The sequence below is a fragment of the Monodelphis domestica genome, chromosome 2, assembly GCF_027887165.1.
Source record: "Monodelphis domestica isolate mMonDom1 chromosome 2, mMonDom1.pri, whole genome shotgun sequence".
NCBI classification, from domain to species: domain Eukaryota; kingdom Metazoa; phylum Chordata; class Mammalia; order Didelphimorphia; family Didelphidae; genus Monodelphis; species Monodelphis domestica.
Window position 1 is genome coordinate 119,018,315 of NC_077228.1, and position 218,149 is coordinate 119,236,463.

Genomic DNA, 218,149 nt, shown 5'->3' on the forward strand with positions numbered 1-218,149 from the left:
TTTTTGTGGTAGCAAAGAACTGGAAGCTAAGTAGGTGCTCATCAGTTGGGAGTTGTTTAAGCAAATTGTATCTCATGAGAATAATAGGATAGCACTATGCCATAAGGAATTGTGAACATGAAGAATCCAGAGAAACATGGGAAGACACACGAACTGATGAAAGAGTGAAGAAAACAGAACTGGGCAAACAATAACATAATGGGTTTATGGCAACAAAAAATGGAAGGAAAAAACAAACAAACTGAACTTGATGTAATAATAATGATCAAGCTTAGTGCCAGGGAAAAATGTACCAACTTGCTTTATAGCAAGAGTAGAAGAGCATTCCGGTGAAATATTGAGTATATTGTTGGACATCGTTTTAGTGTTGGTAAGTTCTGATGAGCAATTTTCCCCTTCTCTTAACCATTATTATGGATCATAGGTTATAGGAAGGGGAAAGGATACACCTAGAAATAAATGTGATATAATAGAGATCTACAGTTTTGTGTATAATCCTCTTTTTTGAGTTCTACTATGTATATAGAAATAACCATTGTAATTCAGTGCTCATTAAGTTTAAAATAAAAAAGAAATTTTAAAAATGAATTGACATAAAAGATATTAGTAAAAATAAAATGCATTCAAATTATTTTCCCCTAAAACCATAGTTTTTAAAGGAAACTCTTTTTGTATTTCTCTAATTTTTTTAATGATGTGACCTTTTATATTCATGTCAAATATTCATTTGTAGCTCATTGTGGCAAATGGTATAAAATAATACTAGCTCATCTTTAGGGGATTGTTTTTGTTTGTTTTTTTAAGCCCTTACCTTCCGTCTTGGAGTCAATACTGTGTATTGGCTCCAAGGCAGAAGAGTGGTAAGAGCTAGGCAATGGGGGTCAAGTGACTTGCCCAGGGTCACACAGCTGGGAAGTGTCTGAGGCCAGATTTGAACCTAGGACCTCCCATCTCTAGGCCTGGCTCTCAATCCATTGAGCCACCCAGCTGCCCCCTAGGGATTGTTTTAAGGTTTATGAAGTACTTAGTAACTCTCTAAGATGGGTACTATTATTATCTCTGGTTTACAAAATGAGGAAACTAAGGCTCAAGAAGGAGACTTAGTTTACTTCTTCAGGGTCACATGGCTATTAAATATCTGAGTCAGAATTTGATGCCAAGTTCAGCATCCTATCTAAGCTAAGTTCCCTCTTAAGAGAGATCAAGTGGTTGGTATGAACTTCTGCCAAATTGTTTTCTAGTTTTTTCCAACATTTCTTGTCAAATATAGTCTATCCCCCAGGAATTTATATTATTGGGTTTATAAAACACTAGAAGAGGCTTCAATTGTTTCTGGTTCATGTGATTTATTCATGAGCATTTTTTAAAATATAAAAGGCTCGCCTAATGTGTTTGTTAATTTTTAAAACTGATTTTATATCGCCTTCATTTCTAAATATATCCCTTTTTTCTCCCCTCTCTCTTACTCAGTGATCCACTCCTTGTTTCTGAGGAGATTGACCAATGGGAGGCCCAAGCCTTTAGAGCATGTCCAGCAGGCTCTATGACTTGCTGATCCACATGTAAGCGTGGTGAGTGTGTTTCAAGAAACGTGATAGAAGGGCCTTTTCCTTTTCTAGTTCCAAGTATGAGCAGACATCCTCTGAATGTTTCCTGTCAGCTTACCATAAAGGGATAAAAAGGCTTTCAGTTGGCTGCTGCGTTGGAACTGAGTGTGTGTGCAAAAGTATTGAGTGGACAAGCTTGATCTCTGTCTTTGCTGATGACAAGCAAGGCAAATACAGCTGTAGGAATCCAGGTTGAGAAGGGGCATGAAGACTTCTCTCCCACCTGGCCATGAGGCCACGATACATGCCATCATTGTTTCCATTGGCTCTTTTGTATATATTCTGTCCCAGTCTTAGGTAAATGAATATCAGAGATAGAACAGGCCGGGTTAAAACCTTGTGAGCCAGGGGGCCAATTAGGTGACTCAGTGGATTGAGAACCATACTTACAGAGAGGAGGTCCTGGGTTCAAATCAGATCCTCGACACTTCCCAGTGGGCAAGTCACTGGGTTAAGTTGCCTAGCCCTTACTGCTCTTCCACCTTGGAACCAATATACAGTATTGATTCAAAGATGGAAGATAAGGGTTTAAAAAAACCCTCCTGAACTTCAAAAGGTTGAAGGATCCATCAGGGAGCCACCTCAGCAATCAGAACCAGGGGCAAAAGTAACTTAGACCAACATAGGAGTCAGCCATCACCACCAACTTCCAATCAACTACCATCCACAGAGCAGATAAGCCAGCTTGAAGGGACAAGGCACCCTGAGGGAAAAGCAGGAGGCAGAAGAGGCCAGGCAAGACAGACAATTAATAAACATTAATTAAGTACTTACTATATGCCAGGTGCTGTGCTAAGCACTGAGGAAAGACAGGAATACAAATAAAAACAAAAAACAGTCCCTAGCCTCAAAGAGCTTACCTTCTAATGAAGGAAGACAACACATAAAGGAAGCTGAAAAGAGGAGCAGGAAAGGAGCACATGATGGAGAACTCCAAAGAAGTCTAAAAGCAATGTATCTGGTGGGATATGGAGAGGAAAAAAACTGTACCGAGTCCCCTTTTATTGTATTGTATTTTTATTTAAATTTATTGATTGGTTTAGAATATTTTTTCCATGGTTATATGATTCATGTTCTCTCCCTCCCCTCTTCCTTCCCCCTTCCCAGAGCTGACAAGCACTTCCACTGGGTTGTACATGTATTATTGCTGAGATCCCCTTCAAATAGAGGCCCTAGAAAAGTTTCTGTTTGTACAAAAATATTTATAGCTGCAATTTTTGTGGTGGCAAAAAAATTTGGAAAATGAGGAGGTGTCCCTTAATTGCAAAATGGCTGAACAAATTGTGGTATATGATGGTGATGGAATACTATTGTGCTGTAAGAAACGATGAACTGCTTGATTTCTATAAGAACTGGGAAGACCTCCATGAACTGATGCGAAGTGAAATGATCAGGACCAAGAGAACATTGTACACAGTAATGGAAACATCGTGGGGTGATCAAATGTGATTTCCTCTGCTAGTAAAAGCAATGCAATGATCCAGGACAACGCTGAGGGACTTTTGAAAAAGAATGTTATCTATATCTGAAGAAAAAACTGTGAGAGCAGAAATCCAGAAGAAAACACATGACTTATCACTTATTTATATGGGTATATGATCTAGGGTTTTGGTTTCAAAAGATTATTTTATTATAAAAATGAATAATATGGAACTAGGATTTGAGTGATAATACATGTATAACCTAATGAAATTGTTCATGAACTCTGGGGGGAGGTAAGAGAGGAGGAAGACAACAAGAATCATGTAACCATAAAAAATAAAAAATAATAAACAAACTAATGAATGAATGAATGAACAAATAAGTAAACAGATAGATAAATAAATAAATGAAGGTCCTGGAGTTCATGGTCTTGCCTCCAATCAAAGGGTCCAATCCAGGGCAGAGGACACTGATGAGAGTTGAGTGCCGGGCAAATTCAATGTTTCAGGATAATGAGGTTTTCCAAAGCTGAATTTCCTGGGGAAGGAAAGGTCCAAAGAAGTCCAAAAGCTGTATAACTGTTGGGAAATGGGAAGTACAGACTACCACCTCCATCTTGACCACCACTTCCCTCAGACCCTAATGGAAACAGCCAAGTCCCTGAGCCATCATCTTGGGAAGCAATCCTTGTGGAGATGCTTTCTGGCAATTGCTTCTGCAGGTAGCTATGCTTCCACCAGAGCTATGAAAAGATCCAGAAAATAAAGTTCTTGCTACCAAAATACCATTTCCAATATCCTTGGCATTGTCAAATGGTTCAAATAAAAAACTGTTATGATTTTATCAGTAGAAATAACATTTTTAAAAGAGACGTTAACCTTTGCTTTGCTGCTGTACCTTAAGGACCATGGTGCCTTTCCATCTGACTTGCAGCTGAAACCTTCAATGAGTGTTGACTCTCTCATTAGTATGTGAGTTTCTTGACAGCAGACATTGTCTTACTCTTCCATTTGCAACTTCAGAACTTAGCACAGTGCTTTTCCAGAGTAAGCAATTAATAAATATTTTATGCGTTCATTCACTGAATGGTCAACCTTGACCTGTTATACATATCCCATCAGTGAATTGACCTGACAGCCATGATATGAGTCCCATAAGCAAGAGAATGATTTATTCATTAAAAACACTGAACCAAGAAGTGAACTCAGAGGGAAATGGGACTCCCAGATCCAGGAAGTACTACTTCAGTGTCAGGAAGGATATTTTATAGAAATTATTTTAAGTTTGATTCCATTCTTTCCAGAGACTGAATGAATCTATCCCTTAGTTTAGAGTGTAGACATTTTTGAACTTCAATCTTTCCTGTATTTTTTCAGTAAATATGTCTTTGTAAAAACTGATTGCTCGATGGGGGAGCAACTAAGCCTAGAGATGGCAGGTCTCAGTTTCAAATCTGGCTTCATATATACTTCCTAGCTGTGTGACTCTGGGCAAGCCACTCAGTTATCATTGCCTAGCCCTTCTTATTCTTCTGCCTTGGAACCAATATACAGTATTGATTCTAAGATGGAAAGTAAGGATTTTTAAAACACACACACACACACACACACACACACACAGAGTTCCAGACACTCTTTGTGAGGAGCCCCATAAAAATAGAAGAAAGGGACACTTTGGAAACTAGCAGATAGGAAATCTGGGAAATCCAGTGACTCAACATGATCTTGATTTCCAGCTTGCCTACTTCAGATTTGGAGGAATTTCCTCTTCGTTATGATCAGGCCCTCTTTCCTAATTAAGTAGAGCTTAGATTGTTCCCATCTAAAAAGCTCATTCAACATGGGTCAAGGGGATATGGTTGGGGAGGTAGACTCTACATGAACATCCTAATGCAAACACCAACAACATGGAAATAGGTTCTGATCAAGGATACCTGTAATACCCAATGAAATTGCACGTTGGCTGTGGGAAGGGTGGAGGGGAGGGAGGGAAATAATGTGATTCTTGTAACCAAGGAATAATGTTCTAAATTGACTAAATTAATTAATTTAAAAAAATAAAAAGCTCATTCATTGTGTATTTTCTGGTATATTATAATCTGTAGAACTCTGATTTCTGTTTTCTACCTGCTTGGATTAATGGATTCACTAGCCTCTCACTATTTGTAATAGTCCTTTGTGTACTTTTGTAACTAGTATTTGGTGGAAAGGGCACATCTAAGGGTATCAGTTCAGGGTAACCTCTTCCTTGGAAGCTAACGGCTTTGTAGCTTTTGAACCTAAAAAAATGTGTCCCTAGACCAACAATATTTGGTGGGGACCAGATAAATATAACGTTAGCCAAAAACCTCCTCTCTGAGAAGGACAGAGTGGCCATCCTTGCAGTTCCTTCTGCTCCCCTGCAGGCAAGGATCAAAGTCCTTCTTGGAAACTTGTGGGCAAGTTCTAGAGATATCTATCAAAATCTCTCCTCAAGTTGTACATTTAGACATCTCCTGTGAATATAGAAAGCATGGGCAGCACATACCCTACAGAAACTCTGATCCTTCAGGGTTACCCCTTAGAACACTAGGCAGTTGCCCTTTGGGAATCCAACCTGCCCATACAAGTAGGGATTGGAGGAGTATAGGACCTGCGTTAAACCTTTAACAAAGACATTTTAAAATATAGAGAATAAAAGCAGTTCAGCAAAACCAACACAGTTAGTGATGACTCAATGATCATTAATTCCGTTTCTAAGTGTTCACAGATTATTCCTTTTAACAATGCCTTTCAGGATCTTGCCAAGAATTAAAGACAAACTCATTTGTATATTACCTAAAAAATCCACCTTTTTCCCTTTCATGAAAATAGAAACAGTTGCTTGTTTTTATTCCTGTGGCATCTTTCCTGTTTTTCACATTCTTTTCTCAAAAAATCACTGACGACCTTAATGACCATAACCACCATTTTTTAAACAATTTCCTTGGGATGAAGAAAACCTGGGTCTGGTGACAATCTGAATTTATTGCTAACAGCTAGATGATCTCTTACCACTTTAATTAATCTCTATTTTTTGTTTGTTTATGGGGGGGGGGCAGCTAGGTAACAGACAGGTAATCAAGCAGCAGGTCTGGAGTCAGGAAGGCTTAGGTTCAAATCTGGATTCAGATACTAGTTATGTGACCCTGGGCAAGTCACTTAATTTCTGTTTTCCTCTGTTTCTTCTTCTATAAAATGACAATAATAAAACCTACTTCCCAGGGTTGTTATGAAGATCAAATGAGATAACATTTGTAAGATGTTTAGCCCAGTGCTTGCACAAAGTAAATACTATGTAAATGTTAGCTATTAAAATAATTATTATTTTGTCACTTTCTTTCTCTTCTTCCTCCTGTTCCTTGGCATAACTTTAAGATTCTAGGCTTTAGAGATGATGGGCATATCAGCTATTATCTAATCTGAATCCCTGGAGACTGAACAAGCCCTAGCCTTGAATAAGGCTAGTGCTTAATCAATGTTTGTTTAAATGAGTATAGAGGCCAGGGCAGATGGGTGGCTAAGTGAATTGAGAGTTAGACCTAGACATGGAAGGTCTTGTGTTCAGATCTGGCCTCAGACACTTCCTAGTTGTGTGACCCTGGGCAAATCCCTTAACCCCAATTGCCCAGCTCTTACTTGCTCTTCTGCTTTGGAACCAATACGATAGAAAGTAAGGGTTTTAAAAAAATAGATGATAAATGAGGACCAAAAAAAATAAATAAAAGTGACCTGTCCAAGGTTAACTAAACTGAGATTCAAACCCTAAGCCTCTAGTTATAAATTCAGTACCTCTTCCCCCACGTCTTCAATGTCCCTTGCTTGATACCGAGGCCATGAATATTGGGATTCTTATAATCAGAAGAGACCTAAGGGATCATCTAATCTACTTTACTTTTCTTGCAAATGAGGAGACTGGAGTTCAGGGAAATGAGGTGATTTCCCCAAAGTCATGTAACTACTAAGAAGCAGAAGTAGGATTTGAAACCAGGTCCTTTGACTCGAGTTAGTATTCTTTTCATGAACCATGCTCCTTTCTATAATGTTTGGGAGACTGAGGAAGCATGTGAATTAGAGAATTAAGAGTCATGTGCCCAAGGAACCAAGATTTAAAAAAAAAACAAAACTTTACTTTCTGTCTTATTAGCAACTCTAAGTGAGAAGGTCAAGACCTAGTCAAAAAGGGTTACGTGACTTGTCAGGATCACACCGTTTCATCTTCCAGATTAGAACTCAGGTCCTCCCAACTCTAGACATGGTACTCTATCCATTGTGCCACCTCGCTGCCCCTCAACTGTAATATCTATACTCCTCTAAAATCCCTATCCCTCTTCCCCATTCTTAGACTCTATCTAGTCATGAGCAAGATGATATTTCCAACCAACTCTTCCCACTCCAATCCATTTCTAGTTCTAAACCCCCATCACAGTTCGCCCTTCATTCTAGAGCCTTAGCGTTCACTCTTTCATATTCCCTCCCGGGGCTGGAAACATGTCAAGATCCTTCCAATGCAACCATTTAGCACTGAGAAAAAAAATTCACATAATAATCGATCAACACGTCTCTATTGAACATCCTAAGTCCACAGCGAACTCTTTTAAAGCTTAAGACCAGCACTTAGCCCAGGGTCAGGGCCACAGAAGCCAGACCCTAAGCTGGGCTGAATTGGGAAACTCCTGTCTTTCTAGTAACCCATATGAATAATCCATCCTCTGACCTCCTGATTTTAATAGGAGCAGAACCTCAGCTCAACTCAGCTCAGCTCAGCCCAGGGCGATGCCCTTCAGTGGCTCCCATGAGTGAGATGGAGCCAGAGCCAGCTCAGAAATGAAATCCAAGTGTGGTTCTCCTTGAATGCCCTCCTAAAGAACAGCTGTTGGTAAAGAAATACAGCCTGGCCTCTTTCTGGCAGTCAGGCATATCACAGTTATAGAGCACCCACTATGGGCGGAACCCTTTTTATAGACAGACCAGACAGGCTCTTTCCTATCTGGTGGGACTGGAAGGGCGCCACAAGACCCAGCCAGTCCCAAGCTCACCCCGAAGACTGCCTGCCATTGTGTCATCCTCCCTTCTCGGCCTCTAAAGTTCTACCCCTAGAGTCACTAGGGAATTAGACTAGAGTAGCCAAGGTCCTTATGGAAGATGGGGGTTAAAATGAACTTGTTACTTACTTAGAGGATGAAGGCTCCAGGTCCCAGCCTCTTATCATGTGCCCATTAGCGATGGCTGAATGCTTTGCAGATAGGAAGCACTTAGTGAGGCGTTCTTGTCCATTCATTTGGGCAGGTATCAGATTAGCCAGTTACCATTTGGACCAATAAATCCTTGCCTTCTGTCAGTGAGATGTGAGACTTTGATATTCTGGGAGGGGTTGGATGGAAAAGGAAGGAGGTCCCAAAGGAGATGGTCACTTGCTAGTCTAAAAAGTAGAGAGAAATATGGGAGAAGTAGATAGTAGATAGACTTGATAGTCTAAAAAGTAGAGAGAAATAATCAAAGACAGCAGGCTGAGAATATGGGGTACTTAAGTGAGTGCTTGGGATGAAAAGAGGGGAAGGCTCCTGCTTCACAATTTTGCTTAGGGTCCACTCAGTAGGACATTGAAGAGAAATATAGGATAAGGGTCCTATCCATGGAGAAGTCCCCAGTGTAATTGAGGATGACAGAATACAAACAAAGCAACAGAGAAAGAAGTTCTACTAAAAGTATATGGAGTTGAGAGTCAGGCCTAGAGAGGGGAGGTCCTAGGTTCAAATCTGGCCTCAGACACTTCCCAGCTGTATGACTCTGGGCAAGTCACTTGACCCCCATTGTCTAGCCCTTATTATTCTTCTGCCTTGGAACCAATACACAGTATTGACTCTAAGAAGGAAGGTAAGGGTTTACCCCCCCCCAAAAAAAGGTATATGGGGGGGGGCAGCTGAGTAGCTCAGTGGTTTGAGAGCCAGGCCTAGAGATGGGAGGTCCTAGGTTCAAATCTGGCCTCAGACACTTCCCAACTGTGTGACCCTGGGCAAGTCACTTGACCCCCATTACCTAGCCCTTACCACTCTTCTGCCTTGGAGCCAATACACAGTATTGATTCTAAGATGGAAGTCAAGGGTTTTAGAGGGGGAAAAAAGTATATGACTTCATAAAAGTATATGAGGAAGTTAGGTGGCTCTGTGGATAGAAAGTCAGGCCTGAAGATGAGAGATTCTGGATTCAAATGTGGCCTCAGACATCTCCCAGCTATGTGATCCTGGGCAAGTCACTTAATCCCAGTTGCCTAGCCCTTACTGGTTTGCCTTGGAACCAATACTTCATTCTAATTCCAATCCAGAAGGTAAGAGTTAAAAACAATATTTGATGTATAGGGATCTAGCAAGAGTGAATGGGAACCATGAACAAAAATGAATCAAGTATCCCAGAAAGTTTCTTGACGGAGGTATCTTTTGGATAAAAGGGACACATTTTGGGCAAATGGAAAGAGTTTTAGTTCACAGAACACCACATTTAAAGGTTCAACGATGGGAGCAAATTATACCCACATGGAGTCAGGACCTTTTTGACTTGGTGGGTATCTGAAAATCATAGAAACTATCATATACTGCCCTACTGAACAGATGAATTTCCATATAGAGACATCTATAGAAGCTAAAACCACTGTATTCTTGCTATATTGGGACAAAATAAACTTCCTTTTGCTAACTGCTTAATGAATTACAGGTCAACATTTCATTACAAAATCAAAGCTAAACTAACAGGGTACTGGTATCAGGTTCATCCTGAATAGTCTTTCACAAAAGTCCTAAAGATGACTCATCATGGCACAGAGATAACCCAGGTTCCTCAAAGGCTATGCCAATAGAGTACAAACTCTGGCAGGTTCTGTCATGTTGGAAAGACTTGGAGTAAAAAATGCCAGATTGTTTATGTCACATAAAACTAGCCTAACTGCTGTCCTCCATCAACAACATGGTGGTCACAGGATGATCATCAGATAAGAGATTTTCAGCTGCCTGTGAATCCTTAGAAAGTAATGATTTCACCAACCAATCAACCAATCAATCCATAGACATTTATTAATCTCATTTGTTCTTTGTTTTCAAAGAGAACTAATGGCATCATGGGGTGATGTCTTTAACTTGTGTATGAGTTGGATTTAAGTGAGGCAGAGTTGTACAAAGTCATCAGCCTCATTGCCTCTTTCAGAGTCATCCAAGTCCATTGGAAACCCAAGTCAGAATAACTGGTGTTGGCCTGGGATGCAGCTGATGACCTTGGCATCTTCAATGTCTGATCAAGTGCCAAGTTCCCCACAACACCTGATTCAGCCACCTCCATGGCCATTGAAACAAATTGTTTTTTTATCTACTCACTCCACTGGAGGAAGTCTTCACATGCTTAGGATAGATGCCCTCCAGCCCCCAACTCACTGATGGGTTTATGACCTATCAGTTACCCTCCACCTGGTTTAGTCCTTCTACCAAGATATGCATGTAATAGCTTCTTGGAGCCACAGGTAAAAGCTAGGTGAATGGTGGACACCAAAGGTAGATGAACAGCCCTGAAAAGAGTTCCACAAAATCTCACATCCAAGGTGATGGTCCTCATTGAACATTGGAGATACAAAGAAAAAAAAAGGCAAAAGACAGTCTCTGCCCTCAAGGAACTTACAATCTAATAAGGGAGACAGCACTCAAACAAATATATACAAAATAAGTTATAGATAGGATAAAGAGGAAATAAATATCAGAGCTAAGTCACCAGGATTAAGGAGCCTTGATGAAATGAGATTTTAGTTGGGATTCCAAGGGAGCCAGGGCGGTCTTTAGTTGGAGAAGAAGAACATTCTAGGAATGGGGGACAACCAGATTGAAGAGCCAGAGTGAAGAGATGAAATATTTGTGAAACAGCCAGGAGACCAATATCACTGAATTGAAGAATATGGGCGGGGAGAGGAATAAGTATAAGAAGTCTGGAAAGGCATGAGGGGGGTAGTTTATGGCTTTGAATGTCCTCCTGGCATTTAGAACATTTTTTGTAGTTGATCCTGGAGTCTAAAGGAAGCCACTTGATTTTATTGAATGGAGGAAGGGGACAACATGATCTTTCTAGGAATAGATAGAAAAGGATAAAGAGAAATTGTTGGTGGGTTTTTTTTTTCTTTTTACAGGCTAGATATACACAGCAGTGAGAGCAAATACTTGCTCCTTCTACCCTAAAACTACATCTCTTCTCATAGCTGCCTCTTCTGCTGTCTATTTCTTTTCCTAAGTGTTCTAACAATAAAAATAACATGGATGTTCCTAGCCTTAGTGCCTGGCTAAAAGTGACTTTGTGAGGTGGGGAGATCCTGAATCTAGCTGGATGCCTAAAATGAGGTCCTTCCTGCAGCTACTTCTGCACTTCTCAAAGGAGAATTTGAGTGCTATTAGAATAATAAGCCCAAGCAATGGCCTAGCTCATCAGGTGATATGGACCTTATCGAAGTGGTTGGTTAGGCAATGTAAATCCAAGCTGAAGCTGAGATGGTCATTCAGCAATCTCACAAAGTGTTTCATATTTGCTTTAAGTTTTGACCTCCCAGAAGAGTATTATGGGAATTATTAGATTTTGCAAACTTTAAAGTGTTTACATATACATGTATATATGCATATGATTAAATGCTATGAATTACTATTGTGGTGGTAGGTCCCAGTATCCCCAGGATTCACTGCTTCTTCCCTCCCTCCAGGAACTATATTCCCTCTACACTAACTACCTGGTACTGCTCTTCCCAATCTCCTCCCTCCATCAACAAATTCTCTAGCAATGTAAAAATCTCTTTGGTGTCTGTCCCAGATCTTCTCTCTGTCCCCCAACCTGTTCCCCAGATGAGCCTCCCCAGGCACAGATTCCCTACTTACAGCTCTGGCTAAATCTGCCATTTCAACTTTTCCCCCCTCTTGAACAGGCAGTCCCTGTTCTCTGTTTTTGCAATTACAGTTGCCAGGCCCTGACTGTACTAATTGGAGAGAAGAAACAATAGCCCAGTATATCCTTTTTACTTCCTTGTGAATGTACTCTATGAAATTCAAAGCAGGAGGTAATAAGTTATTTCTATTTCTTATATCTTTCCACTGTTTGTCCTACCTAGGAAGTCTGATCTAATGCTTGAGCTTGGATTTTTTCCTAGTTATTTCATAGGTATCATGTTGTAATGTAGTAATGTAATGTAATGTAAAAGCAAATGGAGTCAGCACAGCTGAGTTTGAGCTCTCCTGAGCTTCAATTACATCATCTGTAAAATGGGAATAAAAATAATAATGCCTGCCCCACATCTCAGGATTATTGTGAAGATCTGAGAGGGAAAAGGTTAAAATGTAAAGTGTCATATTTATTTATTTAAGCCTTTCATCTTAGAATTAATACTGTGTATTGGTTCCAAGACCAAAGAGTAGTAAGGGCTAAGCAATGGGGGTTAAGGGACTTGTCCAGGGTCACACAGCTAGCAAGTGTCTGGGGTCACATTTGAACCCAGGATCTTCCATCTCTAGGTCTGACTCTCAATTCACTTAGCCACACAGCTGCCCTGGCCCCTATATTCATTTAAACAAACATTGATTAAACACCTGTATTGTTCAAGGCTAGTACCTGTTCAGGCTACCCCAAAAATACACCACTTATCATGGCTGCCTCTTCTGCTTTCTATTTCTTTTCCCAAATGATCTAACAACAAAAATATAAAGACTAATACAAATACAAAATAATATGAAGTATTAAAAAACACAACCACCACCCTCCCCTCAAGGGTTTACATTCTAGTGGGGGACAAGGAATTATACTTGTGGGTTTCAAGTTTTTTTGCCTATTGAAATAATATAAATGTTTGTTGTGAAGAATTTCAATACATTTATCATTTAAGTTGTCCATACTGCAGGAGATGTGGAGAGACCCATGAAAGGAGGAGCAATTGGGAGCATGAATCATATAAAATTTGTGGGACATTGCCCAAAGATTTCTCACCCTTTCACAAATAAGTGAATTCAGGATAATTTCAGGATTTAGGGACCTCACACATCAAGGAGAGGGGCAGGATATAAAGGCTTAGTGATTAGGAAAGGTACTGAGGTGGCACCTAAGCAGTAACTTATAGGCTTCTATGAAGTGAGGCATAAGGAAGGAAGTTCCATTCTTGGGGGATAGCCTGTGCAAAGCATAGATATGGGGATGGAATATTGTGGTAAATGCAAGGTTTTGTTTGTTATTGTTTTTTCAACTAGGGCATAAAATTTTAACCCACCCCACCCTTAGTCGCTAGATCAACAAATAATCCCTAACTACAGGTGCTCAGGGAGGGGTAGTATCTCTGGTATGGAGGGCTTGTCGTGCCCTCCTAGGGCAGCTCTCCAGCCTCTGACCCCCACCTGACACCCAGCTCTCACTTGTGGCTCCCAGTAGCTGCTAGCATGCGGCAGCGGCCACACCCCAGGCAATGGCTTCGACATGCCAGCTAAACCTTGTGAGGGTAGCCATCGGGTCGTCGACCCCTGGTGAACTAGGGCTTTGCTCACCCAGTATGTGAAGACTGCTTTGGCTGAACAGACGGAAGAAACCAATAAGAAGGTTCAACGGCTGAGATGGCGACACAGCAAAGCACTGTGGAGTGCTCAGGGCGTGTTGGAACACAAAGGACAACACGGCCATGCAATGCCGCTGAGGAAGTCTCCAGACGAAACAATTTTTCGTGCCATTGGACCCAGGCTTCCAACGCCGAGAGAGTGGGACTGTCTCTGTGCATCGGCTTTTCCACTTAAATCTCTTTCACGCACAAGTATCTTCGTGCACACTCATCTATCCTAACCCCGTCCACCCTCTTCAAGACCTGCGGCGATGGGGGAGTGATGACGCAACAGGTGGAGGTGACCACTAGCAGTTGTAGTCACGATCCTGCACGTAGGCGGCCCATGGACCAGTGGTCGCTCGGCCCTGTGGGCAGCAGGGATGTTCGGCAGCATCCTGGGCGACTGAGCAGCCCTCTCTAGGACAGCACTGCTCACCCTAATCAAGGGAGGGGACTAGAAAAGGTGTCCCAAACATTGTCTGCCCTACAAACACCCGGTCAGCATACCGCGGCTGGCAGGTCATCCCCTTTAAGCGGTCAAAATCAAAGAAAAAATACAAAGAAACTCCTACTAGGAGCATGGAACATCAGGACATTACTTGATAGAGAGAATACCCCAAGACCTGAGAGAAGAACAGCTCTAATCGGTAAAGAACTGGCGTGATATAACATCGACATCACAGCCCTAAGCAAAACACGCTTACCAGAAGAGGGATCACTCAGCGAACCCACCATTGGATACACCTTCTTCTGGAAAGGTAGAGCCTCAAATGAAGACAGAATCCACGATGTTGGCCTGGCTATCAAGACCAGTTTGCTCAAACAGCTGCCAGGCTTGCCTGTGGGCATCAGCGAGAGGCTCATGAAGATCTGTTTGCCTCTCAGCAAAGACTGGTATGCCACAATCATCAGTGCATATGCCCCAACACTGACCAGCACAGAGGAGACCATCGAGCAGTTCTACTCTGACCTGAGTGCCGTCCTGCACTCAGTGCCCACAAATGACAAGCTGATACTACTGGGAGACTTCAACGCCCGCGTTGGCCAGGACCATGAAAGATGGAAAGGAGTGCTCGGCAAACACGGCGTGGGTAAAATGAACAACAACAGCCTACTGCTACTCAGCAAATGCTCAGAGTTCGAACTCACCATCACGAACACTGTGTTCAGAATGGCAAACAAATATAAAACAACGTGTATGCACCCAAGATCAAAACAGTGGCATCTCATTGACTACATCATTGTATGCTGGCGAGACATCCAAGATGTAAAGATCACCAGAGCCATGAGAGGAGCTGAATGCTGGATAGACCACCGATTGGTTAGAGCGACTGTTCAAATGGTGGGAAAAAAAGGCAGAAGAAATCAGCGGTTTGCTGATATGAAAAACTACAAACAATTTTTCAGTGCCCTCAAGACTGTCTATGGGCCATTAAAACCCACCACCACTCCCTTGCTATCCTCTGATGGTGACACTCTCATAAAAGATAAAAAAGGCAGCAACAGGTGGAAAGAACACTTCAGTCAGCTTCTCAACCGACCCTCCTCAGTCGACCAAAGCACCCTTGACCAGATTCCCCAAAACTGCTCCATTGAACAACTTGATGTCCCTCCTTCAATAGAGGAAGTCCAAAAAGCCATTAAACAAATGAGTGCAGGCAAGGCACCTGGTAAAGATGGGATCCCAACTGAGGTGTACAAGGCCTTAAATGGAAAGGGGCTCCAGGCATTCCACATAGTGCCGACCAGCATATGGGAAGAGGAAGACATGCCCCCAGAACTCAGAGGTGCCGCCATCGTAGCCCTCTACAAGAACAAAGGCTCACGAGCAGCCTGTGACAACTACAGAGGCATCTCACTACTCTCCACTGCTGGAAAGATCCTTGCCCGTGTTATACTCAACAGACTCCTGTCATCTGTTTCAGAGTAGAACCTGCCTGAATCACAATGTGGCTTCCGACCAGATTGCAGCACCATCGACATGGTGTTCACGGTGAGGCAAATGCAGGAAAAATGCCTTGAGCAGAACCTGAGTCTCTACATTGTCTTCATAGACCTGACAAAGGCGTTTGACACAGTGAACAGGGACGCATTGTGGGTGATCCTCAGCAAGCTCAGTTGCCCAGCAAAATTTGTCAAATTGATCCAGCTCTTTCATGTCGACATGACAGGGGAAGTCCTATCTGGTGGAGAGACTTCCAATCGCTTCAACATCTCCAATGGCGTGAAACAAGACTGTGTCCTCGCTCTGGTACTATTCAACCTATTTTTCACCCAAGTATTACGACATGCTGTGACCTGGGTGTCTACATCAAATACTGACTGGATGGCTCACTATTTGACCTTCGCCGCCTGACTGCAAAAACAAAGACAACAGAGAGACTCATCCTGGAAGCTCTCTTTGCAGATGACTGCTCTCATGGCCCACCAAGAAAATCATCTCCAAACCATTGTGGACAGGTTCTCCACCGCAACAAAACTGTTTGGCCTGACTATCAGCCTCAGCAAAACAGAGGTGCTGTTCCAACCTGCACCAGGGAGGCCAATGAACCAGCCGTGCATTACAATCGACAGCAAGCAGCGTCAACACTTTCAAGTACCTGGGCAGCACTATCGCCAACGACGGGTCCCTAGACCATGAGATTAATGCAAGGATCCAAAAGGCCAGCCAGGCACTTGGGCGGCTGTGCTGCAAAGTCCTCCAACACAGAGGTGTAAGCACTGCAATGAAGCTCAAAGTGTATAACGCAGTGGTCCTCAGCTCGCTCCTGTACAGTTGTGAGACATGGACACTGTACCGGAAGCACACGAAACAGCTAGAGCAATTCCACCAACGCTCCCTCCGGTCAATCATGAGGATCCGATGGCAGGACCGAATCACCAACCAGGAAGTCCTCGACAGAGCCAACTCCACCAGCATTGAAGTCATGGTCCTCAAAACCCAGCTACGATGGTCTGAACACGTCATCCGCATGGACCCACAGAGAATACCAAGACAGGTATTCTATGGTGAACTGCCAGCTAGACTCAGGAAACAAGGCCAACCAAAGAGAAGATACAAGGATCAGCTAAAGTCAAACTTGAAGTGGGCTGGCATTACACCAAAGCAACTAGAACTTGCTGCCTCTGACAGAAGCAGCTGGCGAACCCACATTCACCATGCCGCCGCCACCTTTGAAGATGAACGACGTCGACGTCTTGCCGCTGCGTGTGAACGCCGACTCCAGGCCACAACTGCACCTCCCGTAACAACTGGAGTCCCATGCCCCATGTGCCACAAACTCTGCGCCTCAGTCTTTGGACTCCAAAGCCACATGAGGGTACACCGTAGATGAAACTGCACAAAGACAAAAGTCATTCTCGATCACCAAGAGACTACCACTACTACTATACTATACTCTTGAGATCCTGTGAGTCATTCTCTTCTACTGCTTGGTTAATTTGATTTGTACCCCCTCAAAGAAGAGGGTTAAAGACCAGGGAGAGGGAGAAGGGTAAGTAGTAGACATAAGTCTCTTCTATTTGAGATGATGAAGGAGGGGGAAAGGAAAGGGAAGGTCATAAAATAGTGTTATTCTGATTAGAAAATACAAAGGAAGAAGCTGAAAATTCATTACCCCTTGCTCAGTTCAGGGGTTCTTGATGAAACCCAAAAACATGGCCCCAGACTGGAAAATCCCAATGAAAAACTGATTTCCTCTCCCAAGAAGCTAACTGGTTGCAGTCCAGAATTCTTTCTTGTTTGGTATTCTCTTTTCTGTGTGAGGGAATAAAATCGTTTGATCCATAGTTGATTGATGGTTCTATTCTGGGTACCATTTCCCTTGTAGTCTCTTTTGGGGAAGACATCTTAAACTAGAGCTAAAATCAAATTATTCCAAGCAGTGGTGTGACAGGAAACTTGAAGAACCCAATTCTCTTACTGATGAAAGCAACAACCCCAGAGCAAGCCAATAGGACTGGTTGTTGTGGTTGTCATTTAGTCATGTCTGACTCTTTATGACCCCATTAAGTGTTTTTTCTTGGCAAAAATACTAGAAAGGTTTGTTATTTCCTTCTCCGGTTCATTTTATAGTAGAGGAAATTGAGGCAAACAGGATTGAGTGACTTGCCCAGGATCACAAAGCTTGTCAGATTCAAACTCAGGAAGATGAATCTACCTGACTCCAAGTCATTGTGCCACATAGTAGTTTGTATTCCCTCCCTATATAGACAGATATCTGTAGCTAGGTATAGATATAGATAGATACCAACAAATACAGTTAAATGGATGGTTTCTTGGGAAGAATTGTAGCAACTGATAAAAGCCAAATGAGCAGAACCAGAACAATTATACCATAATAATACAAAATAATAAACATTTCATGAAAATATCCTTGTGGGATTCCAAGCTATTTCTAAGGACCATAGTGAGGAAATCCATTACCATAGAGGTAGTGTGGCATAATAGAAAGAGAACTGATCTAAAGTGAAATGATCTGGACTTCTCTACTAGTAATACAATAATCCAGGACAATTCTGAGGGACTTATGATCTCTAAATGATCACACTAGTGCAAATATTATCAATAATATGGAAATGGGTCTTGATCAATGACACATGTAAAACCCAGTGGAATTGCACATCAGGTACAAGAGGGGGTTTGGGGAGGGGAGGGAAAGAAAGAAAGAAAGAAAGAAAGAAAGAAAGAAAGAAAGAAAGAAAGAAAGAAAGAAAGAAAGAAAGAAAGAAAGAAAGAAAGAAAGAAAGAAAGAAAGAAAGAAAGAAAGAAAGAAAGAAAGAAAGAAAGAAAGAAAGAAAGAAAGAAAGAAAGAAAGAAAGAAAGAAAGAAAGAAAGAAAGAAAGAAAGAAAGAAAGAAAGAAAGAAAGAAAGAAAGAAAGGAAGGAAGGAAGGAAGGAAGGAAGGATGGAAGGAAGGAAGGAAGAAAGAAAGGAAGGAAGGAAGGAAGGAAGAAAGAAATGATCTGGAGTTAAATCCTGGTCCTGCTTCTTGCTACCCTCACAACCTTGGGCTAGCTATTTTATTCCTTCGGGTCCCAGTTTCATCATCTCTAAAATAAAGGTGTAGCCCTAGATAATCTTTAAGGTCCTTTGGAAGAAATATCCTATCGCTCCAGAAATAGTGCCCCAACCATTCTGGTTTTTGTTCCTTCAACTCAAGACTTCTACCTGTGATGGAGGGCTACCAAGGAGAAAAATGCAGCAAAGCACACTTAGCCCCCCTCTAAAAGCTCTTTCTTCCTTTCTCAGACTGGGTATGATGGACTTTTCCTCCCCTCCTAGTGGGAAGGAAGCTGTGTTCTTGGCTTTGGGACAGACTTGTTAAATTGTCTTCCTGCTATGAAGTTATCAAGTGACTCAGCTCTGCCTCAAAGATTAATCAGCCCCTGACCGGGAGTCTGAAAGGGATGAGCCTCTGGGGACTTTCTTCCCTGCTGATGCGCTGTGCAGAAAGTCTAGCAAGTGTGTCAGAGTGTGTCAGAGCTACAGGACTACCCTGTGCGTGGGGCTCCTTCAGTGGGCAGGTAGGTTTCATAATATCTTTATTTATATTAATATCTTTTCTTTTGACATCATATTTGTTCCTAAATATATTCCTCCCCTGTCCCTTACATAGCAATCCATCCTCTGTTGATAGAGGTGAAAAATAGAAAGAGGAAGGAAAAAAAATAGTAGTTTGGTAAAACCAACCAAAACATCAAGGTAATGATTATAACAAACATTTATATAGCTCTTACATTGTGCCAGGCACTGTGCTAAACAATTTGTGATTACTATCTCACTTCCTCTTCACAACAGCCCTGGGAGGGAGGAGTTTCTAGGATCTCCATTTTACAGATTAAAAAACAAACAAGCAAAGATTAAGTGACTTGCCTAAGGTCACACAACTAAAACTATCTGAGACTGAATTTGTACTCATATCTATTCTGACTCCAGGCTCTATTTCCTTTACCAACCAGTCATTCCAGAGGGGAAGAAGGTATCTGTCAGTAAAGGCACGCCAAGTTCTCTGCACGCCAATAGTTTGTGCTAACCTCTCGTCCAACCATTTTCTTGGATGAAGTCAGGGAGTTATGTTTTTTCAACTCTGCTCATTATAATTACAGGGAGTTTAGTATTTTTATTTTAACTAATAATATTTTAATGATGAAAAAATTCATCATTTAATCATTTCTAAAGTGCTTTTGAAAACCTCCATTTTGTAATTTGGTCTTTATAATTTTTTTTTGAGAGCATTTGTAATTTTTATTGGTGCAAGGAGCTCAGATGAGGATGTTTGCCCACTAAGGCAGATCAACACCTCCACAATTCCAAGTTGCTGGAAGATATTGAATGTGTGTCAGAGGCAGTATCTGAACCCAGATCTTAATTCTGGGGTCAGTCTATCTTTAATGTCAAGCTGCCTCTCTTATTTATAAAACCAAGGCATAATGACTGGATTTAAGATTTCAGTGATTAGAGAATTCTCAAATGAGTATAATTTCTCTACCTAACCAGACTCGTGTCTTCTGAATTTCTTCTTCCAGAACTGCCTACATTAAGTGATTGACCTGGATCCCAGAGCTAATATGTCTCTCTTTCACAATAGACTTCCTACTTACTAGGAACTTCCTACTTACTAGGAAAATAAAGGTCATCCATGTGAATACCTTACTGGTGGAAGGGCAGGTGGGTGCTTCAGTGAATGGAGAGCCAGGACTGGAGAAGGAAGGTCCTGGGTTCAAATGTGACCTCAGGCACTTCCTAGTTTTGTAATCCTGGGCAAGTCACTTAACCCCAATGGCTAGCCCTTAGCACTCTTCTGCCTTGGAACTGATACCTAGTAGTAAAAATAGAAGATAAGGGTTTGCTTGGGTTTTTTTTGGCTTTGTTTTGTTTTTTTAATTTACTGGTACATTTGTGACATTGGACTAGTGATTCTGGAAGGTAATTTGTAACTATGTCTAAAAAGTTAACACATTATATATACCTTTTGACCCAGATATACAATGAGGGAAGGGAATATATATTTATTAAGCACCTATTATGTGCTGAGCTTTTAACAAATATCATTTCATTTGATTCTCACAATAATGCTAGAAAATAGGTACTATTATTATCTTTGAGGAAACTGAGGCAGGCAGAGGTTGAATGGCTTTTCCAGGGTCACTTGGTTATAAGTATCTGAGACTGGATTTGAACTCCAGACCTAGAGCTCTATCTAGCTGCCCACTATTAGATCTTTACCTCAAAGAGATCAAAGATAGAAAAAAAGGGTCTACATGTTGAAAAAGTATTTATAGAAGTTCTTTGATTTCATTTTTAGTAGTAAATAATTAGAAATTCAGGCAACACACGTCTCTATTGGGAAATGGCTAAAGAAATGATGGTTTCCAAATGCATATTTTTAATGCTATAAGGAATATTTGAAAATGGATGGTTTCAGAGAAGCCTGGGAACTATTGCAGCAGATGATAAAAAGCAAATAAGCAAAACCAGGAGAACAATTATGTTGTAATAAAAACATTAAAAAACAAACAAACAATTTTTTAAAGGCTCAAGAACTCTGTTCAATGCATTGGCTCACTAATTCCAGAGGACAGATGAAAGCTATCTACCTCTGGACAGAGAGGTGATGAACTCAAGATGCAGAAAGAGATGGAACATTTAAAAAAATGGCCAATGTGGATATTTCTTTTCCTTGACTCTGCATATACCCATTCCCACCACCAATGGGCAAGGGGAGAAGACTTGGGGGGGGGGGGGATTGGGGTTGTAGTATAGAGCAGCAGGAGGGACAGAGGGAGGAGCAATTAAGGAAAGAAGAAATGAAGAAAGAGAAGGAAAGAAAAAAGGAAGAGAAGGAAGGAAGAGAAGGAAGGAAGGAAGGAAGGAAGGAAGGAAGGAAGGAAGGAAGGAAGGAAGGAAGGAAGGAAGGAAGGAAGGAAGGAAGGAAGGAAGGAAGGAAGGATGGAAAGTTCACTGAGGTATCTTTTTCAAAAATAGAGCAAAGAGAACAGAAGGATGGCAAGAAAGAAGCACAATCAACTTTGAAAGCTACAGATTGAATTTATGTACTTTGAAAAAGAAAAGCAAACTAAACATAATAGAAATCTGCAGTTTCATATGCAAATCTTTTTATGTTTTACTGTGTATATGGAAATATAATTTTATTTGGTATATGTTAGGCTGAGAACAAAAATAAATTTAAAGAAAATGAAAAAAAAACCCACCATCTATTGTCAATTTCCTTATTTCTCCTATCCTATCTCTTAAAAGCCTTCTCCATCTTCTTCCATCCTGCCTTGCTTTAATTTTACTACTCTCCTCTAAAGGTGCCACTTTTTGAGTTTTCTCTCTTTGCTATTCCTTCTTAACTACCCATTATTTTTGATTCATACTTTCTAGATCAGAAGTATAAGGCAGGAAGTCTAAAGTCACACAGATTAGAATATGATGAGATAAGATAAGATAAGGTGAAATGAGATGAGATGAAGTGAGAGAAAGGAGATGGGAACTGCCATCTATGTATTTAAAAAAAAAATAAGGGCATTGATCACTAAAATTATACAAATAAAATATTCAAATGTCTTAAGTAGACGTGAAAAACTCTGATGTGACACTCTGTAGTCTATTCCAGGTCAGAATATTTGCCACCCCTTTCTAGGAAAGAAGATAAAGACTCATAATTTGGTCTCCTCTACACAATAAAGTATTATTAATTTCAAATTCACTGGGGACAAGGAAAGACTTCTCATACCACAGGTTCTGAGCCCTTTGAGCTTTTTTATGTAACAAATTCATCTACAGAGAGTATGTATGCCTATATCACACAATACCATCTACTATGTGATGAATCATTGTTGTTTTATTTGTAAAACTCTGAAGACTACTGGACAATGGCTACAGCTAAAAAAATTCTCAAGTTTAATCAGATACATGTTTTGCACTTTTTTGTATTAAATTTTATTTTATTTTCCCCCAATTACATATAGAAACAGTTTCTAACATTTTAAAAAGAATATTGAGTCTTGAATTCTCTCCCTACCCCACCCCCCTTGAGATGGTAAGGAATCTCCTATAAATTTTACATGTGCAATCATTTAAAAACATTTCCCCTTAGTAATTCTTTTGTGGAAGGAAACAAATAGAAAACAATTAAGAAAGTGAAAAAAGTTTGCTTTGGTCTGGATTCAGACTCAGTTTTTTTTTTCCTCTGGAAGCAGATGGCATTATTTTATCATAATTCCTTTGGGATAGTTTTGGATCATTGTGTTACTGAGAATAGATAAGTTATTCACAGTTGTTCATCTTACAGTATTCCTGTCATTGTACACAATGTTCTTGTTCTGCTTATTTCACTCTGCTTCAGTTTGTCTAAGTTTTTCCAGGTTTTTCTGGGCTTCTCCTGATTGTCATTTCTTATAGTATAATAGTATTCCATTACAATAATATACTCTAACTTACTCAATCATTCCCCAATTGATGGGTATCCCTTCACTTTCCAAATCTTTATCCCTCCAAAAAGAGCTGCTTTAAGTATTTTTGTGCATATGTGTCCTTCCACTTTTAAAAAAATCTCTTTGGGATACAAACCTAGTGATGGTATTGCTGGGTCAAAAGGTATGCACTGTTTTATAACTTGTTGGGCATAGGTCCAAATTTCTCTCTTGAATCATTGAATCACTTCACAACTCCACCAGCATCTCATTCCTGTCTCAATTTTCTCATATCCTCCAAGTTTTGACATATTCCTTTTCTGTCATAATAACCAATCTGATAGGTATCGTACCTCAGAGTTGTTTTAATTTGCATTTCTCTAAATAATAGTGATTTAGAGCATTTTTGTATGACTATAGAGAAATCTAATTACGTTGAGGACTACCTGTTCATATCCTTTGACCATTTATCAACTGGAAAATAACTTATATTCCTATATATTCAACTCATTTCTCTGTGTATTTCATATGATTTAGAGAGATGTAAAATTTTTTGGATCATTATAATTACAGTACTATGCTTAACTATAGTAATTACTATAATTACTTTCCATCCTATTTTTTCCTTTTTAGTTTTTGATCTCCACCTCCCTCTTTTCTATCAGTTTAACCTCCCTTCTTTTATACCCTTCCTCTCCTACTTTCCTGTAGGATAAGATAACTTTCTATCTTCAACTGATTGTGTATGTTCTTCCCTCATTGAGCCAACCGTGATGAAAGTAAGGTTCACATGCTTCCCTCCTCGCTTCCCCCATCTTTCCTCCATTGTAAAAGCTCTTTCATGCCTCTTTTATGTGTGATAATTTACCCCATTTTATTTTTCCTTTCCAAATCCTTCCAATGCATACCTATTTCTGTCTTAATTTAATTTTTTTATATCATTCCATCATATTTATTGCACACCCTTGCCCTCTATCTATGTATATTCCTTCTAACAGCCCTAACAATGACAAAACTCTTTGGTATTACAAGAATCATCTCCCCGTGTAGGGATGCACATAGTTTAACCTTATTGAATGTTTTTTAATTTCTCTTTCCTGTTTACCTTTTTATGATTCTCCTGAGTCTTGTATTTGAGAATCAAATTTTCCATTCAGCTCAGGTCTATTCATCAGAAATCTTTGAAAGACCTCTATTTCATTGAATACCAACTTTTTCTCCTGATGGATTATGCTCAGTTATGTCCAGTAAATGATTCTTGTTGAAGTCCTAGTTCTTTTGCCCTCTGGAATATCATATTCTAGGTCCTCTGATCCTTTAATATTGAAGCTTCTAAGGCTTGTGTTATGTTGATTGTGTTATTCTGACTCTGGTTCTATGATATTTGAATTTATTTTTGGCTACTTGCAATATTTTCCCTTTAACCTGGGAGTTTTGGAATTTAGCTATAGTATTACTGGGGATTATCCTTTTGGGATCTTTTTTAGGAGGTGATTGATAGATTCTTTCAATTTCTAATTTGTCCTCTGATTTTAGAATATCAGGACAGTTTTCCTTGATAATTTCTTTTTTTTTATTTATTTAAACCCTTACCTTTCATCTTAGAATCAAAACCATGGCAGAAGAGTGGTAAGAGCTAGGCAATGGGGGTTAAGTGACTTGCCCCGGGTCACAAAGCTAGGAAATGTCTGAGGTCAAATCTGAACCCTGGACCTCCCATCTCTAGGCCTGATTCTCAATCCACTGAGACATCCAGCTGCCCCACCTTGATAATCTTTTCTTAAAAAAATTATTTAATTAGTTAATTTAGAATATTTTTCCATGGTTATAAGATTCATGTTCTTTCCCTCCCCTACTCCCAACCCCCTCCCATAGCTGACACACAATTCCACTGGGTTTTACATGTGTCATTGATCAAGACCTATTCTCATATTATTAATATTTGTAATAGGATGATCACTTAGAGTCTATGTCCTTAATCATATTCCCATCGACTCATGTGAAGTCCCCCTTGATAATTTCTTGAAAGATGATGTCTAAGTTCTTTTTTGATTATGGCTTTCAGGTAGTCCAATAATTCTTAGATTATCTCTTCTGAACTTATTTTCAAGGTCCTATTTTTTTTTCCATTCTTTTGACTTTGATTGTTTCTTGATGCCTCATGGAGTCATTAGCTTCCATTTACCCAATTTTAATTTTTAAGCATGATTTTCTTGAGTGAGTTTTGGTACCTCCTTTTCCATTTGGGCAATTCTGCTTTGTAAAGAGTTTTCTCTTCTTTGGATTTTTGTGCCCCCCCTTTTTTTTTTTACCAATTGGTCTATTCTTTTTTTAAGCTATTAATTTCTTCAGTATTTTTTGTGTGCCTCTTTTACCAAGATATTGACTATTTTTTCATGTTTTTCCTGTATCCCTCTCATTTCTTTCCCTATTTTTTCTTCTACCTCTCTTATTTAATTAAAAAAAATTTTTTAAACTCCTTCATTAATTCTTTTTGGACTTGAGAGCAATTCATATTTTTCTTGGGGCTTTGGATGCAGTAGTATTGACTTTGTTGTCTTCTCCTGAGTCTTCCCTGTCACCAAAATAACTTTATATGTGGCATTTCTTTTTTTGGTGTTTGCTCATTTTCCTGATTTTTTTTTTAAGTTTAAAAACCTGTTTAAGTTGGGTTCTGTAACTGAGATGAAGGTAGAACTACTCCAAGCTTCAAGTTCTTTGTGTAGCTGCCTTCAGAGCTGGCACTGGGGATCTATCTGCTGTTTGTTCTTCCAAGGTGGTATGGCATAAGGAGAGGTGTGTTTAATACTCCCCGTTCCTATGCTCTGGTCTGTGAGTAACCCCACTCTTTTACCTCTTGGAAGTGTGACCAGGGTCTTCTACTCTGTTGTGGCTTCAAGCCCTGGAGTCTTCTAGTGTTCTTCCTCATCCTGCAACCATGTCCCAGGATTTTGACCTGATTCTGCGTATGGGCAATGAAACAAGAGACATGCACCGAGCGCCAGCAAAGGGACTCCTCTAATCTTTTTCTAAGCAGTTGTCTGACCCCCTTATCATCTGTGGCTGAAAGTTCTGGAAGCCTTGACTGCTGCTTCAGCTGCAACCAGGACCTGTTGCTGCTGTGGGACCTGCCCTGGCGTGTTTCGTTCCACCCCCACCCAGGTGCACTAGATCCTTCTGTGCTGGCCTTCTAAGTTGTTTTGGTTTGAAAAATTACTTCACTTTGCCTTTTTGTGGTTTATGCTACTTTAGAATTAATTTTGAGGCATTATATTATAGCTTTGGGAAGGGTAATTTGGTAGAAATCAAATGGGTCACAGTACCTTCTCTACCATCTTGGTTCCACATGTTTTATACTTTCATTTTTTCCCTGTCCAGTTTGGTCCACTGTGATCAGTTATCTTCCTTGATTCCCAGGTTAGGTTTTAATTAAACATAAAATGGCAAGGAGGTAATATAATAGTGATAACAACAATAATAACAACTATCATTTATCACTTAATGATTTGCACAGCACTTTACAAATATTACTTCATTTTATCCTCATAACAACTCTGGGAGTGTGCTATTATTATCTTTGTTTTATAGATGAGGAAATTAAGGCAAATAGAAGTTGTGATTTACTCAGGGTAATACAACTAGTAAGTATTTGAAGTTAGATTTGAACTCAAGTCTTTGTGAAGTCAACTTTAGCCCTATATCCACTGCCATCTATCTGAATAGAAGGATTGAATTTACTCTTCTATTTTTTTAGGGTGATAGAACCTACAATTTTGTCAATGAAATGAGACACACATATATGTGAATATATGTGTATATACACACATTATATTCATCTATATGAATATAGAGAGCCATAGATAAAAAACTATAGGAGCCTAGATCTAGAACCAAAAGGGACCTCAGAGGATATATAGTATGTATTACAGATGAAGAAACTGAGGCATCACAGGATTGGTGCTTAGGTAATTTGTGTCCAATGTCAGTCCTTATTCCATGAAATCTGTCTCCCTGTAGAAAACTTGAATGGTCAATTAAAGAGAACAACAACAACAACAAAAACAACATATGAATAAAAGAATCTGGGCAGCTAATCCAGATCAGAAATCCTAGCTTTCTTTAACAATCGAAAACAAATTTGATGAAAACTGGAAAATGGCATGGCAGAGACTAGGTATAGACCAATATCTCATATATAATCATATATTTATAGCAGCTCTTTCTGTGGTAGCAAAGAATGGGAAATTGAGGGAATGCCCATCAAATGGGAAATGGTTAAACAAGTGCTATATGATTGTAATGGGATAGTATTGTGCTATAAGAAATGATGAGCAGGATGATTTAGAAAAACCTGCAAAGATTTACATGGACTGATGCAAAGTGAAGTGAGTAGAACCAAAAGAACATTGTACACAGTAACAACAATATATGATGATCAACTGTGGATGACTTAGCTATTCTAAGCAATACACTGGCCTATGACCATCTCAAAGGGCTCATGATGAAAAATGCCATTCACCCCAAAGAAAGAACTAATGGAATCTGAATGCAGACTGAAACATTTACTTTCTTTCATTTTGGGGGGGGGATATTTTTACTGATATACTAGTTACTTACTATTGTGATAATTAAAATGTTTGGGAGCAAGGGAAATATATATATCAATTATGACCACTGAAATATGTTTTCTACTGTGTCTTGGTTTTATATAAATATAAGATGGTTGCCAGGGAATATATTCCCAATTTATGAATATGCCCAAGCCAACTGGGTTTTATAGAGAAATTTAATTTATAATACACTGATTAATCAATAGAAAAAGAGAGAAAGTAAGAAAGGAATAAGAATGAATAAATCAGTCAGTTGGTTTTATCACTCACCCAAGATCTCTCTAGGTAAGGCTTCTCATGCCAACCTCAGGCTTCACCTTCAAGAGAGCCTCCTTTCAAGAAATGTTTCCAGAGAATTTTCCTCCTTCAGAGCCAGCCTTCTCTCCTGGTCCTCCCACAGAGCAACCTCCTTAGTCCTCCTTCAGAGCCACCTCGCTCAGAGCAAAGCCTCCTCCTCTTCTCCTCAGACCCTGCTATCTTTAAGGAAACCATCTAAGTCCTCTCCCCTCGGTTCTCACATCTACCAATCACTGTCGATGTCTCCCCTGTGCCAATGGTGGCTCTAGCTTAACCCAGGACCACCCAGAGGTCTGTTTCCTTTGCACATGTCTGTTGTAGGTCATATTCTCAAATAATTAAATCTTGATCTATGCTACAGCCCTTCCTAAATCCTATTAGACTGAGTAGAGTGGAGATTGTAAGTTCCAAGACCTGGTTCTGTCATTCCAAGTATCTCTATTGTATCAATTCTAAAATCAATCATGACTCAAAGAACTTCCTGTTCTATGCTTAAGTATAGGTCAAAGCCCTTTCCATTGTTTAGCAAAAGGTTTCTGTCCTAAAGTAGTCTTAAGTAGGGAGGAGAAGGATCCTCCCATGCCAAGGGTTTTCACATTTCAATAGTGTTCTTACTATCAGTAGGAAATTTTTTCCAAGTATGAAATTTCCCAATGGTGAAATTTCCAACATTCATAAGTCTAAGAAATTTTAAGGTTTACACTATTAATATGGGAAAGTATTTTACATGATTGCATTTGCATTGATTATAAAATCTATATCAAAGTTCTTCCCATCTTGGGAGGAGGGAATTTTAAAAAACAACGAATATTAAAACTTATTTTTACATATAATTGGGGGAAAATAAAATCTTATTTTTAAAAAATTGAAAACAAAAGTCAAAAGGTTAAGATGATATTGATAATAAAGAATCTAAATAGGATTAAATAAATAATTCAGTCAAAGACTTTCATACCAAGTCTAGAAAAGTAAAGTAATTAGAACAAGAGAGAATATTCAAAGAAGGATGATGTATAACATTTCTGGTCATGTGAATGGCCAAAAGAATTCCTATACAATGAAGATGCAAATTAGATCAAAGGCAGAAGAGAAAGCTTGAATAGCAATAATATAATGAATGGCAAAATAGTTGATGATAAAACTCCAACTTCTCTGTAAAACTTGAAAGCAATGGGGTTGGATAAGATCCAAAATTATTAATTCAAATGCTTCCTAGTGGTACATAAATTCTTAGCCAAGTACTTTATCAGCCTTCTCTTACATGCATGTCTGATATCACTTCTCTTTATAGAAATCATCAAAATCCTATTACCAAAACATGAGAACACTAGTGACCCTCCAAATATAGGTCAATTACATATTTATATACTTTGTCAAAGGCATTCACAGCTTATATCACTAAAAAAATTCTATAAGCTCTTACAAGAAAATATGTTGGCTGAGGAGAAAAAGTGATGTGCCAAAAAATTCTAGAAGTAGAACAAACTAAATAGTTAATTATGGAATCATTGAGCCAGTAATTATTGAATGAGCTGGTTGAAAAACAACAACACAGCTTTTATATTACTTTTGTTGATTACTCCAAAGTGTTTGACTCAGTTCTACACTCATGTCTTATTCATATGTATGGCATATAGTCAATCCTCAACTTTTGTTGAGCTTATGTTCTTAGAAAAATTCCCCAAAGTCCAAAATGAAAATGTTGGTATATTAACTTTGTGGGAAATAGAGGGTTATGTTCCCCAAACCACCAAAACCTTTAATCTTTCACTAGAAATTGCTGAAAAGACACTTTTCTACTTATAATTCTTTATGACAAAACATTCATTCTGATAATATGCACTTTTCTTAACACAGTCAATATTAAATAACCCATAAAATGCAGAAAAGAGGAGAGGCAACTCCAGACAAGACTGGGAGGGGCAGCAATGTCAGAAGAATCCTGAGGTAAAAAAGGAAAAAGGGCAACCTGCCATCTCTAATCTCCCTTTCAGCTCAGTGGTTGAACTATTCCCAGATAAAAAGCACATGTGTCGGGGTGAGTCCCCGGCCACTGGGAACTGGCTGGGATGCTCAGGAGTCCAGCTGAAAGGGCAACAGGGAAGCTCAGCTGTGCAAGTACTTTTGAGGATGCATGGCCCCTTTAATTTTTTTCTTTACTGTTCCTAGCTGTGAATGTTTGCAGTTGCCCACACAAATTTGAAGATGAGGTTAATAATAAAGTTATGCAATACTTGAAGTCCCCAAAGTTAAATACCTGAATGCTTACATACGACTGTATATAAAATTGACTATATCAGATTCAGAACTTGAAATTAGATCTTAACTCCAAAATAATTGAATTCTTCTCCTTTTCCTTTCTCTCTCTCTCTCTCTCCCTTTCTTCTTCTTCCAAAGGAATATCAATCTACCAAAAGTTTTCTATTGATCTTATATCTATTTAAGTGTCTCTTCTAAAATTCCAATATTGTTTCTATTTTTTTAAAGTTTTGCCTCTTTGTTTTTTATTACATTATAGTTCCCTGATATATCCCCAAACTAGAGAGGGCATTATTTGACAAAATGACATATGTATATATAAAACTATGTCTTGCTTGTATCATTTATCAGTTCTTTCTCTGGAGGTAGACATACATAAATTATCCTTCAAAAATATTTCTGTATAACATGCTCTTTATGATATTCTCTTGATTCTATTCACTTCACTCTTCTCAATTTCATGTAGATCTTTCTATGTTTTTTTAATCTAACTCTCATTTCTGATCTTTACTGAGGATAAAAAAACAAACAGGAGAGAAAGTCGAGATGGAGTCTTAGAGACAGCAACAGTTCAGACCCTTCCTCACCAATCAAAAACACGATGCTTCGAGGGGACTGAAAACCAAGTCTAACAACAGGACAGAGCTAGGGAACCCTCCTGCTGGACCCAACTTAAAAGATACACCCTCAAAAAGCTTGAATCTGGAACACATGGGTTTAAGGAGAAGGAAGAAGGAAGGTCCCAGGACCCCTCCCACATGTACAGTGCTGAGCCTCCAGCAGTGGCTGGAATCTCTGGGCAGGCAAAGGCACTAGTCCAAAGGGAGTACCTTGCTGGCACAGCTGTGCCAGGCTTAGGGTGTTAAACACAGGTGGCACAGAGGCAGCTGTAGAGGAAGTGTAGAGCAGGCAGCCTAGTCACAACCAAGATGCTCCATCTTGCCTTCCCCTCCTTCGAGGTTTTGGCCTCAGGGCACATTCAGCTTTGCAGATCAACTCCACCTTGGCTCAATCTTATCAATAGGGCAGATAAGAAGCCTTCAGAGGGCAGAGAAGCTCAAGCTCCAACACCCCTCCCCCACAGACTGATCTGAGAGCCTTGCTGACTAAGCTCCAAGGACAAAGGCTACAATAAACTACAGACAAAAACCTTGATAACAGGGAAGGAAGCCCAGCTCCTTTTTAGCTTCTGCTGTTAGTCAGGGAAGATCTGACTAAGCTGATTAAACAGCAGAACCAAAAAGAAACCCCTTCAGGACAGAACAGCCCCAAACCCACAGATCCAGCACAAAATGAGGGGAGCAAGACTATAGGCAACTGGGGGCTGGGGGGGGGGGGAGAGAAAATATGAGTAAACAACAGAAAAAGAAAAAAGAAATTACAATCAACAGCTTCTATACAGGCAATGAACAAACTGCAAATAGAACAGAGGAAGATGAAAGAACACCAAGCAATAACACAGAAACTCCAGTGAATTGGACATAGGCTTGGAAGAACTCAAAATACAATTCAAAAAACAATTAAGAGAGGCTGAAGACAACTGAGAAAAGAACTTAAATATCAAAATAAATCATCTGGAAATAGAAAATAGTATCTTGAAAGCTAAAAATTCATCAGCTTGAAAATGAGGCAAAGGAGATGAAAGATGAGGCAAAGAAGATGAAAGATGACCTCCAAAGAAAATCAGAAGAGAAGAAGAATGACCAAAAAACCAGGGATAAAATTCAGTCTTTAAAAACTAGAATCCAACAACTAGAAGCAAACAACTTTACAAGGCAGCAGGAAGTTATAAAATAAAAATCAAAAGAATGAAAAAAATTGAGGAAAATATGAAACACCTCATCCACAAAACAGAAGATCTAGAAAACAGGTCCAGGAGAGACAACTTAAGAATCATTAGACTACCAAAAGATCATGACAAAAGAAAAAGCCTGGACATCATTCTATGGGAAATTATCCAGGAAAACTGCCCTGACATTCTAGAGCAAGAGGGAAAAGTGGAGATTGAAAGAATTCACAGATCACCTGCTGTACTTAATCCTCAATTGACAACATCCAGGAGTATTATAGACAAATTCAAGAACTACCAGACCAAGGAAAAAATATTATAAGCTGCTAAGAAGAAGTCATAGAGATATCATGGAACCACAGTTACTATAACACAGGATCTGGCTGCATTTATACTGAAGGACCGAAAGGCATAGAATATGATATTCCAGAAAGCAAGGGAACTAGGTCTACAACCAATAATCAATTACCCTGCAAAACTGACTATATTCTTGCAGGGGAAAGTCATTCAACACAACAGAAGAGTTCTAAGCATTCATAAAGAAAAGACCAGACTTGAACAGAAAATTTAATGCCCAAACTCAGAACTCAATAGAATCACCAAAAGGTAATTAAGAAAGGGCGGGGTGGGGGGGAACAAAAATCAAAACAAAAATCAAAACAAAAACAAAAAACACAACCTTTTTTTTAACCCAATAAGTTCAAATGATTTGTATCCCTACAAGAAAAGAGGATATTGGTAACTCTTAAAAATTGTTATTATCACCTGGGTAGCTAGAAGAATTAGACTTAGAGGGAAAAGTGACAAACTCTATAGGATGAAATGCCAAGATATATATAAAACTAGAGGTAAAAAAGAGGATAATACTAAGAGAAATGGGGAAAAAAACCAAAATGGCGTAAATTTATATGTCATAAAGAAGCTCATGGCAGGAGTGGGGGAGAACATCAATATACTGTAAGGGTAAAGAGGTTGGAGATAAGAAATACTTAATTCTTACATGTACTGAAATTGGCTCAAAGAGGGAAGAACAATTAGATCCATTGGGGCAGAGAATTGATTCTCACCATATAGAGAAGGAGAAGGGTAACAAATGGACTGGTGGGGAGGGAAGCAATACAAGGAAGGGAGAGCATGGGAGGTAGATTAAAAACACTCTAAAGAAAAATAAGAGGGGAATAAGAAGAGGGGAGGAAGGGAAGCAAAATAGGGGTGGGAAATAGGGGGACTGATTAAAAACAAAACACTGGTGTAGAAGGAAATAGTGAAAGAAGAAAGGGCAGGACTAACAGTAGAAATCAATATGTTGGGAAATACACAGCTGGTAATCATAACTCTGAATGTGAATGGAATGAACTCACCCATAAAATGGAAGCAAATAGCAGAGTGCATTAGAAACCAAAATCTTACCATATCTAGTTATCTACAAGAAACACATGTAAGGAAGGTAGACACATACAGGGTAAAGGTAAGTGGATGGAGCAAAATATATTGGACATCTACTAAGAAAAAGAAGGTGGGAGTGGCAATCATGATATCTGACAAAGCCAAAGTAAAAATAAATCTAGTTAAAAGATATAGGGAAGGTAATTATATATATAAGACAGTATAGACAATGAGGAAATATCAGTACTAAACATGTATGCACCAAATGGCATAGTATCCAAATTTCTAAAGGAGAAACCAGTGGAGCTCAAGGATAAAATAGAAAAACTATACTGTTGGGAGACCTGAACCTTCCTCTATCAGATCTAGATAAATCAAACCAAAAAATAAATAAGAAAGGGGTAAGAGATGTGAATTAAATCTTAGAAAAATTAGTTAGTAGATATGTGGAGACAAATACATGGGGACAGAAAGGAATACACCTTCTTTTCAGCAGCAAATGATACATTCACAAAGATTGACCATATACTAGGGCATAAAAACATTGCAAACAAGTGCAAAAGAGCAGAAATAATAAATGCAACCTTTTCAGATCACAATGTAATAGAAATAATAATTAGTAAGGATACATGGAGAGGCAAATCAAAAATTAATTGGAAATTAAATACTATGATTCTCCAAAATCAGTTAAAGAATAAATCATAGGAACAATTAATAATTTCATTGAAGAAAATGACAATGATGAGACATCCTTTCAAAATCTATGGGATGCAGCCAAAGCAATACTCAAGGGGAAAATTTATATCCTTGAATTCATATATTAACAAATTAGGGAGGGCAGAGGTCAATAAATTGGGCATACAAATTAAAAAACTAGAAAGTGAACAAATTAAAAATCCTCAGATGAAAACTAAATTAAAGATCCTAAAAATTAAAGGAGAAATTAATTAAATCGAAAGTCAAAGAACTATTGAATTAATAAATAAGACTAGAAGCTGGTACTTTGGAAAAAATAAATAAAATAGACAAAGTAATGGTCAATCTAGTTTAAAAAAGTAAAGAAGAAAACCATATTAAAAGTATCAAAGATGAAAAAGGAGACCTCACCTCTAATGAAGAGGAAATTAAAGCAATCATTAAAAACTATTATGGGGGGCAGCTGGGTAGCTCAGTGGATTAAGAGTCAGCCCTAGAGATGGGAGGTCCTAGGTTGAAATCTGGCCTCAGCCACTTCCTAGCTGTGTGACCCTGGGCAAGTCACTTGACCCCCATTGCCTAGCCCTTACCACTCTTCTGCCTTGGAGCCAATACACAGTATTGACTCCAAGACGGAAGGTAAGGGTTAAAAAAAAAAACTATTATGCCCAATTATATGGCAATAAATATGGCAATCTAGGTGATATGAATAAATATTTACAAAAGTATAAATTGCCTAGATTAACAGAAGAAGAAACAGAATACCTAAATAACTTCATATCAGAAAAAGAAATTGAACAAGCCATCAAAGAACTTCCAAAGAAAAAATCCCCAGGTCCTGATGGATTCACAAATGAATTCTATCAAACATTCAAAGAACAACTAATCCCAATACAATGCAAACTATTTGACAGAATAAACAAAAAAGGAGTTCTATGAAATTCCTTTTATGACACAAATATGGTACTGATTCCAAAGCCAGGCAGGTCAAAAACAAAGAAACAAAACTATAGACCAATCTCCTTAATGAACATAGATGTAAAAATCTTAAATAGGATACTATCAAAAAGACTCCAGCAAGTGATCATGAGGGTTTTTCATTATGATCAGGTGGGATTTATGCCAGGAATGCAAGGATGGTTCGATATTAGGAAAACAATTTACATAATTGGCCATTTCAACAAGCAAACTGACAAAAATCACGTGATTATCTCAATAGATGCAGCAAAAGCCTTTGACAAAATACAACACTCATTCCTATTGAAAACACTAGAAAGTATAGGACTAGAAGGCCTTTCCTAAAAATAATAAACAGTATATATCTAAAATATCAGCAAGCATCATCTGCAATGGGGATAAGTTAGAAGCCTTCCCAATAAGATCAGGAATGAAACAAGGATGCCCCTTATCATCTCTATTATTTAACATTGTACTAGATACACTAACAATTAGAGAAGAAAAAGAAATTGAAGGTATTAAAATAGGCAATGAGGAGACCAAGCTATCATTCTTTGCAGATGGTATGATGATCTACTTAAAGAATCCTAGAGAATCAACTAAAAGCTAGTAGAAATAATCAACAACTTTAGCAAAGTTTCAGGATACAAAATAAACCCACATAAATCATCAGTATTTCTATATATTTCCAACACATCTCAGCAGCAAGAAATAGAAAGAGAAATTCCATTTAAAATCACCTTAGACAATATGAAATACTTAGGAATCTATCTGCCAAGGCAACTACATGAACTATATGAACACAACTACAAAACACTTTCCACACAATTAAAACTAGATTTAAATATTTGGAGAAACATTAATTGCTCATGGAGCTAAATCAATTTTACAAAAAAATCAAGCCATCCCTCAATTGATAAATGGACAAGGGACATGCATAGGAAATTTTCAGATAAAGAAATCAAAACAATTAATAAGCATGTAAAAAAAGTGTTCTAAATCTCTTATAATCAGAGAAATGCAAATCAAAACCACTCTGAAGTACCACCTCACACCTAGCAGATAGGCTAACATGACAGCAAAGGAAAGTAATGAATGTTGGTGCGCATGTGGCAAAGCTGGGATATTAATGCATTGCCGGTGGAGTTGTGAATTGATCCAACCATTCTGGAGGGCAATTTAGAACTATGCACAAAGGGTGATAAAAGACTCTCTGCCCTTTGATCCATCCATAGCACTGCTAAAATACTTGTACAAGAATATTCATAGCTGCACTCTTTGTGGTGGCAAAAAATTGGAAAATGAGGGGATGCTCTTCAATTGGGGAATGGCTGAACAAATTGTGGTATCTGTTGGTGATGGAATACTAGTGTGCCCAAAGGAATAATGAACTGGAGGAATTCCATGTGAACTGGAACAACCTCCAGGAATTGATGCAGAGTGAAAGGAGCAGAACCAGGAGAACATTATGTACAGAGATTGATACACTGTGGTACAATAGAATGTAATGGACTTCTCCATTAGTAGCAATGCAATGATCCAGAAGAATTCGGAGGGAAGAACTGTGGGAGCAGAAACAAAGAAGAAAAAAATTGCTTGATCACATGATTCTATGGGGATATGATTGTGGATGTAGACTCTAAATGATCACTCTAGTGCAAACATCAACAACATGGAAATAGGTTTTGGTCAAAGACACATGGAAAACCCAGTGGAATTGCATGTTGGCTATAGGAAAGGGTGGGGGGAGGGGAAGGAAAGAACATGATTCTTGTAACCAAGGAAAAATATTCTAAATTGACCAAATAAAATAAAAAAAAAAAACAGTATTAGTGACCTATGACTAGGATTATAGATGGCTATACTAGGAAGGATGACAGAGTATGAACTGGAGGGAACCAATGGTTTTTTAGTTACCTCCCTCATTTTGTAGATGAGAAAACAGGCAGAGAGAAGTTAAATGATTGTCCCATGTTTCTATAACTAGTAAGTGATAGAGGCAGGATTTGAATCCAGATCCTATAGTTTCCAATTCAGTGTTCTTTCTGCTGAACTACATTGCCTTTTTAACCATGTGGAAACTTCTTTCATAGCTAGTGGATTCAGTGAAGACCACTAATACAAGTAAAATGAAGAAAGGTCTTTTGTATAAGGTGGCCCTTGAACTGGGCTTTGAAGGAAGCGAGAGATTCGCCAAGGAAGAAGCAAAGAGAGTATATTCCAGGTAGGGAGCATCACCTGTGCAAACCACAAATCTAGGAAACAATGATATGTAAAGGGAATAACTAGCAAGCCAATTTAACTGAATTTGGAAGATGGGAAAAGTAGTCTATGAAAATTGGAAGGAAGGTGGGAAATACTGTGGAGGGCTATGACTACCCAGATGTCAATTTTGTACTTTACCAGAGAGGTGATAGAGTCACTGAAGAATTTTTGAGTAGGGGGTGATATAGTTATTTTGGATATCAATTTGGCAGTTGTATAATAAGATGGATTAAAGAGCAGAGCACCTAGAATGAGGGAAACCAGTTAGGAAATTATTTCAAAGGACCTAGACTAAGGTAGAGATTTTGTGAGTGGAAACAAGGATACTGTATGTGAGAGATGTTCCACAGGTGAAAGCAACAAGACAGTGAATTATTAGATAGGGAAGAAAGAGGAATGAAAAGTTTAGTGCAATGCTGTTATGGCAGACCCAAGTAACTGGTAGGAGAGTAGAAAAAAAGGAAACAAGCATTTATTAACCACTGACTATATGCCTGGGCCTGTGCTATTCGCTTTATAAATATTATCTCATTTTATTATGGATGGGGGGTGGGGAAGGGAAGGGAGAGAGTATTATTATCTCCATTTTACAGTTGAGGAAATGGAGACAGACAGAGTTAAGTGATTCACCCAAGATCACCCAGCTGATAAGTATCTGAGGCAAGATTTTATATATTTATTTATTTTTACCAACTGCATGTAATAACAAATTTCCACACAAATTTTCCCAAATTATATGATTGAACTTAACTCCCTCCTTCCCTCCCTTTCCTTCTCCCCTGCCTGTGCTGGCAGGGGATTCAATCTGCATTTATATATCTATTATCATGCAAAAAATATTTCCATATTGTTCATTTTTGTAAGCAAATACTCATATAATAAACCCAAAACATCGAAACATAAACCCAAATAAAAAAAGTAAAAAAATCATGTGTTTGCATTCTGATTCCAATAGTTCTTTCTCTGGAGGTGGATGGCATCCTTTGTCATAAGTCCCTCAGAATTGTCCTGGATCCTTGTGTTGCTGAAACAAGATTTTAATTCATCTTCCTTACTTCAAGCCCAGAGCTCTAACCATTGCACTTTTATAGTAGTTGACTATCTAGCAAAGGTCTCTTCAGGGAGCATCAGAATATGGCTTATGTCAAAGTCTCTACAGAAAAGGTAAAAGAATACTTAGCTCTGACTCTTGACCCATCAAATGAGGATCAGGCTTTATTTCATTCAAAAGAAAACTGAAAACAAAAGGATTTAACCAAAGTACTCATAAACAGTCAAGACAATTCTTTTCTTTCTTTCTTTTTCTTAATATAGAAATCTTTACTATCTGTCTTAGTAACAATTCGAAGACAGAAGGACAAGGGTTAGGCAATTGTGGTTAAGTGACTTGTCCAAGATCACACGGCTAGGACCTGTCTGAGGTCAAAATGAACCCAGCACCTTCTGACTCTAGGTCTGGTTCTCTATCCATTGTGCTACCTAGCAGACAATTCTTTATCCCTCCTCCTGGCATCTATAGTCCTCTAGACATATGGTACTCCTTAAAGTCAATGGTCCCTTGACAGGGCAAAGCACTGGCGGTCAGTGGGTAGATGGAGCCTCATCCCCTCTAGGGACAGAAATCAGCAAAAAGTATAGCACCAGATAGATGTCAGGGTTCTCTCTTTGATCAAACAATAAACATTTATTAAATACCTACTGCATGCCAGACACTGTGCTAAGTACTGGAGAATAAGGTAGAAATCTGAAATTCGCAGACTTTTCCCTCTAATAAATATGTATCCCAAGGAGATATTCCTCCACTATAGTTGGGTCAGCCCTCTGGGAAGGCCACTTCTATTTACAACGGAACCAGGTCCCTGAGCAGAGCTGTTCTTCTCTCCCCAGGTCTCTTATCCAGTTTACCAAACTTCCTATTCAAAAGGCCCCTCAGCTCTTCCAAAAAATGGAAAGGAATTAAGGAGAGCTTTCTGGCTTACAACTTTGCCCAGCACATGTGGCAAGTTTTCTGTTTCCTGGAGCTCAGAAATCATTAAAATTTAAGCTTAACAAAGAGACCTCTCTGCCAAAAAAAAAAAAAAAAGCTAATGTGTTTCTTCCCTTCCCAGTTTTGCTTTTTTTTTTTTAGCATTGCTTCCAAGATTAGGGGCAGTGATGAAACCACCCCAAATGGTCATAGCTGTCTCATCACAGGAATAATATAGCAAGCTAGTATCCAAGAGAAAAATCACCTTTGCTCCCTGACACTGCATGGATGTATGGGAGAAGTCTTGCTGTCATTCTTGTTTGAACTAGCTTAATTAGGGTTTTTTTTTTGCCCAAGACTGTCTTGGCTGCTTCTGCATGGAAAAGCCCAACATGGAGAATGCAGAGAGGTCTTCCATGTTTTTTCCCAAACTCCTAAGGAGGCAGCCCAGGGGACACCTCATTCATCACCCTTGTTGCCAAGAAGGGTCTACAAGCCGGGAATGCTCTGCTTGGAAGTCAACATGCTCATTTTTCCTCACCAAAAAAAAAAAAAAAAAAAAAAAAAAGGAAAACACCAGGCGGGAGGGAGTTTTATGTGTGGTACTGAGGTCTGGTTTCAACCTGAGTAATGACTGGATGGATGAACTCTCTTCCCTGCTTTCCTCAGAGTTGGAAAGTACACTCCCTCCCCCTTAACCAAACTATTCCTCTCAAATCACTTTGATCTCTTCCGCATAAGGGAGAGACCGAGCACAGGAAACTAGCCCTGCTGTTGCTGCCAGAAACATTTGACATTGGCTGCAGTTCTTTCTAGCTGTAACAGTTTCCCCCCTTCTCTTTCCGTCCTTTCCCTTGCTAATATTTATTCCTTGGTTACATAAAGTTTTTTAACCCTTGTCTCCTATTTGATATCAGCTCTCTGATAAAAGTTGGGAAACTGGGGGCGGTTCGGTGGCTCAGTGGATTGAGAGCCAGGTCCAGAGGATTGGGTTTGAATCAGAACTCTGATACTTCCTAGCTGTGTGACCCTGGGCAAGTCACTTGACCCCCATTGCCTAGCCCTTACTGTTCTTCTGCCTTGGAACCAATACACAGTATTGATTCTAATATGGAAGGTAAAGGGAAAAGGTGGGAAATGAAGAAGCCTTGATAAAAGCAGCAAATGCAGGCAACATGTAGCATGAGGCATGGGATGTCAAAGCTACAAATTAATGATTTCTTCCCTGACAAATCGCAGATCTGGTACTGCTGCTCTGTTACAGTATTTTTAACCAACTCAAGGTGATAAGCAGGTGAAGTAATAGGCTTGGAGAGATTAGGAACTCAAGAGAATCCAAGAAACTATCTCTATGGATATGGGAAAACTGGAATACTAATACATTGTTGGTGGAGTTGTGAACTGATAAAACCATTCTGGAGAGTAATTTGAAACCATGCCCAAAGAGCCACAAACTGTGCAAACTCTTTGATCCAACAATATTACTACTAGTTCTGTATCCCAGAGAGATCCAAAAAGAGGGAAAGTGTCCTTTTGGTAAAAACATATTTAACAGCAGCTCTCTTTATTGGGACAAAGAATTGAAAATTGAGGAGATGTTTATCAATTGGGGAATGGCTGAAACAGCTGTGGTATATGATTATAATGAAATCTATTTTGCTATAAGAAATGGTGACCAGGAGAATTTCAGAAAAACCTGGAAAGATCTATATGAACTGATACAAAGTAAAATGAGCAAAACTAGGAGAATATTGTATACAATAAAAAACAATATCCTCTGATGATCAACAAAGAATGACTTAGTTATTATCAACAATACAATGATACAAGACAACTCCAAAGGCCTCTTGATGAAAAATGCTATCTTCCAGAGAAAGAAATGATGAAATCTCAATGCAGATTGAAGCATACCATTTCCACTCTATTTTCTTTAAGAGTTTTTTTAGTGAAATGTCTTCTTCCACAATATGATATGGAAATATGTATTACATGATAGTACATGTATAACCCATATCTGATTGCTTACTGTCTAAGAAAGGGAGGGGAAGGAGGGAAGGAATTTAGAAATCAAAATCTGAGAAAGCAAATATTTCAAAATTGCTTCAACAGGTAATTGGGAGGAAAAATTACCCCTAGGCTAGTAGATGAGATTTTGGTTGCTTATTTGCTTATTTACTTTGCTCATTTTTGATGAGATAAAGTCTGAAATAAAGAAAGAGGAATGTTCTCATGGGTGAATATAATTTTGGATTCCTTTGTTTTTATATAAGCTGTTATTCCATTGTTTTCCCCATGGATCCTGGAATTATTATAAATTTCCAGACTAGTTTCTGCAAAATTATATGCAAGGGACCAGAGCAAACCTATATCCCCATATCTCCTCATTTTTTACTTCACATAGGGTCACCTTCATTTAGTTCTATATTATACATGTTTCATTATATGTTTCTTTTTTGAGGTACCTAGATGTTGCAGTGAGTAGAGCACAAGACCTGTGTTTAAGTGCAATCTCAGATAATTACCAGCAATGTGGCCCTGGGCAAGTCACTTAACCTCTGTCTGCTTCAGTTTCCTCATCTATAAAATGGAGATAATAATAATAATATCTATCTCCCAGGTTGATGTGAGAATCAAATAAGATTTGTAAAGTATTTTTCAAGCCTTAAACACTATGTAAATGCTAGTTAATATGTGATTTTATTATGTTAAGACAAAATTTCTATGAATCACTTATCAAACTTTGAAACACTCCAGAAATACCAATTGATTTTTGTTGTTTTTCAGTCATATCTAACTCTCCGTGACCCTATTTGGGGTTTTCTTGGCAAAGATGCTGGAATGGTCTTCCATTTCCTTCTCCAGGTCATATTACACATGAGAAACTGAAGCAAATAACAATAAGTGACTTGCCCAGGATCACACAGCTAGGAAGTGTCTAGGCTGGACTTGAACTCATGAAGATGAGTCTTCCTGATTCTAAGCCCCAAAACTGAGTTCTATACACTGTATCACATAGCTGCCCAACCAAATGATTAATAAATGTTTAATAAGTGGCTACCATATACCAGGAAATTGTAGACGGTTAACAAAGACAGAAAGATAGCAGTCCTTGACCTTAAGGAGCTTATATTCTAAAAGGAGACCAAAAAGTAGATATAAAAGAAGTACTCTCACTACCCAAGAATATACAAAATAAACACAGGGTGATTTGGGTGAGAGAAGACACTGGTGGCTATGGAGAAAGGCTTCATGAAGAAGATGACCCTTGAACTGAATTTTAGTAGAGTACCTGGTACCTAGAAGGTACATAATAAATGTTTGACTTGACTCTTGAAGGAATCTAGAGATTCTAAGATGTGGAGGTGAAGAGGAAGTGAATTCTAGGAATAAGGGAAAACTGATTCAACAGCATAGTAGACCTGGGAAATGGAATGGGATATATGAGGAAAGTCAGAAGGCTAATCTGACTTGGATTTTGTGGCACAGGAAAGAGATTAATGTATAATAAAATGGAAAAGGTCATTTGAAGCCTAGTCATAAAGAGATTTAAATGTTAAACAAAGGACTTTGGGTTTGATCATGGCAGGAATGGGGAGCCACTGTAGTTTTTTGAGCAGAAAAGTGACAAGGTTCTCTAAGCACTTTAGGAAAATCACTTTGCCAGCTATGTGCATGATGGATTGGAACAGAGAAACATTGAGTCACAGAGAGCAACCAGTTAAAGAAGAAACAGAGAGACCAATTAGGGAAGAGTATAGACAAGAGGTGGTGAGACTCAATAGGGAATTATGAAACCAGAAATAACTATATTTGCCCATTATGATGATGAATAACTCAATTTCTTGATTTTTGTTGTTATAGGTAGTGGACTTTTAGGTGGACAGTGTGACATCAGTTGGGATATAGAGGCAGTCAATTCCATTCTACTGCCAGTGAGTGCTAGACATGTCAGTGTTCTATCCTGTCACAGGCTAGAAGTCCTTCATATGACTAATGTTAAGTGGTCTACAGATACAGAAATGACTCTAAGAGGAGATGGGAGAAAAACGATGGGAACACAAGGATAAGTATCAGAAAAGAGGAAATGATTTGCCTATGACTTAATAATTTCCTCTGGCATCTACCATGCTAAGTAATGAGATGTATTGTATAATTCTGGTACAAAATTAGAAAAAAAACCAAGTTGTACAGCTAGAAGTATTTAATTGGTTTAGGTTGAATTACACAAACAAGAGTCATACAAATTGGATAAGATGAATGGGTTGCTCTCAACATTATTGGTGGGAATATACAAATTATTAAGATCACAGATCCTTTGGTGTATTAAACTAAAAGATAATGTAACCCAACTTCCTCCTATTAATTTTGAATAAAATGATATTCAAAGTTTCTCCATTATTAAATTATCTCATCCATTAACTTTCTATTTTACTTTATTTTTCCAGTGCATTTTTCTCTCTCTCAAACCCTATTTAAAAAAAGAAAAAGCCCCCAGCAGAAAACCAAATTAGAAATCCTAAAAATTAAGGGAGAAATTAATAAAATCGAAAGTGATAGAACTATTGATTTAATAAATAAGACAAGAAGCTGGTACTTTGAAAAAACAAACAAAATAGACAAAGTACTGGTCAATCTAATTAAAAAAAGGAAGGAAGAAAAGCAAATTCACAGCATTAAAGATGAAAAGGGGGACAGCACCTCCAATGAGGAGGAAATTAAGGCAATCATTAGAAATTACTTTGCCCAATTATATGGCAATAAATACACCAATTTAGGAGAAATGGATGAATATATACAAAAATACAAACTGCCTAGACTAACAGAAGAGGAAATAGAATTCTTAAATAATCCCATATCAGAAATTGAAATCCATCAAGCCATCAAAGAACTTCCTAAGAAAAAATCCCCAGGGCCTGATGGATTCACCTGTGAATTCTATCAAACATTCAGAGAACAGTTAATCCCAATACTATACAAACTATTTGACATAATAAGCAAAGAGGGAGTTCTACCAAACTCCTTTTACGACACAAACATGGTACTGATTCCAAAACCAGGCAGGTCAAAAACAGAGAAAGAAAACTATAGGCCAATCTCCCTAATGAATATAGATGCAAAAATCTTAAATAGGATACTAGCAAAAAGACTCCAGCAAGTGATCAGAAGGATCATTCACCATGATCAAGTAGGATTTATACCAGGGATGCAGGGCTGGTTCAACATTAGGAAAACCATCCACATAATTGACCACATCAACAAGCAAACTAGCAAGAACCACATGATTATCTCAATAGATGCAGAAAAAGCCTTTGATAAAATACAACACCCATTCCTATTAAAAACACTAGAAAGCATAGGAATAGAAGGGTCATTCCTAAAAATAATAAACAGTATATATCTAAAACCAACAGCTAATATCATCTGCAATGGGGATAAACTAGATGCATTCCCAATAAGATCAGGAGTGAAACAAGGATGCCCATTATCACCTCTACTATTTGACATTGTACTAGAAACACTAGCAGTAGCAATTAGAGAAGATAAAGGAATTGAAGGCATCAAAATAGGCAAGGAGGAAACCAAGTTATCACTCTTTGCGGATGACATGATGGTCTACTTAAAGAATCCTAGAGATTCAACCAAAAAGCTAATTGAAATAATCAACAACTTTAGCAAAGTTGCAGGATACAAAATAAACCCACATAAATCATCAGCTTTTCTATATATCTCCAACACAGCTCAGCAGCAAGAACTAGAAAGAGAAATCCCATTCAAAATCACCTTAGACAAAATAAAATACCTAGGAATCTATCTCCTGAGACAAACACAGAAACTATATGAACACAACTACAAAACACTCGCCACACAACTAAAACTAGACTTGAATAAATGGAAAAACATTAACTGCTCATGGATAGGACGAGCCAATATAATAAAAATGACCATCCTACCCAAACTTATTTATCTATTTAGTGCCATACCCATTGAACTACCAAAATACTTCTTCACTGATTTAGAAAAAACCATAACAAAGTTCATTTGGAAGAACAAAAGATCAAGGATATCCAGGGAAATAATGAAAAAAAAACACATATGATGGGGGCCTTGCAGTCCCTGACCTAAAACTATATTACAAAGCAGCAGTCATCAAAACAATTTGGTACTGGCTAAGAAACAGAAAGGAAGATCAGTGGAATAGACTGGGGGAAAGCGACCTCAGCAAGACAGTATACGATAAACCCAAAGATCCCAGCTTTTGGGACAAAAATCCACTATTCGATAAAAACTGCTGGGAAAATTGGAAGACAGTGTGGGAGAGACTAGGAATAGATCAACACCTCACACCCTACACCAAGATAAATTCAAAATGGGTGAGTGACTTAAACATAAAGAAGGAAACCATAAGTAAATTGGGTAAACACAGAATAGTATACATGTCAGACCTTTGGGAGGGGAAAGGCTTTAAAACCAAGCAAGATATAGAAAGAATCACAAAATGTAAAATAAATAATTTTGACTACATCAAACTAAAAAGCTTTTGTACAAACAAAACCAATATAACTAAAATCAGAAGGGAAACAACAAATTGGGAAAAAATCTTCATAGAAACCTCTGACAAAGGTTTAATTACTCATATTTATAATGAGCTAAATCAATTGTACAAAAAATCAAGCCATTCTCCAATTGAGAAATGGGCAAGGGAAATGGATAGGCAGTTCTCAGATAAAGAAATCAAAACTATCAACAAGCACATGAAGAAGTGTTCTACATCTCTTATAATCAGAGAGATGCAAATCAAAACAACTCTGAGGTATCACCTCACACCTAGCAGATTGGCTAACATAACAGCAAAGGAAAGTAATGAATGCTGGAGGGGATGTGGCAAAGTAGGGACATTAATTCATTGCTGGTGGAGTTGTGAATTGATCCAACCATTCTGGAGGGCAATTTGGAACTATGCCCAAAGGGCGACAAAAGAATATCTACCCTTTGACCCAGCCATAGCACTGCTGGGTCTGTACCCCATAGAGATAATGGACACAAAGACTTGTACAAAAATATTCATAGCTGCGCTCTTTGTGGTGGCCCAAAACTGGAAAAAGAGGGGATGCCCATCAATTGGGGAATGGCTGAACAAACTGTGGTATATGTTGGTGATGGAGTACTATTGTGCTAAAAGGAATAATAAAGTGGAGAAGTTCCATGGAGACTGGAACAACCTCCAGGAAGTGATGCAGAGCGAGAGGAGCAGAACCAGGAGAACATTGTACACAGAGACTAATACACTGTGGTATAATCGAACGTAATGGACTTCTCCATTAGTGGCGGTGTAATGTCCCTGAACAACTTGCAGGGATCCAGGAGAAAAAAACACCATTCATAAGCAAAGGATAAACTATGGGAGTGGAAACACCGAGAAAAAGCAATTGCCTGAATACAGAGGTTGAGGGGACATGACAGAGGATAGACTCTAAATGAACACTCTAATGCAAATACTATCAACAAAGCAATGGGTTCAAATCAAGAAAACATCTAATGCCCAGTGGACTTACGCGTCGGCTATGGGGGGTGGGAGGGAGGAAAAGAAAATGATCTATGTCTTTAACGAATAATGCTTGGAAATGATCAAATAAAATATATTAAAAGGAAAAAAAAGAAAAAGAAAGAAAAAGAAAAAGGAGACCCTCATAAGAAATATTCATAATCAAGCAAAACAAATTTCCATAGTGGCCATTCCAAAATGTATGTCTCATTCTTTACTTCAGTCCAACACCTATCTGTCAGTTACTGGTAGTATGCTTCACCACTGATCCTCTGGAATTATAGCTGGTTATTGCATTAATCTGAATTCTTAAGTCTTTGTTGTTATTATTTTTTACAATTTTCTTCTGTTTCTTCTTATTTTACTTTGTATAAGTTGCTAGATTTTCTCTGAAACTGGTTTCTCTTTTCTTAAATATATCCCCCCCCCCCCAACTATAGGTAAAAATGATTTTAAACATTTATTTTTTAAAAAAGTTTTGAGTTCCAAATTCTCTCCCTTCTTCCCTTCATCTTTCCTACCCTTCCCCTGTACCTGAGACAGTAAGCAATCTTATATATATTTTACATGTGCAATCACATAAAACATTTCCTCATATTGGTTATTTTGTGGAAGGTATCTCAAGTGAAAAAATGAAAAAGAAAAGTAGAAAGAAAGTAAAACATAACATGCATCAGTTCTGCATACAGATTCCATCAGTTCTCTTGGACAACAAATGGTATTTTTTACCATGAGTCTCTGGAATTGTCTTGGATCACTGAATGGCTGAGAATAACTGGGTATTTCACAGTTATTTGTCAAAAAATATTGCTATTGGGACAGCTGAATTGCTCAATGGATTGAGAGCCAGGTCTGGAAACCAGAGGTCCTGGGTTCAAATGTGACCTCAATATTTCTTAGTTGTGTGACCCTGGGCAAGTCTCTTAACCCCATATGCCCTCTGTCTTCAAACCAATATATAGCATTGATTCTAAGATGAAAGGTGATGGGGGGACATTAAAAAAATTTAATGCTGTCACTGTTTACAATGTTCTTTTGTTTCTACTCACTTCAATTTGCATCAGTTCATGTTTTTACAGATTTTTCTAAAAATATCCTGCTCACCATTTCTTATAGTACAATTTTATTCTATCACAATCATATGCCACAACTTATTTAGCCATTCCCCAATTAATTTCCCCTTTAATTTCTTAATTAATTCCCCCTTAATTTCTAATTCTTTACTATCACAAAAAAAGAACTGCAATATTTTTGTACAAATAGGTTCTTTCCTCTTTTTTTTCTCTTTGGGATATAGACCTAGTAAATGATATTGATAGATCAAAAAATATGCAGTTTTAGGATCCTTTGAGCATGGTTCCAAATTTCTCTCTAAAATGGTTGGATCAGATCACAATTCCACCAACAGTGTATTAATATCCCAATTTTCCCATATTCCAACTGTTGCAGGTAAAAATTAGTTTCTCTGATAGAAGTATTATATTTTTTGGAGGTTTATTTAAGATTAAGAATTAAAGAACATACAAAAATAAGAAAGCACGTGCCCAGGAGGACCTAAAGGCCCATTCAATTTCACTTACATTGTGAGAGATGGGTCTGCTTGGAAGCGGAAGTAGGAAGAGTGCTCAGTAGGCTTTACAGCCAGTTAAATAGAAATTTTGATCTCGCCCAGGTGAGGATCTCAGTGAGATTAGAGGGTATCCTGGGAACTAAAGCAAGGACTTCTGGGGATTGAAGTCCAGGGTTCAAATCTCCATTTTTACACATCCGACATTTATTTATTGTTTTCCTTTTCTGTCATACTAATGAATATAATAGATACGAGGTGATATCTCACAGTTGTTTTAATTTTCATTTCTCTAGTCAAGAGCAGTTTAGAGCATTTTTTCATATGACTATAGATAACTTTGATTTCTTCATCTGTCCTTTGACCACATATCAGTTGGAGAATGACTTCTGTTTTTATAAAGTTGACTCAGTTCTCATTTGAGAAATTAAACCATTATCAGAGATACTTGCTGTAAAATTCTTTCCACAGCTTTCTGCTTTCCTTCTAATCTTGGTTGCATTTACTTTGAACAGAACTTTAAAATTTTTAATATAATAAAATTTTGCATTTTATAATGCTCTCTATCTCTTGTTTCATCATAAATTCTTCCCGTTTCAAAAGATCTAACAGGTAAAGTATTCCATGCTCCCCTAATTTGCTTACAGTATTAACCTTTATGTTTAGATCATGTACCCATATTGACTTTATCTTGGAATGAGGTGTGAGATGTTGGTCTATTCCTAGTCTCTGTCATATAATTTTCTGAAACTGTTTTCTTCAAAACCTTCCCTTTCATGATTTCTCAAGGCACAATGATGTTTCATTACATTCATGTAACATATTTTTTCAGTCATCCTTCAATTGATTGGATTCCCCCTTGATTTTCAGTTCTTTAGCACAAGAAAGAAAGTTGTTATAAATATTTTTCTACAAATGGATCATTTTCCTCTTTTTAAAAAAATATCTTTGAGGAAATATCCTCAATAAGACAATAGTCTCAGTATTAGTGTTACTGTCAAGGGATATGCACAATTTGGTAAATTGGGGAACAGAGGTCCATCTTACTCCCAATTCCCACCTCTAACTAAAAACAAAACAAAATAAAGCCCTTATAACAAATATGTATAATCAAGAAGACAAATTCCTACATTGGCAGTATAAAAAAGATAACTCAATTTGCATCCTAATTCTTATCACCACTGTTAGAAATTTGGTGATATGTTTATTTCATCACAAAACCCCTGGAATAAAGGTTGATCACTGTGTGATCAGTTTCCCACTCCTCTGTTCATGTTTATCTTGACTTCTATATAGTTGTTTGAAAGATTCTACTCATCTCTGGTCTTTTTATCAAGATTGCTTGGAAGTCCTCTTTTTCCATTCTTTGCTCTGTTAGAATTATAGTAAATTTTGCTAGTTAACTTTGTAAGTCTATGTCCTTTGCCTTCTGGAATATCATATTCTAAACTAACTCTATGCTCCTTTTCAGTCATTGCTAAATCAAATATGATCCTAACTATGGTTCCATACAAATAAATTCTTTCTTTCTGGCTATTTGCAAGATTTTTATTTGACCTGGAAGCTCTGGATTTTTACTATGGTATTCCTGGGAGTATTTATTTAGATTCTTTCAGGTGATAACTGGTAGTTTCTCTCTATTTTTATTTTGCTTTCTTATTCTAAGAGATATGAGCACTTTTATGATTTTTGAAAATATGATGTCTAAATCCTTTTTTTGGTAATGATTCTCAAGCAGTTCAGTGAATATTAAATTATCTTCTCTCAAATTGTTTTCCAGATCAGTTATTTTTTTTTGCTATGAGATACCTTATGTTTTCTTCTAAATTTTCAGTCTTTTGATTGTTTAATGTTTCTTATTGTCACATGAAGTCATTAACTTCTATTTGGTTCATTCTGATTTTCAAAAAAATCTGTTGCTTTTAGCAAGGTTTTATGCCAAACTGTTTTCTTTCCAATTCTTTCTTCCATGGCTCTCATTTTTTCCCATTTCTCCCCAAAATTTTCATTTCTTTTCTAATTATTTTCTCTAGCACTTTCATTTCTTTTGTAAAATAATTTTTAGCTTCCTTTATTAAAAAGTTCTTGGGGGCAGCTGGGTAGCTCAGTGAATTGAAAGCCAGTCCTAGAGATGGGAGGTCCTAGGTTCAAATGTGGCCTCAAACACTTCCCAGCTGTGTGACCCTGGGCAAGTCACTTGACCCCCATTGCCTAGCCCTTACCACTCTTCTGCCTTGGAGCAGATACACAGTATTGACTCCAAGACAGAAGGTAAGGGTTTAAAAAAAAAAAAGTTCTTGCTTCATTTCTTCCAGTAATTCTAGTTGAATTTGTGACCAAACTATACTTTTCTTTATAGCTTTGCTTGTAAATATTTTGAAATTATCTTTTTCTTCTGACTTTGCCTAAGGCATTCCTGTCACTATAATAGTTCTTTATGATGGGATCCTTTTTTTTTTATTTGCTCATTTTTTCAGCATTACTGCTGACTGTAGACTTTGTGTTAAGGCCAGGCTCTGTGTAGACTGAGAGAGAATGGCTAGGTTTTGTTTGGTCCTGTTTTGTGTTCTGTTGTGTCCTACTGTTGCTTTCTTGAGTTATTTAGTAATGTTATTCTAGGATTTCAAAGACAGCTAAAGTTGAATACATTAGAATGTAAATTCTTTGATGGCAGGCACTATTTTCCCTTTCTCTTTTGTTTATCTTAGACCTTAATTGACACACTACTTATTAATTCATAGTAAATGTTTAATAAATACTTATTAGTTGATGACTTGGTTGGTTGATTGGATAGGAATATGACCAAAGATAGGCTAAAGGGTCAGAATTAGATCCTTTGAGGATCAGAAGTGGTGAGGTTGCAGAGACAGAATCTTCAAGACTCTGGTGCCCTTAAAAATATTATCTTCTGGACAGCATTTTGGAACCATGCCCAAAGAGTCATCAAACTGTGCATACCTTTTGACCCAGCAATACCAATACATTCTACATTACAAAGTGATCAAAGACAAGGGAAAAGAACCTATTTGTACAAAAAACATTGATAACAGCTCTTTTTGTGAGAGTAAAACTAAAGATATGCCTATCAATTGGGAAATGGCTGAACAAGTTGTGGTATATGATTATAATGGAATACTATTGAGCCATAAGAAATGTTGGACAAGAAGATCACCAAAAAAACAACAACAACTGAAAAGACTTATATGCAGTGATGCAAAGTGAAGTGAGCAAAAACAGGAGAACAATGTACACAGTAATAGCAATAATATAAAATGATCAGCTGTGACTGACTTAAGTATTATCAGCAATGTAAGGATCCAAGACAACACTAAGGGACTCATGACAAAAAAAAAAAAGGCTATCCTCTGCTATAGAAGGAACTGATGAAGTCTGAATTCAATTTAAAGCATTCCATTCTTCACTTTTTCCTCCACAAATTTTTCTCTAGTGTCAGCGATATGTGTCTTGTTTTATAACATGATGAACATAGAAATATGTATTGTATAATAACACATGTACAACTTGCATCATATTATGTGCCATCTTGGGGGAAAGAGAGGGAGAGAACATGGATTGCAAAATGTCAGAAAACAATTATTGAAAATTGTACTGAAATGTAACCTGGAAAAAATTTGTTTAACTTAAAAAAACAAACAATATTATTGTCTTTGCAGATGCCACAGTCAGGAACCCATAACTTCAATTGGCACTAAACGCACTGCAACTCACTCCCTGTTTTTATATAATTATTCCTGAGTCTGTATTCCAGGGTGCTGATTTCACATATCATAACAACTCTAATCCATCTATAGAGAGAAATTGGCTGCTGAGAACTTCATCTTGGAGTACACTGGTCCTGGTCCATCTTATCCCTGGCAAAGGCTGGGCTCATCACAAATGGCTGCCAGTTTCTCATTTATATTATTTCTTTTTAAACCCTTACCATTCGTCTTGGAATCAGTACTGTGTATTGGTTCCAAGGCAGAAGAGTGGTAAGGGCTAGGCAATGGGGGTTAAGTGACTTGCTGAGTGTCACACAGCTAGGAAATATCTGAGGGCAGATTTGAAACCAGGACCTCCCATCTCTAGGCCTGGCTCTCAATCCACTGAGCTATCCAGCTGCCCCCCTCATTTATATTATTATTAAGACTGGTTGATTGGATGGTAAGCATATTGTCCAGGGGAGAGTGAGAAATGGTAGGAGCATTGTGGAAGCCACGGAGCATTTTAGATCCTGAGGTGGTGACAAGTCCAGTAAGATCACCATTGCTGACAGCAGATGATTCTCATGAAGTTTTTGGTTTTGTTCTTTATTTTCTAACTACTAACTCTCCCTCTGTACTTAAGGAGAGCTGATTCCCTGCCTACTTCCACCCCTCAAACCTCTGCTTTCAAACCTCATAATCCTTGTGTGCTCACTTGTTGCACTTCTGTTTGGATCTCCTTTCCCTTCAATTTCTGCAAGTTTGGCTCCCCTACAGAGTAAAATGTATGACCATGATATAAAAGGCAAACTACAAACATGTATGTACAGAGATAGAGGAATAAAGAAAGAGAAAGATGGGAGGCAGGAAGAAAGAAATATCAATATCATCACTGTCAATTGTCTCTGATCTTGTTTGGGTGAACTTCAATCTTCTCTGTTCTTACTTCTGGTCTCCTGATCTAGATTTTTCTCCTTTGATTGTTATTTCATTTTCAGTGATTAGAACTCCTCAGATACAACCTCATCCTTGCTGATTATTGTAATTGAAAGTAATGCCTCCCTCTTTCTATTTCTTAAGAGTATTTAACAAGATGAGTCTTTGCTCCTGTCACATTTTCTGTTTTATAATATTTTTTTCTTTTCTTTTTAAACCCTTGCCTTCTGTCTTAAAATGGATACTAATTATTGATTCTAGGATAGAAGATTAGTAAGGGTTAGGCAATTGTGCTTAAGTGATAAGCCCAGGGTCAAATTTGAACCCAGGTTCTCCTGACACCAGGCCTGGTTCTCTATCCACTGTGCCACATAGTTGCCCCTGAGATAATATTTGCAAAATCCTTAATACAGTGTCTGGCATAGAGTAGGTGCTTAATAAATTCTATGGTCCCTTCCTTCCTTCCTTCCTTCCTTCCTTCCTTCCTTCCTTCCTTCCTTCCTTCCTTCCTTCCTTCCTTCCTTCCATCCTTCTTTCCTTTTCCTCTTCCTTTTTTCCTTCCATCCTTCCTCGACTTTGGGTAAGTAATTTTACTTCTCTAAGCCTCCTCCTCAATTCAGCAGCCCCCTCCTCAAACTGTTTCCTATAAAGGGAGAAGTTGTATGCCTCCTTTTGAAGGGTGGAAGGAATTTAGTGATGGATTGAAGGGTCCAGAAGCACATCCTGATCCTCCCCAGCCCATGACAAGATTCTAGGAGAGTCTGAGTCCCTGAGCCCACAGAATCAACCCTTGTGGAAACCTGACCTGGCAACTGCCTTTGCAGGGGCCACAGTTGTTGAAGACCAGAAAATTAAAAAAAGTTCTCACCACTAAAGCCCTTGGCACTGTTAAATGGTTCAACATCAGACACTGGTAAGGTTTTATTTGTGGATAAAACACTAATAAAACGATGCATGGCCATCTGTTTTGCCACTGCATCCTGGGGACTATGCCTTTCCATTTGCCTTCCATACTGTATGTGCTGTCTTCCATATTAGAATGTAAGTTTCTTGGGAGTCTTCCTTTTCTTTATGTATTCCCAGAGCTTAGCATAGTACCTTGCATAGAGTAAGTGCTTAACAAATGCTCATTCATTCATTCATTCGTTAGTTCATTTCCTTGACACATCTCTTACATTCTTCTCTGCTCTCCTATCCCATTTAAGTAAAAACTCTAAGAGTAAGAACTATGTTGCTTTTGATTTTCTGACCCTCAGTACTTATTGCACTGGCAAGCCCTTAATTAATATTTAATAAGTATTTCTAAATTGCATTAAAATGACTAGAGTCTTTATCCATGAAGTGCCAAAAATAATAGAATGTTATGTGATTCACAGGATGCACAATCCTTGAGTCATGGAAACTTTCTGTCAAAAGAACCAAGTCTTCCAGAGAGAGCAACAGCCCCCATAGCAAATTAACAATTCATATAGAGCTTATTATCAAAGCAATGGACAAAATGGGCTTCCTGAGCAAGGGATAGCTCCTGGAGCAAAGGGCTACCATATTGCTAGTCAGGGCTTCCCAAAGGCAGAGAATCCCAAGATTAGTGATGCCTTTGGTGTAGGCAATCCAGCTAGAAAATTATTGTGGGGCTGAGACAAGGGACAGGATGGGAAGAAGGGAGGCTCCTTTTCCTCCAGAGGAAAATGGGATTTATCCTATAAATAGGATATTATTCTTGGGTAGTTTATCCCCTAGCATGAGACAAAACTAAACTCATAAAAGCCTCATTCACACTCTTTCCTTCATTTCCTATTTCCCCATGTGACAGTGGGATTATGTACCCCTGTTGGGAGAAAGATCTTTTTGAAGATAATGGTATAGGAAGGGTGAGTGTGGTGTGGCAAGGTCTTCTTTAATTCCTGTAGAACAGGAACAGAAAACAAAAATGGCTGAGGACCTTGACCATTTGCCCCTGAGGCAGAATCTTTACCTGACAACTAGGGAGGAAAGTCATTCCACAATAGGGAAAGTCCTGTCTAAAAAGAGGAAGCCAGGCTTCTTTTTTAGGGAAGGGATTCTTTAATGTCTCACCCCACCTACATGAAATTTATAGCTTTACTGTAATAGGTGAAATAAAATCCTGCTATTTTAAAGCAATAATAATAAACAGCCATAGGAAGTGGTTCTGAGACCAAGGAAGATCCTTTTTACACAGAGACAATGATAAAGTCCTGGGATAATGATGGCCACCTAGAATTTTAATGTTAGAAGGGACATTCAGTTTGGAACTAAAAATTAAAAAAGAAACCCAAACAAGTAAATGTTAAAAATTATTTTTCTGTGTAAGTAAGGGCAAAATAAAATATTTTTAAAAGAAAATTGTAAATTTACACTAAGTACTTTTCCTTATATTAAAAAGTTCAGTTAAAAAAAAGAATGAACATTCAGGATAATTTACTTTAGTCCAATCTCCTCATTTGACAGAGGAAAAATCTGAGTGAGGTCCTGGAGTTAGATGGGTAATAAGTAGAAGTACTATGGTAGGAAACCAGTTCTTCTGATTCTCAAGCCATAGGGGAAATTTAGAGTAGTAAAAAGAATGAGTGATTCAGGGCAACTAGATGGCTCAGAGTATAGAGAGCCATGCCTGAAGATAGGAGATCCTGGGTTCAAATTTGACCTTAGATACTTTCTAATTGTATGACCCAGGTTAAGTCTGTCAATTGTCATTCGTCAATTTTACCAGTTTTTAAATGCCAGTTGTCTGTCCCTTATCATTCTTTGGCCTTGGAACCAATGCTTAGTTTCAACTCTAAGACAAAAGGAAAGGTTAAGAAAAAAAAAGGAATGGGCAAAGATTTGAAATTGGAAGACTTTGATTCAAATTGTATCTCTGCTATTATTTGCTAAATTTGTGACCTTAGGCTGGTTCCTAGATACCTGGAATCTCAATTTCCTCCTTAGTAAAATGAGAGTGTTAGATCCGATTATCTCTATGGGATCTTCTTTAAATTCTGGCTAACGTCCTAGTCCACCTTTAAATACTATGGTCTCTCTCCTGTCTTCTTCCACCCCACCCCCCCAAGTGAGTACACCTAGGAAGATCTAGAAAACTCTACTGTAGTCATTAGTGAGACACACTACAAAGTAAAATCAACTACTTCCTATCTGTGAAGAAGGAAGGTGAATAAAAGCTTGGAGACCAAACTCAGCTTTTTCTTTCTCTATCCTCCATTTTCTTGTTGTGGTTTATCTTTCTTTCAAGTTCTTATTGACATTTTTGCCTGGACCAAAACCATTTCTGACACTGTCTATTTTCCTTTGTTTATTTTTGCTCCTCTTGTAGTCTAGAGCCCAGCATGAGGACTTTATAACCAAAGTGTGGCTCCCAACCAAGGAATCTATAAGAACCAGAGGGAGGAACTGGGACAATGGGGTATTAAGGGGAGGCTGATCTCAGAGGATGTAAGTTGGTTCCAAGCGCCATGACAGGGGATGCAATACCTGCTACTGAGAACTTTGAGGCTAATGGATCTCTTGTGTTTTGGAGTTCTTCTGCAATAAAGCTAAGCCAGTGTGGTGTCTGCATTAGCCATTAGGCTGCCCAAGGAGGTTGAACTAGTCTAAATTTGAAATGAAATTATTTCTAGGACATATCTCCCATGTGGATCACTCATACAATAGGCCCATGAATGGCTGCTGAACTGATTAGGGAGTCCCAGGTTCAAAAGCAAAGAAACAAACAAACAAAAAAAAATCACCTGACTTTAGGTTGTGCAACTAAACTGAATGTAAATATTTAACTTCTTCTTAACTTTTTAAAAATCTATCTTTATCCTATACTTATTTACTGTTTTTATGAAGATCTCTTAAACTATTCCCGTTCCTGCATCTCATCCCCATAAATTAGTTTAGAAAAGATTTGAATTCAACCAACCAGTTGGAACTCTGTATTAGTAACCAGTTGTTTAGATTCAAAAAGTGTTTTTCCTAAATAGTCTATGTATGTCTATACAGTCTTAGTTTGGCAGTACCTAGAGGCAAAGCTGGGGCCCAGGTAGTTTTTGTATGGTGACGGGCATAGACAAGAAAGGATCTTAAGTGAAGCTATGGGATTGGCCAGTTAATCCTGCTGAACTGAGTGCCCTGTTGTGCAGATATCTCACTTCTTGGCAGGGAAAGGGAATATTTGGGACTTATTAAACAGGCTCCATCTCCTAGCTGGCAGAGGGAGGGTTCATGCTGGGGCACAGACCTGAGACTGGAATAACTTCAAGCTTCCACTCCATTGATGGACACCTCCCAGGCCTATCTCTTTCCTTTAAATGAAATGAACTGAGTAACAAAGTAAAAATAAAAAGTAAAGTCAGACAAAGAACAGACCTAGAAAGACAGAAATAGAAAACTACATGCACACACAAAGGGGTGAAAAAAGCAGGAAGAAAAGAAAATGTTCCCACATCATTACTGATGCATAAGGAGCCTGGATTTAGTTTTAAAATCCCAAGAATCTCCATATTCTAAAAATGGTCCCCACTTTTATAATTTAAAAACTGAATACTTATCTACCATTGTCAACTAGTCTCCTTTGACAAGGTGAATTGTTTCCCTTCAAATTTAACAGTAAGGCTTGGAAGAAGAGAGAAAGATAGTGAGGCACTGAGATTCATCCCTCTGGGTCTTGCCACAGCTTCCCACAGTGCATTGCACATAATAGGTCCTTATTATGTGGGTGTAATGATGAAGAAAAAGAAGAAAATCTGGCTTATGATGAGCTTGGCTAATTCAATGGGACCAAAATAAATTTAAGAAGTATTCACTAGGTTGCACTGTGCTAGGTCTACAGGGAGTTAAAGGGGAGGAAAAAAGCTATGGGATCATCAGCACATTCAATGAGGCTGGACAGTGAGGAGCCTGAGCACCTACTCAGAACGAGATCCCAGGGGATCCCTGTGCTAGCAGTGGGCACAGTTTGTCAGGTAGGAGCAAAGAAGTTGGGGCAAGAGGTTGCCTCTCTGTTCTCATCTGAGGTGGTTGCTATTGGGTTAGAATTATATCTATCTACTCTCAAAAATTGCTAAGGAATGTTAGTTTCAGGTTCATTCTGATCACTCTTTTCTCATTGGGAGAAGCAGAATCCCAAATTTTATATCCAAGGCTTGACCCCTCTTCCACCAAATACCAGGTCCACAATGAATGCACATAATGAATAGCAAAGAAACCCACTTACCCACATCATAGAAAATCAGAAATCAGAGAAGGTGTTCATAGGAAAAAATATATATGGACAATAGTGAGTGAAGAAGCTCTCCCATTGGGAGCAAGGTAACTCAGCTCAGCCAGGATAGAAAGTCCCAGATCTTATCCAAAGAAAAATCCTAAATCTCTAGTCTAGTGAGATGGGGATAGGAACATGACAGAGTCGGCCAGCTCCTCTCACATCAGCTTTCCCCCAGAATCTTAGTTTTTCTTTATTAACCTAGAGTTGGCATTATCCATCTTCTCTCTCAAAGCTGAAAGCCCAAAAGTCTAAAGTTCCCAAAATCCAAAAATGACTTTGAAACACATTATTCCATTTTATTTTTTCTTCTTTAAATCACATTCCATATTTATAGTGATGTTTGAAAAATTCCCTCCCCTAAAGTACTTCCTTCAGGGCCTTGATGGAGGTGACCCTTATTCCTAGGAGGCTAAGCTAACGGAGCTCAACTCTAGGAGGTCCTGTCAAGCTATAAAATCTTTGAAGACAGGTTCAATAAGGAACTATACTATCTATGTGTCATTTGAGGACTAGTCTAGCTATGTTCAGAAATACTCATCACCAGGAAGCTGGCCACCGGGAAGGAGTTTCAGGTTAAAAAAATTCATGAAACCATCTAATAAGGCACTGTGGGGTTACCATATGAATCAGTAAAGAGAATAGACACACCAATTAAATCATATAGATCTTGTGAAGTATTCTAGTAAGAAGCATGTTACTTGCATAAAAATGTCTTTGTGGCTTGTGTGCTTATCCAAAGCAATTGTTCCTGACAGCAATCCGTGAAGCAATCCAGAATCCACATTTGTTAACAGTCTGTTCTAGCCCCGCCCCAGGGGATCCACATGAAATTAAGGGATTGGGGTTAAGTCGAAAGGAAATATGGTGAAGAAGAGTGAGACTAGAATAAGACAGGAATGAGAGAGAAAGAAAGAAAAAAATAACTTTTTCTATTCAATTTTGGCAACTGCAGAAGAAAGATCACAACATGAGTCTTTTGGATCTTTTCTGTTCTTTGCCTCTCCTCACACCTAAAAGGAATGAGAATTTATCAAGGGTGGGAGGAGAAGGAATTTCTTTAGTAGGGGTGAGGAAAGAAAGAGGGAGAATGAGAAAGTCCTTAGGGATAAGTTGCATCAGATGGACAACATACGCACTTTGTGGATACCGAGCCTAGGGAGTTAGTCAATATGGCCATGTTTTGTTGCACTGTATTTTGTTTGCTCCCCAGAGAAGACAATTTCCATGGCAACGACCCAGCCCATATAAAGCTCAGATAAATTAAATGGAGCAGGAACTAACTTGGGATGAGAGCCACATATAGGTTTAGTTTCTATTGATAGCAATCTCCCAATGGATATTTGGGGGCCACATAGACCAGAGCTAGAGCATTTTGATGAAATAGCTGACGTAAGTAGTAGGGGTGAACTACCTTGAAGGTGAATGGAGTGTGAGTCAGCCTCTTCTACTTCCCCTTCTCCTGCTGGTACCCAAAGAGAGCTGGGATTCTAAGAGGAATACTGTAGATACAAAAATATAAATAGCTTTTTGGGGGGATAGTAGTTGAAAGATTAAAAAGGTAGCTTTTACTGGGTGGAGGTAGGTGTAAGGAAAGAAGCATATGAGGATGCTTAGGGGTTTATCCTGCTCCTCGTACCTGTATCCCCACCTGACCTTTGTAGATGGGGCATTTAAATCCCACCTGTACATTCAAATGTACCCAGTGTTCTGGGGCCAATCCTGACCCATGTAGGGATAATATAAAGAGTTCAGGGATAGTAGTGTGAATTTTAGAATTTTAACAACTAGGAATGTATACACCCCCACTTAAGGATTAAGTGTGGAGGAGGAAGGTCTATGATCTGTGTGTGCCAGCAAGTGACAAATCAGAAACAACTAACTGACCCCCTGGGCTGTCCAAAAGCCAAGTTTAAGCCACCATTGGTTCATGTGAGACACAGGAAGTGACATAAAGAACTGCCTTTATATTTCACGTCACTTCCTGTGAGAGGGATTTGGTGGTGGAACTTGACTGTGGAAGGGCTTGAGCATGAGACCTCAGGCTTTTCTGGAGGCACCAGCCTCCAAGGAGGACCCTCATCTTGGAGGAGGCCTTCTGACTGGAAGCCAAGCTAGATTTAATCCTCTGAACCCTTTCCCTGCCCCCGCCCTTGTCTGGGGCCTCTGAACTCCTGCCTGGTATTTCTCTCCTTTTCCTCTCTTTCCCTATTGTATCTTAATATCTTCACTCTATTATAAATAAACTACCATAAAATTCCATTCTGTCGAGTATTTCATTGGGATTTAGAATTTAAATCCCTGGCGACCAACTAAAAATATATTCAGTCCAACCATAAGTTTTACCCCTAACAGTCGATGGCCAATGGATCTAACATTGCTGCTCTTTTCATTCTGTTCTTGGTCCCATTACCAGTGTCATAAGATTTAGAGCTAGAAGGGATCTTGGAGGTGATCTAGTCCCTCCTCCTCATTTCAGATGGGAGAAACAAGCTGCCTAAGGTCATAGGTTGTAGTAACTAAAGCAAAATTTTAACTCAGATCCTCTATAACATTCTATCCACAATACCATTCTGCTGCTATGCTGCCTTATCAATAACTGGGCTTCTGCCTTGTTTTTCTCTCTTTCTTTTTTTTTTTAAGAGTTTGGACTCTCCATCTCTCTCAAGCTGGAAGTTGAGGCACTACTTCCTACCACCGTTGAGCACAGGAGCAAGAAGTTCATCATGTCAACGGAATAATGCTGAATTTATTGCCAACCCAAGATCATCATAGCCAAATAGCCCGGCTCTCCCAAATCCCAGAGGTCTGCCAGCCTCAACCTCCCCACTAGCTGGGATTATAGGCTGTGCTACAGGGCACAGTGCCACTTTTTTTTTTTTCAGGATAAACATCTCTGCATTATAGTGAAAAGAATACTAAACTAGTAATCAGAAGAATTGCCACAGTTTGAATCCTGGCTTATCCATTGGGTAGCTATGTCCTTTAGGACAAACCACTCAAACTCTCTGGACATCGCTTTTCTCATCGAGAGAATAAAATGATTTAATGGAGCGATCTCATTGTCAAATCTAATAGTGAGGCAGTTAGATGGTAAAACATTAGACCTAGAAAAAGGATTAGAACCTGAGTTCAAATCTTGCCAAAAGACACATAAGTTTTGTGAACTGGGGCAAGTCATTGAACCTCGTTTTTTTCATCTGTGAATGAGGATAATAATAGCACCTATCCTTCCAGAGTGGTTATGAGGATCATGTGAGGTAACATAAGTAAAGTACTTTCCAAACCTTAAAGGGCTATATAAATGTAAGCTATTATTAGTCTCCATCCCTTCCCCCACTCCATTCCTTCCCTCAGGACTGTTAGTCTTACTAAAACATAGAAAAGTACAACCTGTAGGCTGAAACTTTTATAATACTAATACTGATTGAAGCTATTTTTAACACGGCTCCTAATATTGAGCAACACAAATCTTTTTTCTCTGGACCCATGTTTCCTTTTCTGTAAAATGAGCAGTTTTGACTAGCAGTTCTCTAAAATGCTTTTCAGATCTAAAATTCTCATTTCTAAAAGTTGGAAGCCAACCTGTATGAGGCACAAGATTATGGCAATCCTTAATTTGTTTGTTTCATAAATTCAGGACACTCCAGAGTCTAAAAACTATAGTTCACTGAGACTACATAAATGGAAGATGAGTGTTTTTCCTGTCTCACGCCTTTGGCTAGCAGAGTTTGCAAGAAGCTAGGTGCCAAAGAAGGACAAGTTCAGGTTCTGTCTCAGTTACTTATTAGCTATGTGACCCTGAGCAGATCACTTAACCTCTGCCTCAATTTCCTCAATCTGCCTCACCCTTCTCACTACTCACTCAATGACTGTCTCAATTTCCTCATCTGCAAAATGATTATAATAGTACCTACCTTCCAGAGCTGTTGTGAAAATAAATGGAGATAATATTTGTAAAATACTTTGCCAAATTTAAAGTGCTATATAAATATTACCATTACTGTAATAAAATAAAGCCATATTAATGGCTTATATACAGTCTCAGAAGCAAAGCTATAAATAAGGGCAGAAAACGTCTTTTAAAAGGAAAATGGGAAAATCTCCCTAGGCAACCACAAAACATGAGGTAAACCTCCTTTAGAACAGGCTAATATATGGCCAGTGGTTTTTAGTTGAAGCTACTAGAGTTTTTAAAAGGAAATATTGGTCTAGAGAGAAACAGACCAAATTTTTCAGTAGTTCTACTATTTAAATTAGGTCGTTACCCTTAAGTCACATCCTTTCTCCTTTTATAGATATTGTTGCAAATAAATTAATGTTATTTCTGATATTTATATATTTTTTCCAGTTACTCAGCCAGTATTCACCATAGTGAGGAAAGTGTCAAGGAAGTGTGTTTAAGACAAAGTCCTCAACTTTTAGAAGTTTATTATCTATTGTTGGAGACATGGATGACTTCTAAAATAATTTGAGGGAGAAAAAAACCCTTGCTAAATTGTCTGGTATAGATAGTACACTAGAGATGTCATGACTTTGCCTCCTACTTCACTGATCTTTCCTACTTAAAATTTTTCAGTATTAATCACTCACTCTCCTCTTTCTCTCCTGTCCCAGAAGAATAAATAGTCCAACTCCTCACCAAAGCTAGTTCCTCTTCTCTTTCCCCTTGATACCATCCCTTCCTAGGATATATCTTCTTATGTACCTTCAATCTTTTCTGATCCATAGGCTCTTATCAGCCCAATAAAAATGCTGAAAGATCTTTCTAATTCATAATTAAAGAAAAAACACACCTTCCTTTGCTCCTCTATACCCATCTAGTTACAATCTCATCTCATTTCTCCCCTTTGCTTATAAATTTCTTTAAAAAATCGGGCACCCTTCACATCACTACTTCCTCACTAGCTTGGGAATCTGGCTCCTGCTTCCATCCCTCTGTTGAAATGATTCTCTTAAAGGTCACTAATGACCTCCTAAATACTTAATCCAAAGACCTTTTTTGGTCCTCATCCTGTCTGACCTCTCTGCAGCAGTTGACAAGCTTGAATCTCTCGGTCCCTCTGGATTTTCTCTCCTCCTTTGGCTTCAGAGACAGTATGCTTTTCTGGCTACCCTCTTACCTTCTAACAAGCCCTTCTGTCTGCTGTCATCCTCTTCCTTATCCCTTAAATTGGGTGTCACCCAAACTCCTGTCCTTGGCCCACCTCGTTTCCCTTTCTGTACTCTCTCCCTTGGCCACCTCATTCATTCCCAATGTCTCAACTGAGATTTCTATATAAATGATTCCCAGATATCTGTCTAAATGTTCCATCCATATTTTTAATTTAAGAAGTCCAATCCTGAGTTCATATTTTTCTCAAAATCTAAAATACTACATAGTGATACCACTGCTGATCCAATCTACCACATATGAAACCTTGGTGCTATTTTTGACTCTTTCTTCTTTCTCATCTCTTATTAACAAAAAGTTCACAGATGATGCCTAGTCTATCTCTTCAGTATTTCTTAAATCGATTCCTTCCATTCTTTTCCCATTGCCACCATTTTAGTACAGGTCCTCATTATGATCCACCTTATAATAATATCCTGCCAGGGTTCCCTCTTCTACTTGGTCCCCTCTTCAAACTATCCTTCCATACAATTCCCAGTCTTACCTTCCTTATCCACTCATCTAGTCATGCTTACATCCCTATAATGGCTTCCCCTTGTCTATGGAGCAAAGTTTAAACTCTTTGGCTTGTCACTGACATACTCACCATGTCCCCTATTAGTGTTAAATCTTACCACCTTAATGCATTTGCTTGTGATATTCCTTATGTCTGAAACATCATTCTTCTTCTCTTCTCCTGTCATCTGTCAAATTCCTACCCAAAGCCCTGGTCAAATTCTCACTCTTCCTAGAAACTTTCACTGACATTTATTATCGACTGGTCTCAGAATTAGAAAGTTGTAGTTCCAGTCCTGCCTCTTGCATACACTGGCCCAGGCAACTATCTAAAATCATAAGTGGCAGAGGAGATGCCAATCTTCGTTGGCAGAAGTAGTTTCATCGTAAGGAGTTGCCTGTAGCCGTGGAATCACAAATGCAATGTAAAATCCTGGTCATAGTTATAATGACAGACTATCAAAGCTGGAAAGGACCTTAAAGACTCTAGCTCACTTCCTCACTGAACAGAAGAAGCAATTGCACTCGGTGCAGCCTCTAAGACTGAGATGCAATAAAAATGAATCAATTCTCTGCTAATTTTGGCCTGATAACACCAAGAAAACAGAGCTTCTCCCCCGGCCAGTGCTGCACTCTCCACAGGTGGAACCATTGGTTATAACAAAGGAGAAATCCTGAATGCTGTGGATAAGTTCACTTATCTTGATGGTATACTTTCCAGGGACATCCACATCAATGATGAAGCTGATGCACACACTGGCAGAGCTAGCTCAATGTTTGGGAGGTCTTGAAGGAAAGTGTGGGAGAAAATAGGTAGCAGACTGCCTACCAAACTGAAGGTCTACAGAGCCCTTGTGCTGACCTCATTGTGGTACCCCTTGAAACCTGGACAATAAACCAACAACACCAGGCCAAGAAATTAAACCACTTCCATTTGAATTGTCTTAAGAAGATTCAGAAGATCACCTGGCAAGGTACCAGACACTGAAGTCCTTTCTCAAGCTAAACTGCCAACCTTTCAAACACTCCTGCAGAGTGAGTAACTCCAATGGACTGGCCAAATTGATTGAATGTCAAACATATATTTACCTACTGAGAACTCACATAAGACAAGCACTTGCATGGAGGTCAGAAGAAGCAACACAAAGTTGCTTGTAAAGGTAAAGGTCTCTCTGAAGAACTTTGGTATTGAAGTGTAAGATATGGGAGACATTGGTACAGGACTATCCACATGACATGTCTATACCAAAGAAGACCTTGTGCTCTATGAGTAAAGCAGAAATGCAGTAGCTCAAAAATAATGTGAAATGCACAAATTTAGAGACATCTTCATCTCACATGTTCATAGGAGCTATCTGTGCCTGCTTGGTAGTAGAGCTTTCTGGGCTCATATTGGTCTGATCAGTCATAGTTGGACAAGCTGCTGTACACTATTCCCAGCATAGTGATGACATTTTAGTCCTTGAGTATGTAGGACAACAATCAACCAACCTGCTCATCTTCTCACTTCACAGAGGAGGAAACTGAGGTATTTTGGGGGAAATTTATTCACTCAGGGTATTGATGTAAGGGAGACAAGAGCCTTTGCCAAAATGGAGGAATACAAGAATGCTTCAAGTTAATTTGCATGGGCTTAAATTCTAATTTCCCAACTCCTTATTTTATTCATTCCCCATGACCTACATTACGTATTTCATTTCCATTTTCATGAAGCTTTCCCAAACTTTTATATCCCTCCTCAAACTTTCCTTCTGTGACCCTCCCCCTTTCACCCTCTCAGTAGAGAACTTGGCTTTCATATTTTACTGAATAAATTGAGACTGTTGGCTGATCCTTCCCTCCTCTCTCCCTTCCTTTCACATTCATCTCACACCACTTATATGCCTTTTCCTACTATCTCCTTCTTTGCTCCTGTCTCACATAAAGAAGTTGTCTTTCTTTACTAAGGCAAACCTCTTTACATGCACATAGGTTCCCATTCCATTCTTTCTTCTCCAAAAGACTGCTGCTTCCATTAACCCCATTCTCTCAACAATCATCAATCTCTCTTCATCTTTTGTTATATCTTTGTTATATCTTACTTGATTCATCCAGAGTTGATGGGGATCCTTGTTGCAGTGAGTTAATGGCACTCCAGGACTAGAATATGTGCACCCTGACTAGTTCAGACAATATAAATTGAGCTGTGAGAAAGAAGCATTTAAGAACCATTGCTAGAAAGATTCTCTATTACCCTTGAATTAGAGTTGTCTCCTGGGGAATAATGGTGGTGGTAATGGGCTTGACTGTATGTTGTCATCACAAGACCAGCTTGAGATAAAAAGAAGGAAGGTCTGTCATTGATTGATGTTTTTTCTTCCTTCTGTAAAGTCGGTACCCATATTAGAGACCACCAATAACATACTAGCATGTCCCAGAAAGTGATCTGACTTTTTAACACTTTTAAATGGCAGTTCATAGGGCGCTTCTATATAATAACCTTGGTTAAAAGGTATTAAAAAAACAACTGCTTGATCACATGGGTCAATGGGGACATTATTGGGGATATAGACTCTAAATGATCACCCTGGTACAATTATAATCAATAATATGGAAATGGGTCTTGATCAAGGACACATGTAAAACCCAGTGGAATTGCACATCATCTATGGAAGAAGGGTGGAGGAGGGCAGGGAAAGAACATAAATCTTGTAACCATGGAAAAATATTCTAAATTAATTAACTAATTAAATAAAAATTTCCAAAAAATAAATAAAATAAAAGGCATTCAAACAACTAAAGTTTTTTAAGTAATTGACACCGTGGGACGATAGGAGACTAAAAGTCACAAGTGGAGATCAGTAAGAGTTTATCCTTCCCCAAACTCCAAGATCTGAATTCAGAAGCTTCTTATTTCTGAAGTTTTCAAGCAAGCAAATGTAAATTTCTAAGAGTTACTATGGATGACTACATCTATTAATTATAGCCACCAATGGTTACAAAATCTACTGTAAATTAGTGGGGCTACAGTTTAAATGAACTCAGTGGCTTTATTTATGAGTAGCATACCCTACAGGGATTATCCTGAGGCAACTGGATATTTCAGGCCAAGCATTTTTTTTTTTAGACCAATCACATTTAGTTATGTGACTAAAGAGGCCTCTGAGTCACTTGGCGAAGGAAAGGGAGAGCAGAATCCAGCCTGGGAGAAAGGCCAATGGTGGACCCTGGGGAAAGCATCCAGGAAAGGGCAAGTTAGCATATACTAAGACATTGTGAAGCTTTCTACTTTCCACCTCTGTGCTTTCAATTTATTGGAAAAATGATTTTGATTTGATTAGTTTGATTAATTGCTGATAAAACTTTAATCTTGGTGATTATAAAAACATCATAATAATAACAGCTAGTTTTTATATAGAACTTTGAAGTTTGCAAAACACTTTACATAAGTTATTTAATAATAATAATATACATGATAGTTAACATTTATATAGTGTTTACTATATTCTAGGTACTGTGATAATTGCTTTACAACTATTATCTCATTTGATCCTTACAACAACCTTGGAAGATAAGTGCTATTATTATCCCCATTTTGTAGATGGAGAAACTAAGGCAGACATATATTAAGAAACATGCCCAGAGTCACACAGCTAGTTATCTCATTTGAGGCTCATGATAATCCAATGATAAAGGTACTATTATTATTATTTTCCCCATTTTATAGATGAGAAATTTAGTGAATTGAAGTTTAGTGACTTGCCTAGGGTCATACAACTAGTAAATATCTGAGACAGGATTTGAACTCTAGTCTTTCTGAGTCCAAGTCTAATGTTAGCCACTAGGATGCTTAGCTGCCAGCAACTCAATATTTCTACATTTATTCATCAGTCACTAGATCAACTAATCAATGAATATTTATGTATAAGCAAGAAGCTGTAGGGTAATATAAAGAACACTTGACTCAGAATCAAAATTCCAGGGATGAATCAAATATAGACCACCATTTTTGTATCCTTAGGCAAGTCACTTCACCTCTCCAGGTTACAGAAGAAACTAAGAAGCCTCAACTTCTTTATCAGTATCATAGAAATTTAACCAATATGAATCAATTTTGAGACTAAGAATATCAAAAGACCCACGAAAGTACCTTAGTCACCAAATATTTGAATTAATGGACAATTAAAGAGATTTGAAAGCCAAAGGTAACCCATATCAAGTTTAGAATGATAGCCTTGGTTATAAAATCTAACAGAAAAGGATGCTAGAAGAGTATTATTGCTCATAAAACAATAGTAAGCAATTGAGGCTAAATCTAGCTTAAAAAAAAGCTTGATAAGAGATGTCTTCTGAAAATATTTAAGTAATAAAATGGAAGGATGACAAATGAAAGAAAACTTTTAAAATTACAACTATTTATTTTTTATGAATGCAAATGTTTTCATAAAAATAACTTTTTATCATAAAAAACAATAAAGGTACCACATAATTAATAGATCAGGCATCCCTCAGTCTAGTCTTGTAACTCAAGTTCCAAATTGGAATGAAGTGAGACCCTTACAGAACACTTGATATTTAACAAAATATATTTACTTTGTCATAGCAGAGGAAGGATAATCAGAGCAGGGAAAGGATATCCAGCTAGAATACAGTATTGATCCAGCTCAGCATAGCTTCTTTGCTCTGTGTTGCCCACAGTGGTCCTCAGAGGCCTGAGGGAGGATCAAATTACTATTTGCAACTTGGATTTTATATTTAGAGCACTAAGAAGAAGCTAGAGCTTAAGCCTTTAGTCCTTGAGTCAATTCAGTCAAGAGAATGGTTTCAATTCCTTTTAAACAAAAACTGGCCAGGTCTTTGGACTTTAATATGGCAATCCCAGATTTGTTTATAGAGAAAGTAGGAAGAATCCTAAAGGAAAAGGAGATAGGAAAAGCAGCTGGATACAAGTGCACATAGAGGAGATTCATACTAGAAATGACACAATTATGAGAGCATTAGAGAATCAGTTCACAAAAAAATACAAAGGAGAAGAAAATACTAAAGGAATGTACAAAATCTTGGACCTTTTTAATACCAAAAAGCAGCAACTGAGAGAAGAACAACTACCAACATACTTGCCTCCTTTTCTAACTATGCAAAATTTTGGCATCAGTATTTTCAACAAGAATATTAAAGGGAAATAGGCAAGTATTTGCAAGCAGTGTTCCACAGTAGACCGCATCTTTGTTGTTCAGTCAATCAGTCATATCTAACTCTTTTTGACCCCTTGGCCACAGAACACCAGACTCTTCTATCCTCCATTATCTCTCAAAGTCTGTCCAAGTTCATGATCATTGTATCCATGTCCCTCTATCCATCTCACCTTCTGCCATTCCCTTTTCCTTTTGCTTTCAATCTTTCCCACCATTGGGGTTTTTCCCAATGAGTCCTGTCTTCTCAATAGGTGGCCAAAGTGCTTGACCTTCAACTTTAGAATTTGACTTACTGTGAATAGATCACATCTTTACTGTCACACAATTGACTAGAAAATGTGGAGAATACAAGGTTTGATTGTGCTTATTATTTGTCATTTATGAAAAAGTGTTTGATTTGTTAGAGCAACACACTCTTTTCTGAAAATGTACATGTACTTATACATCAGTATTATTCAAGAGTTCTTGAAAGCCATAGTAGCAGAAATAACATTATTTTGACAACACTCAGATTGTTAATATCAGCCAAAGTACAAGCAGGGAAATGTGTGTTTAACGAAGGTGCTCTCCATTCTCATAGAGGAGATCCACCATAGAGTCCAAGTTGAAGAGGAATTCCCTATAGTTAGTAAAATCCTTCAGATGTTCTTGTTTATGTATGCACATGTTCTGGTTGAATCAATTGCTAAAACATTTCAGAAGAGATTTTTAACCACTAAAAAGAGTTAACCACCCACATGGGTGAAATCAAGTAAATAAAGAATGTTTATCATCCAGATCCTGATGTACAAATAGACTAGCAGCCCTTTGAGCTCATTCAAACAATATCTTTGACAAATGGTAGAAATGAACAATATATTGGACTGAGATTAAATATGAGGCAAAAAGAACACTGGATTGCTTTATAGAAATGGAAAAATGCCTTTAATGACCTGATTCTTCTCCCAGAAATGAAGGCCTATCATTTTAATTCCAGTATTCCATGACTATTTTTGTTTAGCTCCTTGTTGTAGCATACTATAGTCTCCAAAGAATGAAAAATGAATATCACACAGATAGGAATGATGAGGCGTATTATTATAGGTGCAAGCAGGCTGTAACACCTAAAAACAGAAACTATGAAAAGGAACAAGAATAAAGGCTGCCATCAGAGAAAAGGATGATCAAAAAAGGCAATGGGCTGATCATGTAGAAAGTGGAAAAGATAACAGAATAGTAGACAGCCCATGGGTTCCCCTCATGAAGCGAGATGAATGGACCCTCTGTGGTGAATTTATAGGAGTACACACACAAGAATCATCCATTACAACCCATTAGGTGAGCAATAGCGATAAGCACTTTTTTAGAAAAATAAAAAACCCTTACCTTCTGTCTTAGAATCAATACTAGGTATCAGTTCAGTGAGGGCAAGGCAATTGGTGTTGGGTGACTTGACCAGGATCACACAGCTGGGAAGTATCTATGAGTTTATATTTGAACCCAGGACCTCCTTTGTCTAGGTCTGGCTCTCTATCCACTGAGCCACCTAGCTACCCTAAAGCTAGCAATATTTAGAAGGAAAAGATAATTTAGTGGGCTATAACAGCTGTCTTCAAACACAGAATGATCATCAAGCAGAAGGACAGTAATCTAGTAGGTCACAGAGGTCAAAAGTATGAGCAACGGGAAGAGTAGAAAAAGGGCTGAAAGAAGTTTCTGGCAAGGAAAAACTTCTTAACAATTTGAGCTGTCCAAAACTTCTGCCTCAGTGAATAAAGAGTTCTTCTGGCACAGGTAGGATGATGTCAAGGGTGTTACAAAGACACTTCTACTTTACATAAGATCTCTGAGGTACCTTCTCATTGGGAATCTGTGATTCTGTGGAGTAATTTAATTCATTCTCTTTCCTACTGTACTTCTGACATTCTGTACTTTGCTGCTATGCCTGAGTTGTCTTCTCCCCCTAGAACTTCCCTTAAAAAGGGATGTTTCTTTTTGAAGATTCCTCGTGCTGGCTCCTTTCTCCCATTGATGAGTTCTTCCCAGAACCATCATTTTAGGGATAGACCCAGGCTTGACATCTTCCATTCCTTCCTGGCTGTGCTTTTGACTTTCTTTCACCACAATGCTCTTGCTCAGGAACTTTACTCCATCTCTTCACTTTCCATTTCCTACCTTCCATTTGCAGCTCCTTTTTTATGTGGTATCTTTCTCCAGAATATAAGCTCCTTGAGGGCAAGGAGCTTTCTTTTTTGTTAGTGTTTATATTCCTCCCTCACAGTACTAACACTATGTTTGGAATTTAGTAGGAAGAGTTTAATAAATAATATCTGAAAAACTCATCTTCCTGACTTCAAATCTGCCCTCAGACACTTACTAGCTATGTGACCCTGGGCAAGTCACTTAACCTTATTTGTCCCAGTTCTTCATCTGTCAAATGAACTGGAGAAGGAAATGGAAAACCACTTTAGGATCTTTGCCAAGAAAATTCCAAATGGAGTCAGGAAGAGTCTGATATATCTAAATGGCGCTATATATATATATATATATATATATATATATATATATGTATATGTATATGCATATACACATATATCTTCTTCTACGTAACAAATATTAGAAATGTTTTGTATGATGATAGCACATATAAAAAACTGCTTATCATCACAGGAAGGGTGGAGAGGAGAGGGGGAGGGAGAGAATTTGGAACTCAAAAGAAATGCCAAAAATTGTTCTTACATGTAATTGAGGAAAAAAATAAAACATTACTGAAGGGAAACCTTGCCCTCCCCAATAATCCATTTCCCTAGCTGGTAAGATGAAGTTCAATTCAATTCAGTTCAATAAACATTGATTATAATACCTAATATGTTCAAGGTACTAGGTACAAGGTACTAGGTGATGGGGATACAAGATCAGAAACTTAAATAGGAGGACATTACAGTAGATTCTACTAAGGGGTAGGGAGGGGGCAGGTTCCAGCTTGGGGGAAAAAAAAGAACAAAGCAAAAGAGGAGAAAATACTGAGGGATGTGGAGGGGAATCTGGAAAGACTAGAGTTGAGAGGTAGTACCTGAGCTGTAAGGTAGCAAGACTGAGGAAAGAGTGACTTATCCAAAGATACCCCTGAATTTAGCATTGGAGTTGGGATGAAAATCCAGGTCTCCACAAACTAGATCCAGTGCTTAAGTGGTTTAAGGAGGTTAATTTGTCCTGGTATGCAAAATAGATTTGATTGGCAGAGTAAATGACTGGGGCCAGGGAGGTAGTTCCTTGGACCTACACCTTTAAACTTGATTACTTTAACAAATACTTTCCAATTGCTCCAGTACCTCATTCAGAATCACCTCCAGCTTTTTAAGTCAAACTTAATTTTGGAAATACTTGTCATTTCTCAGGATTTCTGAGGTTTCCTGTTAGAACATTTTGGAAAGATTTTTTTTATTTCCCTCTCCATTTATTCTGCTTAGCTAAAGTCATCAGAAACAATTTGAACTTTATATCTTTACAAGGCCTCTTTCAGAGTGTGCAGAAACTGCCTTAGATGGTCTGGTTACTAGACTGAAAGGATATCATTAGGAAAGTGCTGGATTTCTGAAACTTCATAAGATCAGCTAAAACAACCATGCATAATAAGAGATTTCCTTCTTGCAGGAACTGGCTCTCATATCTATACTGGTCCTTATATTTATTTCCAGAGACTGCCCTTGCCCTAGTCAGATTGTTGACAAAAAGTTGTTAATCCAGAGTAAATGAGAACTACTCTCCATTCTCCAAAGCTGTGGGAGAACTGGGCATTGCTCCCTTACAGATCTTTCCCCACAGACGAGCAGGCTTTGTAAGGAATGGGCATTAAAGGAAGTGACTTGTTTCCTTGCCAAACTCGAGGGAGTTTGCTATTTATAATGTTTGCTGCTTGACTTTTTACATGATTTCTTTAGCTCTTACATTTCACCCTAAGAGCAAAGGCTAGCTACAACTAGCCAAGACTGGGACCCTGAACTCAACATCCCCCTTGTTGACCAACAGCAAACAACTTGACTCTAGATTATTGACCAGGATATAGGTCATGTTAACTTTTAGACTTGGCAGCTTGAGCAATTTATACGAGTGGTTAATTTAGGTAGAAAGAATGAGGCCAAGGTCATAGGTTTCCATTGGGGCAAGGGCCATTTAGTACTGCACAGAGTAAAGTCCTATTTTATTATAACATGCTATATATTTATCCCTGAACAAGCTGTTGACTGAGAGGCAGGTTGGCTTTGGAATTAGAAGACCTGGTTCCTATCTCACGTCCAATATTTAGGATGATAGGAGCACAAATCTAGAATTGGAAAGATCTTAGAGAGTGATCTTGGACCAAGACAAAAGGTCTATAAAACCATGCATGCTCTTTGACCCAGCAATACCACTACTAGGTCTGCATCCCAAAGAGATTAAAAAAAAAAGGAAAGGTACTTACGTGTACAGAAATATTTATAGCAGATCTTTTTGTGGCAGCAAAGAATTAGAAATTAAAGAGATGCCCATCAATTTGGGAATGGTTGAATAAGTCCTGGTACATGATTGCAATGGATTCTATTGTGCCATAAGAAATGATTAGGTGGATGTTCTCAGAAAAACCTGGAAAGACTTACATGAACTGATGCAAAGTGAAATGAATAGAACCAGGAAAACAATGTCACAACTACAGCAATATCACATGATGATCAGCTGTGACTTAGCTATTCTCACCTATACAATAATCTGAGACAATTATAAAGGACTTAAATGAAAAATGCTATCCATCTACAGAGAAAGAACTAGTCAAATCTGAATGCAGATCAAAGCATAATTTAAAAATTTTTTATTTTTCTTGTTTGGGGATTATTTTGTCAGTGCTTTCTTTCACAACATGACTAATACGGGAATATATTTTGCATGACTGCACTTGTCAAAAAACATTCATAGTATCACTTTTTGTGGTAGAAAAGAACTTGGAACAAAGTAGAAAGCCATAGATTAGATTAGAACAACTAAACTAATTGTGGCAGGCTGCTAGGTGGCACAGTGAATAGCGTTCCAGGCCTGGAGTTAGGAAGATTCATCTGATTCATCTTCCTGAGTTCAAACCTAGCCTCTGACATTTACTAGCTGGGTGACTTTGGGCAGGTCACTTAACCTTATTTGTCCCAGTTCTTCATCTGTAAAATGAACTGGAGAAAGAAATGGTATGCCACTCTAGTATCTTTGCCAAGAAAACCCCAAATGTGTCCTTGTCCAAAAGCTGGACATGAATGAAATGACCAAAAAAACAAAACTAAATGGGACACATGAATATTATGGAATATTATTGTGCTAGAAGAAAGAACAAACATGACTATAGAGAAGAATGAAAGATTTAATATTAACTGATGTAAAGAGAAGTGAGCAAATTTGGGATAACAAAATATGACTACAGCAGTATATTTTTAATAACATGAATGTGATAACATATTCCTGTGTTGTGGGAAATAATTAATACTGAAGAATTCAGAGAAACATAAGATTTATGAACTGAAACTAAAGAAGAAGTTTGCCATTGTCTTCTTCCCTTCTGTATTAATTCCAAAAATCCTTTTATGGTAGAAATAAAATTCTAAGTTATCCATAAGGATTATCATCTTAAAGGTGCATGAGTATAACACATGGTGCCTATAACTCCTTCCATCTATCTGTCCTCCTTCCAAATCCTAGGGCCCTCCAATCCCTTCTGCTTAATTAAAACAGGAAAATACCTAACACCCGTCATTTATACTTGTCAACTAACTAGCAATAGTCAGGCTGGGAATTAATTTTGATTTGTTACCTATCCCAAGCATTTGAGTTTTAAACTTTTTATAATCTATTAAATAGGAGAATTTTAAGTGTTCCTCCCAGTATAGGGTGAGATTAGGGCATAATCCATGGAGTAAAGCTAAACTGAGTGCCGCCTGGCCACTTCTGGGGGCACAGGTACTCAGAGATGAAAGATTTGAAGCAAATGCAAATTTGAAGCAAATTCGTTGGTCTGAGAGAATGCAGGAAAAGTAGGGAGCAGTACCAAAGATGATTGGCCACTGAAACTGGAAGAGCCATTCACTCAGCCAACTTTAAAAGGAGAGCCAACTTCTTCTGATCTCTTCTTTCTATCTCCAGAATATGTGACATGGAATATTTTCTCTGGGACTTCCTATGAGTGAGAGAGGAGCTTCTTTTCCAAATTGCCTCATCCCTTGCATTTTTTTTGAAGATATTTAATATTTTATTTTCCCCAACTACCTGTAAAAACAATTGTAACACTTGTTTTTTAAATGTGAGTTTCAAATTCTCTTCCTCCCTCTCTTTTTCCCTCCTTCAGAAGACAAGCAATTTGGTATAGGTTAGACATGTCCAGGCATGCAAAACATATTTTCATATTAGACATGTAAAAGAAAATACAACTCACCTTACAAGAAAAGGAATAACAAAGTTTGTTTTTTTAAAGTATGCTTTCAATTTGCATTTACTCATCAGTTCTTTCATTGGAGATGGATTGCATTTTTCATCATAAGTCCTGCGGAATTGTCCTGGATCATTGTATTTAAAACCTCCCGGCCCTCAAGAGGTTTCAAGGAGAGAAGATAGAAACAGGATAGAAGTTTTGGATTCCGCGAAGGGCGTGAACGAGCCGGCTTTAGAGATGTAAATAATCGAGTCAGTAATCAATTATTAATTTTCGGGAGCCATGGCCTACTCCGACCACTGGAGGTTACTATTCAGGCTATTCCCATCCAATGATCTCAATTTAACACTGCACTGGTCAGAGGATAATGCTAGCTCAGAAGGAAAGGAGATCAGAAACTAAAGGTGGTAGATAATGCTAGGTATTAGCATTAGAAGAGAGAGAGAGACAGGAAGGCCTGGCCTCGGCCAGGCCTCAGGAGAAAGATAGAGAGGAGAGAGAAAGGGGAGAAGTTGCTCCATTGCAAACCTGTCGATGTCCTCCAAGTGTGCAGGCTGGCTGTGTCAATTCCCCTTTATTCTCTTTGATATACAAATGAGCTCAATACATATTGATCAGTTACATGATGCCTCAATACATATGGATGAATTACCTAGTGTATTGCCATTGGCTAATTGCAACTTATGACAAGTTGAAGGTGGGGTTATTATCCTCAGGTGAGTGAGACAAAGGGAAGCAAGGTTTCGCGCCCTAACTTCAGCCACGCTGGGAATAGAGCTCATTGCCATGCGCAGGGTGGCCATGTGCTCACTCACAATCCTTGTTTCTCCATAATACCTATGGGCTGGACTGCTACAGTATTGGTGAGAATAGGTAAGTCTTTCACAGTGGATTTCACACTATTGTTGGATTCTATGTGTACAACGTTCTCCTGGTTCTGCTGACTTCACTATGTATCAGTTCATGTAAGTCTTTCCATGTTTTTCTGAGAACATCCAGCTTGTCTTTTTTTGTAGTATAATAGTATTCCATTATAATCATGTACCACAACTAGTTCAGACAGTTCCCAATTGATGAGCATCCCTTCATTTTCCAATCCTTTGCCATCACAAAAAGAGCTGCTATAAATAATTTTATATAAACAGGTCCTTTACATTTTTGTTTTTTATCTCTTGGATCTAGACCTATTACTGGTATTGCTGGGTCAAAGGGTATGCATAATTTTATTGCCCTTTGGGCATAATTCCAAATTTCTTTCTGAATGGTTAAGTCAGTCCATAGCTCTACCAACAGTACACTAGTGTTCCAATTTTCCACACCCCTCCAACATTTGCAATTTTCATTTTCTGTCATATTAGTCAATTTGATAGGTATGGTGTAGTACCTCAGAGTTGTTTTAATTTTAACTTTTCTAACCAATGATTTAGAACATTTTCCCATATAACTACAGATAGGTTTCTTCATCTTCATCTACTTCATCTGTCAACTGCCTGTTCATATCCTTTGACCATTTATCGATTAGGGAATGAATTGTATTCTTATAAATTTGACTATATGTTTGATAAATGAAATCTTTATCAGAGAAACTTGCTATATACTTTCTCACAATTATTTTTATTGTGTATTTTTCTCCATTTGACCCCCTCCTGGCCATGTTTATCCTAATCTCTTCTTTCATGTTGTCCATCCTGAAAAGTGTTTTGCTTCTGATTATCTTCTTCTCTAATCCATCCTGTCTTCTATCAGCCCCATCCCATATCTTTTCCATTTGGCTAATTCTATTTTTTAAAGCCCTTACCTTCTATCAGTATGGTTCTAAGGTAGAAGGGTGGTAAGAGCTAGGCAATGGAAGTTAAGTGACTTGCCCAGGGTCACATTAGAAAGTATCTGAGGTCAGATTTGAACTCAGGGCCTCCCATCTCTAGGCCTGGCTCTCAATCCACAAAGTCACCTAGCAACTCCCATTAATTCTACTTTTTTAAAGAGTTCTTTTCTCCAATAAATTTTTGTACATCTTTTTCCATTTGTCCAGTTCTTCTTTTTAAAAAGTTCTTCTCTTCAGTAGATTTTTATGCCTCTTTTATCATGTGGCCAATTCTGTTTTTTAAAGTGTTATTTTCTTCAGTAATTTTTTTGTGCCTCTACCAAACTGTTGGCTCTCTTTGCATGATGTTCTTACATCATTCTCATTTCTTTCCTTAATTTTTCCTCTACCTTTATTATTTGATTTGTAAAATCCATTTTGAGCTCTTCCAGGAATTCTTTTCAGCCTTGAGATTGATTCACAATCTTTCTTTGAAGTTTTGAATGTGGTAGTTTTGACTTTGTTGTCCTCTTCTGAGTTTATGTTTTAATCTTCCCTGACAATGTATAATAACATTATGTGGTCTGTTTGTTGTTGTTGTTGTTGTTTACTCACATTTACATCCTCCTTCTTGACTTTTACCTTTATGTTAAAGTTTGGCTCTGCTCCCAGGATGGACAAGGTACCATCCTATACTTTAAAAATTTTATGAAGCTATTTTCAGAGCTAGGTCTTGGGATCTGTGTGTTTTCAGTTTCTCTGAGGTAGTGTGATTGAAGGGGAGATGTATTTACTATTCTCCTTGCCTTTGCTTTGGTTTGTGAGAGAGCACACGTTCTGCTTTCCACCCTAGAACTGTGACTTTCCACCCTAGAACTTTTCCTCTGTGGTTATAAGCTCTGGTGTGCTAGTGCTTCTCCTTACTCAACCTGTGCTGTGGGTTGAATATGAAAGCTGTGTCCCATTCATCATTCCACCAACATCGTCCCACCTCCAAGACCCCATCCCCTGTGGGAGGCTGGACCCCCTCAGCATTTTGGGTCCCTCTTAGGTCAGTTTTCACCTTCTCTGAAAAGGATGTAGTTGCAGAAAACTCCTATTTCTTCCTGCAACTTCATATAAGGAATCCAAGAATTCCTAAATTCCCAAAGTCTGGAGATTCCTTCCAAGGCTGAAAACATCCACCTCAAGATTTATTTTTGGACACTGTTACTCAAGGAAAGAAACATAAAGCATAAGAGGCAGCTGGGGGGCCAAGATCCAGGTTCAGCTCACTTAGAGCAGCACATGTACTCTTTGCTATATATAAGAAGCCACCATAAGAAGTCCCAGAGAAAGAAACATCCATGCTATACACTCAGGAACAACAAAGTGAGATCAGAACTTGGCTCTTCTTTTAAAGTTTACTGAGTATGTAGTTCTTCCAGACTCAGTGGCTATTCTGCTCTGATGGAGTTCCATCTCCCTGATGCTATCATGGAAACTGAGAGATAGCTGATATCATCCCAGAGTCCCTGGAAGTTAGCAAATGAAGCTTGGCATTTCTTCTCCTGTGAACCATGGCGTATGGCATCCATATTGCATCTGTAAAGGAATTCCAAACTTGGTAGAATTGTTTTTGAATTGAGGAACTTCAGAAATAAAATACTAGTAAGATTATTCCTAAAGATGAATCTAATTTAATTGTGGGGTGGGAAAGGAAAATGTCTTAGGGATGGGAAGAGAGCAATTGGTATGTTTTTTCTTATCAGATGGCTCTTATTGGAAGAATGGTCCAAACTTCAGCTGATGGGTACTATTTTTATTGAGAGTTGCCTAGTAGGCCCTTGCCTTATCCCATTTCCCCAAAAGTGTCTAATTTGATCACAGGCTCTTACTCTCACCTTTCTTTCTTATGTATCCTGGCAAATTTGACCCTATTTTTGTTGGTAGTTGATACATAATAAACATAAATATGATCTACATAATAAATAATCTCTTTTCATTATGAAAGGTATTCCTGTGCTCTCCTTTTGTTTGAAAGAGGCATGAAGAAAGAGGCATTTAAATTTAGTATAGAAAGAAACCAGAGGTTTCAAGAGCAAGAGGTGAAGAGATTATTTCATTCTTGTTTTTATATTCCATTTTAGAAATGTGATAAATGTTTGTCAAATAAGTGAAGGTTCTATGCCACTTGTCCCCAGCAGTAGTAGAATCAAATGCCATAGTCAACTGCTGGTTTCTGATGGATTTTTCAGCCCTTTTTTTCACTTTAGAAAAAATATTTATTAAACACACTATGCTAAGCACTGGAAATACAAATATAAGTGCCCCCAAAATTCCAACTGCTCCCCTTAAAGAGTATACATTTTAAAGGGGGAAGACAATGAAGAAAAAGGAATTACAAAGCAGGAGGCATGGGAGAGGAAGGTATACATATGAGGCCAAGGGGGAAAAGTCTACAGTAGTGATGGCAAACCTTTAAAGACTGAGTGCCCAAACTGCAATCCTCATGCCACATGAGAGCCACCCCCTTTATCCTAGACAGGGGAGGGAGGAAGTACTCTCATTACACTGCTGGGCAGAGGGATAGGTGGTGTGAGAAATGTCCTCAGGCATGGTGAAGAGAGGGAAGGGAGCAGCCCCCTCCAGCACTCATACCATAGGTTCACCAACATTGGTCTATAGTTATAGTGCACAGAAATTAAATTAACATGGGTCTAGGTGCATTCTGAAATGATGATTCTGGGTAGGAACTTGCCAATTGGAAGGGAGGGCTACATGAAGAGAAACATCTTCAGTGTGGTATGAACAATAAAGTTAAAGAGGGTAGTTTTGTACAATAGCAATGAGTGACTAGTCCTAAATTCAATTCAGAGTAAAGAAAAAGACTGCGACCAGTAAAAAAAAATCATAGGATTTTTGTTTTCTGGTGATTTCAAATCTTTGCTTTCGAAATGGACTTTTAAAAAAAGTTTTCCTTCTTGGCCAGTGGCTCTAAAATCTTGATGGTTTAGTTAATGATTTTAAATTAATCTTCTGAAGAATATTCAGCTTTTCTATTATTAACAGGAGAAAAGAAATGGAGAGGCAAGCTTAGAGAAGGCTATATTTCAGTTCCTCTACTTAGAGGAATTGAGGATTTGTCTTTCAGAGAATTACTCCTGGGCGCCTTCACCATTTCTTTTCTTCTCTGATTCCAAACATTCAGTAAGACTAATTTAGTATTTTAGGTTCAGAGTCCATAACCTTCATTCACCCAGCTATCAGATAATGCTTGGCCACTGGGCAGAGCAAACAAGGCTCAGGAATTCTGGCAGGTAGTAATGATAATCTCTACTCTATTCCAGGTATTATGCTAAGCAGTTTGCAAATATTAGTTCAGTTGATCCTCATGACAACCCTTGGGGGATGATGCTATTATTATCTCCAATTTACAGTTGAGAAAACTGAGATGACAAGGTTAAATGACTTTCCTAGGGTTACACAAGCTAGCAATGTCTGAGGCTGGATTTGAACTTGGATCTTCCTGACTTGAGACTCTGCATTGCCCACTCTACCACCTAGCTATTAGGTAGCATCTGGATAGGACTTCCAGGGATTTGTGACAAATGTTCATGATGTTCCCAATGTATAGGCAGAACTAAAGTACAAGAAAGGAAGTGAAATTTAACAATGAGTCAGTACTGCTCCCTTTTTCCATTTTTTACTAGGAAGACGCCAACAGCCAACCCCAAAGGCAAATGGGTAAATTCCCCAATGTCCTCTGAAGCTACTCATTCCCAAGAAGATCCTAACCCTTTGGTAGAAATTAAATTAGGCATGAAGTACCTCCTGGAGGACAGCATGTATTTGGCAGCACAGGGCAAAGCAAGGTTATGAATTTCATAGTGTACACGATTCATGTTAACTATTTAGAGGTCTCAATTAGAGCGAACTTTCAGGGACTCAGCTTCTCCTTTGTAAAATCAGGGAATTGGTTTAGCTGATTTTTAATGGGTACCTTTCAGCTCTGAATCTATGATTCTAATGAGATGGACAAAGAGAACATTTGGCCAAAGTGCAAAGAATAATGGACCATACTTCAGAGCTCATTGGAAATGTGGAATTCCTCATGAACTTTGAAATTAATTGATTGGTGGAACAACAGTATAGATTAAATGACAGTTTCAGGAAGATCCCTGAGTTAGCAACTGCAAGGAGATGCAGGGGGAAAAGGAGACACAACTCCCTTGAGACATTCTATTCTAATAGAATAGTTTCTGAGGAAAAAACAAACAACCATTCGTTTTGGGAACTTTAGTAAGGATAGTAAATAGAATATAAATAAGACCTACTGATAAAAAGAGTGATCTAAGTACAGGAAGCCTTTATCACTTCAAGATCCAGAATCTCATTGTGGGACAGCACCATTTTCCAACGGGAGAACAGAAACTCCATAAATTAAGGGAAAGTATACACCCAGTGTTTTTCCCTCCAGTAATATTTGATTGTATTTTCCCTTCAGTAATACTTGATTGTATTTTTCCCCAATGACATATAGACACAATTTTAACTTTTGCTTTCAGACATTTTGCAGTCCAAGTTCTCTCCCTCCTCTCCTCTCCCCTCCCAGAGACAGTTATACATATGCTATTACGTGCTACATATTTCCATATTTGTCTGTTGTGAGAAAAAATACATATCCTACAAATGAGAAAATACTCGTGCTGGAAATAAATTGGAAAATGGTATGTTTCAGTTTGCATTCAGATTCAATCAGTTCCTTCTATGGTGGTGGATAGCAGTTTTCGTTATGAGTTCTTTGGAGCTGTTTTGGACTCTTGCATTGCTGATAATAGTTGAGTCATTCATAGTAGGTCATCAGGCTTTATTGCTGTTACTATGTACAATGTTTTCCTGGTTCTGCTCATTTGACTTTGTATTAGTTCATATAAAATTTTCCAGGTTTTAAAAAAAATGATCCTCCTGTTTGTCAATTATCATGGCCCAATAGTATTCTACTACATACACCATAACTTGTTTAGCCTTTTCCCAATTGATGGATATCACTTCAACTTCCAATTCTTTGCCACCACAAAAAGAGCTGCTATAAATATTTTTGTACAAATAGGTTCTTTCCCCTCTTCTGTCTCTTTGAGATACAGACCCAGTAGTGGTATTGCTGATTCAAAGGGACTCACAGCGTGTTTTAAACAGGACCTGTCTGATTGATTTCACTGGTATAAGGAACTTTGCTGAAGAAACTCCCAATATCAATTCAGATCAGAACTTTAGCAACTTAGAGTCTTAAAAAGTTGGCTGGGTCACTCAAGCTTAAGTGATATGGCCAATGAGGGCCATTAGCCAACAGTACTCAGAGATAGAACTTGAACGGAGGTCTCCTTGGTTGGAGGGAGTCTTATCCACAATTTCACTGCCTCTTTTGCCTACAAGACCATTAGTAATAATAAATAGATATAATTTTCATTTTCTTTGCTCTCATTAATCTGGTCAGTGAAATAATATAGGCATTAGTTACATACAGCATATAATTTATGGTTAACAAAACATTTTCCTTTGTAGATTAATAGTTGTACAGAAGTATGTCTCATGTGTTTCGACTCAATAAATGTTTATTAAGTGCCTATTTCCCTAAAACGAACTCTGTGTGAACATCTTGTATTGCCACTCTTCCCTCCAAAAGGGTCACTGTCTATTCACCTCCATAGAAGGAAATGATAGCTCAAAGCATATCATTCTTCACTTTACTTCCTCCATGAATTTTTCATTAGTGTAAGCAATACATATCTTGTTTTACAATGTGACAAACATGGAAATATTTATTGGATAATAACACAGGTACAACCTATATTATATTACCTTCTGTCTTGGGATGAGGGGGGAGGTATGGAAGGGAGGAAGAGAACATGGATTGCAAAATGTCAGAAAATGACTATTAAAAATTGTATTGACATGTAATCTGGAAAAAATAAAAAATTAGCTTTAAAAAGTGGTCACTGTAGGTTCAGCATCTAGTACAATGTCTTTGAGTGTAATGGAAGCACTTAGTAAATGCTTGTTAATTAATTGACTGCTAACTGGCTTTACCAGTCAGATTCTCAATCTCTACATTGTTTGAGTCTCATTATCACTAGTGTTATTATTATATTGGGTTTTTTTTAAAAACTCTTATCTTCTATCTTAGATTCCAAGGCAGAAGAGCAGTAAGGGCTAGGTATTTGGGTTTAAGTGACTTCCCCAGGGTCACACAGTTTAGAAAGTGTCTGAGGCCAAATTTCAACTCAAGACCTGCCATCTGCAGGCCTGGCTCTATCCACTAGGCGACCTTGCAGTCCCTATATTGTTAATAAAACTCTGAGAAGGGAAGAGACTCACATCACAGCTTTTTCTTTGGAAGGGAATATTGTGATCATCTCTCCTATATCATCTGTGGATCACCTAAAGATATAGGCAACAAAAACACATTTCCATAGACCTCTGAAGCTTATGAAATACTCTCAAGACAATCCTATAAGGATGATAGAATGATCACCATTTTACAGATAACAAACCTGAGGTTCAGAGATGAGAGGTCATCCCACAGCTAATAGCAGATGCAAGACATAAACCCAGGTCTCCTGACTGATCAGTGCTCCTTGCACTGTCACTAAAAAAAAACAAAAAACAAATTAATAAACCCAGAACCTGGTTCTTAGAGCCTTGGGGAGTGATGGGATTTGCCCAAACCAATCTCACTCCTACAGAGGTAGATCATTGAGTCTGTAGGAGTATCTGCCATCACAAACAAAATATGTGGCCTCTCTTGAATTTGCCATGAGGAATCATGGCTTGGGCCAGAGTTGGGTGTAGTTTCAACATCTTCGATGGCGGTGTGCTGTAACCTTAAAAGAGACGCCTGGGAAGGAAAATCTAATCTGCCAGAGGCCTTGTAAAGAGCCAAATTCCATGGTCTCTTGACTTTCTACTTTTTAATTTTTTTTAAAGTTATTTCACTGTCTCAAAGGGAAACTGCAAAGGATCTACATTGTTTTTGGTAATCAGTTCTGGTCAAAGGTCTGGTGAGGAGGAAAAAGAACTTAATGAGTTCTTTGTATAAATATAATGGAGCTGTGTTGTTCTCATCGAATCAGTTCTGGTGGTTGCGTTGTTTTGGGCCTAGGACTGCCTTTGATGTTTCCTTCACTGTGTCTCTGAACTGGTTCCATTTCTCGGTTGAGCTTCCAGTGAGTGGTCCCTTGGCAGACAGCTTGTCGTCCAGGCAGGACTGGAATGTTTGCAAATAAGATGGATCTCTAAGAGGACTCACGTTGTAAAATGCATGAACTGTCTGGGCGCCTTTTGGATGGTGAGGTGCAATGCACATTTGAAGAGTCACTCTAACCAATCAGTGGTCTGTCCAGCATTCAGCTCCTCTCATGGCTCTGGTGATCTGTACATACTGGATGTCTCACCGGCGTACAATGATGTAGTCAATGAGATGCCACTGTTTTGATCTTGGGTGCATACACGTTGTTTTATATTTGTTCGCCATTCTGAACACAGTGTTCATGATGGTGAGTTAGAACTCTGAGCATTTGCTGAGTAGCAGTAGGCCATTGTTGTTCATTTTGCCCACGCCGTGTTTGCTGAGCACTCCTTTCCATCTTTCATGGTCCTGGCCAACGTGGGCATTGAAGTCTCCCAGTAGTATCAGCTTGTCATTTGTGGGCACTGAGTACAGGACAGCACTCAGGTCAGAGTAGAACTGCTCGATGGTCTCCTCTGTGCTGGTCAGTGTTGGGGCATATGCGCTGATGATTGTGGCATACCAGTCTTTGCTGAGAGGCAAACGGATCTTCATGAGCCTCTCACTGATGCCCACAGGCAAGCCTGGTAGCTGTTTGAGCAAACTGGTCTTGATGGCCAGGCTAACACCGTGGATTCTGTCTTCATTTGAGGCTCTACCTTTCCAGAAGAAGGTGTATCCAGTGGTGGGTTCACTGAGTGATCCCTCTTCTGGTAAGCATGTTTTGCTTAAGGCTGCGATGTCGATGTTATATCGCGCCAGTTCTTTACTGATTAGAGCTATTCTTCTCTCCGGTCTTGGGGTATTCTCTCTATCAAGTAATGTCCTGATGTTCCATGCTCCTAGTAGGAGTTTCTTTGTATTTTTTTAAATAATTTTTATAATTTGTGTTATAAAGATTCCATAATAAAATTTCATGAGATAAATAAGATTAATATTGTTATTTCCATTTTATAGAAGAGGAAACTGAGGCACAAGGAAGTTATCATTTACTTGAGCAAAGAAGTAGCAGAACTTGAAATTCAACACAAATGAAACATGAAAATCAGAATCATTGGCTATAGGTGGTAAAATACTTGGTGATGATGGTGATAAAGATTCTGTCTAACAATATAACTTGGCTTTGCAACCCCACATCAGACTTGGGAATGAACTAATCAGAAAGCTATAAAATGAAAACAGATCCTAAAAGCAAAAGATTCATAACTTAATTATGAGTAGAGGTCTGAAATCAGGTTGAATGTTAAGATGAGATGAGACAATTCTCTTATGGTAAGTGGGAAGGAAGAGAGAAAATCAAAAGATATTTTTGGTCAGTTTTGAGAAAGAAGATAGCTGGGGGAAGCTGTAAGCTATTTTCAGCACTATCAGGTTCATCTTTTCAAAAGGTGTATTCCTGTTTAAATCTAAGCCAGGATGACTTTCCTAATTGTTTACTGTCATTTAAGACATACTGTCATATGTCTTAAATGTAGTGAAGAGGCCACTTAGGGAAAGCAATTACCTTTGATATACAATGACTTACCAAAAATTATTTAGGATTGCAGGATTTAGCTCAATCCTTTTATTTTATAGACAAGAAAACTGAGACAAAAGGAGGGTAAGAGACTTGGCCAAGTACACAAAACTAATAAATCAGGTTTTGAACATTTAAAGAGAGAGAAATTTTGTATCCAAGAGTCTAAGAAAGATGAAGTCAGAAATCCTGGGAGAAATGAGCTAATTGTTTTGATGTTTCTATTTTCTCTGATGTCTTTCGTTTGGTTCTACTTGAAGTCAAGTGCCTTTAAGGTCCTGCTGTTGTTAGAGTCACAAACACTGCTAGGGAATATTTTCTTGTCTCTTTCTAACACTTTCTTGTCTCTTTCTAACACTTGCTTTTCTAAAGTTCATATAATAATAGTAACTTTTAAAACCCCTTCTGTCTTAGGATTCATAATTGATTCTAAGGAATAAGGACAGAAAGGGCTGGCATTAAGTGACTTGCCAAGGGTCACACAGCTAGGAAGGGTCAGATTTGAATCTAGGTCCTCCCATCTCCAGGCCTAGTTCTCCATCCACTGAGCCACCCAGGTGCCCCAATAATGGTAATCTAAAAGCATTGGGGTTTACTGAAAGAGAAAGATCTGGATTCAAATCCTGACTCTTCTGGCTGTGTGGTCATGGGCAGGCCACTTTAACTCCTGAGTGGTCTTGGAAACTCTAAGACTGTAAATGGTAGCAATTGCTGATCAGTCTTAGGGGAGGGAGTTTCGTTGACACATTTCCTTAGCATGGTGCCTGGCACACAGTAAGAGCATAATAAATGCTTGTTGGCTTGAACCAATAGAAGTCTTATACCATTTTTATAACAGATTTCTCTGTTAAAGGTCTAATTTCTCAAATTAAAACAACTCTGAGGTACCCCCTCATACCTATCAGATTGGCCAATATGACAGTAAAGGAAAGTGATAAATGTTGGATGTGGCATTGCTGGAGCTGTGAACTGATCCAACCATTCTGGAGAACAATTTGGAACTATGTCCAAAGGAACTGTGTCCAAAACTGTGCATTAAATACCACTACTAGGCTTGTATCCCAAAGAGATTTTTTTTAAAGTGGAGCTGGGGAAGGACCTACTTGTGCAAACATATTTATAATAGCCCTTTTTGTGGTGGCAAAATAATTGGAAATTGAGAGGGTATTCATCCATTGGAGAATGCTGAATAAAAATTGTGGTATGTGCTGATGATGGAATACTATTGTGCTGTAGGGAATGATGACCAAAATGATTTCAGAAAGAGCTGGAAAGACTTGCATGAACTGATACAGTGAAATAAGCAGATCCAGAAGAATATTGTACACAGTAATAGCAGTGTTGTGGGATGATCACCTGTGATGGACTTAACTACTCTCAGCAACACAACGATCCAGGACAATTCTGAAGGACTTATGACAAAGAATACTATCCACCTCCAGAGAAAGAACTGTTGGAGTCAGATGCATATTAAAGCTTATGATTTTTTTACTTTAATGTATCTGGATTTTTATTTTAGGGTTTTGGTTTTACATGAGTATTCTCTTACAACAATGAACAATATAGAAATATGTTTTGCATGATAATCCATATGTAACCCTGATCAAATTCCTTACCATCTCCCAGAAGGGGGAGGGAAGGGAAGGAGGAATTTGGAACTTATAAATTCAGAAAACATATGCGGAAAATTGTTATTATGTGTCATTGATGAAATAAAATCTTTTTTAAAAGTCTTATACCAATTAAATTATGAGACTATCCCTAATAACCACCAACAAAAGAACGAAAATGAATAGCAATTGAATGCTTGTGCAGTATGGAAGTTTTGTTGAAGCAAACTTTAATGTATAATCAAAAGTGTTATTACTTAACATTTGTAGTTTAAATTTATAGAATGATGATATTCCTTTGTCAGAGCTATTGATAGTATAATTAAGCCCAATGGGCTTAGTCCCTATAGGTTTGTGCATAGTGTATCAGCATGTTTGGCTGGTGTGATTCCCCATGGGAAAGGCTTGGGATCCTGAGCCCAAGAGAGTTAACAATAATGGGTGATGGAGTACATTAAAGAGACTTTGGAGAATTTATAAATATACTGTAATAAGTTATATTCCACTCTCCACAGAATAAATGGCAGCCTCTTTGTTTGGCTGCCATTAGAACTGGAGTGGCTTTAAAAGACCTGACTCTTGTTGGGTCTCTATTCTTAGTTTGACTCCTTCATCCATGACTGGAGAGAGTCAGTTCTGTAGGAAGGGAAGCCTTAAACCCACTCCCTTTGAAGCCAACATGTAGCCTTTGTTCTATACCTACCTTGATGTTAATTTTTTTTTTTATTTTAAGTGAAAGAGATCAATCTGGAGCTACATCCTTCTGAGCAATCCCAGCAAAGCAAACTGACTGAATGCTTGGACATTTAGAAAGCCCAGGAGTTCAAGAGTGGGATACATTGTAAGATTTATAGTCAGCCTAGCACTGATGCTTGGAGAATCCACCTTAATGACCCAGACCAATAATTGTTGAAAGGGGGGTGTGGGGGGCAGCTGGGTAGCTCAGTGGATTGAGAGCCAGGCCTAAAGATGGGAGGTCCTAGATTCAAAATCTGGCCTCAGACACTTCCTAGTTGTGTGACCCTGGGAAAGTCACTTAACCTCCATTGCCTAGTCCTTACCACTCTTCTGCCTTGGAACCAATACATAGTATTGATTTCAGGATGGAAGGTAAGGGTTCACAAATAATAATAAATGTATTCTGAGTCCATGCTCCCTAGAGATTGATGGGAAGAGAGTTCCCCCCACACGTTGGGAGAAATAGTTATGCTTTTTATTTGTGTTATATCTTTAAAGTAAATGTTGTTGTTCAGTTGTGTCTTGGTCTTTGTGACCCCATTTGGGGCTTTCTTGGCAAAGATATTGGAGTAGTTCACCATTTCCTTCTCTAGCTCATTTTACAGAGGAGCAACTGAGGCCAACAGGTTTAAGTGACTTTCTCAGGGTCACACAGCTGGGAAGTGTCTGAGGCCAAACTGGAACTCAGGTCTTCCTGATTCTAGGAACTGATCTATCCATTGTGCCACCTAACTGCCTAAAGTTGATAAATGATTTGTTAAATTGAACTAGGAAGCTAGTCACTAATGGTAACAGTGGGAGGAACGTTTAGCCAATGATATTAAAGAAGAGACACTCCAAGTCCTCAGGTGATACCTTTAGAACACAGTTGGGAATATATGGCCTACCTTGATCTGGGAAACTGAGGCCAGAGATACTCAATACACTGCTTTCCCCATTTTACAGATGAGTGAATTGAGGAAACATAATTTATTAAGTCCCAAAGTATGGTGAAGGTAGAACTGGAATCACCTGAAGTCATACTGCCTAGCAAGTTGGATATGTTATATTAGGAGTTTTGGATCAAGTTGGAGGAGAGCAAAGGGAGAAAGGGAATGTTCCCGATCTAGTAGGGCTTCTTTTATTTGAATCAGGAATTCTTGGAGATCAGCAGTTAATTTAACTCATTTAACTCTTCTCCCCCCTACTCCCACTCCCCAAACAAAGAAGCTTAGCAAATCATTTTGGCTCCTGGAGCAAGTTCCAAGACCTATACTTTCCTCAAACCCCAATTTTGGGGAAAAGAACTGTGTGGAAAAACAATACTGTAATTTAAATTATGTAAATCTCAGAAGTTTCATCTCATTTCTCTCCCTCTTTCTTTACTCTCAAGCCAACCAGGAGGTTGCTATTTTCACAGAATCAATCAAAGGAAAGCCATTGTCATTGCAGAGCAAATACCAGCTCAGAAAAACATGGCGGCTTATGGGAGCTCCCCTGGCTTTAGCTCTGTGCCCCTACTTGGGTATACTCCTTTGATTTCTTAGTCAGTTAAGGTAGAGGCCCCACTGGGTCTAGGATGGCTCTCTCTCTCTCTCTCTTTACAAAGCCCATTGACACTATCCTGAGACAAGAAGAGTGAATTAAAAACCAAAAGCCAATGAGTTAAATCTGCACAATAATTAGACAGGCTTGCCTCTTGGAGATAATTCAAATGGAAAAGAAAAGAAAAAAAATTCAGGTCATTGGCCTTTTTAAACAGACCGCCGGCAATATTTACTCCTCCTGAAATAGCAGTCACATGAAATAAGACTGTGTTCAGTAAAGCCTGGAAAACAAAAGGACAATTTACAGGCTGCCACGTTCACTGAGGCCCCTCTGTTTGCTGGGCAGGATTAGGGAAGGCTGTTTTCTGGCTTGGCTTAGCCATCTTCAGTACCAGGCCTGGTGGAGGTCAGGGGAGAGAGGCCAGGGTACCTGGGAAGCCTCACCCTGGATTTTATGAACTGGGAGAGGAAACCTGACCGTTCTGGGCAGGGCTGTGAGGAGGGTGTGTGAGGAGGCTTCACCACTCCCCAGGGTTTGAATTCTAGCCTTAAATAATTTCAAGTAACAAGTTCTTGTGGAGAAGAACCATATCTTATCTAACCTTTCTATCTCGGTAGGACCGTGAATTTAGAACTGGCCTTGATCTTAAAGGACATGGAATTCCAGCCCCTGGTCATACAGACCCAGGACGAGAGACTACAGAAGTTGCAGGAAGGTGGGCGTGAGTGCTGCCAAGACAAAAGGCCCTCTAGACTTCTCTACAAATATACTGTCTTTTCCCATGAGTTCTGTAGGGTATGGTTTAGGCTTACCCATGGTTTATAGTTGACTTTTGTGTTCTGCTCTTGGCCTCCAAAACCAGAGAGCCTCCTAATTGATGAGCAATTGCCAATAGCCTGGGCTAATTCCTGCTGGGATTCATGGAGACTTCATTGTGAAGGAATCCAAACGGCCTCTTTTGCTTAAATTTTTAAATCTGTCACAGAAGCTGCCTGTTTCCCAAATGGATACTATATCAAATTGGGCCAGTTAACATATCTTGCATGCCTATGTTTTTTAGTGCATCTTCAAATCGAATGTCCCATCTGATCTCCATAATCCCACTGTGAGAGAGTCAGGGCAAGTGAAATGAGAATTAATTTAGGATATTATGAAATGAAGAAGGCACGTCTGGTTCTTTGGGTACTTGATGGCATCAAGAAATGAGAAATGGAGCTATCATCATACTTCAGTAAAGTACAGAAAGTGCAGAGACAACTATGAAAGGGAGGACAGAGTCAAGACAACCTGGAATAAGGAGTCTGTCTGAGTGGTGGAGGAAGGCAAGCAGTGATGAGAAAGAGGATGGGGTGGGGGACAGGCATGGAGAACCATGAATTGGTGTTGGGACTGCTTGGCAGAATGAATAAATGGTGAATGAATCTTCCAGTGAAGATGGAAGAGTGCTTGGGTTGGGTGCTGAAGTCTCAATTTTAGAGGATTTTATGGGGGGAAGAGACTAACTCTTACCTATGCCATCTTGGGGGTAGTTCATTTATCGTATTCAAATCAGCTCAAAGTTGTTGGTAAAACTTTAAAGTTAACAAAATAACACACCATCTTCTACTTATTGTGGGTATCTAGAATTTATCTGAGATCTACATAGGACATAGGAGTTATATCATAGGACCAAAAGTCCCTGACAGCAAAGCTTGGATGGCTTCTCCTGATTTAGCAGATATTACCAGGATACAATTTTTGGTTAATATGATACAATACATAAATTCTGCTCCTTTGTTCTTTGGGATGGTTTGTATATGACTTCTAGGTTTTTCTTTGCAGTCTTACTTCCTGCTATTGCTGATTTTATACTGATTACTTATAAACTTATTAACTAGAAGGGGTGCAAGCAAAGTTGGTCAGAAGGACCAAAGCAAGATACAATTTTTTTTTAACCCTTACCTTCTGTCTTGGAGTCAATACTGAATATTGGCTCCAAGGCAGAAGAGTGGTAAGGGTTAGGCAATGGGGGTCAAGTGACTTGCCCAGGGTCACACAGCTGGGAAGTGTCTGAGGCCAGATTTGAACCTAGGACCTCCTGTCTCTAGGCCTAGCTCTCAAACCACTGAGCTACCCAGCTGCCCCCCCAAGATACAATTTTAACATAGCAAGTATTATTATTTCTGTTGGTTACAAAAGCTTTAGTTTTCCTGCTGATACTGATAGTCAATCACTCAATAAGTATTTATTATTAAGCCTACTGACTAAACTATTTTTTTAAAAATTTGTTATTGTCATAGCACTTCCTTATTGGTCATTGGTTCCATATTGGTCATTGTGGCAAGAGCAAAATCATACAAAATCAAAACCCCAAAATAAAGCCACAAATATACTGATGTGAAAAATGACTCACAGTTGTTTCTCTGGAGGTGGATAGCATTCCCCATCATAAATCTTTCAGGATCATCCCAGATCATTGCACTCCTGAGAGTAGCCAAGTTTTCATCATCCAATATTGCTGTTGTATACAATATTCTCCCAGTTCTGCTTATTTTGCTCTGTATCAGTTCCCACAGATCTTTCCAGTTTTTTCTGAAATCATCCTGCTTATCATTTCTCATAGCACAATAGTATTCCAGTACCAACATGTACCACAATTTGTTCAGCCATTCCCCAATTGATGGACATCCCCCTTAATTTTCAATTCTTTGCTACCACAAAAAGAGCTGCTATAAATATTTTTGCACAAGTAGGTCCTTTCCCCCTTTTTTTGTTATCTCTGGGATACAGACCCAGTTGTGGCATGACCAGATCAAAGAGTAGGCACAGTTTTATAGCCCTTTATATATAGTTCCAAATTGCCCTCCAGAATGTAAACCATTTATTATTAAGCTTACTAATATGTCAGGCACTGGGAATACAAAAAGAGCAGAAAACTGTCCCTGCCTTCCATGAGCTCAAAATCGAAAAGATTAAAGTTTAGGGAATAAATTATTTCCATTTTACAGATGAAGTGACTAAGGATGAAAGAGATTTGTTGAAAGCTTCCTGTTTAAAGAGTTATGTATTTGGCAGTATAAAGGGGCATAAGAAAAGGGAGGAAGAGAGCAGAGATAAGGGAACAAATAAAAAAAATAGTAGGAGTAGCTTTTACTGAGAGCATATCCTGGATGTTAGAGAACTCCCAAGAAGGTAATGTGTCTTTCTAGTAATCTATGAGCTCTGTGTTTTACTTCTTTAAGAGTGAGAAATAAGTCTTAAATCCCTAACATTGAAATTTAGATATTTTATTGAACTTTATCTAGTCATTTAGAATTGCAATTTCATGAACAAGATTTGCATTAATCATTTAAATTTTCATTTTGTAACAAAAATTCGGATTGCTTGAGCTGAGGTTTTCTGCTTATACTGATATTTAATGGAGATTAGAAGAGTGGAAATTTTGACAATGTATTCATTCCTTTTTTTAGATCTTACCTACATAGAATCCTCTCTGAGCAATTCCTCCAACTTGACTTGCACCACCACAGGTAGGGTCCAAGTTGAGAGGCTGCTACTCCTTCAGGATCTAGGATATCCTATGAACACCCCCATGTTTCCTGTTAACAGCCAGTAGACAATTATCTCTCAACAAAGCAAAGGAAGAATAGTACCTATGAAGGATCTTTCCCTGTCAAACGTGGAGGACATTCTTCCACAAATAAACATAGTGTCCTTGGTAAAACTGGACAAAAATTCAGAATATAATGGTAGTGAGACATGTGTATAGGGAGCATGTCTGTGTCCAAGACAACTCAACCCTGATGCTACAGGAAGTACTTTGTTTCCTCATTCAATCTTTTTTGTAATCCATCTCTATTGCCAGGTCAGGACTCTCTTGAGTCCCTATTTGTCTCTGTTTTCTAATGCCAGGGATCACAGTCTTTGAAGTTGCTTCCAACCTGGAGTGATTATCTCTACATTAATGTTTGTCTGGAGAGTATGTCTGCTTAATTGCTGGCACCTGCCCAGACACTTCTGAATTCATGAACTCCCTATCTGCTGGATAGACTATGCCTTTTGGGGGCTAGTAGCTCTGCTGTTTGATGCCATGACCAGTGTGAGTTGGGAAGAGAAGAAAATTAAATCTCTACTGCTTCCCCCTCCAAGAGGTGAAGAGCTGTTTTTTCTCCCTCTTCTTCTGGCTTTTGAATTCACCAGAACTATTTGATTGTCCAAGTCTCTAAGGCTTAGATACTTAAAATCCCACGGGATATGGCCAACTTCTTTGCTTTTCCAATGGCTAGGAGTCCTTTAATTCCATCAGAGAAAAATGTTCAAACTTCAGAAAGAGATCATCAGGTGTTAATACCATGTCGCCCTACTAACACACTGCCATATATGTGATTATATCTCAGATGATTACTTCAACTGAGCTGAGGGAGGGAACTAAATTTTTCCCATCCTTACATGTGAATATGAAAATAACTTTTCATGCCACTGAGGAATTTGTCACTTAATTTAGTAAGTATCTATGGAGTATCTCCTTTGTGTTCAGCCATGCTTAGCACTATAGGGAATACAGAAGAAGTATATGACATATATGTATACAAGGCATAGCTCCTTCCTGACTTTGAAGAACTTACAACATAATTGGGAAAATAAAATTAACAAACATGATTTGTTTGTTAAGCAATTTTCAGTCTTATCTCATTTTCTGTTAACCCCTTTGTAGTTTACTTGACAAAGATACTGAAGTGGTTTCCATTTCCTTCTCCAGCTCATTTTACAGATGAGAAAACAGAAGCAAATAGGGTTAAGTGACTTGCCCAGAGTCACACAACTAGTATGTATCTGAGGCCAGATTTGAACTCATGAAGACAAGTCTTTCTGATACAATTACAGAATAACATGACTGCATATTAAGTGTAAAATGGTATAATAAAGACTATAAGGTCTTCTAGAGCCTAGGGAAATGGCAATACATCTAAATTTTAAGCACTCAGCAAAAGTTTGCAAAAGCAGCTACTCCTAAGTCCTCTGCTCTCATGAGACACACTGAGCCTCACTCTCCTTTCCTGATCCTATGACTAAGGATTGCTGGCATGGCCTGTGTTGTGTAGGTCACTGATCTTGGACCAGGTGCTGTTCTATTTGTCAATGACCTCATTATCTCTGTTTCACTGTATTTCAAAGATCTAGGGACATAGAAATGTCTAGCAAATTTCCTGAGCTATGGAATGCCATTCATTTTTTCTAGCCAGAGAGTGAATTTGCTTTATCAGACAAGATAATGCTGTTTGATTTGCCTTGCAGTATACTCTTTCAAAACCTTCCTCCAATAGTTATGAAACTATAATCAAATTAACCTAGTCATTATTTCAGAAAGAGATGTGTCAATCTACTCCATTATAGCCCTGCTTACTATGCATGTAAATTTCTGGATCAATTGCCCCTTCAGGGTCCCTATTCCCCTTTTAATGTTATTTACTTCATTAGGGGTAGTAACTGACTTTCCTTCCATGTTCCCAACCAATAGTCTTTAGCACTGGTAGATAATATGCCACTGATAATGCTTTATCATTCATGTATTTATTCATTTGCCTCTGACAGATCAATCTCATTAGGACTGACAATTTGACACTGATCTTTATCAAAAGAAACTAGACTCAAGGAATTATACATCTGGAAGGAATCTTAAGGATCATCTTTTCCAATCTTTCTCATTTATTTGAGGAAATTAAGACATCTAGGTCATGCTGTGGATAGAATGCCAAGCCTGGAGTCAGGAAGACTCATCTTTGTAAATTCAAATCTGGTCTTAGATACTTATTAGCTAAGTGACCCTGGATAAGTCACTTAACCTTCTTTGCCTGAGTTTCTTCATCTGTAAAATGAGCTAGAGAAGGAAATGGCAAATAATTCTAGTATCTTTGCCAAGAAAATTCCAAATGGGGTTACATGACTGAAAATGATTGGACAAAACCCGTGAGGTTTAGAGGGGTTATGGCATGCCCAGTGTAGTAAATGTTTTTTTTTGTTTGTTTTTTTTTTTTAATATATTTTATTTGATCATTTCCAAGCATTATTCGTTAAAGACATAGATCATTTTCTTTTCCTCCCCCCCACCCCCCATAGCCGACGCGTAAGTCCACTGGGCATTGGATGTTTTCTTGATTTGAACCCATTGCTTTGTTGATAGTATTTGCATTAGAGTGTTCATTTAAAGTCTATCCTCTGTCATGTCCCCTCAACCTCTGTATTCAGGCAGTTGCAGTGTAGTAAATGTTAAAGCTATTATATGAGGAAGTTCTTTTGACTCAATGTCCATTGTTTTTTAGGTAGGGCTATGAACTTGAACAAATAACTTACCATCCTTTTACCTCAGTTTCCTTATCTAAAAAAATGAGGGGTTTGGTTTAGGAAGGGTCTTTAAGGTTTCTTTCAGTTTTAAAAGTCCATGAGGCTATGAAATCACACAAAAGATTAAAGTCTATTGGAGCCTATTAAAAAGTTGAAATTCCAGAGGTAAAAAAGATTTTATATATTTACTTGAAATTTAGGTTCACTCTACCCATACTCGTGTAGTAATTTTTGCATCTTCCTGACTGCTAAAAGGAAAACTTGAGTTCACAGGATCATAGTTTAGGGTTAGAAGACATTTAGTTCAACATCTTCATTTTATAAGGAAGAAGCAAAACTCAGAGAATGTAAGTGCTTAGCCCAGAGCCACAGAAGTATTAAGTGGTAAAGCTTCTCCAGCCATTGGTCAGATGAGTTTTGTAGTCAAGAGAAAAATGAAAGATATATGAAGCAAAGGGAGTGAGTCTAAACAGTCCAGGTATGGAGGAAAGTCAAGTCTTTTATGTGTATTTGTCCTATATAATTAACAATATTGAAAGCTTCATGAGGATAGAAACGATGAAAATACTAAAAGTTTATTACAGTGGTATCAAATTCAAATAGATGCCTTTGGGTTGAATATCTGCTTAGTTTTAAAATGTAAAATTATCTATTTTTTATAGTTCTGTTTATTTTGTTAAATATTTCCCAATTGCATTTTTTTTCTAAAACCCTTACTTTTCATTTTAGAATAGATACTAAGCATTAGTTCCAAAGCAGAAGAATATGAAGGGCTAGGCAACTAAGGTTAAGTGACTTGCCCAAGGTCACCTAGCAATTTCATTTTAATTTGGTTCATGACATACTCAGGAGTGTAATGGAGCTGAACTGGTGGTCAGGAAGGCCCGGATTAGAGTCCAACCTTAGTAACTCATGAGTGGGTGACCCAGAGCAAGTTTAGGCTCTTGTAGCCATGGTTTCCTCATCTGTAAAATAGAGATTGTGAGAAAAGCTCTTGCCTTACCAGATTGTTTGGTTATCAAACAAGATAATATATGTAAAACTCTATATATTGTTCTGTCTTTTCTGTCCTCTATATCTGTCCAGAGTATCCATCTTAATACTCTGCCACATACTGGAGGCAATACAAAATGGCAGGTGCCTATTAAACATGGAAGTTGTGCTCAGAACCTCTAAAGTACAAGAAGAGGCACAAAATTCAGAATAGACATAGTTCTTGTCCCTAAGGGAAACAGGACAAAAACAAGTGTTTAACTTGTCCCCACCATGTGTCAAACATTGTATTAAGCACTCAACTATTATCTCATTTGATCTTTACAACTATCTTGGGAAGTAGGTATTATTGTTATCATCATTCCCATTTTATAGATGAGGAAACTGAGGCAGGCAGAGATTAAATGATTTGTGTGAACTTTAGATTTCTCCACCCTACTTAGTCTAACAAAAACAGGAATGTCTACACTAATACTTAAGGATTAAATATTTAGGAGGATGGCCTATGACAGACAAATAACAAATCAGAAACAGCTGACAGATCCCTGGGCTGTCCTAAATCAAGCTTAAGCTACCATTAGTACATGTAAGATGCAGGAAAGTGATGTAAAACTATCTATATATTTCGTGTCACTTCCTCTCTCTGGCCTCTTTGGCAGCAGAGAGGTGGCTGGCAGATTGTGCTGACCATTTTGGCATCTTGGGTGGCGGCTGCTATTGTCCAGGTTTAGCGATGAAGAGTTTTCCTTGGTACCCTACTGGAGGAAGCTGAGTAGCTTAGTTCAAGTGAGGCATCTTTACTGAGCTCTATCGGAGTTTAAGCTGATTCTTTCTCCTTTACCTGCCAAACACTATCCTCTTAGAAAGCCACTAATCTTCTTCAGAGACCTCATGGCGGAGGACTTTGAACTCCCCCTGGCACAGACCAGGCAGGAGAAATCCTACACCCTTTCCCTCTCCCTTCTCCTTAATTCCTTCCCTCTATATTAATTAAACCACCATAAATTTCCAAACTAAGTTGGGTATTTTATTTGGGATATTCCCTGGAGACCAAAATTAATTTAGATTAGGTCACAACCCTAAAATTATCCTTACATTTGGCTGGGGTCACATAGGAAGGAGATGTCTGAGGACATATTTGAACTCCAGTCTTCCTGACTCCAGGCCCAAGGATCTATCCATAGTGTCACCTAGTTGCCTCTAATATAATCTTGGTCAGCTAGGTGGCTCAGTGGATGGAGAGCCACCCCTGGGTTCAAATCTGTCCTCAAACACTTTTTAGTTGTGTAATCCTGCACAAGGCACTTAACCCCAATTACCTAGCCCCTATTGCTCTTCTACCTTGGAACCAATACTTATTATCAATTCTTAGGCAAGGGCTTAATTACACACAGACACACATATATACACACACACACATATGATGTATAGTGCATATTGCATTAGTCCCTATAGAATACTGTATATATGTTGGGCATGAAATAAAGGTCATTTATGATCTCCCCTTCTAACCTATATGAAATTGTTTTGCTTATATAAGATCAACAACAGAGTTCATTAAAAAATAATTCCAACACAGAAAAATAAGAATCTATAGTCTAGGCAATGGACTAAACAATGAGGGAGATATAAAAATAAAGAAATGGTCCTTGTTGGAGAAATAGGACATGTCTAAAATAGCTAAGTGTTTAATGTAAATGTTGAGAGTTTTTCTTAATCTCTGCCTTTTTCTCTTTAAGAGGCAAAGGGGCAAAAAGATAGTTCTGAGTAAGAGCCCCCCTGCTGTTCAGGCTGTCCGTTGGTGACAGGAGGATATGGCTGACTGTTGGTAGAGGAGTTGCAGACAGTGGAAAAGGGCTTTTGTCTCTGGGTCCCCTGGGGAGAGGAGTATGTGACTTTCTCTCTGAGACTGGCGGTTTTTCTAACTGACAGTTGTGGATAGAGAAAAAAGATTTAATGCCTTAACAGCCTATTGATTACTGATTAGCTTAGGTAGGTCCTTAGATAGTGGGTAAATTCTTAGATAGTCAGAGGATAGTAGGCCAGACCTGGCCTGGCAGAAGACACTACCCTCAAAGGCATATAGATTTAGGGTTTTTTAGAAAATTTTAGTTAGGATTGGGATCTTAGGTATAGGTATGAGTTCTCTCAATTTCCTGCTTTCTATTTCCTATCTGAACTGTCCTCAAAATAAACCAAGTGTTTTGTGTTTTTCCAAACTGCTCTCCTAACTTTTGTTGAGACTCCTACCCCAAAATTTAACCCTTCACATAAGACATGACTGTATGTGATGAAGTGCCAAAATGATTATGATGGGCAACAAATAGAGACTGTTATGGACACAGGTTGGCACCTTCTCTGAAGTTATCATCTTCAACAATTACCTAGAGCAAAGAGGTCAAAGAGAATGGTGCATCTTGAACCAGATTAAACTGTAAGCAATTAGGAGAGGAAAAGGTAAGTGGCTTAGTGGATCGAGAGCCAGACCTAGAGATGGGAGATTCTGGGTTCAAATCTGAACCCAGATACCTCCAACTGTGTGACCCTTGGGCAAGTCATTAAACTGAAATTGACTAGCTCTCATCACTCTTCTGTCTTAGAACTGTCTTAGAACAGCAGAGATTTCAAGACAGAAGGCAAGGTTATTGGGGGTCTTTTTAAGTAATTGGGAAATATTTGAGAAAAATAAATAAAAACCCAATAAAACATGGTAATGTTAACATGTTTTCTAAGTTTCAATGGGGTCATGAAGAGTCAAACACAACTGAAAAATGATGCAACAATAACACAAAGTAGACCTGAAATATGGGTAAGATTTAGATAAGTAAAAGACATTTCTGGCACAGAAAACTATAAGAGTGAAGGCTTGCTTTTGAAGAATGTTGGGGGGCAGTACGGAGACCAGCCTCAAGCAGAAGTGGCCAGAAAAGTTGGATACATGGGTGGGGCTAGATTATGGAGAAATGTCTGGAATGTCAGGCCAAGAAGTTTAGACCATATACAATAGAAAAATGAAGAAGAGCCAGGAGGTGGTTCTTACTCCAAGAAAGCTTTCCACAGCCTCTGCTGGAGGCATTTAGGAAATCAAATGACTCAGGAAGATTATCCTATAATGAGGATGGGTCAGAGAAGGTATGGTATTTATCTAGGTATGATAAAGAGCCTGGTATAAAAAGATAGTATAATGGCGGGTGGCCACAGATGTAATAGAAAAGAAGACATAGATGCCAGAAATATTTTAAAGGAAAAAAGAATTAAAAAAAAAATTTTTAAAGGAGAGAGAAAGGACTAGGAAGATTTGATGACAAATATCATTTTTGTTTATTCCTCTATCATCTCTTGATTAGATTATTATAATTGACTCCTAAATTGTCTACCTTATTCAGATCTCTTCCCTTTTCAATCTGTCTTCCAAACAGCTTTCAAAGTGATTTTTCTAAAGAGCAGGTTTGACCATGAATTAACAAATCCCAGTGGTTTCTAAATGACTTTAGGAACAAACATTGTTTTATTTTTATCTTGTTTTATTTTTTAACTTTTAAACTGGGCTCAGATTTAAACCCAGGTCTTCTCAATTCCAGGCAAGGTGCTCTATCCACTGTGCAACCCAGATGTCCCTGTACCAAGTCATTTTTAATAATTATTACCTTATAAGAATGCATACCCTTTGATCTAGCAATACCACTACTAGATTTGTACCCCAAAGAGATAATAAGGAAAAATACTTGTACAAAAATATTCTTGGTTGTACTCTTTGTGGTGGCAAAAAAAAAAATTAGAAAATGAAGCAATTGGGGAATGGCTGAACAAATTGTGGTATACGATGGTGATGGAATACTATTGTGCTATTAGGAATGATGATCTGGAGGATTTCTATATGAACTGGGAGAACCTCAATAAACTGATACAGAGTGAAATGAGCAGAACCGGGAGAACATTGTACACAGAAAGTAAAACATTGTGGAACAATCCAATGTAATAGACTTTGCTACAAGTAGCAACAAGCCAGGACACCCCTAAAGGACTTATGGGAAAGAATACTAACCACATTGAGAGAAAGAACTATGGGAGTAGAAATGCAAAAGAAAAATATCATTTATCACATATATATGGGTATGTGATTTGGGGTTTAGGCCTTAAAAGATAAATCTATAGAAAAAATGAATAATATGGAAATACATATTATCAAGTGATAACATTTGTACAACCCAGTGGAATTGCTTGTTGGCTCTGGAAGGGGGAGGGAAAGAAAATAAATCATGGAAACATGGTAAAATATTTGAAAATTAAAAAAAAAAAACAAATCCTGAGCTTGCTTGCAAAAAAATAATTATTACCTTATAGTACAATTTGAGATCTTGATACTGTTAGACTTCCTTCCATCCCACTTTTTCTTATGATTACTCTTGAATTTCGACTTTTTTGTTTTTCTATGTGAATATCATGAATATAATTTTTTTCTAGATCTTCAAAATGTTATTTTGGTCATCCTTTTAAAATGTCCATTTTTATGTATATTTGATGAGGGAAGTAATCAGTGTGGTTATACACACACACACACACACACACACACACACACATATATATATATATACACATATATATATATATAGATATAGATATCCATGTTTTATGGAGGTTGTGCTCAAAAATTTTTTTTGCTGATAAGGGTAGACAATCAAAAAAAGTTTGGAGACCATTGTTCTATACCCTAAGGAACTAGTAGAGACATGTACACTATGAATACTTCATTTGGGAGAGCAGCAATGGTGCTATGGCCAAAAATCTGGATTTCAAGTCAGAGAACCTGGATCTAACAATGGTCCTGTCACTTTGGGCAACTGTCTTACCTCCTCTGGATTTCACCTTAGCAAAGTGCCTGGAACATAGTAGGCACTGTAAACCTCAAAATTCCTTAGACTTATAAATGTTGGAAATTTCACCATTGGGATATTTCATACTTGGAAAATTTCTTACTGATAGTCTATTGGAATGGGAACCCCATTGGCATGGGAGGTTCCTTCTCTTCCCTTCTTAAGATTACTTTAGGACAGAAACCCTTTGCTGAACAATGGAAAGGACTTTGACCTATGCTTAAGCATAGAACAGGAATTTCTTTGAGTCTTGATTGATTTTAGAATTGATACAATGGAGATACTTGGAATAAATCTCCACCCTATTCAGTCCTAATAGGATTGAGTAAGGGCTGCAGCCTAGATCAAAATTTAATTATTCCAATCTCTACCATACTCAAGTTAACAGGATTTAGAAAGGGCTGTAGCAAAGGAGTAAAGATTTAATCATTTGAAAATATGACCTTCAACAGACATGTGCAAAAGCCAGAAACCTCTGGGCGGTCCTGGGTTAAGCTAGAGCCTCCATTGACAGGGAAATTGATGAACAGGGATTGGTAGATGTGAGGACTGAGGGGAGGCAACTTGGAGGGTTTCCTTAAAGATAGGGGGTCTGAAGGCTCTGGAGGTGGTTGAGGTTTTGGTCGGTGTGGTTCCTGGGCTCTGAGAAGGCTTGCTCTGAAGGAAGCTGAAGGTGGGGGCCTCTGAGACTGTTTCTCCATTTTGGACACGTGAGTAATAGGGACTGATCTCTTTTCTTTGCTCCAGCTATCTAAGGGCTTGGGCCTTTTGGCCCAGCCTAAACAGAAGGGGTATTTAAGCCCTATTCCCTTCTCTCCCTTTTTCTCTCTCTCTATCTCTAATTCCTTTCTTACTCCTATTGTAATTAAACTCCAAAAAAGGCTGACGGCTGACTTGAGTTTTTCATTTAGGAATTACATAGCTGATTCCTTGGCGACCTTAAATTAATATATATCAGTCTTTTAAAGTGATTCCCTTGTTACAGCACTTAATAGATGCTTTTGGATGGACTGATAAGATGACTTCTATAATTCCTTTTAGCCCCCAATCCATGATTCTATAATCCTATAAATGTTGCATGCTGGCTTACTGACTTATTACTTGTCTGTCTTAGGCCCAGAAATTGTTGGGAAGATTCCCCTATCATGACTCATTTTATAAATGAGGAGCAAACAAAGGGGAGAAAGGTACATACAATAGGAGCAGGATTTCAAGAAGAAAGTTTCTTCAATTGTCTGGGGAAATAGTACGATGTTATGCAACAAATGACTTGTGAGGTAAAGGCACATCAGACTTCAGTCCCTCAGGCTGTTCATCTATTTTGTAGAGACAACAACCTACTTCTCTTTCTCTTTTTTTTGGATCTGTTAATAGAAGAAAAGTAAAGAGATGAAAAATAAAAGTTAGCAGGTTTAGCTGCTTTTGAGATACCTGGGGAAGCTAGTTTTATGTTTTTGTTGTCTGACTTCATTTTCCCCGTTTCAAAAAAAAAGGATCCTCTGAAAATGACATTAAAGAGCAATGAGAAATGCGTGCTTATGTTTTCTCAACTGTCTTCCTTCCTGATAAGAAGCTTTCAAATTCTGCCCATCCTTTCTTCCCCCCACCCATACTTTACCACAAACCCACTTCCTCTCCCAAAGACCCAATCCTCTCAACTCCTCTCTCTTGTCACCTCTCCACAGCCACTGGCCCTTTTCCTCTCTCATTCTGAAAAGCTCCCAGACATAATACTTTGACTATCTGATCCTGGTAGAGTTCCTAAGTTAGTAGCTTTGCAGAGAGAAAAACTACTGAAGGAATGGATAATTTTGAGAAGTCTAGCAAAAGGCAGTAAGAATTGTGGGCCAAGAGTGTTCTCGTTATGAACATGGTCTTGCATCCCTTACTACAGACCTTTCAGGCTGCTATTAAACTGTAGGAAGATTGGTGTTTTACCACCTGCTGTCTCAAACAGATCATCAGAGGCTAGAAGCTACTTTTAGAGAACTGGTGAATTGAGGCCCAGGGACAGGCTAACCCAAATGGTATGTGGATCTGTGCCTGCTCAACTGCAAGGAAATGTGTACTTTCTTAAGAGATTATTTGCCAAAATTTACATCTACTATGTCTCTTGTCCCAAATCCCAGTTGTTTTAATATTAATGGGACCGGTGTCATGAGTTGATCTCCATGTGGGCTTATTAATTTCAAACTTTTGCTACAGACAATTCCTCTATTCTTTCCTATTTCGATGTCATGTTTCTGGTAATTTAGCAAGCCAATCACCAATAATGGAAAGCAAAAAGAAAACATATGCCCTTCTTTCTGGCACACAACACATCATTAAGAATGGGAAGTATAACCGTGAAAATGTGGGTTTCCAAGACTGTGAATTGCCAAAACTGTCAAGGTTTCAGCCAAACTGTAAAGATAATTTTTAGTGTCTTGATTTAAATAAAAAATAAGTGGTCGCCATGGGAAAATTCCCAAATATGAAAATACCCAAGTCAGCTGGGTTTTATGGAGATTTTAATTAATACAAATGAAGGAATTAAGGGGAGAGAGAGAGAGAGAGAGAGAGAGAGAGAGAGAGAGAGAGAGAGAGAGAGAGAGAGAGAGAGAGAGAGAGAGAGAGAGAATAGTAGAAAGGGCCTAGGCCTTAAGGCTGAGCCTAAGGCCGAGAGAGTCAGTCTTTATCACTCACTACAAGACTGTCCCAAGCAAGTTGAAATCCTCAGCTCCTGAACTGAGTTCAGAGACCCTCCTCTCAACTCCTAAACCCTGAACTGAGTTCAGAGAGGTCCTTTTTTTTTTTTTAACCCTTACCTTCTGTCTTGGAGTCAATACTGTGTATTGGCTCCAAGGCAGAAGAGTGATAAGGGCTAGGCAATGGGGGTCAAGTGACTTGCCCAGGGTCACACAGCTGGGAAACGTCTGAGGCCAGATTTGAACCTAGGACCTCCAGTCTCTAGGCCTAGTTCTCAATCCACGGAGCTACCCAACTGCCCCCCAGAGAGGTCCTTTTAAAGAGAATTTTCTCTTATGTCACCTCCCCTAAATTTTCACATCTACCAATCATAGTAGATGCTTTTCCCTGGACTGCCCATTCTTAGTTCTCACTTTTGAGTTCTCACCTTCTCTGTGTATATTATATCTTCTGAGTATTTCACATCTCTTTTGCTAAGCTTGCCTTTTGTAAGTTGCTTGACCTTTTAGTGATTAATTTAACCTTTATAGGTACTTAGGGGTGTATGGGGTGCTCAGGGAGGGGTAATATCTCTGGTATGGAGGTCTTGTCGTGCCCTTCTAGGGCAGCTCTCCAACCTCTGACCCTCACCTGACACCCAGCTCTCACTTGTGGCTCCCAGTAGCTGCTAGCATGAGGCAGCAGCCACACTCCGGGCAATGGCTTCGACAGGCCGGCTAAACCTTGTGAGGGTAGCCATCGGGTCGTCAACCCCTGGTGAACTAGGGCTTTGCTCACCCAGCATGTGAAGACTGCTTCGGCTGAACAGACGGAAAAAACCAAGGGCTGAGATGGCGACACAGCAAAGCACTGTGGAGTGCTTAGGGCGTGTTGGAGCACAAAGGACAACACGGCCATCCAATGCAGCTGAGGAAGTCTCCAGGTGTAACGACTTTTCGTGCCACTGGACCCAGGCTTCCAACGCTGAGAGAATGGGACTATCTCTGTGCATCAACTTTTCCACTTAAATCTCCATCACGCACAAGTGTCTTTGTGCACACTCATCTATCATAGATGAAAACGCACAAAGACAATCGTCATCCTCGGTTACTGGGAGACTACTACTATAGGTACTTAGCACCCTTTTGTATTAGATCTAAAAATAGACCACCTAGCTTAGGGTTTTTGCTTCACTATAAGTATGAGTTGGGGACTTTTGATTGTTCAATCATAAAGTTGCAACTTTATCTTCCCCTAAGGCACTGTCTGAGCAGGGTGGAGTAATTTTAAAGTTCCCAATACATTCCTGATCAAGTTCCTCCATTGTTACAATAGGGGAATAGCTTAATCAAATCTTCTAAGGTATAGTCTGAGCAATTTTTAAGATTCACAGTAGCCTAAATTTGGAACTATGCCCAAAGGGTGCTAAAAGACTGTCTGCCCTTTGATCCAGCCATAGCACTGCTGGGTTTGTACCCCAAAGAGATGATAAGGAAAAAGACTTGTACAAGAATATTCATAGCTGCACTCTTTGTCTCTTTGTAGTGACAAAAAATTGGAAAATGAGAGGATGCCCTTCAATTGGGGAATGGCTGAACAAATTGTGGTATATGTTGGTGCTGGAATACTCTTGTGCTCAAAGGAATAATAAAGTGGAGGAATTCCATGGAGACTGGAACAACCTCCAGGAAGTGATGCAGAGTGAGAGGAGCAGAACCAGGAGAACATTGTACACAGAGAGTGATACACTGTGGCACAATCAAATGTAATGGACTTCTCCATTAGTGGCAATGCAGTGATCCTGAACAACCCAGAGGGATGTATGAGAAAGAACACTATCCACATTGAGAGGAAAAACTGGGAGCAGAATTACACAGAAGAAAAACAACTGCTTGAATACATGGGTCGAGGGGATATCGCTGGGGAGGTAGACTCTAAATGAACATCCTAATGCAAATACCAACAACATGGAAATAGGTTCTGATCAAGGACACATGTAATACCCAATGGAACTGTGTGTCGGCTACGGAAAGGGTGGGGGGAGGGGAGGGAGGGAAATAATATGATTCTTGTAACCAAGGAATAATGTTCTAAATTGACTAAATTAATTTATTAAAAATAAAGAATGGGTAGCCTGGTTATATGGCAAGAATAAAGGACAACACTAATATTGTTATTTTCCAAATACTAAAAGAATCAGAATAGGAGGAAGGCTTCTGAGGGCCTTGAGTGAACTCTCTTTGGAACATTTACTGAAAAGGCACATGACCAAATAAGATGAGAAGGTATTGTGATGTGAACCTATAGAGAAAAGTTCACAATGCCAAAGTCAATGATTAACTTGTGTATCTAAGTCAACCCTAATGATGGTAGGTTAGAAGTCTTTTTTTTTTATGTAGGATGCAGCATGACATTAGCAATGATTCTGTGTATCACTTAACAACAGTTCTTGATTAATTTCGCCCTAAAAATGCACATTTTCCTTAAGATGCTCAGCTTCCCACTGTTAGATTTTTGCCCTGATTTTATGTCTAAATACATTGAACATATTTCATCTTTTTTAACAATTGTCCTCAGCTAATGAATAGAAGTCAACTTAATTTTAAGGCATTCTCTATTTGATTGTAAGCTCCCTGAGGGCAAAGAGGATGTCTTTTGTGATCTTTATAACTCCATACAGAGGACCTTAATACTTACATGAGAGTCTGTAGTCCAGATTAAATATCTGGTTGCTGGTTGGAATTGTGAGTTATCTCACAGAATTCTTCAATAAGTCTATTAACATAATGACTTGAGTATCTATTGGGGTATTCATCACTATAGTTCATTAGTTATTTCAAGTACCACCTTCGGTATAAAGCCTACACTGTTCTCCCACACCTTCCCTCCTTATTAAAAGAGTTCTCCTTCTTCAAATATTCCTAGAGCACTTTATCTGGATCTCAATTTATTTTTGTCCCTTTTGCTGTCTACCTTATAATATACTAATCTTTGCACATTTTTGTTTACCTTCCAACTTCACCCTCACATACATTTGTAATGTCCTTGCAGACACTATAATTTTTTTAATTGTTATATCATTAATATCAATCACCAGTGTCTTTTACATTGTGGACATTTAAATGTATTTTTTGAATTTATTGTTCACAATTTTGAATTTTAAATACATAGGACAGAAAATATGTTCTTTTTTTAAAAAAAAAGAATAAAACTACATACAAAAAAAGAATAAGTACAAAAAAAATCTATGCATATATGTTAAGGGACAGAAATGTAATGGATATGGGACAGTGAGGAGGCATGGAGGATAGGTGCCAGGCGTGGAGTTGGGAGGACCTGGATTCAAATTTGACCTCAGATACTTCCTAGTGGTGCAATCTTGGGCAACTCATTTAACCCTGTTTGCCTAGCCCTGGTCTTTCTGTCTTAGAGTTGTAAAAAAAAAAAAGGTAACAGAAAATTTCTGCTCTTAGATAATAGAGCTAATAGGGACCTCAGAGTTTTTCTAGTCCTCCCCCCTTTTACAGATGAGCAAAGTAAGCCCAGAGAACTTAAGTAATTCATTCACCATCAAACAGGTAATAAGTGATATAGCTAGAATTAGAAAACAAACTCTCTGGCTCCATATTCAGCATTCTTTGCGTGGAACTAAAGTAATATCAATATCTTGTAGGGAAAGGTGAGTTTGGAACATTTTTTTAAAAGAAAGAGAAATGGTTCAAGGAGAATTCATTCTTAGATCACATAAGATGACAGAATTTAAATTAGAATGGACTTTTCATCTACTCTACCTCCCTCAATGAGGATACTGAGACACAGAAAGTTTAAGTGGTTTGCCCCAAGATCATATACAAAAGTTAATGGAAAACTTGGATTTGAACCTAGGTCTGTGGATTCTAAATTTAGTTGTTTTTATTTTTCCAACTTAACTAAGTATTCATGGTCCCACTCAGTGAGAAGGATAATGAATACCAAGGAGCTCTACTTCATTTCTTTTACTCTTCCATGACATTACCTAAAGAAAATCCTATAGTTTCTCTTGGGTACAGAAGACATTTTACCTCTGGGGCAGGAGAACCTCTTTCCTTATGGAGTGCAAAGAAGTATAACTTCAACATCCTTTAAATGCCACTTTTAATAACTGAAAAGCGGCAGACTGTAGGTGTCAGCAGATGTCAAATCATTTTGCCTAAACTGGTCCCTAAAACAACCTTGAAAATGACAGAAAAGTTCATGCTACTTTGGACTGTATAAATCTATCTTGTTTCTGGGGAATTTCCTTTCCTTCTTTAAGTCATACCCCTGTTTAGAAAACATTAACTTGTATATCTGACTCGGTCCCACCAAAACAGTTAAAATATCCACTTTAAAAGTCCAGGAAGCAGTGGGGGTTGGGGAAATGGGCTGCCTTTCTAAATGGGCTTGCTTTTTTTCAAAACAGGAAGTAGCATTTGGCCAACTTCATAATGTATCACCAAAGAACATTTATTAAATTACTAATTATGTAATATGACTGGGTTGGAGTGGTTGGAAGCATTTTTTGAGAAAGGGTAGGGTAGAAAGAGAAACATAACAACTGATATTTATATAGCACTTTTATAGTTTATTGATATGGGTAATATAGGTATAATTATCCTGATTTTACAGATAAGGACACTCAGAGGAGAATTATCCTATTAGGAATGAAGTTAAGTCCATCAAAGTGGGATTTAAAGCTAGAGCTTCCTTAATCCCACATTAGCACATTATCTCCCATGCTTTCTAGGATGGAAAAAGGAAGAGAGAAAAAGTAGGAACCAGATTCTTTATCCATCCCTCACATTTCTCAGTTCCACTCTTCATGTTTACTAATGGTATATAGAGACTGGGATAGCCTATTTCCTTGAAGTCCAGCAGTAGTTTGTTTTCTGAGTAATCAGTTGTTGTCCAGGAATAACTACTGAGTTAGCTCATGAGTCACATCATAGTGTATTGGAATACTGAATTTTTAGGGCTAAAAGGAAGTGTTGGCACTATTTAGTCCAACCCTCTCATTTTACAGATAAGGAAATTAAGATCCTGAGAGATTGTGATTTGACCAAGGTCACACAAACAGGTCTCATTTCTATTCCCATTGCCCTTTCCACTTTCACCACTCATAGCATTGCAGAAATGAAGGAATAGCCTTAGAACAAGAGCTGAAATTGTACTAGCCTGGAACTAAAGAACATTTGCATGCTCTGTCTTCTCACTGTAGCTTTAAGACCAACTGGCCTAAGCAGGGATCAAACTTGTGACTTTGGACTGTGTAAATGTGTTGCAAGATAAGGACAGGTACTCATTGTTTACTAGAGAGCCCAGAATGAGATATTTGCATTATTTGTTCAGAAAAACAGACAGGCTGAAGGAAAGTTTGCTACTTCATTTTCAATTAGGCAGGAATGGCTTCCTGGAGGAGGTGGAATTTCCAAAGGTCTTTAAACATATGTGTGAATGGAAGGAAGGAAACTGTCCTGGAATAAGCAGCCTAGGATACCAGGGGGAGGGCTGACTGATTGTAAAATAACTTTGCGGATGTAGGTGTCACTTTCTAAAGATGGGTGTGACTGGAAATAATGACAGTTGGAGGGGATATGTGAAGAAAGGGAATCAACCAGGAGTCCTGGGAGTATCCTAGGGCTATGGTTTTATATTTTCCTTCTTGACCTTTGTTCTCACTTTAAGGAAACAACTCTGCCTTCTTTACTTCCTACCATCAACTCCTTTCTGGCCTTCATTGTAATCTCAAACTTTCTTTTCCATCTTCCTCTCTAAATGACTCTTAGAAAAGGATAATTTCCTTTTCCTAAATAGATTTCTTCTTTCCAATTTTCGATCCACTGTGAGGCTCAAAAGCACACAAAACTGGAGCAAGACCAGTGGAGCCACAAATCAAAATCAAAAGTGCCAAAGTAAGGCATTTAGGGATAAAGGTTTGAGAAAAGGCAAGCAAGAAGGTAGGGCAGATCCCAACTAGAATGGGTAGCTATGAAACTAGTGATGTCATGAGGAGATCTGGGTTTGAATCTCAGCATTGCTATCTTTACCTTTGCTGTGTGATGGCAAACAATTTATTTTACCCTTTTGTGCCTCCTTCCTAATCAGTAGGATGGGAATACTCATATCTGTGCTACTTTCATTTTGGGGTTATTGTGAGAATCAAAATGAGATAATGCAAGTAGATGATGTTGTAACTGTAGAGACCATTAAAAAGTCAATTATTATTATACAACTACAGGGTGAGGCAAGACTTGTGCCACAGAAAACAGTCACACACCACAAACTGGAACCACAGGTCACAGCAAGAAAGAGGAAAGAAGAGACAAATATTGCCAGAGGCAAAGAGGTCTTGAGGATCTGAGGTATCAAACATGCACTAAGTAAGAAACTTTATATGCCTGTCATAGAAGTTAATAACTGGTCCTCCCAGGAGGGACCAGCAACAACTTGCCTGGCTGAAGTTTCTATAGGACAGCAATTCAACCTTCTCTGGTATATTCTAATACCACATAGTTAAAAATTTTTAATGAAATTTTATTTCTTTTCAATTACATATAGAAACAATTTTTGACAATTTCTTTTTTGACATTTTGTGATTCAGATTCTCCTCCTCTTTCTTCACCCCACCAGATGGTAAATAGTCTAAAATAAGTTATACACCAGTGTTTTCATGTAATATGTATTTCCATATTCCCCATGTCATGAATGAAGACATATATCACACATACAATAAAAATCTCATGAAGGAAATACAGTGAAGAATGGTATGTTTTGATCTGCAATCAGATTCCAATACTTCTTTTTTTGGCTATGGATAGTGTACTCCCTTAGGGTTATTTTGGAACCTTGTTTTGCTAATAATTTGGTCCTTCATATCTAGGTAAGTCAGTGAATACAGTGTTTGGTCTGGAGTCAGAAAGGCCCAAGTACAAATCCAGCCTCAGACACTTCTTAGCTGTGTGATCCTGGTCAAGTCACTTAACCTCTAATTGTTTGACAAAAGGATCCATTGAAAAAGGAAATAGCAAATTGCAACAGTATCCTTGCCATGAAAACACTATAGATGGCTATGGTCCATCGGGTCATGAAGAGTCAGACATGACTAAATGACTGCCAACAGAGGTTATACAATGAAAATGTGTTTTTTGGGGGGCAGCTATGTGGCTCAGTAGATAGAGAGCCAGGCCTGGAGTAGGGAGGACTTTACTTCAACTCAGACAGTTTCTAGTTGTGTGACCCTGGGCAAGTCACTTAATCCCAATTAACTAGTCTTTACCATTCTTCTGCCTTAGAACTGATTCACAGTTCTAAGATGGACAGCAAAGGTTATTTTCTTAAGTTTTGTTTTTTTGGGGGGAGGGGGCAGGGCAGGCTAATTTGGTAGTGGTGTGCAAGATGAATTATGCAGATTAAGATAGGAGGTAAGGATCCTTTTACTAGACTATGTCTGTCATAAGAGGCAAGGGAAGATAACACATTCAACAGAGAGAGAGACACATCAAGGACAAACATGGACAAGTACAAACACAAATGGATTAAGAAGGATAGCCACCCCAGGGAGGAATAAGCTTCAGAAAGTATGATTCTGTCCTCCCTTCTCCATCTTAATAGGGGAGAGAATGCTGGCTATGTATCCTAGAAAGGGATTCCATTTTTTCCCACTCAAATACTTCCTCCATCCATCATGCTTTTGCCACCTTTATCCCCTATTCCTCTCCTAATCTATTTGTTCTGCATTCCTGCTTGTCTTGCTATCTCTACTTAAAAAAAAAAAAAACTGCACTCATTCATAATGTGACCTTCATTCTGTTTGACTTTGGTGCTGGGGAAACTTCTCATTCTAAAATCAAATAATCAATTGTCTCCTAGCCAAACCAAATTGCCTTTTCTTTCTAATTATTATTATTTTTACTGACATTGATACTGACAGATAATTTTTTTCCTCTTCTATGCTTCCTTCCTTCATTTCTAGGCATCTGTAGATTTTTTATTTTCCTTGTTTTCATTTTCACAACCCATCTGTTCCTTTAGCTTTTTCTGTATAAGTATTTCATTCTCCCTTTCCCTGTGGGTGGGCATCTCTCAGGGCTCTGTTCCCAGACCCTTTCCTACAGCATAACTATTTCTCAAGGATTCTTCCTTTTCTTCAGTGTGATAGTATGATCTATTTGTCTTCTGTATAAAAAACTATAAAATAGACTTTTATAGACACAAATAACTTTCTTTCTGATTAGGCATTTCTAAGCTTTTCAACCTGCTTTCCCCACTCAAATGTCTAATTGTCATCTCAACCATACCATTTCCAAGGTGCAGATTGTCCACATTGACCATTATCCTGTTCTCAAATTTTTCTTTTTTGTTTCAGTGTGTGAAATTCATTACTCTTTAGTCAAGTTTAGACAACTTCAGAAAGCAATCAGGCACTCATTAGTATATTTATAAGAGTAATCTGTTAGTAAAACAATTTTTTTTGAGAACCAAGTAGTATGAAAGGCATCATCAAGTAAGAACTGATATAGCCAGGAAAGTGAGTCAATCAATAAGAATTTATTAAGCCTTACTATATGCCTTAGTACAGCAATATCTTAAGTGCTAGAAATTCAAAGACAGGTAAAAGTCAGTCCCAGGTCTCAAGGAGCTCATAGACTAAAGATGGAGAAGATATGCAAACAACCATGTAAAAAATAGACTACAGGTGGGATAAATGGGAAATAAATAGCAGAGAAAAGATACTAGAATTAAGAAAGATTTTTAGGGGGCAGCCAAGTGGCTCAGTGGGCAGAGATACAGGACTAGACTTCAAGGTTGATATCTGATCTATATTTTCTATCTGTGTGACTCAGGGCAAATTACTTAACCCTCATTGCCTAGCCCTTACTGCCCTTCTGCTTTAGAACAAATATATAGTATTTATTCTGAAATGGAAGGCAAGGGGAAGAAAGGAAGAAAGGAAGAAAGGAAGAAAGGAAGAAAGGAAGAAAGAAAGAAAGAAAGAAAGAAAGAAAGAAAGAAAGAAAGAAAGAAAGAAAGAAAGAAAGAAAGAAAGAAAGAAAGAAAGAAAGAAAGAAAGAAAGAAAGAAAGAAAGAAAGAAAGAAAGAAAGAAAGAAAGAAAGAAAGAAAGAAAGAGAGAGGAGGAAGGAAGAAAGAGGAGGAAGGAAGGAAGGAAGGAAGGAAGGAAGGAAGGAAGGAAGGAAGGAAGGAAGGAAGGAAGGAAGGAAGGAAGGAAGGAAGGAAGGAAAGAAGATTGGGAAAGGTTGCCTTTAAAAGGTAAGATTTAAATTTCTTATAAGTTTTTAGAAAGATTAGAATTATATGTTTTAAAATAAGTCTTTATAAGTTTTACTTCTGTTTCTTATCTCATCATAGTTATCCCAAGTATTCTTCCTTCTCTCTCCTCCCAGAAAGCCATCTCATATAACAAATAATAATTTTTAAGGAAGGAAAAACTCATATTTCATCTCATATTTTACTGAGTCCTATTTGATCATTATAATTGCAATATATTCACTTTTGGCTTTTTTGGTGTGTACTTATCCTTTACAATTACATTGTTAATGTTACTAAGTATATTAGTTTCTTTTCTATACTTACTCTCCTACTCACTAGTTCCCATAGTTCCTATGCATCTCTATTCATCACACTGATCATTTCTTACAGCATAGTAATATTTAAATATATTCATGTACTACAATTTCTTTGACCATTCCCCAATTGATGAGTATCTACTTTGTTTCCTTTTATATAAACATATATGTACATAAACATATATATGTTTATATATAACATAAGGTTATATATATAACTTTATATGTACATATACATATATATGTTTATATATAACAAAAAGTGCTGCTATAAATATTTTGGTGTATGTGGAAACTTTTTTCTTATTAATGGCTTCCTTAGGGTATAAGCCCAGCAATAGTATCTCCAGGTCAAAAGGCATAGACATTTTAGTCACCTTATTTGTATAATTCCAAATTGCTTTCCAAGATAGTTGCACTATTTTGTAGCACTATCAATAATGTATTTGTGTGCCTCTTATTTCACAACCCTTCCAACATTGAATATTGCCATTTTTGTCATTTTTGGCAACTTTCAGGATATAAGGTGAAACTTTTATTTTGTTTTGATTTTCCTTTTTCTTTTTAGTAATTTGGAGCCCTTTTCTTTAATAGTTGTGAATACTTTGCAATTCTTGAACTATTTGTTTACATCCTTTGACTACTAATCTATTGGGGAATGGCTATTGTTCATATCTGTGTATATGTTTATCAGCTTATATATTATACCTATATATGTATTATAAGGGATAATTTTAGCTTTGTGACCTAAACTATATTAATTATTGGTTGCCATGGGATATCCCAAATAAAATACCCAAGTCAGCTGGAAATTTATGGTGATTTTAATTAATATAAAGGAAAGAAATTAAGAAGAAGGGAGAGGGAAAAGGTGTAGGATTTCTCCTGCCTGGCCTGTGCCATGAGGTAGATTAGAGGCTTCTAGGAAGATAAAGTTTGGAGAGTTAAGAAGGAAGGAATCAGCCTGAACTCCAAGAGGGCTCAGCTAAGATGCCTGAACCTGGATTAGCTAAAGGGCAAACTCACCACCAAAACCCAGACAAAGAGCTTCCACCACAACAAGATGTCAGAATGTTTAGCATACTGCCAGCCAGAGCCACATTTCTGGGGAAAGAGAGAGAGCCATGAGAGGAAGTGATGTGAAATATATAGACGATTTTATATCACTTTCCTGCATCTCATCTGTATCAATGGTAGCTTAAGCTTGACTTGGGACAGCCCAGGGATCTGTCAGCTATTTTTGATTTGTCATTTTTCTCTATCAAAGGCCATCCTCCTTTATACTTAATCCTTAAGTATGGTTATAGACATTCCTGTTTTTGTTAGACAAAGTAGGGTGGAGTGATGTAAAGTTCCCAATACATCCCTGATTTTGTTAGACTAAGTATCTTCATTGTTACAATCAGGAGATAGCTAAATCCAATCTTCACAGTATACAGATATAGATGTACATACCCCAAACCCTTATCAGAAAATTTTGATATAAAGATTTCTTTCCCACTCAATCCATTCCCTTATCCTAAGTGCATAATTCCCCCCCCCCCCCATGTAATAGGGAAGTTTGGAATGGAGAAAGGTTTAAGGGAAAGATAATGGATTCAGCTTTGAACATTTTGAGTTTTAGGACATCTACTGGATGTGCGTTTAAAACAGCTAATAAGCAGTTAGAAATGTAAGGTGAAAGGCAGATGGAAAAGGTAGGATGAGGGCAGCTAGGTAGCTCAATGGTTTGAGAGGCAGATCCAGACAGACTGGAGGTACTGGGTTCAAATCTGGCCTCCAACACTTCCTAGCTGTGTGACACTGGGTAAGTCACTTAACCCCCATTGCCTAGCCCTTACCACTCTTCTTCCTTGGAGCCAATACACAGTATTGATTCCAAGATGGAAGATAAGAGTTAAAAAAGAAAGAAAGAAAAGGTATGACTAAATAAGAAGGTTTGAGAATCATCAGTGTAGAGATGATAACTGAATTCATGGGTGTTGATGAAATCACCATAGATAAAAAGGACCCAGTTTAGAGCCCTATATGACATTCAAGGTTAGTGAGCATGATCAGGACAAATAAAAAGGAGACTGAGAAGGAGTGGTCAGAAAGGTAAGAAGAGAACCAGGCAAGAATGTTATTAATTCATTTTAGTGTTGTCCAACTCTTCATAACCCTATTTGGGGCTCTTTTAGCAAAGATACTGGAATGATTTGCCATTTCCTTCTCCCCCACTTTTTTTTTTACAGATGAGCAAACTAAGGCAAACAGTGTTAAGTGACTTTTCTGGTGTCACACAGCCAGTAAGTGGCTAAAGGCATATTTGAACCTAGGAAGATGAGTCTTCTTGACTTCAGGCCTGGCACTCTATCCACTGGCCACCTAGTTCTCTTCAAGTAAATTTAGAGAGAAAATTAAGATAGTGGAGAAGAGATCTATGCCTGTGAAACTGACTTCTATTCCTGGTCGAATTATAGAATGTGTTAATAGAAGGATGATTATTAGTACATACCTAGAACCAGGATCACCAAAAGGTAGTATATAGTCTCAAAGAGGGAATGAAATGGTGAAATAGATAAAGCACTATACCCAGAATCAGGACAACATGAGTTCTAATCCAACCTCAGAAACTTTCTAGTTATATGACCCTGGGTAAGTGGCTTCACCCCATATGACTCAGTTTTCTCCCAAAGTTGTTAGGATTATATGAGATAATATTTATAGAGTGTTTTGTAAACCTTAAAGTGCTACATAAATGTTAGCCATTTTTATTATCAAGAACAGGTCATGCTAGACTAGTCTCACATCCTTTTCTGACAGTTAGACTGAGCAGAGGAATGCTATAGTTACAATAAGAAGATGGTACAGTGGATAGAGTGCCAGGCCTCGAGTCAAGAAGACTCATCTTCCTGAGTTCAAATATGGCCTCAGACACTTACTAGCTTGACTCTGTGTAAGTCTCTTAATATTGTTTGTCTCCACTTCCTCATTTGTAAAATAAGCTGGAGAAGGAAATGGCAAACCACTCTAGCATCTTTGCCAAGAAAGTCCCAAATGGGGTCAGGAAGAGTTAAATAACACTTAAATTACTGAATAATAAATAGATATGTGATTCTGAGATATAGGCACATTGGATCACATTGCTTTCCTTAATTTTAGCAAGTATTCAACAAGGTCTCTCATGACATTCTTATGTACAAGATGAAAAGATATGGGATTATCAGAAGCAGAACTACAATTTTAATGCAGTTAAGTGGATTCTGAGCTGGATCTGGACCCAAAGCATGGTCATTAATGGGAAAATGTCACCTTGAGAGGAAGTCTCTAGTGGAGTACCCAAGGATATATCCTTGGCCCTATGCTATTTCATATTTTTATCAATGACTTGGATGAAATCATAGTTTTGGTTATCAAATTTCCAGGTGACACAATGTCAAACAAGTTACTGAACATATTAGATGAGTGAGTCAGGATGCAAAATGATTTCCATAGGCTAGAATAACTGGGCCAACCCTAAAAAAGATTAATTTTAATAGAGAAAACATAAATATTACACTTGGGTTCAAAATATCAATATCATAGAGAGAAAGAGGAAGAGGTAGGTAGGCAGTAGTTTATCTGAAGAAGATCTGAGGGTTTTAGTGAATTGAAAACTCAATATAAAGTCAGCAGTGTGATATGGTCCCATAAAAACTAATGTAATCTCGCACTGCATTAAGAGGAATTGAGTATTCAGAATTAGAGGTGGTGACAGTTCCATTGTACTCTGTCCTGGTAAGACTATACCTGGAATGTTGTATTCGGGTTTTGGACATTTTAGGAAGGGTATGTTTAAGCTTAAAGCAACTAGGCAACTAGGATGATAAAAGGTCACAAAACTGGGCTGTATGAATGTTAGATGAAAGAAATGGATATATTAAGTCTATAGAAAAGACATAGGATGATCTTAAATCTCTCTTATCAAATGTTTGAAAGGCTACTGCATGAGAGATTTGATTATTTCTGCTTGGTTCTATACCCCTGTACTAGGAACAATGAATAGAAGTTACAAAGAGGCAAATTTAAGCTTAATGTAAGGGAAAACTTCCTAAGAAGGCAGCTAGTGAACAGTGGAATGGCTGCTTTATGTGGTTGTGACTTTTCTCTTACCATAGGTTAAAGGAAAAGATAGATGAATGCTGAACATGTATGTTGTTAAAAGGAACCTTGTTCAGGTATGGTTTGGGTTTTATGACCTCTGAGGTCCCTTCCAACTAGGAGATTCTGAAATTTATGCATCCATCTAAGAATAATGATATGACTGGTCAATGAGGGCCCAGTGCTTAGAGAAACAAATAAATATAGTCAAAGAAAATTCCCTTAATGGCTATTTCCTATATCTATATATTTGTTTATCTATGTATCTGTCTATTCATCTATGTATCTATCTATCTATAAACATAGATATAAATACATACATAGATATATATTATTTACAAATCTATATCTCATTCTGCATTTTGAGTCTATCACCTCTGTCGGGAGGACAACATTCTTCATCATCAGTCTATAGGGAATCAGAATTTATCTTCTTAAGCCTTTAAAGGTTATTCAGTTTTACAATGTTGATGTTAACAGTGTAAGTTGTTCTCCCAGTTCCTTCCTTAGATATTCATACATATGGATCAACTAGAAAACCTCCATATAAGAACCAATAATGAAATAGGAAAGGGTCACTTGATAAGTTCAAAGTTCAAAGATGGTTTTATCCCATGGGAAAGGGTCCCAATCCCAGGAAATTCGGAGAGAAAGCACCAAATAGCTCCACAAACTCACTCATACATGCAAATATTTAATACTTGAGACTATGTGAAGTAAAGAATCCCCTCCCCATCTGTATCTTCATCTCTGCTTTAAACTGTAGACAGTCTATTCAATTCAGTGAGGGGGGGTTGGGGTCAATACTTTTTAGCATTTACTACACTCCTTGGTATATAGTTAAGAAGGTACTTAGCTAATTTCATGAAGTTCTGATAATACTCTGTGTAGATCAAAATGAGAATACCAAAAAGCATGCAAATATGCCCATAATTGACAATATATTGTCTTAGCTCTGTCATGCTTTTAAGCTCTCCCGAAATGCTCCTTTCACCTATCCCTCTTCTGCTCACATTTCTATTTAAAGATCACTTGCCACCTTTTCCAGGAAGCATACCCTGGCCACCTTTACAGAAAATGTCATCTCCCTTCTCTGAACTCCTTGAGATCATATTGTCTAAACCATTTCTCAATCATATCATCTATTAGTTCACTTTCATAATTATCTTTTCCTGTGTATATATCTTACAGTGATATTGTAAGCTCCTAGAGGGCCAGGCCTATATTCTTTGTATCTCAGATGAGATCTAGCATAGTGCCTAACATAGCATACTCCTTGAATATTGCAGGCGCTCAATAAGTATTTGTTGACATTTATCTGAATTGCTTGAGTTCTCTTCCTATAATTCCATCATTTGTCCTCTGAAGTGCATTCCTTCTTTGTGTCCCACTTGATTACACTTACATTCTTCAATAAACTATAATTACTTTCAAGCATCAGACCCAAATAAACAACATTATGGGATTCATGTTGCTGATTAGGAAAGGTCTTGGTCCCATTTCCAGTCCCATTAAAAAAGAAAACAAAACTGAAGAAGGTAGCAGAAAAAAGGGAATGGAGAGAACATCTGTCTCCCACATTGACCTTTATGAAAGTTTAATGGGTAGCACCAGAACTGAGAGTGCAAATCAAGGAACCATTTCTAAAAATGAAATGGATTATCATGAAAATACTCCAAGACAGACTAAAGAGGCAATATAGAATTATAGGACTCACAAAGAGACCTCAGTTAAAAAAAAAAATATCCCTCTATTCTGGTAGGTGAATAAAAACATTTTGTATGTAAAAGAACTACCAGGGGACATTTGTGGAAGCACATAGTAGTTCCTTTCCATGAAATCATCCCTTCATGTTAGGAATATTCTTCAAATATCCCTACACTGCCCCTTAATGACTCCATTATAGACTTGTGAATCTCCAAAAGCACAGAGTATTGTACATAGTAGGTGAACACAGTTGAATCAAATATATGAACGTTTTCCTCATCAAGGCCAAGTGGTAGTTTTTTCTTTTGCTGTATGCTTTCAGAGAGGGAGATTCCATAACTTTCAATTGTAGCACCTTCAATTGTTTTGTCACCTAATAGGAAAGAAGTTCATTATGTCTAACACAGCAATATTTTCTGCCCATTTCCTCTTGTTTAATATTTCACAGACAAGAAGAATAATTTTATCCTCCCTGTGAAGGATTTTTCACACACTGTACTTAGAGATAGAAATTAAATCACCCCTAAGCTTTTTCCTTTCTATAGCAAAGAAGAAATCCAATTCCTTTAAACTTTTCTCATGTTTTCTAGCTGTTCTCTTAATTTTTTTTCTTTTGGCAGATGGAGGAAAGGAAGACATCAATATGCATATATAAAACAACCATGCATACTAATATAAGAATGAAAGTTCTGGACATGAAAAAATAGTGAAAAATTTAAAATAAAAAAAGTACTGAAAATGTAACCTACAGTACTAGACCTATTTCTTGAGGTTACTAATGCTTCTTGATGAGACAAAAAAAAGAATAAAGGTAGAATGGACTGGTTACAATATTTCAAAGTTGATGTCTATCTGCAAGCCTAGGTTTTTAAAACATCAAAGTGAAAATGAAAGATATATATAAATGAAACATATACACACGCAAATGAAAAACAGACACAAATGTACATTATATGTATGAAACAACTCAGGGCCAACCTTCTGTCTAAAGGTAATAGTAACTTCTCCATGTATAAAACAAGGGTGCTAAAATAACAAATTAGCCATCTGCTACTGGGCAGACAGGAATCAAGTTATTGGGCTTTTTCTTCTCTGGACTCAGTCATTCATTAGCACCATATTTGCTGGACTTAGGGGAGCATAGCCTCCAATGAGATGATTTAGGCTCCTTTTCCTCAGAGTTCTACAAGTTAAGTCTTAGCCACACCACCATAAGACAGTGATGGTGAACCTATGACACGGGTGTCAAAGATGGCACATAGAGAGCACTCTCTGTGGGCACTCAGCCACCTTCCCTGCCACCCCACCCCTGCCAGAGTTTGTTACTAGAAAAGCAAAGGGGCTCAGGTGGAGCTACTCCCTTCCCCTTCTCCATGATGCCTGAAGACATTTTTTCACTTCACCCACCCCTCTGCCCAGCAGCCCAGGGAGAACTCCCTCCCTCCCCAGTGTAGGGTAAGGGGTGGGGTGTGCCTGGCACCCAAATGGAGGAGGGGGATGGCACATGGTCTCTGGGGGGGGGGCGGGACAGGGACTGGCATAGCACTTGCTGTGGAGGGTGGGGCCCAACATTCCACCTTTAAAAAATTTGTCATCACTGCCCTAGGACATTATTTAAAGCTTAGATTGTGGCTCAAATCTAGGTCTCCCCAAAGTGGGGAATGAAAGGTTCTAAATATACAGTATGAGTTAAGTGTGGGACAGGTATTTTATTCCTATGCACAAAAGAAATGCTAAGTATAAAAAGACTCATAATGACTTAAAACAGGATTCTGATTCAGTAACAATTTGTAACTATTGTTAAAAATATGCTGGGAGACTGATACTTAAACCTGAAGAGCAGATAAAGAAGCTTTTGGAACTGCTGACTAGTTATTTACATGTCACCTATTCAAAACAACACCCAGTACATATTTGTGGTAAAATAGGTCCAGTCTGGGCCAAACTTTCCTTGCTACCAGTCAGCTTCTCTCAATAGACCTAGGACTTCAGCCCTTTTGTACTCAAAAAGTCAAATCCAAGCCTAGATAGAGCTACCTGGAGGTTGATGCTTAGTCACCTACTCAAGAAAGAGAACACAATGTGAAAAAGGCAGCTACGGGCCCATTTTCACTTAGTTGAGTCTATGCCCCACATGAGAGCAGGGGTGGGATTAAAAAAGGGAACAAGCATATTAAACCAACTATATGACAGGCACCATACTAAACACTTTATAAATATTGTCTCATTTGATCCTCACAACAATCTAGGCACTATTATTATCCTCATTTTACATTTGAAGAAAGTGAGGCAAATAGTAGGCAAATTGTCTAGGGTCAGTTGTATTTGAGGTCAAATCTGAACTTAGGTCTCTCTTACCATAGGCCCAGTGTCCTATCCACTGTTTCACCCTTTATCTCCTCCCATGAGAGTGTTAAAACAATTAAAACTACCCCACTACATGGGAGAATAGAAGCAAGGAAATGGAACCAAAAGCAGTTTCTTTCAATGAATACAACCCCTGCTGTTGTCATGGGATGAAGAGACAACCACAGGACCATTGAGTGTTCAGCATATGATACCAAAATGAAAGTTCTTCAGTCCTGGGATACTACATAGTGGAAAGCACACCCCAAAGAGCCCATGTGGTCAAATAGAAACAGAAAGAGTATCTCTGAACATGCTCCATGGAATAGCTCTTGTTACACTAGTAATTGCAACTCTTGCCTCTCAGGCGAGATTATGGATCAAATGGAATACTATAAAATGCTTTGTGGCTACAAAATATTATATAAATTTTTATCATTTCCCTATTTTCAATCTGTTGCATATACTGAAATATACTGTATTTGCCAATACAGGCATGCCCTTCCCTCCTTCTACCCCTTCTGTAAGCCTGTTTGTAATCAGAGTCAGATCTGGGGAAAATGTCATGTGCAATGGAGTCAGTGAAATAGAAGTGAAATCACTGTTACAGAAGCAGATATCCTGAAAGTAGATTAAAAAAAAAAAACACAACCCCACTCCCCACCCCTGCCTATGTGGCTGAGTGAGGTGTTGGGGAGAGGTGGAGACTATTTTTCCTTAATGTGCTTATATTACAGGCCAGCACACATACCCACACACACAAACTTCCACATTTTCAGTTTTGTCCAGGGATTATAATTTCCTCTACTGGATAACAACTAATGACCAAATGTTGTCCAGTTGAATACTGATTTTTATCTGGAACATACTCCTTTCTTTTAAAATCATCGCTTCCAAAAATGTTTTCCCTGACTAACTCCAACTCATTCTAGTTTACTCCAATTTTTCCAACTACCCTATCCCAACACTCATAAATGTAGCTTTATACATCTGCAACTAGTTATGTACTGTATTTGTTTATTTTCTGTTGTATAACAACTCAGATTAAGAACAGTGCTTAAAGTTTTACAAAGCAGTTTCCTTGGAATAATCCTGAAGTAGATAGAACAAATATTATTATCCCCATTTATAAATGAGGAAATCAAGATCTGAGTTTTTAGTAACTTGCCTAGGTTTACACAGCTAATAAGTGACAAAAAAGGATTTAAAATTCACCTCTCTTCTGAGTCCAAAAGCAGTCCCCCCTACTGAACCACATTGCCTATCTTTAATTTTTTTTATTCTATTCATGTTTTATAAAAATTCATAGGCTTTTAGAAATAACATTTTAAAAGTCAAAAGGCTCCTTATGAGCATCTAGATTAACCTCCTCATTTGACAACTGAAAAATAAGGTCCAGGGAGGGACTAGAGAGGTTGAGTGATTTGGCCAACAGTTAATGAGTAGCAGAACAGGGACTTGTGATGCCTTGTACAGTACTTTTTGGTGATACAGGGCTGAAATGGAATCAGTAACTTACTACATGCATGACATAGGCAGATAATTTAGTCCCTCTGAGTCTCAATTCTCTTTTCAGTAAAGTGAATTGGTTGGACTAAATGGGTTCTAAGATTCCTTCTTATACTAAATTCATAGCAATGATTTTTTTTTTGTCACCAAAAGACAATAGTACCCTCCAAAAAATCCTAAATGAAAAGATACTAAAAAGGGCACCAAGAATCAGTCATCCCAAGAATTATTGAATATTATGTGCAAGAAATTGAACCACAATGAAGAAAATATGAATATCTTCAGAGACTTCACAATCTATAAGGGAAAATAAGAACTTTATAGATTTTTATGCTATATTGGTTTCTCTACCATTGTAAGTTGAAGCCTATTTTTTCCCATTGAAGTTAGATGTATTTGTGGGAAAGTATGCCCCAAGTTTATGGAGTAAACATTTTATAGCTAATATTTTTACTGTATCATTTTAGTAAGTGCCTTTGGTAAGAGTTTGCTATATCTCTTGGCTTACCACTTATTTAGGGGCTCAGGAATTACATGAGTAGGAATAACCATGTACTGGGTTATCCCTAGAACCCAAGGTAGTGCCTACCTTTTAAGGCTCTAACCCTGGAGGGACAGTATTAAGTTAGGGAGTAGCAGGTGAAAGAACTGAAGCCTTCATGTCTTGTTCATGTCTTCAAGTCTTGTTCAAGGTCTAATAAATAGTAAGTAGCACAACCAAATTTGAATTCAGGCTATATTATTCCAGATCCAGTGCTTCTTCTACCATACTACTACAAGTCTTGATAATACAGCACATTGGTTTTTAACTACTATATGAGAGTGACAGCTAATAAGTGCTATAGAAGGTCATGAAAAGGAGGTACTAGGATAGTGATGGGCAACCTTTTGAGCTTGGTGTGTCAAAATTCACCAAAAAACCAAGCATAACTCAGATGGTGTGTCACTTTGAGAAAAAAAAACCCATTAATTTCACAATATTTATAAATAACAAAAATGTAAAATTGTAATATATAAACCAAAAACTAATTATTTAACTTACCTGCTTAGTGACTTCTTTGTTCATCTGTTGTTTTCTTTTGTTGGTCTTGATATTATTTAACTTGTGTGGGGTGCTATGAACTAGGATAAGTGAGGGAGAGGGGGAATTCTTTAACTAACCTGCCTATTAGTGACTTTTTTGTTGTTGAATTTCATTGGCTAAATCTTCAATTGAAGGTTGGTATTTTGTACATTTCAAGCCCAAGCAAGCGCTACTAAAGTCATCTGTCCATCTTTTTCTTTTGTTAATTTTCATATTATTTAAAGCTGAGAATAAGGTCTCACAAAAGTACATAGAGGGAAAAATTGTGAGTAAAGCCATTTCTATATTTTTCAGGGTGCTAAAAGTGTCTGGTAATTGGTTCCAGGCACTCCTCTGTTGCATGTGAGCTGGAGCCCCGCCCAGTCTTCCACAGGCTTACCCTGGTCAGCCTGCCCTGCCCCTCCCCAGCCTGCTGGTCCAGGGCATTTGTGAGCAGTGGCTGCCAGCATGCCTGCCCATGCAAGCTCCTTCCTCACACTCCTCCTCTCTGCCCTATGGGCCCCCCCACATCCCAGCTCCTTGGCACATGTTGCCTGTCACTAGCCCCCTGCCCCCATGGACAGCATGAGGAGCAGTCCCCCCGCCCCCCATCCACGGGCCTGGGGCATGGCCACAGTCATGGCTGTGGGATGTGGCTCTTGGGGCAGGCCCAAGGCATGCTGAGCCTGCATGCAGCTATGTGTCATAAAAATGGCTACATGTGTCAGTGCTGACATGTGTGTCATAGGTTCACCATCACAGTACTAGGATCATCAGGGAAAGTCTCTGAAGGCAAGCATTTTGCTATCTTATGTGATTATAGAATCACAGATTTAGAGTTGGAAGAGAACTTAGAGGTTGTAGATCAATCCCTTCATTTAACAGATAAAGCTAAAGCTTAGCAAGATTTATCTAAGTCACACAGTAAAGTGACATAACTGGGATTTGGTGTGAGAAGTGAATAAGCATTTATTTATTAAATACCCATTATGTACCAGCCCTGTACGAATCACTTCATAATTATCTCATTTGATCCTCACAACAACCCTGTGTGCAGTTGACTCTTCATGACCCCATTTGGGGTTTTCTTGGCAAAGATAATGGAATGGTTTGACACTTTCCTACAGTTGAGGGGCTGAGGCAAATAGGGTTAAGTGACTTGACCAGGGTTCCACAGTTTTTAAAAGTCTGATCCTAGATTGCAAGATGAGTCTTCCTGATTCCAGGCTCTGTATTCTATTCACTGTACCACCTAGCTGCCTACTCTGGGAGGTAGAACTATTATTACCCCTATTTACATTTGAAGAAACTGAGGCCAAGGTTTGGTGACTTATTGAAGGTTTTTCAATCAGTAAGTGTCTGAAGTTGGATTTAATCTGATCTTTTTTATTTCAGGCCCAACCCTTTTTATCCATTGTTCCACCTTGCTGCCTCTGATTTAAACCCAGGTTCTCTTGCCTTTAGGTCCAGGTCCTGTGATTGGGGAAATAAAAGTATATTCTAGACCAAGGGTTATTAATTTCTTTCCTATCATAATCCTTCTCAGGGTGATTTTAAATGTATAAAATATATAGGATTACAAAGGAAATCAATTATATCAAAATGCAGGTATCAAAACTTTTTTTTTTAAACAACAAAAACAAGTTCACTGACCTCAGGTTAAGAACTACATTAGATAGAAGGAAAATCAAAGTGGGAAAGTCAAGAAAGTATATTTTGGGATAGGTCTCTCCTATCATGGATTCTTAAACTTTTTTTGTGTATGTCATGGACCCCTTTGACACTTTGGTAAATGAAGCTTTTGCAACCCTTCTCAGAAAAAAAAGTGTGTTTTTTTTTAAAACACATAATTGTATTTTTATCAGTTTCAGTTAGAAGTTAGTAAAAATAAAGATGTAATTTTTCCGTTAACAGACCCCCTGAAATCTATTCATATGCCCTCCAGAAAAAGAATCTCTCCTGGGGAATGGTAACCACAAGGACTGGAAAAGTCTTTAGAGGTCTGGCTCTGAAGCCCAGGCTAAAGAGTTTGCAGTCTATTGAAAAGACAGTTTGGAGAAAGTGTGTAGGGAGCAGGAAACAAGGTCAGGCTAAGGGTATATAGCAAGTTCCTGAATAAACAGACCTTTTTTTTTTGTTTGTTTTTAAGTGATTCGGTACACCCCGGTTGGTTAGTTTGCTGGCCTTAAGTTGGGTAAGGCGGGGGGAAGTCTCTTCTCCAGTCCAAGAGAGCGGTCTGGAAGTCAGCTTTGGGGCTTTTTTGGAAAGCTGTGCTTATATTTCAGAACCCAGAACATGTGCTCATAAAGAGCCTGAGGCGGAGTGAGAGGATGGCGGGGGTGGGGGTGAGGAGTTAGGAGTGAAGAGTGGGGAAGGGCGGAGCCTAAATTCCCCGAGACACGTTAAAACTTTGGGGAAGGGATTTTTCTCCAACGCCCGCCCTTAGAATCCCTCCCTTCCCTCCCCTCGCCTTCCCCCAGGATCCCCGTAGGCTGTCAATCAGTGCCCTCTCCTACCCGGACTGGACCGTGACGCTGCCCTTCTGACAGATCACCTGGCGTTCTTTCCTCCCCGCGCTCGTTCCTATGGTTGCTGTCAGTCGCTTCAGCAGCTCATTGGCTAGCGGGCCTGGGAGGTGGTGAGGAGAGTGTCCGGCGCCGTCAGTCTCCCCGCCCCTTTCTAGTTTTCCAGTTCTTTCATTGGCTGTCAGAAAGTTAACAGGCACTTAAGCAATCGCACGCGAGCACACGTGTGCATGTATGAGCGCTTGTGTGTGTGTATGTGTGTTTTGGGGGATGACGGCACCCACCCTCACTCAATCTGGGGTGTTCGTTCCACTGCTATGACGCAGGCAGCGCGCCTCCCTAATTTCATCGATGATTGGCTAAGAGAGATGTCCGTCACACAACAGTCCCACCCTTTCCCCACCTCCCCACCCCACCAAGCCTCCACCTCCACCTCAAACCTCAGTCTCTCCAGAGCTCTTTCAAGTGCAACCCAAGCTCTTTGATTGACGGTTAGGCGTGTCCCGCCCCGCTCCGATAGCTTCGGTTTGCATTGGCGGGTACTGCCTGTCACTTCTGTTTAGTTCACCACCCCTTTATAGGTTCTGTCTTTTAGTGAATCTCTTCCCCTCCCCTCCACCCCCCCCCCCAAGCTTAATTAGCTTCTCGGTTTTCGTCAGTGACACAAGCTCCTCTTCCTCCCTCCTCCCCCGCCGCAGGCCCCTCCCTCCTGCTGGGTGAACTCCTGGCTAGGAGTGCGGGCGCGCACACCCTCCCCAGTATCCTCCACCCTCACAAGTTGTAGCGGTCGCTGCGCTGCGCTGCGGGGGTTGGTCGTGGGCTGTAGACTGGCAGGCGGGCCGGGTGGGGGAGGGGGGTTTGAACTTGGCGGCGCGGAGCCGAGCGCCTGGGAGCTGGGAGTGGTGTGGAGGGTCAGGGACTGCGGGTCCACCTCCTACTCCGGGTATGAGGGGCGGCCACTGACCAGGGGCAAAGAGACACCAAGGGGGTGGGGGGAACATCCCGGCAGCGGCGAGTGGTGGCAACAGCAGTGGCAGCAACAGCTCGGGCCGTGCGGAGCCCCGGGATGGCCGCGGCAGGGGAGCCTCCCGGCAGGAGTACCAAAAGCGGCAGCGGCAATTGAAGCGCTCTCCTGGACGGCTTTCTATATCCTTCCCTCCCCGCACTCCAAGGAACTTCCCTCCAGCTCCGCCCGCCTTCGACGACCGCAGCCCCTAACTTCTCGCAGCCCGGGAGAAGCGCGTGCGGCGCTGGGAGCCTAGCCCGAGATGGGGCTCTGAAGACGTAGTGGGGAGGCGGCCGGCGGGCCAGGGGCAGGAGGAGCGAGAAGAGGAGAAAAAGGAGTGGAGTGCTCCGGAGGCGCGGGAGCTTTTGGTTCCCCTTCTCTGGGAGCTGAAGGTGGGGAGGGTGCGGGCAGCTGGGGGTGACGGGGCCGGGGAGGGGGGGCTTCCGCTCCTCCTTCTCCTCCTGCCGTGACCACCGCCGCCGCCTCCATGCAGCGCCAGCCTGAGCTGCCGGGTTCGGGGGCCGCGATGTCGTCGTCGTCCCCGGCCAGCGCCGCCATCTCAGCCGCGGAGAAAGTGGACGGCTTCACCCGGAAATCGGTGCGCAAGGCGCTGAGGCAGAAGCGCGCGCAGGGCTCGTCGCAGTTCCGCTGTCAGAGCAACCTGCCCGAGCTGCAGCCCTTGCCCCAGCTCAAAGGTAACCGCAGTCCCCGCCGTCGGCCCCTGCTAGGCTCGCCCTTCTCCCTCCCGGGCCAGGGTTGTTATCCATCCCGCCACCCCCAGCTTGCTCTTAGCTTTTGGGGGGCTAGAGGTGTTGGTTGTACCTACAAGGAGGTGCCGAGATGGTGGTGTTTTTGTTTACGAATTTTGTTCCCCCTAATTCCAATCACCGAACCACTCGAAGTATTGAAGGCCTCCTGGAGGAAAAGTTACCCAGGCCTTCCTTTCTCTTTAGCTGGAGTTTGCAACCACCTTGGCAAATCTTGGTTCCCTTCTGCCACCGGGACTCCCTCGATTGCCTGCGGTTTGGCTTTGAACGCAGGTTAAACTTAGGCACACTTCTCCAAAGCTATCCTGCCTCCTTCTTGCTTTAACACCCGCCCAGCTTTCTTCTCATCTTCCGACATTCGCTTTCCTCTGGTCTCACTTTTCTTTACTACTCTAAGCCTTGACTTCTGGGGTAATGACTAGACTGGGAACACATACACAGAACACACAGACGCGCGCGCGCGCACACACACACAAACATACATACATATAGACTGTAGTCTAAGTCACACGCAGGAACACACACCCCACCCCTCGTCAAACACACACACAATCACCCAAACCCACACAACTCAAACTCCCTCTTCTACTGATTACTCCTAGAGGCCATGTTGATGAAGACTGCTAATGTAAACAGCTGTCCTAGTTAGTTGAGTTTTAGGAAATTAAGATGGGTATTACATTTTGAGTGAAATTTTTGACTGGAAAATGCAAAACAAATTCATTTTCCTAACCTGGGGACCATATAGATTTTACAATTCCTTATGGGCTCCGGAGGCAACTGAGGTAAACTGGGAAAGTCAAAATGAAGTGAATACTCTTCAAAGTGCTATGGAATTTTCTCTAGTTGAGTTCGTCCATAGAGTTCTATGGCTTTGTACAGCAATTTAGAATGAGATTCTATCCAAAGCTATGCAGAGGAAATTCGTTCCATTGGATTTTCCTCTAAGTTTATAAGATTTTGATCCCTGGTGTTCTTGGGAAGTACTGTAATTTTCCTTTTTTGTCTCAGAAATACTTTGGATTTGTATGATTTTGATGGGTTTATTGGGTAAGGATGCTTGTCTGAGATTATAAAGTATAATTCCATTTGACAGTTTTAGAGAGCTACTTCATAAAAACTACAAAGATTGACTAGTCACAACAGATGAAATTCAGTAAAATTTTATATTTTTTTAAGGCCTGAAAAATAAAAGATTCACATTAAGTATTTAGCAATGAAAGGTACATAGTGCATATTAAAATATTTTCTCTCTGCTTTGCCACCAATCTAGTCCAGTTCCCAGCTGTGTGAATCTGGATAAGACTGGGTCTCCGGGCCAAAAGCAACCTCAGAGAAAACCTTTACAGTATATATGAAATCCCCAGAATTGTTTCTGCTTCTTAGGATGCCTTTGAATAGCATGTATTTTTTTTAAAAAAGGAAAACTAGACAGGGACTGAAACAGAATCAAACTGAACAGAGGTGGAATTTGTGACGTGATGCATCTATTTATTATCTGCTTTAAGCTTACTTCCTGCTCTGTTAGAAAAATTAATTGGAACCTAGATATTTTGGTCGCTTGAGTTCAAGTCAGTAGTAGCCATTGCCAAGAAATATTTGAGAGTGATGTTTCACATCTTTCCTTTGTTTAGCCTCAATAATCAAAACTGGGATAAAAAAAAAGTTTAATTCTAAGTTATCAATTTAATTTTGTAGTTAGCAAAAAGAACATGAAATAGTTTTCATTTTGCTATATTAAAATCAGTTTAAAGTACAGTATAAATTACTTTAAAACTTTTAAATACTATATTCACTTAACTGCCAAACAAAAAAGAAAAATTGAGAAAAAAAGCTCTTGAGTATCCTGTAAAGTAGGCAATTCTACCTTTAAAACTTTCCCTTTCCCTAGCCTCTTAGTGCTGTTCATACTATCCTAAAAGGTAATTGGAGAAACGTTTGCTTCATTTCATATGATTGGTGCTAGCTTACTGTTCAAGGTCAAACATAAGTGTGTTCTTTTATAATGGCATATAGTTTGAACAAATGGAAAGAGTTATTCATTTAATTTAGTGTTTGGTCTCTTGTGGAGAGGAACAACAAAATTATAATGTTTTAGTAGTAAATCTAACAGTGAATGTAGGTTTCATTCTTGGACCTTTGTTTTTAGTGATCACCTTTTGGAATATAAACATTCATTAGGAAAGTGCTATCTGTTTAATAAAAAGAGCTCATGCAACAAACAACAAAAAAGTTTTCCTTGCCTCTATTTATACCAATAGGGAGGCCTAGATAATTTTAATAGAATTTCTAAACTTCTGGGAAAGCAGATTTTAACCCATTGCTTCATTCAACATTATTTGTGCCTAATTAATAAGAGAAACTAGTAGTATAGCAATAGCAGTTGCCAAACATAATATTTTCCTTCTTGGCAAGTGATATTGTTTTTCTCATTTGGTTAAGATATAGCTCTAATAAACAAAAGAGAGAGAGAGAGAGAGAAGACTATGGTAATATATATATCAGAAACTGCATATTTCTCCATGCTCTTAAATTTTATCCTACTATAAAAGTAAAATAAGTATACATATGCATTCAGAAACTCTGGTGTTTGTACCCACCTGCTCATGTTACAACTCTGTTCACGTAGGCCCAATGCTGGCAGCATGCCAGCTAGCTTTCTCCAGTGTGCCATGTGCAGAGATTACTTAACCAAATAATCCAATCTTTAGTCTATCTCTATAAGAAGCTCATTTTTGTAAAATGATTTCTAAAATGGATTTTGGTGTTTTATGGGGAAAATTTAAATCCTTAGCAAATCTATCATCCTGAAGAGTAACCAAATGTTTAAAAAATAATGTGGGTTTTAAAAAACACTGCCACTTTGAATTTGTATAGCACTTAACTTTTTTTAAAAAAACATATCATCTGTTGTATCACTTGAGCAACCCAATCACTCTAAATAATAAAGTAGAACAAGCTTATTAAACTTTTCAAGGCAGGAATATACAATTTTTTTATTTGAATTTACTTTGGGACAAGGTATAGTTACTGTTTTCCAGGGAGAAATTTCCCTTCTTTTCCCCAACCCAAGAGTAAAGAGCTACTTAAAGTTTTCCAATCTTTATTGCAGACATTATTATCAAGTATTTTGGGAGAATTAGCCTGAGTAGCTATGAAAACATATCAAAAAAATTAATACAGATATTAATAACTTGCTTTAAACCTGGGGTGCTTAACCTTTCCTGTGTCATGGACCTCTTTGGCAGTCTATTGAAACCTGTGGATCCCAACTCAGAATGTTTTTAAATGAATAAATTTCAGTTAGATGCTAGTGAAAATAAAGACATCATTTCTTCCCCATCCCTTGAAATTTATTCCAGGGTCAAATGATTAAGAACCCTTGCTTAAGTAGACTTGCTATTTTAAAACTTGGGTTTTTGCAAAAGATAAGGTAGGAAGTGATTTGCTTTTCACAGTGGGATTTATTTAAATTACAAAAATTTAAAATTTGTCATAACTTATTTGATTAAATGACTCATGTATATAAATTACTTAAGTTTGATTAACTTACTTAACTTACCTAGTACTTCTAAAATATGACGAATCTAAATTGAATTTTTGTAAATCAACATTTGTCAGTACAAATGTCACATTCTTAGATTCTTCTATATAGAAATGAGTAAGGTAAGTCAGCTCATAAAAAATAGAAGCCATACTTATAAACCAAGAAAAAAGCAGATGGACCTTACAAAAAGAATTGTGACAGTGCTTGGAGTATAGTAGACACTGAATAAATTGACTGATAAAAAGAAATTTGAAATTGGAGGTTCACATACCCTGCTGGAGGTAACCTCACCTAACTATCAGTCAATAAGTATATGTTGCACCTCATCTTGAAGAAGTGATCAGATAATTTGCTATAATAATAATTGTATATATTCTTCTTTTTAGAGAAATATATTCCAGAAAATGCATACAGTCTTCCAAGACTGAAATTCTTATCATCTAAAATCTGAAAGATTTTCTTAGAATTTTCTTGGCAAAAGTACAATCTACTCTTCTTCCAACTCTCCCTCCCCCCAAGTTTTATAAAGCCTATGGACCTTAGTTTTATTTCAACTAAATTACTTATTTAAATTGTTGAAGAATAGGAATAATTTTATTTTGTCTATATTCTTTAAAAATGGGTATATAAATGGGTACATGTGTATATATATAAATAAATTCCATCATCTTAGGTACTTTTTCTTGGAGATCTATCATGGCTAGAACATACAGTGGTTTTAATTTCTTAGAATATATATCTAAGAGTTGTTCCTAAATATAGTATCTATTGCTAATCTTCACATACAGACTTTTCTATTTAAGTCTTTCAGCCTTGTATGTCTATTTAGGATCAAATTTCTCTTTTTCCAGTTCATTGCCCTTTTCATTCATTGATGAGAATTATTTTGTAAATGTCTAATTGAATAGAACAAATCACATTAGAAAACAAAAATGTAGAGAAACAGCAGGTTAGTCAGCCTTGGTAGGGGGAGACTTAATTCATCCTAGAAATGTTTCTTTTTATTTTTCTTCCCCTACTCCCCCATAAGCGTTTTACTATCACAGCAGAGAAGTTGCCTTTGAACTTCAGTTTCTTCTTCTGAAGTTTATTGGCCTATTCATCTCCCCCACCCCCACCCATCAATTCTGCAATAGAACCTAATGTAAGGAAATACTATCATTTGGGGATTGAAGTTATTGTTTACTGATAAGATTGACTGTGATTAATTAAGAATAAGTGAAGCTTTTGGAATTATATTTACATTTTTATTGACTTGGAGATTTGACAGAGATCAGTTTCATTAAAAGAACAACTTAAGGCCATATTTTAAATATATTACTCATTGACCTTGGCCTCTTTTGACACTCATGCCATTTTTTCTTGCTTGGTGATCATAGCATATTTTGTTATTTATATTAGTTTTACTATTTCCTCCTAAACTTCTCTTGCTTCATGTGTCTCATTAGCTACTTACTTGCTAGTTTTTGATATAAGAAGAGAGTTTTTCCCAACTCTCCGGTTTGATGTGGTAGAAGTGATCCCAACTCTTGTTTATTTGTTTTTTCTTTGTTTTACTTCTCAGGGTTTTAAAATCACCTTTTTTTTTTCTTTATTCATTTGGTAGTCATGTTTGTTAATTTTAGCTCTTGGGATCTGATGGATTCTGGGCTAGGGCAGGCCATATGATAGAATCTCAACTGCTTCAATCTTTTTTTTTTTTAAGCTATGTGTAAGATGCAATGATTGTGAATGTAACTCATCCTCTTTGCAATATGAATTGTTGGGGTTTTTTTTGTCACATTCAAAACAATTTTAATATTATAGATTTACCTGTGATCATTACCCATAAGAGCCTGTAGCATACTAAGTGTTAAACAGATACAGTTCATGTTATGGAACTTATAACCTATAATACAAACACATAATTCTTCTGGTCACTACCCAACATTACCTCTCTCCCAGACATCCTCACATCTTTTGTTTAGTCCATATTAGTAGAATAAGGCAGGACAAGCAGAAAACAGTCCCAAGACTCATTCTACTATACTAGAGAAATTAAAACTGAGCACCAGTGTTAATTTCTATAAGAGTTCTTGAAATGTACTTCATTATCAGTATATTTTTGTCATATCATGATCACATTTCATTTTTAAGCTTTCTGTTAGTCTAGTTTGGAAGATGAGACCTAAAATCTCATCCCACCCAGTTAAACTTTTTGCACTTGTTTTGTAAACGTATTCTTCAATTTCAAGAGTGTATTGGAGTATATATTTTGCTTTTTTTACTTTGACTGGAAAGATCCTTAGTTTCATCTCTTTTTCTTCCTTCAACATGGTAAATCTATCACCTACTACAAATAGCATGTCCCAACCCCCTTAACTTGTTAAAAGTGGAAACCAGGTTTCCTTCTCTTGAATCACATAGTTCTTATTAGAATGCACTGCAACATATTCTAACATACTAGATCCAATGGGGAACTCATATCTACTGTTACCAGCAGTTGATTTCATACAAATAGAATATTTTGGTTATAAAACTACTTATTTTGGTATTTTTATCAATTTTTACCCCAAACTACCATACCTGGTAGTATTTTCTACCTCTTCCTTGTCTTTGGTCCTAATGTACCTTTGAAGGATCCTTAGTCAAAGTCTAAATAAAGAATACTTTGGGGGCAGGAGGGGGGGAAGCAATGAACACCAGTAAGTTTTAGTGTTTAAAACCAAATGTCTAAGGCAGCCAGGTGACTCAGTGAAGAGAGATCTGGGCCTAATTGTGGGAGGTCCAGGGTTCAAATTTGGCCTCAGATACTTCCTGGTTGTTTGATCCTGAGTAAGTCACTTAACCCCAATTACTAAGTCCTTACAGCTCACCAATATGTTCTATCGACTTTGAGACAGAAGGTAAGGATTTAAAACAAAAATAAAAGCAAAAAACCAATCTTCTGCTGAAGTCATCTTCTGGCATCTCACTCATTGTGATGAGAAGGATGTAAATAGGGTTTTTAAAAGGCTATTCTAGTCAAGTTAAGCTCCAGTATTTACTACCAAGGTGAAAAGGCTTTTAAGTCATGGCTAGTAATGGTTTGTATTTGTGTCTTTTAAAGACCAGCCTAGTAAATTTAGTGAGCTTCATTGCCAGGCTGAAGATCTTTTCACTTCAGAAACTGTTGATGAAAGGAGTATCTCCACTGAAATAACCATCCTTGAGTTGTAAAGTTGAGCACTAACACTCCATCATGTTAAGAAAATGAAACTCAGGTTTGTTACTTGAATGCAAGTTTAAAGTAAGAATTTGTTGACTCTGGTTTTCTGGGATAAATAGCATGTGATAATGATAAAATATTTATTTCATTATGGCTAAAAAGGAATTGAGTACCTTTGTTTGGAAAATAATTCCATTATATTGTGGCATGCTTGGTACCAAATATATATTATATATTTGTGATTAGACTGACTGGAGCAATTTACAGTTATTTATAAAATTTAAGGTGAATTTTTTATTTGTAAGAATATTCTTGGGAGAATAAAGGATAACAGTTAAAATATATAACCACTTGTAATAAGTTCACTATTATATAACAAGAAATGAGTGCTTTTCCTCTTAAGTTTTATATGAAAGCCAGGCTTATGCAAAATGGGCTTTACTTGTTGGTGCAGGATATGGACTAATAAGCAGTTTAAAGCCTACTCATTATGCATATCTTTTGAACTCTCTTTTCTGAAGGAAATCATGTAATATCTCATGAATTTTGGAGAAGAGGGAAGTAATGAAAAATTTTAGAGACTTAATCATTTCAAACAAGTTTTCCAAAGATAAATTTACCTAATGATAACACAGCCTTCATGCAATTTTTTTATTGTTGAGAAATGACATTCACAAAATCAAAATCATGGTTCTATTACTGACTTGGATACTTAAGGTGAATAAAGAATTTCTTGGAAACAAACTCCTCCTGGTGGAATGATGCTGTTAGTTACATCTACAATGACATTACTAGCTTGTTTTGTTATTTCATATATAACTTGAACATTGATTCAATGATTTTACTTGTCAACAAAAATGTATTTTATTATTTAATAAAAATAGGCTTCTTGAAAGTTTTACATTTTGAACTCAGGCATTCTCAACACTTTGTCTTAGGTAATGAACAGACTGATCCAGTGACCTAGCTAAAGAATATTAATCAAGAAATTAAATATTTACATTCTTAAAATTTTTTTGTTAGTAGATCCATATGGCATATAGGGCATTAGATGTAGGACTAGAAACATATAGCATAGGAATATCAAATCTCTGCTTGAATCATGTTACAATGTTGTTCCTAATATGTTGTAAAGATTGAATTGTAAGGATAGTGCTAAAACTTTTTTCCTAATCAAAAGAAAGATTAGGTTATTATTCAAAGTCCACTTTATTCTTGTTTTTAAAATGTATGACAACTGGGACAGATTAGAGAGATTTTGTTATTCGTGAATTAGCAAAACAGGGTATTTTATTGACTGTAGCTCTATTAAGTAGTTAACTGATGTACCTCTTCTAAAAATATGGCATTTATTATTAAAAAGAACACCTGTTCATACTAAAAGTAAAGTATTACTTATAGAAGAATAGGATTTGCTATTTTGTTCATTGTACTTTTAGGCTTTTTTCCTTGACCAAAAGGGGAAAATTTGTTTAAAGCTTTGAAACTAGAGATAAATTTATTTCCCTTTTGAAACTGTAATATGGTTATGTCTTGTTCCATAAGTTATGCTTTTTGGTATAGAATCAAAGGTACAACAGAAGCAAAGTATAAGTAAGATCATAGCATATGATTGTAGCTTTAGAGCTAGAAGGAACCTTAGAAGTCATCTAGTCCAACTCCTTCATTTAATAGACAAGAACAATATCTAGCAAGATTCAATGGTTTGTTTAAGATCAAATAGGTAGTAAATCGTAGAGCAGGAATTTCAACACAATTCCAAATCCAGCACTCTTTACTGTTCAGATCTTTCTTCTATAGCATCCTAAAAGTATGTGAATTTCTCAAATTTTGCAGTTACTTTTTCAGATTTGTAATGAACATATTCAATAAATATTTACTTTCTGGTTGATACTCATCTATTCACTAAAATTATAATTTTGGAAATTTTAAATGGTTTCCAGCTGAATGTGAGGTAGATGGTATTTTGTAGAGAAGGGAAAATCTACCTCTGAGGAGGTTTTGTTCTTGTGAACATTATTTATTGACTTAATTATATCTGAAATAGACCCATAATTTGCTAATGAGCTCATACTTTAGAGTTTATGTTGGAATCACATCAGCATGAAAATGAAGAACATTTCCATTTCCAACAATAATGTAAATAGAATAACTGCTTTTGTATGATATAACAATGAACATGAGGAATATTTGTTATTAAGCAATTATAAAATGAAATCTTGATTTTTCCTTTTGGTCTTAGGCAAGTGGCCTACTGAATATAGATCTCTTTATTTCATAAATATCCTCTGAAATCTTTTATATTCAAAGTTATAATCATGACATTTTATGCCTCCTTTATTGGTTTTGATTTATTATATTTACTAATATGTTTATTATGTTTTTTCTTTTTGCAATAACCTGAGTTTTGTAATCAAAATAATTTTGTGAGAGAAAACATTGCTCAGCTTCAAGATGAGAAATAAGAAAAAGATGTCTAAGTGTTTTGACTAGGATCTCCTAGTAAATTAAAGAGTCACTGAATTTAATCATTATTAATAAGTAGGAACAATTAAATGGACTGAGTTGTAGCTTTGACTGCCTTCTTGCAGAAATATAACAGTATTGAACTCTAGGCAAACAACAACAACAACAACAGATCTCTAGGCAGGAGAACAAAAAACAAATGCAAAAGAGACAGAATTTAGAGATATCTTAGTTTTTCTCTTCTTCCATGCTCTACTGGTTGAAAAAAAAATTTTTTTTTTTTTTGGTCTGTGGACCATGTCCTGATTCTAGTGTGACCACTATTTCTCACCACAGGAAGAGATATTTAAGTAGAAATTGGATGGTCACTTGACAGAGATGTTGGGGGGATGAGGGAGATAACAGATTGAGGGTGAATTAGGTAACCTTTAAAGGCTCTTTTAAGGTTCTATTTTTATGATTTTAGCTTTTGTTGAGACGGAAGGTTGGAGGAGAGAGAAATTGCTGAAGATAGTGGTGACGATAGGTAAGATGTAATCTAGAATGTGGGAGATAGTATGTCAAGTTCTTAGGAAAGCAAGTAGACCTATTTGGTTGGAACATAGTATGTGAAATAAGTCCAGAAGGGTTAGCTAGAGCCAGATTGTGAATGACTTTAAATCATAAAGGCCAAGTTCAAGAGTTTGTACTGTCAGTCGGGAAACGTTTTATAAAGTACCTACTCTGTGTTAGTGATGTGCTAAATGCTGGGGATATAGGAAAGGCAAAAGATGGTACCTGCCCTCAAAGACCTCATAGTCTAATGGGGGAGAAAACAAGTAAACAACCAAGTGTAAATAGGCTATATAGGACAAATAGGAAATAATCAACAGAAAGAAGATACTGTCAGGGAGTGCCAGTAAAAATAAATTATTGAGCTGAGGAATAATATTGTGAAACTTATGCCTTAGGAAAATTATTTTGGTAATTGGAAGATTGGAAAGTGGAATAGGAATTGGAAAACCAAGGAAGGAAACCCATTTTGGTCATCTGGGGGAGGGGTGAGGTGATAAGGACCTAAACTAGAATAGTAGTCATGTGGTTGGAAAGAGAGAAAATGATGCAAGAGATGTGGAAATAGTCAACAAGAACTAGACAAACTGAATTTGGTAGGGAAGGGGGAAGAGGATGGTAGCCCTCAGTTTTTGACTAGGTCATTGGAAGAATGGTAAAACAGATTAAGAGAAGTTTAGAGGATGATGGGATATATTTAGGAGTAGAGGAAGACCAATTCTATTTTGGGCACGAGTTTGAGATGCCTATGGGCCATGCAATTGGTGGTATCCAGCAGGCAGTTGGTAATGTTGGACTGGAGCTTAGGAGAGAGAATACAGGTGAATCTTTCTCTTGCTATGTATATCTGGGCATCATCTTAGCAAAGATGATAAGTGAATCAATTGGATCTGAAGATAGGCAAGGATTGAGCCTTGTGGGACAAGGTAGGTGATCTCTCTAAAATGCCTGTCTATTGAGGTCACCTCCCCCCTCCTCAATACACAGCTGTCACCTTCAGGGTTAATTTTATAAAATCCTCTCTTTGGTGTTCAAACCAATCTCTCTCACTATATCTCCCCTATCTACCCTCACCCCTTTTTAGGCTTCTTATACTCTACACTGTCTTTTTGATCCAGTAACACTGGCCTCTTTTTTTTAATCCTTACCGTTTGTCTTAGAATCAGTATTGTGTATTAGTTCCAAGGCAGAAGAGTGGTAAGGGCTAGGCAATGATGATTAGGGTCATACAGCTAGGAATTGTCTAGGTCAAATTTGAACTCAGAGCCTCTCATCTCTAGTCCTGGCTCTCAATCCACTGAGCTGCCTAGCTGCCTCCCCCCACCATCACCCCCAGCCTCTTTGCTGTTCCTTAAATAAGATACTCCAGGGATTTTTCCTGACTCTTTGATATCTGGAATGCTCTCCCTCCTTGTTTCTGTTTCCTGACTTTATTTGCTTCCTTCAGGTCCTAACTAAAAATCCCCCCTTCTCTAGGAAGCCTTTCCCTAATTTCTCTTAATTCCAGTGCCTTCCCTTTGTTAATTATTTCTTATTTATCTCATATATATAGCTTGTTTTAAAAGTTATTTGCTTATTGCATATATACCCTAATAGATTGTTAGCTCCCTGCGAGACAATGGTTTTACCTTTCTTTACATCCCTAGTACTTATGACAGATTCTGGTGAATGTTATTGGTCAGTTGTTGCAGACACATCCAACTCTACTATTTGCTTTGTTTTTGACAAAAATACTAGAATGGCTAGACATTTCCTTTTCTAGTTCATTTTACATATTAGGAAACTGAGGCAAATAGGGTTAGATAATTTGCCCAGGTCATACAGCTATAAAGTGTCTGAGGCTGGATTTAAACTTAGATCCTACTGCTTTGAGGACTGGCATTTTATACATTGTACCACCTACCTGTCCTCATCAGGCACTAATATGGTGCTTAATAAATGTTTATTGACTGACTGTGATGGTTTAGAGAGAAGACTTGAAGAAAAGCTGTTGGAATTTAACAGTTAAGAGATGACTGATAAATTTTTTAGAGAACAGATTAGTTGAATGATGAGATTGGGAGCCATATTGCAAAAGTTGAGATATGAATGGGAGGTAAATAAGTGGAGACACGTATAGATGTCTTTTCTTAAAAAAAAAAATAATTTATTAAAAAAAATTTTGAGTATTAAATTTTCTCCCTCCCTTCAGTCTCTCCACCTCCATAAAAAGGCAAGCAACATTATATTATACATGTGAAATCATAGAAAATATTTCCATATTTCACTTTAATATATACTTGAGAGTTCACCAGTTGTCTCTGAGGAAGTGAATTGTGTTTTTCATCATTAGTCCTTTGGAAATGTTTTGGATTATTATCTTTATCAGAGTGGTGAAGCCTTTCACAGTTGGTCATCCTTACAATTTTGCTCTTACTATATATGATATTCTCCTGGTTCTGTTCATTTTACTTTGCATCAGTTCATAAGTCTTCCCACTTTTTCTACCAGTTAGCTGGGAAAAAGGGTACAATGACTTGGTGAGATGGTAGGGTCAAGTGAAGGATTTTGTTTGTCTTGCTTTTTAGTTTTAAGGATGAGGAAAATTTGGATATATTGTAGGAAACAGGTAAATCACCAGGAAGTGGGAAGAGACTGGAGATGAGAGGGAGGGTGGTTGAAGAAACAATCTCCCAGAGAAGAGATAGAATGGGAACTAGGACTTAAAAAGAGAAGTTTGGCTTTTTTCTGAGTCCCCATCAGGACTGGAGCATTTTCTTTTTTTTCTCTCCCCCCCCCCCCTTTTAAAATTTAGAATATTTTCCCATGGTGACATGATTTATGATCCCCCACCCCAGGCCGGGGTTATAAATCTATCATTCCATATTATTTGTATTTGTAGTAGAGTGATCTTTTATCATCAAAACTCTAATCATATCCCTGTTGAACTGCCTGATCGATCATATGTTTTTCTTCTGCATTTCTATACCCACAGTTCTTTCTCTGGATGTAGATAACGTTCTTTCTCATAAGTTCCTCTGGATTGTCCTGGATCATTGCATCGTTACTAGTAGAGAAATTCACACCATTCAATTATGCCATAATGTGTCAGTCTCTGTGTACAATGTACAATGTTCTCCTGGTTCTGCTCCTTTCACTCTGCATCAGTTCCTTGAAGTCTTTTCTGTTCTCATGGAATTCCTGAAGCATTTTCAAAGACCAAAGCAACAACACTGAGATATCTTGACTCTTTTGAGAATTTAATTTTATCAAGGCAAGCCAAATAAAAAAGATGTAGGAGGAGAAGGACATTGTTTAGGGATTTTGAGGTATAAAACGGGAGAAGAGGGATCTTAAGATGAATGATTTGAATGTTTTTGGCAAAGTAGAAGATCAGATATTAAAAGGAAAGATGAAGAGAGTGTGATAGAGACTTAAGGAGAAAGAAAGTCTGGAATTATAGCTGAGGAACATATATAGAAAGTCATTTAAGGAGTAATAAAAGGATAAGGATGTAGCAGTCAGGGGTCTGGTTGAGATGACATAGTTTATAATGAATCAAGGCGTCTGTGTATATAGTGGATCCAGCACAAAATTCATGGGAAGTTAGTCTTTGTATCAGTATAACCAAAGACTACACTGTTATAATATAGCCAACATGACAACAATGTTAATAATAACTGGGGGAAAGTTTCTCCTAACAGAATATTAACTTCTCTTAGAAACTTGAACCTTAGAGGCTTTTCCATACCTGAGTACTACTTTTTCATAGTTACTTTGTAATATAATTACACTGATACATAACAAAAAATTTGCAATTGAGAAAGCTTATTCTTACAAATAATTCTGAAAGAAAAAAATGAAATATGTGAAAGCAGGCTCCTTCCTTCCTTCCTTCCTTCCTTCCTTCTCTCTCTCTCTCTCTCTCTCTCTCTCTCTCTCTCTCTCTCTCTCTCTCTCTCTCTCTCTCTCTCTCTCTCTCTCTTTCTCTCTCTTTCTTTCTTCTATTTTAAGACAGAAGAAGGGTAAGGGCTAGGCAGTTGTGGGCAAGTGACTTGCCCTGAATCTAGAAAATGTCTGAGGCCAGATTTAAAACCAGATCCTAGCACTCTCTCTGTCCATTGTGCTACCTAGCCGCTTATACAGGCTTATTTGTTATTAGGAAATAAACAGTTCTTTCAGAGGCAGTGTGGAGTAGTGGATAGAGTTAGATTGGGAGTCAAAAAGACGGTTGAAATCCTGCCTTTAGACACTTACTGGTTGAAATCCTGCCTTTAGACACTTACTGGTTGAAATCCTGCCTTTAGACACTTACTGGTGTGGTTGCTGTGTTCCTCTTTACTGATTTGTAAAATTGATATGGACTCTATCTATGACCTTTAAGATTATTTTCAGCTCACAATCTTTTTTTACTTTTAGTCTCAAATTCCACAAATCAGTAGAAAAAATATTTCCCAGGAGATAATAGCCATTATGCAGTAATGATACTATCTTTTAATTATAGTAGCAGAATTGCATGTCAAGAAGAATGAATTTTGTGACACAGACAAATTAAGGTGTTTAGTTTTCCTATGTTTTTATGTATCCATTTCAATTTTCTATTTTAAAAGGCCTTGCTTTCTTAAGTTCTCTAAGCTTTGAAGTTTGACCCATGGCTTGCCTTTTTAAAGGTCATTTTTTTGCTAAAGGGACAAAACTAGGAAGTAATTTACCTTGTGATTGATCCCCATGAGCTCAACCTAAAATTTTCTTTCCACACCTATTGAGCCATTACTAAGAAACTAGAGCATATTTCTATATTCCCATTCTCTTTCTGGGAAGAAGGCAGACCCTTTGTGGAATCTAGCATGTCTTTTTGACCTTCTGCTTTTCTCTTTCTCCCTTCTTTTATTGCCCTGAATTTCAGCTTTCTCTCATTTTGAACTTAAAAAGAAATCTATTGGGGCAGCTGGGTTTCTCAGTGGATAGAGATCCAGGCCTAGAGACAGGAGGTCCTAGGTTCAAATGTGGCCTCAAACACCTCCCAGATGAATGACCCTGGGCAAATCACTTAACTCCCATTGCCTAGCTCTTACCACTCTTCTGCCTTGGAACCAATACACAATATTGATTCCAAGACAGAAGGTAAGGGTTTATTAAAAAAAAAAAAAAGAGAGAGAAACAAAGAAACCTACTAAATCCCTATTTAGTAGTTATTTAACTCATAAGTTCTCTTTCGGTATATTATTTCTAGCAAGTTAATTTAAATATTTTAAGTGAACTGTCAGTGATTTCTCAAAATATTGGTGTATTCGGTTTCAAAATGTTGTATTTAATGGTTCTGATCCCACCCTCAGGGACAACCAGATGATACAGTGGATAGAGTGCCAGTTGAAGTCAGAAAGGCTGCTATTCCTGGGTTCAAACATGGCCTCAGGCATTTGCTAGCTATATGACTCTAGGCAAGTCATTTAACTCTGTTTGCTTCAGTTTCCTCATCTGTAAAATGATCCAGAGAAGGAAACGCCAAACCTCTTGAGTCTCTTTGCCAAGAAAATCCCAAAGACTCATGCATGACTGAAATGACTGGACGATAACAACACTCTACCCCCACTCCTCAACCCTAGCAAAGAATAAAAAGTATTTTCTGTTCTACTTGTACATCTCTTAATAAGCAGTCTGGTCATCCCCAACCAATTCCTCATGCTTAAATAGGATCAGTATTTTTGGAATAGTGATCTAGTGTCACAAATGTATTAGAGTAGTTTTGCTACCAGAAAGGGACAGGGTGTAAGATAGCAATATAGATTTCTGCTTAAGAGCAGAGATTTTGGTGCAGGATAAAAAGAGGAGTTGGTGGGCAAAAATAGAGCAGATCTAGGGGTAGTTTTGGGTCAAGGAGAAAAATTAGATAGTAGTGGCAGAGAAAGGAAGTAATAACCAGAAATCTGGGCCTTTTAACTAGTGAATTCTTTAATGAAATGTCAGCTCCTGAAGGATATGCTTAAGACTTTTTACATCCCACTAGAGTATTTAACACAGTATGTGTATACTGAAGAAATCAGTGCAGAAAAATGATAGGATGGAGGGAGGTGAGTAGCTGCTTAATTTGTCACTTGAATCCAAAGGACCTTGATTTCATTAAGAGAGCCTTTGTTAGAATCCATTCTGTGAAACTTCAGGGTTATGTGAAACAGTACAAAGGATTAGTTGAGAAAACTTATAAGGGTTGATGAGTGTGCACAGGAAACTAATTTGCTTTGTGGTCTGTGGTTGTACACAGTATGTGTGTTCTGTCAATGTTGTTAACTTACAGAGATTGGTGGGAATATATCATGTGACAAAATGTTTACTTCATGTTGGTATAGGATCAACCTTTGAGCAGATCCAATAACAGAGGATGTATAATCAGTTTTTTTGTTCTGAGTTGACTGGGCATATCTAAAACACCAATGTCCATTTGTATTCTTAATTTTTCCCTCTAATATTTTCCCACCAATACCTATGAATTAGTGTGTTACAATGAAAAGTACTGGTTTTGAATTCCTATGTTATTAGTACTTTGTTGTGACCCTGGACAAATAACTGAAATTCCTCAATTTCCCCATTTGTAAAGTAAAAGGAAATGAATTAGATCACTTCTAAGGTCCCTTCCTACTCTAAGCCTATGATCCATCTCCCATTGTGGATATTTGAATGCTTGAAACAAATGCAAAGTAGAGTGTTAAATAATCAAGATAGATGATGGCAAATATCCACTAACTTAGTTTGAGTACTAAATCCTGAATGAAAAAGAAAACAAATGTGAGTGATCATAGCAGGCTTAAAACTCGTATTTATTTCTAGAGATCTTGCTATGTAGTTTTGGAAAAAGTGCTATGCTTCCAACAAAATAAAAAAACAAACAAACAAACATTTGCAACCAAAACCAGAACATATTGAAAAGTAAAACTACTTTGAAAAAGTGATGAACCAAGTCTGCTCAAATACTAGGTGAGTAAAAGGAAAACCAAAAATTGTTAAATATATCACATGGATAGGGGCACCTGAGTGGCTCAGTGGATTGAGAGCTAGACCTAGAGACAGGAGGTCCTGGGTTAAAATCTAGCCTCAGATATTTCCCAGCTATGTGTCCCTAGGCAAGTCACTTAATCCACATTACCTAGCCCTTACAGCTCATTGGCCTTGGAACCAATACGAAGTATTGATTCAAAGATGGTAGGTAAGGGTTTAAAAAAAAAAGAAAGAAACAAATAAATATATCACATGGTGAACTCTTGTACACAATATTCCCAATAATGTACTTATTTTTTTTAAAAAGGACCTCCTGTCTGTATTCACTGAGCCAACTAACTGCCCCCTCATTAACATATGTATATAATATATATATATATATTTCAAAGATTCAATGGTTAGGCTTCTGATCAAATTTTATTTTAAATGAAAGGAAAGTAAGAGCTTAAAAATAAATAAAATGTTTAAATAAATGAATGAATGGAATACAAATCATTCTTGCCCTTAAGCTTATATCCCACTTGGGTATACAGTATATTAATAGATGCAGATAGGCATGATTGTTTAAGGAGGAAACTGTAAGCACTGACAGCTAGAGCAAAGGTTGTTAACCTAGAGACTATGGACCAATTCCATAATGCCTCTGATGTGTGTATAGTTTTCAAGGGGTCAGTGAACTTAGATAAGAAAAACAGTGCAACTTTATTTTCACTAATCTCTAATTGAAATTGAGCATTTCAATTGTTTAAAAGGATTATTCCAAGAACTGGTTTATAGGCTTCCCCAGGCTGCCAGAGGGGTATATGACACATATGTTACTGACCCATTACCTGGAGAGATCAGAACAATCTTTCATGGGACATGGCACACATGAGCTTAGAAGGAAAGGAGAAGGTGAATTCCAGGCATGAAGATCAACCAATGCATAGACATGGAGGCAAGAAATGGATTTAATTCTAGGAATAGTAAGTGTATCAGTTTGTCCAGAACATAGTGTATTAAGAATCATAGTCTTACACTTTGAAACCTAACAGAAATTCAAAGCTAATGTGATTTTTTTTTTTCCCTTTTGGTAGCAAGGACATTTCATTTCCTTTGGTTCTCCACATAGAAAATATATTTGAAGTGTTGAATTCAGTTCTGGTTGCTGTACTTGAGACAAAATGGAGCCAGGAAAGGATAATTAAAATTAATAGTTTGCTTTCTTTATAGCCCTTTGTAAAGTGCTTATATATGTACCACTTTTATAAGGCAATGAGGTAACCATTGCAAGAACTGTTATATACAATTTTACAGATGAAGAAACTGAAAGCCCATATAATGAGTGACTTGCTTAAAATTACAAATATGATAAATTGTAGAGCTGAGATTTCTCTGGAATTTTTTTAAAGAACAAATTTAAAAACACGAAGAAATAAGAAGAAAGCTTAGCCAATCCTGAAGGATATGATAAAACAAAATCAAGTTCTAAATGGGAGGGGGAAGGTAGGGAGATAGTGTACCTCCCAACATGCAATATTTCATAGATTGAGATAAGGTAAATAAATGAAATTAGGAAATCTTTTCTCCCCAAAGTAATATTGCTCCAAGTGGATCATATTCCTCCAAATGGACAATACTTAAAAAAAAAAACCCTTACCTTTCTATCTTAGAAAGTTCATAAGTATTGGTTCTAAAGCAGAAAAGTGTAAAGGCCAGGCAATTGAGATTAAGTGACTTGCTCAAACAGCTAAGAAGTCACTGATTTCATATTTGAACCCAAGACCTCCCATCTCCAGGCCTGGATCTCTTTCCATTGAGCTACATAGCTGTCTTTGATACTACTTTTAAAGATGTACTTTAGATAAAAAAACAAATGGGTACAAAAATAATTTTGTCAAATATACAGATTAGTCCATAATAATTAAGAAAGGAAATTTTTGGATATTCAAAACATTTTTGAATACCTAAATTCCCCTAACCCATGCTGCCTAGTCCAGTTAATTGCCAAAGTCTGTCCATTCCACCTCAGCAATATCTTTTGAACTCTTGCCTAATAAACTAGTATCACAACCCCTTGACTGATCTCTCCACCACTATTCTTTCCTCTTTCCATTCTGTCCTTCATGTCAAAATAACCTTCCTGACTCAAAAGCCTGACTATATCAGCCCTCTACTCAAAAACTTTCAGTGACTCCTCACTATGTAATATTAAAATACAAACTTAATGTAGCATTCAACACCCACAATAGCTAGGTTCCATCGATCTTTCCTTCACCCTCATGGATTCTATGTTCTAATTTAATTTAATAATTAAACTACTTAGGATCATCAATTTAGAACTGAAAAGGTTTGTAGAGGTCATGTAGTTCTAGTTCAATCTTTTTACAGTTAAGGTGACAAGTCCAGAAAGGTTAAGTAATTTGCCTAATGGTGTATAAGCATTAAGGGAGTTTCTCATTACAACTCTGCCTATTAACATTTTCCTCCTTAAGTTCCAATGTAATTGCTACCTCTCCCCTTTCAATCTATGGGAAAGTCAGCTTGCAAGATGTTTAAAAATGATGGGTGGTAAAGAAGTAAAGTTGTTGAGAGTAAATTATTCTTTCTAGATGTTTGGTAGTAGTAGAACAAAAGAGGGTGGTAACCTGAAGAAATGACATAGCATGGTTAAAGAAAGAAATGTGTTTAGGAGAGAAGAGACCCGAGTATGTTTGATGACTGAAAAAATGAATCAGTAGGCCATGAGAGAAAGAATTAATAGAATAAGTAAGTACCCAAGCCTTAGCCTTGGTAAAGATCCTACCCAGAAGAGAAGATAAAGGTTGTTTGATATAAAAGCAAGTGATTGGGGTTAGGACCTTGTTAGTGAACCTATGGCATGTGTACCAGAGTGTGCCAGAGGCAGATGCTCCGTTCTCCTCCACGCACACCTGAGGACATTTCTCCCATGACCCACCCTTCTGCCCCTGTCTGGAGTAAGGGGGAGGCTCACATGCAGCATGAGGATTGTAGTTTGGGCACTCAGTCTCTGAAAGGTTCATTATCACTGGGTTAGGGAGTAGGTAGTTTAGAAGTAAAGAAAGAAGAGAAAGCTTAAAACAGTTTCTATAGATGAATCTTAATGTAGATTTTGTTAGAAATTAATAAAATTTAAATTCCTGAACAGTTTTGCTTCATCTGTCTTCCTAGGCTTCTCATATGCTATTCATTTTCAAACATAACATCTTCCAAAGAGACTGGAACACTGGTCTTTTCCTGTCTTGCCCTTCCTTTCCCTACCTTTATGCTTTTGGACTTTCCCCCACATCTCTGTCTCTTAAAAATCTTTCTCTACTTTCAAATTCTACCTCAGTTGCCACCTCCTACATTTTTTCAGTCAACATTTAAAAAATAACTGCTGTGTATAAAATACACTGTTGGGTACTAGGAATTGGAAGTAAAGTATGTAGTAGAATGTTGGTCTCAGACTCAGGAAGATCTGAGTTGAAAACTCATAAATTAAACTTACTAGTTGTGTAACCATGAGTAGGGTTCTTTACTTATCTCTCAAATGGGGAGGGGGGATGGGAAGAAGAAGCATTTATTAAACACCTACTATTTGCCAGGCACTATGCTAATTGCTTTAGAAATGTTATTCTCCCTCTTGAGTCTCTTTGCCAAGAGATCCTCAAAATAACTCTGGGAGTTAGTTGCTAATATTTTATAGTTGAGGAAACTGAGATAGAAAGAGATTAAGTGACTTGCCCAGGGTCACACCGCTAGTAAATGTTTGAGGCTGAATTTGAACTTAGATCTTTCTGACTCCCAAGTCCACTCTACCGTGCTACCTAACTAGAAATAATAATACCTTGGTACATGCCTTGCAAGATGAAGCTGAAATGAGATTTTTCTATACCTATATATGTATGTGTGTGTATGTGTGTGTGTGTATATATATATATATATATATATATATATAATATGTGGTTTTGCAGACTTTGAAACACTTTGTAAATGTTAGTTACCATCATGAAAATAGGGAATTATGACTGGAGAAGTGAATTTTGGGATTTGATGTCATGGACCTGTGGCAATTTCAAGTCAATGTAAAATTGAAAGAATGACTATCTTAGTCATGAAGTAGAGTGGAGAATGGAGGATATGGGAATTAAATTGAGAGAACAAAGGTATTGAGATCATAAATGAGGATACCGCAGTCAACCAAGAAAATGACAAGGGGAAAAGATAAAGAGTAAAATTGTGAACAAGGTGCTGGCATTCTTTACATAAGAACATAAGAATGTTTTGTAGTTCAGATGATAGTGACAATTAACAAGTGTTTACTTTCTTTGCACTAGGTGCTAGAGATATAATACAAAGAATGAAGCTACACTTAAGGAGTTTATATTCTATTATGGAAGACAAATGTACAAATAGAAGTGTTACAGAAAAAATACAAAATAAAAGTAAAATGAAATACAAGGTAGTTGGGGGAGGGTGGGCACTAATAGGAAAAGGAATGAGGAAAAGCTTTATATAAAAGAATGAGCTTTAGTAAAGCTTGGGCTGCATTTTGAAGGAAGAGAGGAATTCCAAGATATGGCATCAGAAACCATTTCAAAGGTATAGAGATGAGAGATGGAAAGGAAGCAGATTACAAATTTGTGAAGAACAGAGAAATCAGTTTAGCGGAATATTGAATGTGAGGGAGGCAGGTAAATGGTTGGGGACAGGTTGTAAAAGGCTTTAAAAACCAAAGAGTCAATGAGAGTAAATAGTATATAATAGAATGGCATCATACACCAAAGGAAGAAAGGAATAAACATTCATATTACACCTACTATAGATGTGCTAGTTGCTGGGCTTGTTTTGAAGCTTACAAATATCTCTTGAGATTCTTCAATGATAGTGGCAATCCAGTTTAACAGTAGTTTTGCTTTTTTTTTTCCCCCAATACAAAGGATATGTAATGTTTAATTTATTTAAATAAGTTGAACAATGTACCTTCCTATTCTATGATAGCAGTAAACTTATAAGTTACATGGAATTGTAATTTTATGGCCTGGTGAGTTTGGTTAGGTGGAATTCCACTGCCTTATGTTTTCTTTAGAGTTAGGAGTGATCAAACTGATTGCCATACTGGATATATTTGTTTTTAATTTGTGATACTTTTGAATTCTTATGAGAAAAAAAAGTCTAAACTAAGTTTTGTCTTCAGTCAAAACCATAGGAAACATCTGAGACTGAATATTTTTTTAAGTTACTTTATAATAACCTGATCACTAAAGTATCAAATAAAAGCTGATTTTAGACTCTTAGTTATTAACGTTCTAGGGGTGATGCCAAAAAAAGCTACATGTCCTATATTCCGTGCCAGTTTCTTAAATTAGAATCTTGGATTGCATCCTCAGCATGTCACTGTGGTGGTATTGCTGGGTTGCTATGATACAGTGCTTGTTCTAAAATTTGTAGTATGAATTGTATAGGAGATCCTACTTCAAATTTCAAATATGTAAGCAATAGCACTTGAGATATTTAGTACCTTTTTAAAAGTAAAATTGTACTTGGGAACTCTTCTTTATTGTCATAAATTAAATTTGTCAGCTATACTTAAATGTAAAACAGAAGTAAACAAGACCAGTTTCTAATAATTATCACTGTTACATTTTTGAAATTAATCTAATTAACTTTTAAAAGAAGGAAATGGGTTCTTTCTTATAATGGCCTTGATAAAATCTCAATCTATGTCTTTATAAAATTTCAGTGTATTAAAGGTTTTGAGGGGTTATGTGTACTAGGTTTTTTGCACATTAAAAGGGATTATTTTAATTTGTAAAATTAATATTAAATGTCAGGTATCAACATCCACAAATTGTCATCTAAAAACTTCCAAATTTTTCATTATGAGACTTAACCCCATATTTCCCCAAACCATCCTTAAGCAAACCTGTGCTTAGCCCCATAATTTGTTACATTTTTAATATTTGGCTTATATATTTTTAATCTTTGTGATAAGGTTCCTTCTGTCTTGTATCTGATACTATAAATGAGGGAAGATGACAGGGATCTTCTACTCATGGCAGTCATTCACCCCCCTCCCCCCCAGTGTATAACCAAAAGAAATGAGACAATTACAATGATTAGCCTTTGACATTGCTTTGTACTTTGGACTTTTGTTATCCCTTATAATAATATGCTTTTCTCCTGTTTCTCTCCTCTCTCTCTTTTCTCCTCTCCTCTCCTCTCTTCCTCTTCCTGTCTCTTTTCTATCTCTCTCTGCTCTGTCCACTTCCCCCCTTCAGTTATTATCATAAGGATATGGGATTATGACCAGAGTGAGGAATTTCATGTTCAGTATGAGAGAGAAAGAGTATTTGATGTAGACAAGAACTGTAAGGTTATGTTTAATAAAAAACGCTCATTTTTGACTATCAGTTGGAGGTGAGAAATGCAGTGAAAATTTAGTTGTAAGGATATTAATTTAATGAAATATCTTGTAGAAATGAGAGCTATTCTCTGCTAATTGTTGACACTATGTCTTGGATTTTATTGCTTTTTGTGTTTCCTTTCAGAAATTAATTGGTATAAATATTAAAATTTAATAAATTTGATTGTCTGTGTAAATTTTAAATCTAAGTTTGATTCCCCAAATTCTTTATGAATTCAAAAGCCAAATATGAGACACTTATTCTATTTTCTGGGTATCTAGGTGATGCAGTGGATAGAGAGCCAGGCTTGGAATCAGGAAGACTAATCTTCCAGAGTTCAAATCCTACTTTCATGTTCATACTAGCCATGTGACCCTGGGCAAGTCACTTAATCTTTGGCCTCAGTTTCCTCATCTATAAAACGAATTGGAGAAAGAAATAGTAAACCACTTCAATATCTCTGCTAAGAAAACTTAAATGAAGGGTCATGAGAGATTGGACTTGAATAAAACAATTAAACAATTTTTCAAAATCCTGTTTTGGATTATCTGTGTCACTACTTTCCTTAACTGAGGATACAGCCTTTACCTGTGATTTCATTGGTTCAGTGAATTTTTCAATGGAAAACTCCATCAGGCAAGGCAGAACTTTCTCTTCAATTTATAGTCTTAGAGAATCACTTGGTGCACCAAGGGGTTAATTGACTTGCCTTAGGGTAACACACCCAATATATGTCAGAGGCAGAACTGAAAGCCAAGTCTTCTTGGCTTCAAGACCTGCTCTCTTTTCAGTATTCCAGGCTGCTTCTCTATACCCCTTTATTATATGTAGATTATTAAAAATTCAATTTTAAAAGGAGTTACTTTTTTACATTTTCACATAAGTTGGGTAGTTAGTTGAGTTTTCAAACTGCAATGGGAAAATGAAGGCATAAATTTAATATTGGAATGGTTTTAGTCTAGTTTCCTCCTTTTGTAGATGAGGAGGAAGGAGCTGGCTATTTAGTGGCAGTTGATACTGGAGTCTGTGTCCTGCTTATCAGTTCAGCATTCTTCCCTACTGTGCACTTTAAGTAAAATATATAAAATGAAACTAGAGTAAGATCATTCTTTTAAACTAATATGACCATTCTTTTGTGAAGGTTTTCCTGTTTTATTTTTAAATTTATGTTATAAAAGGTCAAAAAAATGACATGACTGGCCCCAGACATTTATAGAGCACTCTCTGTAAGGTTTATCTCACTTGATCCTCACAACAATCTTGAGGGAGAAGAAAATGAGTTCCAAGAAGTTAAGTTACTTGCCTGGGGGCAGCCAGGTAGACCTTGTCTTTGAAGCTAGATTCAAACACTAGTGTCTATCAGTTCCAGTCCAGAGTTCTCTTCACTGCATCATCTATGTAAATATTGGATATTCAGTGCTTGTTTTGATTAGACAGGGTTTTGATTTTAAAGCATTCTTATAATTGTACTTGAATTCTTTCTAAATAAACTGGGAAATAAGCTTTAACAAATTATTTGTGGAATGTAAAATTGTGAAACTGGTTGCAGATTTTTATTATCAGCAGCCTATTAGCTTACTAAATCATTTATCATTTGATGATATTCCTTGTCTTCTTTTGTTTTTCCTCTTATCTTTTTTGCCTGTTCCTTCTTCCCTCTCCTCGACCTCAATTTGACAATTTGAAATGTAGTTACTTTAGGAAATAAATCAACCATTTACATTGAGTCTCTAGGTTTCTCAGAGGTGTTCCTTAAGGAGGAGTTAAGGATGGAGGAGAAAGCCAGGAATTTTAGGGTCTTTTACTGAGGCAGTTTTACCACTATAAAAAAGGAGGCAAGGAAGGACAAATTATAACTGACTGGACCTTCTCTAGAACTAGGTTTCCACTTCCTTATTATGTATAGCCTGAACTCAACAGATGGTTTTAGTATTTTCTGTAGATCTCAAATACCCTTGGCTCCTATTACTATGAATAATTGAGAATTGGCTAAAGTTAGACTAGAAGTTTTATGATAGCATAGTTTGTCCTAAGAAATTAATTTGAGAAATTATATTTGCTCTCTCACTGTAATTTCCCTCTCCCCACCCCCATGACATCTTAGAATATGTTTGAAATAGAATGTTCGGGAACTTTTTCACCTATTATGCAAAATTGGTGTTTCTAAAAGTCTGAACATGAAGACAAGTTCAAAAAAGGACTATAAGAGGTTTTATTTACATGCAAAATTTTGAATGGCTCTACTTAGAGATGCTAAAACCTTCCCTTCCTCCCATGGTTAAATACTTTCAGACCCATAAATAACAGTTCTCATAATAGCTAATCAAAAAAGAAAGAAAGAAAGAAAGAAAAGTAACTCATTTGAAGTATATCCTGATAATTCAAAATTTCTGGTAAAAAACAAATAGCATTCTGTAACCCATAACACAAAGTTGCCCATGAAAGAAGGGGGATCAAATTTGAAAGTGTGTTAGGCTTCCCAAATACCATTTCAATTAAAAGCACTATCTGATCTTAAATTAGGCCTCTACAAATTTGCATGGATGTTCTAGTCATTCCCTTCTCCCTTTCCAAATGTAAACATCTTGAGAAAAATGTAAGAAGTCTTCAGTCCTTTTCAAAGACAAAAGATAATGAAAAGGAAGTCCTTGGCTTCCCAGAAACTATGGAGAGAATATAATACTATTGGCTTTTAGCTATCTCTCCTCCCTCTAGAAATTTGGAGGACAGAACATTTTTAATAATTTTTCTTTACAAGATTGGTTTATAATCAGTGAATTGGTGACCCCTCATAAACAAATGAATAATTTTAGTTGATTTCCAGTGTTAATATGTAATAATGTTAGAATATTGGAATTAATATGATTTGCTTTGAAGAAATACCTTTGTTTTAGAATTTTCCTGTGATAATATTGTGGTATGAAAAATACCCTCTCACTATCACTAACTCTTTCTAGAGAGAAGAATTGCAAAAGCCATGAAACTAGGAGGTGATAACTTACACTTTAGAAGTAAGGTTGGGATTCAAAAGAATCTTGACAGGCTAGAACAGTGAATTGCCTAAAATGTATCACCAGAACTGAATACAACAGCCCAGAATATAGGATGACCAGAGCAGAGTATAGCAGAATTATCAGTTTTATAAGTATGAGATAGGAGAGTGTTGACTAGATAGCAATTAGTGGGTTGTAACCCAATTAAAAATCAGTACAGGGGGCAGCTGGGTAAGCTCAGTGGATTGAGAGCCAGGCCTAGAGACTGGAGGTCCTAGGTTCAAATCTGGCCTCAGACACTTCCCAGCTGTGTGACCCTGGGCAAGTCACTTGACCCCCATTGCCTAGCCCTTACCACTCTTCTGCCTTGGAACCAATACACAGTATTGACTCCAAGACTGAAGGTAAGGATTTAAAAAAAAAATCAATACTATATTAGCCACACAAATGAATTCTGTTATAGGCTACATGTTAAAAAAAAAAAAAAAGCTTTATTAATGCTTTAAAAAAAAGCCCTAGTAATTTCTGAGTATAGTTTTCCCACCAAGTGATTATCTTTCTTCTAACAATAAAAAATCCCTTCTCTCTCTCTCTCTCTCTCTCTCCCTCTCCCCCCCAACCCCCATTCTCTCTCCCTCTTTCTGTCTCCCTCTCCCTTTCCCTCTTCCTTTACTTAAGACTATAATCTTTTAAAGAAGAAAGATTATTTATTCTACTTGGTCCCAGGGGTCAGAACTAGAACCAGTGAGTGAAAGTTCTAGGGAATTAGCATTTATTTATTTATTTATTTATTTTGTTTTGTGAGGCAAGGGTTCCTAATGGAGTGCTTCAGAAATGGGATATAGATTACCTTCTTGTGTTGTAGTTAATGGGTTCTCTGTCATTGGATGTCTTTAGTGGAAGCCTGGATAACCACTTCAGATGTAATCGAGTAAGGAATCTCTAAGTAGAGATTAAGCAAAATGTCTTCTGTTTTCCCTTCCAATTTAGTTTTTGATTATTTTGTTCCATTTTTAAGGCTCTTCAGCCTCACCATACACTTTTCTTCCCTCACATACTCCAAACAAACTGAACTATTTGCTGTCTCCTGAACATACATTGCATTTTCTTCTCTCTTTGATTACATTATTTTCTATCTATTGAATGCCCTTCTTTCCCTCATTCCACTTATGACTTATGACATGTTATCACCATTTAAAAATATGTAGATAAAAAAAAGCTTTTCCTTAACTCAATAAAACAAAGTGTGGTAAAGAAATAAACTTAACATCGTATCACATTTATTTGTATGAATATGCCTTGATTTTCCCTACTGGACTGTTAAGTTCCTTGAGGATGAAAATGAATGAATGAACAAGCATCTACAAATTACTTTATATATACAAACCACATAAAGATACAAATAGAAAATTAAGACAGTCCTTGTTTGTTAAGTAGCTTTCATTCCAGTAGAGGAGACAACACATATCCAAGGTTTTTGGCTGCAAATCACATGGAAAATTCTCATAGTTTTTAGGGTTCAGCAGAACAAAAGGTAATGTTTCATTTTTAATGTCATTTCCACTGATAAAATGATAACATTTTCTGATGCCAAACCATTTGCTATTGCTAGGTACTTCAGTGAGTAATTTCTTTTCTGGGCCTTCAGTAGCTGTGTCTGCAACACCTGCAGGAGTAGTTGCCTTCTTAAGTTTTACATCTCTTCTGGTATCTAACCCATTGTTGAATGAAGGATATCTTTGTGGAAGGCATACATGTTTTCTTGGATTCCAGGGAGCAGTTTGAGACCCTAAAGAATAGTTAAGGAAGATCTCTGAAAGACAAATGGAAATTAGGGGCTATTTGGCCAATTGAATGCATTTATTCACTTCCCTTTTGTTAGGGTTGAAGTTTGGTGGACAAGAGTCTGATATAGCTGTCGAATACTGAATCCTTTGCTTGCATGCCACTAGTGTTATTAGATTCTTTAGATCAGCTTAACTAACACCAATAAAAAGATTTGGTAGCCAATTATTTCTTCAATATTTCAAGGATGTTCAGTTTTACTCCATTGATGCAGATTGTAACTTGTTTCTCTTAGAATATTTTTCATGAATTTAGTTGGCCAGAAAAATTAATCATTTTGTGGCCAGCTTGATCATGAACTGCTGTAAACTTATTTGGTTGGTCCTCATATGACAGACTCTAAATTGCTGAGCTCATATCTGAAGCCTTTCTAAGTGGTAAAAACTTTTTAGAGTTTGTATTGCATTGGTGTAAATTTCAGGAACCCAGAGACATCTTTCATTTCTTAAGGCATAGTAAAAAAGATTTTAGTAAAAGTGTAATACAGATATCAGAAAAATATAATTAGGCACAATTTTGACTTATTTTTTCCAAGGATAATACAAAAAACACTATTAATAATAATCAGTGATATTGAGATGAGTATACTAAACATGGATGAAAATTAAAACCTTCTATTCCTTCTTTGATAACTTTTGTCCATATCTTTCCATACATTTGCCATAAAGAAACCACCTTATGTGCTAGGGGCCTTCTTCTGATTCTTTTAATGTAAATTAATTTACCAGTGCAGTACTGAGACTCTCCATCTGTTGTGCCTTATTCCTGCTTCATGGCTAGCTTAATATCTTTTCTGACTTATACTATGCCCTTGATAATTTCTTATGCCATTTCTTTGGCACATTTGAAGATCCACAGAGTTTTTATATATGTTACAAAATGGCAATACTTTCCCTTCACCTTGTTTTTCTGATGTGCATGGTTGTACCAATTATTCAAATGCCAATTAAGTGTTTAGATTCCATTGAGAAGGTTCGAAGTATTCTATGCATGCTATCTTTGAGTAAAAGTATTTGAAAGAAACCTCCTTTTTGGACTGCATAAAAGAAAGCTTCCCTCTAAATGAACACTCTAATGCAAATACTATCAACAAAGCAATGGGTTCAAATCAAGAAAACATCTAATGCCCAGTGGACTTACGCGTCGGCTATGGGGGGTGGGGGGGAGGAAAAGAAAATGATCTATGTCTTTAACGAATAATGCTTGGAAATGATCAAATAAAATATATTAAAAAAAAAAAAGAAAGCTTCCATGACACTGATATATACCTTACATGAGCTTAGATGTTTCTACTTTCTGCCTATATATTTGGCATATATATATATATATATATATATATACTGAATTTTGCTCTTCAGTAATGTCCATGAAATTTATCATGATGATAACATGTGAGAAGCACTTCAAGTAAAGCAAATGGGTAATATGCTTTGTTCTACATTAAATGAATTTCTTGAAACCAGCAAACAATAGGTGCAGAAATCCTATTTTTTTATAGCTCAGTCACAAGTATTTATTAAGAAATTACTGTAGCAGACAATGTACTAAATGCTGAAAAGAAATAAAATAAAAAGCAAAAATAATCTGTCTACAAGGAGCTTATATTTTAAAAGGAGACATACTGGTGGCATACAAAGTAGAAGGAGAATATTCTTAGAGAAGTAGATACTAGCTGCTGGGGAGACTGGTACAAGTCTCTTACAGAAGGTGACTTTTGAGCGGAGTCTTGAAGGAAGCCAGAAACTCTTAGAGGTAGAAGTCAGGAGGGACAACATTCCAGCCATGGAGTTAATCAATGAAAAGGATAGTAGATGGAACATAGTGTATGAGGAAAAGCAAGTAAGTGAAAATGGCTGAACAAAAGGATAAAGGTATTAAAAAAAAAAACTGGAAAGGTAGGAGGTTATCAAGTTGTGAAGAGCTTTAAATGCTGAAGAAGTTTATATTTAATAATAATATATTGATAATTAATAATAAGTTTATTGAATGGGACTGGGGGCAGCATGGTCAAATTTGCAATTTAGCAAAATCATATTGGCATAGAACAGTGATGGTAAACCTTTTAGAGATTGAGTGCCCAAACTGCAGCCCTCATGCTGCATGTGAACCACCCACTTATCCCAGACAGGGGAGGAAGTGCTCCCATTGGGCTATTGGGCAGAGGAGTGGTTGATATGAGAAATGTCCTCAAGGCATGGTGGAGAGGACGAGGGGAGCAAGTCCCCCCTCTGGCATGCATGCTATAGGTACCCCAACATGGGCATAGAGAATGGATTGGAGTGGGGACAGAGACAGGGAGACCAATTTGAAGGTTATTGCAGCAGTCAAGTCAAGACATGATGAGTACTCTATGAACTGGAGTGGTGGCTAGAAGTAAGGAGGAGAATGTATAAGAGAGAAGTAGAGATAGAATTAACAAGATTTGGCAACTCTTTGGATAGATGGGGTGAAAAAAAAAGTACAAAAAAAAAGATTGATGCCAATGTAAACCTAGGTGACTATTGTATGGCCTTCACCTGTAATAGGGATGTTCAGAAGAGAGGCAGGTTTGGAAAAAATGAATTCTACTTTGGACATATTATGTTTGAGAAGCCTATATCTGTCAACTGTGTGTTATATGTCTTATAGAAAAATTCTGTTCAAGTTTGACCTTGAAGCAAAGAGGAAAATATGTCCCTCCTTCAGGGTTTTGTGTATACTAATCAGACTTGGTTTGATATATTGGTTCATTTTATTGAAATGCCTTTTCTATCTTTTTTTTATTTTTGATGACTAGGGTTGGCTCATTTGAGTAAGGGAAGAATATAATTTGGAAATGAAGATGATATAAAAGCAAAGGTATCAATATAAGTTTAAAAAAAAAAGAAAAAGAAAATCTGCATTTTTTCCTTGTTCTCATGAACCATATGTCCTTGAAGCATGGATACTCATGATGAATGCATTAACTTATGACAAAGCTTTTATGAAAATGGAAAAGTATTCATATAGGTTAGTAGTTGCTGAGATGTTCTTGGTATCTTTTTTTTTTTGAGTTAGGATACCATCTGGTCTTTCTAGTTCTTTTGGAATCTTACCCCTTGTGAGAACTTGAAAATCATTCCTCAAGTACCTTTAAAATTGTGTCACCTTCTGCAGAAATTTTTTTTCCTGTCTGTATCTCGTGAGATCTAGTTACTTTTTCCAGCTTCATACTTAAATGTCATTGCCATTTTCTCACATTCTGAGTACTGAGGCAGTAAGAATCCAAATGTGATTCTACCACCATCACTAATAAGACTAGATCACTATAAAAATGCCAGGAGATCTAGTATTCTAAGAATAAATAAATTTAGCAGGGTCATATGACCTTGTTAGTTCATTCTTCCTACAACAGTTTGGTGCTATTTCGTGAGACAACATTTCTGATAGTCTTCTGTGATCTTCTGGATGTTTTGCAAATGAGCTTATATACTAAACTGGTGTAGCACTTGACTGCCATGATTTTCCTCTTAACAAAGAAAAGTGAGATCAAGTAACTGACTATTGGCTGAGGTAGTTGCTGGAGGATTTTTTGACTACCTCACTACAACTGTTTTGTTTCTAAATGTATCCCCAAAATGGTCATTGAAATCTTTTTTTGATTTTTTTCCCCGCTTTTTGGCATCAGCTTATTTCAATATGTTGGGTTGGTTGTACACAGAATCTTCTTCCAATATTTCCTGAGATCTAGCCCAGCATCACCAACTCAGCATAGTCAAAAGAGAACTCATCATCTTTATCCCTAAAATTATCCTTCTTTACTTCCTATTTCTGTTGGATACCATCATTCTTCCAGTCACCAATGTTTCTAATATAAGGCTTCTGTTATTCTTCATTCTTGCTTAACCCATGCATCCAAACAGTTAATAAGTCTTGCTGATTGTTTCTTCTTCCATTGTCCATGCATGTGGACAGTCAGTCAACAAGCATTCATTAAGTGCCCTAGTGATACAAATACAAAGGATGAAAAAACCTCTAATCTTCACATCCTCATAATCACTGCAAGGTCTATGGCTAGCCTCCTAACCTGTCTTCCTTCCTCAAATTTCTCCCCTCTCAAATCCCATTGTAATTCTTAAGCACAGATCTGACTGTTATTCGTCTACAAAGAAAGTACAGTAGGCTATCTTTATCCTTGGTTTTGTTATCCAGGGTCTTGGTTATCTTTTGCCTGGGAAGCTCTAAAGGTCCATCCATGGAATTGTCTCTTCTGCTTTTACTTTTTTTCACTTCCACTTTTGCGGGGTGGGGTAGAGGTCAGGGAACCACCAAGTGGATGGGCAGAAGTGGGAGAGAGAGCTCATATATATGGGATGCATAGATTTCTTATATCCCAGAGTTGCAGCCATCCTTGTTAGGTCCGGGAACATGTCCCAAGGGTCCTCTACTGTATTTATGGTCTTTTGAGTACCAGTCTTTGGCTTCTTCATTCCTAGAGGAAAGCCACAATCTAAGAATTGCAGTTGTTAAATTGTATTTTGGTATCTAAGGTTTGTGCAATTGTGTTTCATTCCCTATTCCTATCACTGTGAAGGTAGAAGAAACATTGCTAGTATTGAGGGTCAGTTTAGTCTTATTTAATTGCTGTGGCTAGTCTTTTGCCTCTTTTAATTCAGCTTCATGATACAATGAAGTTTTGGAGTAGGACTTATATAACTGTCAGAGTTTTGTTTCTTAAATCAACATATATGAGCATAGAACATTTTTTTGCAAAACTTCTATGGTTGAGAGTCCTGATGATTTCTTCTGTCATTTTATTTTGGTGATATTTTGGCATTGTAAGGGTTAAATTAGGAGTTTTTGACAAAATAAGAGCAGCTTTTAATAATTTAAGTTTTAATGAGAATATAGTAGAGTTTAGTAAATTAATATTATCCCTTTAAGCCAGAGAAAAGAAAACTTCCAGCAGCTTTTAACAACTAACAATTTAGTTTAATTAAAACAGAGATAGTAAAAGAATACAGCAAAATGAAGAAAAATATAGGAAAGAGGTAGAGAAAGAAACTGCCTAATACCTAACTAGCTACTCTGTACCTATAACTGCTGTTAGAGAAAGTTCAACTGATCACTCTTCAGCTCAGCTCACCAGGCAGAATATATACATATATATATATATATATCTCCCAACTACCAACGGATCACTGACCCACACCACCAATAACCAACTACCTCCCAACCCAGAAAAGGTCAAAAAGGCCCTCTTAGTCCTTGTGCTGGCCTTTTATATCCCCTTCTTACCTCACTTCCTGTCTCTCTGGTTTCTACTTCCTTTCACTGTGGACTGATATATCTTAACACATCTCTATGGTAAAAGAACCTCCAGGTCCCCAGTTAAATTAGAGAAAGGGATTAAGAATTCTCTTTTACAACATAGTATTTAATTATATTCCATTGTTTTGTAATCTTCCCTTGTTTAATACTCAGTAGTAAGATTCTAAAAGAATTGAAAATGTTATCAATTGTATCAAAATATCACCAATATACATACATATACAATAAAACATTTTTAAAGTACCTGAAGGGGACAGCTAGGTGACTCTGTGGATTGAGAGCTAGGCCTAGAGACAGGAGGTCCTGGGTTCAAATGTGGCCTCAGACACTTCCTAGCTATGTGACTCTGGGCAAGTCACTTAACTGTTTGCCTAACCTCTACTGCTCTTTTACCTTGGAACCAATACACAGTATTGATTCTAAGGTGGAAGGTAAGGGTTTTAAGAAGGAAAGAAAAGGAAAGGAGCAAGGAATAGAATGGAATGTACTATGGGTCAGACACTATGTATATCACTCTGGTGAGGAAAAAAAATTAAAGGTAGCTTCTGCCATCAAGAAGCTCACAGTCTTATGAGGGAGGGAAACAAACCAATAAATGCAAACAAGGTATACATAGGTTAGATAGGAAATAATTTAAAGAAGGAATGCATTAGAATAAAGAGGGATTTCAGGGACAGGGTGGGTAGGTAGGGAGGGGCAAGAGAGGGGTGAGAGAGAGAAAGAGAGAGATCTCTGTCACTGAAAATCAACATTGCTTCCATCATGTCACTTCTTGGCTCAAAAATATTTGAACATGACTAGATTCCTATTGACTACAAAAAAGATCTGAATTACTTAGTCTGACAATTCAAGTCCTCCTCCTACTCTTTAAAGCTTTTCTCATTACCCTTTTGTATAACCCCCCCCCTTCATCCATTTTCTTTCATTTTCCTACTTTTGTATTCTTTCAGTTTTTTTCATCTCTTGTTGCTAATTAAATCCTTTTCATCTCTCAAGATCTGGTGTTTAGAAACTATTTTGGGAAGGTTTCCTGTTTACCCTATTTCCCAGTAATCTCTCAAAATTTTTATGTCAAGTATTGTCTGTACTTTTGATTTGACACTAAAATTTTTTTTTGTCCTAGCTACCCAACTCAGTGTCTATATGTATAAACACTTTGGTATCAACATGTATAAAATGGAGTATTACTTGCACTGATACAAGAGTATAGAAGCAAGTACTTGGATTTCCCAGACATTACATAATTAGGATGGATTAGTATTCATAATATTTTCATACTTTTGCCCTCTACCTAGAGTACAAACTCTGAGGATAAAGACTGGATTTATACTACTTTCTATTCTTCCAAATGACCTCACACTACATACTGAAATTTTTTATGTTTTAGAAATTTTCATCATGTGTTTTTTTTCTTTGCTTTAAAGAGTTTTAGATTATGATGATCCTCCAGAGAATTTTAAAAAAATCTTAAAGATAATTTCACAGTACCATTTTATTTTTTTTAGGTTTTTCTCCAAGACTTTTAATAACAAGCCTTAATGATCTTAAATGATTTTGAAATTTCAAGTTGTATGTTTTACATAACAGACTAACTTAAAGAAATTAGATTAATAACATTTGAATAGCTCAATACAGTTTGGGTTTAAGGCCAAACTTATTTCTATGTTTAAGTGACCACTATTTAAAAAATATATACATATATACTTTATATATCCTTTTCACATGTCATATTTTACTCCTTAAAGGATCAGATCTTTTTGGTAGATGCTCCTGCAATGAATACAGAGTATAACCTTTGTATCATTTTTTAAATGAGGAAACTAAGAAGGGCAGGTAGGTGGCTCAGTGGATAAAGAGCCAAGGCTGGAGAGGAGAAGTCCTATGTTCAGATTTGGCTTCAGACACTTCCTGATATGTGATTCTGGGCAAGACACAACCCTAATTTTGCCTAACCCGAACCACTCTTCTGCCTTAGAAATGATACTTAGTATTGATTCTAAGACAAAAGGTAAGAGTTTAAAAAACTAATTATGCTAATACATGTATAAAACAATGGAATTGTTTGTCAACTCCAGGAGGGGGGAGGGAAGAGAAGAGGGAGACAACAAGAATCATGTAACCATGGGAAAGATTTTTTTTAACCAATTAATTAAAAACTTTTAAATGATGATACTAAGAATGAAAGAGGTTGTGAATAAACTAGCATCTCATAAACTAACAATTATAAAACCCAGGACTTGATCTTAAATTTTTTAGCTTCCTCTTTAGTGTTCTTTCCATTGTTGACTCTCTGATTTTGGTTACCACAGAATTCTTAGGTTATTTAATCTGGGGGTGGGGTGGTTTGGGTTTATTTTCATTTTTGTTATTTTGCTCAAAGCCAGATCTTGTGTGTGTGTGTGTGTGTGTGTGTGTGTGTGTGTGTGTGTCTGTCTGTCTGTCTGTCTGTCTGTCTGTCTGTCTGTCTGTCTCCGTGTTTCCCCATATATTGGGGATATAATTGTACTCCTGTGAATATTATTTCTTGGCAATGTATATTCAACCACATTGTCTTACATGTACTATGCATTCAGTAAATATATTTTTAAAAAAAGTTGGTAGCATATAAATCACATTTTATTTTTTAAATTTTATTTAATTAGTCAATTTAGAACCTTATTCCTTGGTTACAAGAATCCTGTTCTTTCCCTCCCCTCCCGTACCCCTTCCTGTAGCTGATGTGCAATTCCACTGGGTTTTAGATGTGTCCTTGATCAGAACCTATTTCCATGTTGTTGATGTTTTGCACTAGGATGTTCATTGAGTCTACATCCCCAACCACATCCCTTTGACCCATGTATTCAAGCAATTGTTTTTCTTTGGTGTTTTTACTCCCACAGTGTTTCCTCTGAATGTGGATAGTGGTTTTTCTGGTAGATTCCTCCAAGTTGTTCAGGATCACTGCATTGCCACTAATGGAGAAGTCCATTACATTCAATTGTACTTAAGTGTATCAGTCTCTGTGTACAATGTTTTCCTGGTTCTGCTCCTCTCACTCTGCATCAATTCCTGGAGGTTGTTCCAGTTCCCATGGAATTCCTCCACTTTATTATTCCTTTGAGCACAATAGTATTCCATCACCAACATATACCACAATTTGTTCAGCCATTCCCCAATTGAAGGGCATCCCCTCATTTTCCAATTTTTTGCCACCACAAAGAGCGTAGCTATGAATATTTTTGTACAAGTCTTTTTCCGTATTATCTCTTTGGGGTACAAACCCAGCAGAAGCATTGGCATTCTTAAAAAATCTGGAATCATAAAAACAGATCTTTGTTTTTTAAAAGAAATAACCATGTTGTTTTTTTATTTGTTGTTCAGTTGTTTCAAGCCAAGAAATCCAGGAACATCAATGTCCATCTAGTAAATATAATTTGATTTATAAAAAAGAATCTAGGAATACATCTATATAAAGTAATATGTATATATTCTAATCAATAAATTCCCTCAGTTAACTCCATTGAGCTGTCATCACAATTACTGTGCATTTTCTCTGCATTTATATGTAGTACTAGGCTTGTGGCATGTCATGTATTTGATAATAATGCTTTTTAATAGCATCTAATTATTTTCTACTTACGCTTTATTTCTCTATCAATGTCCTTGGAATAGGTAGGACATCTATTTCTTTTGTATGTTTTGCCTCTTCCCTTATTATCTAACATGCCCTGCACTCAAAGTGGCTGTTTTATAAGTGCTTATCTTCTTAACTCCTGTAAGTCAAGGGGGAATATATACTTAGCATAATATGTAATTCAGAATATGTTGAATTATTGTTGAGTATGGTAAAGGAATAGAGAGTTCCTGAAAATTTTGACAAGCAACATGGTGACTTTGTAATAGCCAGAGCTGGAATGTAATGAAATACACCTATAGCACAGCAGGCAGCTGACTGGCAGTGAATGATTTCAGTTTATTTTAAAGGTTCCCTTGGGAATAGTTTATATAAAGTAAAAACCATTCTATGAGCAAATTTCATATACATAGGGCCAAATACAAAAGAAACTTGGAGTTTCAAGCATATTAGGGAATATTAATAGAAAATGAGAAACTTTCTCCTCCGGAAAAGAAGTATCATATTGTAGATCTATGTATTTGCATTTAATAAGTATCAATTGACTTTGAAATTCTGAAGAAAGTCTGCTTTAATGGGCAAACAGCCCTATATTTCTATGGCATTACTGCTTCTAGTGTTCATGTTTAATATGCCTTGTTTTCTCAGCTTTTTGCAATAATGGGTTCTTGTAGATATGCCAATTTCTGTACTAGTCTGGGGATTATTGTTACCAAAATGGCCAGATCCAAGTACTAACATCAAGATCCTTAAGATAAACAGAATATCACAAATATTCACCATAATCTCTCCTGGGTAAGTTTTATCAGATTGTATGAATCCAGGTTCCCAAAACTAGTTCTTTTTTCACTAGTTTATTCTACAAACTATATTACAAAGGATAGCAAAGTGATTACTAGGAATCTTCCATATACTGTATGAGGCATCATGGATATCAACTCATGAGTGGCCTTGGGCAAGTCACTTAATTTTTCTATTTCAGTTTTTATTATGTTTCTTTTTCCTCTAATGGTAGAAGCTTAGTTTTTCTGTCACTTCCAGTTTAATGAAACTCCCTTGTTCAGTACCTTTTTCATTTGGAGGAATAATCTGCTCTGTTGCAAGGAATTAAGTATTTTGCTAATCTACAGTTGTGGATTCTGTTAATAGAAGAGCAGTTTGAGCAGGACTGGCACTTATTCCTACCCACCACACAATTTATAGATAAGATAGACAAGAAATTTATTGAGTGTTTTGGAAATAATAAAATGTTCTATGTCAACTTCAATTTTTTTCCAATTTCATGGTAATTGAGAGGCATAAGGCATAAGGATCAAAGGGTGGATCCTATGATAATAGTTCTGCATTATTCTGCCCTGATTAGGTTTCATCTGGTGTGTTGTTTTCAGTTTGGGGTCCCCATTTCTGGAAAGACATAAACAAACAGGACAGGATTCATAAAAGCAAAATGATAATGGTAAAAGAAATGGAGAGTATCCATCATAGGTCCTCTTGCAGCTGGTCTGGAGAAGAAAAGGTGGTCCATGGTATCAGCCTTTATATATTCAAAGAACTATAAATAGGTAGGATGAATAGATAGAATCAATAGTAATATATAGAAGAAGCAGGGGAAAGAGAGATGACTTTGGAATATTGGATAACTGAGTTTGGATCTAGACTCTGACTTTTACTGTCTCTGATACTTTGGGCAAATCATTTCACCTCTGGTCCTTAGTTTCCTTACCTGTAAAATAAGAGGTTTGGACTAAATGATCCTTTAAGGACCTTTCCAGCTCTAAGTCTCTGAGGCCTCTGTAAATATTAGCTAAACATACACAGTATGCTATTGAATAGCATTAAGTGTAATTGTCTTTTTTTTTTAAACCCTTACCTTCCATCTTGGAGTCAATACTGTGTATTGGCTCCAAGGCAGAAGAGTGGTAAGGGCTAGGCAATGGGGGTCAAGTGACTTGCCCAGGGTCACACAGCTGGGAAGTGTCTGAGGCCAGATTTGAACCTAGGACCTCCCATCTCTAGGGCTAGCTCTCAATCCACTGAGCTACCCAGCTGCCCCCTGTAATTGTCTTTAATATTGAACCTAACACTTGGGACCTTCTGACTTCTTCATCATTCTTAATAATGTCTACTAATTATTTTAAGTCATTAATACAAACTCCTTTAGAAAAATTGTTTTCTTTTCCCAGAATAAAATCTGTGTGGTCTTTTTTGGCCTTCATAACTGCTATGCTTTGTGACTATCCACCTTCATGATTTTTTCTCCTAACTAGATTAAGTGGTTGATTTCATTTCTTTCCCCATCATTATTCCAAAGTAATGTCTAGCATCATATTCTCAGTAGAAACTTAACTAAATCTTCAAAAACTTAGTAAAAATAAATGTTGGTATAACAATGATTTAGCAGAAATTAATGGCTACATTTATAACCTTATATTCCTTTAAATTGCTAGTTAAGAATTAAGCTTTCCTTGTTTATGGAAATAATTTATAATTATATAGCTTATATAAATGAATTTTGTGGTCCTTTTGTTTTAATTTTTTTTTAAACCCTTACCTTCCATCTTGGAGTCAATACTGTATATTGGCTCCAAGGCAGAAGAGTGGTAAGAGCTAGGCAATGGGGGTCAAGTGACTTGCCCAGGGTCACACAGCTGGGAAGTGTCTGAGGCCAGATTTGAACTCCCATCTCTAGGCCTGGCTCTCAATCCACTGAGCTACCCAGCTTCCCCTCTTTTGTTCTAATTTTTAACAAACACTCATTCATGTCAAATGAACCTATATCACAATTGGCCTCTTAGCTGAGACATTTAAGGGTGCCAAAGACTGACAGAGTAGCAATGCTGAATTAACCTTGGAGATAGAATTACAAAGTCAGGGCACAGGAAACTTGACCACCCAACTTAAGATAGCTTTAATGTCTGTAACCACCAAACTCTTGTAGCCTAGATTATTTGCTATTCATTCTATAGACATTAAAATAATGCAGAAAGTGAAGAAACCAACTGGAAATTATCTGAATCCAAATATGTTCTACTTACTACTGTAGCAAAAAGAGTTTGATTTTTTTTTTTTTAAGCACTGTAACTAGTTCAGAGAAACCAGATAAGCTTTTTTCCTGCTCTGTGCCCTCCTTTAATAAATATCTAACTGGGTTTATTTTCAACAATATTTAGTTTTTGTTTTTAATAATAATTAAGGATGGGATGCAGTAAGTGGATAAAGGATTTCCTTTAGGGAAGAGAGAAGTAGATATTTTAAAGACATAGTGTGCATATATGGTCTCTGATACCTCAAAAGTTGGCACTTTGTGATCATTTCCTTGTGCAGAAGCCTGAATGATTATTACTTCCACTTTCCTCCCTCTTGTCTGGAAATGGCAGTGCTGTTGTGACAAATATTATTTTACAAAGAGAGGAAGCTCTGAATTCTGGTCATTTGTGCCTGGAAGTAATCAGGGGAAGAGCATCCCTTTGTGGCATAGTATCTTGCCCATAGTAGGACTTTAATGAATGCCTAAATCAAATTATTGACACATGAAAATGCTGAATTCTGCCTTTTTACCAACTAAATGAATGCATGACCATCTTCAGTGTTGTTTTATTTAAACTATTTTAGAAATAATAAATATAAAAACCTAATAAATAAAAATTTAGGGTTTACTTCTATGACCCAAGAGATTTGTTTCTTCTTTGAAATTCTGGACTTCTTGGCTATTTCTGTTACAGATTAGCTTCTGATTTCAAATAAACCACTTGATTTCATTGATTAGGTTTAGGTGGATCAAGAACCATATCCCAACTCCTGTATGATAGCACATATATATAATTGTATGATGCTTAATCTATAAAATTGTATGATGCTTAATCTATAATCTATAAAATTGGTTCACAAAGTATGGCCCAGGGAGGTGTGAGCCACCAAAACTTTTTATGGGGTAGTCTGAAAGATGAAAACTATTTTCATAATATTATTAAGCCATTTTAATTTCTAACATAGGAAAAATCAACAGATAAAAACCACCTCCAAAAAAAAGCTCTTTGAGAGCATGGTACTCAGTAATTATAAAGAGTATAAAGAGGTCCAAAAAGTTTGAGAACTGTTGGCTTCATGCAGAGGAATCAAACACTTAGCTGGTACTCCCAGGTATAATCAGAACCAAATTAAAATGTAATTGAGAAGTATTTAATGAACAAAAACAAACAATAGGACATAGGCAATATTAACATATGACCTTATTCAATATGCTACAGCTAAAATATCTATTTTTTTTTTTTAGTAAATTTTAGTAACCCTGGGTTTGGTGGCCCATTTCTATTTGACTTTGATACCAGCTGATGGAATTTCAGTATATATTACTTTAACCAAGCTTTATAGTTATAAGGACTATACTTTCCCCTTTCACTCTTTTGTGATTTTGCCAGATAATCCCAATTCAAGCTTAATGTACTAACTGTGCCCATTGAACCTGAAGTGGTGGCCAACAGCCTGGTAAATGAACTCTGTGCCCTTCACTCTATACTTTTTGGAATTCACTTCATTATTAAAATTGATTCTTAGTCTGTGTCTTCTGTCTCTCTGTGAGTCTTTCTTTCTTAACCTTCTCATTGTTCTGTTTCTCCTCTCCTTTCCCTTCTCCCTCTCTTGTCTTAATGCTACTAAAATTAAGAAAAGTTCACTTACATATTACAACTCACATGGTTCTAATTCTGGTTGTAGTCACTTTTAAACTAATTGTAAGTTAGGTGAAGTCTGTATTCAGCCTGAAATAAATGTAATTTCTGGAGTTATATTTCCCTCACAGTTTTCACAAGTATTTACAAATGTGAGGAATCTACCAAGAAATATGTAACACTTTCCCAATCTTTTATTTTATGTTTGAGACAGACATGGTGACCTGATTAAATAGAGAAATAATTTTTAAAATACTAAATTATGTAACAAAAGTAGTACAGCAGAAATTCAAAGAAGGGAAAAATCAACATGGGCTCATATTAACAGAGAATCTATTGAGAAAGTTTGAACTGGATATTAAAGGTTCCCCTATGAGAGAATAAAACCTTTTCCAAGCTTTATTTTGTTATTTTTCTCTTTAATAATTCTTTCATCAGAGATTTTTTTTTGTATTTCAAAAGATAGGTTAGGCATAGACTGGTATGTTTTTGTTGATTTTCTTCATTTATTGAGACCAAAAATTTTTAGAGGGAACACAATTTCATATTTATAATGAAACAAAAAAATTTTTAAGCAGTTAAAAATTAACTTCCCAGATGTTTTAGTATCTTTTAAAAAGACTGATAACTGTACTTTAAATTAAAATTCTTAGAATATTCATTATTTGCTTTTTATTGTGTTATGGCCAGGGCTGGGTTTCTTTATATAATCTTGATGAAAGCACCTATTAAGTGTTCAGCCTAGCAAAATTTCTTATTTATAGTAGACTCCTAAAATATATGTTGAATGAAGAAATGTTGGCTTCTTGATGACAAAATATAAAATTGAATCAGGTGAATGGTAGTAGTAGATAATATGCTGGTGTTAGGAAGACCTGAGTTCAAATATTGCCTCATATACCTACAAGCTATGTCACTCTAGGTAAGTAATTTATTTCTTCCAACCTCAGTTTCCGCATATGTAAGTTAAGGATAATAATAGGACCTACCTCATAGGGTTCTTATGATAAAATAAGCATACATAAAGTACTTTGCAAACCTTAAAAGTACTATAGAAACACTAGCTATTTTCATTATCATTAACCAGGACTTTCTTGCCAAGATAAGAGTGTGAGCATGAGGGGGTCAGCAGGTGTTGGTAATGGATTAGTAGAGCTATGTTTTGCTTTCAACTAATTAGAGGAAGACTGGACAGCTTTATTTGTCAAGCCAGCTGGAAGTTATTACTGAGAGATCCATGCACAAGTCAGGAAGAAGATGAATAAGGGGATATAGGATAAGATGAAAATGGAGGACTGAGACTTCACAGGAGGAGGAGTGAAACTGAATAGGTAGAGGTGAGGTCATAAAGTTGTATGAGAAAAGGAACAGATGGATGGATGATGAACAATGAACCTGATTTAGAGAAATCAAGAGTGTATTGAGGTGGCTGAACTGAAGTTAGAAAAAACAGGTGGGATCTCTCCCAAGAGGAGAGTATCTTAAAGCAACATGCAATGAGATGTTCAGGAGAGAATAGACTTTCTTGGCTAAAAAACACGTCCAGTGAGACTGGAATTATTAATATCATAATGTTTTGTAGCATAGGAAGGTAGTGGCAATGCTACTAAGTCCTAGAAATATTTACCATGATTGAGAAATCCCTCCTCAGATCTGATTCTTTCTTCCAGTTGGACATTAGGTCCCCCATCAGTGTTTTTTTTAGGTAGACAGCTAACTAAATGTAGAATCTGGTAGGATTTAGATCTGGAAGGGATATTAGATATAGAGATGAAGAAAATATAATTTAGAAATGATACCTAACTTTGTCAAATGTGGTAACCAGGAAGTATGATCACAAAGTGTTTTTTTAAAAAAATACAAGGCTATCTATTTGTAACATATATCAAATATTCTTTTATAGTATCATATAAACATAATATTTGATTTAAGATTCTTTTTACATATGGGTCTTACCAATCCAAGAGTCTATAATTTGGGGCAGGTAGGTGGCTCAATGAATAGAAAGCCAGGCCTAGAGACTTGAGTCCCTGGATTCAAATATGATCTCAGATACTTCCCATGTGATCCTGGACAAGTTATTTGACTCCAATTACCTAGTCCTTACCACTTTTGCCTTGGAACTGATAGTATTAATTCAAAGGCAAAATCTCATGAGGGTTTAAAAAAAAGAGAGAGAAACTGATTTCTCTGGATCTGGACAAAGACTCAAAATATAAATGATTTTTTTCTGATTGTCCTTAAATTTTTGCTTTATAAATCATCACCATAGGATTCTTATAATTCCTCAAGTACATTTAACAACCTTTTCAAAAATAGAAATCCAATTTATATGTCTCTTTAAAAAAATATTTTTATTAATTTTATTATTTATTTTTTATAATTTATAATTTTATTATATTAATATAACATTAATATTAATATTAAGGGTTGCTCAGTGGATTGAGAGCCAGGCCTAGAGATGGGGGAGAATCTGGCCCCAGACACTTTCCAGCTGTGTGACCCTGGGCAAGTCACTTACTCTCCATTGCCTAGCCCTTACTGCTCTTTTGCCTTAGAACCAATACCTAATATTGATTCTAAGATGGAAGGGTTAGGGTTTTTTAAAAAAAGAATATTTTTATTAGGTATATATGAATATGCTTACATAGAAACAACAGCATGGAACTTTGCTTATAATATATTCAGAGACTTCAAGAATCTGTGGTTTTTTAATCCACAAGTATCCCTTCCCACTGAAGATCACAGCCCTAATCTGTTTTAAGGTTTTTGTGGACTGCTATAGCTGACACTGGTGGCCATGGTAGTTCTGATCAGCTTCTCCAAATTTCACTGCCCATCTACAGACTATATTCATAATCTTTTCAGCTTTCTACTCTCTCTCAGAGTTTGTGATCTTTAAGATGTGACCTTCAAGACCCCAAGGGACCTCTATATTCTGCTGAAGCATGAGAGTGGTACTTTGGTGAAGGATGCAAGTAATTTAAATTGAAGAAAATTTGCTAGATTTTTTTGAGAGGTAGATATATGATTTTAATAATGAAGTTCCTAGAAATCTGGGGCAATCTTTCGTTCTCCCTGATAAGGTATCATGAATGTTAACAAATATTTAATATTGAGAATGTGCATAAATTTAGAGTTTTAGGGGACCTCAGAAGCTTCTTAATGGTGCAGGAGGGATTATGGAAAAACAGGTATTTTTGGTGGAACTATGAATTGATATAACCATTTTGGGAAGCTATTCAAAATTATATGAATAAAGTGGTTAAAGTAGTCATACCCAAATATTGACCCCCAAATCCTATTTCTAGGCCTATATCCTAAGGAAGTTATTGACTAAAAGGAGAGGTTCTTTGTATGCCACATTATTTATAGCAGAACTTTTGTAGGAGCAAAGAACCAAAAACAAAGTAGATGCTTGTCATTTGGGGAATGGTTAAATGAATAGTAGTCTAGGACAATATTACTGAGCTATAACCAATAATAAACATGATGAATACTGAAAGCTAAGCAGAGACTTAAAACTAATGAATAGAATAGTAAGTAGAACCTAGAAGACAATACATATTGACCATGTGTATATATATGGATATAGATATAGATATAGATGTAGAAATGCAAAACAGTCAAAACTGAATCTTATGAAATTATAAGATCAAACTTGGCCTCAAAGAAAAGAGAAGAGAAGAAACACCACTCCACCCTTTTGCAGAGGTGGGATACACAAATGATGACAGATTTTTTAAAAATGTGTTAATTGATTCTGCTGAATTTTTTCCTTTTTTTTTTTAAACCCTTACCTTTCATCTTGGAATCAATGCTGTGTATTGGTTCCAAGACAGAAGAGTAGTAAGGGCTAGGCAATGGGAGTTAAGTAACTTGGCCAGGGTCACACAGCTGGGGAGTGTCTGAGACCAGATTTGAACCTAGGACCTCCTCTCTAGGCCTGGCTCTCAATCCACTGAGCTACCAGCTGCCCACCAATTTTTTCCTTTGTTAAAAAAATTATTTTGTTAGAGAGAAAAAAGGAATACAAAGGAAAATGTGACAATTAAAAAATAGCAATAAAAATCTATTAAAAAATAGAAACTACCACTGTAACATTATCATCACATATAATTGACATTAAAATTTTTTTTAATTTTAATTTTTAAATATTTTCTCTGTTTACATGATTCATTTTCTTTCCCTCCCCATTTTCCTCTCCCCTGCCAGAGCCAACAAGCAATGCCACTGGGTTGCACAAATGTTATCACTTGATACCTATTTCCATATTATTCAGTTTTTGCTCTAGAGCAATCTTTTAAAGCCTAAGCTCCAAATTATATACCCTTATATACTTATGATAAGTGATGTAATGTTTTTCCTTTGCATTTCTACTCCCATAGTTCTTTCTCTCAAATGTGGTTAGCATTCTTTCCCATAAGTCCTTGAGGAGTGTCTTGGCTTGTTGCATTGTTACTAGCAGCAAAGTCCATTACATTGGATTGTTCCACAATGTTTTACTTTCTGTGTATAATGTTCTCCTGGTTCTGCTCATTTCACTCTGCATTGGTTCATTGAGGTTCCCCAGTTCATGTAGAAATCTTCCAGATCATCAATCCTTACAGTATAATAGTATTCCATTACCATCATATACCACAATTTGTTTGGCCATTCCCTAATTGAGGGATAACCCTTCATTTTCCAATTTTTTTACCACCACAAAGAGTGTGGCTGTGAATATTTTTGTACAAGTTTTTTTCCTTATTCTTTTTACCATTTAAAAGAATCCTATGGTGATGTTTTATAATGAAACAATTTATGTATAATTAGGGAAAATTGTTTGTGCTCTGATTCTTTATCCAGACCTAGAAAAGTATAATCTCTTTGTAATGGTAGACCTGTATCTAGATCCTTATATGTAGTATTATGTCCATACTGTCTTTTATTCACGTCTTGAACCTCAAATAAGTATTCCCAACTACCAATAGTTGACAACTAGTTCCTATGTGTTTTGTCTAGTTCCTTTGTGTTTTGACTCTTTCCTCCTGAAATTTTATTCTTAAAATTTTTCAGTGACACTCTGATCACCCCATGCAATGCCTTTTTTTTCAGTTCTATTTCTCCTTGACTTCTCTATGATAATTATCACTATTGACTACCTCCATCTTTGAAACTCATTCCTTGATTTCTGTGACAAAGTATCTGTTCTTCCTTTCTCTGATCATTCATTTTCTTTCTTGTTTCCTCGCTCTGATTATCAACATTGCCTAAGTTTCAGCTTTAGTCTTCTCTTTACTTTATCCTCAATGATTTCAGCCACTGTCCCTTCTCTTAAATTCCTAATTCTTTATTTCAAATTCCTCATCCCAATCTAAAGGTCATTTTTAGATTTCCAACTATCTGCTAGCCATTTCCAATGAGTTGTCCTGCTGTCACCTTGAGATAGTGTCTAAAACTGACCTCATCACCCTCTTTCCTAAACTGCCTTAATATTACTGAGCTCCTTGTTTCTATTGAGGAATACTGACACTATTCTCCCAAATACCTCACTTTGAAACCATGGAGTTCTCTTTGACTTTTGGTTTTCCTTGTTAATATCCTGATATTTAATTAGTGGCAAATGCCTTTTGATTATTGTCTAAATGCATGTGTGTGCATCTTTCCATTCATTATCCCTGCCACTATCCTAGTTTAGGCTCTTATATTAGTATACCTGGATAATTGCAGTAATTTCCTCAGAGGTCTTTTTTCCTATAGTCCAATCCATTTTGTATATCTGTTGAATTCTAAATGACTATCTTCCTAAAACACCAATTTTGTCATGTTATTTACCTATTCAGAAATCTTCATTGTCCTCATTACTGATAGACTGAAGTTCAAACTCCTTATTTAGCCAGGCCTTAAGGCCCTCCACAAATCTGATTTCCCACTATCTTTCTTCCCATATAAACCTTTTGATCTAGCCAGATTATTCCACTTATTATCCCCTGAACATTACTCATGCTTTATATTCTGCCCATGCTTTTCTCCTGTTAGAATGTTTTATAGAAAAACATTAACCTGCTATATGTCCTTGGGTCTCAGTTTCCTTTTCTGTAAAATAATTCGGCTCAAATAAAATTTTATTTTTCAAAACCCCTTTTAGCATTAACATTTTGTAATGCTATAATTGCTCCCCTCCCCCCCAATAATAGTCAAGTCTGGTGTAGGAGAGGGATGACAATAACTTCATAGATTCTGATTCTAGGCCTACTTGGAGCACGTAAACAATCATGCCAACACTCCTCATATCAGTAGTGAATGAACCAAAATCATAGATCACAAATTCAGGAAAAAGAAATTAAGAAGTTCCAAAGTTTTCTAAAGTCCTGCTCAAATTCTACTATTGTGAAGCTTTCATTGTTTCAATCAGAAATGGTATCACCTTATAGACTCCTACTGTACTTAGTTAAGACTAATAATTGGGTACATGCTATTCACGTATACTTATAAGTTCCTCAAGAATAGGGACCCCTTCTCTTACTTTCCCTCAGTGGCTTGCAGTACAGCTTTAATATTTTTTTGTATTTAATAAATATTTGTTCAACTTACAAAATGGGACTTAAGAAAAGGTGCTGAATTTTGGTAGCACAGGAGATGGCATCCTTTCAGAGGTGACTGCAAAGTATCCCTTCACCCTATGGTTTCAAGTTACAGTAATAACAATATTATAGTTTGGAAACTTCCATTTCAGCCTAAAGCCAATGATGATGGCATGTAATTTCATTATAATATGATTTATTTCTCAGGAGAAGGAAACTAGACATGGATAATGGAGATAACATCTCTGTGACACTTAATTTCTACTATAGTATAGGAGAAATTGTAAAAAAGAATTTGGACCCTTTAAGGGAACCTGAATGTTGGAATATAAAAGGAAGGATGAAAAGGCTATGCATAAGGAGCCCCTGAATAAAGAAACTGACCCCAGAGGCTCAAGCGAGGAATCTACCCAGGAGACTCTGCCCTGAGACTCAAAAATATGGCTTTTGCTCTCCTTCTTAGACTCTACCCCAGCTTCCACAAATATCCCAATTTGTAATAGTTATTTTTAAACCATTCATTATGTGCAATGTTCTGGTGTTAAGTGTTGGGAATAGAAAGATGAAGATATAGTACCTATTCTAAAGAAGTTAATAGTAAGAGAAATAAAACACAGAAAAGATAATAAAAATATAAATAGGAAACAGAATTCTATGAGAAATTAGAGAAGAGGGGAAAGATCACTTCAGGGTGACACAGTAGATGAATTAAAAAGACTTCATAGAGAATGTGGTACCTGTATTAGACCCTGAGAGAAGGGAGGGAATGTTTTTAACAGGCAAGATAGGAAAGGAAAGGAGTTTATTCCAGACAAAATATTTAACAAAGTCTGCCTTTCTACCCTTGTGAACAAAATGGAGAGATGTAGGCTGGATGATACTAAAGTCAAGTGGGTTCAGAACTAATTGAAAGACCAGGTCCAAAGGGATGATTAATTCTAAATTAATTGAGTTCTCTTTATAGAATGTGTTCTGTTCAATATTTTGTATCAATTGGATGAAATTATAGATAGGATAAGAAATCCAAAGATAGGAAGCTTTAAGGAATAGCTAATACATTGAATGATAGAACTAGGATCCCAAAAGACCTGTATATTCTAGAGTAATTAACTAAAACCAATAAGATGAAATTTTAAAAGGGAGAAATGTGAAATTTTTTATTGCGATTGTTTTTTGGACTCAAATACAGAATGTGAGAATGTTGCTAGGCAACCATTCATGGGGAAAATATATTTAGATTTTAATGGACTACAAGCTCAATATGAGTCATCAGTGTGACACAGCAGCTAAAAAAGTAATGCCATCTTTGTCTTCATTAAGAGAGGAGAGGCTTCCTAATAGCTAGAATGAAGGCGGGGATAGTCCCATTATACCCTGACTTGGTCAGTACCACGTTATACTGAAGTTCTAGGTACCATGTTTTAGGAGGGCCTAGATAAATTGGAGTGCATCTAGTGGAGGGCAGCAAGGTTGGGGAGGGAATTGCAGCCCTATCCAACGATCCACTGAGGGAAGCAGAGATGCTTAGCCTGAAAAAGAGGAGACATATAGAGAAGGGACCATTATGGCTGTATTCAACTATTTGAAAGGCTATCAGGTAGGATGGAAGTAAATTTGAGAGTTGGAATTTGAGAGATACAAAGTTAGATTTGATATAAAGAAAAAAACTTCTCACCCATTTGGGTTATTAAAAAGTAGAAGCTAAATAGCTACTTTTGGGGGATTTGATTAAATGGATTCCTGTTGAAGAATGCTTTAGCTGGAGGTGATACAAGAAAGGATACTTGAGGTATGGTAGAGGTTGTTACTACTACTGTGGTAGAGTGTGAGAAGATCCAGATTCTGAGTCTAGTTTTGCTTCAACAGGCTTGTAACTTTGAGGACATGCTATTCCTTCCTCTGGGCCTCATTTTCTGCATCTATAAAGTGAAAGAGTTGAATTGGAGTATTTCCAGCATTATTTTCAATTTAAATAATTGATAATTCCAAGTACAAGATATGGCCCCTTACCTTCAACTTATAAATAAATCATAAGAATAAAAAGTTAAATAATAGTTTTTAAATTTGGGGGCTATTTAAGAAAAGGACAGACCTGTTTTGCTAACTTAATTCTTTTCATGCATTACTAGGAAATTTCTTTGCTTTACATTACTAGGTTCTGAATAATCTAACTGGTTTACTTGTACTCTGGAGTCATCCATTAATTAAATAAACAGATCCCTTGAAAAAACTTAAAAATCAGTCACTAAGCTGATTGTTTGAAGTATTATAAGTTATTATAAGATGTCACTGAAGTACTATTAGATGTAAAATTTAAAATCAACATCCCATTTTTATTGATATATTAGAAACAGTTTGGTTTACACTTATAATCATACTATCATTTGTTTTGATACATTTTGTTGTGGTGACAAATGTTCATTTATATACTCTACTTGAAATGTGGTTTTGGACCTAGGCCTTCCTTTCCACACTTCTAAATACTTTTCATTTTTCTTTTCTCTTCTTTTAAAAACTCTTATCTTCTGTCTTGGAATCAATACTAAGTATCAACTTTCCAAGGCAGAAGAATGGTAATTGGAGTTAAGTGTTTTGCCCAGGATCACACAAGTAGGAAATGTCTGAGGTCAGATCTTTAGTCCTGTCCACTGAGTTGCCCCTAAAAAATGTTTCTTGCTATATTTCCTTTTTGATACAAATATCAATTTTGTATGAGAATTTGCCTGAATAAGTAATTTGCTTTAAGTATTTTGTCAACTTTTGAATAATGTTTATTTTCCTGTATTTTTGTTTATAGATTCCTCTTCAAATGAAAAACATGAGCTTTTCTGTCAGAAGCTGGAGCAGTGTTGCGTACTATTTGATTTCATGGACTCTGTTGCAGACTTGAAAAGCAAAGAAATTAAAAGGGCAACACTGAATGAACTGATTGAGTATGTTTCAACAAATCGTGGTGTGCTTGTTGAATCAACGTATTCTGATATAGTGAAAATGGTAAGTTCCTAGACTTCTGTTTCTTAAGGTTTACCCTTGATTAAATTACACACACACACACACACACACACACAATTGTACAAAGTATTAAAGTTGCCTTTTTTATAAAGCAAATATCCCAGATTTTATATATCCAAATAGTCATCTTGGAAGCTGACTACAGAAGAAAACAGAAAGAAGACCAGAAAGAATCAGTGTCAAGTAGGACAACTTTGAACGTTACATATTGAATTCATTTGAACAATTAAGAAAAGCAAATTGTACATAATAGTCATGGTTAAATCTACAGTCCTCTTTTTTCTTTTGTATATATGGAAATTCTTATTTTACTTGTGTATAAATTCAGAATTTTAAAACAAAAATTTTTTTAAAGCAATTGATGTTAGTTAAGGTTAACTTCGTCTGGTAGATTTAACTTCTATTTTTGAAATAAAAGAAGTATTTAATTCATATTTTATTTCTAAAATATGAGATTTTCTTTTCATCACTTGGAATTTAGCTGAAACTGTGGCCAGGAACAATTTAAAGATGCTTAGGCAAAAAGTTTTTAAAAAAGACTTTCTGTCCTCAATGCTCAATTTACTAAACACTTATCAAGTTTACTATATGTTTTCCTTCACATATTCTCATATTCCATTCAGTCTAGCCTTCTATTTGTTCTCCATTTCATCCCTTCATGCCTTTGTGTCAAGATGCTTTTTCCTCCTCACCTATACTTTGTTGAATTCCTGACTTCTTTAAAAACACTGCTCAGCTGTTACCTTCTTTAGAACAGCTTTCTTATTCCCTTTATTTATTGATGCTTTCTCTTTTGAAATTACTTCATATAACTTTTTATATACTTGGTTTTCACTCATATTCTGGTCTAAGTTATGTCTTCTTCATCCCACCTGTAGAATGTAAATATCCTGATTCCAGATTCTGATTTCTTTTGGTCTCTCTGTTCAAAGAATCTTTGCAAATAACATATTTTTACCAAATATTTGTTGAAATGAATTGTAGTGACAAAGATTGAATAACACTTGATCTTAAGACATTGAAGGGGGAGGTAAAAAAAAGGACAAAAATAACAAATAGAAAGTATAAATAATGGTTATAATGGATGAAGGCCTGCATGTCCTTGGAATTTAAAAAATCGAAAACAAAACAAAGGACCTGGGTTCAGCCTGCCTCCCACACATCTGAGCTGAGTAGAGTGGCCTTACATTGTTTCAGTTAAGCCTATAACTGTCCAGCCTCCTGACACATCTGAGGGAAGTAGCCATGGGCAAGTTGCTTACTCTCTTAGGGCCTCCAGGCTGCTACATCCCTAAGAACAATTAAATTAGAGATCTGACTAGAGAAATGGCATAATGGAGTCTCACAGTACTTAAAAGTTATAGGTTCTGTCTAGTCCAGCTCTTCCATTTGACAATTCAAGCCCAGAAGAGGAAGGAAAGAAACATTACCGAGACATAAAAACTTCGATAAGCTTTGGATTTTGTGAAGAAATAATTTTATTACTTTTATACACTAGATGCTGAAGTTAATATGCCCAGATTAAAGTGGTGCCTATTTAAAGCTCTATTTAGAAAGTTTTCCTGGTGGTCATGTTCATTCTCCATGAAGATCATTGAAGAAATTGGAGATGTTCAGGCTAAGGAAGAAAAGTGCATGGGAAATTGAGAGGGGAAAAAGTGAGAGTCAGGATGATAGTTTTATTCAAGTATTTGAATGGCTATCTCTTGAGAAAAGTATTCGATTTTTGTCCCTTATCTTCAAGGGCAATATTAGATTATACAGAAGAGCTTCCAAACAATTCGAGCTACTCACACCAGAAATGACTGTTTCTTAAGATAGTTCCATCCTCTTGTCTTTTGGTCTTCATGCAAAGTCTAGATGACTAGTTGGGTGTGTTTATATATATATATATATATATATATATATATATATATATATATATATATATATATATATATATATATATATATATATATATATATATATATATATATGTAGAAGGGAATTTTTGTTCAGGCAAGGGTTAGATTACATGGCTTCTAACTCCCCTTCCACCTCCAAGACTGTACTTCTCTGAAGTTGTTCATACCAAATAATATCAATAGGTAAATACCCTCTAAATAGCACCAATAGATTCAATTAAAAATGTCAAATATATAAATTGAATCACGGCCTGCTTTGTTAAATGAGTAAAATTTAAAAAAACAAGATTTTACTTTGGTTGTTATTGAGCATCTTATTTAGTTTTGATTATTAATTACCAGTAAAGTATAAGTGTGTCTTTTTATCCCAAATTCAAATAAAAATATTATGCAGCAAATGAATGCAAATAAATTAAAATCTAAATTATTCTTCTGTGATGATGCCTCTTCTGCCTTCTGACTTAGTTCAGGCTCCTCCCCTCCTTTTGTGGTTGAAAGTGAAATGGTGTAATAAACCTTCTTTGAGATAAATGATTAGAAAATACTAGGCTAAATGTTAAATCAAATGTCAATGTCCTTCAGCACATCCTAATGGGGGGGGGGGTGGTGTTAACAGTACAGGCATTAAATAGACTACAAAATGAACATAAATGTTTTTTAAAACTATGAGTAAAGTGTGAGAAACTGAGGTGGGAAAGATAATTTCTGATAGAAATAATTAGGACTAGCTTTCATTCACAATGGTTATGCCCAGAAAAAGGAGGTAGAAAGATAGATAGGCAGATAAAATATTTATTATATACCAACAACTGTTCTAAGCACTGGTGAACATAGAAACAGGAAGACAAAATGGCCTTTCCCCACAAGAAGCTTTACAGTTAATGAGAAAAGACTACTCATAAAGGGGAATCTAGTGGAGGGCAAGAACTCTCCAATTATTTCTCCCAGCAATTCTAGGGTGGAATAATCGGTTGTGAGAAGAACCAGGTAACCATCTGGTGTTTGGGTAGGGCAGAGGGAGGAAAATGAGGAGCCTGGCTGGGATTTTTGGTGATATGGATAAAAAGAATAGTATAGTCTCTCAAATCAATTTAAGACCAATTTGAAAGAGAATACAGAATCCTCATACAGTAGCTCATCTGCATAACCAAGACTACTGAGGAAGGGAAAAGTTAATCAGGGAGGAATTAACTGAGATACTGGGGGTAAGAAATGGGGTGGGCAAGGTAAAGAAGAAAGTTTATTCCTTTTTGACTAATCTTGCTAACTAGATGCTAACCTCTATTGTTTATTGCTGGAATGCAAGTGCTGTCAGTTCCTTAAATCAAAGACTCTTTTTGCTCTAGTTAATCATAAAAGAGATGGCATCTAAGATAGATTTTGAAAGATGGATATGATTTCAACAGGTGAAGATGAGTGGTAGAATAGGGCATTCCAGACATATGGAATGGTCTGACCAAATGTACAAAAAGGGAAGACTTTAGGAAATTTTGGTGCATGGAGTATTAGTATAGTTTGGCTTGAGGAGCAACGATGGGAGAGAGTTGGATATGTAAGGTGCCACAGATTTTAGAGGGCCTTGAATACCAGGCTAAGCACATGTGTACATAGTTTGCTATCCAATAAAGGGCCATTGAAGAATTTTGGTCAGAGCAATTGCTTCATCAGTTCTATGTATAATGATTAAAATGTCAAGGAGATGAATAATGAGAGATCAGAGGCCCAAAGACCACTTAGACAATTTCAGTCATAAAAATGGGAGACTTGGACTGTTGTATTGATCTTCAAAACCTCTCCTATCTTGGTGCTCATCAATTGGGAAAGAGCTGAACAAATTATGACACAAATGTTATGGGATATTATTGTACTATAAGCAATTATGAAGGAGATGTTTTCAGAGAAACCTGGGAAGACTCATATGAACTGATACAGAATAAAAGAAGAGTGAAGTAAAACAGAATGAGGACAATTTACATGACAGCAAGCATATTGTTAGTCTAGCGAATTCTGTGGACCTTTTCTTAGAAAAATGGCTTATTGCTTATATTAATAATTTGAGAAAGTGTTAAATTTTAGTTAGAGGCTAGTGAAAATCAAGATGTAATCTTTTCACACCAGGTTGATAGACTACCTTTCGGGGAGGGAAATGGTCCGTGGATCTCAAGTTAAGATCCTCTGATTTAAGGCAAAGTGGTGTCCCTGTACCTGTTGACTTTTGCTTCAGAGTACTTAGGTTTGAATCTAGACTGTGCTATTTACTACTGTAATCAAGGGCAAGTTACTTTATTTCTTCTCTGAGACTCATTTCCTTAAGTGTAAAATAGATGGTGTAGTACTTAGAGCAGTGGACCTGGGATCAAAAAATTGAGTTCAAACTGGGCAACTCACTTAATTATTGTCTGCTTCAGTTTCCTCATCTGTAAAATGGGGTTAATAATGACACCTACTTCTCAGATGTGAGGATCAAATGAGACATTTGTAAAGCACTTAGTATAATGCTTGGCACATTGTAGCCATTTTATAAATGTTAGCTTATTAAAACTGGATAGATCTATGAAGTATCTTTCTGGTCTAATCTTGTGATCTCTAATATGTCTTTTGCCTACATTTATATTTGATTTTCTAGTGAAGAAAATGAAATTTTTCTCCTTGTCTTTAGTGACTCAAAATATTTCTTGATTTTAAAACCTCCATAGTTTTTAAAAAGACAGCTATATTCTCCATGAACAAAGTTGTTGACTTTTAGGATAGAAGACACAGTTAAAAAGTGACATTCACTGTCTTAGTTCAGGTGAAATTCAGTCTTTGCTTTTGAATAGTTTCAATATTAAATTGAATTTTTAGGTTAGAATGGTTGTTTCCAACTCACTCTATTCTGCCAAGATAAATTAAGCAGTTGTTCAGCACCTGCTGTGCCAGGCACTGTGCCAAGTAATTGCTAGCAATACAAAGAATGGCAAAAACAGTTCCTTCCCTCAAGGAGCTTATAATCCAAATGGGGGAAGGGGGAAGAATATGTAAACATCTATGTACAAACAAGACACGTCATGGGTAAATTGGAGATAATCTTAAAGTGAAGGCACTAGCATTAAGGGGTATCAGGAAAGACTTATTGCAGAAAATGGGTCTTCAGTTTAGATTTGAAGGAAACCAGGAAAGTCTGGAGGCTGAAATCAGGAAGGAGAGAATTCTAAGCATGAGAATGAACAAGCCAATGAAAATGCATGAAGTTTGAGAAATGATGTATTGGGTTTGATGAACAAGGAACAATTAAGAGACCACATGCCTTTCAGAGGAATAAAGTAGAAGACTGGAATGGTAAAAAGGGACCAGATTATGAAGGATTTTAAGTCAAACAGGGTTGTTTTTTTTAATATTTGATCATGAGAGTAATCTATAAATATGTTATTTGTGTATGAATATTATAAACAAGATGAAGGACTCTTGCTACTTTCTTATTTATTTGGTATTCCTTAATACTAAAAAACTGAGTTCTTAAATTGTGATAAAATGTTCAGCTTCTGACTGAAAAATATTTGATTGTTATTTTATTTCAAGGCATGGCATTAACCTTAATTTAGAGAACAGTAGAAGGTAAATCCTCATGACATTGATTAAAAGAAAATGTATATTCTATAATTTATTGATTAGTATATGTGACATAACATCTTACTGTTCTAAGTGTTTTACAGCTTTAAAAAATTTAAGGTACTACATGTTAAAAATTAGAAGTGACAAAGTTGATAAACCTTGTGGTGATTTATTGACAGATGTCCTCTCTCCAAATGTCTACCACATGAGGTACAAATGAGAGCCCTCTATGTTCCTTTTCTTATGAGGAATAACTAAAAGGAGGTCATTGGGGTCATGAGTCTGAACAAGGTTATTGCTGTCTCTTACTGAGTTCTGCCTCACTGATAGTAAGAGACTCAGGGACATGTTGCTTTATTTATGATCCAATTGAAATCTTAGTGAAATTGGCATCCATGCCTTGACCTTAAATCTTGACCCCATTCAAATGTTTAGTGGCCTTTGTCTATATTTGGGGGTTGTAGCTATGTAACTTAATTAGCCTGTTAAGATAGCGTATAAGACAATTTTGTGGGCGGGTAATGTTTAGTTTGCTATCTCCAAATACTGTTTCCTTAAGTGGTTTGTAAATGTAGAGGTGAGATAGAAAATAAATTTTCCTGAGGGGCAGATTACTATGTTGAAAAAAGGTTGAATTCAATTGAACAAATTAAGTGCCTCCTATACTAGGTGCAGGAGAGACAGAGGAAACAGCCAGTGTTTTGACCCTCAAAGAAATAGGAATTAGACATCTACACAAATGAAGAATGATACTGTCCAGTGCAGAAAGTTTGCCAAATATTTGAGAGGTAGGAGAATATTGAAGAATTATACCCATGTTTTAGCAAGTGCTTAATAAATGCTTGTTGACTTTTCAGGTTCACATTATCTTTTGCAGGAAAACAAAAGAAATAAGTAATTCAGGGAATAGAAAGGGGAACCTAAGACCAAATCTCTTTTGCTCTGGGGATCTGAGGAAGTTAAAGAGATATACAAGATTTAGAAGTGAGGAAAGAAAGCAAAATGTCTTCATTTTCAAGAAAGTTTTTTTTTTCTTTAAATCTCTGGCTATACCTTTAAGATTTGCAAAATACTTTAGAACTATTATCTCCTTTGTTTTTTAAAACAACCCTGGGGGCTGGGTAGGGGTAGTAGGTACTTTTTTTATCCCCATTTTAGGAATGGGAAGATAGACAGATGTTAAATGACTTGCCCAGGGGCACATAGTTAATAATTGTTTGAGGTTCAGTTTGAACTTGGTTCTTCCTGATTTTAAGTCTAGGACTCTATCCACTGAACCACCTCAATTTCTGAGTTATCAAAAAGTAATCTTTAAAAAATAGTCCTTTTTTATTGTCATACTTTCCTTATCTAACAAAGAATTTAAGTCTATAAATGTGTTTTTGTTCATAGATCAGTGTCAATATCTTCAGGACCCTTCCTCCAAGTGATAATCCAGACTTTGATCCTGAAGAAGATGAACCAACCCTTGAGGCTTCATGGCCTCACATACAGGTATGAAATAGAATTGTGTGTTGACTATTTATGGATTATTCAAATTGAAGATATTCTCCTCTGCTTGCTGCTGTATCTTTTAAATTCTGATTATTAAACTCGTAAAAATAATACATTTTAAAAGTTTACCCATTTTATATTTTCTCTCTGATGGGATAATTAAAAGCATTGAGAAATCTGTTTCTTAAAGTGTCCACAGGCACACTTTATATTTCCTCCCTTCTGTACCTTCTCCCTATCCCTGGAATGTTATTCTTTTCCCCTTTAGTGAGCTTGTAAGACATACCTTGGTTTGTCTTTATAGGAATATAATAAGTTATATTCCTATATATAATAAAAATAAATAAATAAATAAAAAGGAAATGTTTAAAGTTAAGGACTTTGTGAACATTAAGGATCTTGACCATTAAAAGAATTAATTTTTTAAAAAATACAGAGGAATCTTAGATGTGCAAAAAATGAGTTAGTAACAAGCACCCTTACAATATGTCAATTTTAGTAAAGACTAAATTACAAATTTTGACAATTTTGACACAGCAATCTGATCATAAGAATTATACAGCTAGGTAAAAATATTTCTACACACATTGGCTTAAGATATTAACAGTCACAAAATAATATATCCAATATAGATTTTTAGGATTTTTTATTTTTATTATTCAATGTATCATCTTCCAGTAGGAGCACAGCTTGGCAATGCCTTAAGGACTAAGTATTTTCAACAGACCTGAAATAGAAAGGGTAGTCCCTCTTTATGTCTTAGTTGATTCTTCCTTTAGGTTCTATGATACATCAAGCAATTCCATTTTATCTTTTAGAATTGTTTGGTTCTCAAGATATTTGCAATAGGTGCTCATTAAATTAATATAGCTTTTAAATTAGGAAATTATGAGCTTTGTGCAAAGCTCAACTCAACCTGAAATTCAAATATCTAGTTTATAAATTTTGTTTTGCTTTTTTACATTGAACTGAAATTGAATTGTATAAACAAAATAGCTGGGACTTGTTACCTCTGAATTACATTTCAGTTTCAATTAGGACAGCAATTAGAGTTTTGAGATGTCAAAAACCAAACACAATCTATAACATTGTCAAATAAATTGCCATTTTCAGTTCTACTTAAAAAGACAGAAGAAGCATACTTACCACCACTACCACCACCACCACCACCATTACCACCCCATTCAAATTTCTTTGATCCTGGACTCAACAATTATACGGATTGAGGCAAACTTTAAGAAAAATGGGTCTACTTAATTTTTATTTGCTACTCTTAAACTAGCGTCTATTTGCATACGGACACTGAATATGATCATTTAAGATGATGCTTATCTATTTAATCAAAACTCTTACATTTAATTAGATCCTTATTTGGCAGAACTCTTTTTAAAGTAATTTTCCCTCATTTTTAGTAGAAATTAATGATGATTTAAATTAAGGATATTAGACTAGGAGTCAAGACACTAGCTTTGTCATTAGCTAAACAAGACATTTAACCTTTCTAAGTTGAGCCTTTGTTTCTCCCATCAAATGGGAAAATTGAAAGAGATGATCTTTGTCAAAATCCTTTCCAACTCTAGGATTTTCTTTTATGTTTGTTTAGAAAAAGACTTCAGAACAAAAGCTTATTTAAAAATATATATATAGAAAAGAAGGAAATTAAAAGGCACAAATGAGAGAGAGGAGATAGTGTAGGACAATGTTGGCAAAGGTGTGGCACAGGTGCAGAGTGGGCACTCAGGGAGCTTCCGCATTCCCTGTCTTCCCAGTGCCTAAGGACATTTTTTGCATGCCTTGCCCCTCTGCCCAGCCACCCAAAGTGAGTACTTCCTTCCTCCACTCTTTGAAGTAATGGGGAAAAAAAAAACAGCAAAAACCCTTGTCTTCTGTCTTAGAATTAATACTAATACTGTGTATTGGTTCCAAGTCATAAGTGTGGTAAGGTCTAAGCAGTGGGGTTGGTTAAGTGACTTGCCCAGGGTCACACAGCTAGGAAATGTCTGAAACCAAATTTGAACCCAGGACCACCTATCTCTAGACCTGGCTCTCAATCCACTGAGCCACCTAACTGCCTCTGGGTCTTCTCTTCTTTAGACTAAACAACTTCTTTTGCCTCAACTAGTTGTCATATGGTCTGAACTCAAGGTCCTTCACCATCCTCATTACCTTCTCTGGACATAGTCTCAACTTTGTCAATGTCTTCTTCAAAATATGGCATCTCAAACTGAATTCAGTATTTCACATTTGATCTGACAGAGTATATCTAGTATATTGAGATTATCACATTCCTGACCCCCATAGATGAATATATTATCTTAATATAGTCAACTCATTCCTCACTCTCTCTACTTGTTTTGGTCCTACTTTCCCAGGGGAAGTAATCAGGTATATTGGGATGGAGGGGGAAGCATACCTAAAAGGCTCTACTTGAAAAAAAAAATTAATCCTACTTAAAGTTTTAAGTCTCTCCATATTCCCTAGTCCTTAAGTTTCAGTAGTTTCTTTACGTTCTCACTTTAAAAATAATCAATTATCTTAATTGTTTACATGATATTTCTCTTCAGTGAAAATACAAATATTTCCTCACTACTTTTATTTGAAAAGTTGGACTAATGGATATTTGTTGTTTATATTCAGATAAATTGGGTATAGATCCTAGGAATAAAGAAAGTCAGATTGTTGGAAATGTCAGAGTAATGGATATGATGAGACTGGATGAGTTTAAATGCTCATTTGATTTAGTTTATAATAATGTCTAAAGATCTATAAATAAATGTTTCTGAAATTTCATGCTAGAAGATGTTATTTTTTGTAAGGAAAAGAACTCTAGGGAATTGGTCAAAAAAAGATTGTCACTTAATTTCTCTGTGCCAGTTGAAGGAAGTTAAGTATGATAGGTATTATCCCACAGGTAGGAGGTACAATGGAAAGAGTGTTTACCCTATGGCAGGAGAACTTTATTCAAATTCAGCCTTAGTCACTTACTAGATGTGTGACCTTGGGTAAATCACAAAACACCCTGTTTGCCTCAGCTTTTTTAGCTGTAAAATGAACTGGAGAAGGAAATGGCAAACCACTCTAGTACCTTTGCCAGGAAGACCCCAAAGAGTTGGAATTGATTAATGGGGGAGGGAGAGAATATTAAACATATCCAACAGGATTATAGTGAAAATCAAATAAGATAATGGCCATTACTTTGTAAACCTCATAGCATATTATTATAACATCAGTTATTATTAATAATAATTAAATTGCATGTTCTTTATATTTAGTGTGCAAGGGATTTCATGATATAAAGTTGCCACTTAAATGAATTAGATTTCATTTTCATTTATTCAATATACTTTTTATATAGTTTTCCTGTTGGGGGTCATTTTAAAAGTTCATGGAAAGGAGTGAGTAAAAATTCAGCACAATAAAATATTTGCTGGGCTCATTAATAAAGACCAACTTTTGATTCAACTTTACACTATTTTTATTCCCTGAATCCCTTATCCAAGTGTCCCTATTGATATTTATCTCTTTTTAATTCCTAGTCCTAGGAGGTTCCCTTTTCATCTTTCTACTCCTCTTGCTCCATCAGCATTTAGCATCACATAAAGGCCACATAACTGTGCCATATGGGTCCACTGAATATTTGTTATCTAGTCTCACCTGAGACTTCCTTGCAGTATTTCATTCCTTTTACTGACAATTGCTATATTTTATTCTCTAAAGCACTTGCTCAAAATGTTATCTTCTTTTCTTTTCGCAATAGTTGTTTCTCCTCTTCCTTAGCTAGGGACATTGCTTTGTGCTCTAACTGGGGAAGAAAAAGAATCCAGTTGTGGCGAACTTCCTTTCCTACCTGATTCCATGTCTCACATTACTTCAACATCATTTTCCAGAAGCTTCTACTTTAGTCTTAGACATTGAAGTGGCCCTTTTTACCAGTGCCAGCCCCTCTCTCTACTTAAAATTACATCCTTATTTCCTCTGGTAGCTTGCTTCTTTCTTTGATCATCCTAGGTCTTCCTAATTTTCAAAGTTTTACTTTCTCTATTGGCTTCTTCCTTTCTGCCTTGCAAATATGCTAAAGCATCCCCTTGATCTTCATTTGATCCTATTATCTTCTCAAGCTGTACCTCTCCTCTTCAAGGCAAGATCCCTAAAAAAGGTTGATTATTCTTCATTGCCTTCACTTTCCTGCCTCTCATATATCTAATCAGCCATTATTTCCCCACATTTGTGCATTTACACAGGTTGTCTACATACCACCCTCACCCCCAATGCCTTGAATATTCTCCTTCCACTTCTTGGAATTCCAAGATTCCTCCAGGACTCCACTGGAGTGCCATCTTCTTCAAAAGGTCTTTCCTGATTCCCCAAGTTATTCATGATTCTCCTTCTACTCAATGTGAATTAACTTTGTATAAATCCTGAATTCACTTATCTTTTAACATGTACTTCTGTATCTCCTCCATAAGAATATAAGCCCCTTGAAGGCAATAACTATCTTTGTAGTTGTATCCTCAGGGCCTGGTATTTACTATCCTTTAATGAGTTATTTTTTTTTTAAATATTGGACTTTTAAAATTTTTAAGAAATTTAAACAATTCTGTTTTACTTCTCCTGGAGATAAAGTTCATAGGCAAAACCTCGCCAATATTAATAAAATGCTTAATTAAAATTTTTGCTTTTTTAAAAAAAATTTTTATAGGGACTATATATTTATAAAAGCCCTACAATTTAGATACTGTGATTAGTGAACTAGATTACAGATTTTCAAAAGATACATGTAGTTTATCTTTCTGCAATCTTTTGGGTAGAATCTTTTGGAGTAGGCCCAATAGGACTCCTAGTTGACCACTTCATAGCATTTTTGAGAAGTACTCATTATGGTTTACCAGCCCCATAAACTTTCTGTTTGGTCTGAGCAGATTCCGTTACCTATGACAACTGTGGGGGTTGTAGGTAAAGAGAGTGAGTGGACCTATAACTTCAACCTCAGTAAGCATATCACTTTAAGTGATTTGTGATCACATCTCAAGGAGACTAATGACCTAGATGACCTTCAGGTTCCATTCATACCTGCTGCTGGTTCTAATTGCTTCCTGGTATGTCCTTGCTGGCAGCCTCAGTTCCCTTATCTAAAGTCTTTAAATATTTAGTCTGTTTTCTAACATCTACCCCAGGCTATTTGTGTGCATTCATATCTACTATTAAGTAGAATCTTGATGGAGTTGTGAACAATTTCTTTACATGTCCTTTACATTTCTATCATAGTTGGTATATGAGTTCTTCTTAAGATTTTTGGAGAGTCCTGATTTCCAGCCAAGTATTGCAAAGCGATATATTGACCAGAAATTTGTTCAGCAGGTAAGAAACTTTTATATTTTAAATTATCTGATAATCATAAATTAATATTGTTTTATTAAATGCAAGTGTAAATATGTACTATATTATTGACTTCATTCAACCTATGCTTACATATACGCTTGAACATTTTCACTTTTTCTGCCCCCTACCCCATTCCCATCCAGGAAGTTCAGCTTAGTTTCTCAAAGGCTTTCTTTGATAATGGCTTCTCAGTTTGGTGTAGCATTTGTTATTCTTACAAACTATTAGAGTACATCCATTTTTTAGATGTGTGTTCTGACATCTTCTATCTTCAGGACAGATATAAAACAGTTTCTGGGAATATAGGACCTAAAGCAAAGGGTGAACTTCTTGTAAAATGAGTTGAATTAACTTAAGTTCACATAATTCAGTACTGAGGTTTTGTAGGAGTCACATGTCCTTTCCAATTTCAAAAACAATTGTAGGCTGTGTTAGCTAGAGATTAGTTTTACTTCCTAAGCCAGCATGTTGGAAAGTACTCCTTTCCCCCAAAACAGAAGTAGCAGAAATCAAGAGAGTATAAAAAGACAGAAATAAGCATCTTTGCTCTATTATGTGGACAGGATGGGATCCCAGCTGAATGAAAATGTTAAAGTTACTACTTCATGCATTAAACCTTAATGTTACTTAAATGCATTTTATGGTCAGCCCCACCTACTTCTGCTATTGCTTTTACCTTCATCCTTCTCTTCTCCTGTTTCTTTTCTCTCCCACTTTTTCCCTTTATCTCTCTTCTACTTCTTTCTCCCTTCTCTCATTCCTTTCTTTTCCTTTATATAGCAAATGCTTTCTCCTCTTCACTTAGACCAGTGGTTCTCAACCTCTCAATTTGTAGCAATGAGAATACATAATGCATATCAGGTATTTACATTCCGAATCATAACTGTAGCAAAATTACAGTTTTGAAGTAGCCACCAAAATAATTTTTTGGTTTGGGGTCACTGCAACATGAGGAACTGTATTGCGGGGTCACGGCATTAGAAAGGTTGAGAACCACTGACTTAGACCTTTTCTTTCTGCAGTGTCTGGTCTCTACCTTCAGGGCCCATTTATATTTCTAAACTCCCACAAAGCCTAGGATCCATCATGATACAGAGTCTCAGAGGACCTAGGTTCAAATCCTAGTTCTTTTTCTTAGAACCTGTGTGAGGACCTGGATTCAAATACCAACTCACCTACTTACAACCTGTGTGATAATGGACAAATCACTTCCCTTCTTTCTATCTTACTTCTTGAGGGAGTTGGACCAAATGATCTCTTAGTTTCCTTTCCATTCTAGGTCTATGATTCTCAAGTCTCTACAAGGTAACTAAATAATACTCGGTAACATTCATTTACCAGTATAAAGCTAGCATCAAAAATTTTAGTTTTGAGTCTGGTTTTCTAAAGAACTAGAGTAAATGCAAGCTAGACAAGTCTGATGAGTCAATCAATATTAGAAACTATTAGTCACATAAAGAGATTTAAAATGTTTACATGAGAATGAGATTGTGTACTTTTGTTTAATTATGAAAGTTTTTTTAGATTTCCTGTTTTTTAATTTAATTGTTTTAATTTTGAAAGATCCTATAAAGGATATATTGAAATTAATCTTTTGGTGACCTTTTTAATGCCTTCCTGTCAACTCCTACATCCTGACCCATAAAGTTCCTAACCCTTATATAAGTTCTTGACCCTTATAGATGTTTGCTTTAAATAAAATCACTCACATTATGCCACCCTTTTGGGGACTATTTGTATTTTATCTACCGGACAGTAGGAGAGGTTTGATAATTAAGAGAAAGGAGTAGATTTTCATACTGGAATTTGTGGCTTCCTTTAGGGGAGATACTTTTTGGTCAGATCAGTACTTTCCAAATGATCACTGGAAGTCTGTATCCATTGTGTTAGAGATTAAATGTTGTTTGCATAATTCTTGTGTTTATTTTTATCTAATAGTTATCCCAACTTCTTTTTTTTTTTTAATTCAATGAATGTTATGGATAAGGAACATCATCAGCTTAAAAGAACTCAATTATTGACTGAACTAACTGCATTAAGTTAGCCATTTAAAAAGCACTTAATAAATTGTATAGAAATTTCTGTTTTATTTTAAAGTCTATAACACATTTCAAATACCTTTCAGTAAAATTCAGGTATCTCTCTACAAAGACATCCTTTTGTGAGGTATTCTTATTAGTTCATTTCTCTACAACAAGGTGGCTGTTTCAGTGAATAGGTTGGGAAACCCCAAGCTATATTTTGAAATTAATGTGGCAAATTTTAAGCCCTAAAACTTGATAAAAATTAAGAGTATAAAAAAGTAAATATCTGAAGAGATTTGTTTACATAGCTCATGTCTGCCATATATGGTCTGAAAATCTTATTTATCTTTTAATGAATAATTGGGGTCAAAGAGATTATCTTGTTTTTAAAGTGTAAGTGGAATAATATACTCAGTTTTCAAATAATTTATTTATTACCTTAGCTATTATAATAGATCCTTTTGTTGAAATGTAAGCATGGCTTAGCCCCTTAAATATAAGATTTAAGATCAGGAACTTGAGTTTGAATATGCTTACTTTGACCTCAATTTAGCCATTTTGACTCTTTTCTATAAAACAAGTAAAATTCTGACAGCTTTTAGAGACAAAAGAGAAAGACAGCCTTAAAGTAAGGAAGACTGGGGTATATGCTGACCATTTATCTCTGGCTTCATATACTGAATTCTCTGTACCTCCAAGGGCCTCCCCAAGATTCAGAACAGATGCTGACATATTTCCCATACTAGTGAAATTCTCAGGATGAGCCTCCTAATGCTTTCCTTTAAAAAAACAAAACAAAACTTTAGATATATAAATCTTCCTCAAACGTAATGTTTCAGTGTAAATATACTTTAAACTTTAAAACAATTTTATTAGTCACTGAATATAAAAGCTTAATTGGGGTCTAGAAATGGTGTTTAATTTATCTTCAAAAAATATTAAAAAGTTTGCTTAGCATTGAATACGGAAAAATCATATTTTATAGAAAGATTTTATGTTGATGGCAAAAAAAGTCAGTGCTAATGAAGAATCTGGGGAAGTACTTTTTCTTGAATATAGGGGAATTAACTTTACTATTAAACATTTATGTGATCTTCACTTTTTAGTTGTTAAGAATAGAAATCAAGCCTTGTTTTTTAAAAAGGGTTTAATTTAAGTTATATGATTTAGGAATTAAAAGTAAAATGAGTTTTCAGTTTGATTATTTTTAAAAAAGTAATTTCTCAGATTTTTTTTAAAGCTCTTGGAGCTTTTTGATAGTGAAGATCCCAGAGAGCGTGACTTCTTGAAGACGGTTCTGCATCGAATTTATGGGAAATTCCTTGGATTAAGAGCATTCATCAGAAAACAGATTAACAACATTTTCCTCAGGTAAGCAGTTATATGTACAATTTATCCTTTTCTTTGCACAGTGTTTGCTTCATTTAGACTAATTTTGGGGGCATTAAGACATCTACAAATAATAGCTCCTACATTATTTTTAAATAAAATGAAAACTACTTTGTAATATGATGTTAATGTTTAAGTCATATTTAAGATTTGCTAAAGTATTAATATTTATCCAGATATACACTTACCTTTCAGCTGTTCAGAAAGTCTGATAAATATTTGGATTCCCTATTCTTGCCCCAAATACTTAAACTTAGTCTTTTATTTTTTCCTTTTGACTAAGGAATATTTATGTAAAGGGGCATTGAAGTCCATTGCTAGAAATAAAGGGATTCTGCAGAAGAATTAAGCTCACTGGCAGATGGAGAAAGCCCTAGGTCCATTTATTTGTGTGACTAATGGAAAAAAAAATGGCTTAACTGAGGACAGCAAAGGAAGTATAGAAGGCCAGGGGGAAGAGTACTGACTTTCCCTTTCAACACTAGGGTCATGTCTAAAAACCTTCAAAATGGAACTGGTCTGAGGACAAAGAAGGGATACAGTGAGCTTCTAAGTAGTATATTAGGGAGGATGGTTTTGGGGATAGTGATAGGCCAGTATCAGGTTGTTAACTGTGGGTGTAAAAGCCAACAGATCAACATACAGACCACTCAGTAACTGGAAAAATATTTTAATTAAATAGGGAAAGGTTGAAATGGAGATTAGGGTAACCCTGATACTAATTTTCTCTGCTCTCCAGGATCTAAATGTCTCCTTAAGGAGAGTTTCACAGAGTTGGTCCAAACTACTCCTCACTTCAATTATCTAAAATTCCCAGTCCCTGCAATAGCTAATTCTGCACTAAAACCCCCCATAGTAGATAATAAGGTACTGGTCTGTGCTAAGCTTGGCAGGGCCCAGGGAAAGATCCAAAGTCTGGATGGACTCAGATCTCACTTACTAACAGCTGCACTTGACTGGATATTGAGTCAGGCTAGCTTCAGTTCAAGGATCTTCATCTCAGGAATCATAGGTCTTAACATCAATGGACAGGTAAAGGTAATCTACCAGCTAGCTTGCCAGAAAACCTCCTAGATGCTTTCAGTCAGCAAACCCCCAAAGAGACTCTCGTTGCTTCTCAGTTTTTCAGCTCAATCTTCTTTTTAACCTTCCAGAATCTTTTCCCTGTTTGTTTCCTGCCTCCATCCTCTGTATCTGTCCCCTGCAGACCTTCCTCTCAGGCTCTACTCTCTCTTACTTCTAACAGTAGCCCTTCTATGATGAGCTACAGGCTTTGGCCAGAGGAAGTCCATGATGCTTTTGAACTCCTGGGTGCTTTCTGACTCCATTCTTCAGTGCAATTCAAGATTTGTAGAGAGAATCTTTGGTTTCTTTGGTCTCCTACCTTTGGTGTTAGGAAATAAAGTTTCAAGACTGAAAGAGGAGACTGCAGGTGGTGGGGTTTCTAGACACAAGGGGTAAGGCAGAAAGTGGACACCAGGCAGAAGGTGTGACTAAGACATAAAAACTTGTTGGACAGAGAGACTAGACCTAAAAAAAATCTAGATATTTTTCTGGCCCACAATAGAAAGTTTTTAGGATTATTACTCTTAGCCACAAAGTATTCACTAACTTATTTTACTATAATTTTAAAAATTAAAATAATATCAACAACATTACCTAGTTTGCTATGTAATGGAAACTTTCCCCTTTGAAAATGGTCAGTTAAATGGAAGAAAAGTATAAATAGAAGAATTTGGTGCAATTTATATATTCTGTATAGTTTTGTTTTAAAGTAATCAATGTTTTATTTAAGGCTAGAAATTTAAACAAATGGCCACATAAAATCAAACTGTTTTTTCTAATGTAGGTAAAGAAATATATCAAAAAAATTCTATTGTTACTGCTTTAGAGGTGGAAGATGGGTGTTGGGTAATTTATTTTACTAAAATAAACTGTAAGTAGAATATCTGCTCACAGACTTTCTAACTTTGAGTGCCTACCTCTTCTTGGGAATCTACAATATCTTACAAGCGGTGAGGGTGCTCAATAAATTAATGCTAGTAGAATTGAACTTCTTCCTAAACTTGGAAAACTGGGTAGAACCTGAGTAATATGAGAGATAGATGAATAGGGCTTTAAAATGCCTTTATTGCACTGATATAGTATTGTTGTGGGTTCTTGTCTTACCTGTTTTGAAAACTGAATTGAAAAAAACCCATTGATCCTCTTTATTGTTGAACAAAATAGAATATTCCATTTAAAATGTTCTTCTAAAGCTGATGTGATTCTCTTAATGTTATTTGTAATAAAAGTAGATGTGATTTAGCACCTTGACCAAATCAAGAGTCATTTAAGATTGAAAAGAATTTAAGTTTGAATATTCTTTAATAGTGAGAGGAACAGGGGGCAGCTGGGTAGCTCAGTGGATTGAGAGCCAGGCCTAGAGATGGGAAGTCCTAGGTTAAAATCTGGCCTCAGACACTTCCCAGCTGTGTGACCCTGGGCAAGTCACTTGACCCCCCATTGCCTAGCCCTTACCACTCTTCTGCCTTGGAGCCAATACACAGTATTGACTGCAAGACAGAAGGTAAGGGTTTTTAAAAAAAAAAATAGTGAGAGGAACATTGGTCACCCAACTGATCTTAAATAATGTCACTTAAGTCAAAATATATTTGTTTTAATTGATTGTATTTGGTGAGAAGTTGAATTTTTTTATCTCCTACTCTTCTCTTTTAGTTTGACTTTGCTGATTTATTTGACTAACAGTTCCTTTTTAATGTAAAAATACAGGTTTATATATGAAACAGAACATTTTAATGGTGTTGCCGAACTCCTTGAGATATTAGGAAGGTAGGTTGATAAATTTTGCTAATAGATCTTAAATTTTTTTTGTATTATGATTATTATGTATTATGATTATGTATTATGATTTTGACTTGGATTAGAGGAATAATTTAATGTTTCATCTTTAAAAACAAAGCACAAAATGTAGTTTTTCAATTATAGCATCTCAAAAGGTCAGACCATGTAAGAAATCTATTTCAGAGTGGATATACTGGTTTGGGGGTTGTACCATTTTTCCTGCCTGAGCCCTCTAAATTGCCAGGGTTGTTCTTTTATGTTTTTATTTAATTTGGAGTTGAGGGCATATGAGGGAGGGAAGAAAAAAATTAAAATGAACTCTGGAGAATATTGATGAAGATTAAAAAAATTAATTTTTTTTAAGTTAACACCTATTCTCTGTCCCTTCACCCATTAGTGGAAAAAAATCCTTGTAATGAATTTGCATAATCTAGCAAAATAAATTCTCTCTTTCTGCAACTACTAGTAAAGATATATTTTAATTCATCTTTCTTATGGGAACATGGGAAAGCCTAAAGTCTTTAAGTTTAGCTTGATTAAGTGTCTTATGCTATTTTCATTGCATAATTATTGTAACTCTTCTTAGGGGATTTTAGTCATATTTGGAAGTATTTTGCAGGTAGAAATACAGTGGTCAAAGAAGTTAAACAGATGAATATGTACAAAAATAATTATAACAGCTCTTTTTGTGATGGCAAAGAATTGGAAACTGAAGGGGTGCCCATCAAGTGAAAAATAGCTGAACAAGTTGTAGTTTACGAATGTGATAGAATATTTACTGTTGGGTTATAAGAAATGATGATAGGAGAGGAGGCCTTTTTAGAGAAACCTGGAAAGACTTGTGAATTAATATTAAATGAAATGAACCAGGATGTGTTTATATAATTCAGTTTCATTTTCAGTTCCAAATTATCTCTGTTCATTTACCTCACCCCTCACCACTAAAGGAAGGAAAAACAAAAGCCATTACAAATATGGATAGTTGAGCAAAACAAATATCCAAATTAGCCAGGAAGGGGCACAGAGTAGGAGGAGGAGAAGGAGATAAATAAAGATAGAGTAATTGTACTTACTGCTTATATTTTTCAGTATTATCAACGGTTTTGCCCTGCCTCTGAAAGCAGAACATAAACAGTTTTTAATGAAGGTTTTAATTCCTATGCATACTGCTAAAGGATTGTCTTTGTTTCATGCTCAGGTAGGTACAGAAAAAAAGTTGAATACATTAATAATATACTTTGTAGTCCAACGTGGATAGCAGAGAAATGCAAAATGTTAAGTATATTTAGCTAGCTTGTTTTGTCGATTGTCCCATAGTGTACAAATACACAAACACTATCATACAGAATAAAAGATATAATACAGCTTAATTTAATCATTAGTGAATAGAACCAGCTTTAAAGTGAGGAAGGACTTGCATTCAAGACCTGTCTATGTCAGGGTCTCTGACAGTATATAACTTTTGAACAGACTTTTTAACCTTTCCTGAACTTAGTTTCTCAGGTCTCCTCTAATTAAAAACATTTTGTAATTCTATGAAAACTGGATAAATATGTATGTTGAAACACAATGAAAACCAAAGTACCTGTCTCATTTAAGTGCCCTATAAAATTGCAAAATTGGCACAAGAAGGAACATATTTTAATGTCTTGTAGATAAGCTTTTTCATCGTAAGAATTGTTCTACATATTGTCAGAGACAATAATTCAATATTTTCTCTATGATATGTTACATATTTATATATTAATCACAATGAATCTTTGGAAATATTACAAAACATTTTCTATTTCCAATGATCAAGAAATTAAGTAGAAGTTTACATATATCAAGATAAAGTAACATCTGTCAAGACATAATAATTTGTACTTATTCATGTTCTAACATTGCTACAATATTAAATATTTATGTTCAGTAAAAATGTTACTTGTATTGTAGCTAGCCTACTGTGTGGTACAGTTCCTGGATAAAGACACAACACTAACAGAACCAGTAAGTGTTTCATTTATTTTTATATGGTCCATAAACATCATTATAGTAATAGTGTGCTATGATAGTAGTAATGCTTACTTTTTTGGAAAATTGTATGTAAAGTTATCAACCTTCCAGCAGCTAGTGTGAATAATGAAAATGTAGATGTTTAAAAATAAGATACTTTAGATGACTTCATCAAGTAATTATGATATAGTATATTTGAAATTAATGAAATTAAGAGTTTTAAAAGACTTGCTAAATCATAGTTATTTCCTTTTAAATAGCTTTTAAAATGTTGCATTTTTATCTTGCTTCTTTAATCAGATCCCAAAGATTCAAGTTAATTCTTTAGAGCTAAACTTATTTCTTTGTCCTTGATGAAGATAGTATTGCTCTATTTCACAATGTATATTAAATGGTGTTTACTAAGAAATTCTCAATTACTACTTGTCACTAAAATGAAACCAGTACAGCTTGATGGTAGAATGAAGATCATGGGATTGTAGAGTATTACTAAATAAAAAATTATTTCCAATTCAAAAGCTATGTAACTAACATGAAGTAAAGAAATAGGCAAACATAAAGGCAGCTTAGATTTTTAACTCAGTGAATCTATTTGACCTTAAAAGGCAAAAAAAAACCTTTAACAGGTTTAATTACTAAAAATACTTTAGACAAAGAGTTTATGGAAAATAGTGAAGTATGCGAAATACTAGAATTTTGTTTTTCTTTATGTAATATGTTTTCTGGAGTTATATTTGAAATGCTTTTTTTTTTAAGTACTGAGCATTATGACTTCAGCATTATCAATATAATAGAATAGGAATCATTTCCCTACTATCCACTCCCCCCCCCTTTTTTTTAAATTTAGAATTCCTCTTGCAAAGTGCTAAAAGTACTTTTAAAACATGATAGATCAGAATAAAAATATTAACAAATACACTTAAATCCACATAAACTATACAATGCTTATAAATAAAATTGAGCAGCCAGCTCTGAAGTTTATGCCATACTCAAATCCATGGGAGTACTCACTAGAATTCACAGTAAGAAAATCTTTTAAATAGCTACTCACCCACCCATACATAATAAATCATGCTTTGTACTGGATTAGTAGTAAAGAAAGCTGATTTCATTTAATATTTGTAAAACCTCTTGGAGGGGAAAGGGGTAGGGCTTTGTTTATTCTTAATATGTTTTAAAAATACTTAATATTTACTAGGAGGGCTGCCATCTGTAGTCAAGGGCTTTAATTAGGTTTCCTTCCTTGAAATTTGTTATAAGCATTTGTATAAATTTAAATTCTGGTTTCCTTGTCAAAATTCAAAAATCCATTGTCAGTTGCAAAATAAAACTCCTACAAAAAAGGCCCCCACACTTTTAGTGTCTGTTCTCAAAACCCATTATTTGCAGGGCTTAGATAGTATTTGGACAGTATTTGTACTGAATCTTGGAATAAGTTGGAAAGGACCTCAGAAACCATCTATTTGGGACCCTAACCTAACCCGACTAAGTTCCAGTAAGGAGCCACCAGCTCTCTGTTAAGGCAACCCATTCTATTCTTTGTCAGCTTGGTCAGGAAATTTTCCTTTATATTAGGCCCAAAATCATCCTTTCTATAGTGTCAACACTATTGAGACCAATAAGAACTAGTTAAATCCTTTTCATACATGATGGCTTTTCAAATATTTGAAGATAGATTTGTGTTCATGCTCTTGGCCAATCCCTAAGCCTTTTCTTCTCCATGTTAAAATTCATCAGTTCCTTCCGTTGGTCCTCATATGGCATGGTGTCAAGGCTTTTGGTCATCCTGATTGCTCTTCTGGAAAGATGCTTAACAGCATCTTTCCTAAAAGGAAACAGTTGGCTACCTATTTTAAATAGCATAACTTCCCTTCCTGAAATGTGGCTTAAAGTGATACCAAATGTAACTCCTACAGATATTACATATCATCATATTGGAATTTGGACACAGTATTAGGTAGTTAATGAGAAGAGAGAATAATCAGCCCTCTCTATATTTACCCTCAAATTTTTGTTTTAAATAGAGGGTTTTAGGCAATTTAATACTATATAATAGTTTGTATGGTTCTACTGCACTTTGCCATTAAGGATGTTAATTGACTTGCCCAGAGTCATACACCTAGGAAGTATCTGAAGACAGATTTGAATCCAGGACCTCCTATCTCTAGGCTTGGCTCTATCCATTAAGGTTCCTGGCTATTCTTCCCATTTGTTTTATACCTGACTATTCCTGAATTAATCCAGATAATAAAAAATATCCCAGTTGTAAATTTCTCCTTTATGCACTGAACACTTGTGATTTTTGCCTGAATTTTATCTGTCTACCATATCCTATTTCTTTAAGAGATCCACTTCATAAATACTACTGTGAAACATTTTCTTCAAAGTAAGGGCATCATGCATAACTCTATCACACTTTCAAGAAAAGCAAGTTGAAACTTTAATTTTTTTCTACACACATTTTTTTTTCTATATTCTTTATGGCAACTTAAAACTAGAAACACCCCTAATAGGTCATTTAATCTAGCTTGTTTTACATTAGCATTCTAGATTACCTGAAGAAAATTGTCTTCTATCTCCATAAAGTGCAATTTCATAATCTCTACCTGTAGACTATACTGTTGTTTTAACAACTCCTAAAGTGACGTTTTTAATGTCTATATTTTTTCTAATTATTTTCTGGAAATATAAAAGGCATTTGCCCTCATCCTTTTATAATTTTTCACATGCTTGAAGACTAAATTTTCCCTCAAGATCCTTAGTTCTGAAGCTGTTCCCCATTTCCTATGCTTTACTGTTGACTAATAAATACTGATTTTTAATTGGTAAATGAGATACACAAAGAAAGTTGGAAAGTATAACCATAAGAGTTTTGTGAACCAAAATCTCATTGCTCTAAAATATCTATGAATCTTCTGATAGATTATGGTTCAATACTTTTCCCCCTTTGCACACTTAAAATCCTACAAGTCTTAATGATTAGGTGGACATAGAAGGATAACAAATACTTCTCATATTAAAACTAGCATATAGAGTTCAATAGGCAAAAAACAACTACTGTGAAAAAAAATGACACATGATACAATTGTATTATAATTGTATTTGTAAGTTATATTCCTAAAATTTTCTTCACATACTTCTGAGAAACAAAGAGAAGAAAAAATGCTTCTGAGAAAATTGCATTTGAAATTGTTCTACTTTTAAGGACTTGAAAGTGAAGATATTGGTAATAGTTAACTTTGAGAAGAGGAGATCTGAGGTTGGACTGGCAAAAGGGGAAAGAGGGAATGACAAGGGAAAAGACATATAATTTCTTATAGGATTAATTTCACATTCCTTAGCCTATCATTATAAAGTCCTCCATTGTCAAACAACAGACTAGCTTTCCAATCTTAATTCTTATTACTGCTCTTCACAAACTTTTAATTGGACTACTGATTGTTCCAAATGCAAACCTGTAAACTATCCCAGGAGACCAAAACCATCTTATTCCATTTTGTATTCCCCTCACCTAGCATAATGCTTTGTATGTAGTATGAGCTGAATATTTAATGACTGCAGAATGTATTTATTTGTTTTTAAATGTACTTAAAACCTTGTTTCAAAATGAAGTTTCATTTATTTTTATGCAGTTCAACAAGCAGGAACTTTGCTATCCATAGATCACTGAACTAAATGATAGGCAATCTAATTAATTAAAATTTTATTTCATATATAAAGGTATATTACTATACTTTAAAGTTATGTTTGTGAAATATTGTGGTCAATAAAGTCTTCAAATTTGTATCATGCACTTAAGGAAGATCTATCTAAGAATAGATGATTACTTGGCCTATTTGTGTAAATTAAGGTTTTGGTGAGATCCTTGGTGAAACACTCTGAAACTGGCGGGCTGGGGGGTGGGAAGTTTACATAAGTGCATGAAAGAAAACCACATCTGGTTTTTACTACATTAATGTAACAAAAAAAAAAACTACTAAAAGTCAGGAAAAGGTTAAATCAGCACAGATAATTTATTAAATGTAATCCTTGGTAAATATCTTTAAATTTTTAAAGAAAATTATTCACAAAGCAATATATAAAAAGTTATGAATTGCCAATTAATCTAGACACTTATTTTCAATTAATTATTGAGCAAAATGAGAATGAAGTATGATGCTATTACAAACATTGTATTTGAAATTGAACGAACTCAAATTTTTATTCTTAAAATTAATTTTTATTTCTTTATCTCTTTAATGAGGTCATAGTGATATTTTATTAGAAAATGAAGATGTGGCATATTCTTTAAATGAGATGCACTTATCTATCATAAAGGTAGCATAATCAGTCACAAGAAAGATAGTGTAGTATATAGTAGGAGAGAGGAATCTTGGAGTCAGTAAGCCTTGGTTTAATTCTATGGTTTGCTGTTTATTTACTTGTAGAGATAACATGTAATCTCTTGTGTTTTTCTTCATCTGTAAAATAGAATTAGAGCTACTCTACCTAGCTTAGAGGATTGTTGAAGTACCTCAAATTTGATCAGATGTATAGAAGTATGTTAGCTGTAAATTACTAAGCAAATAAAAGGTTGTATCATTAGTCAGATTTAAGTCTCTTAGTAAATGTTAAAATTTTATGATTAAGTGGTAATAGTAATTTGTGAATGTATAATTTAGAAGATTAATATTTTAGGTTGATTTATACAGCAGACTTTGCCTTCTATTAGACGTTATTTTCTTTTTCGTAGGTGATCAGAGGATTGCTGAAATTTTGGCCAAAAACATGCAGTCAAAAAGAGGTAAGTCTACAGAATCGATTTCAACCTCAATAAAGTTTGTGGTTATTTTAACTATTTTGCTAATAGTTTTACTCTTCCCATTAGCTGGTCTTGAGTTAGTTTTAATACTTCATAAAACATCTATTTACGTCTTGTACTTCTTTCCCCTTCTACAGTTTTTTTTCTTCTGTATTTGATAGACAAATCCTGTCAATGGTATGATTTCCAAATACCAGTGTATATTTTATCACACATATTCTTTTTATTATTTCTTTTTTTCTTATAGGTGATGTTTTTAGGGGAAATCGAAGAAATCTTAGATGTAATAGAGCCAACACAGTTCAAAAAAATCGAAGAGCCTCTCTTTAAGCAGATATCCAGATGTGTGTCAAGTTCTCATTTTCAGGTTGAGTAACCTAGAGTGGATCTATTTCATTTAAAAACTGATCCTTTTTTTTTTCTTCTGGTTTTAATTTTGCCAAATATCTGTTTCAGGTTGCAGAAAGAGCATTGTACTTCTGGAATAATGAATATATTCTTGGTTTGATTGAGGAAAATATTGATAAAATTCTTCCAATCATGTTTGCCAGTTTGTACAAAATTTCCAAAGAACACTGGAATCCGTATGTATTTTGTATACTTATATATTTCCTTTTATGCTTTTTTCCATTTGGTCTCTAAATTTTAATTAAACCCAATAAATTTGGTACTCTTTCTCTAATCACAGCCTATTTTGGTCATTCCTTTCATCCCTTTGCACTCATATGTATATCTTTGTAAATTTTTGAATATTATTATGCATATCTGTGTTTTTAACATGTTTTGGCCTTTATTCTTGCTACAATTATAATCCCCTTAAGGGTTGGTGTTTTCTCATACTCTCTAAGATCATAGATCATTGATTTAATTTAAAGAAGATCATTTAGTCTAATCTCTTCATTTTCCAGATGAGACCCTGAGAAAGGCTATTCCACAGATAATAATAGTCAGAGCTGGCATTTGAAACGAGATTATCTGAGGAAGGGAGCATGATATAGTAGAAGTATGAGTCAGAGAACCTGGTGTAGACCCGAACTCTACCATTGATTTACCTGTATGACCGGGGGCTAGTTATTTCATCTCCCTAAGTCTCAGTTTCTTCATCTACAAAATTGGGGTTTTAGGTCCAGGGGACTGGACAAGATGACAAATAAGATCATGTGCAACTCCTAAGTCTATGAGCTCCCAACTCCAAATGCAACATCCTCTCCACTATAGTTAACAGGTGCTCAATAAATATTCAATCTTGATGGATGGACTCATGGCCTTTTTCTTAAGGATTATTATCACTTCCAAGTGATAACAAAGTTTTGCCAATCTATTAAAAAATATATACTTTAATCACTTTGAATTGATTAAATATAAGCCTGCCTCTCTAGAAGCAGTACTACCTTGGTACCAAAGCCTAGTAGTGGTCACATGTTAGACCATTCAGAGCCCCAGACATTAGATCTCCTTTTTATTGTACAGGAAGCTACCTGACTTCAATAACATGTGTAAATACTTCCTACTGGCTGCCTCATAGGTCAGAATGATAGAATTATAGAGCTGAAAAGAAGAACAATTTTTAAAAAATCCTTAGCTTTTATTTTAGAATCAATAGTAAATATCAGTTCCAAAGCTGAAGACTGGTAAGGACTATGCAAAGGGGATAAGTAATTTGGCTAAGGTCACATAGTTATGAAGTGCCTATGACTGAATTTTAATCCGGGACCTCCCATCTTTAGGCCTGGCTCTCTATCCACTAAACTACCTAGCTGCCCCAAGGTGGCAATTTTAATTCACCCGTTGCACCTTTATTCCTGAAAATACAGTGTCTCAAACAGTGTCATGAAACATAGAGCAGAAATAGCCATGTTTAAATTAACCAAATTGAACCCATCAACATTAGTAACAGATTTGGATTCCTTTTTTCTAGGACCATTGTAGCACTAGTATACAATGTGCTGAAAACATTAATGGAGATGAATGGCAAGCTTTTTGATGATCTCACAAGCTCATACAAAGCCGAAAGACAAAGGTATTTTGTTATTTTAAATGACATATGTCCATAATCAATGATCTCAGATTTCTCATATGGAAAAATATCATTGTGCTATTTAACTCTAACCAAAATGAGTGAAGTGACTTTATGAAGATGAACTTTAGAATTTTTATGGAAAATTTATTTGCATTTTGAGCTCTACACTTAATAAACCTATTCAAACATCACCCACAAATCATTTTCACAAGTACTATCTCTTTTTAATAGGTTTATGCTAAGCAAAAATAGCAAAAATATGTCCTATCTTGGAAGAACCATTATATAACATCAGCAGTATAGGCAGCATTTCAGTGACTAATTTCACCACAGAACACTTGGGTTTAAAATGCAAGATAGGATGCCTTTTTGGTTCTATTTCATATAGAGAAATGCTTGTTTTGTGTTTGCTAAGTTCAGAACTGAAAAGAAATTATACAAAAATAAAACATGTGATGAACCCATAAATGCCATTCCAGGAAGAATAGAAAATATGGCATTTTCCAAGGATGGTGCAGGACCCATGGAAGAATTCTGGTGCAAAATAGAGGAAATTAAGCTCATTTTCTAACTTCCATTTGCCAGAAGTAATATTTTTGATGCAGATATAATATTATTTTTGGAAGAAAGACTAACATTGACTAGCATTGTGGAATACCTTTTCAAAATGTGCAGAACATTATGGTTTTATGAAGCACAGGCATAGATTGGTGCTGGTAATAATCGATTCTTTTATATAGATTGCCCTAAATCTTCCTTTCGCCTAATACCTATCATAAACTTTAGGTAACTTCATTGGTCTAGTAAATAGAGTGAAGTAAAATGCATCCAGCAATCTGATATCTATTCTGTCCTATTGATAATGTACTTTTAAAAATGGTGTTTGTTTTCATGAACCTTAGAATTTCCATTGGAAGACACTTCAAAGGTCATTTAATATAATTTGTATCTTAATAGTAATAACTTTTACATCTACAGATAGTCATCTAGCATCCACCTAAAAGTCTCTACAGTTGGGGTATTCTCATTGCTTCTTGGGGCAGTCTAACCCACTTTGGGGCAGTTCTAATCATTGAGGTATTTTTCTTCATATTCATCTGGAATTTGCTTCTCTACAACTTCACATTGATCTTAGTTCTGTCCATTGGGCAAGCAAAACAAGTTTGAGCCTTTCTCCAGGTGACAGTACTTTAGCTTTTTGATAGTACCTCAACCTATTAAGTCTTCTCTTCCCCAAGCTAATCCTCAGAACTTTGTTGGGGTTTTTTTACCCTTTTTTCCCCCATCTTCAGTACTTTGAATTGATGCTTGTATGGTCTGGTTTCTTGTCTCTTTTCTGTCAAGGATGCCTTTCTCTGAATGAGAAACCACACTGAATATTCTTCCTAAAATAAGGCAACAAAAAGAGCATTTGTATTCTGAGGAACTGTAAGCTGCCAGGATAGAATAATGGTACTGTAGAATGAGAGTATTTCTCATTCTGGATCATATGCCTCTATCAATACAACCTAACTTTTGACTGCCATGTGTCACTGCTGACTCATGTTTAGTTTCTGATACATTAAGACTTCTAAGTCTTATATATGTAACCCATTGGTTTGCCAACTGCCTTATATGTTTTCAAATTAAGTGTGTATTTATCTTTATGAAATAATCACAACAAAATTTGTCACATTTTAGCTTAAAATCTTTTGGGATCTTGATTATCATCCAGGACTCTTAACCTTCTTCTTGAGCTTTGGGTTTTCTAGATGTTTGTTTAGTACTTGTGCTATCTCTACTTTCAGTCAAGTCATTTATGAAAAATATTAAATGGGCAGATCCTTGAAGTATTTCACTAGAAAACCTCCTTTCATATTGACATCAATCCATTAATTATCACACTGAATCTTGTCATTCATCTGTCCTGGCCTTGGAATTCCCTTGATCTACTGGTCTAATAACTCCAATACAATTTTTTACAGGGTTACTTTGATATGATATAAAATCACAGATTTAGAATTTGAAGGAATTTTAGATCAACCTAGTCTAGCTCTCTAATTTTATAAACGAGGAAATCAAGGCAAAGAGATTAAGTAAGATGTTCTCAATGAACCCATACTGACTCTTAATGATCACCTCTTTCTGAAGGGCTTACAAACCATCCCTTTAATATGTTTTAGAATTTTGCTAGGAATCAAAGTTAGACACCAGTGATAATTTAAAGAAACTAATCTCCCATTCTCAATTGCAGTAATTTATTTTCTTTTTAAAAATTGCTTGTTTATTTTGAACTTTTTTTGGAATTCTAAATTCTCTTCCTCCTTCCCCCCCTCTAACCCATTCAGAAGGCAAGCAATATAATATCAGTTATACAGATGAGGTCATGCAAAACATATTTCAACATTAGCCGTGTTGTAAAAATAAGAAAAACAAAAGCAAGGGGGAAAAAAGTGAAAAAGTGATGCTTTAGTCTGCACTCAGGCTTCATCCATTCTTTGTATATGGATAGTATTTTTCAAAATTAGCCTTCTGGAATTATCTTGGATCATTGTCTTGATCAGAGTAGCTAAGTTTTTCACAGTTGATCATTATTATAATATTGTTGTTATCATGTGTACAGTGTTCTCATTCTGCTCATGTCATTTTGCATCAATTTATACAAGTCTTTCCATGTTTTTCTGAACCCATCCTGGTCATCATTTCTTATAGCACAGTAATATTCCATCGCAATCACATACTACAACTTGTTCAGCCACTACAGCCACACAAAAAAAAGAACTGCTATATATAGGTTCTTTTCCTTTTTCTTTGATCTTTTTGGGATATAGTAGTAGTGGTACTGCTTGGTCAAAGGGTTTGCAGTTTTATAACCCTTTGGGCATTAGTTCTCTAATCAATAGTGATTTAGAACATTTTTTCATGTGACTATTGATAACTTTGATTTCTTCTTCTGAAAACTGCCTAATTGTATCCTTTGACCATTATAATAATTTATTTTCCAAGATTTTTCAGAGGTCATCAAAAGTAGCTTTCTAATCACATCTAAATCTTATAAATTTAAGGCTCATTGAGACCAACTTTTACTATATCCTCCCTTATATTGCTTTTCAGTTTTCTGTTAATCTTTTTTGTTGTCCTTCTTAGGCTGAAAGCAATTATTCTCAGTAGAAAAACTTGAGGCAAAATTAAGTCTTGCATATTTCTATGTTCTTTTAATCTTCCCTTATCAATGATCCATCTACTCTCAGTAGCTATCCAGTCTTTGATCTTTCTCTTTTCCTCATCATAGCTTCCAGAAAAGCACTTTTGGCTATCCTTAACATTCTTTACAAACCTCAGCTCATTATGAGTTTTGGCATTCCCGACATTCTTATAGGACCATCCCACTCTTTTGCATTTATTTTTAACTCCCTTACCTTACAATCATCTTGTCCATATATCTTTTAGAATTCTAAGTTGGTCAGTTAGTAACTAGAGCTACAGAATCTCATTTCTTCTTCATCAGAATCATTTGTCTTATGTCATCAAGATTTTGTTAGTAAGGGTGGACTCATTCTTCTTCACCTGACATCTATAGAAGAATCTGGGCACTGTAATCCTGCCTGTGTTTTTCATGATTTAAAAAATCTAACATTCCCATTACCTAGGAGGGGAATTCAAGTATGACTATACTTAATGTTTCTTTATCTGTTAGAGACTCTAGAAGACTATATACTTCCCTTTATTCTCATTATTTCTACTTTGGCATCTAATGCATCCTTATTGGTCAGAAACATCCTTCATTACTCCCCTCACCTTCTTCTGATCAGTGAGGCAAATCACATCTTAGCTGCTTTCCTTTTTTTAAAGCAGAAAGAGATTTAGCTAATGTTCAGAGGATTAAAACTTCTCCATTGTTACTATTCACCTGACTCTTATTTGCTTTTCATTAAACTTCTGTATTGTCTTTCATTTCTACCTTCCAGCTATATGTTCTGTAATAGCCTCTCATCACAATGCCATCTTTGTTTTTCTCTCCATCATCATGCTTGACAGAAATATCTTTGCTTCTAAAGTGTTCCTGCACAATTGGTTGTAATTGATTTAGTGAATCACAGTTATTAATGAAGATGATATTTTGAAGTCGGCACTGTTCTCTATTGGGAAGTTGAAACTCATATATCATTGGCTCTGATACAACCAGTCAACAAGCAATTATGAAAAGACAACTAATGACCAATACATAAAGGGAGATACCATGAAGCAAATTAGAAGAACAGGAAATATATTACCTACCAGATTTATGGATAGAAGAAGAATTTATGAATAAAGAAGGGATAGAAATCATTGTGAAATGCAAAATGGATAATTTGATTACATTAAATTGAAATAATTTTTGTATACAAAAAACTAATGCAGCCAAGATTAGAAGAAAAGCAGAAAATTGATGTGTGTGTGTGTGTGTGGGGGATTTATAGACAGTTTCTCAGACAAGTTCTTCTATAGAAATCTCATATCTAAAATAGAGAGAGAATCTTGTCAAACTTATAACAGTATCAGCCAATCCTCTATAGATAAATGATCAAAGGATATGAACAGTTTTTGGATGAAGAAATCAAAGCTGTCATATATAATTATATTTTTAAATGTTCTAAATCATTATTGACAAGAGAAATGCAAATCAAAATATCTCACACCCATCAGATTGGCTAAAATGATAAAAGGGCAAAATGCCAGATGTTGGAGGGAATGTGAAAAAATGGGGACACTATTACATTGTTGGTGGAACTCTGAACTCATCTAACCATTTTGGAAAGCAATCTGGAATTATAGACAAAGAGTTATAAAATTGTGTATACCTTTTGACCCAAGTAATATAATATAATATCACTATTAGTTTATTTCCTAACATGATCAGAGAAAAAGGAAAAGAATCTATATATTCTTTTTTTTCTTTTTCTTAAACCTTTATCCTCTGTCTCAGTATCAATTCTAAGACAGAAGAATGACAAGGGCTAGGTAATTGGGGTTAAGATACTTACCCAGGATCACACAGATAGGAAGTGTCTGAGGTCAAATTTGAACTCGGCTCCTCTCAACTCCAGGCCTAACTTTCTATCCTGAACCTATGTTCTAAAATATTTATAGTAGCTCCCTGTGGTGGCAAAGAACTGGACATTGAGAAGATATCTATCAGTTGGGGAATTGCTAAACAAGTTGTGGCATATGATTGTGATAGAATACTACTGCACCATAAGAAATGATGAGTAGTTCATTAAAAAAAAACATGGAAAGACCTACATGAAATTATGAAGAGTGAAATGAGCAGAACCAAAGGAACATGATGTACAGCAACAGAAATATTGGTTGAAGAATAACTTTCTTATGTCCATCGCTAAAGAAAGAACTGATAAGTAGAAACAGACAAGATATAGTTTTATACATACATATTTTTGTCAAATTATACCCTCTGTAGTTCAAGAAAGGGGGGAGAGATACGTAGGAACTTAAATGCAACAAACAAATTAATTTTTTTTAATTGCCTGCTATATGTCAGGCACTAGGAAAAAAAAAGAAAAGAAAGGCAAAAGCAATCCCTGCTCTTAAGGAGTCCAACAGTCTAATGGGAGGGACAACATGCAAATAACTGTGCAAATAGGATATAGACAGGATTAATTGGGGATAATCTCAGGAGGCAGCATATAGAGTGGATGAGCATCTATTGTTTAGAAAAGACAATTAGGTCTCCTAAATCATTGCCTTCATAGCTTCATTTGGGGGCTATAAGAATGAGGAATGAAACCCACATATTGCTTTGTTGCTTGAAATTAGGCAAATACTTTCTATTTGGGAAATCATCTGAAGCAAATGCTTTAGGCAAAGGACTGTTGTTCAGTGAATGTGAATGAGGTCTGTTCTCAACATCAAGCTATGTTGCGTGTATGTTTCTCTTAGTATTGGACTAAACACTTCTGAGTGTGATTGTTTCTATCTTTTCTACAGAGAGAAGAAAAAAGAATTGGAACGTGAAGAATTATGGAAAAAATTGGAGGAGCTGAAGTTAAAGAAAGTTTTGCCTGAAAAGCATAACAGTACTCACCCTGTACACAATGCATTCAACAGTACAAGTGCCAAATAAAAGAAATGATGACGACTTCTGCTTGAAAAGCAGACTTTTTGTACACATTTTTTTGAATTATGTAAAAATTTGCAAAGGAAAAACCTCAGCAGTATAATGTAATTAAAAGGCCAATTTTTTTCCTGGCATCTGTAAATGAAAAAATTTGTGGACTAAACATAGCCATATGTTCCATCATGACCACAGTATATTGTAACTTTTTTGTCTAATCATTGATTTATTGTGTCACTTTTAAAGTTTCACAGAAATGAATGAATTTTTATTATACATGATATGAGTGAGATAATTATGGGAGTGGTGAGAATTATGACTTGAATTTTTTTTGATTGTGTTGCACATAGATGTAGTAGTCTGCTATGTACATTTTTTTAAATGTGCTTTTCACATTGCTGCACACCTTGGTTGAGTTCTAGGAAAGGCAACATTTCCTAAAATAAAACTAAGGTACAATCCTTCCTTTCCTTCTTTTTCCTTCCAGTAACACAAGGGGAGGAATAGCCTAACTTGCCCTTTTACCTTTTGTCCTTAAAGATATTACTGTATTCTGGAATTTGAGTGAAAAACTTAATATCTCCAGAAAAAAAAAATTTTGATGTTTTTAAAGAAGCACAAACTAGAAATAAAAGCTGGGAAAATAAACCAAAATTCTCCAGAATGTTCCTTATGGTCAGCTGGAGAACATCCCCCTTTACCTGCCATCCCATAAATGACATTCACTGGTCAGCAGGCAGCTCCATAGAAGACTGATGATGACATTATCTCTGCCATTACCTCTCATTCATTCCTCCTCTTCCCTTCCTCCCTGAAGTGAAGGGCTGAAGGCAGGGCCTCTGGAGCCCTTTCTCCATCCTTGACTCCATCCTCTCCTTCCCCCTCTCCTCCCTGGCCCCCTTCTCCACTGATGGAGGCTTTGGATCACTCAGTGTGGGGATGCAGAGCTCGAAGTGTCACTGCCCGCCTTTATTTAAAAAGAAATGCATTGCGCTTCATAAATAGAAGCCTGAAGGAACTGATCCGAGGGGGCCTTGTACATTTTTACGTGATCAGATCTCTCTCACATCTTTTGTTATCAGAGTACCATTCCAATCTCTTGCAGTCGCATAGAAAGCTGTTTTGTAATGGAAGATATTCACTGGGGGATTGAGCAGCATTTAATAAAGTCTATGTTTGTAGTTGGTTGTATGTCGTCTTTGTCTTCTGACCGCCAGGCTCTAGAAAGGTCACTCCCTGGACTTGTCCAGCAAGGCTGACTCGAGAGCAGAGCTGCATGCCAGGAAGAAGCTCAGCCCGGAATCTAATGGCGGGCACGTCTTGTCTGACTGTCCGGGGGCCATCTAAGAACAAAGGTGGGTGCCGGTGGAGGGGGAAGCTCTGTAGATCGGTTAACGTTAAATGCGTTAATTAGGGAAAGCTGAAGCTTACTCTCAGGGATGGATTTATAGGAAATTTGAAAATCCTACACAGACCTTCCCAGCTTACCATGTCGCCCACGTGAACTGATTTAAACATTCCTCTTTATAAAGTCGAGGCAGAAAGGCAAGTTGTAGCGCAAATCATTGCTCCTCTCTTAGCACAAATTGTTTCTGTAAGAAGTCATCGCCTCGGCTATTCATTCTTCTGTCAGGCATTTGTTTTGTTGGGGAGTTTTTAAGCCCTTTCTTTCCATCTTACAATAACTTCTAAGACAGAAAGGCAAGAGCTAGGTGAAGAGGATTAAGTGACTTTCCTGGGTCATTCAGTGAGGAAGTGTCTGAGAGCAGATTTGAACTCCCCACTCCAAGCCTGGAACTCTTATCTCCTGTGTCCCCTCCCTGCTCCTTGCCAGGCATTCCTAACTAGAAGTCTGCGAACCTACCCCTACAATTCCCATAATCCCCTCTTCCCTTTCATGTAAGTGTCCTTGCCTTGTTTATATATAGTGGGTGACGCTCCTCCCTCTTGGTGGAAAGCTGGTGAGCTCTTTTGCTTTCTGTAGCCTTTTACTTTCCCTTTGCTTCAAGTCAATATCAATAAATATTATTAAATATAATACTTGGAGTATTGAATATTAATGTCTAAAATTTATACTAAGGGCTATGAAAATGTTTCTTAGTTCTTGTTTCTATTTTGATAATTTGATAATTATTTCAATAGAACCCGTTTTCCTTATAATCCATATATTTCATTTGACACATTAACAAGGCAGTAGCTAGGTGGCACCGTGGATTGAGGAAGACCAGAGTTCCAATCCAGTCTCAGATCTTTGTTCTAGGTGGGTGAGCCCTGGGCCAGTCCCTTAACCTCTGTCTGCCTCGTTAGGGTGGTTGTGTCAAATGAAGGAATATTTGTAAAGGGCTTAGCACAGTGCCCCGGATCATGAAGGCACTTTCATAAATACTTGTTTCCTTCTTGCTAAGATATATTGAGGAGGGCATGACCCAGAAAGGGCTAAGAACCCCTATTCCCCCCACCATAAAAGTAGCCATCTTTTTTTGTGTCTGAAGCCAAGGATCTTGCCTTTTCTTGCTAAAACAGCCTCCTTCCTCGCTGAGAATCTGCTCAATCCCAGAAAATGACTTCCTAGATTCCTCTTCTTCCCCCAGCCCCCCGCCACCCCATTTGAATCCCAGCCATAGCCCTTAGGAGCTGAGTGATCTTGGGCAAGTCACTTCTGAGTCTCCATTTTTCACAGGTTAACAGTGTCTGGCACAGAACAGATTCTATATAGATATCTGCTCCATTCTCTTCTCCCCTTTTTCCTGTCTGTAAACAATGAATAATAATATTCATACCCCTGCCCACTCGTGAGCTTTTTGGAAACTTTAAAATGCTGCTCCTCAAAGTGCTTTCACTGAAGATAGCAATTTACCATCAGCCAGCACTTACTACTGACAAGTAAAGGACAGCAAGACTCAATGAGCAACTCCCAAGCACAGAAGAGTGGGTGAAGGAGAGGGGCCAGCGGCAGCTGCCTTCCAAGGGAATGGAAGGGTAGCCAGGCAGCAGCCTGATGCTTCTGCCTGCTGGGAGGCTCCCTTTCTATAAAGTTTCTATTTTAGGGTAAGTAATAGGAGTTCATTTTTTCCCTTTCACTTGAAGAGTGGGACTTCAGCACTAGCTTTGGCTCAGCCTTGGAGCTAATTGTTTTAACAGTATTTTTCTTTAAATAGATAAAGATGCTTCCTTTTCTCCAGTTTATTCTGTCAAAAATGCATTTAAAAGACCTCTGAATTTTATATGATGTTAGCAATGTACTTCAGGGAGGTCTTCGGAGCAGGTTTTTATTAAGTTTTAAGCAACACCAAAGTGACCTGTTATTTTAAAAAGATGTTTATTTTAAAATATCTTTTCATGGGGCTATTTTTAATACTATCAATGTAAGCTTTCACAAGTGTTTTTGTATGTGCTTGTCTCTACATTTGCCCTAGAATAAGATGGAGGGAGAAAGAATAGCTGGGATTATTTTTCCATGCTTTTGGGAAGGAACTTAATAGCAAGGGATAGTTTCTTTTCTTTTTTGAATCCCTACCTTCCATCTTGGAATCAATACTAAGTATTGGTTCTAAGGCAGAAGAGCAGTAAGGGCTAGACTATGGGGGTCAAGTGACTTGCCCAGGGTGACACAGCTAGGAAGTGTCTGAGGTCAAATTTGAATCCAGGACCTCTAATTAATTCTTTCCTTTTCTCTCTCTCTCCCCCTCTCCTCCCTTACCTTCTGTCTTAGAATCAATACTGTGTAATGGGTCTAAGGCAGAAGAGCAGTACAAACTAGGCAGTGGGGGTTAAGTGAAATATCTGAGGCTAGATTTGAACCCAGGACTTCCCTTCTCTGGGCCTGGCTCTCAATCCATTGAGCCATCCAGCTGTCCCCCATAGTTTCTTTCTGATGGGCTTCCTTGTGATGGGTCAGCCAAAAGCAAAACTCTTGCTATTGTTAAGGGGCAAATGTTAGAACTTTTCGTCCCCTCTGAGGAGCAACAGGATGGGGAAAACTTTGTAATTGTTACTT

The 218,149-nt window shown here is 37.0% G+C and overlaps 1 protein-coding gene and 1 long non-coding RNA gene across 4 annotated transcripts; one reads left to right on the plus strand and one right to left on the minus strand.

Moving 5' to 3' along the window:
* Positions 1 to 71,666: 71,666 nt before the first annotated feature.
* LOC103094235 (uncharacterized) lies at positions 71,667 to 128,129 on the minus strand. 2 transcript variants are annotated; one of them, XR_008916206.1, is made up of 4 exons: positions 127,779 to 128,129; positions 103,403 to 103,571; positions 83,895 to 83,989; positions 71,667 to 78,945 (listed from the first exon to the last, which is right to left on the minus strand). It is a non-coding gene; the product is annotated as an uncharacterized LOC103094235 (long non-coding RNA). The 2 variants fall into 2 exon arrangements; XR_008916207.1 differs by lacking the exon at positions 103,403 to 103,571 and having other exon boundaries at positions 127,741 to 128,129.
* Positions 128,130 to 128,190: 61 nt separating this feature from the next.
* Positions 128,191 to 215,333, plus strand: PPP2R5A (protein phosphatase 2 regulatory subunit B'alpha). 2 transcript variants are annotated; one of them, XM_056815897.1, is made up of 14 exons: positions 128,191 to 129,147; positions 129,249 to 129,450; positions 180,406 to 180,602; positions 187,508 to 187,609; positions 192,875 to 192,967; positions 196,253 to 196,383; positions 199,174 to 199,233; positions 200,335 to 200,443; positions 201,181 to 201,234; positions 205,973 to 206,023; positions 206,289 to 206,408; positions 206,498 to 206,625; positions 207,960 to 208,061; positions 214,026 to 215,333. In XM_056815897.1, the coding sequence occupies exons 2-14, from the start codon at positions 129,282 to 129,284 to the stop codon at positions 214,159 to 214,161; spliced, it is 1,452 nt and encodes a 483-aa protein (XP_056671875.1). In that variant the 5' UTR covers positions 128,191 to 129,147; positions 129,249 to 129,281; the 3' UTR covers positions 214,162 to 215,333. The 2 variants fall into 2 exon arrangements, with proteins under 2 accessions (XP_056671875.1, XP_001366802.2); XM_001366765.5 differs by having other exon boundaries at positions 128,191 to 129,450.
* Positions 215,334 to 218,149: the final 2,816 nt, after the last annotated feature.

Bases quoted from the DNA above. Each gene is read 5' to 3' on its own strand.
- PPP2R5A (XM_001366765.5), top strand. From the start codon at position 129,243: ATGCAGCGCCAGCCTGAGCTGCCGGGTTCGGGGGCCGCGATGTCGTCG. The intron at 180,603-187,507 runs GTAAGTTCCTAG...TTTTGTTCATAG, and splicing joins ATTCTGATATAGTGAAAATG to ATCAGTGTCAATATCTTCAG. The intron at 187,610-192,874 runs GTATGAAATAGA...TTTCTATCATAG, and splicing joins CTTCATGGCCTCACATACAG to TTGGTATATGAGTTCTTCTT.